The sequence below is a fragment of the Equus caballus genome, chromosome 6, assembly GCF_041296265.1.
Source record: "Equus caballus isolate H_3958 breed thoroughbred chromosome 6, TB-T2T, whole genome shotgun sequence".
Taxonomy (NCBI): Eukaryota; Metazoa; Chordata; class Mammalia; order Perissodactyla; family Equidae; genus Equus; species Equus caballus.
In genome coordinates this window covers 11,497,074-11,785,431 of record NC_091689.1, presented here as the reverse complement: position 1 = coordinate 11,785,431, position 288,358 = coordinate 11,497,074, and the positions used below count along the sequence as shown (strand labels likewise).

General features: G+C 41.5%; 3 protein-coding genes across 6 annotated transcripts; 1 reads left to right on the top strand and 2 right to left on the bottom strand.

Annotated features, from left to right (window-relative positions):
* Positions 1–10,629: 10,629 nt before the first annotated feature.
* On the bottom strand, positions 10,630–31,639 carry MOGAT1 (monoacylglycerol O-acyltransferase 1). 2 transcript variants are annotated; one of them, XR_002808494.2, is made up of 7 exons: positions 31,318–31,525; positions 26,737–26,915; positions 26,189–26,393; positions 21,804–21,978; positions 21,036–21,235; positions 17,346–17,484; positions 10,630–11,682 (listed from the first exon to the last, which is right to left on the bottom strand). XR_002808494.2 is itself a non-coding variant. In XM_001495469.5 (6 exons), exons 1-6 carry the CDS (start codon positions 31,409–31,411, stop codon positions 11,528–11,530), a joined length of 1,008 nt encoding a protein of 335 aa, XP_001495519.1. In that variant the 5' UTR covers positions 31,412–31,639; the 3' UTR covers positions 10,630–11,527. The 2 variants fall into 2 exon arrangements, 1 of the variants encoding a protein (XP_001495519.1); XM_001495469.5 differs by lacking the exon at positions 17,346–17,484 and having other exon boundaries at positions 31,318–31,639.
* A 17,064-nt stretch (positions 31,640–48,703) lies between these two features.
* On the top strand, positions 48,704–122,871 carry FARSB (phenylalanyl-tRNA synthetase subunit beta). 2 transcript variants are annotated; one of them, XM_001495406.6, is made up of 17 exons: positions 48,704–49,075; positions 55,589–55,644; positions 58,554–58,708; positions 60,449–60,518; positions 61,113–61,228; positions 63,793–63,943; positions 64,929–65,037; positions 66,192–66,262; positions 67,953–68,014; positions 69,375–69,426; positions 72,628–72,689; positions 72,970–73,177; positions 73,677–73,757; positions 78,284–78,376; positions 81,984–82,101; positions 94,023–94,178; positions 122,591–122,871. In XM_001495406.6, the coding sequence occupies exons 1-17, from the start codon at positions 49,018–49,020 to the stop codon at positions 122,740–122,742; spliced, it is 1,770 nt and encodes a 589-aa protein (XP_001495456.1). In that variant the 5' UTR covers positions 48,704–49,017; the 3' UTR covers positions 122,743–122,871. The 2 variants fall into 2 exon arrangements, with proteins under 2 accessions (XP_001495456.1, XP_070125437.1); XM_070269336.1 differs by lacking the exon at positions 94,023–94,178 and having other exon boundaries at positions 48,932–49,075.
* An 8,332-nt stretch (positions 122,872–131,203) lies between these two features.
* On the bottom strand, positions 131,204–254,082 carry SGPP2 (sphingosine-1-phosphate phosphatase 2). 2 transcript variants are annotated; one of them, XM_001493041.5, is made up of 5 exons: positions 253,229–254,082; positions 205,740–205,898; positions 166,958–167,137; positions 164,421–164,510; positions 131,204–134,819 (listed from the first exon to the last, which is right to left on the bottom strand). In XM_001493041.5, exons 1-5 carry the CDS (start codon positions 253,421–253,423, stop codon positions 134,268–134,270), a joined length of 1,176 nt encoding a protein of 391 aa, XP_001493091.1. In that variant the 5' UTR covers positions 253,424–254,082; the 3' UTR covers positions 131,204–134,267. The 2 variants fall into 2 exon arrangements, with proteins under 2 accessions (XP_001493091.1, XP_023498189.1); XM_023642421.2 differs by lacking the exon at positions 205,740–205,898 and having other exon boundaries at positions 253,229–254,059.
* Between the last annotated feature and the right edge of the window lie 34,276 nt (positions 254,083–288,358).

The window sequence follows — 288,358 nt, the reverse complement described above, 5'->3', positions numbered from 1 at the left end:
TCATAAAAATGATGTGAAATTCAAAATTCAGGATCCGTGAATAAAGTTTTACTGAAATACAGCCATACTCATTCATTTATACCTTATCTGTGGCTGCTTTTGCACTACAATAGCAGAGTAGTTGTGACAAAGACCAAATGGCCAAAAAAGCCTAAGATATTTACTATCTTAGTCTTTACTGAAAAGTTTGCTGACTCCTGCTATAGAGAAGGGAGTCAACACTCATTTTCTCCAGCCATATTTGTAGCCAAGGGTGATCCACATGACTCACTTCTGACCAATGAGATGTCAAGGAGAGTTTGCAAGAGGATTCTGGGAAAGATAGCATGGGTCTTAAAAATTAAGAGAGGGGACTTGTTTCTCCTTTTTCCTGCCTTAAACACAAGATGTGATAGCTGGAGCTGTGGTGACAGTTTTGCCGCCATGAGGGAACAAGCATGAGGTTGAGAGCATTTCTATCTGATATATTCCTGGGTAGGTTGGTCAAAGATCCAATGCTTTCTTGAGTCTCTGGAGTTGGAATTGATTTGAAGCCGTGTGTAGCTTTTCTAACTTAGTCTCAACAATGGTCCCTGGGGAAAGGAGACTTTAGATAGATGCTTCCCATGGGAGACCCTGTATCTTTAAGAATTTGATTGTGGTCACATAACCCACAACTTGAATTGAGGGGAGTTCAACTTCAGTGCAAGTTAAATCTGCCAAGGTACTTGGAGTGGGAAGGACATAAAAACAAGCTTAAAAAGCTGTGTTCCAAGATTAAATGCACTCATTTAACTGTGGCAAAGATGTAAAAGCATTAATGATTGCTAGCTGCTACTATTCAGCGGCTCTTCTGTTCAGGAGAGATAATTTCATTATTGTAAGTGAATGGGAATTTGATATTCTTATACTCAATCCTCATTTTTATTAAGTTTCCTTAAGTGATGATTAAGATCACGAAATCTCCAACTGAGCTATTCCACCTCTGGTCCTTTTGGGAAGAAGGTATGAATAAGATTTAATATTTTTAATAAGTAAAAGGCAGAACAAAACAAAATTAAAATGTAGAGTAAATGCTATATAAAGGTTAGGGCATCTTGAGTTTCAAAAAGTACCCTGGTCTAGGCAACCCTTCATTAAAAATAGTCTAGAAATTCATTATAGGAGAAAATAATTCCTTCTTGTAGAGAGGGGAACTGAAGCCCTGAAAAGATGGACACAATCACAGAAAATCTCTCTCCACAGGACCCAAAGTCGTAGATAATATTCACTGTCATTAGTTTTGAGGCCACTTGGGCAAGACGGTGCATGAAGGAGAACTCAAGGCAAATACCCTCCCAAACGTACGGAGACCTTCCAGAGGCTTAAACCGGTCATTCACACTGAACTCCCAGTAACTGGGAAATTTCAGAGTATCATAGGATATATAGCTAAGTTGTAAGTATTCATTTTCCAAAAGGTAGTTTAAAAGCTGCTCTCTGGAACATTTGAAAAAAAAAAACGCCTCTCCTGCCATCCCTCCCAAAAGCGCAGAGTGCTGCGACCTGGCCCTCAACCCCAGGGCCGTGTGACAGCCTGCCTTCCCGCCTTGGGTGGCCAACCATCCCACTTTGCCTGGGACTGAGGGGGTTCCCAGGATGGGAGCTTTCATTGTCAAAGCCATGAAAGTCCTGGGCAAACCGTGACAAGTTCGTCACCCTATCCTGACTCCTCTGCTTGAGCCTTCCCTGCATGCTCACCTAAATCTTCCTCATCCTTGCAAGCCCAAGTGGATTCCACCCCCTCCAGGACTCCTTCCAGATCCCCCAGCCAGAGTGCATCTCTCCACACGGCCAAAGCTCTGGGCTGATGCTCCTCCTGTGACACTGGTTTCCCTCTCTCTCCAATGGGATACTTCTCTAATTACAGCCTGTGGGAGGGCAGCACACCTGTCCCACACCTTGGCTATTTTCACTGAGTCAGCACTTGATCACAGTTGTTCAATTGACTCGGAAGATGTTCAGAAGAACTGGGCCCTGAACATCTTCCTCCACGCCGCACCCAGACTTTTTGCACTTAAAGGCAGAAACACACCTTACAGCCCAGGCCTCCGCCCCTCCACAAGAATCTTTGAATCGCCGGGAGATGCAGGAAATTCCAATTTGATCTAGTAACCGCAAACAAAGCTGAAAGCAATTCTTCCGTGGATTCTAGCCAAATAATTCTGGCAGAGAATATCCCTGGTGGAACACAGTGAATTAGCAGAAAACACATTACATACCCCAGATAGAGAAGCAGACTGAAGTTCCTGCATCCCTATGTTTCACAAAAACGAGAGCCCAGAGCAAAGAGCAATCCCAGGAAGGATGGAGAGAAATTTCTCCTTTGAAATAATGGCCCTGGGGCTGTTTCTAAGCCTCTCAAGATGTGGAAAGAGAAATAACCTCTGCCATAAAGACAGGCCAAAAGGATGTGGTAACAGCTTCAGAATGATTCAGAAGTTCAGTATCAATAGTTCCTTATGAAAAGCGCTTCCTCTGGCTACAAATGACCACCAGGGCACCCTGCTATGCACAAGCTCTGTCATCTAAACATCTAAACTCAGCCATTGTAGGCAAATCATCCTGATGGTTGTTTCATACAACTCTCCACAACAATGGTGGAAACACACAGTTCTAAAGGTCACATTGCCTGTGCAGATTTGAACCAACACAATTTTACTATTCTGTTTTCCCTTGACTGTTGGATCTTTGGACTAGTGCCTAATATCATCTGTCCGCTTGGCCTAGTATTAGGGGGAAAATGGGCTTTCAGGGTCTCCCATAATGTTCAGCTAAGATTTTCAGCTACCCAGGAAAGAGAGTGGATTCATAACAGTAATCAGGTAAATAGCAAAGATCCTTATGAGAGTGGCCTGGGAGGTCTCAGAAAGTTTGAAGTTTTAATGCAAGGATCACTCCTTCACATTACCAGGAAGGGACCAACAAGAGGATATACCTTCCTTCCATGGGGCATCATGTCTGAGACAATATTTCACTCAGGCAGCACCAGATGTGTTCCTGTCATGTGACAGAAATGAAGGTCCTCTGGGACAAGGACACCCCAGGGAATGGGATGCGAATGGTCCTTGAATGTAAAATGCATGATGGTAAGATGCCCTCCTCTTCTCTTCTTTTGTCCTTCCTACTCAGTGCAGTCTCCTCGCTTGCTTTTCAAGGCTTCCCTACTTTCATCGTCTTTGACCTGATCTTTGCCAGAAAATGTTTTTCAGTTGCTTCTTGCAATTCACCTTTCCCCTGCGCCTCCTTTTATTTTTCTTTTTCCTGGGTTATGGACAAAGCGGAAGCCAACATGGAGAGAAAAAGTGAATTAAGGGAGAAGGTAGAAAAAGGAAGGCGTGCGGATGGATGTCTGATCGAGGTCTTCCGTGGTTGGGGAGCTGTCACACTTTTAAGGCGTGAATATGCTCGCATCCTGGTTTGAAACAGGAAAGTGTGTTGCTTCCTATAGAAGCATCGTGGAGGGTCCCTACGCCGTATTGTCTCTGTTTCCTTGTAATAATAATGGCACTAACTTCGATCAACTACATATTCTTCAAAATATAAATCAAATTCATCTTTAAAAGGATAGCTAGTTCCCAAATGACTCACATTTGTGTTTATTCCCAGTGATTTAAAATTTCCTTTATTTGGGTATCATTTCCATAACAGTAATGAATATATATCTATATGTCAATGTCTACATCTCTCTCTATATAGTATATATATATAAACTCTTCTGCAAATCCTCGCTAAAATTATTTAATATAACTTACATTCTATATTCATGGATTCAATGTGATTTTAAAGTTAAGTGAATTGAAATGTCAAATTGTATGATCCTGCTCTTACATAGCCAAACAATCTGAGCTAGATGGCCACGTTCCTTTATTTCAGCATCATGCATAAAATGTCAATGCCAGGTCAAAGTAAAGATCAAATTTCCTTCCCATCTAGAATTTTTTAAGATGTTGGCGATCTGGAGACGGCAAAGGAGCTGTGGAACAGGAGAAGTTCCTTCTTAAATTTGGAACATGTGGCAATTGTCTTATAGAGAAAAAATTGTAAAGGTACTTAGAAACACAACGTACATATACCCATGTGAGAAATAAAATGAATTTTAAAATACAGTTTGGAAAAACGACCTGTCCCCAGATGCTCTAAGTAGTGACAGCTGCAAAAAAAAATCAAGACTTTTAACTAAACAGGTGTTCTTCATGTAACATTTTAAATGTTTAACAACAAACATTAGTCCACTTATGAAGCTTTCTTACTCTGTTCTTTTAACAGTGGACACATTTTGCTTTGTCCTTCTGATGGTGGACACAACATTTTGCCATCTCACAATGGGTCTCCAGGTTGTTCCCACTGCTGAAGATGCCTCCTGTGCCTATTAGGTTTAGGGAGGTGGTGTTCAGAAATGTAGATGGCTTTAGAATTGAATCAGAGCTAGGTGGACCCATAAAGAACCTTAGCAATCATGTCCCACCCTCTTATTTAATAGGTAAAGAATACGAGGTCATTTACGCAAAGTCACACAGCAAGACAGTGAAAGAGGTGGCACACCCCCCAGGGCGCTGAGCCCTACACCCAAAGCATGGGCTCTGGCCAGTGGACCTGGCATCATGTCTGAGCTCCACTAGCCACCATCAGGGTTGCCTTGAGCAAAGTTCCTCTGAGCCCCAGCTTCCTATGCGATAAAAACAGTACCGATCTGGGGGCTGGCCCCATGGCCGAGTGGTTAAGTTCACGGGCTCCACTTGGGCGGCCCAGGGTTTTGCTGGTTCAGATCCTGGGCATGGACATGGCACCGCTCATCAGGCCATGCTGAGGTGGTGTCCCACATACCACAACCAGAATGACCTACAACTAGAATACACAACTATGTATCAGGGGGCTTTGAGGAGGAGAAGAAGAAAAAAAAATAGTACGGATCTCATAGAGCTATGTTAAGAGCGAAATGTTACAATGTACAAAAAGTACCTAGTCCTGTATCTGACACATTGTAGGTGGTCAATAAATGTTGACTGCTGTTTATTATATGACAACATTTACTTAGTATTATGCGACAGTATTAATAAAATACTGGGAATAATTAAAATCAGACTATTTTACTCAATAATAAAACAGCATGTTCTTTATCCAACAAAGTACTTAAAAAGAGTATTGAAAACATCTGTTTTGATAATGAACACCGGAAACACCATTGGGTCTCAAAAACCAAGGCATAAAATTTGTTGTCCAAAGTGTTGGCATCAACGGGAGGCAATATCACTTTTGACACACAAAAAAAGGAATTTAGTTTTTAGCTTCTTCCATTATTTTGGTAAGTGTATGACTGGCCTGAATTTATAAAACAGCTTTATTGAGATATAATTCACATAGCATAAAATTCATGCACGTGAAGTGCAGAGGTTAGGGGTTTTTAGTCTATTCACAGAGTTGTGCAATCATCACCACATTCTAATTTTAGAACAATTGCACCACTCAAAAAGCAACCCATCCCCACTAGCAGAGATTCATTTCATTTGGAATCTATAAATTTTTCTACCAGTTTTTGAACGTTTCTGAATCTGAAAGGTTTTTCTCCTTTTCCGACCACACAAGACCATGGCAGTTTCCCAACTTCTTTCCTCTGTCTTCTGCTCTTTTTGTTGCTGCTGTTTCATCCTGCATACCCGAACTTCTCTGGTTAACCCAGCCCCTGCTTTCCCTTTTATCTCATCAAGAGAATTGAAAAGACTGACTTTTCCGTATGAGAATTTGCAATGCTCACAGTTTCATTGCAATTCCCTTGCTCACATTCACCCCCAAGTCCAAGGATTCAGCCTTGTCAAGGTGTGGGAGAGGAAAACCATCCCAACCAAGTCAAACACCACACCCACACATTTGTAACCCAGGCATAACACACATTTATTGGTCAAAACTTTACAAACCAAGAGCTTTTACAAAGCACACAGCAACACATACAATATAGAAAATATAAAAGTTCACGATCCTCTATAAAGATTTTAACAAGTAATAAACTGTTACTCCATAGTTTTGAATGATAGAAAGGAGGAAGCCTCTTACATAAATTTCTCCTATTTTTATTTAGAGAATTAAACTATTTCTTAGAAACACCATGACTAGAAGTCACTACAATGCTGGAGAAATTTCAGTGCAATTTGTGTGTTTTTTTTTTTTAAAAAAAGATTGGCATCTGAGGGGGACCTGCCCCATGGCCGAGCGGTTAAGTTCGCATGCTCTGCTTTGGCGGCCCAGGGTTTCGCCAGTTCGAATCCTGGGCACGGACATGGCACCACTTGTCAGGCCATGCTGAGGAGGCATCCCACATGCCACAACTAGAAGGACCCACAACTAAAAATGCACAATTATGTACCGGGAGGCTTGGGGGAGAAAAAGGAAAAAAAAAAAAAAAAGATTGGCACCTGAGCTAACATCTGTTGCCAATCTTCTTTTTTTTTTCCTCTTCTTCTTCTTCTCCCCAAAACCCCCCAGTACATAGTTGTATATTCTAGTTGTAGGTCCTTCTGGTTGTGCTATGTGGGACACCACCTCAGCATGGCCTGATGAGTAGTGCCATGTCTGTACCCAGGATCCGAACGGGTGAAATCCTGGGCTACCGAAGCAGAGTGCATGAACTTAACCACTTGGCCGTGGGGCCAGCCCCGGAATTTGTGTTTTATACATACCAAGAAAATGAGACAATCATTTGAATTCACTGCATGTGTTGGAGGAACACAGTCAAGTGAGGATGGTAGAGTAAAAGGAAAAGTCATCAGATAAATCTACACCTCCAACGAGATGTCACTATCATGACAGAAAAAGGCCAGGCAGAGACTATGGAGAAAGAGGCAGAAAGGATCTCAGAGACCAGTCACTCCTAACTCTGTTTACATAGGACAGAACTGAACCCGGGTCACCTCACAAGTTACTAGTTTCTGGAAGACCAGAGACTAAAGGATTATTTGAAATGGAAACCTGGAGAGTACAAAAGAGTGGGATAGTTACTTCCTCTGTTTGTCCCAACAGGACTGCACTCCCACACTGGACGGTTTGGACTCCAACCAGAAAGACCTAAGACTCCAAGTTGGTCTGGAAATTGAGTAGGACAGAATTATGCAGCCCTTGGGAATACAAAGAAGGTCAGATTTATCCTTATGCTCAAGAAAGCCTACGATAATTCTTAACAGGAATCTAAGAGCTACAAAAAAAAGCAGCTGACAACCCAGCTGGGTGAGGCTGGAGCCAGAATGGACTCAGGGCTTGGGGCTGTCAATGAGGTGTTAGAAGTTCTATTTCCACCTGTGTCTTAGTAATGGGATTGCTTTGGATTAATGCATTAATGACCACAACACAACTGAGAGGGAAGACCCTTGCAGGGTCCATCACTCATCCTGGGCGTAAGGCACCTGGCCTTATCCTGCTGCTCCAATACAGAAGGCTCTAGTGGCTAGGCTGGTTGTTGAAAACTTGGACTGGGCCCTGAACCCATCACCAAAATAGCTCTTGCAAAAGGGAAAAATCAACAGTGCGGTGCAGCGGTCTCAGAAAAGAAAAATGTTCCCAATCCCAATAATACGGAGCTCGCTTCAGAGCTGTTAAATCCCTTTAAGTGTATTTTTCAGCCTATTCTACTTTTTTGACAGTCCTGTTTTATAGGAGGATTCTTAGGTTTATTAATCAACAATCATGGATCAGCAGGACCTCCTGTTGGATCTATGGCAGAGTAATAGGAAAATGGAGTCAGTTCCAACCCGCATTAAACCTCACTGGGAAGCAACTGTTTCATCTACAGAAGGAATAACTGACAGATGATGAAGACCCTCCTAGCTCTAAAACTTGGCCTCTATGCCACAATCCATCAGACTTCCATTCACCGAGAGACTGCTCAAGGCCCGCCCCATTGGGGCCAGGATCAACACGCACACAACACACAGATCCTGCTGTTGAGGACCTCACCATCCCACGGCTTAACCACGGATTGAGATAAACTTTCTCCTTCTCATATAAGATATTAAGGCACTAGGCTGAAGGCACTTGGGAAGAATTTATTAAAATAACTAAAATATAAGCTATTAGAGAAGTCCTTCTGTTTTAAATATAAAGGACTGCTTCTGTGTTTGCCATCCAAGAGAAACTGGAGCACTAGTTGGTTATTTTGAAGTGGCCGTGTTCTTCTCCTTTAAGAAGACATACATATTGTACTTGAAGCAATTCTACCAGACCCCCAAATAGATATTTTATCACTTAGTGTAAAAAAACACAAATATGACAACTAGCAATCTTGGGCTATCGGGAAAAAACATCCAGTCAACAAATGCCATCAACATTGTCTCTTGTCAGAGGAAAAGACAAGGGAGTGAACGCATCCCAACCTTGTTTTCACGTTTATCCTAAACTTTGGTAATCTGCACCAGTGAGGTAGTTTGGAAGAGATGTGAAGTTAGAAGTATGGACACAGTACCTAGATTCCAACTCCTCTGCTTCCCATGACAGAAATGTACCTCCTACTGAAAGTAGGGATTGTATTTTTAACCCTATGCCTGCAACAAAGGCTGGCCCATCCATTATCTCTGAAGTAGAGACACTTTGATTGTTTCCATGATGGTGGGGAAGGGTTTGCCTAAATCATGCAGCCGCCCTTGCCCTGGTTCCCCTTGGGACAGAGCAAAATGGGCTGGCCTTCGTCAGCCCTGCAGCTGCAACCTTCATGTGAGCCCAGAAGACTTAGCTGGGTATAGACAATTTCAATATTTCCAGCTGCAAGACAAAGGAAATGACTCAGCCGCATCCAGTGTCAGAGAAACAGGAGAAAGAAATGGCCAACTCAAACAGCACAAACGCACGTTTCTCACAGTGACAGGCCCAGTTTCTCTTACAGTGCTCTGGGCTTATTCTTGTTGTTGCAGTTACTGTTTGTTCTTTGCTCTTTCAGTTTGATGTACAATTGTATAAAGAACCTTTAAACTAGAGATCTCTGTCAAACCATACTGGTGAATACAATAAATAGCCCACATTTGTGTTGTAGCAAAAACTGACGACAAAAAATTCATTTGCAATCTGTAGGACTATAAGGAACTTACGTCCATGCTTTGAGTTTACGAAAGGACTTCTGGCATGGCTGGATTAAACCTCTGGAGATCCTATGAAAGGAAGAGATCAACTCCCTAATACGTATCTAAAAATAAGATTTTATGTACGTCAAATTAAAACTGCTGATGTCTAGATTTTTTTCAATGGCAAAATTCTAGATAAATTCATCAGAGCAGAACTCCTCTCGTTTTTAGTGCCTCTGCTTTCTTATACATGGACTTTAACTTCTTACTGGACAACACAGCTGAGGTTGGGTGTTCAAGATGGCTCCCTCACTACCAAGCATGAGACTAAAATTCATACCTTTGTGAAATTGCAACAGACTGTGTCATGGGCTTTTAATAAAATTCTCCAAAGGAAGGAAATTCATGGGCTTTATAATAACTTAAAGGCCTTTGGTTATTGTGGTTATTCAGGTATGACAGCTTTATTCTAAAACACTGACGCCTGATCAGCTGGGGTATAACTTTATTTCAGTGGCGCTCCTTTTACATTGTTTTGGTATTGAGTAATACCAAAAAGGATTTATAGTCAAAGTGTCTGCATCTGTTAAAATACGTTGTGTCCTATTCCCTGCTTGGACAAAAAATGGATCTAATTTCAAGGCCATGGGTCAATAGACTCCTGGATCTTTCAACCACTGTGAAGCCACAGGGATGCTGGCCAAAAACCTCATGCAGAACAATTGAGAAGGTTCGCTTTTTCATGTGTGAAATGCTTTGTTACTCAAGGTACTATCTGCTACCATCTTGTTTAATGTTGCTGAACCCAACCCAGGCTCTGGCCCAGGGCTTAATGTTTAACAATCACAGGTCCGAAGATAGATTATCAATAAATTAGAAGGCAACTCAATGAAGTTGCCCCAAGTACCTAAAGGGGAGGAGACACAGAAGCAATATCTAGCAACGGAGATGACTTGGAAACTAGACATTCTTTTTACTTGACTGACTTACTAATTACTTAACACTTAGTGACTAATTATCAGAAACCTCCTTCTGACTGGCTCCTTACAACCAGCCTACAGGATTGTCACTTACTGGCACAGGACAATCAGACAGAGCAAACTATCTGCTTCTGAAAGCGGGTCTTGTCTCATAAGAGGTTTCATCTTATGATACAGCTTAAAAAATTCTTCACCTTACAGCAAAGTTTCATGTTCATCTTTAAATACACTCATTTAAAAAGTGCTCATTTTGTGCCTACTAAGTGCCATGAGCCGACCCAGCCACTAGGGACACACCAGTGAGGAGGAAAAACAAGGCTCCCAGCCCCACGGACCTGCCACTCTGGTTCAGATGACACTCACACAATGTGAGTCAACTGCACTGGAGACATCTCATCAGAGAGCGCCTTTCTTTCCTAGCTCGTCTTACATAAAGAGGCCATTTGGGAAGAAAATTAAAACCATTTCTGTTACCGTGAAAACCTTTTGGAATTTCAATGTCCTAAAACACGTGCTAAAGCAGGTCTTCCAAAAGACTTCCTTGTCTAACAGCAAATGAACCTATTTCTAAGCAAATGACAAGGATGACTGTTTCTTTTTTTTTTTTTTAAGATTTCATTTTTTTCCTTTTTCTCCCCAAAGCCCCCCGGTACATAGTTGTATATTCTTAATTGTGGGTCCTTCTAGTTGTGGCTTGTGGGACGCCGCCTCAGCGTGGCTTGATGAGTGGTGCCATGTCCGCGCCCAGGAGTCAAACCGACGAAACACTGGGAGCCTGCAGCAGAGCACGTGGACTTAACCACTCAACCACGGGGCTGGCCCCAGGATGACTGTTTCTAAGCACGACCAGAAATGAGGAGACCTGCTCTAATCCATGTGGGTTTCCACATAATAGATTCATCCTATTTCAAAACCTGCATAAAAGTTCTGCACTATTGTATAAAAATGCATTGGTTGACATGACCTAAAGGAGCAAATTATCAAAGTCTTAAAAGTAACATGATTTATTAACAAATGGTCTGTTCAAGCAGAAAAGAAAAGAAATGATCTCTTCTAGCTCTGTATGGCAAATTATTTTACACACTGTCTCCTAAATGTTCCAGTTGTGCTAAGCAACATCTGTCATACTTAGTGAAACTGCCACCTTAAATTATTGTGATGTTTAGTTAAAAGGACCTAATTATTCTTCAAAACTGTCATTTTTTTGAGGACATGAATAATTCTAAGCCGTTTCTTAACTTGTAAAATGATTTCAACTTTCTAAACGAGGAAAATTATTAAAAGGCTTATTGTCATTTCCTACCTGATCCTACAGCCACAGACTGTATCTTTATTCACCACAGAGAAACATCAGCATCTGTCACCATAAATAAATCTCTTCAGTTGCAAATTTGATTCCATAGTCAAAGAAAAAAATAAACTTATTTAAAATATTTATTCTCTCACTGGGATGTTTTCTTTTCTTCCTTTATGCCTTCTAAGAGGATAGTTATTTAAAAATGAGAGTTTTGTGCTCCGGAACACCAAACTTCCCTTTATGCTCCTCAAATAATTTCCTTAGCTCCTCCATATAGGTCTTATGCAACTCCTCAATCTGCTCTGGAGTCGGGTGCAGAGTCTGCTGAACAGGAATTGGGCGGCCAACTGCAAAAACAGAGAACACATCATGCATAAGGAACCAAAACCACTCCACCGCCGACTCCTGCCTCGAATGGCCAGCCCTGGAAAGATATGCCAATCAGAAGCCGTCAGGCCGGCTGGCTCCAATCCCTTTTTCATTTTACTGGCTGCCTCCAGTGGTCACACCATCCCCTTTGATAACAAATAAAGAACTTTCCTTCTCAGCAGATGCTGGATTGTCAGGACCCTGGTGGTTTTGACTCTGAGTCAAGTGAACCTCTGTGCTGGCTGCGGCTGTGAGGGAAGAGGACATGGCTTTGTGTGCACGTCACCAGCATTCTCCCTCCCGGACAGCTGACAGCCGGTCCACAGTGCCCTATTGTGACTGCCTGGGAAACCTTCAATCATAAGCTATCAATCCTCTGTTGTTTTTAATGTCATCCTAAACAATTTAAAAAAGATATACCTTTACAGCTAAGAGTCTATACTAGAAAACACATGTAATTACAAATATTCCACTGTCTGTAACAGTGGAAAAGCCTCCAATGAAAAGTCCAAATAGAAAAATTATTAAATAAATCACAGAACATTCATTCAATGGAATCCTAGGCAATTTTTTAAAAAAATGAAATAATATTTTTGTAACTATGTGGTGAGGAATGTTAACTAGACTGGTTGTGGGGATCATTTCACAATATATATGAATATCAAATCGTTATGTTGTACACCTGAAACTGATATAAAGTGATACGTCAATTATACCTCAAAAAAATGAATGTATTTGTGTACACACACACAGACACAGCTATCTAAAAAGTATTAAGTGGGAAAAAAGTTGTAAAATAATACACTATGACCCCATTAATGAAAAAGTATTTACATTTCTAGGTGTATTATAAGCTTTTAGTGTATTACACGTCTGGAAAGACAGACTGATAACCGGTACCTAGCGGGCGGGAGGCAAAGGGCAGGGAACTTTCGCTTTATCTGTATTGTATGCATTTTCTACAATGAGAACGTATTTGAGTTTTACCTGTATAATAAAAAATGAACTAATTAATTTTTTAAAGCCTGGTAACTTATATACATATTTTAAAGAGCGTTTACATCACCAATATTTTACACAATACAGATACACGTGGCTTCGGGGTCCGCTCTCCTGGAGCCTCCGTTATTCACTGCGCCCTCTGTTGGTCCCATGCTGCTACTGATGCCAAGGGCTGAAAATGGACAGGATGTTCAAGGATCCCCTGGGCAGCAAACTGCTTCTGTGTATCACCTTTGATTAGCTTGGGCACGAGGCCAAGCCGGGCCGTAGGTAACAGACTGGAAGTCGGACGGGAGGAGATTCCCTCTGGCCTACCCTAGGTCGCGTCATTCTACATCCACGGCTAGAATGCATGTCAGTAACAAGGTGGTTAGTTAAGAGAAAACCAAGTAAATGTCGTCACAGAGAAAGAAGGAAGGGATAAATGATATCAGTATGGGAGGAGCGGGGGCACAGAGAAGGGAATTGATACACACACATGCACATACAATATAATGTATTATATAATAAGGAGATATATATATATATATATATATAATGTATCTCCAAATGCACACACACATATCCTTACTGCAATATTAATAGTCACAAATTTCTAAGTTTTTAACCAGATACAGCCTCAAGAAGCTCATGTACAGTTTTCTTTGATAGCCTGGATGTCACACTTACATACAGGCATACCTCATTTCACTGTTTGCTTTCTTACGTTTCACAGATACTGCGTTTTTTTACAACACCCTCCACCAGCAAAAAGATTACGACTCACCGAAGGTTCAGATGACAGTTAGCAAGGAAGTATGTTTTACTTAAGGTACGTGCATTATCTTTTTAGACATAATGCTATGGCACATGTAATAGACTACGGTAGAGCGTAAACATAATTTTTATATGCACTGGGAAACCCCAAAATTTGTGTGACTCGCTTTATTGCAATATTCGCTTTATTGCGGTGGTCTGGAACAGAACTTGCAATACCTCCGAGGTACGCCTGCATAGGAGATGTCAGTCCTTTATAATTCAACATAAAGAACTGGACACATAAACATCTCGCTGTCAGTCATGCTTGAAATATGGATTGGGAGAGGCTAACGTGGTGACGGGGCGGAAGTGGAGCTGGTGTAGCACAAACAGCCCCAGGCTAGACCAGATCTGGTGCTAGCTCACCAGCAAGTACACTGAGCTAGTGAGGAACTTCCTGCCTGGCCTTAATTTTCACATGTGTAGGATAAAAGAGTGAAATGATGATCTTGAAGGTTCCTTTCAGCTCTGAATTTTATTGTTTGAGGAAAAAACTGAGAAATCTCCATGCATCTTGAGAATCTTCATTCCAAACTACGAGCAAATTCATGGTTTGATAGAAATAGCTTCTGTTTCTTACTGAAATTATCCCAAGGAGAGAGGTCAAGTGCAACTATTGGGGTGGGAGCGGGGACTTATAAAGAGACACAGTGATCTAAGATTAAATGTGCTGTTCCCAGCTGACTTTAACGAGGACCGGTGAATTCTGAATTATTGAGTCTTATTTCTTATGAGCTATCCTACAGTTAATTTCAATCCTGTTCTTTTCTTGCTAAACAGTTTTTACCATATTTCAGAGAGTTCTTCCAGAGAGCTCAAACATAGCCATATATATTGAATTTATCATCATAAGACTTTTCCCCTTAAAGTGTGAGACAGACGTAATCACCCTTGCCTTTCTTATTTACGTGCAGAGAACTGACCTGCTGAAAGTTCCTAAGTTACACAGAAAAACAGAGGAAATTAAGATTTACACCCAAAACTCCTGCCCCTCCTTACTAAACTAACCCCAAATGGGATTAGAGAGTAAGAAGATTTTCTCAATTGCTTTTTAGGGATAAAGACGGAGATAACAAAACAAAACTTGGCAAATCTGAGGAGAGTCCCTTGTGCCCTAGAAGACCAGAATTCATTCTCGCCACAAAAAGGAGATTTTTACCACTAAGGAGGAGAAAACGATGTTTTCAACATAAGACTAAGTCGCAAACTGCTGGATAACTCTCTCTTTACAACACAAAAGAAAAAACAGCTGCATCAGGCTGCTCTTGGAAATAGAACTCCTTGTCCTCGAAAAATCAGCCCACATCTATTGTGGCAAAGTTAGGAATCACAGCTATTGTGTATGTTTCAGTGCTTTTTATAGCTGGCACGCTCATTTGTTGCATTTTCCAATTCCATCCAAAATTGAAGATTAGTTATGCATTTGCTGTCTCACCCAGCAGTCTTGCTCTGATTTCTATGATGCTGTGTTGTATTTCCCTAAGTTGAAGAAGGAGCAGCTTCATGAGCCACTGCACCTACAGCTGGGGAAGAGTTTGGAAATGGGCATTATTTTCTTCTCCTTGAGGCAAAGAGTAGATCTTTCACAGTAAGAAATCTTTGTTCTATTTTTCTGGAATTGTGAAAATTCCACAGTTGTTTCTCTCTTTAATGGTCTCACGCAGGAACTACTCTTTCTTTAGATGCTATGTAGCTGTACACTAGAGAAAGAACAGGCAGGGGGCTGTGTGGCAGAGTAGGGTTGTGAAGAGGCAAAACGTGGGTGCCCGATGAAACCTGGGTTCAAGTGCAACCTCTGGCTTATGGTGGAGGCTCAAAAGATGGCCAAGGTAAGTGTGTGTCTAAGTATGTATATGTATGCATACGCACACACACATACTCATGAACGCTTACTGAGCATGTAATACGTCATACTGGGCACCATTCTAACCTTTTTAATATTATTATCTCTTTTAATCCTTACTTTACAATTAGAACTTAATTTATGTTCCCTTGCCTTCCTTTCTATTTCAGAGAATCCCTTAGCCTGCTTTTTCCCATCAGGATAGAATAATAACTTGAAATATAATGGACTACTTTTGTCCTCAAGTGCATTCAATGCGATTTTATTTAAATAAAGTACATTCCCTTCCCTTTCTTTTGTTATTAAAAAAAAATTCAAACCTACAGGAAAAATAATGCAATAAACACTTGCATACCCTTCCTCTAGACTCACCAATTTTTAACATTTTGCACACACATACAACATGAACAGCCACGTGCCACATAACATTTTGGTCAAAGACGTACCACGTATACAAGGGTGGTCCCATAAGATCAGCACCATCCAGCCTAGGTGTGTGGTAGGCTATACCATCTAGGTTTGTGTAAGTGCACTCTCTGATGCTTGCATAACAAAATCACCTAAGGACACATTTCTCGGAACACATCCTCATTGTTAGGTGACAAAAGACTGTATACATACGTATTATTGTTTTTATTTTTGTAGAACAATTTGAAAGTAAGTTGTACATGTCAATAATTTGATCGTGTTCCCATCCTTAAATATTTCAGCTTGTATACTAAGAACAAGAACACTGTCCTTTACAACACCACCATTATCATATCCAAGGAATTTAACCTCCACACGATATTATTTTGTACGTAATCCACATTCTCACTTGATCAGTCGTCTCCATGATATCCTTTATAGTTGTCTCCTCCCCAGTCCGTGACAGCTGCTGTATATCTTTGAGCCCTCCCTCCTTTTTGTCTTTTAAGACACTGATATTTTTGATGAGTCCAGCCCAGTCATTTTGTATAATGTCCCACAATCTGCGTTTGTCTGACTATTTCCTCATGATTTGATTCAGATTAACATTTTGCAAGAATACTTACAAAGGAAAATCAAAACACATTTGGTAGCTCTCAACAATCTGGCCAGGAAGGCTTCTGCTCGGTATACCAACCCACACTCACCTGGCACCTGGGGTTTACAGGGACTTTCTCACTGTAATGCCCGGAATAACCCAGAGAGAAGATGGGACGATTATTATAGTCTTCTCTGTAAATTGTAAAATCTGAGGCTCAGAGAAGATAAATGAAACATTCAAAATCACCCCAAGCCAGACCTCAAATCTACACCACTTCCTTTGGTACCTTTGGCTGATGCAGAATAAATACGTTCTTAATGTCCATATTGATTTCTGCATACAGCTGGTACCTGAGCATAGGCCGTAGCCATCGTGTTGGGCCTACAGATGGAAAGAACCAATTTCTTAATGGCACTGTTTATATTTTTTCAGTGTTGCCGTAAGAATCAAACTGAAATAAACACTTCTATCACATCCATAATCAGAAGACAGGCTCATGAGTTAACTGAAAGTCCGTGGAAGTCTGGAGGCTAGAAAAGATGGGGTTGGAGCCCTTGCTGTGTCACATGCAAACACAGCTGAGGAGCATGTCCAGGTAGCCGAAATTCAAATAATCTAACACCAAGGGGGAGAGAGAGTTCTTCTCTATGACGAATGCTAACTAATTAATACAGAAGGGATGCTAGAGTTAGAAAATCATCAGTTTGCGGCCACGACTGTAATAATTGATTCAGGCAAGAATTATCAATGGAAATTAAAACCATCAAGTAAAGTTGGATGGAGAATAGGATAATCACAGTCTCTATGTAACACTACCACCAGGTTGCTTGTTAATAAAGAAGGGGAGAAAATCTTTAGGTTTACATAAGATAAATCTATAAATTTATCTTTACAGTAGAGAAACCCAGCAAACACGTTACCCAAATGATCAAAGTTTAATATCACCAACATAAGACAACTGACATCAAGTGTCTCCTGATGTGACGTACCGAGGAGGACGCAATGCCATTTCTGTGGGATTCTTGTCAAATATGCATAACCGGAATATAAGCATGATGAAACACACCAACCCAAGTTGAAGAACATTGTACAAAACAAGTGAGCTCTACTCTTCAAAACTGCTCACGCCTTAAAGATAAAAAAAAAGTTGAAAAACCATTCCTGTTTAAAGTAGGCAAAAGAGATGTGAAAATTAAAAGTAACGTATGATCCTGCTTAGGGAAATAATATCCCCCCTAAAAAATCACAGCTCACAACGAAATTATTGTGGCGATTGGTAAAATTTGAATAGACTGTACACTAGTTAATAGTACTTTATCAATATTCCACTTCTTGAATTATACTCACAGTTGGAAGAGAATAATCTTGTCCGTAGGAGATACAGAAACGTAACAGGAGCAAAGGGTCATGATGTCTGTACTGACTCAAACAGCTCAGTGATAAGAATAGTAGAAAGTGTATTTATTATACCATTAGAGAGAGAGAAACTAGGAAAATGTTAACAACTGGTGAGTCCAGGAGAAAAAAAGCACACAGGAGTTCATCTTACTACTCATGAAACTTTTCTAAGATTTGACTTCTTCAACATAAAATTTTAAAAATTAAAATCAACACATACTCTGATATATGAAATATCCTCTTTTAAATAACAAGTGTCCCTTGTATCTTGCTTTCTTGTCCAAACAATTTCCAGTCACACCACCCGTAACGGCTCGACTATTAGAACTGAATATTAATTGATCTTAAAAATTTTAATGTGTACTTGTTTGAGTTTTGAAAACTTAAGACTTGCAACCAGACAGGCCTAACTAAAGACTAATTTGTTCATTCACAAGCGTGTCTTGAGTTCCTGCTCTGTGAGAATTATAAGGGAAAACCCCTCCTGGAACTCTGTAATGCAATGTTCTTCTGAGGAACTGTGATTCTTTATTATACATTGTTCTTTTTTTTTTTTTTGAGGAAGATGAGACCTGAGCTACCATCCGCTGCCAATCCTTCTCTTTTTTTCTGAGAAAGACTGGCCCTGAGCTAACATCCGTGCCCATCTTCCTCTACTTTATCTGTGGGACACCTGCCACAGCATGGTTTGCCAAGCGGTGCCATGTCCACACCCGGGATCCGAACTGGTGAACCCTGGGCTGCCGAAGCAGAACGTGCGCACTTAACCGCTGTGCCACGGAGCCGGCCCCAACACACATTGTTCTTAAAGTCTAAACTTATCCTCATTTTCTCTCCTGGTTGTCAGGATGCATGTGCTATTTAAATCAGTTTCTCTCCATTATTATATAATGAAACACAACATATGTGAACATTTTACTATTGCGCTTTGACAAAGTGATAATAACATTCATAAAATATGTAAACTACACACCATTTGTGAAATGTGGAAAGAAAATAGATGGTAGATTCTTTATAAATTACGTCCATTGAAAATGACCCTCAGCAAAGAGGAAAGAGGGTTTTGATGGAGGATGCAGAGAAACCTGATGGTTTAGCAAGGTTTTGTGTGAGAAATATGCAGAAGGGGTAACTCTGGCCTGACAATGGCACTTTGAATTTAGTGAGAACACATTTTTAAAGGGATTTAATTAACAGGCCATTAACAGACAAAAGCACTACAGTGTTAGAAAGAATCACATACACTGAAATGAACACTCTGGTTGAAGTTGCTGATGAAGTGGGGTCCAAAAGACGTGTGTGGAAACTACAGGACGGAGAATCTGAGCATCTCTGGACCCCTGTGAGTGAGAAGATTATAGATGAAGTGATGATTTAGGATGAATTCAACTAATATTTAGTGAGTTCTTGTGATGCAAGGGAGAGTTAACAACCTCTGAATTAAGTAGCAGGGGGAACAGAGGAGCGACAAAATACCTTGCCACTCTGGATGCTGCCTGAATTCTGCCTGGGGTGTGTCAGGGAGTCAACAAAGAAACAACTCTGGGTTTGAAGGGCATCGATTTAAAATGGAAACGAACATAGTAACTTAGATCACTGTTTCATTATCATATGGTTTCATTATCTGTTGTATTTGATTGATACACAGCTTTGCTTTTGTTTATGGAATTATAAATATCCTATCGCTGACTTGCATTTATTTCAAGTAAATAAGTCTTTAAATATACATCGCCTGAGGGTCTGGTTCACACACAGCAGGCTGCTCTCAATCATCTGACTCCCACTCAACCACCATAAGATCTTGGCAGCTGAGTCTTTATGAAATGTTCATATTCTTAGCTTGGGTTTCAAAAGGCTTCAGATGATAGCAGGATACTGAGGATGCTAGAGACTAGAAAGGGTGTTTCTCATGTAATCATTGGAGGGGTAAGTGGAGGGATGGACTGAAGCAACTCTCCCTTTTTCTGAATCTTTAAGGGAAGTGCATTGAACAGGCACGAATGAAAACCGGGGCTGTAGTTTTCTGGTCTTTACAATGAATTCAGATTCGGTCACTTTCATTTGACCCTTGACCAATTAATTACTTGTCAGTAGAGGTGTAATCAGGCTAGATGAAATGACAAACCACTTGACTCAAAAAAATAAAGTTTAACCCAACCAAGCGATAACTGTTATCATTTAACTCAACAAAATACACTTGCTTTCAATATCTACAACTTATTTCATGGTGCATATGAGTTCCACCTAATTAAACTTTTAGTTCCTCAGCTTTCCTGAATCCCCCAAAATACCACCCACAGTACCTTGCACAGAAGGGATCAAAAATGACTAATTAATATTATCCCACAAAACGTAACCAGCTTATCTCACCAAACACTTAAACTTATCTCAGTGTTCCTATTACACTAACTAATCAACAGCCTGTTAACATTCCATGTGAGTTAAATATGGTATTTAAAAATAATGTCATGTGATTGCACGTAAAATGCGAAGCTCTTATAAACTGACAAGAGTAAAATCTCATTCTAATGAAACGGATCTCAAAAACTTTTTAATTTCATTTAATGGCGCCCCACAGTGAAAGGTACTTCCAGTTTCATATCAAGTATACAGTTTTGATTAATTCTGCTAAGCACCTGACTCAGCACTTTCTCCTTTTCAGCTCTCCATCCCTTTTTGGCCTTGAGGAGCTAGTTATTTTACTCTTCAGTCCTTTTATCAATATGGTCTGTCACCCTCCTCCCTTATCTCAATTCCCCCAAACATGCAACTTCTAAAAATAAAATCAGCCTATATTAGAATACATACAAATATAGCTAGTCGTCAAAAGAAAAAATGCTTTTGCTCTAGAAACTGATGTCGATGTGAGTTAAACATGATAAAGACACCTGTTCTAGAGAAATCTGCATATATTAATAGACTCTGATGTAGCTTGGTCATCAAAGAATCACTATGTTATAATCTGCTAAGACAGAGAAACCGATTCATCCTAGAGTATTATTTAGAAACTTTATTTCTAAAGCTGGATTCTACCTGTCGTTCAATAGCAGTATTCTTGAAAGTCATCAATTCCCATTCAAATGGAAAATACAGTCATTTCATAAATAAAACGCATCCTATAAATGCAGCTCAAATAACATCTCTAGGATTATTATTTTACAAACTTCTTACTCGAAGCCACTCCCTCGCATTAGCGCCACAATCAATAACAATAAACATTGCTCAAAGCTGAATAATACCTTTACTCATTTTAACAAGCTTTTAGTCTCCAATGTACATACCAACAGTGTGGATAGGCTTCCTATAAGGCACTATGCCAAAACTGTACTGAAAAATCCCTCTGGCGTGGAACAATGGTAGAGCAAACCCCATGATCTTCTGTAGTTTCTCCTGCACAGTTCGAAGCCATGAGCCTTCAGGGTTGCTAACTTGCTTAAATAGTTCATTTTCACCAAAAGAAAACACAGGGACTAAAGAGGCACTGCAAATAACCAAGGGGAAGAATAAGAAGTTTTAATGAAAAGGACTGAAATACCTTATCCTGTCCAGCTGACTTGTGTAACAGATTCCTAACAATTCTTTAATATTCTAGTCTCCCTATACCCCGCTACCTTTCTGCTCCGTCCATTGAAACTGACTCACACTTGACATCTTCGGGAGAGGTCCTTAGCAGCCTAGGAATTTGTAGAATTCTATTCTACAGAAAATGAAGGCTCCAGGGAGCTTCTTTTTCACCTACAGTTTTGGCCATAGTTCATTCATTCATTTGGCTGGAAGTTTACACTGTGCCTATAAAATTTTGTACGTCTTTTTGTTTGCTTTGCTTTGCTTATAAAGACATAGTTTACTTGCTGGAAGCTAGGGCACTGAGCTGCCTCAGTGGGAGGGTCATATTCCATTCTCCGTGAACATCTGCTTCTGCTTTTTGGTAAGGTTGATTAGGGAGAGGTCTATGTTCGAGGGCTAGAAAAATTACTTTACTTCTTCGTGTTCATTGAATAATGACTTAACTTTTCAGACCCAGTTACCTGAAATGAGAAGCCACTTACCCATGGGTCAAAGCCAGCTTAACAAATCCTTTCCGCTGGCGGATGAACAGAGTGAATTTTCCAGGATGAGCATCCAGCGATTCTTTGGCGCCCCCAAGGATAATCACTGAAATGTTCCCACCTCCCTCCTTGCTCAGCACGTGGGACACACTTCTCTTAGAAACTGAGACTGCCCCTTCGTGAATAAAACAAAAGGTGTAACTAATTATCCTTTTTAAAAAATTAAAACATTTTTATAATATTCTACGGCATCCGTGAACATTTAACAAAATTTCCTACATTGCTTACATTTGGAGCACCTTGCAGGTTTCAAATTTCGTCATAGCCAAATCTTTGGCAATGTATTCCATTAATAAGATCTGACATTTTGGCAGGTGATGGGTTAGATCTTTAAAATGTCACTTGATCCTTACCAGGTCTGCCACTTGTCTGGGTAGGTTGTATACTGCTCAACTCTACAGACTTCATTTATAGTGCATCCTAAGTAAAAGATGCCCCTGGAGTTGTTCAGTGCACAACCTGCATAGCTGTTCATGGTGGCCTTAATCATTATCCTGGCAAATCCTTGCTCAAAACTACAAAGTATATCCTCTAGGAGGTTGCACTGGATCTTCTGAACCCAAAACGGCCTGTTTTCAAATATTCTATATGGCTTCTTGCTTCCCAAATGTGGATTTATAATGTAAATGGTTTAAAAAATTCAGACATTTGAGAAACAACCTGGGATCACTTGCCAGATCTCTACGTGGTTCCAAAATGTCTAGTCTGATTTTGGTAAATTGTTTCTTAAAATAGTTACATAATTGTTCAGTCTTTGTAAAAGGCTTTTGCACATGAAAATAACTGTAAAGACTCCTTTTCAGGTTTTAAATACCTATCTACTCTTGGAGGGACATACTAGGAACTCTTGGAGGAAATGAAAACACACACCCCCTCACGACGCATATTTCAGAGACAATCGCTTTTAAATGTCTTACTGTTTCCTTCCATTCTTGGTTTGATCTATTTTTTCAGTCATAAAAGAATGTGCTAGAAAGGCCTTAAAAAGTCACAGCATACCTCATCTCTTAAAGGAAAATTATATGCTCATTTTACTGTGGGTTCCTATTACCAGGGGAATATAAAATTGAGACAGGATGCTGAATGACCACCCACTCTCTTAAGAGAAGAGGTAGAGGGCAGTGGGGAAGAGGACAGACAACCTGAGCCTTGATGGGTCTCAACTTCCACTGAGTTCAAGGTGTAGCCATTCCCCTCTGCGTGCCCTGAGTGAGGCCTGGCGCCATTACTTCCACTGGAAAGAGGGCCTCTTGGATTTCCAGACCCCTGCCTCTCCTCTGGCCACGTTCCAGCTTCCTCTCTAGGCTCCCTTTCTTCAGGCCATCCTTAAGTGCTGCTGTGACGTAAGGTTCTAATAAGAACTGCATGTTTGTATCCTCCAAAATTCACATGTTGAAACTCTAACCCCCAGTAGGATGGTATTAGGGAGTAGAGCCTTTGGGAGGTAATTAGGTCTTGAGAATGAAGCCCCCAAGATGGGACTAGCATTCTTAGAAGAAGAGAAAGAGAGCTAGGGTTCTCTCTCTCTCCAGCATGTGAAGGTACAACAAGAAGATGGCCGTCTGCAAACCAAGAAGTTGGCCATCACCAGACACCAGCTCCGCCAGTGCCCTGATCTTGGACTTCTAGCCTCCAGAACTGCGAGAAATAAATTTCTTTTGTTTAAGCAACCCAGTCTACGGTATTCTGTTAGAGCAGCCCGAACTGACTAACACAGGCTCCTTCATTGACTCTAATATCGTCTAATCTTATCTACACACTTGGACTCAACTACCTCTTAGGTGTGCTGAGTTCTCCCAAATCCATCTCCTGGGAGATCTTCCTCCTGAGGCTCTGGGCCTACATCTTCAATCGCCCAACGAACATCTCTACCTCAACAGCTCCAAGACACCTCAAACTCCATACTTCCAAATCCAATGCATTACCTTCTTCCTCAAAGTTGTTCCTCTTCCAACATCACCTACCAAGGTGAATGGGACCATCAGCTATCCAGTCACTCAAGACAGAAGCCAAGTCTCATTTGCATTCCCCTCTCCTTAGCCACCACGTTGACTCATCACTCACTTGTTTATTCAAAAGCACTTATTGAGAACCTGCTACAGGCAAGATGCTGTGCTAGACTCTGACGATATGATGATAATACACAGTGGCTGCCTTCATGAGGCTGAATCAATCACTAAGTCTTGTTGACTCTATCAACTACGTTCCATATCAATCCCCTCTTCAGTATTTCCACCATCAGTCACTGTGCTAGTCTGGCCCTTATCCCTCTCGCTTGATCACTGCAATAGGTCCCTTCCATCATCACAGTCTTCAGGCTCACCTCACTCCAACCTATTTCTAAACTGCTGCCTGAATGATCTTTCTAACACACAAAATCCATTCAGGTTCCTCCTCACTGCCTCACAAGTACCCCATGGCTTACCTATGAGATAAAAAGTAAAGTATATATCAGGCTATTATGATCTGATCTCTGCTATGCACATGGCCTTAATGGGTGGACAGAAGGGAGCATGAGCCTTGAAACAGAGTCTGCTCAGTATAGATTCACCAAAATGGGCCAAGAGGAATGGTTTGGAGTTGGGACTTATGGCCACAGAAATCTAGCAGGTGAGAGCAAAGCAGACACCTGTCAGCAAAGGTGAAACCCTATTGGGTCCTTACTACATGAGGTCTGAGCACATGTCTGGCTGTCTTTCATACCCAGAGAGGCAGCCACCATGCAGTCACAGAGTAGAAGGGCAGCCTTGGGCCAGGGGCTGTCCTAGGAAGCTGGTTCTGGAAGGATTGAGAACTCTCTAAACTTAAGAGACAAGGATAGCTCAAACCTCCACTGGCTATAAGTTTGGATATTTATATTTAGTTTTTAGGAAAAGATCTCATGATGTCATTACCAGTGATGGCAGACAGGTTTCAACTTAAATGCCAACTCTAGTAAATGGCAGTGGCTGTGGGGGTACCATAGGGAGAAAGACTCTAAGGTTGATTATCTCTCTCTGACATAGCCATGGAGATGGGTGTACCTACATCTCTTGTGCCATGAATTTGCCACATCTGCTCTCAATTACACTATTCAAATTCACCTGTGGCTACACCTTGATCAGCAAACAGTATACTGTAAATATATTTCTATGAGGTTTTTTTTTTTTTTGTCTCCCTTTAATTTTCTTCCTTTTATAAAACTCTAACCCAATGTCTGCAAAACAAGGAAGGGAAGGATTCTTCTCCTCTTTGGTAGTTCCCCAAACTTCTCTTCTTCTCTTAGTGGGCCCCCTAGAGGCCACATGCAGTGACAGCCCAGACTGGACGAAGCACCCAGGGCTTTCTGGGTAAAGGTTCATAAACAGAACCCGAAAACCCAGCCACAGATGCTGGTCTTTTGATGTTTAGTGATTTCCTACCAGGTATATGATGACAACCGAGGCTTGAGAAATTAACAGGCAGTAATGAAAACCTGGAAGACCACAGAGAACTCTATTTCTGTATATGCCACTTACTGATTGTGAAATTAGAATTTTTCAGAAAGAGACAATCTACTTTTCTTTATCTCCAAGAATGCAAAGACAACAACAATTAACCTACACAACGATCATAAACATACGGCACTTTATAAGTTATTATAGTTCATGGTTAGTCACTAAGTTGGTCAAGCTGGAAAACCAAACAAATTGAGCCTCTTAAGTTGAAGTGAGAGCTATTAACACAAGCTTCTGTACACATTCATATGGTATCTTTACAGCATTTCAGCTGAATTTCATTCTCAGAATTGGTAGAATTATGGGTTCACTAACCAAAGAGTCTCCCACCAGTTCAGAGTAGCAGAGTAGAATAGAGTCTTATTTCTCAGCCAAGTTATGTTTCATCAAGGAAGAAAAAGATAGCAGATCGAGTATGATTAGTTTATATGCTGCCATTACTTTAAGACACATTGGAGGACATTTTCCATCTCTAATATTCATAAACGCATGCAAAACACCTCTCCAGAGGTGCAATTTATACTCATTTGATCCATGATTCTCTCTTCCACTTCTGGATACAGAAAATACATTCACCGATTCACTCTTTCATTAAATGCACAACTATCGAACATTCCTGTATTCCAGGGACTACGCTAGACACTTAGAGTGGAACAGAAAAAAAGACACAGTGTGAGCCTTCCGGGAACTTAGGGTGCAAAAGAGCAGATGGAGTGGAGTAACAGATGGGGATAAAGACAAAAGGTTTTACTCTAAGAAACTGTAAATCCCACTGGGTTTGGGAGGGAACATTCTGTGTGGTCCTGCCACCCTAGAACGTTGTAGAAATAGTGATCTGCCTTCACTTACCAAAGCTCAGCACATATTCTCGGAAGAAAGGACACCAGAACCAAAACGGGAGCAAGTGAACATATGCAGTACAGCCGGGAAACAGCTCCTTGAAGTCTGAATAATTGGTACAAAAGTTTCCAAAGGCTCCAGCAACAAGCACTCCATGGGGGTGAAACCCGAATATGTAGTTGTGACTTGGATTCAAATCCCAAGTTTTGAGGACCTACAGCACATTTATATTGAGATACAGAAGAAAATGTTCCCTCATCAATTTCCAATAAGAAACCAAAGGACCCGTGATTAGTTCTTATATCAAGAGGAAATGGAGAATATGATTTGTCTTAGTTCCCTGTGTTAGAACTGTTCCCAAATTATTTCCTGAGTCCAGGAAATAGCTTTCACATAGCCTTCTAAATTATGTCAATTTAGCTTAGAGTCCATTGAGTAACGTGGGCTGAATTGCAGGCTTTCTCCCTCTAAAAAGGGAAAAGTTTGAACTATATGTGATGAAAAATTTTCATTCATCTAAAACTCAAAATAATACTATATAAAACAATTCTACTCACGTGAATCGGAAAATAGTCCTTAAAGTACCTCCAAACGGTCCAGTTTCTGACCCAGTTGGATCTCCTGCCTCCTTGCTCTGGGGTACGCCGGTCAAAGTACAACCACGTCAAATAAGGAATGTAGAGGAACCAATAGTTACGTATGATCAGTATCACGAAGATTCCAGTGCACACCTGTGCTGTAAGAAAGGGAAGAACCTCAGGAATCAGGGTCAGTTAGCACCTGCTCGTGTGCTGCACGATCACTGACCCATGGTAGGGAGATTTAATCCATATAAAGTGTGTTAAACTGACCCTCAGTTCAAGCGAGCTGATAGAACAAGCGACGGTATAGGATTATTTAACATTTATTGGATGTTTACCATATGCCAAGCATTGTACTGTGTACTCTACCAAAATATTTTTATTTAATCCTCATGCAAAGCAGACACAGTCCTTTTAATATCCTTTTTATACAACAGACAATGGAGGCTCAGAGAGATTAAGTGAATTGCCCAAGCCACACAGAATGGAAATGGTTTATCTGTCTAAATTCAAAGTCCACTCTTAGCCACAGCCCTCCCTGACGTGACACATGGAGGGACCAGCCCTGACAGGAGGGATGCAGAGGAATTCCTACCACAGGTATTCCCCTTGACTGAGCAGCCCACATAGAAAGTGCATCCCAGTGACAAACTTCATTTTCAGGAACTCTATTGCCAGACATAGAAATGGCACAGGAGCGACCTTCAACATCTCAGCTCACGTCACTTCCTGCAACATTTCATAACGACAGAGCAATCCTGATTGTTCATGCACCTCGTGAAATACCTTCAAACTATATGACGCAAGAACTGATAAAACTTGACCTGGGGACTAGTGACCAGAATGTTTGTCTTAAGGCAATACATTAAGATAAGCTAGATATTTTCTTTTCATATCTGTGCTATGTATTATAGTAAAAAATACCTATAAAAGGAGAACTACAACCAAGGGGGGAGCATGAAGACATAAAGCCTGGCACACAGTAGTGTTCAATAAGTGCCAGCTATTACTATCACTTTACAGAGCGCCCCTGCCCCTTTCTCTTCCACTCTGGGCTGCGACCTCTAATCCAGTGCTGACTTCAACCTCCAAAACTCCTACCCACTCCCTATCCACCTCGTGAAAAAGAGCTTTGTCGACAAATGATCCGTCATGATACCTGAGCAATAGCACCTGGATCTATCATTGTTTTATAGATATATATATACTTTTGCCAAAAATAGAACACGTATTTATATTTCTGGAAATACATAACTCGATGTGTTTCCCAGTATAGATTTAACCCCAGTATAGAACTGAACAGCATCAGAGGACTGACTTGCTCTCTCCAGAGTGGGTTAAAGGTTAAAGAGTGCATGAAAGGTTAAGGAAGCATGGGCTCTCCACCCCGCTGTGGGGTTTTGTTGCATTCTAGAACTGCCAACAAAGTTCCCAGGAGTCCAAAAGACTGTCCTCTGCCCTTGTTCCTACCAGGATCATTCTCTTTCGCTTCATCCGCTTCCTTCTACCCAGGTCTGAGTGCTGACAATTTACCAGTGTTAGTTAATTTTCTGTTTATTTCACTAAAATGTGCAAAGAAATTTACAAGAAACTTAGGTAGGTCTCCTTATTCTCTGCTCCAAGCTAGATCAGGTAAGCCATGATGGAGCAGGAAAGGGAGAGAATAGGTACTGAGCAGTGACCATCTTCCATAGCCAATCTCTTTTACTCCTCACAACCCTCAAGGTACACATGACTGTCCCCATTTTCCATCTTGGAAGAAATATAGGAGATAGAGGAACAAGTTAATACCACAAAGAAGCAATCAGATAAATCCAGAAGGTGAGGCATCTTGCAGGACAGAGAACGTGCTTCTTCAAGGCTTTGTAGACAAGAAAACAAATGGGGGACACTGTTCTGAATTAAAAGACACATAAAAACTAAATGTACCTCGAGGGTCTTGTTTGGATCCCGGTTCCAAGAAACCAACAATAAAAGTCTACTTTTGCCATAATTTAGGAAATCTGAGAATGAACTGGTTTAGGTGTTTTTAAGCACTATTGTTAATTATGCTACATGTGACAATGGTAGTATGATTATGTAAAAAATACTTAATGTACACATGCATACTAAAGAATTCAGGATTAAAATATCATAATGTGATTTGTTTTAAAATACTTTTACAAAATAACAGATAAAACTAATATGGCAAATTGTTTATTATAAAGCCAGGTAATGAGTATATGGGAGTTCATATCCTTCTCTCTAATTTCCATATGTTTAAAATTTTTCATAATAAAATTTCCAAAATACATAATATAAAACAATATGCTCATGTAACACAAATGTCAAATGCACGCAATATAAGCATTTAAATGAATTGCCTGTCGAGCCACTGTAGTTTGATTCAAATTAGGAATCAAGGGTCATGGCCAAGTCACTAGTCCACTCTCACACTGGACACCCTTGGCTCCACCACTGCCTTTGAGCCATGTGACCTTGAGCAATCTACGTCACCTCTGACTTCTCTCATCTGCAAAATGAGTTCAGGGGTAGCCCCTACCTCACAGGGTTAATATGAGTAGAGACACGTGGGGTAGCTGGCTTTCCTTCTGGGGGACCCAGTGGAGGCTGTCATTCAATCCATACCTTCCATGGACCACGCACATGCTGGGTGCTCCCTCACCAAGCTTGTGTGCTAGGAATGCAATGCAGATCTTTCTCGACTAACCCCTGACATACATGAATACAAGCAATGACAAGCGCCATGTAAACAAAAAGGACAGTGGGCCATCAGAGGTGTGCCGATTGATCAGCAAGGTCAGGGTCCAAGTTCAAGCCACTAACGCGGGCAGCACAGTGGTTAAAACAGGGACTCTTGGGTAGAATTCCTGGGCTTACATCCAGCTCCTCTACCTCCTACTAGCCGTGTGACCTTGAAGAATTTACTTCATCTCGTGGGTCCCTCATCTGTCCACTGGGTGCAGGAATGAACAATCCTGACCTCACAGGGTGGTTGTGAAGATTACAAGGTTATTAGCGTCTGGTGCTTAGAAGAGTACCTGGCACACAGTCCCCCACAAGTGTATCTGTTATGATCTCGATGGCCCTTTGGTCCAGAGCAAAAGGCAGTGTAACGTCATCAACCCTGTCTCACAGTTCGGTCTGTGAGCACTTAATGAGTTAACGTTTCAAATTTCCCTTTTCAGGAAACCCCAGCTGCACAGTAGAGTCGCTGGGAGCCTCTGTTTAGAAAATCAATCAATCAATAATCCTGATGCAGGGCTCAGTTTTGTAACAAATGAAATAGAAATTCTAGAGACAGAGCCTGGGCATCAGATTTTTTAGGAGCTCCTCCAGTGATTCTATCTAATGTGCAGCCAACGTTGAGAACCACTGATCTAGGCATTCGAAATCTAAAACCGGGGGCCAGCTGAGTGATTAAGTTCGTGTGCTCTGATTTGGTGGCCTGGGTTTGGCCAGTTCGGATCTTGGGTGCAGACCTACACATTGCTCATCAAGCCATGCTGTGGTAGCATCCCACATAGAAGAACTAGAATGACTTACAACTAGGATATACAACTGTGTACTGGGGCTTTCGGGAGGAAAAAAAAGAAAGAGGCAGATTAGCAACAGATGTTGGCTTACTACCAATCTTCCTCACCAAAAAAGCAAAAAAAAGCATACCTTAAAAGAAAAAGTAAAACCATTTCAAAAGTGCCAACGTCTAAAGTGCAATGAGTTTATTACTGTTATTATTATTGCAGCCTCATCAGTGCACAACCCATGATCTTACAGCACACAGATGATTTTAGCCTTCAGAGGAGTTTAAGTTCCCACTAATTTCTCTCTCCTCTCATACCATCCTCCATTTACTCCAAGAGCAGAACAAACATCCAGAAGAAAAAAAAAGCGCTCAGGCAAGCCCCCAGGCCCACCTAGTGACCGCCTCAGGTACGTTTCTCCACGGTCTTAATTTGGGAACCCGCCAGAACACACCCTTGGTTCGAATTATTTAGACAGAGGCCACTCAACCCAACGTTTGGTGCAGTCTTCTGTGCTGCAAGGTACCTTTCTGGCTCTGCAAGACCTTCAACCTGGAAAAGCTAACAGCTGCGTGTCATGAGGGTGGGGAGAGGAAGGAATCAGCTTTTAAATGCTTGGGAATTGTTTTTCCATTTATGAGTTGCCAATTCAAGAAACGAGTTTCCCACATTTTGAGGGGGATAAAGTGCAAAGTTCTCCAGCTCGATGGGGTGGTGGTTACATTTGCCAAAACTTACAATCTGTGCCTTTTATTGTAGGGAGGGTACACCTCAATTAAAAAAAAATAGCACAGGGGAAAATAAAGTTGGCAAATTGTCGTTGGCTACGAGGTTCATGTAGGGAGAGCAGCCAAAGAGGAGAGTGCCAAGAACGCTCTCTTGGACCTGCCAGCTCTGGCTTACAAGGGAAGAAGGGCTGGAGGCTCTAAGCGCGTCCTTGGACAAGGACTATCCGGGAGCAGGGAGAAGGAGCCCCCTGCCCCGTGCTGTTCTGCCTGGATCTTGCTCAGCCAGGGGCGCGCGAGGTCCTTACCGAGCAGCAGGAAGGTGAGCACCCACTGCAGCACCGCCGCCGTCTGCAGCCGCCGCGCCAGCGGGATGTTGAGCGGCGCGAATTCGATCTTCATGTCTCCGTTCGGGCGAGGATCGCGCCGACCTGGGGCCGCCTGGAACCTCGCTGCGCCGCAACGCCGGCTACGGGGACCAGGAGGAGGTGGCGGCCCGGGAGTGGGCGGGGACTGAAGTACGCCTTGGGTGGGAGGGCCCGCCCGGGCGGAGGTTGGGGCTGCCAATCACGCGCGCCTGGTCCCGAGCGCCTGGGGCGCGTTCGCTGGCGAGAGCGCGCCGCGTTGGGCACAAGGGACAGCGAGAGGGGTCAGCTGGTGGCTCAGCAGCGTGGGCTCCTGCCGCCCTGCCCAGGACCTGGGGTCTCCACTGGGATCTGACCCTTCTTTAGCGGATCGATCATCGTGCGTGCGCTCGGCTTCAGCATCCGCCCTTAAACCCACCCCTTCTTCCGAACTCTCTGCAGCTGGGGAAGGGTTAGTCCCAGGAATCGCCTGGAGGGAGGCGCGGGACTCAGCTTCTCTGGGAGCAGGGTACTCATCGGCTCGTTGGTCTGTGCCCGCCACACCACCCCCAAAATCTGGGGCGGGGGAGATTGACCTCCTCACTCTTGTGTCCTCACATCCCTACACGTGTCCCGGGAACCTTTCATTTATTCATTCATTCAACAGACGTTTATTGAGTACCTGCCACGTGCCGGAAACCCAGCCTGGGCACAGGGAATACGGTCAGTGATCAAGTCCTTCATGGATTCTGCTCTCAGAGAGTATAAATGATGGGGCGGGGGAGACAGACATAAGCAAAATAAGCACACGGTTGTGTGTATAATTGCAAAGTGAAACCTTACTATGAATGACTGGGAGAAGGTTCTAGGACTTAAACTGTAGGGTCAAGGAAGTCTCGGAAGAAGAGCCCTTGACCTGAGCTATAACAATGAATCTGGTTAACTGAGGGAGTCACCCAGGCAAAAGGAAGCACATATACAAAGGTCCTGTGGCTGAAACTCAAATAAGACCAGTATCCTGGCAGGTCAGAACAAGGAGGAGATTGGGGTGAGAGGAGGTGAAAATGGTGGCCAAGGGGCCAGCCTGGTGGCCCAGTGGTTAAGTATGCACGTTCTGCTTCAGTGGCCCAGGGTTGGCCGGTTTGGATCCTGGATGTGCACCTGTGCACTCCTTGGCAAGCCATGCTGTGGTAGGCATCCCACACATACAGCAGAGGAAGATGGGCACTAATGTTAGCTCAGGGCTAGTCTTCCTCAGCAAAAGGAGGAGGATTGGCAGCAGATGTTAGGTCAGGCCTAATCTCCCTCAAAAAAAAAAAATAATAATAATAATAATGGCCAAGGGCCAGATCCTTGCAGGCCATTTAGGGGTTCAAGTTAAGGGTTCAATTTGTGTAGGGTTCAAGTCTTTACCCTAAGACTTGCCACTGAAGGGTTTCAATTATGATGTGTTAAATAGATGGATGGATTCTAAATAGTGCCTAATCCTTGTGAGCACCCATTATATTTTCCCTATAAATATTCCTTGCTGTAGAGTTGAACAACTCTAAGTGGCATGTGGCTGTCAAGTCATTGCTGGAAGGATTTGAAATAGGGAAAAACAACAGAGTGGACTCCCTACCACCTACCGTGCCCCTATTTCCTTCAATGTTTTAATAGAAAGTTGGATAAAAATGAATCCTGAGACTGGGTAGTTTAGGGAGTTATTTGTGACTTTTTGTATGCAAAAATTTGGGGGTTTTTTTCCCTAGTTGAGGAGTCAGTTTCATCTTCCCTTTTAGATTTCTTCCCTGAACTTTGCCTCAGTTCTAGGTGGGAACACTGAATATACACCATGTAAGATATTTTGCAATACCCTTCACAAGCCTGAGGCATCCTACAGCAAACCCGTCAAATAAAATTAGTTCCAGTTTTATGGTTAAGGAAGTCCAGGCTGAAAGTCACACAGCTGGCAGAATAGAGAAGACTCAAATACAGTTTTGTCTAAAACCTAGAGAGGAGAGTCATCCTTTCATCAGTTGAATCTAACATGGAACACAGATTTATCGACATCTGCTTTGCATCAGGCATTGTCCTTGGTGCTGATGACACAAAAGTGAATTAAGACGTGGTCTCTGAGCCTGTGAGAAGTCACATACATTCATTCACTGACTATTTATGGAAAGGTTTCTGTGTGCTAGGCACTAGGTGGGGAGTGGGGATGGGCTCCAGTAGTGAATGAGAAAAGTCTCTGTCCTCATGGGGCTTACAGTCTAGTGGGAGAAAGGGAAAATAACCACATATGTATACAACCAAGTGTGTGACAGTGCCCAGAAAGAAACACAGGTTCCAGTGACAGAGAATAATGAGCACCTATTTACAACAGATTGGAGGTAGTAAGAGTGGAAGCAGAGAGACCCTAAAGAGGCTACTGGAGGGTGAGAGTAGAGGATGGCAGCTTGGTCTGCTGTGGTAGGGAGGGTGAGAGTACAGGATGGTGGCTTGGTCTACTGTGGTAGCAAAGGAGAATAGAGAGATGGATTTGAGATATGCATGGGAGATGTGAATAGTAGGACGGATTGATTAATTGGATTCACAATCTATTGGTGAATAAGAAGAACAAGACACCCAGAACTCCTACTTCTAATCACTTGGAATTTACTGTACTTAATAATGCTTTTGTCACTTTCCTGGAGTCTTCAGCTGGTAGAAAAGCAGTGTCCTATCCCACCACAGCCCATTGAAGCAAAGCACGCCCTTAGCAGGGCTCAGTCGATGCAACAACCCATCACCATTTTAATTAACCATTCACTCATTTGTTTGACATTCAACACGTTTATTTGTGTGCACATTGTGCGCCAGGTTATTGGAGTTAAATGATTATTGGACTTAAATGGTGAGAAAGTTTTAATTCATCAAGTTATTCAAAACAACTCCTCTGTTTTGCTGATCCCTAGAACTAAAACTAACAGGAAAACATGAAGCTGAGACATTGTCTTTCCAAACTAGACATTTCATGGAATAGAGAGCTGAGAGTGGAGAACTTAATAGATTTGACAGAGATAACCCAGCCAGTTAGTGGCAAGGAGTAGACTTGGATCGAAAACTAAATAAATTTCTTACACTAAAACAGAGGAGAAGAAGCAATGTGGTATGGTATAATGGTTTCAGACTTTTATTTTAGCATGGAATTTATTTTTAATCTTCGAAGAACTCCAATTTATAAAAGAAATCTAAGTGGAACTGCTCTTGTTGGAAAGGACTGGGGAACCTGATTCCCACCTTCTCAGCATCTTCCTCGTTCCCAAGGTGACCGTATTTTTAGCAAAATGAAATCAACATCAAACAATACACACAGAACCTCTGAGGATTTAGCAAAACCCAGGTTGGAAACCACTGCTTATTTTGCTCTTTTCTTTTCCTTTTTGTTTTTTTGTGGGCAGCCTAATATTTGGAGAAATACAAAGTTTGAATGGGGTTGCAGGTAAAAAACCATATATGGTGTATCAACATTACTGAATTCTTATCGCCTTCCGGGTTCTCTGCTGAGTAGTTTACTTGCCATGTCTGATTTAAACTTCACAATGACTCTCCAGGGTAGGGGCCATTATTGCTTTCAACAATAAAGACAGTGAGACTAGAGATCAAACTAACTGTTCATCTAGTAAGTAGTAGGACCAGGTTTCCGGTTTTTTGAAAACAAGTTTTTCTGTTCCTAGAGCTTGAGCAAATAACTGCCACAATAAATTGTCTCTTAATACAAAGAAGAAGGAACTGTTGTTGAAACAGGAATAAATCACTGAGCAGAGGGCAGAAGAATGCAGAGGACTAGATTTGTCATATTTGAGTTGGGGTTAATTATCCATTCAATCAATATTTACCAGTCACGTACTATGTGCACGGCATTGGGTATATATGAGTGAATAAAACATAAGTTTTCAATAATTCGACAAAAATGTATCCAGCACCTCTGCTGTGGCAAATCCTAAGGAGGGCATAGTGACATGAAATAACATTATCCTGCTTGAAGATCTGAGATTCCACCAACTGAGGGTGGTTCCTTTTTCTACTTCTCGACCCTAGTTAAGGAATAAGAAGGTGACAGTTCAGATTGCCTCAGAGATTACAACAGCCCACTCTTGGAAATGAGTGATTAGAAATCACTTCCTCGTTTTAGGGTTTTTCCTGTGTGTTTTAACGTAGCTTTCTTCTACTAGCAAGAAGATGACGATGTTTTTCTGTAACACAACATTTTATAGTAACTTAAGTTAAAATGTTCCTGTTGTTAAGTTAAAAAGGAAATAGTATTCTTTCTGGATTGAGAGTCCTTAGCAGGGTCAGTTTGGGGCAAAAGTCACTAAGGCGAAAACCACAAAGGTTTTCATAAGGTGCATTAATCATAAAGATAAGTGTCCTTTCTCATTCACACACACCCATGCCCACACCAACATGGAACCCAAGTCAACAGCGTTACCATAATTCATTGAGAGTGATCAGCTTTGGTTAAATTCACATAGAAGGCCACCATTAGGGTAGTTTCAATGGAATGTCCTTCAAGAAGTGCTATTTTCAAAGCTCTTTTGAACTAAAAGTTCAAGAAATTTGTTCTGGGCCCTCTGTTTTCTTGCTGTCTTCTAAATTAACTATTTTATCAGTATGACAGAGTTCAAATATCCTTGCTCTGGGCCAAGTTGCAGGGATCTCGCCTGAGAGAGTGAGACCTATAGACACCACAATTATGGTCCAAGGTTTCCTTTCCTCCTTGTTTCTTGTTGCTGTGGGCACATACAAGGTCTCAGACCCTATACACCCGTCCTGCTTTCCTTCCTTTCTCATTCTCCTTTGAAAGCTCCATGATATAGGTTCAATGGTTATCTTTCCATTAGGTAATGTTAGTATATTGATGTTTGCTCTCCGAAATAGATACTTCCATTCCTGCTCATTTAAATTATTATAACACTATGAGTGATTAGAAATTATTTTGGTAATCACTAGTATGTTAAATATTCTTTCTCTTCCCTCACCCCTACTTTTGTTTGCACTTGGCCTTGAAACCTACTTGGGGTCCCAGCAACCCAAGCCAGGGAGGAGGAGGAATGAAGAGAAACAGACGAGGAAGGCCTACTGCAACCAACCTGGGTCCAGGGCAGGCTCATCAAGAGGCAGCCAGCAACTCCAACAGCAGTGTCCTTGGAGGCATGGCTCCATCTCTTACTTCCAGCTTCCAAGAGGGTCCAATCCAGTGGATGGGCTTGCACTCATGTTTGTATCTTTCTGATTGTTTATGGCTACTTGGTATATGCCCTGTTGATTCCTCTGGTCTATTATTACTACTTTTTTCCCCAACATGTTCTATTTCTCCAATCCTGGCTGCTATTACCTCTCCCCTGGCTTATTGCAGCCTCCTAACTCATCTTCCCGCCTTGAGTTTTGCCTCCTGAACTACCACCCTTAATCCCTTTTCCAGAATGTGCCAAAGTGATCTTTCCAAAATACCAAGTTAATCATATCATTTCTCTGCTTACAATCTTTGAATTTCCTCTGATTGCTCTTAAGATGAAGTCTCAAGGTAAACTCTTTCATGTAGTTTTGGACCCTGCATTACAGGGCATCTCCTTGCCTCTCAAGTCTCAGCTGTAACCGTCCATCTTTCACACTCTAACCTTTAAGTCATCTGAACTTCATTCAGTTGAACAACCAAGTTTCAGGAAGGGGGGGAGACACCTGGGTCTTAAGAACAACCAGGAATTTAAATGCATCTAGTCTCTCTTTCCACTATATTTTCTCTTGGTGTCAGTATCATTCCATCTCACTACAGATTAGTTTTCTCTGTGTGGTGGGAAACATGGCCACCAATGGCTCCAGACTTGCACCTTACAGCTTCCACCATTAAATAAAATGGACATCAAATTCCCTGTGGGCCCAAGTCCAAAACCCAGCTTGGATCAGGTGTTTACTCCTGGACCAATTCATTGCCATAGGATACAGGGTCCCATTTCCCAACTTGGTGACTCTCAAGTTTACCCTGTGCTGGGAGAAAAAAGGTATGCTGGGTAGATTATCCCAAGTTTCCTCAATCATAACCAGTTAGAAGAGAGAATAAAGGAGGAGGAGGTAAGTTGACTTCAGAATTTCTGGCCTGGACAACTTGGTGGGTGATGGTGACATTGAAAAGGATAGGGAGTACATGGGAAGAGCAAGTTTAGGGGTAAGGAGAAAGTTCGATTTTTGAGTATGAGATGCCAGCCTTTTGGGCATCACGGTGCAGATGTTCAGAAGCTGGTAAGAAATATGCACAGAAGAGAGATATAGGCTGGAGATTAGAATGAGAGCCATCTATGTTTAGGTGGTGGTGGAACCTGAGATTGTTCAGGGAGAAGATCACCAAAGATATAGCTCTGGAGGGTACCCCACACTGAAGGTAGGGAAAGGTGGTGGAGGAGGTAGATGAGGTTGCGAGAGAGTTAATACTTAATAGCAAGAGTTAATAACAAGTGTTTACAATGTGCCAAACTCCAACATGAACTAATTCTCTTAGAATTTGCACAACCATCCTATGGTATACCTATGAGGGAGGTATTATTATTATCTTCATTTCATAAGGAACCGAGACTTATCAATATTCAGCAACTGGTCCAAGGTCTCAGTTAGTATCGCCTCTCACATAGTGATAGTAGAAGAATCCAGAGAGCTAAATAAAGGAGTCTGGAGTCAGGAAAACTAAGAAAGAAGAATTTTAAGAGTGAAGGAATGGTCAATAATATAAAGTGTCTAACAAGCTTCTTTTTGAAAATACAGTTAAAAAGGACCATTGGTTTGACAATTAGGAAGACAGTGCTAATCAACCTGATTCTTGGTGGGTCTAACAGACCTTCTTGGTTCCAGATAGGTCCACCAATAGAAACTCAAGAAGATGGATGGACTTTGGTCACGTCCTAAAAGTTTCAGGGTAATCTACAAAGGAATTGGAGTGCCCCAGGACATTTATAGGGAAGGCATGTAAGATTTTGCCCAGAACAGAACCAGTTTGGGATATACAGCAATTAAAACAAGGCCAGTTACAGCAAATTATATCCTCTATTACTTGACCTTAGAGCCCTACCTCACCCTCCTGGAGACAGCAGCCCAAGTTTTACTAAGTTTACTACCAGAGAGAATTTATAGTCTCAGATCACTTCGGTTGTTAACTTGAGCATAAATATCTAATATTAGAACAGCACTTTGCAGGTTGCAAATTGTTTCCAAGTACGTTACCCTCAGAACCATCCCATGAGGTCCTATCTCCATTTTATGGATGAGGAAACTGAGGCTGGGGGTGGACAGTGTTTATTTTTGGAGAGGAAAGCACTACGCCCACCATCAGCATCCCGCTTTACCTTCTGCCCTAGAGGGAAATGTCATCAGACACAGGACTGCAATTTTAGGACCTAAGGAGGAAGGATTTCCCAATTACTGACCAACCCACAAGCACGACAGGAAAGTGGCACAATCATTTTGGAAACTTTCTCCATGTATGTTACATGTTTTATAGGCACAAAATGATCATGATTGTATAGATCTATGCAGGATCTAACCCTACGGGGTGAGGAAAGAGCTGTATGGTCCACCAATGTTAGAAGGAGATTTGAATATCATTGGTTTTCTTCTCATAATAGAAGTAATCCCTGATAATTACAATTCTGTAAAATATAAAAGTACAATGAAGAAAATAATTTCACACCCAAAGATAACCCCTGTGAACACTTTGGTGTATATCATACCAGCTGTTTTATTTTTGTTCACACTTACATAAGTACATGAATTTTTTAAAAAACAAACAAAAATCAATCATTTTAAGTAGATTGCTTAGTAACTTGTTTTCATGTAATACATGTGGACTTTTTTTCCATCTTAAAAAATGTAGTTCTCCAATACATTTCTAATGTCTGCATAGTATTCTATTGCACAGAAGTATTAGACTTGATTTTATCAATCCCCCTATAGTTGGACATTTTGGTTGTTTCCAAATTTTCTGTATTGCAGACAGAAGAATCCTACCTTGATTATTTTCTTTGAATAATTCCAAGAGTGAGATTTCAGGATCGAAGAGAATACATATTTAGAATTTTGATTCATACAGTCAAACTGCTATTTATCTTCCTGAGAGGTATGTCTAAGAGTGCCAGCATCCAAAAGCTGCCTGCACGAGGTGGTATCATTTATTTCTTTCATCTCTGCCAGTCTCCCTGGAGAAAATGTCCCTGCTTTCATTGTTGTTTTAATTTGCATTTCTTTTCCTCTCCTCATTTTTTATCTGTTCTCTCTGTTTGTATTTAATGAATTGGTTGTTCATTTCCTTTGCCCATTTTTTTTTCTATTGAAGTATCTATTTAAAGGAGAAAAGAAAATATACCAAGTATTCCTATCATTAAAAGAAAACTTCAAATATTTGTTGAAGGTCTGCTCTGTGTCAGTTTGAGGCTCTTGGCATATATTAGTGTGCAAAACACAAAAATCTCTGCCCTATGGAACTTACGTTTTTTTTCAGGGAGAGACACTGATATCCCATAACCATAATAAATAGTATAGTCATGGGGCCGGCCTGGTGGCGCAGTGGTTAAGTTTGCATGTTCCGCTTCTTGGCAGCCCAGGGTTCGCCGGTTTGGATCCCAGGTGTCGATACGGCACCGTTTGGCAAAAGCCATACTGTGGTAGGCGTCCACATATAAAGTAGAGGAAGATGGGCATGGGTGTTAGCTCAGGACCAGTCTTCCTCAGCAAAAAGAGGAGGATTGGCAGTAGTTAGCTCAGGGCTAATCTTCTTCTTCTTCAAAAATAGTATAGTCAGGGATAGGTCTTTCTGAGAAGACTTGTAGGAGCTGAGGGGGTTAGCCTTGCAGGAGACTGGGAGCAAGAACATTCTAGAAGAGGAACTGCTGGTTCAAAGGTTCTAAGGTGGGTCAGTGTCTGGTATGTTCAAAAACTTGCATGGAAGCTATGGTTCTTGGATAGAAAGAGCCCCAAATTAACCCATAAATTACATTTTATTCCTAGCAAAATATCAAAAGAAGGTTTTTCAGACTGTGGCAAAATTCTAAATTTCATCTAGGAAAATTAACATGAGGGAATAGTCAGGAAATTTTTGAAAGAGAAAGCATTGAAGGTACACTAACTCTTCCAAATATTGCAATGTATTATAAAGCTACAATAATTAAAATAGTTTGGTGCTGGCAATGGAATAGTTCAGCAGTAGACCCAAATACGTATGGAAATTTAACATATGCGAAAGGAGGTATTTCAAATTGGTGAGGAAAAAGAAGCTTATTTAATAAATTGTGTTGGGTTAGCTGGATCACTGTTTGAAAACAAAATAAGGCTGATTTATCCATCTGCTCTAAAACCAAAACAAATTTCAGGAAGATCTGAGATTTAAATGGAAAAAAAAGAGTCCACTTAAGTCTTCTAAGAAGTATATGTGACTTTAAAAAAAAGAATCTTGGGATGGTGAAAGACTTTTTAAAACATAACCTAAATCCCAGAATCTATAAAGGAAAAGAATTATACGTTAGACTAAAACTTTTGTAAAAAGCTCTTTGTGAAAGAATAACTTAAAATCAAATGGCAAAATCAAATTCGTACTGTGTCTCTACTTAGCTGTAGGCCACCAAGCATTTAGGTCTCACTTACTCCTCAAAAAGAGTTCCACTTTCGTCTATTGTTTCCTACTTTCATCTTTAATTTCTTAAAATACGTCCATGAAGGTACACCAGGTAAAATAGAACATTACCAATATTTCTGAAACTCTTTGGGTATCCCAACTCCCCAGGCCACATTCCTTCCATCCCACTCAGAACTAACCAGTCTTATGGTTTGTGCTTATCATTCCTTTTCCTTTAGTTTTACCATGTATTTATGTACGCCTAAACAATATTATCTTTAGGTTAGCCTGTTTTTCATTTTTATATAAATGGCACCATGCTGTATATATACTTTGGTGATTTACTTTTTTTCCCCTTAATATTATGTTTTTAAGATTTATCCAAGTTTCTACATGCAGCTGGAGTTCATTTTCACAGCTGTATGGTGTTTCATTGTATGAATTTATCATAACTGTTTACTCATTCTAGCACTGATGGACATTGGGTTGTTTCCAGCTTTTTGTTATAATAAACAACGTAACCATGTACATGCATGTAACCATGAACATTCAATGTAACCATGTACATTCATGAACATTCAGTCTTCTGGTGTACGAGGGTACTAGTTTCTCTGGAGAATATTCCTGGGAGTATAACTGGTTAGCAGTAAGGTGTGCCCAGGCTCTGCTTTTCTAGGTAACGCCATATTTTCCAAAGTGGTTGTACTAACTTATACTCCTGCATTCTTGCCAACATCTGGTCTTGTCAGACTTTGACATTCTTACCAATCTGGTGAGCATGAAAACGTATTTCATTATAATTTTAATTTGTATCTCCCTAATTTTTAAGGCGTGGAGAATTTTTTTCATATTTATTAGCCAACCCATCTTTCCTTTCTAGGAAATGCTGCCATCTCATTCCTGCTCTCCGGCTGGCCCTAAAATTAGATGAGAGAAGTCCCCACCTAGATTTTGTGATATAGTATCTCAGTATTTTCCAAGTATCTTTCCTAGAAGTCGGCCAATACCATTTGTGATGAGCAGTTGTGGCCTAGTTTTCCCCTTTCTATTAGAATCTTCTAATAGCTTAGCTAGTCATAGAGAAGGCATAGGGTACCTCTGCGTGTGCAAGGATGAAAAGCAGGACAGATGAGTTGGGCATATGGGAGATAGGAAGAGATACCCCTGGATAGTCTAAGAATAGTGGGAAACTGACTGAGAGGATAGATAACAATAATGACAACTGCACAATGTCCAGGACCTACAACATAAAAACTATACTACTCATTTATGAGTGTTATTTCCACTTGTAGGGGCATTAGCCAGGATGCCCCTTTAAAACCATGAGTCCCGGTGGCTCCTTGTCTGGGCTAGAGGCCAGCACTCATGATGAAAACAATCCTGGGCTTGGCCAACCCAGCTGCTTTCTCGTGAGACAGTTAGCATAAAGACCCTCATAGGCGAGGGCTCTGGTCCTTGTAATGCAGGTCATACAGGGACAATTCCCCTGAGCAAGCATGCAGCTTTTGTACCTCTGCCTACTTAAACAAGCTTCTCTCAGGGGGCGGTAGTGGCGTCCATTTCTGTCCAGCCTACCACCACGGGACCTTCCCTGTAAGTAACTCCCAATAAACCCATATGTCTTGTTCGCCGTCTCTGGGTCTTTTCCTCAGTCTCTCAGTAAACTATCCCGCACTGCTCACACAGCTGGGTGCTTGGTGGAACACTTGGTGAGCCAGCCAGGAGACCAAGAAAAACCCCATGAGCACCAAAACTATGGGCAACGAGAAGGGAAAATCCATGGGGTAATCCTGGGTTGGCTGGTATCCTCTCTGTGGGGGCTGGTCGCCACCATCCTTGATGGAGGGGACCCACTGCATGAGTATGGGAACACCCCAAAAGTGCCAAAGGGCCTATGGGAAAGTCCTGGGCATAAGAGAAGTCCAAGCTGTTGCTACAGCCATGGGGTAGCCTCTGCCCCCCCCCACCCCCACCCCCCCCCCCCCCCCCCCCGTAGGATGACTTGCAATGAAGGCAGGGCAAGTCCTGGGCATGTGAAATGATGAAATGATGAGAGAAAGAAATCAGAAGCCCAGGAGGCAGCTGCTGTGGTGGGATGGCCCCTCCTTGCAGCTGTTCACTTAACAACAGAAATCAAAATGAAAGCTAAGGCGAAGGTGAAGCAGTGACAAAAAAATTAAAACTAAAAAGGAAAGAGCCTCTGCTTCAAGCCAAAACTCCCCAGGCTCTGTCAACACGCCTACAGGAATCTGATGGGAGGGCAGAGGACTGACCAGCCCCAGCCCATGGGGGTAGATCCCATGGACCTGCCTCTGCCTGTTGGACAGAGGCATTCTGCCATGAGGTATTATACTGCTGCAGAACTGGTGGGATTGGGGAACAAGGAAACTATATAGATACAAAAAGGATAAACATTTCGGGGGGGAACTCTTTAACAATAATTATGGGTTATGGTGTATGTACTTAAAACAACCCAAGATGATGGCTGATTGGTTTAATGTCACATAAAGTTTTTGTGAATAATCTAAACATAATTGTTGGGAACAAATGAGTTAGATAAAAATGAGTACGAGTTTTCAGGTACACTAATTACATTGGATGGTATAAACACTTAAAAGACAGCTCCCAAAATCTTTTTGGTCACTTGAAACTTTAAAATTTTACTAAATTTGGGGCTGGCCCCATGGCCGAGTGGTTAAGTTCTCATGCTCCACTTCGGCGGCCCAGGGTTTTGCCATTTCAGATCTTGGGTGAGGACATGGCACGGCTCATTAGGCCACACTGAGGTGGCGTCCCACATGCCACAACTAGAAGGACCCACAACTAAAGTATACAACTATGTACTGGGGGGATTTGGGGAGAAAAATCAGGGAAAAAAACAAAGAAGAAGAAAGAAGCTTGGCAACAGTTGTTAGCTCAGGTGCCAATCTAAAAAAAAAAATTTACTAATTTAAATAAATGATAGAAATCTGTGGAGTGTCTAGGTCATTTTCCAAACAACATAAAGTATTAAAAATTAATAAACACAGATTTGTCTGCCTTTGGTTTCTTATCTCAAAGAAAGTAAAAGATGCTTGAGTTTATTATAAACATGTATTGTCCATACTGAGAAATTTTCCATGAAAAAAGCCTGTATATAAAAAAGTAAAATGTATGTTTTCAATGAAAAAGGTAGAAAAAATAAAAACATTTTTGTGTTTTGTTAAAAAAAAAATAAATTTGTCCTAACGTCCTGGGAAAAAAAGATAGAAAACCAATTCTAAATTTTAAAAACAAGTGACAAAAGGTTTGTAAAAATAAAACTCTGAAAGTTTTATGTATGGTCAAGTTGACTAAAATTAAAATAAACGAATTTCAATAACAAAATAAGACAGTCACAAAAAGAGCCACTGGCTCCAATCCATGAGTAAAAGTGAAGGCGGGCCAGGAGCACATCTGGCCATAGGCCAAAAGTGCCTGTAGGGGACAGAAAAAGCACACTAAGTACATGGTCCAGCCACCTAGGCACCAGCACAAAGGTGAAGCAGAGTGGGGCCAGGACTCCCTGCCACTCCCTCCCCTCTGGCAGCGGCACGACTGAGCCTGAGCAAAGTACAGAAAAAGAGCAGTCTAGGGGCCAGCCCTGTGGTGTAGTGGTGAAGTTCAGTGGGTTCCACTTTCGTCGCCCAGGTTTGTGAGTTTGGATCCAAGGCACGGACCTACATCATTTGTCAGCCATGCTGTGGCAGTGACCCACATACAAAATAGAGGAAGATTGGTGATGGATGTTAGCTCAGGGCAAATCTTCCTCAGCAAAAAAAAAAGAGGAAAGAGCAGTCTGCATGGCAACTACCTCAGCCCAGGGCAGCCACAAACACCCCTCGGGTGGGGTGGGGGGAATAGAAGCAACCAAAAGCTGTTCTGCTGGCTTTCACAGTGACCCCAGTGACAGCCTGGGAACACCCTAACCCCCTCAACTAGAAGAAGGACCAAAGAAGCTTGACCCATGCCTGCAGCACCATGCAGAGGGCTTGGATCTTGGGGGACTGGAGGCCACATGTAAAAAGAATGGGTTGGTCTACAGAAACAAAAAACATTTTGCTGTCAGGAGTGGAAATAAGCAAAACAACTGCCATCACTTCTCACCCCGCCCTGCGGCAATGTTTCTATAACACCATCCGGCGGACAAAACCCCCTGATGTTGCCTTGTTTCATTATATGGATGATGCCATGCTAACCTCTGAGTCTTCAGATTTTCAAGAAGCCTCCAGCTCCCTTGTGGCCCACTGACACCAAGAAGGATGGCAGTGGGTCCAGGGAATGACATTAACAGTGTACCATGTGTCTACACATCAGGTGACAATGCCACCAGGGAACCAACAAACAAATGAGTTAACTCGGATTTGTCTCCTGAAAAAAGTGCTAACCCAAAAAGTGACAGAGTAGTTACAGAAAAAGACGAAACACAAAGGATAAAGGACCCTGTGGGCTATTGCCAAGGCCTGGGGCCTCCCTCTGCACTATGCTAATGTGATACAAGTCTGTCAGGTGTGCCCTCTCCTTCCTTACAGAAACCCTGGGCCATTCCCCAGGACACAGGCCAAATTGCCAGAAGCAAGCAGCCCACCCGACACTCACAGGTGGACTACATCGGGCCCTTGCCTCTTTCTGATGGCTGCCAGTATGTCCTTACTTGTGTGGACACAGCTACAGGGCTGCTACAGGCATACCCCAGCTTAGGGCCACACAAAACACCACCAGAAGAGGCCTAAAACACCTCTGTGCTACAGACAGTGTTCCCAAGGGCATGCATTTTACTGGCCACCAGGTACAGATGTGGGCTGATCAAATGGACAGACACTGGCATTTTCACCTACCATACAACCCCAGGGCCATGGGGCTGACGGAATATATGAATGGCCTGCTGAAACAAAAATTGAGGACAGAAGACAGGACACTAGCCCACTGGACAAGATGCCTGACAACTACAATACGTCAACTGAATGAACATGAGAGGCGCACCTGACCCAGTGCACATCAGAGGTCGACACAAAGACCTGATATGACAGGACATCTGCAGACAAGGGCTAATCAAAGAAACACGCTACAACCACAGATGGGTACTCAGAACAACTTGCTTTCGTTTCCGCCACAAAACTCCTTACTGGGACCCACATGGTCTCTTGGCCCTGGGACTGGCAGGTGGGGCCCCACTGGTACAGTCTCTTAACCCCTTGGGAGACAGGCTTAAAACAGGGTATCACAGCGACGCCTCCAATTCCCCAAGGCACTTTCATCTTTTCCCTCTGGTGTGTCTTGTCTGACGGTCATGACTTCCCTGTTGTAGTTCCCTCTAAACATCTTACTTTTCGTCTTTAGGACAATGCCTGCCAACCTTTTCACTGCATGGACACACACATTGCTGGCATACAAAACCGCTCCACCTGCTGGGTATGCAGCGAGCTGCTTCTCTCTTCAAGCACGAGGTTACTATGGTGTCTCCAAGCTGCCAATGCCTGTGACTGGAGAGCCCTGCGAGAGTGGAGGAGTGTTGCCCACTTTCCCATTTCTACTCCCCTCCACCTGATGACATGTTTTCTTTGGTGTCCTTTCCTTTTTATTACTTCTTCTACTTCACGTTGTGCTCTCTATTACTGTTGTCGTCTCAGGCTACAGTGCTCCTCTCTATGTCTGACTAGAGAAAAACACGGAACACTGACACAATGAGATTGCAAGGGCCATTCGGACACATTGGGGGTTGGAGTGTAGGGGTACTAGCTGGCATGCCCCTTTAAAACCATGTGTCCTTGAGGCTGCTTGTCTGGGCTACATGCTGGCACTTACGGTGATAACAGTCCTGGGCTTGGCCAACCCAGGTGCTTCCTCGTGGGATAGTTAGCACAAAAACCCTCGAGGTCTGAGGAGACATGGAGGTGCTCTGGGTGGGAGCTCTAGTCCTTGGAATGCAGGTCATACAGGGACAATCCCCTTGGCGAGCATGCAGCCTTTGTTCCACTGCCTACATAAGCCAGTTTTCTCTCAGGGGGCAGGAGTGGTGTCCATTTCTGTCCAGCCAGCCACTACTGGATCTTCCCTGTAAGTAACACCCCAATAAACCCATATGTATTGTTTGCCGTCACTGGGTCATTTCTTTGGTCTCTCAGCAACCAACCCCACACTGCTCACCCAGCTGGGCATGTGGTAGAACACTAATCCTTACAATTATTCTCTAAGGTGTGTATTACTATCCCTACTTTATAGATGGGGAAAGAGGTTCGGAACACTTTGGAGTGCCCAGAGGAGAGCAGGTCATCATGCAATAATTCAAGAAGTCCTTTATTCATTAATTGAGCATTGAGTATCAATGTGGGGGAAGAGAATGTTCTTTGGCATTTGAGAGGTTTGCCGTTGATGTGGCCCCTGCCAATCTGTTATGTTGGGCACTGGGAAGGGACTGCCTGCAGCCATGGAGGGAAGCTAATGTAGTGAAAAACTACTTGATTGTAGCTGCAGAGGTCTAAATTTGACCCAGGTACTGCTCCCTCACCTGAATGGCCTTGGAGGCCCTCACTCACTGTGCAGTAGAAAGGATGAGGGCAAATTCTGCCTTGAGAGTTGAGTGACTCATAGTGTGTGCCTCAGTTTCATCATCTGTAAAGCGGGAGTAACAGTAGCACCTACACTAGTGTATTTATTCCCCATGGCTGCTGTAACAAATTACCACAAACTTGGTGGCTTAAAACAAATTTGTTCTGGGGCTGGCCCCGTGGCCGAGTGGTTAACTTTGCACGCTCCACTGCAGGCGGCCCAGTGGTTCGTCGGTTCCAGTCCTGGGCATGGACATGGCACCACTCATCGAGCCATGCTGAGAAGGCGTCCCACATGCCACAACTAGAAGGACCCACAACTAAGAATATACAACTATGTACCGGGGGGCTTTGGGGAGAAAAAGGAAAAAATAAAATCTTTAAAAAAAAACCAAACAAATTTATTCTCTCCCAGTCCTGGAGGTCAGAAGTCCAAAATCAATTCCACTAGGCCAAAACCAAAGTGTCTGTACACATTATAGGGTTGCTCCAGAGGGCAAGGGGAGAATCTTTCCTTTACTCTTCAGTTTCTGGTAGCTGCTGGCATTCCTTGGTTTGTGGCTGCATCACTCGTCTCTACCTCCGTGGTTACATTGCCTCTCATCTGTTTCTCTGTCAAACCTCCCTCTGTCTCCCTCTTATAAGGACACACGTGATTGCACTTAGGGCCTGTCCTGATAATCCAGGATAATGTCTCCATCTTGAAATCCTTAACTTAATCTGCAAAGACTGTTTCCACCCAACGTAACATTTTCAGGTTCCGGGGATTAGGGCCTGATGTCTCTGGGCGCCGATATTCGCCCTGTTACACTCAGGGTTGTTATAAGGAGGAATGCTCCTGCTAACGGTGGCAGACGATTGAGCAGAGCACCTGCCACTAGAGAGCACTGAGTAAACAGTGAAGAGATCTCTAACGATGCCTCCTTTATAGGGCTGCGTAAGGTTCAAACAATGCGCAGGTATAACACTTAGAAGAGTATGAGATTAAAGAACGAAATAGAAACAGGTCTAACAGTTTCTCTCGCTCCCCCTACTTGGATCCGCACATCCTCTCCGGGCCGCCTCAGACCCCGCCCACTTTCATTCTCTTCGCCTCCAGAGAACGAGTCTCCACCTCGAGGCCCCGCCCCCTCTGCGCGCTCCTTTGGCCCCGCCCACCTAATTTGGCTTTCTCCGCTCGTAGTGCGTTTGAGGCGTGAGGGCCTTCGCGGTCTGTTTATTCTACTGCCCATCAAATGCTAGCCCATTCTATCCAATTCTGTCTCCTTTCTCAGCCTGTAGATTATTAACCCAAGCAAGATAGATTTTACTGAGGTTAATAGTGGCAACTTATTTGCCTTCAGATGAAATACGAGGGGAGAAGCTGTTGGAAGCCGACTGGCGATATTTAAGACACCTCGCACGAGTCGGGCCGGGTCCTACATCCTTCGGTCGCTGAACCCGGGCTGGCTCGTCGCGCAGGCGCAGTGCGTCCGACTCGCCATGCCGACTGTCAGCGTGAAGCGCGATCTGCTCTTCAAAGCCCTCGGCCGGACCTACAGTGAGTGCCGGCCCCAGACCTTGGGCTCTGTGCCTTTTCTCGGAGGCTGGGACCCCTTCCAAAAAGGCATCGTGGCAGCGTTCATGCTGCCTGGCAGGTTTTGGCCTTGGGCGGTCGGGGTCAGGCTAGGGAGGGCTGACGGCCGAGGCGGCCTGGCTGAGCTGATGTAACTAACCTCTCGGAGCCGGTATCGCCGCGGCTGCCCTTGCATCACCTGCGTGTGTCCGGCTCGCCGCGTGATTCTGTCAGCGGTCTCACATCGAGCTCCTACTGCGCCCCTGGTGCCAGGGGAGAGAGAGGAATGAAGCCCCGGGTTGCACGCCGAGTGTAGCTGGCTGAGTGCAATAAGAAGAGCGCTATGGGAAGTCCCCTTGTGAGCGGAGGAGGGGCAGCATCCTATCTTGATTTTATTTTATTAGTGTTTGCCGAGCGCCTGTTATGTGCTAGGCTGTTCTAAGCGCTTTGGGCGGTGCACGGGATACAGAAGGCCCACGTTCACGTTCTGAGGAGGGGGGCAGACGATAGTTAACCAGCCCATTACTAAAATGATTTCGGATGATGTTAAATACTCTCAAGGAAGCAAAGATATTGTGCAAGGACAGTATCAGATAGGGCGGTAACATTTGAGCTGAGACCTCAGTGACGAGAAGGAGTCTTTACCCGGCAGGCTTAGTCTTCATGCCACGTTTCATCTCTTCTTCAGTTCTAAAAACACTACTATTAAAAGTAAGGGGGAAATATTAAGTGCAGCTGTCAGTTACCATATAGATGTAGCAGTTGAAACATCTCCCCCGCCCCGTAGTTATCAGTTTGTATAAAGGCTGTAGCAACTAATTGGTGAGAGCTGTTGTTGGCTTTAGAGCTCAAGATGATAACAAAGCTCTAGTTGGTTTAACAGGTACTGCTTTCTTGAATGAGATATTCCTGTGAAAATAAAGTTAGCTTTTAAAAACGTTTCTAAAGGTGCACTTTTGGATACTATGTATTATTGAAGCGTTATTCTCCATCAAGTTCAGCCGTAGGTCCCTGAAAATAGAGGTAATACCCTTGCCCTCTGAACTCTGCTCTCCTTACACTTTTTATTGTATAATATGCTTATTTATATTTCTTATTCATTCTTCTAAACCATATTCTCGCTAACGGTGTACAATAGACCTGAGTTGCACAAGATTGTGTGTGGCAAATATTTGTTCAAGACATGATCAGTTCCCACCCAAGTATCCAATTCTGGCAAAGTAAGAAATAATCTAGGTTTTAAAAAATGTTGAGATTTATAACCTATTTACTGTCATCTGATGTTTGAATATATTCTCTAGCTGCCTTTCTCCCCTTTTTTTCTTACTGAAAGAGATCAGGTAAGCTTGATTTTCCACAAATACCTGTCAGCTACTGACTCTTTGAAATGGCAGTCAGAAAGATCGATGTTACTGAGATGTGCTTCAGACAGGTCAGAAATAATACTCATCGTTAGTTTATATTTCTTCTGTTCTTTCTTGCAACCTTTTGACTGTTCAGTTGGGTTGAGGTCAGAGTTGGAAAAGCATGTTTTGCGAAGGATCTGGTTTCCAAGTAGTGTGAATCCATCTTGTTTCCTACTCTTTTTTTTTTTTTTCCTTTTTTTCCCTTTTTCAGTCTCTCTTTTTTTCTTGTTTTCGGATAATGTCTCTTTGCTGTTTTCTGTCCCCATTCCTTCTTTTTTTCAGTCCTTCCAAGGGTTGCTTTTTGTCCTAAATTCCGTTGTGTCTACCTGTCACTGTCCTCCCCTTCACCATCTCTTTGCTTATCAAGGATATTTCTCAGGCTGCTTTTGTTACTTTGGTCAGTTTGCTCCTCTGGGGCAGTTTTGTCTCCTTGGTCCACCTTCTTTTCACCTTTCCGTTCAGATGTTTTCCTCTTGCCACTCATTTTCTTATGAACTGATTTATTGTCTCTATTCTTCACTTCTGGTCCTGTTCTGCCTTGGCATAATTGCTAGCGGTACTGTCGGAGCCACCTGTGTATGTCATACAAACCCCGAAAAATTAGTAGACCAAGAGGTTCAATAGAGCAGGTAGTCAGGAGAGCTGCAGTTTTTAATAACATCTCAGAAGTGATATACCATCCTTTGCCCTATTCTGAGTCCTACAGACCAATCCTGGCACACTGTGGGAGGGGACTCTGCAGGGTGTGAATACCAGTGACGCGGGCTTGGCGATCTGAGTCGTCGGAAGAAAGATTTCTTGGACTTGCAAGGTCTGATAGTAGTGCTCCTTTTATTCAGAGAACAGCATGGGGACAGGACCCATGGGCAGTGAAGAGCTGCAATGTGTTGAGGGTTAGGGCTAAATTTATAAGGCATGGGTACATGACTTATTTTTACTAGACAAAGGAAAGGTGATGTAAAAAGTCATTAAAATGGTATCAGTGCAGGTGGGGTCTGGTTATTGTGTGGTTGTATAACTTTAGATATGAATTGTGTCATATAGATCGGCACGTAGGCCAGGACGCCTTAAGCTTCTCTCCCTGGGGCAGCCTTGATCCACATCACCAGGAGGCAGGTATAGGAGGCCCTCTTGGAGGCTGACTGCCACAGACTGCCCTCTGGCCTCCAAAGATTCATGTTCCTCCCACATGCAAAATATACTCACCCCCTCCCAGGGCCCCCGGGAGTGTCATCCCATTACAGCCGCAGCTCATAGCCCGGAATCTCATCTAAATGAGGTCCAGGTGTGGATGGGGCCCTCAGGTGTAGTTCCTTAAGTACAGCTGTTGAGTACAGTTACCCTTGGCCTGAGAGACTAAAGAGACAGGTTGTCTGCCCCACATGCACCTAACATACAATGGTGGGACAGGCATAGCGTAACTACTATAGGCATTACGCTTCAAAAGGGGGGAAAATGGGAGACACAAAGGAGTTGTTGGTCCATGACAATTCTGAAATTGAGCTGGCAAATGTTAGATATTCTTGATTAGGTCTGAAGGCCTGCAGTCATTCTCCGTGGCTCTCAGCCCTACCCTCTAGGCTCTTGGTTCCACCCTCTGAGTGGACCCCCCCCTTTTTTTTGGTGAAAGAAAGCAGGTGCTTTACAGCTGATTAGTTCTGTCTACTTCCTGCCAATAGACTTTGGAGGTTCACAGGCTTCGTTTCATTTTATTCTGTCTCCTTTTCAACTCAAGTTGGCAATTTTTCTGCATATGTATTTCTTTTAAAAACTTTGTGGGTCGGGGGCAGGCCCCGTGGCCGAGTGGTTAAGTTCGTGCACTCTGCTGCAGGCGGCCCACTGTTTCATCGGTTTGAATCCTGGGCGGGGACATGGCACTGCTCATTGAGCCGCACTGAGGCGGCGTCCCACATGCCACAACTAGAAGGACCCACAACTAAGAGTATACAACTATGTACCAGGGGGCTTTGGGGAGAAAAAGGAAAAAAATAAAATCTTTAAAAAAACCCAAAAAACTGTGGGTCTTTGGTGAATTTTACTGTTTCCATTTCATTAGGCAAGTCACCACCCACACGTCTCTGAAACAAGCTGCTCTGTACCTTGAGCTTCTGCTACAGTGCCCTTCATTAAGCTCTAGTGTGTGATGGAATGGATTTGTGAGGCACACCCTTAATTTCTTTATAGCTCCTTTTGTCTGAGTGAATAGTACCTTTGATCTTTCTGAGTCTGAAGATTTTACCCTTGATTTCATCTTTGGACCATGTTTTCCTGGTAATGCTCTGGGTTTGCTCTTTGCTCAGAAGTCGTTTCTTAATTTTAGCCTTGTTTTACATCTCGAGAGGCTGAGAATTTTTAAAACCATCAAGTCCTGGCTTCTTTTTGTTTAGCAGCCTTTCCTTTAGTTTCTCTCTTCTCTCATGTGATGAGCGACAAGAAAAAAGCCAGGCAGCACTTTCAGCACTGGTTGGAAATTTTCACTACATCACCCAGTACGTTTTCTACTGTCCACGTCACTGGAGGCAGCAGCATTGCTGAACTTTCTGCGTCTGCGCAGAAAGGATTCTCCTTCCAGTTTCCAATAACGCTACCTCACTTTCCTCCATGTCCTCACCTACACCCTTATCAAAGACTGTGAGGCTTCTTTTAACAGCTTTTTTGAGGCACTTCAGGTTTCTGTTTACAGTTTCCTCAAAGCCCACCTTCCTGATTCCAAAGCCACCTTCATGTGTTAGGTTTTTGTTACGCCAGCACTCCACTTCTAGAGACTAAAGTCTCTTAGTTATCTCTTCCTACGTAACAGATTACCCCAGTTCTTAGGAGTGTAAAACAATGAGCTTTTATTATTTCAGACAGTTTTTGAGAGATGGGAGTGGCTTAGCTGGGTGCTTCTGGCTCTGGGTGTCTCACTGGGTGGCAGTCAAGCTGTCAGCTGGGCCTGCCGTCCTCTTAAGGCTTGGCTGGGCTGGAGAATATGCTCCCAAGCTCACTCATGTGGTTGCTTCACACAGTTCACACGAAGGTCTCAACACCTGGAAGCAGGGATCATTGGAGGCCTCTATTCCCTGCCCTAGGTAATGATACCTCCCCCCGACTTGTTCACCCACACCAGAGACCTAGGAGTCTTCCTAGACTCCTCTTTCCCACTCTCTATTCCCACCTCCCATTTAGTCATTGAACCTTACAGTTTCTGCCTCTCTAACATTTCTCACATTCTTCCTTCTTCCTCATCCTGCTGCTGCTTTAATCAAGTCCCCACTGGGTTTCTCCCATCGTACTGTAACAGTGGACTCCCTGCTCCAGTCCATCCACCACCCTGCCACCATTCTTTAAAATGCAGATCTAGTCATGCCTTTGCCCAGCTGAAAATCCCGTGTAACTCCCCGTTGCCTGCAGGCAGGTGGGAGAGCAAATCCCGTGCATGTCGAGTTGACTTCTTTCTACTTGGTGTGTCTTGTCTCTTCCTGACGGGGACCTTATGCTTCATCCATATTGAGCTTTCCAGATTTGCCGTGCTGTTGTCTCACTCTTCTCAGTCCTGCCTAATGAACTCATCTTTTCTGTGAATCCTTAGCTGATCCTAAGTGGGGTTGGTTACTTCCTTTTGTGCCACCCATGTACCTTGCACCTAACATAACTCTATTTACACCTCTTGTTTCTTTGCTAGAGTAGGAAGTAGTTAAGGTGGGAGTTGCGTTTTATTTATCTTTGTAGCCCTGGCACCTAGTACAGTGCCTGGCATATAGTAGGTGCTCAGTAAATATTTGTTAAATTGAAGTTCAGTGTCAGGATCGGGAATCTTAAGACCAGCTTTTCACTAGAGTATACTGGTAATGATGGTTTGTCTTCAATTTTTGGTAACTAGAAAACCCTGAAAATGCTGTATCAAGCAGCAAACCAAAGTAGAATCTAAATTGAAAATAAGGAAGAGAACCATTAATTGCTGCAGACCTCCTGGGTTTCAGGGCAGTGTGCTGGGCCCATTGTCTGCAGGAGCTCACTGAAATATTTCCAACAATTGCGTGCTAGAAATAAATGGCTATAAAATGCTACTTTATGGGTGAGGCATTTTGATCCACTTTATGGACGAGGCATAGGAACCAGAAAGTTTACATAAGATGCTAAGCTCTCAGAACTAGTAGTGGGGTAGTCAGAATTCAAACTCCAGTTGGCCTCGTCCCAAAGCCAGCTGTCAGGCCACCTCAGAGAATTTTATTTTATTTTATGTTTTATTATTTTTTTAAAACCTAACCATTTTATTATGATAATAAATCAGATTTTATACAGAAATACAGCAAATGCCTAGGCCAGAGTTTTTGCTCTGTGTCCCTGGAAACCATGCTATAATGCAGATTATTGCAGAAACGGGGTCAATATTAAATGCTTTGAAGATTTACATTCTTGTTTCAAAGAAGTTATGGACCAGACTAAGCATATATAATACATGTAAAACCACAACATCTATAATCATATGAATAGCAAAATTATGTTTGAGGTCATAAAATAGACAAATGTACTGTGTATATTGATTATAAAATAGGCACTAATGTATTATAGAACATACTTATATTAAAAATATAACTTTATCATAAGTTTGACTCATTTTCAAAATGCTAGCTGTACTAAACATATAATTAACATTAAATTTGTTTGACTTGTAATTCCAAGGTGCCTTTGAGGTGTGCTTTGAATAGCCTGTTTCTCAAAATCTCTCAATAGCACTGTTCAGGGACAGTGGAACTGTCATTTTTTTACTTGGAGGTATGTCTTGTAGTTAACCTAGGAAGTATTATTCCTCAGGGTTACTCTAAAGTTGGAATTGTTCTTTTCATCACAGCATCTTTGCATATTTAAAGACAGGCTAGGGGCCGGCCCACTGGCATAGTGGTTAAGTTCACACGCTCTGCTTCAGTGGCCCTAGGTTCACAGGTTCCCCTCTCTGAAAGAGGAAGATTGGCAACAGATGTTAGCTCAGGGCCAATCTTCCTCACCAAAAAATAAAATAAAGACAGATTCTGTAAGAAAGTGCAGTTTATATACTATTTTCATTTATGCTGAATGGATTAAAATTAATACTCTCTTCTTTTTTTCCTAGCTGACGAAGAATTTGATGAACTATGTTTTGAATTTGGTCTGGAACTTGATGAAATTGTATGTATTGGATATTTATTTTTCAGATATTCTGTATATAGGCTCCTTTTTCAGAGTTTTACTATATTTTATCTTTGTTACCTTATGGCTATCTGTGTTCCCTTACGGTTGTGGGCCAGGTGATTTCTGTGTTCTCTGTGTTAAGGAACAAAGCTCTGGTTTTAAGAGCATCTTTGCTTTGAGATTAAGAGCGTGCTTTGCTTAAAATCTCGAAAAGGCTTCATGCCTTAGTCTGCATGCAGTCACCTCAGGTTGTCAGGCTGGTGCTGTGGAGATGGATAGACCATCTCAGGTAACCCCAGAATGCCAGTGGGCTGCCTTTTTGCCAGTTAGCCATGGAAAGGGACCTGGGAAGCAGTGGAAACGTTGCTTCACCCAGAGTTGCTGGGTCTCCTTGGCTGCTGGCTGCCCCTCCTTCACTTCCTCCGTCTGTTTAACCAGCATGAATTCGTTCTTCCATTTCTGTGTACATTGGTCTTGTAACAGGATCTCCTATTTTTTGAAGAATTGCTTATAAAAATGATTGATGCATTGTCTTATTGAAGTCTTTTGTATAATTATTAAAATATTTAAAAATAGCTTTACTTACAAAATATATTACTAATGATTGTGCATTAAAGACACTGTACTTATAACTAAAAAGATAATTTATTATTTCTCTGGTAATTAGTGTTATTTTTCCTAAGTCTTTTATCTTCTTGATTTAATCAGTGTTTTATAATGCTATAAGGTTAAAATATCTTCAGGCTGACAAAAAAATGCACATTGTCTTGCCTTGTTTTTCTTGCCACTGCTTTACTAATGTTACAGAAAGATATTTTTTATATTAATGAACATCTGTATACTTGAGAAGTTGGCTGAGATTTCTGTAGTTTATATTGAGTTGCTATTAATAATTTTATTAGTTCTCAAAATTATGTTTGAGGCTGTGTGATACCTAAGAGCATTGGACTGGATATCAGAAAATTTGAGTAATAGTTGGAGCTCCAGCATTTACTAGCTGTGTAACCAGGGATCTCTTTGTCTCTCTGGGCCTCGTATATTAGTCTCTCTGGACTTCCTTTCCATGTGTGAAATAAGGGGTTTGGATTATATGATCCCTATAGATTCCTCTTGGTTCTGAAATTTCTGTGGTCTTTGATTTCCATAAGATTTTTGTTAGGACTGACAACCCCAATCTTTGCATATGGTCTTTCACATGAATTGATATACTGAAAATGAAAGATTTAAGCTGCTGTGTCTTTTTTGCAAAGGAATTGGGCCATTGTTTATTCAGATGCCTTCATTTCTCTGGTTATGTATTATCTCCTGTTTATATGGATTCCTCCTGAAATCTAGCATCTTCTGTAAGGCAGGTCATCTTTCTTCATGAAAAAATACCAATTTTATTGACTCCTTTGATTGAACGCTATTTAAATTTTAATTTTTCCTCCTCCTCCTGCCTCTTCTCATGTCCCTCTCGCACCCCCATCTCTTTTCTCCCCTCCTGCTTCCTCCCCCTCCTCCTCCCCTTTCTGCTCTTCTCCTTCTTTTTTTTTCTTTTTTCATTTTCTGTAATTTTAAAAATATGCCTCCTAAGTTTGAGGTGCCCAGCGTAGGTGTTTCTTGGAGCCCGCACAGCCTTGCACAGTCCCAGCGTTGTATGGACCTCTGTGGTTCCTCAAGTGTGACCTGGGCGCATAGTGCTTAATGACCAAAAGTGAGTTCCTCCGCATGCTGTGCAAGTGTAGACTATAATTCCGTATATGGGCAATACTTTGAACAGCTTATATTGTGGCAGTGGGAGGGCATCATGTAAAACAAGTATCATTACATATTTTGATAGGAATCCACCAGTCATTTTAGCAGGTCGTTGGTGGTGGAAATAGTGGAAGTTCTGATTAAGTGGAGTTTCCACATAATTGAAGGGTAACATTAACAATTGGGATATAACTTTTGAGCATTTTGATTGAAAATTTCTTAAACATATTTACAGTTCCCTGCTGTAATAAACATAAGAAATAGAATATAAGTTCTGGGCAATGGTTATCGTTAAGAAAATCTGTTGTTATTCTCTACTATAATGTAATGATTTGGATATTCTAAGCTTTTTGCCACCTCGTTAAAAATTATTATTCTATTGGTGTTTCTTCTCTCTTCTCCCTCTTGGTAGCCTTCGTTCTTGCTGCTCTGTACCTTTACTGTCACTAGATTGCCTCCTGTTGTCCCTAAATCTCTTCTCATTTACACCATAGCTTCTGATGATCCTTCAAATCTTATTGTTTGTTTTTATATGCTTACTTTCATTCTCAAGCTGCTTCTAGACTTGGGTACCCACAGGATTTAGCTTTTAGAGGTCTTGTCTTATAAGAAGTTTTGTTTTATTTGGTGAATCATCTTTGCTTTAACTCACTGACATTTTGTTGTTGCCTTGTATTCTTGGTGATGTTTTCATTTTCTTTTGGATCTTTTAGGGATGGGCAGACTTTCTGTAAAGGGCCAGGTAGTAAGCTTTGTAGGCTGTGTAGTCTCTGTTGCAACTCAGCTGCTGCAGTTTGTAAGTAGTAATAGATAACATGTAAACGAATGGGCCTGGCTGTGTTCCAATAAAACTTTATTTACAAAAGTAGGTGGCAGGCATGATTTGGCCAATGGGCCCTAGTTTGCCAGTCCTTACTTTAGATGGATTTGTGCTGTTCTGGAATGACTGAGGTTGCTAGATGTCTCAATACAGCAAAAGATGGAGTATTTGTTGGTTGTGATTATAACATTTAATATTTTCATGTTATTTTTGTTACAGACATAATAAACCCGTGTTTTGTTACAGAAAAACATGTATAATGTAGTTACTGCTTTATAGGACTCAGAACAGCTTTTTTAAAAGAATTTATGTTTATTTAGTTTTATTTTATTTTTCGGGCTTGTTTTAGACTTCTGAGAAGGAAATTATAAGTAAGGAACAAGGTGATAAAAAGGCGGAGGGAGCCTCTGATGTTGTTCTTTACAAAATTGACGTCCCTGCCAATAGATATGATCTCCTGTGTCTGGAAGGATTGGTTCGAGGACTTCAAGTCTTCAAAGAAAGGTAAGGGAATATATTCATTAAATATTTTGCTAAGTTGAGTTTTTCTTTGCCTGTCATTATCAGCAGCCCTTTTAGTTTCTAGAAAAATACTTGTTGTACAGGTACACAGCTTAGGTCTGCACAGAGGGACAATGGGCAGGTGACATTCATGTAGATTGTAGCCGTTGGAAAATTGGCCTGAATATTGAGTCATAGCCTTTCATTTTGGGAGCATATTTTAAAATTGGAGTGGTTAATGATTTTATGGCTTCTTAACAGTTTCCTTAAAAGTTCCTGTAAGTTCCCTCCATAATCCAGTTGGAATAAAAGCTTCACTGGATTTGTTAAAGGTTGGGAGGAAAAGTGGAAGTGGTAAAACTTTATATGCCATTCTCTTAAGAATTCTAAGGAGGCTTGAGAGTGGAGCTTCCTAACTGGAAAACTGAAGATCGTATGATGGCTGTACGATCTTGGGCAAGTTTATTGGCCTCTCTCGTTTCAGCCTCTTAATCTGTAATGAAGAAGAATTTTAAGTCCCTTTCCAACTCTTCATGTAATAATTATAAAAAGTAATGAATGTATTGAAGTGAACAAGAGGCACAACAATAACAGCTATCAAAAATAATTATTTTAGGTTTTGATTACTTAGACATTACGTGGTCAGTTGCAAAAGAATAAGAGTCTCTGGCTAGTGGGCTAGACTCTGAAATTGTGATGAGTGATGGGTAGTGGTGAAAGGGAGATGATGAGGTGTTTGGTTAATGTGGTTAAAATTTGGGAGTTGACCCACTTGGTTCCCTGCATGACAATCAGGTGCTTATATTTTAGGGTCAGGGATAATAATCCCTTAGATTGTGTTTCCCAAACCTACCTGATTAGAATTTCTTTTTTTTCTTTTTTTCTTTATTTTATTATTTTTTTAAGATTTTATTTTTTCCTTTTTCTCCCCAAAGCTTCCTGGTACATAGTTGTATATTTTTAGTTGTGGGTCCTTCTAGTTGTGGCATGTGGGATGCTGCCTCAGTGTGGCCTGATGAGTGGTGCCATGTCCGCGCCCAGGTTCCAAACTGGCGAAACCCTCGGCTGCTGAAGCAGAGTGCTCAAACTTGACCACTTGGCCACAGAGCCGGCCCTTAGAATTACTATTTTTAACAGGCGCTTGTATGATTGTTATGATCAGACAGAATTAAGAAAGTGACTTAAAACCTTTGCTAGTCAAAGTGTGGTTCATGGACCAGCAGTGTTTCCATCACCTGGGAGCCAGCCAGTTAGAAATGCAGAATCTTGGCCTTTACCCAAGACCTGTTGAATCAGAATCTGTGGTTTAACAAATTGCCCAGTTGACTGTATTTTTAGTAAACCTTTTTTTTAGAAGCTCAGAATCTAATGGTTGGAATAAAATTTAAAGGTTATCTAATCCAGTCCCTCAGCTGGTGTTTAAATGCCCCCTATACGGTTGCTTAGTTAATGGTTTTCTAGCTGAGACTCCAGTGATAGGAAGCTCATGACCATGAGGCATCCTCTACCGTTTTTGGACAACTTTGAAGGTTAGAAAGTTTGTTTTGTTTTTTTTAATATTCAGCCAAAATTTGATTTGCTGTAACTTCTACCCATTGTCCTAGTTCTGTTCATTTCGTATACGTTCTATACACAGTATAGGATATATTAATTATTATATATGATGTATAGTTTACATAGGATATGTTAGTTTATCAAATGTTTTGGTTAATAATGAGCAAGTTTGTTTTAATATTATTTTAGGATAAAGGCTCCACTGTATAAACGGGTAATGCCTAATGGAGAAATCCAGAAATTGATCATCACAGAAGAGGTAAAAGGATACATTCTTATTTTCCTTTTTAAAAAAATCTCTTTTGTGTGTATATCTATAAGGTAGGGAGGAAAAAGGAACAAACCTGACCCTTCTGCCAAATGTACTTTTCTTGGATGATTTGCTAAAATGGATGTATATTTAGCCTTTAGCTCTTAAAAATTGTCTATTTGTTTTTACCAAGAAATGAAACAAGGCATCTGTTTTCCATGAACAGTTTTGGAAAATAACATCCAAATGTTTATTTAAAATACATTTGAGTTAAAATAGTTTAAATTATGGTATGGTAATAAAATTTAGTAAGAGTCACTTTTGGAGGGAGGTTCTTTTGGTAAAAATACCAACTGTGAGCAAACTACTTGAAGATTAATTTTTTCTCAGTTATTTAGTAAATTTTCAGAAATCTTACTGAAATGTAAATTCCATGAGGACGATGACTTTTTCTTGTCACCACTATATTTTATTACTTGTTGATTGAATGAATGAATGAAAATATGTGACTGTGTCAAGAGTGCAGCTAATTTTCTATTACAAGATGTTATTACATGGAAAAGCCTTAGTATTTGCCATCTCTAATGGTATAATGAATTTCAGACAGCTAAAATACGCCCTTATGCTGTGGCAGCAGTTCTCCGAAATATAAAGTTTACTAAAGATCGCTACGACAGCTTCATTGAACTTCAGGAGAAGTTACATCAGAACATTTGCAGGTTTGTGCTTGCAGCGTCTTTCCTCCTTGCCTTCCCTTCTCCCTTGCCCTCTCCTCCTCTCCTTTCTCTCTCCACTTCTACCTTGCCTCCCTCTTTCCTTTCTCCTTCCTCTGCAGATGTTTTTCAAAGGATTTCTAAATTAATAATATGTGAGAGTAATAGGAGTTTAAATTTGCTTTATCAGGTAGCTGTTTGTTACTGCTTGTAAATGGTGTACGCATGGAGAAATGGGAGATATGTTTTGAATACTGTATAGTGAAGAAATATCTAGTCCCAATGATTTTGTTAGTTGTTTTCTGGTTCAAAGCATTAGTAGTAGATTGTACTACCAAATATCAAACCATGGTAATTTGAAGTATGACCTATCATTTAAAAAACGGAATAAAAAAATTTGGCTTGATCTCACTTTTTGAGTGAGTATAATTACAAATTGACAGATGAAACTTGAGACTTTTAAGTGACCGATTTTCTTATTTTATCTTTGATATTACTACACATCGTTTCCCCCACAGCTCCCTTTAGTGCAGTGATCTTCAAACCTGTATAGTTCCTAAGGAAGGTAACAGTGGGAGTCCTTGAACTAATTTCAGTATTTCACAACTCCTAATGGAATTATGTTTTACTGATGATAAGAAACATCAGGCTTTAGCTAGCATATTAAGTTTTTTGTGTTGGTCCTGAAATTTACCAACATAAGTTATCTCATGCTGTTCGAAAGGTATGATTAATGGTTATATATGTTGTGAATAAAAATAGAAAAAAATTTTATTTTTTAGTAATCAGTTTGGTAAACTGTGGAGACTAGAAGACGCTTGTATGTAAGGGGTGGGCTAGGGACAGGGTTGAAGGAGGACCCTGGATGTTTTTTTCTGGGGTGAAAAATGTTTAAAAATAGTAGTTAAGCTCATGAGGTCTCTTTTTCCTTAAAAGTCTTTGCTCATGTGGTAAAAGAAACTTTTTTTTCAGATTCCAAATAACAGTTATTCCCAATTCTTTTTTTTGTTTTCTTTTGGTGAGAAAGATTTGCCCTGAGCTAACGTCTGTGCCAGTTTTCCTCTACTTTATATGTGGGTTGCCACCACAGCAGGGCTGGCAAGTGGTGTAAGTCCGTGCCCAGGATCTGAACCTATGAGTTGGACTTATCAGTCTTCCTATATGACTTTTATGTTTTGTGTCTTACTTAAGAAGGGGTATCCTAATCCAGTTTTTCAGCGTTGCTTTCCCATATTTTCTTTGAATATCTTTCTTTTTATGGTTTCGTGTGTGTGTGTGTATGTTTGTCTTTTGTTTTTCAAAATGTGTAACTCTTTGATTCATTTGGAATTGACTTTTTTGTGATTGGTTTGAAGTTGAGATTTAGTGACATTATGAAGTACTATTTTATTTTAGGATTAAGGGACCCGTAGTAATATCTAAGAAAACATAGACTTTCTTACCTATGGATTTGTCAGTTGTTAATTTATCTGAACTTACTGAACCATGTATATTTCAATCATGGTAGTTCTGGGGTTATTATCCTCCATAAGCCCATAAGCCTATAACTCATTCAGTAAAGTAGCACTTCCTTTTTGCTTGTCAACAGTTCAGTTCAACCGTATGTATTAAGTATGTTAATAAGCATAGTACTTTTGCAGTCTTGGAAGTTGACCGAGATTTGCTTCTTACAAATTTTAAAAACTGTTTCATGGCTCATGTAATATGGACTTTAATAAAATCCTTGATTACTTGATGCATTTTATCTCCTTGGTATTTATATGTGGTTATGCATAAATACTCAAATATATATGCACACACATCTAAACCTAATTTTAAGAAATCTTAAGAACACCATAAATTCTGACCAAGTTTCTCTTTTTGAGTTGTCTGTTAGAAAGCTTAGTGCCAAATTTGTGACCCTCCATGGTAAGGCGGTAGGCCTTCAGATTCTCATTTACTCTTAACATCATTCCTGGCTCTGTTTTAGGTCCCGACTTCGATTTCTTTCCCTCCTAGTTTGTAACTTGCTATAAGTTCCAAAATTACTTTTAAGTCCTTTGCAGATAAACTATAGAACAAAAGAAACTTTGAACTTTCCTTATACATTAAACGTTAAATGTAATTCACAGTTCTTAAAAGTAATTTTTTTCCATTATTAAAGTAATACAGCTATGTGACAAATTTAGGAAGATAGAGAAAAGCCAAAAATCACAGCAGTTTGGTAGTTTATTCTAATTTAATAAAACAGTTATGTTTATTTATGGACGCTAAGAAGAAATAGGTTAAAAGAAGGTAAAGGGAACGTTGACTTTGAAAATGTCCTAGTACTTGGGAAAGCACAGTGGAAGGGATTTACTTCAGCTACTGAAGTAAATGTGTTTTAAGTAGCTTTATAATTTTTCATTACTTTTAATGGTTGTGAGAATTTCTTATACTTCTCTAAAGTTGCCGTATAGCAACAGGCTATTTTAGGAAAGAGTTTAAAAATTTTTAAAACGTATTGTCTACATTCTTTTGAATTTCTGCTTTGGAATATGCAAATCTCTTTTTCCGTCTCTCTCCCTCTTTTCCTCTCTCTCAACATTTAGGAAAAGGGCTTTGGTTGCAATTGGTGCCCATGATTTGGACAGTTTGTCCGGCCCCTTTACTTTTACTGCGAAGCGACCTTCAGATATCAAATTCAAGCCTCTGAGTAAGACCAAGGAGTATACAGCCTGTGAGCTGATGAACATATACAAGGCAAGTGTTCTTTTAGGTTATGCAGTGGCTCTGCATAAATCATGGCATTCCTTCAAAGTCAAGTCTTAGAATTAGGGAAATGTAATGAGTTCTTTTGAAAAAAATAGCAGTCAGTGTCTGGGCTCCAACCAGGAGCTACTGATTCATTTGATCTAGAGTGCGGCCTGGGTGGAGTTTTGTTTTGTTTATTACTTTTTTAACCTCTTGGATGGTTTTAATGTATAGCTAGCATGGCGAACCACTGAAGTAGACCATGTCAAATTGTAATATTCTTATTTGGGCGTAATTAAAACTCATTCAAGTATAAGGAACAGTAAGACTTAGCTAGTTTTTTGGTGGGAAACTGTATTACAAAGTGTCTACCTCCCACTATTAGCAGTTTAGATTTCATCAGTGAAAATGAATTCACTAGTCACTTTAAATTGCACTTAACAAATAGAAGTATTATCATTCAGAAAAAGCAGCTCTTATCCTTGGCTTGATTTACCAGTGATTTTTTTCCTATTTATATAAATAGTTTTGTGATGGTTTTTGTTTTGTTTGTGATTATTCAGGGTTACCAGTGCAAATCTATTTTCATTCTTGAAAAATGACTCCCAGTAGGAGATGAGGCTGTATAAGGATGTTGAGATATTAATTTTTTTTTTTTTTCCTGAGCTAACATCCATGCCAACCTTCCTCTATTTTTAGTATGTGGGCCACCAGCACAGCATGGCCCATAACAGAGTGGTGTACGTCCGCGCCCAGGAACCAAATCCGGGCCTTGAAGCAGAGCATGCTGAACTCAACCACTAGACCACTGGGGCTGGCCTGAGATAGTAATTTATATTAGAAAATCTTACAGATTTAGAACTTTGTGTAAAACTGCAAAGGGCCGTTTTATTGTTTTTCTGACTCTTCTCATATTATATACTAGGTAGATATATAAACCAATTACCATGATAGAAATAAAAAACTAATTTTATTTGACTTAATTGTTTTTCAGACTGACAACCACCTTAAACATTATTTACATATCATTGAAAATAAACCCTTGTACCCAGTTATCTACGATAGCAATGGTGTCGTCCTTTCAATGCCTCCCATCATCAATGGTGAGTTATTTCTTAAGCATCTAGATTTTTGCTGTTTTCTCCTATTCTTTGGCGTTTCTGTAGAATTCTCAATAGACTTGACTGAATCAAATCAAATAACTCTTCATCTGAGAATCTCAGGTCTTTTTTAGATTTTATGCTAATAGTTCTTTTCAATTCATGTATTCAATTTTATTGATTTTTTATAACATATAAATATTTATAAGTTCATAAATATTTCCTAGTACCAGTCTCTGGATTCTGTTATATTCCTCCAAAAGGTATTGATATTTTGGTTTTAGCAGGTAATTCACTTGATTAAACTTAGTCAAATTCTGTCTTGCCTGGTGTTTTATAGTTAAATTAAAACTTTTAAGCGGAATTTTACTGTTAACTCCTTTCTGAAGGCTTTTTTGATGATTCAACTTGAAAGTATTTACAAAATTTAATGACGTCAAAGCCACAGATAGTTTGCCTTTCTCGAGGCAAGAAGGGGGTTTAGTTGATTCACAATGGGAAGGAGAGTCTTTTCCTCCTGGAGATCTTGGACTCCAGTAGAGTTATGTGCCACATAATGACATTGTGTTTAATGATGGACCACATATACCATGATGCTCTCATAAGATCAGTACCATGTAGCCTAGGTGTGTAGTAGGCTATACTATGTAGGTTTGTGTAAGTACGCTCTATGATGTTTGCACAACAACAAAATTGCCTAACAATGCATTCCTCAGTGCATCCCTATCGTTAAGCGATGCATGACTGTAGTTACAGTGGGTAAGAACCTGGACTTCAGAGTTAGCCAGACCCAGACCTGAATCTTAGCCTTGCTGCTTAATAGCTCCTGATCATGGTCAGTGAGCTTAATCTCTGAATCTTTGTTGTCTTGCCTGCCACTCCATCACAGGGTTGTGGTGGAGATGAGCTGAGACAACCTCTCTTAAGTGCTTGACATAGCACCTGACACAGTGAATGCACTCAGTAAAGACTTGTTATTTTATCTTTATTCCCCTGCTTGCAATGGGGGCTTAAAATAAAAGTCATCTATATCCTTACCTCTGAGGTGTCAGTTTATATTGGATTCTAAATTAAAATGTAGTGTGTTTTGTTGAGCTTTTTAGTGCACCTCTATTTCTGAAACTGATTATTTTGTTGTTATTGTGTGTTCGTTGCAGGAAATCATTCCAAAATAACACTAAATACTAGAAATGTATTTATTGAATGCACGGGAACTGACTTTACTAAGGTAAATAGAACTTTTGTTCTCTTTTTGTACTATCACACAGGATAGATTTTACTTCTGAGCCAAGACTAAATAAATAAACTTTAAAATATGTTTATTTCGTAGGTGGGAACAAATTTTAGAAATTTATAAAGATATAGCTATTTTGGGGCCAGTCCCATGGCTGAGTGGTTCAAGTTCCGCATGCTCTGCTTCGGTGGCTGGGTCTGGATCCCTGGCGTGGACCTAGTCCACTCGTCAGCCATGCTGTGGAGGCATCCCACATACAAAATAGAGGAAGACTGGCACAGATGTTAGCTCAGGGCTAATCTTCCTCACCAAAGAAAGATAGATATTCTGTACTTTGGTTATGGTGCTTTCATTCAATTGACAAACGTTTAATGAGCACTTGCTGCCTTTCTAGTGCCATGAATTTAATAATGAGTTACTTTTTCTTGACTTCAGGGAACTTGTAGTCTAATGGGAGAATTAGCCATATGCATAACTTTAAAACAGGATGGGATAAGTATTGTAATGAGGTCTGTATAAATTGTTTATCTTAGTTGGCTTAATTTAAATGCTGTGTAAAGTACCTTTGTGTACTTGGTAAAAATTTTTTTAAGATGAACTGGCTATAGAGGAGTTTTATTTAGCAAATTGATAAAGGGTTTATGCACACAATGATATCTAGAATATGTAGAATGGTAGTTTGCGCACGTTTAGTCACTGTATATATTAGATCGGATTGCCATGAAAGCTTTTCTCTATGGCATGCAATTTCTTCACGCCTGTTGAGTAAGGCGTAGAGTGAGGTGGCAGTTAAGCAAATTAAAAAAGGTAAACTTGAATGGAGGAGGAGGCTAGAGTATAGAAGCAGGGCAGATAACTGGCGTTCACTGCATCTTACAGGATTGGAGACCGTTGTAAGGCATTTCATTTACAACTTTTATGTACTGTATTTGCCTTCAGAAACAGTGTCAGAGTAAAATAATATAGCTTTTACTATTTAAAACATTTTTTTAAATTTGTACGTTAACAGACCTTGAATATCTTTCCTGAAGCTTATATACAAAGAGTGAAGTATATATAAAAGCAAAGCATATATACAAATAACTTACTGTATTTTTTCCTAAGCATATTTTTTTTTAATTAAAATAATTTGACAAATCTTTGTGGGTCTCCCTATGTGCCAGACATTACTCTTTGCGTTATGTATACTGTATACTATATACACACACACACATATTTAATCCTCATAGTAACCAAATGAGGTAGGAACTTTTCATTGTTTCCATCTGACAGGTGAGGAAACTAAGGTAGAAAGACGGTCAGTAACTGCCCAGAGTCAGACAGCTGGCGAGTGGTTGAGCCAGGAGGCGGGCGTCTGGCTGCTGAGACTTAGGAGATTGACCAGTTTACTCCTGTAGTCAGCTGCTTGTCTCTCTCGAAACCTGGTGAACCCACGGGAGGGATCAGGGAAGTAAATGATTCGTCTCAGTCCTGGTTGTAACTCTCAGAGAACCGCGTCAATGCAGAACACCTGAAGATAAGGACAGGCCTACTTTAGTCATAAGTTTTTATTCCACTTCCTTTTTTAGAATGTATTTTTATATGTTTGGGGACTAAATTATATTAAATATTAATTCATTTCCATTTGAGTGAAGAGAGAATATATTTATAGTTTACCATAATATTTGGTTTTCTTCCTTTGCAGGCAAAAATAGTTCTTGATATTATTGTCACCATGTTCAGTGAATATTGTGAGAATCAATTTACGTAAGTTGATTGGGCACCTTTGTTGATGGCCTGTTTTTCTCAAGGCAGAGCACTATGGCGTTGTGCTAAACATAAAGATGAAAAATGTGGTTCCTGTAACTCGAATATATCTTTTTGGGGAGCTAAGACATATGCGTAAATAATGTATAAAATAAAAAGTGATACCTAGTTTAAAAAGTTTTGGTGATGTTCTGGCTGTTTGTAAGGGCAAATTACTGCTGACTGAGGCAATCTAGGCAGGCCTCATGGAGGGAATGAAATTTAAGCTGTGTTTAAGAATCATTGGATTTGAAAACGTAAACATGGAGGGACAGTAAAAGGAACAGCTAAACAGCTCAACAAAGGTAGAGAAGCGTATGTAAGAGTAAAGCGTATAGCCCATATATATCAAAGAACTACTGTATTTTTTCCAAAGCTTTTTTTTTTCCTGAGGAAGATTTGGCGTGATCTAACATCTGTGCCAGTCTTCCTCTATTTTGTAAAGGCTGCTGCAGCATGGCAGCTAACAAGTGCTGTAGGTCCACACCTGGGAACTGAATGTGGGCTGCTGAAGTAGAGTGCACTCAACTTAAACACTAGGCCATGGGGCCGGCCCCCAAAGCTTACTTTTTAATTAAAAAAAATTACTTAAACCATATGACCTTTAGTGTGTAGTACCAGCATTATTGTTTATTTTAGAGTATTAATTATAATTCAAAATAAATGTATAACTGTAGAAAGCATGACTGAAATTGTATGGATAGTATGAGTCTTTTTTTTTTTTTCTTTTTAATTTTTTTCCTTTTTCTCCTCAAAGTCCCCCAGTACATAGTTGTATATTCTTTGTTGTGGGTCTTTCTAGTTGTGGCATGTGGGACGCCGCCTCAGTGTGGTTTGATGAGCAGTGCCACGTCCGCACCCAGGATTCGAACCAAGGAAACACTGGGCCGCCTGCATTGGAGCATGAATTTAACCACTTGGCCACGGGGCCAGCCCCCTTTTTTTTTTAAATTGATTTGCATTTATTGGTTGTGACAATCAGCTTTCATTGTGTAACACACCACCCTGGTAAAGCCTGGAATGCGTGTATCAATATTGGCAAGGAGTCCACAGCGGATGCATGCTTTCTAGTACTGAGAAGTAAGCTCATCAAGTGGGCGCTGCCTGAGGAGATGAGGGGCCGTAGGAAATGGAATAATGGAGTAGTGTTCTGTAGAGGAGGGTTAGTCCAAGCAGCCGTGTTGGAATGGGAATAGATTGAATGTGTTGAGGCTACAGTTGTAGACCAAGAGAAATATTTGTTAACCTCACACATTTCTGAAATTTATGGCCTTTTTTTTTTCTTAAGTATTTATTGCTGGCTTTTTTTTTTTTTTTCCAGGGTTGAAGCAGCTGAGGTAGTTTTTCCTAATGGGAAATCATATACCTTTCCAGTAAGTATTTAAGAAGTGACTTTAAGATGATGATGACGACAGTAATGATGATGGCTATAGAGTGCTTGTCGTCTCACCATCCATCCATCCAGCTATGCACATGCCAGGCACTATACTCTGTGCATTACATGGATTTAATCCTTACACTGACACTGTGAGTGTGGTTGCTGTTATCATCAGAGGAAGACACGGAGACCTTGAGATGTTGAATAAATTACCTGTTACTATTAAGTGGTGGCACTGGAATTTAAGCCCAGACAGTCCGACTTCAGCTCCCAACACACTACATTATACCACAGCATTATATGGCCATAATTCCTGTGATTTATTCTTAGTAACTAGTTAGCTGGGTAATTTATAGTCTTACCCCTTTTAAGATTACTCAGCCCTCCAGACCTAATTAGTCTGTTCACATTTGAATTAACAGTTGCTAAAGGTCATCACTGTAACTAATAAATAACTCCAAATGTATTAACAGGACTAATTTAGTAATAAGCACAATGATCATGAAGACATAGGATCTTGGCAAAAATCTAAACCAGCATTATTTTTAATTGACTGGGCTTTTTCCCCCCACATGGCTTTTATAGCTATAAAGATGGCCCTTTGAACACATGACAGTATCCCCAGTCATTTAGCTGTGGTTCTGATTCAGATCTTTGTTGAGCTCTTTTTCTTTGGATTTTTCACAATTTCTTTGTCGTTTATGAAGTGAATCAGAGCCTGGAATAGTTTCTATTTAAATAGCTTTTAAAGTAGTTAAAACCTGCCAGGATCAAAACCTTCCCCTCCTTAAAAACATTAGCATTTAGGATCATATTTTATTCCAGAGTATTACTTATAATTCAAAATAAATGTATAACTATATAAAGCATGGCTGAAATTATGGGCACTGTCAGTTTTTTTTAATTGATTTTAGTGGCTATTATCAGTTAGCATTTGTTATGTAACAAACTGCTCCAAGACTTAGTGACTTAAAACAACCATTTGTTTGTCTCATGATTCTATTGGTCACCTGGGTAATTCTTCCCATCTGGGCTGGCTTGGCTAATCTCTGCTGGGCTTCCTCATATATAGTCAGCTGGTTGGTGGCCAGAAGCTGGATGACCTGGGATGGCCTCACTTACATGTCTGCCTGGCTGTGGGGTTCAGTGTCTCTCATCATCCAACAGGCCAGCTTGGGCTTCTTTACCTGGTGGTTGCAGGATTCCCAGCAGCAAGAGAGCACGTCCGGTGTTCAAGTACTTTTACGCGTGTCTTCTTGGCCAAAGCCGGTCATTTTGGGGGGAGAAATAGACTCTATTTCCTGACAGGAGGACCTGCAGTGCATTCCAAGACCATGGATGCAGAGAGGAAGAATTTAAGGCCATTTATACAATTTACCACAATAATAGTTGGGATTAGCCAGAGATAGCTTTTTAGTCTGTTTTAAAATAATGTCTGATTGGAGGAAACTTTTTTCTTTCTAATAGGAAGAATTCTCAGGTCTTAATAAAAGTGAAATATGTACATTTGGGGAGAAAAAGAAACATATCTTAAAATTTGCTTGACTTTTCCCCTCATGTAGATAATTCCTTGAAATCATTTACTTTTGTATTATTAAGAGCTTTCGTAAATTTGAAACAGTGGGCCTTCTGAAAAGGAGTATTACATTGGCGTTTCATCATTTGTTCATTTATTTTCTTCCAAGGTTAGATTAGAACAGCTCTTCTCAGATATCCTCCCAGAAGAGAAGGATCCTTTGCCTCTGGGGAAAGTTGATTCTTCCTCACGTGAAATGGCATATTTTTTCAAACACTGAAAGTTCTTTCCTAGTCTTCTGTTATTTCATATAAAAGAATAGAGATTGGAGTAAGGGAACCAGAGGAGATAATAAGTGGCAGGTGGTCAGAGAGCCTGATGGTTAATTGTGTGAGCTTTGGAATTAGGCTGCTTGAACTTGTTTATTAATTCATTAATTCATTAGTTCATTTGTTACTTCACACATGCAGGCATTTATTCATTAACTGTATACCAATTGCTTATTATCTGACAAGGGGTTTGTCAGCAATGGGAATACAGTAACACCAGAGCTCAGCAGCTTACCATTGTGATCTGGGACTAGTTATTAATCTAAAACTCAGATTCTTGTCTGTAAAATGAGAATCTTAATAGCAGGTGTTGTGAGGGTTAAGTTAAGATTCTTTTAAAAATGTGTCTTGTACTGTTTAGCTCATATCAGCTGTTCACTAGAGGTTTGTCATTACTTTTGCAAGCATTAGGATGTAGTCCAGTGCTTCTCAAACTCTAATGTGCATTCGCATCACCTGGGGATCTTGATGACATTCAGATTCAGCAAGTCTCGTGTAGCTGCCACTGGCTCTAAAGGCCTGAGAGTCTGCATTTCTAACAAGCACTCAGGTGCTGACGATGCTTCTGCTCTGAGAACTGCCTTTTGCATAGCACGGCTCTGGCCCCTTGTCCTTACTTGAGTCCAAACAGGTTTATGGCCTTTATGCTAGTGCCGGTTATACTTTTGAGAGTAATTTGGTGATAAGAAATACTCATAGATATCTTCCCAAAGGTACTGAAAAGCCTGGATTTTATGTGTGTGTGTCTTCCTGCCTAACATTGTAGAGTTATGTACCGTTTGAGAAGGAGTGAATACCAATTCATGAGATGCTCCCAGCACTACTGTCTCTAGGAGCAGACAGATAGCTAGGACTTGGGGTGTGGTTGCATTTCCCCAACTGGAAAAATGATAAGAAAGGAATGTCGTCATAACACTCCTAGACTTAGCATGGTGGCTAGTATATTGTGACACTTGACTTATTCTTCCTTGGTCATAAACACCTGCTTGCCTGAGGTGAGACTGAAAGTCTTCAGGGTTTATAAGCATTTTAGAAATGATGTAACACACCAGTGTTGGACTAAAGAGAATGGTGACTGACCATCGAAAAGAGAAAAAGGTTTGGCATTTTATATTATTTCCAAGCAATTCCGTTTGTCTAGAAAGTAGAATGTTCATATATGAATATAATATAGCAAATTTATTCCTCCATAATAATGTTTTGAAACACCAAGTTTATTTTCACTGTCTGGCTCTGATGACAGTTTCTTGGTACGGTAATGAAACTGCAACAACAATGAATTGAGTTAGAAAGAGGTAACACTGTATGTGATGGGGGATGATTTAAGCTGCTCAAACTCTCTTTCTTGAAGGAACTGGCTTACCGAAAGGAGATGGTGAGGGCTGACCTAATTAACAAAAAAGTTGGAATCAGGTATGCTCTGAAAACTTCTCTTATTTATTTACTGTTGGAGAGAATTCAAGAATGAAGTGCACACAAGACTATTTAACTTTTCCTAAGAGAATGCTTGGGGAGGGTTTTGATACCCCTCAGACTAAGAGAATTGATGACAGAACTTCAGTTAGGATGTCTGGTGTCTAATAGAATTCAAAAAGAAACATTACTATTTCAGGTAGTAGCATACTCTAAAATAAAATGAAAACATGTTTTAAATAATCCAGTGAAGTTTATGGTTTGTACATTCCTATTTCAGAGAAACTCCAGAAAATCTTGCCAAGCTTCTGACCAGGATGTGTTTAAAGTCAGAAGTCATAGGCGATGGGAATCAGATTGAGATTGAAATCCCTCCGACCAGAGCTGACATTATCCATGCGTGTGATATTGTAGAAGATGCAGCTATTGCTTATGGATATAACAACATTCAGATGACTCTCCCGAAAACATACACCATAGCTAATCAAGTAAGACTGCACCCTTAAATAAACACTCCTTATTGTTAGAAACTGATTACTGAATGCCAGGAAGGCTTCGAGAAAAACAGAACATAGGAATTAAGCAGTATTTGGACATGCTCTGCTATGAGAGGCATTTGCTATGGAGAGGATACAAAACAGATGTCTAGCTGATTAGAGTAAGTGAAAACCTGTGATGATTAGTTCTTTGAAGAAAGACAGGTTTTGAATTTGGAGCCTTGTTGAGTATCTACCTGGGAGATTCATTTTCTCAACCTGGGCCTGAAGGCAGAAGCTGTGTGGCGGAGGTGAAGGGGGGCGTTTGTACATTTGTGTCGGAGTATTGGGGTTGTGAAGTAGGGGTGGGGGGGTGGGGAAATGGTACTAGCACTAATAGTAAGGACGGAAGGGTGGTTTCCTTCTAATGACGTTCTGTATAAATCTCTTTTTTTAAAAAAACAGGAAATTTTATTGAGGTGAAATAAAGTAATTTTTTTGTTTTTTTCAGTTTCCTCTTAATAAGCTCACAGAACTGCTAAGACATGACATGGCAGCCGCTGGATTCACTGAGGCACTTACCTTTGCTCTGGTATGTCTTACTTGCTTTTTCTACTCAGCTGATTATTTACTTTGAATCTCTGAATTACTGATTTTTTACAGGAATTTATAAAATCTAGACTGCTAAAATTTCCGGGTTCTGGAAGAATAACTTTGTTACTTGAGATTGTACAATTTCTGGTGAAGAAAGGTTGAAGATTTCTTTTTTCAGTCACACAGAAATATGAAGGACAAAAATAGTGTCTTAAATGACAGATGAAAATGTGTTTTATAGTTTTCATGTAAGGATTGAGAGATCACAATGGATTTCAAAACCAAATTTATTATGTTAGAATTTTTAGTCTTGATTTGGTTGTGGCTGTGCCCACTAGATGCCGCCCTGGTTAAGGGCTTGTGGACTGTTCCACATTAAACTTATTTCTTTGTCTTTGAACATGTTCACAAACATTTGCTTTGAGTTGAAAAGCTGACATAAAAGGCCTAAATCAGGAAATGAATTTTATTACAGAATCAGAAGGAAATCCCCCTCCCCCACCGGATTGACCATTTGCAAAGAATAAAATGTGTATGCGATTTGTAGCTCCCTTTTCTCTCTTGCCGAGCATTTCTGTGGTGCCTGCAGTGTAGTTCTTGAATATTCAAGTAAGTTGCAGCTTAATCGTGTAGGGCAAAACACAAAACAAAACAAACAAAAACAAGCAAAAAATCTCCTCCTTTTTCTCCTTCCAATTCAAGTCGCCCTAAAATTCTCAGTCTTGCAGAGTTTTTACGGAAGGCGGTAGGGGAGTTACTGCCAGTACATGGAGACTCGGTAAGCAGATGCAGCCGTTCTCACGTCACTGGATCGAGCACTTGTAATTCATAGGATGTCACCGTCGGAAGGGACCTTACAGATCTAGTTGAACCCCTTCATTTTTCTGACTTAGAGATCATATATTCAACATTGATGGAGCATCTCTTGTATACTAGGCATTGTACCAGTGAGTACCTGCTGAGTACCAATGAGTACCAATGTACCAGTTGTACCTGAGGCTGAGAGAGGATAAGTACCTAGCAAAGTTTACACAGATAGCAGGAGAACTGCCACCAGAATCCTGGCCTTTTGACTTGAGGAGCAGTGCTCTCTGTTGTCTCATCCTGTGTACGCTAGGTTGGTAGCACCATATCATTCATATATATACCCACACGCACATCCACATCCACAATCATGAGCATCAATGATTTCATGTAAAATGAAATACAAAAGGTAGTACTGAGACATGTATTTCATTTTTTAAAATTATATTAAGTGGTACAGGGTAGATTTTAAAGGATGGAACTTTACAGAACCGTGTAGAGTAAACCATAAGAATTCCCCCCCAACTTCAAACCCTATTTTCCTCCCCAGAACTAACTGCTGTTAAAACTTTGGCATGTGTTTTTCCCTGCCCTTTTAGATGAGCAGAGCATTTTGATTTTGTGACTGTGTAGCCCCACACATCTCGGGGGAGCACGTACTCTGCCTCCTGCCTCAGAACTGCTCTGCAGGGAGAGTTATCCTGTGTCAGGGGCTTTATATACGTGAATCCATCTCTCAGTGCAGCCCTGTGAAGTATGTGTTCCTGTCTATTCAGCGGTTAATTTAGGTAACTTTCCCCACTCCACACAGCCACTGGGCTGTGGGCCAGGGATTCCCCTCCAGGCCTGTCTGCACCCAAGGCCTGCGACTGAACTGCCCATCAGTCTGGTCAGCTGTCCTAGGTCCCTTTAATACATTGTTTATCACCGTGGGGAAAAGGAATGACGTGCTAGAGTTTCAGATTTGTAGTAATAGTTTTCCTGTAGGAATCTCAACATTAATACTATTTATAAAGTTACGTACTTTATGAGCAAATTTCAGCATCACTGCGCCTTGTATCTCATTTTGCACAAGAATAACAGCACTGCTTTCCCTAAAACCCAGCCCTTGACTTCCCAAGTATCAGTAGTTCACATCTCATCGTTAGGATATTTGCTGCGTCTGCATACTAGCTGTAATATTTTCTTTTTTTTTTTTTTTTTTTTTTAAAGATTTTATTTTTTCCTTTTTCTCCCCAAAGCCCCCCCGGTACATAGTTGTGTATTCTTCGTTGTGGGTTCCTCTAGTTGTGGCATGTGGGACGCTGCCTCAGCGTGGTCTGACGAGCAGTGCCATGTCCGCGCCAGGATTCGAACCAACGAAACACTGGGCCGCCTGCAGCAGAGCGCGCGAACTTAACCACTCAGCCACGGGGCCAGCCCCTGTAATATTTTCTTTTAAATTAGCCCACTTTTAAAACTAAATATCTACGTTAGCCTTATTCTAAGAATAATGTCTGTAAAAATTTGGGGCTTCATTTACTTGTTATAGTTTTTCTAATACTTTAAAATAAACATAAATATTCCCACTTTAGAAACATTCCTTCCTGTATACTAGCTACTGCCACTTCAGGATACCTTGATTTAAACTGCTGCTCATCTCTGTACCTTATCGTCCATCATCATAATGAAGTGCAAGCTCACTCAGATACCTCGCCGCATTGCCATGTGTCCGTGGAGCCTTTTTCTTTTATACAGACAGTACTAGTTCTGTTTGAGAGTAGATTGCATCATGTAAATTGCATGTCCTAATTAACTGATCACATTATATCTGAATCTTGTTACAAAAACTCCTCCAACTGTGGAGAAAAAATAGTTATTCCCAGCACACCTGCCTCCACTGACCACCTCTGCAGCCATGCAGAGCAGCAGCTTTTTTCTCCTGTGCCTTGATTTGGCTTCAGGATCCTTCTCAAGAAAGCGTGGCAGGGGGGCTGGCCCCGTGGCCGAGTGGTTAAGTTCGCGCACTCCACTGCAGGCAGCCCAGTGTTTCGTTGGTTCGAATCCTGGGCGTGGACATGGCACTGCTCATCAGACCACGCTGAGGCAGCATCCCACATGCCACAACTAGAAGGACCCACAACGAAATATACAACTATTTACCAGGGAGCTTTGGGGAGAAAAATAAAATCTTTAAAAAAAAAAAAGAAAGCGTGGCAGGAATCGTTAGAACTGGCATTGGGAGGCCAGCCCGGTGGCACAGAGGTTAAGTGCACATGTTCCACTTCTCAGTGGCATGGGCTTCACCAGTTTGGATCCTGGGTGCGGACATGGCACTGCTTGGCAAAATGCCATGCTGTGGTAGGCATCCCACATTTAAAGTAGAGGAAGATGGGCATGGATGTTAGCTCAGGGCGAGTCTTCCTCAGTGAAAAAAAAAAAAGAGATTGGCAGTAGTTAGCTTAGGGCTAATCTTCCTCAAAAAATGAACTGGCATTGGCATAAGACAAATCTAAATGCATGCTTTTTTCCTAAGTGAAATACAGACCAACTAGGCCTTGACCATTTTGTAGAACAGTGCAATGAGCGTATCACCTAACATGGGAAAACAGTTGAGTAATCTGATGGGATGTCAGTTTTCATGTTAAGTTTTAAACTCTTGCACAAAATTAGCATTAGTATACGTGATCATTGTTTATTCTTAGTAACGATTTATTGGTCATTGTCACTGTTAATATTTTTTGAGCGCCTAGTTTGTGCTGGGTACTTTACTTGCATTATCTTATTGTTTCATTTCTTGTTAGACTTGATATGTCTTGTAGACGGGAGTTTTATTTTCATAGCTTCTGCCTGTCGTGGTTTTTGTGTGTGACACGCATCTTTCTCTTTTTGGTGGGCATACGCACAGGCGTTAAATGATGTGGTAGGAAGAATGTTGGGCAGAGTTCAGGCCACTTGAATTCTGTTCTCGGTCCTACCGTCCTATGCAAGTCAGTCGGGATTCAGCAGGGATTACGACGGTAGTCAAAATGGAAAGCCATAGGAACACCAAGGAGGGAGAGAGAATTTCCTTCTTTTTTTTTCTTTTCTCCCCAAAGCCCCAGTACATAGTTGTATATCCTAGTTGCATGTCCTTCTAGTTCTTCTGTGTGGGATGCTGCCTCAGCATGGCTTGATGACTGGTGTGTAGGTCTGCGCTCAGGATCCGATCCAGGGAATCCTGGGCCGCTGAAGCAAAGCACACAAACTTAACCATTATGCCGCTGGGCCCACCCCGAGAGAGAATTTCTGACTGGAGTCACTAGGGATATGTTTATGAAAGAGGTGAAAGAGATGTCATTTAAGGAGAGCCTTGGGGGAGGGCCGCAAGAAGGGTGCGGAGGTATTTCAGGTAAAGGTAGGGAAAAGCATAAGGTTCAGGTGTGGGTAGGGCAGGGTAGGAGTTTACACTGGTGATGTCAGTGGCAGGCTCTTAGGGAGGGCCCGAGTACAGACACACCACCATCTCCATGTGAAAGATGGACTGTAGCTCTGTATCATGGCTAGAACATGTCGTAAGAGAGCTATTAATGTTAAATGGCATCTGCTGTGGGCCTGAATTAATTAATATGTTTATTCTTAGCTTATTAACTTACTGATTTATATATAGAGTCTGCATCGCAAGGAGATCCTAAGTTGACTTTTTATATTAACTTTAGTCATTGCTTCTCCATGCTGATCTATTTTGTGTGTACTTCTTAGTGTTCCCAAGAAGATATTGCTGATAAACTCGGTGTGGACATTTCTGCAACGAAGGCAGTCCATATAAGTAATCCTAAAACAGCTGAGTTTCAGGTAAGAATTTTAAGTAGATAAGAGTTTGGATAAAAACTGAGACGCAGTACATGAATTATGAAAAGTCTCTCTAGTTAGTAATACCTCAGATGGCAAAATCTTAGAGCTTTTTAAAAAAATCTCTTCTTGGATAAGTTTATAGTTGGTTCTTACATACTTTGCTGACAAAAATCCTTAAAACTTATAATCTTTTCTTGATTTAACTTTATAGGTGATTCTTGCTTTCTGCTATCTAGCCCATTCTTTCTTATCTGAAGTTTCCGTTTCATAATTGATTTTTTAAATACTATTCTCAGATTTCATCTCTTTTCCACTCATTAATAACAAATGAATCAACACCTGTTCCCAGTACATCCGTTAAGTCATTCACCTCAAAATTAGTCATTACATCAGTTCTTGACTATGCTGCCTGTGTCTTTCATTATAATTGTCTAGTTTATTGGCAGTTTTGTGTAGAGTTTAGGCATATTTAAATGAGAATGATATTACCTTAATAGTAAATGTTAAATGATTTATATTATAGATTAGGATATTTAACTATAAAAAAAGAGCATTTCATGGTTATAATATCTTTGCTTATTAATGACTTCAGTCATGTCATCTCTTTCATACTAATAGCTCTTGTTCTGTTTTTCTTGCATATACAATTCTATATGGTTTTTGTTTTGTTTTGTTTTTGAGAGTAAGATTGGCCCTGAGCTAACATCTGTTGCCAAACTTCCTCTTCTTGCCTGAGGAAGACTGTCCCTGAGCTAACATCTGTGCCAGTCTTCCTCTAGTTTGTATGTGGGTCACTGCCACAGCATGGCTTGATGAGCAGTGTGTAGGTCTGCCCCCAGGATCCAAACCTGTGAACCCTGGGCTGCTGAAGTGGAGCACACAAACTCAACCATTACACAACTGGGCCGGCCCTCTCTATTGGCTTTTTTTAACCCAGGCTTTAGAGAAAATCATGTCTTCTAGAATCAAGGGGAATCTTAGGATTGGAAGGAAATGTTTTAGGAAAGCTACTGCTATTGTAAAGTGTCTGAAAATATTTTCTAGATTTTTATCTGAATTATCTGATGATTCAGTAGATATTATCTGAAAATATAAAAATATCTATTTTGTATAAGTGGGAAGAAAAACACAGTAAATGTGACTATAAATAGCTGTGGCTTAGCACATTTAAGAATCAATATTTCTGTGTAAATACATTAGAGATGAAAGTCTGTCTTCTAGACTTGGTAGATTGTACATTTCACTCCTGCTTCACCAACACATATGTCCTACTATTATTAATGTGGTTCTAGGTTTATTATGTATTTATGGTTAAATTAAATGTAAAGTTGTTTATGGACTTGTAACTCGATTTATTGTCGAAGCCCACTCTTTCTTCTACATAATTCTTAACTTTGGGAAGAATTTTCATTGTTCATATTTTCCCAGTTGTCTCAATTTTTTTTAATTGTTTGATTTGGGATTCAAATGAGGTTCGTTCATTAAAGTTGATTGATGTGCTTAATCTCCAGGTTGTTCCTCCATCCATCCATATCTCTGTGTTTCTGTCTCTCTCTCTTCCTTTCACTTGTTTGTTGAAGGAACTGGGCCATTTGTCTTGTAGAGTTGTCACATTGAGGATACTGCTGAATACATTCCCTTGGTCTCCTGTATTTCAAATAAATTGGTAGTTAGATTGAGAAGGTTGATTAGATTCAGGTTTGATTTTGTGTGTGTGTGTGTGTGTGTGTGTGTGTGTTGCCATAGGTATTTTGAATAAGCAGATAAAGCTTATCTATTAAAAAAACTAAGAAAAATTATTCACAAAGGTAGCTTGTTTAGACTACTTATTCCAATAAGTTAAGCTTCTTTCTTTTAACATTGTAGCTTTGTTTCTATGAATAGTCTGGGCACTTTCTCTCCAGTTGGGAAAGTGAACGATATTTCAGAAAGCACCAAGTCCAAGGCTAATAGCAGCTTGCGGGTAAAGTGAATGTGACAGGGATGATCTCTTCTTCTCGACACGGGGTAGGGACTGGCTGCTACTTGTGCAGGACTTAGGAGGAGCTGCCAGTTTTAGCTAGGGTGGGCAGGGCCGGGCTCTCTGGGGAAGACCTGTGAGCAGAGACTTGAGGGAAGTGAGACGGCCGCATGCGAGTCTGGAGGAAGCGTGTCTGAGGCTGAGGAAAGAGCACGTGTGGGGGCCTGAGATGGAAACCTGCTTGCGGCGTGTGACTGGAGCGCAGTAAGCAGGGGGAGCAGCAGGCACTGAGGTTGCCAGGGGCCAGCGCCAGGTGCACAGAGGGCCCCCTGTAGGGCATGGGTGCGATTCGAAATGTGATAGAAACCTGGTGGAGATTTTGAGCAGGGGGCTCCATGATCTGATGTAGATCTTAAAGTGTCTTCCTGTGCGGAGAATAATGGACCATAAGGCGGCGGGAGGGGAAGCAGAGAAGCCAGCTTAAGAAGCTCATGCAGTGGTCTGGGCAAAAGATAACGGTGTTAGAGTCTGACTGCAGAGCCCAGACTCGTAACGATGATGTCATACCACTGCTCATGAAACCCTTCCGGTAACATGATGTGTTGGAAGCTAACGTATCTCCTGTAGCTTAGAATGAGAAATTTATTTCACAGACAAAAGCAGAGAAGTTTTACCTTTTTTTTTTTTTTTTAAGAACTAGGACTGGTATTTGTATTTCTTATGAATAGTAAGAATGAAATAACTATATATGTTTTCCTGTTAGTTTTGGTACAAGCTGAAAACTACGCTGTCAGCCTGCACATAGCAGCTGCTTTTTTTTTTTTTTGTGAGGAAGATTGGCCCTGAGCTAACATCTGTGCCAGTCTTCCTCTATTTTGTTTGTGGGATGCTGCCGTAGCATGGCTTGATGAGCGGTGTGTAGGTCCACGCCTGGGCTCTGAACTGGTGAACCCTGGGCTGCAGAAGTGGAGTGTGTGAACTTAACCACTATGCCACCAGGCCAGCCCTGCATGGTTTTTTTTAGTGCCTACAGATTTGTATTCTGTTTTCCTCATTGTCCTGATATTTTAATTGCATTTACATTTTGCCTTGTCCTGGTTTTTAAAAATTTGGTCAATTCATATTTAATTGATTTAAATATTTGTTTCTTTTTTTTCTCTTTTTTTATTGAGGCAACATTGGTTTATAATATATAAATTTCAGATGTATGTCATATTTCAATTTCTGTGTAGACTACATCAAATACCTACAAATATTTGTATTTCTTTTAATCTACTTCAGTTACTTTGTGAAATGAAGCAGGATATGAAAATTTCTATATTTTAAATCTTGAAGGCTAACTATAATTTAAAAAAATGGTAATAAAATAACCAATCCTCGGTAGGAGCAATTATATTTAAATTATAGTTTTTCACTTATTCTTTTAATCAAATTTATGATTTATCATTTTGTAAGTTTGGGAGCTTGAATATTTCCAGTTCTTTTAGTGTCCTGGAATTAAAAATTGAAAATGACTTGGGTATTTAGGCCTCACATTTTTCAGAAGTGTCTTCCTGTGAGGCCATGGAGTCTTTCCACTTTGTCTTCAACCCGGTCTGTCTGTCTGGTTCCTGTCTGGTCAGTGCAGTTTCACGTCTTCTCCTGTAGGTGGCACGCACTACCCTTCTTCCTGGCCTCCTGAAGACCATCGCAGCGAATAGGAAGATGCCCCTTCCTCTGAAACTGTTTGAAATCTCTGACATTGTAGTGAAAGATTCCAGCAGAGGTAAGAGTGAAGTCATTTTTATTCGTATACTTAAAGCATGTTTTTATTGCGAAAATTTCAACTGTATATAAAAGTAGAGAATGTAGTATAATTATCCCTGTGAATCCAGGACCCAGCTTCATTAGTTATCAACACGTGGCCAGGCTTCTTTCATCTATATGTATGCCAACCCACTTCCCCACCTTATTTTAATGTGAGTCCTAGACATCATATCATTTCATCAGACACTTTCGTAGGTATTTCTAAAAGATAAGTCCTACTGCTTTTTTTTTTAATAGCACTATTACCAATCTTATTACCATCAAATATCCGGGTAGTATTTAAATTTTCCCAGTTGTTTCATAAATCTAATTCTTATGATTGATTTATTTGAATCAGTCCAAGCAAGGTCTAGATATTTGATTATCTTTCTTATTTTTTTCAATAGAAAGCAAATTTTAAAAGAATTTAATAATATTTATGAAGAGCCCTATTAAAACCTCAACTTGAAAAGCACTATGAAATATTTTTTTTATATCACATGATTTACATGCATATCATTGTAATGTTATTGATATCTTGTCATTCTAGTTTAGCAGGGACTATTCAGTCACTGTTGTACCAACGATTATAAGTGTGTTTTACCAGTTTTTATTTCTTCTGAGTATGGTCTGGATGTGTCAGTACAGCAAGGTGCTTGGCCCAATATTTGGAGCACAGTGGTTATTTAATAAATATATTTAGTAAGTACTTAAACCTGACCGCCAAGGAAGTCTGTCTCATTGAGACTTCCCATGTCTTCAGACTTAACACCAGTCTGACTGACTGTTTGGAGCTGCATGTGTGGCCATCTCTTGGTGAGCGGTGCCCTCGAATAACTACACTGCTGGCAGTGTTTCTTTGGTTCCCTGGATGTAACAGTTGAAGTCCCAGAGGTATTTGCTCAGTGAGCCTTACTCTAGACGCCACAGATTCAGAGTGTTCTTTTGGATCAGTTGACAAAAGCGGAGGCCTTTTCCTCCATTTCTCCTGAGGAGGATGCTATCGTCTCATTCTAACTACCAAGAGTGGTCAAGAACTGTTGGCAGTAGATCGGCCTGTCTTGGGAAGTGGATACCATAGAGGTGTGAGCGCCTTGCTTGTCTGTACATGGACTGTCCACGGCAAACTCTTCAGCCAAGGCTGGGTTCCATCTGCTCGCCAGTGTGCAGCCTGTCTTCAGTTAATAGCATCACCTTACATTTGTATGGGGCTTTTTACTTTTCAAAAGAATTTTTTAAAGAGGAAAATTTTTCTCTTTTGATTGTTAAAACATCTCTATGAGGCAGATGGGACAAAATATTGTCCTCGTTTAATATATAGGAAAATTAAGACAGAAAAATGGTCATTTGCCCAAGCCTGCCTAAAATATTGAACTTAGAGCTAGGACCAGAATTTTGGTCTCAAGTGCACATATCCTTAGAGAATTAAAGTTTATTTTCATGTCAGTCTTTGTAGAATTTTTCTTGGGTGGTAAATTTGCTGTAACAAAAATCAGAAAACATTTTTAGTGCCATCTGCAAATAGTTTTGAAGGTTCTTGTACCTCAAATCATCCACTGGCACAGGTAATTGAAAATTTGTTATAATTCCAATGTCAAATTTTTCTGTTAACTTTGACTTGTTTTCTTTCATCTTAGTTCTTTAAGTTTTATGTTTTGATCCTTGGTGATTCATTCAAATTTATAAATATAGGATTAGGTTAATTACACTAGGTTTCCTCAAAACTTTTGTAATACAGTTTCAGGAGTAGGCGTCTTCCCTGTTTGCAGGGGCTCCCTCCAGGGCTCTGCAGGGCTGGGCATGCTCACACCAGGTGGCTCAGGGTCTGCAGGGTGGGGCTCAGGAGCAAGCTGGAGTCCCCGCAGTTGCCACAGGGAAGCTTTCCCAGTCGGCATGGGGCTCTTTTTTGCAATCTGAGGGGGTGGGGGTGCCTTTGCTGTTTTTCTTTTCTTCTGTTTGTAGGAAGGTGGAAGGCCCAGGCCTAGACTTCACTCTGCCCCACGGCCTGTGCTTGGCGATAACCCCTATTGAGAAAGAGCTCTTCTTAAGCATTGGTGCTGTAGGCCATTGTGTGACAAATCCTCCTGGTGATAACCCCAGAAACCCAGTCTGTATGCCTTTAACTCAAAGATTTGTGTTCCTGATGCACTTTGTTGCATCAGGAAGGAGAGTTCTCATCTCCCTGGCAGACCCCTTTTATACCTGTTTTTGGTTGTGACTATTCTGTATTTCTCCATTGATCCATTTCCGTCTGATACTGCTTTGGGCTTTTGTCTTGCACCATTATGGTTTATTCTTTTTCTTTAAAATTTTCTGTCATATCAATGGGATTGGAGGAGTGAGAGGAGGTGAAAGTGCTCAGGAAGTCCACCATCTTGAGAACACAGATTTGCTTTAATTTCCTTGGAGTGTTTCCTGTTTAGGTAGGCCTGGATTTCATTTCATAACAAAAGCAGCTTTCGGATGGATTGTTCTAACTGTGTACGTGTGGACTCCCTACCTGTCATCTGGTGTACTTGGAGGACTCTACAGGAGACGTGGCGCTGTAGAGACACTGCAGCCAGAGAGCCGGGCTTTCGCTCGTGGTTCTGCCACTTGCCAGCTGCTTAACTTTGAACAATTTGTTTAATCTCTCTGTGCTTCAGTTTCCTCATCTGTACAATGAGAATGATGATAACACTTATTTCATTAGATTTGTCATAAGGATTAAATGAAATTTTATTTTGTTTTCTCTCTTTTTTTGTTTTTAGTTTTTTTTGGGGGGGGGGAGGGACATTGGCCCTGAGCTACATCTATTGCCAATCTTCCTCTTTTTTTTTTTTTTTAAAGATTTTATTTTTTCCTTTTTCTCCCCAAAGCCCCCCGGTACATAGTTGTGTATTCTTCGTTGTGGGTTCCTCTAGTTGTGGCATGTGGGACGCTGCCTCAGCGTGGTCTGACGAGCAGTGCCATGTCTGCGCCCAGGATTCGAACCGACGAAACACTGGGCCGCCTGCAGCGGAGCACGTGAACTTAACCACTCGGCCACGGGGCCAGCCCCCCAATCTTCCTCTTTTTTGCTTGAGGAAATGGCCCTGAGCTAACATCTGTGCCAGTCTTCCTCTATTTTGTGTGTGGGAGACCTCCATAGCATGGTTTGATGAGCGGTGTGTAGGTCCACACCTGGGATCTGAACCAGTGAACCCTGGGCCGTTGAAGCAGAACATGGGAACTTAACTGCTACACCACCAGGCTGGCCCCTGAAATTGTACTTTGAAAAGTTCCAGCCACACAATAAGCACTGTTGGTGTTTGCTCTTGCTTTTTGGGTACAGCAATCCCTAAGGCCAGATACCATCCTGGTCTCTGGGAATTTTCCACTAGAATGACTTGAAAACCTTTGCTGGCTGTTAAAGGGTTAATGTGGCTTTGCTAAAGCACTTGGGGCTCATTTTTATCCTAACCTTTGACTTAATTGGTTTTTCTTCTGTTGTGCACTGTTTTTTTAGAATAACAAAACCAAATTGTGCTAATGTGGGGATTTACTTAAGAAAATAGGAATGTTGTTTTTTGGGTGATTCCTCACCCACTTCTTTTCAATTAATTGAGCACATATGTTTTTACTGTCTCTCAAACCAGTAACCATTTCTCTGTTGGATTTTCATTAGCCTTTTCCTCCTAAATAATCAAACTGTTTTGAAGAGAAGAACTCTAGACCATCCAAAACGAAATGATAGAGTTTTCCAGTTAATATGAAAATGTCCCAATTTTCATTAGTGAGGACAGTACCCATACTACTGGTTCAAAAGGGGTGGAGATGCATGGCAAGAGTGGGCAACACAGTCCCATTCATTGCACTGGTAGAAAAGTATTCTTGAGTTCCTTTTCTTTGCCAGGCACTGCTTAGAATATAAGAGAAGGAGTTGCCAGTCTTGAGAGAGACAGACCAATGAACAGATTCTACAGAGTGCTCCAAGGGAATGTGCAAGGTGCCCTGATAGCACAGAGAAGGGAGTGACAACTGCCACTAAGTTATTCTGTAACATTGAGGAGAAACCCAACACTCAGCCTCATATCACTTTTGTGTAGGCAAGCACATCTTCCAAAATGGAAATGCAAAAGGAATCTCTACTGGATTTCAATATGTGTCCCACAGCTTTTGACCGACGTGCATTCCTGTAAGAGTAAAGACAGACTACTAGCCCCTGTTTTCGCGCTTGACCTCCCTGGACAGTTTCTTATGCTAATGTGGACTTTTGGACTGACCGTCCATGTTGCGAGGCTGTCAGGCTGCCCATTTAGCAATTCAGTCAGGCACACTTCTCAACTCTGAGTCTGACACATTCCAGTTCTTTGAGGCTGAACTAACCACTGCATTCATTGAGTTGTAAGATCCGAAGTTGCTGCATGATTTAAAAATTAGTCATGACTCAGGAGGCTAAGTTGATTTATCCCTTTTCCTGGGCAGAGTGGCATCTGTCTTTGGAACGAGAAGTTAAATGCAGACTCTGCTGTGGGGTAGATTTTCAGCGTTGTAGCAGGAAGTTAGTAGAGGCAGCCCTGAAGCTATCACATCAGGCTGCGCGGTCAGTTACTGGTTGGTTTCAGTTGTTGATACTTTTGTTTTTTCTGTTCCAAGTCGAGAATAACTAAACTATAAACAAAAGAGCAAAAAATTACTTCAGAGGAGCAATTGTGAATGGCTAACCTTCATGCCTAGAAAAGCAACTATATTTTGTGAATTCCAACCTTCTGGCTTTGTACTAAATGCAGATTGAATTCTGCCATCACAGGTTATGCCACAGTGGTCTCTGAGGCTGCCAGTATGCCTAGAAGCTCACAGAAATGGCAGTAGAAAACGCATCACTGGTTGAGTCTAAGTTTAAAAGGAATGATAGACTAAGAAAGAAGGCTAAGTTTGTGAAGTATTTAGAGTGACTTAGATTTAGCGTGATACAATCGTCCGATTGTCAGTTTGACGTGTATTTATGAAGAACTGCCATGCACTTTAGTTTCAACTATTGCATTTAAAGAATTTGGAGTTTTAATAATTATTATGCGGGCTGACCCTGTGGCCGAGTGGTTAAGTTCACACGCTGTACTTCGGCGGCCCCGGGTTTGCCAGTTTGGATCCTGGGTGTGGATCTACACACTGCTCATCAAGCCATGCTCTGGCAGCATTCCACACAGCAGAACTAGAATGACTTACAACTAGAATCTGCAACTATGTACTGGGGCTTTGGGGAGAAGAAATAAAAAGAGGAAGCTTGGCAACAGATGTTAGCCCAGGGCCAATCTTCCTCATCAAAAAAAATATATGTATTATTATAGTTGATGGAATAGGTTGAAGGCCCTTGACCACTCAGAGGGCTCCGGTTACCTCACCTGTGTAAGTAAGCATACCTAACCTCCAGCCTTCGCTTCTCACTCAGACCATTTCTGCTTTCTCCGAAGCCTTGCTGCAGGCCTGGGAGAAGCTGCATTTCCTCTGTCCCCCGAATCACTGTTAAAAGAGTTTCTAAAATTTCACATTCTCCCTGAGGCTTTTCTAAATCAGAGAATGATCTTCTTACCCAGCCTACTTTAGATGTGGAAATCCAGAGTATTTTTTTAACCTTAATTGTAATATATATTTAGGATTCTTGTTCGTTTCTCTCCCTAAACCACCATGGCCGCATGGAGCATAACTGATTCACTGTTCTTTTATGATTCGGTTTGTTCTTTCAATTTGCTGTTGGTTTGTACTGTTCGTGTATCTGTCTTATATTGTAACCTACTAAAATATAGGGGCCAGATCTTTGCAGTTTTTTATATAACTCTTTGCTTGATAAAGAGCTCAATAAAAGCATTTTCATTATGAGCTTGTGAAATACTTCAGCTCTGAGAAATTGTCCATTAATTCTGCCGCTGTCAAATAACAGAAGATTATCTAGTGTCCACATGTGGAATGTGGTTTTCTGAAGAGAGCTTATGTCATCAGTCTGGATTAATCTAATTTTACTACTTCATATTTTTGGCATGTAGAATTTCCAATTAATAATTCAAAAAATATGGATGTAAGGAACATTGACATTAACAGTATTTGAAGTAGCATCATTCGCATATGTGATGGCATCTTAACTGTGTAAATAACATCATTTTTAATATAGAAAGTTATTTTAGTACGTTCGGTTCCACATAGTTAAGATCGGCTAACGTGAGTATAATGTGCTCTGTCATGCATTGCATATTTTATTTTTTTAATAGATAAAAATCCATTCCAGGTTTATGTTAACTAAATAAAAGCCAACCCACAAGGATATAGCTTTTTCCTTCATGCATTGAGGTCATAAATTTTTCCTCACATTTGTTTCTTTGCTTTCAGCATTATTTAAAAAAGAAAAATTTGTACTTCAGTGCTATAATTAATAGAAGTGTTGTACAGAAAATTGTTCTTAAGTTTTCTGTTTGTTTTTAAAAATGAAAATATATTTGTAATATCTTTAAGAACTTTCATGAGTATATATTTTTAAGAGTTAATTCTATTCTTTTCATATAAAAAATATATGCATTCAACTTCTCCCTAATCTTGCTCTTAGAATTCCTTGCCAGACATTTTCTATTCGTATGCAACCATATGTTTTACATTTCTACATATAGCCGTGGACACAGATCAATACTGTTCAGTGTTTACACAAGTGGGATTATGCTTTACCTGTTCTAGTCCACACTTTGCTTTTTCCTATGAGCACGCACTGTCCACCTCATTTTTTTAACAGCTGCATAATATTCCATTGTATGGATGCACTCAGATGGTTATGATGAATATTTAGATTACCAGATTTTTGCTAAAATATGCCTGTCACTGTGAATATTTCTACCATTATACAAATATGTATTTTTAGAAATGGAATCGATCAGTCCATAGGTATGCACATTAAATGTTTGCTATCTTGTCACATTCTCTTCTGAAAAGGACTTTTTACAAATTTGCAGTCCTACCAAGGGTGTATAAAGGTTCCTGTTTTCCCACATTAGATATAAATTTTTAAGGAGTATGTCTTCACAGGATTCTTGTAGCCTTTGGGAAGCATTTAGACCTATACTAAAATTCTTCAGGAGATATGTAAAATTTTCAGTAGAAGCTGCGGTCTCTTGGGTACCAATAGTACATAAATTTGTTGGATGGAATAGACTAAAATCAAGGTGCTTTTTCTTTCGTTTCCTGAGCTTTGGCCAGACTGTTAACCTCAAGCTCAGTGCCAGACACTGATCACTCTGGGAGTCTTCTTGGTTCCCGGTGGGCTTTCTCCTCGTGTCTTTATTTGGGCTTCTAGGTGAATGTGAGAATAGGGGTGGGAAAGTTCCCTTGGAGACTCTGCCCTTTTCCAGTCTGCAGTATGTATGATAACATAACACCTCTCATTGCTTTTAATCGTTGGTACTTTGATGAAATAGGCAGGAGCCTGTTCTAAAAATTTGAGTTGTATGCAGTAGTCATCTACTAAGGGACATCATGTACCATTCTTTTTTCTTTTAAAAAAAAAAATCACTTGGCACGTCCTCTCAGCATACAGAATGGCGGCCAGCCAGCCCTCCTTTGGTGGTTTAGATCAGCCTCTCCAGGCGGTGCTTTGAAGTCTGGGAAATACATTGGTAATTTAGGCTGACATACTTGGCAGGCCCATTTAAAAAGCAGAATTGTTTGATGGCATGACACAAGAGGTCTGTTAAGTGAATTATAAAGAACTGAGGCATTTCCAACAAACCCTAGTTTTGGCATGGAATTTGAATAGTTCTTATTTTGTGATGTGCAGTCAGTGAACTTCCTGTGATGTAATATGGTCCCTCAGTGCAAAATACTAGGAAATGGGAATTTCACCATACCCAGCAGTTTCTCCGAGGAGGAATGAGTGGAACTGAGTATGTGGTTATTTTCTCTTTTAATTCATTCAGCTACAGTAGAGGGAATGTCTTATCAAGATAGTCTAGAGGGAGTGGTAGCACTTGGGAAATGTGAAAAACCAGCCAGTCAGTGGTGGGAATTGGGAGGGGCACCTAAATAATGAGTTTAATCTAATTCTTATGGTAGGTTTAGTACCAAGCCCTAAAAGTTAGTGGTCTTTCCTAGAAATAGTGCAAAATTGAATCTAAAAATATATGGCTCATTATTGTGTGTGTGCTGTAAACATCCTGAAACCTTTCTTGGAGTATAATTTTTTTAAAGTCCTCTATTTTTTATTGTAGTTTCATTATTCTGATCATCAAAATCATTAATTTGTTTTAAAATTCTAAATCTTTAAACCAGATGTTGCAACTCTTATCAGAAGGATAAGTTTTACATAATTTGGAGATCAGGAAAGAAGTATTCCAAGGCAGAGTTTACCAAAATAAAGCTTCCAGTTTACGTTGCTAAACTCTGGATGGTGGCATTACTGTTGGGCTATTCTCTCTCAGCAAAAATGGACTACAAAGTAGTTTCAGTGTGTGTCTGTGTGTTAAAGTAGAAGCATGTGACACCAACAAATGGGTACCACATGGCAAAGATACCCAGGAGCAAGTCAGTGATATGAAAGGGATAATTTAGTTCTATTTCATTTCATTTTTTTCCCTTCAAGGAGAGAGGGGGAAGGAGAGAGGGAAAGAGAGTGTTCATTCGTTCATTCCTACAGAGGAATCAGCCCCCTCGTTTTAGTTTATGTGCGTGGTTGGTTTAGTGAGGTTTTACTCCTGCCTGGTTTTAATATTAACCTATATTCTTATACCTTCAATTATAGCTTTTAGATACCAAATTTCTTTATCTTTGCAAATGGAAATGGTGGAGAGACTGCAGTACACTACTCACTTTCCTATATCAGCTGGCTCTTGTGCTGACTTAGAACGTGGCCCACTGTCTGGTCCTGGCCTTGTTTAATAGTTATTTGTGTGTACTTACCTCTCTTTCTGGGCCTGATTCACTTAGCCAGAAAAGAATTGCTGAGGGTTTAGTCTGTGCAAGCCCTGTGCTGGCTTTGACCTCTCCCATCTCGGGATACCTAGAGTGGAGAACCTTGAACGTAGTATGTACTAACATGTTACATGGCAAGAACAGTTATTTCTCCATGTGTGTTCAGTCACATGTTTAACTCAGAGTACACTTTCCACGAGTTACAATACTATTGATGGCTAGAAACTTTAGTTGACTGACTTCTAAAAATAATTTATTCCAGTTACTGAACTAGAATTCTTAAATATCATGAAAACTTTTGAAAAGTAAAAACATCTGTTTATCATATTAAGAACATTTCAAGTATGCACATCTTTGACTATATTAAGTAGGAATATATCCATACATAAGTTTGTCTTTATACTTGGATTGTTTGTTTTCATCTAAATCCTCTAGAGATTTAGAGATTTCGTCTAAATCCTTTAGAGATTTAGAGATTTCCATTGTATAGTGGAAAGAACATGGATTTTAGAGTCAGACAATCCTGGTCAAATCCAGGTTTTGTAACTTATTAGCTATGTAATTAATTACAGTTACCTCCAGCCAGTTAGTTTGACTTTGGGCAAAATCTGAGCTTTTGTTTCTCCATCTTATTTCCCCTATTCTATTTTCTAGGGATAATAAAACCTACCTTACATGGTTGTCTTGAAAATAAGATTATAGACAGATTGATAGGTAGGTAGTAAGTACCTTGTACACGGTAATCAGTTAATGTTAGTTTCCCTTTTCCTTTTCCCTTGTTCATGTGCTCACTTTTATATTACTTCAGTGGTAGAAGACATCATCTTAAAAGACCCATGTTTTATTTGGATACCTGGAAGGTAAAAGATACTCTTATGTTTTGTGTCAATTATGGCTAGTAGCTATAATGTATGGGAATAAATCTGGAAGAACTTTTGCTCAATGTGTGTTTATATGAAGCAGCTTTTTATTTTCAGTTTGTTCCTCCAGTTAGACATTTGTTTTTTCTTTCTCTTTTCCTAATTTATTTTATTTTATTTTTTTTCCTTTTTCTCCCCAAAGCCCCTGGGTACATAGTTATATATTTTAGTTGTGGGTCCTTCTAGTTGTGGCATGTGGGATGCTGCCTCAGCGTGGTTTGATGAGCAGTGACAAGTCCGAGCCCAGGATTCGAACCAACGAAACACTGGGCTGCCTGCAGCGGAGCGCGTGAACTTAACCACTCGGCCACGGGGCCGGCCCCTTTTTTCCTAATTTCAAAAGCAAAATGAAGCCAGAATTCATTCAGTGGTTCTGTTAGAGCAGTGGTCTCCTGCAGTATTTATTGAAGGGCCACAAGTGTATATACCTATTATAAAGTTAAATGATCACCAGTGAATTTGAGTCTACCTTTGTATGCTATGCACTTCTCTCTCTTTTTTTAATGAATTTTAATACAAGTTTAGGTTTTTATAACCATCACTACAAGATACAAAACAGTTTTATCACCCCAAAAATGCTTCATGTTGTCCCATTGCAGTCACTTTTTTTCTCCACATCTAACCCAAGGTAACCACCATCACTTCTCTGTTGCTGTAGTTTTGCATTTTCTGGAATGTCATATAAAGGACTCATATTATATTTAGCTTTTTGAGACTGACTTCTTTCATGCAGCATAATGCTCTTGAGATTCATCTAAGTTGTCAAGTCTATCAACGATTTGTTTCTTTTTATTGCTGAGTAGTATTCCATTGTATGGTTGAACCACAGTTTATTTATCTAGTTATCCATCATGGTTCATTTGGATTGTTGCAATTCTTTTTTAAAATACTACATTTTGGGTGTTGACCCTGTGGTGTAGTGGTTAAGTTCGGCATGCTTCATGGGTTCGGATCCTGGGCATGGACCTTCACCATTCATTGGCCATGGTGTGGTGGTGACCCACATATAAAGTCGAGGGAGATTGGCACAGATGTTAGCTCAGGGCTAATCTTCCTCACCGAAAAAAAAAAACCGAAAATTTTATAAACTGCGTTTTATAAGTTTGTCATGATTTTCAAAGTAGGATAATGTACACTAATCAAGGAAAAATTGCAAAATAAGATAAAACTTGGAAAAAGATGATCCCTGCCCAAACATAAGCTCTGTGAACATTTAGGTATATTTCTTTTCAGTCGTTTTCCTGTGCCTGGAGTTTTTTGGCTTATGGTTATATTTACATAGTTGTGATCCTCATATATTCCATTTTTTTCATGTTTTAATTGTGAAGAGTGTATATAACATATACAGTTTAAGAAGATTATAAAGCAAACACTGAGTAACCACCCAAAATAAGAAATGGAATATTGCCAGTGTCGGAAGCTTCTTGTACAAGGCCTTGCCCATCATTTCACCTTCCCGTTACCTAGAGTAATCACTGTCCTAACTTTTGTGATGGTCATTCCCTTCTTTGCTTCACAGTCTTCCAAGCTATGTATATTCTTTAAACAATAGCTCTATTATGATAAATCTTCATAAAGATGCTTTTTAGCCACATAGTATTCTGATGAGTGATGGTACTGTATGTAGCCATCTTGTAGTTTAGGTTGTTTCTGGTTTTCACTGTTGGAAATAATGCTTTATGTAGGGATAATGTCTTTTTACATGAAGCCTATTTTGCATTTAGGATTATTTCCTTGGGATAGTGTTATGAATAAAAGAATATGAAGTTTTAAGGTTCTGGTATATGTTGCTAAATTGTTCACACAGAGTTTTAGCAATTCATGCCTCAAGCAAGTTTGATTGTCCCTGGGCCAGCGTTGAGGGTTTTCCATACCTCCTCCAGAGAAGAACCCCTCGGGGAATTTGATGGTTGAGAAACATCTTACCTTATCTTGCATTTCTGAGGTTGAGTGCTTTTCTATATGTTTACTCATTAGTTTTCTTTTTTGTTGACTTTGCCCAAGTTTGTGTTGGGGTAAATCAGTTTCTTAAGTAATGGTCAGTGTGGCCTTGTGACCAGTTTTTTTATCTTTTCAGATGTAGGTGCAAGAAATTACAGGCATCTCTGTGCTGTTTATTACAACAAGAATCCTGGGTTTGAGATAATCCATGGGCTACTGGACAGAATTATGCAGCTGCTTGACGTGCCTCCCGGTGAGAAGAAGGGAGGATATGTGATCAAGGCATCAGAAGGTGAGACGGATCAGCCAAATCCAGAGATGCTGACAATGTAGTGAAGAGGCCAAGCCCTATTTTTGATGACATTTTTGGGGGGAGGCAGGAGATAGAGCTTCATTTCAATTAATTGTTAGTGTTTTTTAGAAAACACTTCTTTTCCCTCCAGCATTTTAAGAAAATGCTTCTCAGAGCTCTCAGAGTGCTGCATGGTATACTTTTGTTCCAGCTGAGCGTTGGTAACCCCTAGTTATTGGCACTGTCAAGCCACCAGCGCCGTGGGGAACCCAGAAGTGCAAGGCTGGAAGCGGAGAGAACCTGAACTGGTGATTTGCACTCAGAAGCTGCCTGTCTGAAGCCTTTAAGGCAAAAGAAAAAAAAGAACCTCAAAAGTTATTCCGAAAGACTTCACATATGTCAGTTGAGTCACAGAGTTGACTGAGGAAGGGCGAGGACCCTCCTGTCTAAAGGCCCAAGTGCAGTACCTCTCTGTTGGCGAGTTTGAGGTAGGCTGGCCGGACGGCGGATACATACTGCTGCTGGGCTAGTTTCTCGTTGTCTGAGGAATCCTGGAGCTTTCTTCTCGTATCCCTGTAGCTTGATCGGAGTTTTTGTTAGGCAAGAGATCCAGAAACATCTTGAGAGAAGTATTTTACCACTTGCCGCTACATTTACCTGACAGTTGTTTATAACTATATTTGGCATCTTAAATTTCTAACAGAACATTTCTTTGAAGTGTTATTTAGCAGTTATTTGTAGTGCTGTGAGGTTTGGTGGGAACATATTTTGTTTTTCCCTTAGATTTATTTTTCTTGGTCCTCAGAGATTGTTTTGGTTGTTGTTTGTTTTTGTTTTTATTTGGAGACTTCTTTGAAAATGCAGTAAGCCTGAAATATATGGGCCTTTTTAGGTTGAAGATTTACGGGGCTTCTTTTTTTAAATTACACTGAGAGATGAAATCTTGCATGCAGGGATTGTTTTCTGCCACGTCTCTCGTTAGAAATACTCCAGTGAAGACATTCGTTATGCTTAGGGACTTGTACAGTATTAGAACGGGACTTTGGAATTTCCTGGTTTGACAAGTGAAGGAACCGAGGCTGGGCCAGTTAAGTGAGTTGGGCTGGGTCACCCCTGTAGAAGCCAGGGCTCCTGCCTCCCAGGGCTCTTCCCACACGCCAAGTTGCCTGCCTTCACAGTGCCTTTACTTACTCGTCACCAGCTCCCTCCTCTGCAGCTCTGCTTTCAGGCCTGGTCGCCCAAGTTAATGGCAGCCTGAAGCTGATGTGACACGTCTCTTCACCTTTTATGCAAAGTCTTTTCGCAGCAATCTGACTTCTCAAACAGATTAACTGGATAAAACTCAGTTCCCTGAAACAGATCATGCCACGTATATTAGGTCTAATTGTTTTTCTTACTTGAAAGGTTGCAAAGAGCTGAAATGGTAAATTGGAGCATAATTTGTTAAGGATATAATACTTTTTTGTATGGAACTTTTATATTAATGATGTTTCTATAAACCATAAACTAACGTCTTCATATTATGACTCTCCTGCCTGAATAAGTCCCTTAGACATTTATTTCTCAGAAGAATCTTGAGTTCCTAGTCATGAGGCAGGCTTCAAGAAGACAAGGATAAGTAGGACACAGGCCCAGCTGTCCAGGAACCTGCAGGGGGAAAGCCCAGGACATACCCACTCTCACCAAGCTGCTAAGACGAGTGCCTTGAGAGTTCCAGAAAGGGAGACAGTGCAACTTCTTGAGGGCGTTTGGAAAAGGGTTAGTGAGTTTCTGGGCCTTTGAAGGAAGGAATAGGTGGAGACAGGAAGCAAGGCACATCACATGAGCAAAGCCAAAAAGGATGGGAAACATCGCCTAGTGCAGCTTGGTTTGACTATAGGGTGAGGAAGAAGCGTGGAACTAGAGTCCTGAATGCTAGAATAAGGGCTTTTAGCTGATTAGGGATAAAATATAGGGATTAAAAATACCTGCTTCTTCCATTTTTTTTTAAGCAGGTAAGTGATCTGTACTTTAGGGGATTTAATCTGGAACAGCATATAGGTTGGGTGGCATGGAGAATAGAGGTGCAGAGAATGGTTGAAAGTTATGATAGTGTATTCTAGAGCAGTGAGAATAAGGACTTTAAATTTAATGTTAGCCATGGCTATATCAAGGAGAAGACTGAAAAAACTCTGTGAAGGTGGAAGCTCAGCATTCAGCATTTGGAAAAGTTCATGATATGTGCCACTTGGAACCTTTTATGAGACAGCAGATAGGTTTTGATCTCCTTTTTAAAAGTCAGGTTTTTATCATTCTAAACATATAATTTGAATCCTGTATGTTTTAGCACAAAACAATATAATACTTAGTACCTAATTTCCCTAATATGTAGATGTCTGTTGTTTTGGTTTGGATTGTATTTTTTTTTAAATTAGAAAATACATTCATAAACTGTACTCATTTTTGATGTGGTTGTAGATCTTTATGTTCCGTTTTTTGGGCCAGGTTATTACTATGGTTTTTTTCTTTTTCTATTGAGTTAATGATAGGTTACAATCTTGTGTGATTTCAGTTGTACATTAATGTTTGTCATTCGTGTTGTAGGTGCGCCACTTCACCCTTTGTGCCCACCCCCGACCCCACCTTTACCCTGGTAGCCACTAATCTGTTCTCTTTGTCCACATTTTTAAATTCCTCATATAAGTGGAGTCATACAGAGATTATCCTTCTCTAACTGGCTTATTTCACTTAACATAATTCCCTCAAGGTCATCCATGTTGTTGCAAATGGGATGATTTTGTTCTGTTTTGCAGCTGAGTAATATTCCATTGTATATATATACCACAACTTCTTTATCCATTCGTGTGTTGATGGGCACTTAGGTTGCTTCCATGTCTTGGCTATTGTAAATAATGCTGCAGTGAACATTGGGGTGCATAGGACTTTTGGAATTGCTGACTTCAAGCTCTTTGGATAGATACCCAGTAGTGGAATGGCTGGATCATATGGTAGTTCTATTTTTAATTTTTTGAGGAATCTCCATACTGTTTTCCATAGTGGCTGCACTAGTTTGCATTCCCACCAGCAGTGTATGAGGGTTCCATTCTCTCCACAACCTCTCCAACATTTGTTACTATTAGATTTAGATATTTTTGTCATTCTAATGGGTGTGAGGTGATATCTTAGTGTAGTTTTGATTTGCATTTCCCTGATGATCAGCGATGATGAGCATCTTTTCATGTGCCTATTGGCCATCCGTATATCTTCTTTGGAGAAATGTCTGTTCATGTCTCTAGCCCATTTTTTGATCGGGTTGATTTTTTGTTGTTGAGTTGTGAGAGTTCTTTATATATTATGGATATTAAGCCTTTGTCAGATATATGACTTGCAAATATTTTTTCCCAGTTAGTAGGTTGTTTTTTTGTTTCAATCCTGTTTTCATTTGCCTTGAAGAAGCTCTTTAGTCTGATGAAGTCCCATTTGTTTATTCTTTCTATTGTCTCCCTTCTCCAAGAAGACGTGGTGTCCGAAAAGGTCCTTTTAATACTGATGTCAAAGAGTGTACTGCCTACGTTTTCTTCTAGAAGCCTTATGGTTTCAGGTCTCACCTTTAGGTCTTTGATCCATTTTGAATTTATTTTGGTGAATGGTGAAAAAGAATGGTCAATTTTCATTCTTTTACATATGGCTTTCCAGTTTTCCCAGCACCATTTGTTGAAAAGACTTTCTTTTCTCCATTGTATGCACTCTGCTCCTTTGTTGAAGATAAGTTGTCCATAGATGTGTGGTTTTATTTCTGGGCTTTCAATTCTGTTCCATTGATCTGTGCACCTGTTTTTGTACCAGTACCATGCTGTTTTGATTACTGTAGCTTTGTAGTAAGTTTTGAAGTCAGGGATTGTAATGCCTCCCATTTTGTTCTTTTTTCTCAGGATTGCTTGAGCAATTCGGGGTCTTTTGTTGCCCCATATGAATTTTAGGATTCTTTGTTCTAATTCTGTAAAGAATGTCATTGGGATTCTGATTGGGATAGCGTTGAATCTGTAAATTGCTTTAGTTAGAACGGACATTTTAACTATGTTTATTCTTCCAATCCATGTACATGGAATGTCTTTCCATCTCCTTATGTCATCTGTCATCCACTTCTCTCAGAAAGGCCTTGTAATTTTCATTATATAGGTCCTTCACTTCCTTAGTTAAATTTACCCCGAGGTATTTTATTCTTTTTGTTGCGATTGTGAATGGTATTGTGTTCTTGAGTTCTTTTTCTGTTAGTTCGTTGTTAGAATATAGAAATGCTACTGATTTATGCACATTGATTTTATACCCTGCAACTTTGCTGTAGTTGTTGATTACTTCTAAGAGTTTTCCAATGGATTCTTTGGGGTTTTCTATAAATAAGATCATGTCATCTGCAAACACTGAGAGTTTCACTTCTTCCCTCCCTATTCGGATTCCTTTTATTCCTTTATCTTGCCTGATTGCTCTGGCCAGGACCTCCAGTACTATGTTAAATAAGAATGGTGATAGAGGGCATCCTTGTCTCATTCCTGTTTTCAGGGGGATGGCACTCAGTTTTTGCCCATTGAGTATGATGTTGGCTGTGGGCTTGTCATATATGGCCTTTATTATGTTGAGGTAGTTCCCTTCTATGCCCATTTTGTTCAGAGTTTTTATCATAAATGGCTGTTGGATCTTGTCAAATGCTTTCTCTGCATCTATTGAGATGATCATGTGGTTTTTATTCCTCAGTTTGTTGATGTGGTGTATCACGTTGATTGATTTGCGGATGTTGAACCATCCCTGTGTCCCTGGTATGAATCCCACTTGATCATGATGTATGATCCTTTTGATGAATTGCTGAATTCTGGTGGCCAAAATTTTGTTTAGAGTTTTTGCATGTATGTTCGTCAGTGATGTTGGCCTGTAGTTCTCTATTTTCGTGGCATCCTTGTCTGGCTTTGGTATCAGCGTGATGTTGGCCTCATAGAATGTGTTAGGAAGTGTTCCATCCTCCCTAATTTTTTGGAATAGCTTGAAAAGGATAGGTGTTAAACCCTCTCTGAAAGTTTGGTAGAATTCCCCAGGGAAGCCATCTGGTCCTGGGGTTTTATTCTTTGGGATGTTTTTGATTGCTGTTTCAATCTCTTTCCTTGTGATTGGTCTGTTCAGATTGTCTGCTTCTTCTTGAGTGAGCTTTGGGAGATTGTAAGAGTCCAAGAATTTATCCATTTCCTCTAGGTTATCCATTCTGTTAGCATAGAGTTTTTCGTAGTATTCTCTTATAATCCATTGTATTTCTGCAGAGTCTGTTGTTATTTCTCCTCGTTCATTTCTGATTTTGTTTATTTGAGCTTTCTCTCTTTTTTTCTTTGTAAGTCTGGCTAGGGGTTTGTCAATTTTATTTATCTTCTCAAAGAACCAGCTCTTTGTTTCATTGATCCTTTCTACTGCCTTTTTCGTTTCAATAGTATTTATTTCTGCTCTGATTTTTATTATTTCTCTCCTTCTGCTGACTTTGGGCTTTATTTGTTCTTCTTTCTCTAGTTCAGTTAGGTGTAGTTTAAGATTGCTTATTTGGATTTTTCTTGTTTGTTAAGATGTGCCTGTATTGCGATGAATTTTCCTCTTAATACAGCTTTTGCTGTATCCCATATGAGTTGGTATGGCGTGTTATCATTTTCATTAGTTTCCAGGTATTTTTTGATTTCTTCTTTAATTTCTTCAATGATCCATTGCTTGTTCAGTAGTGTGTTGTTTAGTCTCCACATCTTTGTGCCTTTCTCAACTTTTTTCTTGTAATTAATTTCTAGCCTTATAGCATTATGATCAGAGATTATTTCAATTTTTTTAAATTTGTAGAGGCTTGCCTTGTTTCCCAACATATGGTCTATCCTTGAGAATGTTCCATGTGCACTTGAGAAGAATGTGTATTCTGCTTTTTTAGGGTGAAGTGATCTATATATGTCTGTTAAGTCCAATTGTTTTAGTTTTTTGTTTAGCTCCACTATTTCTTTGTTGATTTTCTGTCTGGATGAGCTGTCCATTGATGTGAGTGGGGTGTTGAGGTCCCCTACTATTATTGTATTGTTTTTAACATCTTCCTTTAGGTCTGTTAATAGTTGCTTTATGAACCTTGGTGCTCCTGTGTTGGGTGCATAGATATTTATAAGCGTTATTTCTTCTTGATGAAGTGTCCCTTTGATCATTATATATTGTCCCTGTGTGTCTCTCTTTACCTGTCTTATTTTGAAATCCACTTTGTCTGATATAAATTGCAACACCTGCTTTTTTTTCCTTGCTATTAGCTTGAAGTATGGTCCTCCACCCCTTCACTCTGAGCCTGTGTTTGTCCTTGGGGCTGAGGTGTGTTTCCTGGAGGCAACAAATTGTTGGATCTTGTTCTTTAATCCATTTTGCCACTCTGTGTCTTTTTATTGGAGAGTTCAATCCGTTTACATTGAGAGTGATTATTGATGCATGTGGACTTAAAGCTGTCAATCTGTTGCTCATTATCTGGCTTTCCTGCTTTTCTCTTCCTGTGTGCTTTATCCTACCCATTTGATACTGCAATTTCTTATGCTGGGTTTCTTAGATTTTTGCTTATTTATGTTTTGTGTTTCTGTTCTGTTGTTTAGTTTAGTGTCTACCCTGAAGTTTGCATTTAGAATCTCGTGTATAATATAGTCTGTTCTCTGGTGGTCTCTTACTTATTTGGCCTAGGCTAATTTAGTCCCTTTGCTCTTCCCCTCCTAAATTATTATTTTCACTTGTTCCAACTTGTGTTATGAGTTTGTAGTTAGAGTGATAAGATCGTCTTTGCTTTGGTAGTTTCCTTACCTTTATCCTAATGCTATAGTTGAATATTTGCTATCCCATTCTGTTTCTATTTATCTGTCTCCCTACTCTGTGGTTTGTGACCCCTTTCTCCCTTTTTTCTTTTTTCAGGTATGAGAGCCTTCTTGAGGATTTCTTGTAGTGGAGGACTTTTGGTTACAAAGTCCGTTAGCTTTTGTTTGTCTGGAAAAGATTTAATTTCTCCCTCATATCTGAAGGATATTCTTGCTGGATAGAGTATTCTTGGCTGAAGATTTTTATCTTTTAAAGCTTTGAATATGTCATTCCATTCTCTCCTAGCTTGTAAGGTTTCTGCAGAGAAATCCCCTGAAAGTCTGATAGGGGCTCCCTTGTAGGTAATTCTCTTATTTCGTGTAGCCCTGAGTATTCTTTCTTTGTCATTCCTTTTTGCCAATTTTACTACTATATGCCTTGCAGTAGGTCTTTTTACATTGACAAATCTAGGAGATCTGAAAGCTTCCTCTACACACATTTCTCCCTCAATCCCTAGATTTGGGAAGTTCTCTTCTATAATTTCATTAAGCACACTTTCTGCTCCATTTTCCTTTTCTGTGTTCTCGGGAATTCCTATGATCCTTAAATTCTTTCTCCTCATTGAATCTGCTATCTCTCTGATACTTTCCTCATTCCTTTTAATCCTTAGTTCTCTTTCTTCCTCTGTCTGGAGCCATTCAGCCTGTCTATCTTTGATTATGCTAATTTGCTCTTCTATGGAGTCTACCCGGGCATTCAGGGAATCTGTATTCTGTTTTATCTGGTCCATTGTGTTTTTCATCTCTAGTAATCCTGTTTGATTCTTCTTTATAATTTCAATCTCTTTTGTGAAGTAACTCCAGAACTCGGCTTGTTTCTCTATCTTTCTCTCTACCTCATTGAGTTTTTTGATTATAGCTGCTCTGAACTCATTTTCATTTAGTTTACCTAATTCCAAGTCCTCAGGACTTAATTCTGTGTTTTTATTGTTTTCCTTCTGGTCTGGGGCTTTTATAAATTGCTGGATGGTAGAGGAGTGGTTTTTTCTCACGGTGATAGAATTCGGTTGCAGTTACCGGCTGTCGCCACTAGATGGGGGTCGAGAGCCACGTGTTCTGAGCTCTCTGCCTTTGGGCAAGATGGCGGCACCCAGTGCACTTTGCCGGGGCGGGGGTGGGGGTGGTTTCTCTGGAGCACCGATCTTGATTCGATCAGTTCTGTTTTCTGATCTCCTGCCCTGCGTTTATGGGGTCCCCGCGCACAGAAGCTTTCCCCCATCAGCCGGTTTCCACTGTACCAGCGGCAGGAGTCCTAGACGATCCCCTGGTCGTGCGGCCCCTCCACCGCTCGTTCCCGGACCCGCACGGCAATCCCGGTTTCTAGGGGATGGAGCGATGTTCTCTCTTACCCGGTTCCAGCTGCTGCGAGGCGGGCAGTAGGGGCTCCGTCTTCTGTCTTTTGATACTGTAGGTCTCTGAGTCCTGGCATTAGGTTCATTAGCTGAAATTCAGGTGGTTTTTTTTTTTTTTTTAATCCTTTGTTGTACTTTGGAGGGGAGAGAGTCCTGGGTCAGCTCACCCCGCCATTTTGCTCTGTTACTATGGTTTTTGATTTAGTGTGAGGACATAGTCAGTCTTGTGTTTTCGTTTGAATTTACTTTGGCTCTCATAATAGAATATTGTAATGTTTTAAAGTTTTTACATCTATAAAATGTGCTAGATTTATGAATTTGAGAAGCTTTTGTACAACTTCTTTATACATATGGGTGGTTTGGATCAGTACATATTGCTATATATCTAACTGGCTTTCTTTGAAAAAGAGTATTTACTTTCACTGCCCCATCACCAGCATTGGCCACATCTTTTTCCTCAGGATGCTTTCTATAAGAGCCATCAAGCCAAAAAGAATTAGTGTCATTATAAATAATAGTTCCTCATTTCTCATAGGGATTTCTAAGTCTGTTTTGATTATCTAATGACAAATACGATTATCCTTTTTTTTATGGTTAAAGAAATCAAAACTTAAAGTGGCTTGTCAAAATAAGTCAATATCAAAGCTGGTCTTAGTTCTTCATCTGAAATTTCCTATATATATTTGAATTTCACATATATAATATATATATCCATATTCCTAAGTAAATCTGTAAACACAGGAATTTGGTTGCTGGGGTGTGTTTAGCTACATCATTTCCTCAGATTTATTGTTATTTTGCATATAGCTTTTTCTGCTAAAAAAAAAAGGTCTTCAGAGTTTCAAAAAGTAGAGTGAAAACAGATTAAGAACTACCGTTTCCTGCCATTCTTGATTACTCACTTGTCTTCTGTTACTCTGGCATATGGTTTACCTTTCAATAATTAAAAGTCCCTGGTGGCTTCGCAGTTATAATTGAGCTCAGTCTGCTCATCAGAGATTCCTGCTAATGTCAGGTCATTGGCAGTTATGCCTGACTTCTCTGTCCTTTCTAATGGACACCACCGCCTTCCTTTTGCACTGCTTTGTGTCGAGTTAGATGAATGGAACGGAGCTTGATTCCCCTTTGAGCAACTTGGGCCTGTCCATTGTAAGAGAAATCTGGAAACTCACTTGATTGATCATCACACTGATCCAAGGAATTCTGTTGACATAGGCGTGTCACATTTCTTCTTGTGCGGCAGCAGCCCTCTGCAGCATGTGGAGTCTGCAGAAGCACTGCTCGGGCCCCTGGCTGTAGCCAGAGTGAGAAGCCATGTGGCTTAATCTTCCATAGTGTTCATTTGCCGGGCACCCTTGCAATGAAGACCATAAGGTGAGATAGAATGTTGAGTTGCTGATAGAAGAAAATCAGCTGTTGAGTAGGAAAAAAGGAAAAAAGAACCTTTAACTTTTTAGCAGACTGTGGAGCATTCTGAGAGTTTCCAAAGGGTTCGACTCAGAATATTTTAGTAGGATTTGATCAGATTATTACAGCATATGTATATGCTTTTCTTCAGGCTTCTTCCCCTTTGTTTTTGTGGTTTGTTGCAAACTAAATTATGTATGTTAAAATGCATTTATCTTTTTCAAAAACCACTTCTGGGCACAGAAAATTCTCAACATTTTTGTGTTTAGAACAGTTATGTGGTTCCTGGGCAAAAATAATTTCTTGTAGAAGGTAGTGGCTTTGTGTGTGATTGGCTGCCTTGACTTGAGCGTAGATTTTTTCCCCTTTAATTTACTCATTTCAGTTTCATTTACAGTTCTACAGAAAACTTCAGTTTAACTTGAGACAAGATCCCTGAGAGAGAGACACAAGTTTTAGAACTTTTAGTTTTGGCAATTCCAGTTGTCATGCTGCTCAGAATTCATTTTGTGAAATGAAAAATAATCTTGTAAATAATATGCACATTTAATCCTGTACCATATGTACCCATAGTGGTAGTTTAGCTACCTTCTGTTACAGTAACACCTAATGATCCTTGACTTGACCTGTAGGTCATGACCTTTTTCCTCTTACAGGACACCTGTGAAAGATTTCAGATGCTAAAAAATACGGGTGAAATTATGATGTTTCCCTGGTCTTCAAACTGCTTTTTAGTGTAATATGAGCTTGGAAATATATGAGAAGAATATATGTTGAACATCTTGTTGAAGTAAGGGTGTTCCCTTTATGCTTTGATTTACACAAAACATTCTGGATTAGAATAAAGGTGGGCTGGATGGTGTGTCTACATTTAGTTATCTTCAACAAAGGCATTATTCTGTTAAAGGCATCAAGTTTAAAAGAAAAAATATTTGGAAGTTTTTAACCTTCCTAACCTTATTACTCTAGAAAAAACAGTCTTTATTCCTCTGCTTGTCTACTTTTTTGTGTTAGAGGCAAGCTTTCAAATACTACAATTTTTGTTGCTTTCTTTGAAGGGATTAAAAGACTGAAAACTGTTTTAAATACATCAGCAGTCACCACCATGCTGTCAAAGCAGCGCTGTGACAGGGGCGGCAGTGTTTAGGAAAGTTCCAGCACGTTCACGCAGCCTGTATTGTTCTTGAGCGTGTTTATTTCGTTGCCTCTCTCTATATGTACAAGACAGCGTTCTCTCCACTCATGTTCACATCACTGTCTTTTTTTGGTATGTTCTGGTACTTACTTGACATTTTGGTACTGAGCAGAGTGCTCCATGCCTCCATTCCTACTCAAATGACTCGGTCAGTGCAGTTTCCCAGGTGATAGCTATTGTTGTAATACAGTGTTTCTCAACCTTCTTTTTATCTCCCCTCTAAGCAACTTTTGTAGACTTTTTTCTCCTAATTGTCCCTTCATGAAGTTTTACCACCTCAGATATACTACATATTTATTATGTACTGTATGTATAGCTGTGCTTTATACATAAAAAGAATGGCTATAAACCTTTTTAAAACTCAATTCAGGGTTGAGAATAACTAAAAAATTTTAAGTTAAAAGTTAAATAAAAACTATTAACATTTAACTTTATATCTGCTGAATAACTTTTAATGTTATTTATTTACTTATATAAATTGTGTATCAAATTCTGTATGCAAGTTAGCAATTAAATAATGACTGTAACCAAAAATTTTAAAAATTATTCAAAACTTTTTTCCTGCAAAAGTAAAATAATTGAAAAATTAATTTAATTTCTTAAAAATCATTTTTATTGAATTTAGCTTTTCCTCGATAACAGAAAATAACTTTTAACTGCCTGGTAGTCCCATATTGTCGGTGTTTTCTTTTCAGCGCTTGATGTAATTAACGATGTGTTGAGTAAGTGTTTGAATTAGGGAGTGTTTTTATTTAATTCTCAAAGCCTGAGCCACACACAGAAGCTCTCAGGATCAAACATAAACAACACCCACAAGGCAGCCCTGGGGCACGTGCAGGTCACCTCTCAACATGACTTCGCCATTGCTAGAAAGTCTCCCAGTCACAGGATCGCAGCCATCGATTGCCCTGGTGGTGTAGCGCTGATCTTGTATGTTGCATACATTTGCTGTTTTCCGTTTCCGTGCTGCTCCCGTGATGCCCCAGACAGCCCAGTGAGAGGAACTGAGTCCTAAGCAGTAAGATCTTGTCAAGTAGAGTTCAGCTCTGCGGGGCTACAAACCATTGTAACCTGTAAGATTTTTCATACGTGCCTCCTCGCCCCCGAGAGCCAGTTTACTGTTGAGAACGCGTGCTGTAACTTTATGCGTACTTTGGAGTTAAGTTCAACTCTGTGTGCTGGACAAAAGAAGAGAGAGAAAGCTATCTTCATTTACTACCTACTCTTTTTTTTCTGCTTCCAAACTAGACCTTGGCTGCCACTATTCTATAGAAAAGGCCATGGCCCAAATGCAAAGAGAGGCAAAAGTTCACGTGTAGCTGGTTTCAAGGTCTCAGATCCTGAAAGGTCAGAGGATTTTGGTATGATTTGCACTGCTCAGTTTGATCTTCCATATGTGAGACGGTTTTGCTTTCCGTAGGTGGTAGCAGTTTTACACTTTGGTCCAACTCGGGCAGCCCCCTGGTGTGGGCACGTTGGTGAGGAACGGCTGTCCTGTCGGCTCCTGGAGGACGATGTGCTCTGCCGGACCAGACACCAGCCCTCCCACTGGCCAGTCCAGCCGTAATCCAGAGGGCTAAAAGGATGGATGGACGGAGGGACATGGAATAGATCCCTAGGCAGTGCTGGTAAACGGAGCAGTGCTGTGCACGTGGCCGCTCAGAGTAAAGGCCGCCTTTCCCTGGAGCACTTACTCTGACGTGAGGGAGAGAGAAACTGTCTTGTTTAAGCCATTAATTTTTGGGGTTTTCTTTCTCAAAGATGAAACCAGTCCTAACTTCTAAGTTATAGTTTCATTTCTTCCTGCCTGAATTCCTTTGCAGTATTAGAATGCTACCCAGCTCTAAGGCAGTGAATCAAGTTTTAAACTAACTTCTAAGTTATTTTCAAATTAACTCTTAGGAAAATCATTCTCATGTATTTTCTCTTTCTCTTTCTCTGAACTGTTGTATCCCTTTGCTTTTGACCTTTGAACACAGTTTAGACGGCTTGCTCTCATGTCCAATACGCAGTGGTTTTTTTCCAGCCACCTTCGCGTGTGTTGGCTTCATGGATACACTTGTATCTTGTTGCCTTTAAGGGTACTGTTGCTAACCACTGGCATTTGTTTCCAGTTTGCATTTTTACAGCTGATGAAGACATTGGCCACTCCCAGGGAATACGTTTTAGAGGTCTGGCTTTTAAAATGTCTTCTGGGCTCCCATAAAACAAACAAACAAAAACCTATTTGTATGTATGCTTCCAAGTAAGATTTGAACAAAAGTTCCTCTGTTCAAAAAAAAAAAAGTTTGAAACCCACCCTTAGAGAGAATCAGGAAGGTGATGGATGCTGTAGTGACGATGGTTACATTAGAGCTCACTCGTCTCTCTCCAGCTTTCACTTGCGTTGCTTTTAGGCATCACGGTTGAGCATCTGCGATTCTAGCACTGCCGAGTCAGCGTATCACGGAGTGGTGCGTTTTGAGTGGGCTGAGTGGCTGCTCTCTGTCCAGCTGCCCGTCCATCAGCACTCAGATTTCAGAGTTTGGGTGGTCTCTAGTTCCTCTTGCTGGGGAGCACCAGGTACTTAACAGCATCTTATACTTCTGGTTCCTGGAAAATTAGGAGTAATTATTTGTCATTAACACTGACTTAAAAGGGAAAATCTGATAAAACATTGATGATTCAGCTCATATTTCTTAAGTTCTCTTTGGTAATTTGAAGAAGAGTTAATGATATAAGTTAATATGATATGACAGTGATTTTTTTTATTTTTTAGTCTGTCCTTTATGTTCTTAAAATTCTTCAACACAATTAGTCATTTAAAATAATGTATGATATCTAATACTTTGTCAGGGTAAGATTAACAAAATGAAATAAATGTAGGGTGTTGCATTTCCAGAAGTAGTGAGAAATATAGTGATAGAGAAAAAAATATATGTTTGCATGTGTTTAGATAGATAGATGGATAGATCTTAGGGAAGGAAACAACTTCCCTTATCCATTGGAGTGGCCTTAAAAAGAATCAGTTCTTAAGAGAATAATTGGGAGTAATTTAAAACAGATAACTGCTCTCATTTCCTTTGAAGTAGATGTGTTTAAGCAAATAAGTTTATTGAATTTACCTGTCTGCAAAATGTCCTTTTTCCCTGTGACGTACTCACGTTTAGTATTTCCTTTTCTTTCAAGGTGTAGGACTAGGGCAATAATTTTTAGCCTTTTCTTTTTGAGAATTGAGTGGAAGAAACTTATAACTTAAACCCCATTTTGTTAATTTTTTAAAATTTTGAAACAGTCACAAGCTTGTTAAAAAAATGCAAGTGCAGTACAAAGAACTTTTTCCTGAACTGTTTGAGTGTAAATTGCCAATCGTCCCATTATGCCTGAATAATTTGGTGTTTCCTACAAACAAGGACATTGTCCTACCTAACCACAATATGATCATCAAAACCAGGAAACTATCATTCATATTAATCTTAACCCCCATCTAATCCTTATACCTAATGCAAGTTTTATCAGTTATTCTTTATATCAGAGAATCACTTGTTGCCTTTATCTGTCATGTCTCAGTAGTCTCCTTCTGGAGAGTTCTAGAATAATCTTTCCTTGATTTTTATGACATTGACACCTTTGAAGGTGACAGGCCAGTTATTTTGTAGTGCGTCACTCAGTTTTGGGTTGTCTGATGTTTCCTTACTATTAGATTCAGATTAGGCATCTGTGGAGGATTGTTAGAGAAGAAATGCTGTCTTAGTGCATCCTATCAAGTGGCACACAATTTCCATGTGCCTCCTAACTGATAGTTCACTTTAATCACTAGATTAAAGTGGTATCTACTGGGCTTCTTTACTGTAAAGATATTCCTTTCTCCATTATAATTAATAAACATTTTGTGGGGAAGAACTTTGAAATTATGTAAATGTTCCTTTCCTAATGAGTATTTATTGATTGATATTAGTATGGACTCATCATTTCCTGTTTTATTCAAAGTATTTTTTTTGGTGAGGAAGACTGGCCCTGTGGTAACATCTGGTGTCAGTCTTCCTCTATTTTTTCTATGTGGCATGTCGCCACAGCATGGCTTGATGAGTTGTGTATAGGTCCGCACCCAGGATCCGAACCTGTGAACCCTGGGCTGCTGAAGTGGAGCGTGTGAACTTAACCACTATGCCACTGGACTGGCCCCTTATTCAAAGTATTTTAATTCGTTATTTATTCTCATGCTCACATTGTCCCCAGTTTGGCCAGTGGGACTCCCTTCAAGCTGGCTTCTGTGTCCTTTTAACATGTTCTTATTATTCTTTATTATTGTTAACACTCCCTTGCCTTGGGCACAAGAAGATATTCCAGGCTTATCTTCCCATTGCCCCGTTTCTCCATCCTGATTTCTTTTAGTGGGGAATAGTGTCTAAAAGCCAAGATTTAGGATGCTAGTTGTGTTTATTGCTTTCGAGGGGTGAGAGTTGCTATTTGTAACACACACACACCCCCACACACACCCCCACACCCACCCACCACCTGTTTCTCTATCTGTCTGTATTTTGAAGACTAAGTCCACAACAATACCTCCATTCCAAGCCAACACTTCAGGGTTCATCCCAGTTTTCTCCAATTCCATATTTGTACCTCTCTTCTCCAACAGTGAGAAACCTAGCTCCCATTATTCCTAAGTTATTCACTTACTTGATCATTGCCGTCGTTGTAACTAAACTCCATCTTCTCCCCTGCATATCTGCCCTGCTGTCACTCTCAGACTCTGACTGCCCCATGACTGCCCTGTCAGAGCTGTCCCCTCACCTGTGGATGCTCTCCCACCCCCTTAGGCTCTGACACCCCAGGACCCCAACGGTGGAGATTTCTGCCTTTCTTACCCCTTTCAGGGCTGAATTGTTCTGGAAGAGAAGGGCAAAAGACCTTTTATTTTAAGTCTCGAGAAGCCTTTGTTGGTAGGGAGATTCTTGTTAAAATGAAGGAGAGGAAAGGGTTGTATATAGTAGGGCTTTTTTGGAAGTGGGTGATGGTGGAAGAAATACATTTCTAGGCTCATCTTATATAGCTTCTGCCTCTGACCTGAAATCAGCCATATCTCCAAGTGGCTCTGGTTCCTTTTAGAGGAAAATCAAATTGAGATCACAATCTAGGTGCTAAGGTTGCTCATTGCTACTGAGCGAGTCGTGGTTTCTAGGGCTTTTTAGTATGCAGAGCTGGGGGGAACCATTTTTTTTCTTTTTAAGAAAAAACATTGAGTTCATATGGATATTTCCAATTTATATTCAGGATTAGAGGATTTTTACTTAATATATTTAGCTTTATATTTATAGCTCTTTTTCTTTACATTGAAAATCTTGATTCCTGGGGCTGGCCTGGTGGTGTAGTGGTTAAGTTCATGTGCTCCACTTCAGTGGCCCCAAGTTTGTGGGTTTGGATCCTGGGCACAGACCTACACATAGCTTGTCAAGCCATGCTGTTGCGGTGTCCCACGTACAAATAGAGGAAGATTGGCACAGATGTTAGCTCAGCAACAATTTTCTTCAAGTAAAAAGAAGAAGATTGGCAACAAATGTTAGCTCAGGGCCAATCTTCCTCACCAAAAAAAAATTAAAAAGAAAAAAAGGGGCCGGCCCTGTGGCCAAGTGGTTAAGTTCGCACACTCTGCTTTGGCAGCCCAGGGTTTCACCAGTTCGGATCCTGGGTGTGGACATGGCACTGCTCATTAGGCCATGTTGAGGCAGCATCCCACATGCCACAACTAGAAGGACCCACAACTAAGATATACAGCTATATACTGGGGGAATTTGGGGAGAAACAGCAGAAAAGAAAATAAAGAAGATTGGCAACAGTTGTTAGCTCAGGTGCCAATCTTAAAAAAAAAAAAAGACAAAAGAAAATCTTGGTTCCTAATGAATTTACATTGTTACCTATTTTCTTGCTCCCTTTATCTAAGTTTCAAAATAATAACATCAGTATTATTACTAACTGATTATTAAAACCCTTGAAGCTTTATCTTCAGTTCTTTTTATACTTAGGATATATCCTACAAAATAAAGTACATTTAGAGAATTACAGCTTCCACCTCTGTTCCCTTACACTATTCCCTCCCTGCCTCGATAGTTTATGATTTTTCTTAGTTTTCAGTTATCCTTCTATAGTTTGTTTTTAAATATAAGTGTGTGTGCGTTTATATTCTTCTCCACCAGGGAGTTGATACTTTACATACTGTTCTGTACCTTGCTTTTTTTACTTAACAGTCGAGACTGGAGGTCACCCTGCAGCAGCGTGTGGAGCTCTCCCTCTTCTCTTTTGACGTCCACAGAGGACTCCACTGTGTGGGGTACACAGTTTATTCAATTAAATCCTTATTGATGGGCATTTGGGCTATTTCCAGTCTTTTGCTGTTACAAATGATGCTACAGCAAATAGCCTTGTGCATATGTTGTTTGGTTTTTTTGCCAGTGTTTCTCTGGGACAGATTTCTAGAAGTGTGGGATTAATGGGACAAAGGGCAAATGCATATTTCCGCTGATACTGCTAAACAAAATTCCCTAGGTCTTGTGGGTCTAACATTGTACAAAGCCACCGACAACAGATGACAGGACCTTCTTCCCAGAACCTCGTCCACAGACTAGCTTGTTCGACTTCTCTGTTGTTGCCAGTGTTTCAGGTGGGAAATGGTGTCTGCTGTAGTTTTAGTTGGATCTCCCTTAATTATGAGCAAGCAAACGTATTTTCATGTTTACAGGGCATTTTTATGTCCTTTTCTGTGAACTGTCTGTTCATAAGTCTTGCTTATTTTTTCTTTAGGTTCGTCAGTCTTTTTCTTCTCTATTTTTACAAACTTTTTATGTATCAGGGATATTAATCCTTTGTGATATATATCCAGTTATTTTTTGTAAGTTTTTTAATTATCTTGTTATGATGTTTTTTAACATGTAGATTTTAAAAAAATTATATAGTAAAATTTATTAGTCTTTTTCTTTATTGTTTCTGGACTTTGGATCATAGTTAGGGAAGTTTCTCCCACTCTATGATTAAAGAGAAATTCCCTGTGGTTCCTCTAGTGCTTAAATGTTCCATTACTTTACATTTAAATTTCTTACCTGTTATTTATCCTGCGAACATATGAGGAATAGATCCAGTTTTATCTTTTTCCACATGCTTTGCAGATTTTTTGATACACACTGGTTTCCAATTATTGCTATGACTCTTTTTTTTTTCCCTCACTGGTACTATTTAACTTCCTAAACTTATAGTAAATGCTTTATGGTAAATGCTTTATGAAATCCATGAAGGAATAGAAGATATCTAAAATCTTATAATCTTGGATATCCTTAAAAGATGAAATGATTTTTGAAAGTCCTTCAGTCAGATTGAACAAGTTCAGGAGAAAACATGGAATATTTGAAACTAGGTGAGAATTGGAATAAAAAAATGGTCTCAGCAAAATTCACAGATCCATAGAGTTACAAAGATGCAGCTTGCTGTAGACTGTTTTTTAAGAGAAGACGACCTCTATTGTTCAACTCTTTTTTTTGAGAACTATTTCAAAAAGTTTGCAAGTACACATCAAGATTGGCACGATAGTCTCCTTCGTCAGCCCAGCCCCTCTCACTCCATTAGCAGTCCTTCCCAGCATGAGAATAAATAAAGTCATACAGAGACTGAGGTGAGACTTCATCCTGTGGTGTGTATAAGATGCACAGAGATGCCGAAAGGAAACATTCATGCCATGACTAGGGAGTTTATAAAATATTTAGCTGATAGTCCACTTCTACGTTGGATGTTTTATAACAGTTTCAAGAATACATTGTGTATCAAAGTAAGGATTCTGCACATGATGCCATTTACACTGGAGCTGGAGCAAATGGTGCCATTCATCATCCTTCCAGAGCACTTTGCAACTTAATAACCAGATTTCCCATCCCAGGGCTTTTGTAGAGCGATGTATTTGGGGGCTTTTTTTTTTCCTTCTAATTTTGCTTCTATCATTTATCCCCTTAGAATAATGAAGTCATTCCATTGGGTTCCAACACCTTTTTCACAGTCTGTTTTGCCCCCCTCCGTGCTTAACTGAACCACAGGTATGGGTTGATGCAGTCACTCCCACTGCTCAGTAGCTAATAGCTTACCGTCCGTATGGTTTATCCAGGAAATTAGAAGGGTGTTAAAAATCACATTTTGATCAACATTTTCCCATTATTTCTTTTTAATAAGCAAGACTCTAGAAACCTATGATAACTAGTGCTTGCTCTGATTTTAAAAAATAAATTAATCCATAATCTGCTTTGCTTAAAATTAGAAACGCATGTTTTACTGTGGATTTGGGGGCAGTGGGGAAGCTGGAACTGAATCTAGTGCCCATTAGGTATCTGTCTTCCCCAGTTTCTTTCATCTGCCAGCATCATTCTCCTCCTCTCCCTGTGTTATGTTTCACTCACAGACTCCTTTCTGCCTTTTGGCTTAAATTAGTCTTCTTTGTATTGCATCATTGCACGACTCCCACAGATTGACATTCATTTAAAGTATTCTCAGTATTTTTATATGAATGATAGGTGGGCAGTTGAACTTCATTAAGATCCTAGTTGTGGTTTTGATCTTGATGAGTTATTTTGCTTTACATTGGTGTTGAATAGCTGTGGCCTAACCTTGACCTGTTTGAGAAGTAAATGCTAACAGTCATTTGAGTGACTTGGGCAGCCTGTCCCCCTCCTGGAAACACCTGTGCATCTGCCGGCTCAGGTGGGTTGTGGGTTAGGAATGAATCTTCCTGCTGAGGGTTATTCCGGGCCAAATAGAGCAAATGTGTGGCTTGTCTTCAGAGCCCCTAGCTCTCCCCATCTAGCAGCCTTTATGTGTCTCAGCTGTGCTTTGTCCCGCTTCTCCTCATCCAGGACCCAGTACTCTCATTTTTCCCCTTCTGCCCTTTTCAGAAATTTTTCTTTTCAGGAAAGGATCTGACTTCAGTTTCAGTTGATGCATATCAGTGTGAATTTAAGAGATGCTTTCATTTTTAGCCTTCTGTCAAACTGTGAAAGGAGAAAAATTTTGTCCCTTTATGAAAATTTCAGGTATTAACAAAAAAGATGGGGCAAATTCAGTGGAACAGAAAACCCCACCCCCTGTCTGAAACCACAGCATGCTGACGAGCACAGGTGGCCTTCCTTAGGTGGAAAGAATGTGTTTAGGAAGAAGTGAAAGGAGAAACACGGGGAACAGCAACAATGCCCAGTATGTGAGCAAAAGCAGGCAGGAATTGTTTACTTGCCTTACTTTAAACATAAACCACACGACTGTAGTTAGGATATTATTTCTTCTTAGTGATGCAGAGGCCCAAAAAGAGTAAACCCTTGAGCAAAAGTATGAGATAAAATGCCTTCTGTAAATGCCTCCAGAACTTCCTGTTGTCTGTACTTTGAGACCTGTTTTGATGTCTCATACTCATCAGCAGCTGTTAAATATTTTATCGATGTTGTTCTCTCCGCCACTGTACTTTGGCACTCACCTTCCAGAAGAGAAGAGTTTCTGGTCCTTCTCTTAATTCCTAAAGGCTCCTAGCTTGTTTATGAATTGTGTTCTCTGAACAAAGATTTCCTTGTGGAATTATTTTCCGAGACTGCTTTGGGCACTTTTTTCCACCAGTGGAAATCAAAAAAAAAGGTAGTAGTTGGTACCATGCAAGGGAACGTGTTTTAATCTGTGTTGTATGAGATGAGATCAGTATAATACTGAGTTTGTGGTTTGCTGCTAGTACCATTGCTAGAAGTCCATTGTTTAACGTTTTGATAGATAATGAGCTATACAATCATTCATATTGTTTTGCTTATGTGGTATTACTTTTGACAAAGGGAAAGAAACCAAGAAAGAGCACAAAGTAATATATATGTTATAGAAGCCCTGTTTATAATAGTGAATAATTGGAAACAACTCCAACATAAAATACTTAAGAACAATTTGGCGAACTATGACATATAAATACAATGGGGTGTGATAAAAATGTCTTTAGACATGTGAATATCAACTCAGTTGCAAAAGCAAATTCCAGGATGGTATAGACGCTAATTAAAACGATAGGAAAGAGTACATTTTGTTAAACCAGCTGTGGTATAGTAAAAATATTACTGGGTGTTGCTTCAAGTCTTTCTATTGCCCACATGACTCAGGACTTAATCCCTTCACACCAGTTTCTTCATCTGTAAAGTGAGAAGGATAGTGTGTCTCCTGTCTGTGTCACAGAATTGTTGGGAGAGGCAGATGGAAGAATTTGGAGAGTATTTTGGAATGGGGACTCACCCTCCAGAGAAGCTCAGGGTGGATTTTAGGTCTGCTCCTCAGAAAGGTGGCATTGGGTAGAGTCATAGGCCGGGGTTCTCTCAGCTCTGCTGTCACCTGGCTACATCATTTTCTTAACCTCTTTGGTGTCCGTTTTCTCAAGTCTAACATAGAGGGATGACAAGATCGCTTCCACAGTCATTTCCAGTTTTAAGATGCTGCAGGAGCGTCGATGCTTCAGAAGCAGTGTCCGCCACAGGTTGTGACATGTCAGCTCTTTCTCTTCGCCTTTTTAGCTGGTGTCACTGTGGTGCTTATTTATCTGCTCACATTCTAGCCTGTGTCGAGAATCTGGAATTTATTCTTTAAGAGTGCCTGTGTTATATGGGATTTTTTTTTTTTAAAGATTTTATTTTTTTCCTTTTTCTCTCCAAAGCCCCCCGGTACATAGTTGTATATTCATAGTTGTGGGTCCTTCTAGTTGTGGCATGTGGGACGCCGCCTCAGCAAGACTCGATGAGCTGGGCCATGTCCGCGCCCAGGATTCAAACCAACGAAACACTGGGCCTCCTGCAGCGGAGCGCACAGACTTAACCACTCGGCCACGGGACCGGCCCCCTTATATGGAATTTTTAAAAATATAGTTCTCTTTTCTCTGGAAGGCTCTTGGTTTTGTCAGTATTATGTTGTTAATAATATTGTGGCGCATACCTGGGGATGTCCTAAGGTTAGAGACTGCCAGTCCGTCTTTTTTTCCTCTCTCTTAAATTGTGTTTATTTATTTAAACCAGAAGAAGTTTGCAAACATGAAATGGACAGCTTGACCAAGAGTGTGACAGCATTCTCCCGTGGGCCTTCTGTGCCCTGGGCCACACAGGAGGTGCTGTGTCAGCACGTCCTCACCCTCTGTGGGCTCTCTGGCCTACACTGTCGCCTGCCTGGGGCAAGTCCCCTAATCTCCTTGTGCTTCACTTTCTCCATCTGGACCCTGCCTCTCCTGGGGCCTTGGCCAGGGCTGCACTGGGACTGAGGCACGGCCTTTACCGGGGATGGAAGGAGACGAGTGGAATACTATGTTTTAACAATCTCATTCTTCTTTTCTTTTTCTCCTACACGCCCTACTTGTCAGCTGAAATCTCATTCTGAAACTAAAGTACATGTATCATAATTACTTGTGTGAAGTTATGTTTACTCCACGTTGGCCAAAGGTCTCAATTGAATAAGTTAACTGTGAAATTATAGGCAATTCTATAAATAATCTCACATACTCAACATTTCCATTCTTCATTAGCCCTACAATAATCTGTTGTTGTTATTATTTCACTATAATTGCAGAGGAAGTAATAAGTTGCTAATGTTTGGTTTGAGAAAATTATCCCCTTAAAGGTTTTTATTAGGTGAAAGACCAGGAAATAACTATTTTATTGGCCCAGGAAGGCAGGATGATCCATACCTTTGTTTTTGAAGTTACTCTAAATCTGTCCTCTGAATATTTAAGAAATGTGAAAATTTGGGGGAAAATGATTTGTGTCAGACAAATGTAGGATGATGGCATTATTTTAGAATAGGAATTTTCAAAACAAACCAATAGACAGTGAGGGCACTTTTTAATCTAGAGTTAAGAGTTTTTTGGTTTTACACAAGTTAATTTGAGACTGATTTAAAATTGCAGTTAGATCACATTTAAGTTCTTCTGACATTCCTGACCACCTTAGCTTCTGAAATATGTTTGTATGAGAGACACATAGTTAAGATTAGACTTTAAAATAGATCTTAAGAAATGTTAAAAAGTCCTAGCCATGGAAATAAATTACAAATTTCTCTATACAGAGTAAAACTGGGAAATTTTGGAGTTAGGATTCTAAATATTTAGTTATAAGGTGATTATGGTGATTTATTTTAAAAAGGCTCTTTATTGAAAACATTTCTCCATTGGTTAGAAGACCAGACAGTCTGGGCTTTGCTGTTACTTTGAGGAATAAAGTTCTGCAGGATCCAGTGGGTCTTCGCAGTACAGACTTGCCAGGCCCCACGACCTCCGCCGTTGCTGTGGCTCAGGCTCCTCTCCCAGCTCTGGGCCGAGGGGTGGAGCCGGCCCCAGTACCTCTCGCAGCCAGTTGCCTTCGCTGGAAGAGTTAACGACGTCTGCAGGTGTGTTGGGATTAGCACTGTAAAGTTGTGTAAGGGGTTTTCTTTCTTTTGATCTTCAGAAAGGGATGAAAGATAGTCATTAAACTCAAGGGATTAGGTCCCCGCTCTTGAAAGACTTGAGGTGCCATAAATATTTCACTTCAGATGTAAGGGGAAGGACTGTGTACATCTGGGGGAAAATGGCTGTTTTATATTACCAGTCAGCAATTATTCAGTCTCCACTTACAAATTAAATGATCTTTGCAGAGATACTTTCTCCCACCCTAGGGTGTACTGAGCTCTGAAAACATGTGTTTATCTCTCTGGAGTTATGCCGAGTTTTCCTCCTCATGTTCCTAAACCTTTTTCTTTCTTTTTGTGAGTTCATGTCTTACCTACATTGTGCCTTTCCCATCCCCGGGTTTCCCCCTCTTTGGATAATTCCATGGGTGCCGTCAAATAACTCCTGCTTCTAAAACTTTGAGAACAATTACCCTTAAGAATGATACCATGCTCACATGTGTGGTGTGTGTGTTCAGTTTTTAAAAATAGGCCCTGTCTTTTCTCTTCCTTTAGATTAACATTATTTAGAAAAGGAAAGTGAGGTTGATGTGCTGGCAGCAGAGTTAGTTATGGTTACTACATTCTCAGAAAACTGGTGGGAAACCAGGAGAAAGTTGTACATAGAAAATTATGGTTTCAGCCGCATTCCACTCTGCCTGTCATCCACTCTTGTCAGTTTCACTCCAGAATGGAACACTGGGGATTTGTGTTTTCCTTTGTGTTACTTCCTAGGATGGGTTGTTGGACCACGGAATAGATGATTTTCTATATATCTAATTGTATTTAGAATCAGGCACTTAGGGAAGGAAAAGGTAGGTGCCAGTCCTAGAATGATTATTCCTACCCTCTGCCCCACATTATATAACCAGTCATTTAGAACAGATTTGAAATACTCAGTTGGCCCTAATGGCTTACTATATGTGTATAATTCTGCATTTTGTATTTTGTCCTTGAATTTGGAGACCTATGTATGTATGGTTATTTGTACATAAGCTCATGATGATAGTTTCTGTTATTTGCTGTGATATATGGACATTCCTTTTCCAGTGTTCCCTGCCTTCCTTTTTATTTTGGTCTTACCTTTTTATGGTAGAAAATTTGGGTGGTAAAGTACCAGATTGCAAATAGTTACAGTATCTGGGTTTGACCTCCAAAGCATGTATTTAGTAATGTGAAGAAAGGGAAAAATAAAATTGTATGAGTAGATGATTTTTAGAGATGGGCTAAATAAAGCACCGAATGAATTAGGTGAATATAACCGATGGCGGGGGTTCACAATGAGGGAATTAAGAGCCTCATGCTTGATAACACGGTGGCGCTTTCAGATGAAGGGTCTGCTCAGTTACTGCCTTAAGCTGCTTCTTCCGATGCTTCTGGAAATTATAGGAATGACTCCATGTGTAAAGCTTATCCAAACTTTGGGCCTGTAATATTACTCTGAAAGAAAGACGGGGGCAAAAAGAAACTGTGAAAGGTGTTTGGCAACGAGCGAGCGAGGGAGCTCACAAACTCTTTGAAGGTCAATTAGCCAGAAAATGTGCTAAAGACTGGGTGCTGTGCTGGATTACCGGCCCAAGAATGACCCCTGAGGTCCTCAAAGTGGTCCTGCCGTTTGAGCACAGAGAGACAATTACAGACCTTGAGAAGATGCTACAAAAGCTTTAATTAAGGGACTTACACCCCACTACGTTTTGGAAATTAAATTCTTATTTGTGCTGAACTGATGTTTCTTTTGTCTAGGCTTCCAGATGTAGTTCAACAGAGGACTCTATTCTCCCCAAATGTGTTTTAGGTTGGAAGCTGTTTTACCATAATGGATACCAGCAAAGCTGAGAGTGTAACCGGAGTGAGGGACTAGGTGGAAAGGTGCACTGAGAGACTTTTTGCTGGGGAGCATTTTGGGCACAAGTTGAAAGTTTATGCTCCTTGGCACACCAGTGAACCCGGAGCTCTGGACTTAAAACACATGAATAAGAGTAAGCAAATGTATTCTGTAGAATTTAAACTTTAGAATTCCCATTCACAAGACAACATGATTTTCCTTGAATTGGTAACTTGACATCTCTAGACACAGCAGGCTGCTCTTCCGCCAGAAATATGTTTTTGCTTTTTGTTGATGATAGAAAAGTAGCCTCTGACCACCATCCAGGTCTGATTTTTCACAAGCCTAGACTCATATTTAGGTTCCACTCAGATGTGACTTCTTTTACTTCTGGAAAGACTGTGATTTCAGTTGCATCAGCCCTGGCTGGAGCATCGTGATCGCATTGATCTGCTGAGTTACCCAGCTGAACTCCCCTCCTTCCGATGCTGCCGGAGATGCTCTCATCTTTGAACTCAGGCTTAAGGGCTGCGTTATGGGTGTGTTCCCTTTGTTTTGTTAGTGAAGCAGTTATTCTCTCGTCTTCCCTTCTTTGAAGAGATTCACTTCTGCCTGCAAAGTTTGGTTTGAATCAGAAAGGTTTTTAAAAAGCACGAGGAAAATGCTTGTGTTTTAGTAATTTTAGATTTTCTTTGAGTATTTCTAGTTTCCATGCAACATCAGTCAAGTGGTACCTTTTTTTAGGTTCTCTCTGTACCCCTTATAAACCTGAAGGCCCTTTTGCACGTCTCTCAATTTGTATATGTGAAGAATGGAACATCAGCCTTGCTCTAACTGAACAGGGGAGTCAGTAGGAAAACCCTAACTGTTTATTTTATAATCGGACCTTGTTAGAAATGAAAAATGGCAAGAAAAGTTGAAATTGTCATCACAGGGTTAAAGTGTGCAGTTTTCAGTAACGTGGAGTCTATACAGCAGTCCTATTGTTGGGATTAATGTTTTCGTTGGTGGGAAGGGGAGGGTTAGCGTTGGATGCGAGGCAGAGGACGCTTTGGTGCCCACTCCATTTGGAGGCAGCTCCTCTGCAGTGAAGGCCTTCTGACCCAGGAGCAGTGCAGGATGCTGCCGTGACTCGGACGGGTCCACGTGCCGGGCTGAGAGCTGGTGATATTCTTATCCTTTAGAATACTCAGACTTGGATCTGTTTTAAATAATGCATACTATGAATTTCAGTTCCCACTGCTTTTCTTTGCAAAGAGGGAAAGTTGTATTTAGTGATATATTTGAGTGAGTACCTAGCTGGTTAATGAGGTAAAGCGATGTTTGGGCCAAACTTCTGGAGAGAGGTACAGCTTGCTGACTGAAGAGGAACATGACTGAATGTTGCTAAAAAGTGCTGATTCAGAAAGTTGTTTTATGAAGTAAAAATTCAAAGTTCTTATCTCTTAGGCTTTATTTTGTTAATATTGTCAGAACTAGCACATCTGGCTTAGATTCTGAAGTAGTCTGGTTTTATGCTTCAGTTAAAACGAATCCAATGAAATTGGAATTTGAAGATAGATAAAAGGAAGGATTTCAGTACAGTGAGGATTTTTAAACTTAGCAAGGTCATCAGGGAAGGTCTGGAAAATTTCCTTTCTGAATGGCTTTTGAAAATAGGCTGGCGTCCTTTTCAGATAGTGTAGGGTACTCAGAGTCTGAATGAGGGGTGCCGGGAGATGTGGCGGCACACGTGACTTCCCAGCATCCTTCCGGGTCCGTGATTCTCGCTTGTACCGCTCTCCATCCGCGCTTTGTACAAACTTGTCATCTGAAGGTTTCTTTTATTTGGAGGGGGAAAGGGTGTCTTCAGAGTTAGGTGTTCGTTCTGATAGAATTGAAATATGCCATCTTTATCAGATTTAGTGATATCTGTCTCTCACTAAAGCTCTACCTGATCAATCCAGTTTGGTTTCTGTATTATTTTGAACCCCTCCCCACCCCTCTCCCCAAGTGTAGACTAGTGCACATAGCACTTCAAATGCAGGGTATTGAAATTCTTGCTTTAAGAGATAGTGAAGCAGAATTGTTCAGTTTGTGGGGATGTGAAAAACAGGCCGCCTTATATTTCAATCAGGTTGCTTTGGGATTATTTAAGAATGAGAAGTAAAAATGTTTTTCAGGAAGATACACAAACAACCTTCTGTGCTGATGGAGAAATGTATGTGATTGTCTGTCTCAATGGTATAGCTGATACTAACTAGACAGTGGCATGTTCCCTCTGCCCCGCCCAGTCTGTGTTTCTTCATTATGTCGACCTTGGAGCCATTAGTCGAGACTCAGCAGTTTACTCTTTCGTAAATAATGCACTCACTCTGAAATGGCGGGCTGTAAGCTTGCGGCCCAGCTCTCTGGGTCTTTATAGCTCGTGCCAGTCCAGGCCTCGGTTGAATGAGCCAGGAGCTGTGGCCTGACCCCTTTTCAAGTTGGTGGGGAGAGAAATGAGTCAGCATTTTAACTTCAGGCGGGTGCGGAGTGTTGATGAACTCCTGTGGCACGGGTGATTTAGTGAATGTGGAGTGGGCCTGTGGGTTGTTGCTTGTTTGTTTTTAGCTGTTTGAACCTCAAGAGCTGTTGCTGGTTTGGTAAGCCCTATCTGTGTGCTGGTACACAAAGGAAGAGAGAACTCTTGTCTGTCTTGCAATGAGTCAGGAACCAAACTGGACCTGTGTGGGGGGTGGCCTTTGCTGTGGTTTGACAGCAGATTCTCCAGAACTGCTTGGAAAGCTCCTTTTCCAACAGGAACGTGCGTCGCGTTCTGGTGACAAGCCTGCTGATGACTGCAGCTTGTGTCTCTATGTAATAAGGCAGCCAGGAGTGAGGTTTTGAATAGTAAATGAATTCAGGGCAGACTTTTTATCCAGCAAGTATTACTATGGAAAAACCTGTTTCAAAACAGGTTTTTTTCCATGCAAGGTCATCAGTTTTACTTTTCGTTTTTTCCTTTTGTCCTTTTTAGGACCAGTTCTACGTCCAGACGAATTGCCCTAAGACCTCTCATGACTGTGCTCCTTCAGCCTCCTTTCTTCATCCTTCCTGCCTGGACCCCTGTGATAAAAACACATGGCCCTTATTTTCATATCTGCCCCTAAACTTTTCCTTGCGCAAGTTTCTTGGTGTAATATCAAATCCTTCTTTTTAAAACTAGAAAGTGTGAGGAAGCACTCTCATTTTATAACCAGTGGTTTAAAGAAGAATGTTATTCTAAAATAGACTCGTGAGCTTTTAGTGTTAAATGCCTATTGACATTTTTGCAAGAGAAACATTGATTTTCTCCCTCTGTTTTTCAGGCCCTGCTTTCTTCCCCGGGCGATGTGCTGAGGTCTTTGCCAGGGGTCAAAGCATTGGGAAGCTCGGGGTCCTTCATCCTGATGTTATCACCAAATTTGAGCTCACCATGCCCTGCTCCTCCCTGGAAATCAACATCGAGCCCTTTCTGTGAAGATGGGGCTCTGCCTTGTGGCTCTCTCCCTGGGTGTGGCTTTCTCCTCCCCTGGTGTCCTTTAGTCGTCCCCAGCAGGGAACATCCATTTGTGCTTTAATGTTTAATAAAGGAGAAACACTGTCTGGCTCTGTGGGTAGACACTGCTCTTTCCCTGCATTAGGCTAGTCGGTGCACTACACGAATGTGCTGTCTGTGTGAAGTGTCACTGTAGGTACAAGCCCAGTGGGGTGCCAGAGAAGTGCACAGCAGAGTGCGGGCTCCATTCTGGAAACCGGAGATGCTCCTCAGACGTCAGAGCATCACACCAGCACCGAGGACTCCTGCATTCTCCCGCCTTACTGATGAAACGAGATAGTTGATGAGAGCACAGGGTGCACGAGTGTGAAACAGCAAAGGGGTTTTAGTTTTTATTTTCTACATTGACTTGTGTTCATCATTGGGAAACATAAAATAACAGTATTTTTAGAAAACCTTTAAGAATCAGTGATGGTCCAGGAGTTACAGCCTTTGACGTCAGTTATCTTAAAGGGAAAGAAAAATCCACAACACAGGTATTCAAAATATTTGAGGGTGCGTAGGTGTGGTTTACGCTATTTGTGATTCTCTGAGACAGTACGTGCAACATAGACCTGTTCTGCTAGAAAAGCTAGAATGGATCTGTTCTTAGTGCTGTTGTTAGTATGAACATTAGGAAACAACGAAAACTTATTTTTCCCCTAGGGCATACATTTTACTGTAATTAATGTTAGAAGAACCATGGTTTTAAATACTTCATTGAGCTGCTAGTTTGTCTTGTTTTACAGGAGGTATTAGATCTCTCCTCTGAAGCTAAGCGTCTCACAATCTGCCTTATCTTGCCTTCTACTTTACTTTCATACTCCGGTCTAGACTTCCCCGGTAGGTACCATCTATTGAAAAGAGCTGGGTCTAATGTTTAAGATAAGTTCTCAATTACTATTGAGATGATATGAAACATAATAAAATGTAAAACTTTAAAGTAAGTCCCAGTAGAAACAGCTAACAAAGATAGTGAGACAAGAATTATGTTCCTGGAACCTTTGCTAAGCCTGCTACTGAGAAAAAAACAACCATATTACTACCGTGTATAAGGGCAGCAGTGTCCCGCTTAGCAAGATTTGTGAATACACGGACTTCCATGTATTCCTTCCCAATTCTGTTGTAGGCAGATCCTTACAACATTTAAAAAATAAAGTGAGATATGCTCATAAGAAATAATGCATGTCAAAAGGTTTGCATACAGCATACATAAAGATTTCTTACAACTCCAGAAGACAACCCAGTTTTTAAAAAATGGACAAAAGATTTGAACAGGTATTTCCCCAAAGAAGATAAAGAAATAAGCACATGAAGAGATGCTCGACATCATTAGTCATCAGGGAAATGCAAATAAAACCACAATACAAATTAAAATGTCTAAAACTGAAAAGACTGATGATAGCAAGTCTTGGTGAGACTGGAGCAACTTGGACTTTCACGCACTACTGGTGGGAATGTAAAATTATATAGCAACTGTGGGAAGCAGTGTGGCAATTTCTCAAAGTATGAAACATACGCCTACCATCTAGCCATTCTACTCCGAGGTCTACCCATATGGCCGTGCAAAGATTTTTATGCAAATATTCATAGCAGTCTTACTCATAGTACCTACAACAAATCACAGTATATCATACTATGGAATACTTCTCAGCTATAAAAAGGAATGAACTGATGATACTCAAACCAACATGACTGAATCTCAAAGTATTATGCTAAATGAAAGAAAACACAAAAGACTACATCTAATTCCTTTATATGAAATTCTGGAAAAGTCAAAGGCAGATTGGCTGGAGCTCATGGAAGGGAATTGACTGCAAAAGGTTAAGAGGAAACTGGGGTGATGGAAATATTCCATACCTTAACGTAGGTGGTAGTCAAGATGTAGTTTATACCTCAGTAAAGGTGGGAGAAAAAAATGCAACGTGTAGTAATTTAATAATTTCATCTATCACCAGCAGATGGGTGCATAGGATAAAAGCATGAAATTTAGAAATGGCATGTCTGCTCAAGATGGCTTAATGGTCCACTACCATTAATGAGCTATTCACCCCTAGTTGCACTATGATTAAACTGGTTCGATATATGGTAGCCATTGTTGAAGTGGGTGGAGCCATTTGTTCCGTTAGCAGCCAGCCACCTGGATATTTTTTGGATGGTCAGAAACTACTTGTAATGAAAAACCCACTGATACCTAATTGTATATCCCAGCGTGAAAGAGGAAAGACCAACTGCATCCATCATGTGGATGTTTCTGCCCTCTGAAGCAGGAAACAGTAGGAAGAAACACAATATCAGGTACATTAGAAGAAATGAACCTTCAGCTTGCGAATTGAGGCTCCACAGCCAGATCATCTTATGCTTGTCCTGGCTGAAACATTTGAACTGGAGCTAGGGCAGTCTGTGGGCACTGCCAAAAGCCTCTGCTGGAGAAGACACATACCTTCTTAGTAAAAACTGGGAGCCCTAGTATTAAAGGGGAAATTAATTAGATATAGTTGATTCTTGTTCTAGCTTACAGATAACTAACTTCTACCACAGCCTGACGTTCCCGCCTTGCTCTTCAGTTTATATTTTCACATGTGATCCTGTGTCAGCATTTTTGGTTTTTCGTTTAACAGTCGTAGGAGGTAGTCAGAATAGGAATTCTCCTTGATTTATAAGATGAGAACAGTCAGCCTTCAGAGAGACTAATGATGTGGCCAAAAGTCGCATGGCTAGTAAGTGGGTTTGAGACACCTAATGAGTGACTTGGAGTCATGGGATCACTCAGTTTTGTGTCATTTACCTACTTACCTAAAATGTTGAGGTTTTTTGCAAGGTTTTTTTTTTAAATGTAAAAAATACTGAAAAACCCAAAAAGTTAAAAATCTTAAGTCAACTATTTTAAAAAATAATACAAAGTAAGGTTTTCCCAAGCTAATCTACCCTTCCTCCCACGATGCCCTAAAGTAACTCCACTGTCAACATCTTTCTTGTGTTGTTTCTGGCATTTTCCTCAGTTTGGACAGTCAGCCACGCACACGTGCTCAGTGGTTGGGTCATGCTCTACTTACTGGTTTTACATGGTATATCTCATACCTTTCACTTAATATGACCTGTTTTTCCAGTCAGGTAGCTATAGACCTTCTTGTAAATGATACAATATTCTAGTGTATGGATGTCCATAATTTGTTCACCTATTCCTCTATTTGTGAACATTCTGTTGTTTTCAACTCTGCAGTTACAAACAGTGCTCCAGTGGACTTCCATATGCCTCCCCCTAAAATAGCCGTGGTTTAGGGACCACAAAAAACCAGTCCAACTGGTTGCAAGACTGAATAAACACCCACATTTGACGTTTGATAGACACATTGAGAGATGTGTGGGGTTACTTAAGACATTTCTTAGATGTGACTTTTGTTCTGAGCAGCATCTTATCCCAGCAGGTTAGATTCCTAGATGTAGGGGATGTTAAATGACCATTCTTACCTTTTAACAGGAGTAGCCTAAGTAGGAAGCAGCCAGCCTGACTGCTACTCCTGGCCTCAGCGATGATGGGTTCATCAGGTTGGTAAAAGAGCGTTGCTCGCCATCTTGTGTCTCAGTCTTAGCCTCTGTTTGTGCACGGTGTTTTGTGTAAACATCACTAACCCCAATGCGTGGGTATTGACTTGGCTCTTTTGTCCATTTTATCCAAAAGCAGACAAGTGGCCTTAAAGGGACACAACTGCCATCAGCAAAATATGCCCTCTAAATGAACGCATTTGACACATCCAGTCTCTTCCAAGTTGTGGCTTTTATAAGGAACTTGAAAAACTTTATATTATTAAAAAAAAGGTTGACATACACAGTAAAATTCAGGACAGCAGGACACCTCTGTGACAATCTGTGAGCAGCTCCCTAAGGCCCCTGACCAGTGTCAGTGTGGGGAAATCGGCCTCCTTGACTAAAGTAAAGTAGAGGAGCCAACAGCCAATGCTTCACAAACAAGCCGGGCAGCAGGAAGGGCCCACAGCGACTGTGGTTTCCAATACCACCTGCTGTCTTTGCAGGTATTCCAGTCTCCCCGGACTTTAGTAAACAGGAATGATGGCTGTAAACACTGTAGCTAGACTGTCGGTTGAACAAATGTCTCCAGCAAAGGCTTTAATTGAATTATGTTTGGCTAAAGCCCTGTAGGCTTTTCCTCCCTCATGGGAGCAATGCAGTGTGGTGAGAATATGCTCAAAGCCTACACTCAAGTTCTTCACTCCTTGTCCATAAGGCTTGGCCTTGATAGTCTCTCTCTAAGGAAATCAGGAACACGACATGATTCTGCGTTAGAAAACACTGAAAAAGCCCCCCAGTGTTCAGAGGCACTTGCGAGAGGTAACTGCTACAGCATTCAAATTACAAGACTTGTCAGACACGCGAAGCAAACTGGTTCTCTCTTTACGACAGAAAAGTGAAGAGGCTGAGGAAATGTGCCTGTTTGATCCCAAATCCGGTAGCAAAAGAAATTTCCTACATTCCACAGGTCACAAGTGTTTGTCATGAGGAATGAAAGTAGACCTGCCCCTAAAATAAGCACCTGCTGAGGGCTGGCGAGAAGCCAGCTGAAAAGGATGCAAGCCGGACAACAATCACAGCTCAGCCAGCCTCTGAAGAACTTCCCTCTGATCTTTGAGATACTTCAGCATCCTCCTTTCTAGCCGATCCATACAAGTTTTCTTTACTTCTTGCTTCCCAAGGAACATTTATTTTCCTACTTTGCGTATTTCACTACAAATCCAGATGAACCATGTCAAACAATGGTTTTCAAGACATTGGACATCAGGCAATGAAGGCCAGCGATTCCTGAGAGACAGTAAGTGAGCCCTTGGACTGCCCGGCTTACTGCCCGGAGAGATCCCAGGCTGTGGGGCAGGGAAAGGGACCCAGGCGGAGTGCAGGGGTCTGCAGGAGTTGAGGAGGCGGAGCTGGGAGTCCACAGAGACCAAGGCAGCCAGAGTTGGCAGGAAGATGAAAGAGCCACATGGAGAGATTTGCCCTTGAGTGTTCAGTTCTTAAAGGGGAGACTACCTGTAAGCATCCACGAAGAATTGAATGAACAACCCCTGGAGCTCGCACAGGGCAGGCCAGAGCCAGAAAACCTCCTAAGTCACCAGGTGGTGGGGAGAGTACGCCGGAGGATTTTGCCTCAAGGGGAAAACCGACCCTAGACTAAAATGTTACTCTGGCTTCCGCCTAATAAAGCTTGACAACAAGACCAGAAGAACCAAACCATTTCCAAGGAATGAACTGCATCCCAGAACAAAGCTCCAGAATATTTATAGCAACACAAAAATATCCAGCACCCCACAACGTAAAATTCACAGTCTCTGGCATCCAATAAAAATTTACCAGGTGAGCAAAGAAGCTGGGAAATACAACCCATAATGAGGAAGGAAAAAAGGGATCAAAAACCGACCCCAAAATGACATAGATGATAAAATTAATAGACAGAGACATTATCATAACTATATTCCATATGTTCAAGGAGCCATAGGAAGGATTGAACAAGTAGAGATATGGAAGATGTATGTTTTGAATTTCTAGAGATGAAAACTATGACGTGTGAGATAAAAGAGAAAGGGATACACTGATCAAAATAATACTAATGCCTATTTAGTAGCAGCAGAACTGACGGACTGCATGAAAAATTCACATTAAGCTGTGGTGGTTTTCCCCACAACAAAAATAACTTTCCAGCCAAATATTTTTAACAGTACCTAATTAAGATGGCTAAAATGGTCTGGGTTTAGTGTGCCCTGTGCATAATTTGCCCCTCTCACAGTGCCACCCATCTGGTTCCCATGAGACTGAGAGACAAGTCAGACTGGAAGCCCAGGAGGCCTCACTCCTGTTTAGACTCACGGATACATGTAAAAGGTATGAAGGCAGCAGCCATGGTCACCCTGCACACCCCCAACAATTCGAGACTGGCTTTGTACCTGACATTCTTTGAACACCTCCCTTGGGAAAGAACCTGGCTTGTGCTCCAACCAAGGGGACCCTGACGTCATAGCAAGCAGCAGTGAGGCCAGCAGCTGTGTGGAGTGTGCGCTAAGGAAGCGTTACAGCCGGAACTGCTAGCTACATCCTGGCTTTTCTTGTTTGTTTTTACATGCCATATAGACAGGCGTGGAAAAGGAAAAAGGATCTTTGGCTTTGTATAGCTCCCTTGTCTCATGTGGCTACAGTTTTAAGAATTTAACATTCTATTCATGGTCCACATTCAATTCTCATGCTTCTTAATATGCATCCTATAAATACTCTCAAGTCTGGACCACAGGTGTGCCCCACTTTAACAAAACAATGGATGCATGGTGTATCCAAAGCAATCCGTTAGAGACCTTACATCCACAGTAATGAAGGGTTGCCATAGGATTTTTAAACAGTAAACCCCTCAGTGCACTTAAAATTCAAGTTAAAAAAAAATCAAAACACAGGCAGCTTTTAGGAAAACATCTATTCTCTAAACATCTATTCCACTTGGTCCTGGTGAGCCTCTTACTAGAGAGCCAGGCCTTCATTCGTAATCATTAGAGACATGGAGTATTTACGGGTTCCTCCGAGAGCCAGGATCGTGGTAAAATATTTTAAAAACGAAGTCTTGCAGCCGAGCAAAAAGGGTCTCGTTCTGCTTGCTGCAATCTGGTGCCAATCAATTTGCAAACGAGCCTGTGGTTGAGAAAGGAAAATTTATACAATTAGCTAGCATCATTGGAAGATAGCAGTGTCCTGAAGAACCATCTTAAAGTCATACAGAATCTTGAGGGCGTTATGTGGGTGAAATGGGCAGGGAGGGAGGGGCATTAGGGATGTCGACCATCCGGTGTGACAAACTTCAAGGTGCCACATTATCTCTTTCTTCTGTCATTTGTGATGGGTACCAATGCAGAATTCTTTCTGGAGGTCGTCGTGTTCCTGGGGAACTCAGAGAACAAAGTTGCCTTATCACAGCTGGGAGATATATGTAAGCAAGAGTCATAGAACCAGCAGGTCATGCATTTTGTAAAAGCGAGATGTGGTTAAGTATGTAGGCTACATGCAGGCTAGAATGTATCCACAGAGACCAGCGAGTCAGGGTCACAATATTGCTTCTTTTCCCTAAGATGGCTTCCCTCATGTTATGATCTAGGTGTTACAGCCTCACAAGACTAATTCAGGGAACTGAGCAAAGAGGGAGGGAGGCATGGGCACCAAGGACACGGACTGAGTCCCCAGCTGCCGTCACCTCTGCTGAGAGCTGAACAGGAGGATATGGGAATGGAGCTGCATGTAAGAGTTCAAGGATGGCAGAAGGGGAAAGTGTCTGCTGCAGACTGTTAAATATTCAAATGAGGAATGATGAAAGGAGACTATGAAATGGCCTCTAGCTGTCACCTCCTCTGGAATGGTCCCACATGGACAAGGTAATGGACTAAGAGGCTTCTCACGCTTCCTTTCTGCTCCTGTGACTTGGTTCTGCAACATCAAAGCCCCTTCCTCATCCTTTGTTCCACCCCTGCCACCGTTATTCCTACACACAGTCACCAACACGGGTTTGGTCTGGATTCTCCTTGTAAGAGCTGGAGGTGTTTGGAGAAGTGTCTCTGGCAAGCTGTGCCCTCGCCACGGAGCATCATCTTGTACCTGCTTCCCATCACACCCCTGGGCAAACCCGTCACTTCTTTAAGCCTGGCTCACGCATGACTTCTCCCACGAGCCTTCCTTGAGTTGCTGCAGCCCCTAAGCTAGAATTAACGCCCTCTCCTCTCAATTCCCATGGCAGGGTTACCTTCTCCCTACAGCCTTAACACTTTGGGTCTTGAATTGTAATTCTCTGAGCCTGTGTCTCCTCTCTCCTGAGCGAACTCCATGGGGCAGACTGGACCTCATCCAGCTTCCCCATGCCCATGGTGCCCAGCATATTGGGGATTCAGTCCTTGGCCTTGCAAATAAAAGTGTCATCTTTCCATACCATTTCAAATAGCAAATTTGGGACACTTAAAGGCAGAATGTATCATTGCAATGATGTGAATATCAAACAGGGTCGTGTTCATTTGGTTCAGCACACAGTGTACTCATCTGTGAAAATCTTAGTTACCTTAACTAGCAACACCTACAACTCACCTTTCATCACACAGTGACATCTATCTCTGAATATGGTAAGAGGATGCTCTTTCGTATCAAGGAGCTAAAGGAGGGTATTGAAGCATGCAATCACACACACCACTTCCTGCCTGTTAATCACACCTGTGGCTGCTGACACTCACCAACATTGGCACGTGGCTGAATATGACAGCGATAGAGAATGACACAGCCGGCCGTTTATTTTTGCCACCTCTTTTCAACTCAGATCCGGTGAACCCTGCAAGAAAGATCTAGGGAAAAAAAAATGTCCAAGGAAGGAGACAACTGGCTTTTAAAGCATTTAATAGGAAGTCATAATCAAACAAAAATGATTTTATTTTAAAAAGAATAAATTTACATACAGTACATAAGCAAAACAGCTGAAAGCTTCCAAAATAGAAACCGGGAGCATATGGCCCTGAAACACCACATGCTTTGATTATACTCAGGAAGCATGAGGTGCCCATTTGGGCGAGAAAATCCCATGTTACAGTGCGACTGACAGGCATGTTGTGGAGTGGTTTCAGCCACCGCCATTGAAGGGTTTTAGTTCAGAGTCTCTTCGTCTGCGTTTTTATTCTTCTGCATATTCTGTTATGGTGCAGGTCTGAGCAAAACTGGCATGAAATGACAGCTGTTTGGAATGATGGTTATAGGATGGATGCCCTGGCCCAGAGTGCTGGTGGGTAGGCGGCAGGATGAGAAGTCCGGAAAAGGGCATGCCATTCTACCTGGCTCCTGGAGGGGCCAATAATCCTGAGGGCTTTGGCGTCACAGTTGCCAAATGTAGGGTTGGCCAGATCACAGATCCTAGGCTTATGTTAGATACATCAAGGCGAGCTTGACTTTTAAATTCCTAATCTCTAAGACTCCTGATCGAGAGGCTTTGGACCAAGGCTGGGGCTACACCAGCAGGGGGCAGTCTTCCGCCAGAGAGAAATCCCAGTGTCTAAAAGGAGAGGGAAGGCATACACTTTGAAGGAACATGTATGGTGTATGCGTGAGCAAGCGTGACTGAGCGGGGTGAGGGTTTCATAGAGTGAAGTGCTGTGGGAGAAACGAATGAAGAGAGCTGGCAAGGCAAGAGTGTGAATCAGGTAAGGACCTTTTCAGTGAGTTTCTGCCTGATTCGAGGCCTCACCAATATATACTTTCTATTCTCCAGTTACTGAAATAAGATACTTTAAAAAGTGATGAACCGTGACAAATCCTTGGGTCATTCATTAATGTGCTATAGCTAATATATTCATCCTCAATCCAAATGGTGTAGATACAACTTTAAATACACCAATACAGCCGACTGACTTCCTATGGTTGGGACTTCAAACAACAGGCGACAGCAGTAAAAATTGTACATACACACACATGAATGAATTGCCAACACCTGTGAACATTACGATCCCTCTTTTTCAAAAGACACAAGTGGAAAAGGCTGATCCGTTTGTTGGTTGGATTCATAAAAATCAATGAAAATCATTTTTTGTAAATATTAGCCAGGCTGTGATCTCTGGTTTGGCAGCCGGGGGACGAGCCACAGGGAAATCCTCATGCACGGCCTTGGAGGGGCCAGCCTAGAGCGGAAGTGCCCACAAGCTGGGGCTCTGCCCGCGTCCCCCCCATCATGGTGCCACAAATACCAGCCAGAGTTTGATGTTAAAATAGTCAAATAGCAGGTCATTTTGATCCCTGCCTTCTAAATATGCAAAATGTGAGAAGAATTTGAAGGAAAAACAGGATGTTTTACTAAAAATGATTCTTCTCAGGAAACTGGAGCACTAAGTCAAATACCAAAGGTGATCCCACCAAGAAGGCCAGGGCACATGTTCAAAAACAGGACAAATGGGGGTTCTCAGTGTTCACACTGATGCAGAGGTAACAGCCCAACCTTCAGTCAGGCTAATTTCCTTTCGAAATGTGTGCGTGCAAGGTGGTGATGCATGAGGATTACACACTGGCTGTAGTGGTTCAGGCACTCTGCCGCAAGAGATCATTTGTTAACCATGTGTTTACACTAACTTTTAAGAAATTGTTCATACTTGTTCCTTATTCTTAAGAACTGAAGAGGAGCCCTGTGAGGGAACCTTCTGGGGTTTGCACAGTGATCACCTCCCTAAGTCTATTGAGGACAGGCCTGAGGTCCAAAGGGTGCCGTGTTTGGTTAGCTTGTTTTCCTAAGAGAGGCTGACATTATTCTTGCATTAATTATCCTTAAAATTGCCAAGAGATCATAGGTGGGGAGACAGAAGGGGAGCCCCTGATTCTGTGTAGTAGATGAGAAAATAGGTTTTCAGAAAGTAACTGAGAAATGGAGGAGCCTTGTCAGGGGGGCGTCGTCAGGATCAGCAAACGTCCAGGAGGCCCCTCCCCTCCTTGTCAGGACCCAGCAAGGATCAAGTTCATTCGTTCTTCCATTGACTCACTTTCTCAGGCAGACGACAGTGCCTCTCCAGTTTGGAAGGAAGCATAGAAAAGCTGAAGATGGGGCAGAGGACTTGTCCCAACTCACTCTGAAGCAGCAGGAGAGAGCAGGACACTCAGAGAAGCCCAGAGGTACCTGCTTTTCATGAAGACTAACGCCCAGCGGCCTGGTGAGGTGGGAGCAGCCAGTCAGTTTCATGGATTGGAAGAGTGTAGTAATGGTACCTGGACCCTGGGAAATGCGCAACAAGGAAGAGCGATCCCTGTTTCAATACGCCCGCCAGCAGAGACTGGGACTCACAAGGAAAGCAGACTCTTCCCCATGACCTTGCAGCTTTGCCATGGCCTACACTGCTTCACAGTAAGCTTTCCAGTGCTCTGCCCACCCAAGCAGGCACAGTCTCATTTGATCATTATGACAAAGTCATCCTGTCCAAGGAATGTGGTGTTACGTGCTGCCACCCTTTCTCCTGCATCAAAGTTCCAATTTCGGAAGTGAGACTCAGTGCTGGGCACAGGCATAAGTGGAAGGAAATGTTCAACCTCTAGTCTCCTAGGTCCTTCCTATCTCTGTCGGCCCTCCAGGATCCAGTGGGCCTTGTGGCCATTCCTAAGCCAAGCCACAGTTCCTGCCAGCCCATGACGAGCCCCAAAGTCCATGTATCAGACAGGGTGGGGAACCCTTAAAGAACTTGACTGTGGGTTTTAGCCTGGCTTCAACTGCAGCAAGACCCTTACAGACAAATGGTGCATGTGAGAAAATTTTTCCTTTCATACAGCAGTAGCATTTATCAGATATCAGCAAAACAGACAGGTGAGTTAAGAAGTTTTTCCTTTTTAAAGAAAAATTTGTCATCAAGACTTGCCCACCCAACAACTTTCCTATGTCTTGGTTCTCATGTCCAGTGGGCTAATTTCCAACTGTCTGAGGCTCAGAGTAATCCCAAAAACCTGTGTAGCATTGGCACAAACGTTGTAGCACAGATGCCAACAGACGTGTAGGTGACAAACTTGTAAGGTACTTCGATCTCCAGTCTTCGCCTGGCCTCCTTGTTCCTGGTGACCACCTTGAACCATGAGTATAACACTTGCAGCGAGAGATTTTGTACGAGTTGACGAACCAGGAAGATCAACACAATTCCCACAGTAAATTTGGTCAGACCCAAAACTAACATGTCGGTGGTGAGCGGTGGGATGTTCTGAATCACAGGGAAAGATTCAATGGGCTCCGACACGAGCTGGAAAAAATGGTTGATCCAGAATCCTATGATCATCCCAGCCCCAGCAGCCAGAATGGTGGTGGTGTCTGCTCTGGTTGGGCTATAGTATTCAGACACGGGGTAATTGTAACACAAGAAGAAGGGTACCACTATGACACACACAGGGAAGAGGGGGCTGGCGGAGTTCAGGTGGTCGATAAGGGTCCAGGCAGGGTAGGTGAGGACAATGAGGATCATGGTGATCAGAATGCCACCCAGCACATCCTGCGGGAAGGAGAGAAAAGAATTATGTAAGCCAACCAGTGCTTCCCAGTATACATGTGTAATTTTGAGTCAAATATGCTTGATTTGATATTTAAAATAGTTTTTACATTGCTTCATAATACATGTTTAAAAAATGTACAGTTGTAAAAACTTGAACATAGAAAAAATACAAACAACAATCATACTATCCACATTAAGTATTTTCTTCCAGTTTTTCTGTCTTTTGGAATAAATTCTACATTTGCTTCCTTAAAGCATAGCTGTAATCACATTGTTGCTTTGATCTACTATTCTTTTTGATTTAACATTCTATCACAAGTATTGTCATCATCTTCCCAGAGGTGGCGTCATCCTTTCTTGGCGGGGGCGGGGTTGGGGGCTGCGGCTGGCTGGAGGAGTAAGATAGCTCCTGGAGGAGCCACATTCACACAGCAAGCATGCCAGCATTACTTACAGGAGACGTTTATTTGGGGTGGTTTGAGAAGACATTTTGGATGTGGTGGTGCCAAAGCTCCAAGACACCAGGCTTGACACTACCAATCCGTCTTCAGACACAGAATTTCAAACAGTGTGCACACAATTTCATTGAGTGGATGTACCGCGCTTGGTTTAATTAATCCTTCTTTTGAACATTTTAAATTGTGTTTTCTTTCTTCCTTCCTCTGTTCCTCCCTTTTCTTTCTTCCTCTCTTCCTCCCTCCTTTCTTCCCTATTTTTTTCTCTCTTCCTCCATCCTTTTCTTCCTTCCTTAAATGTTTGTTTAAAATATCTTTAACTCCTTAATGTCATCCATTTTCTTCTCCCCTTACTGTTCTCATTGCAAAATCTATCAAGAGGTGAAGCCTTAATGTAATTAATAGGCGAAAACATCTAAGTCGGAGTGAAGAGCTTGCTGTGGTTTTATTACAAAGTTTCACATGGATTATTTTGAAAGTTTACAATTGAAAAACTGAAAACATTTTCCTCAATGCATTGGAAAATCTGGAAAACACCAAACAGTAATACAAATGCATTGTAGGAAATCTGGAAAACACTTTTCAGTATAAGAAAAAAAATTGATCCTTATTTCCACTACCTAGAGTCAACCCTGTCTATATTTTGGCATCATGTTGCCTTCCACCCTTTTTTCATATATACATAAAATAGAATTCTAAAGTCTTGGTTTTTCTTTTTTTCTCATAACTTCATTCATTATTTCTCTTGCTTAGTTTCTAATAAAATGTCATCTGATTGAGTAAATAATGGGACCTTAGAGATAATCACTGAGGCTATAGCAAATTTCACAGATTAGTGAGTATCCATTCATTCTTCCAATATCCACATATGAGTGCCTGCTGTATGCCAGACACAGAGCTGGAGGATCCAGTGTGAGCTGAACAAATACTGTCCATGCCTATGCGGAGCTTACGGTCTAGTGGAGAGACAGATGTTTACTGTTAGTCAAGAGGGAAAGAAGTGAGTGTGGACCGTCATGGTCCTCTGAGGCTGAAGAAGAGAGAGCAAACATAGGCAGGAGCCGCTTCCTACAGGGCCCTAAAGTCCAGTCCACTTCATGAGGACTACATCCTGGGAGCAATGTGAAGCCACCGAAGTAGCTCTCATTGGACACCAACAGGACTAGATTTTCACTTTTGCAGGATCATACTGACTACAGTGAGGAGAATGCATAGGAGAGGAGCAAGAGTGGATGGGGAGGACAACCTGCCCCCTCAGAGGAAGCCTTGTGCCGCTGCATGTCCTCCGCGTGGCACCCTGGGCTTTGCCTGCTCTTACTTCCACCACCGTCCTTCTCAGTTATCCCCTCAGGCATCATAATCTCCATGGTCTTCCTCCCTATGGTTCCTTCTCCTGTGCCTATGAATATGCACTGATGTTGCCTTTTTTCGAGAATAAGAAGCAATCCTTCATTTAAGCTTCTTGGTTACCAAAATTGAGCCAAACTCTTGGAATGAACTTTCTACACCTGTTGCCTCCACTTCCTCAACTTGATATACACCTGCTCTCTAAACTAGTATTAGATGATACATCATTCTCAAAGGCTACTTGCCAGACATTCGTTGGCTGTTTCTTCACCATCTGTCTTTGACCCAACAGCCTCATATATCCTCTTGGGGATCTATGAGGTTCTGGGAAATTATGGAGTTGGAGCACATGACCTAGGTAGGTCAATCAATGCATTGTATCCCCTAGTCACAGTGATTGGTGCAGGGGTGGTCACGTGACCTAAGCCAGTCCAATCGGAATGAATTGTAGGGCTTTTGCTTAGAATCACTGGAAACAGATGCTCTTTCTTCTTCTGGACTCTGTGCCCTGAGGATTTACACCCTTTATTTGGCCAACCTTTACTATTCAGCTCTTATTAATGTTAGCCTGCACCATCTTGGCTCTTCTCTGACCTCTAAGAAGTCTCTTCCTTGGCTTCCTTCTTTAGAGCTTCCTCCTCTTTCCACATCTCAAACGTGGACATTTCCACAGATTCTGTTTTCAAACCTTACGTGTCTTCTCCCTTGAAGGGTTTTTGTAGGTTCATGCTTTATCTCTCCATTCTCTATCCGCATACCTCTCAAATCTATGTTTTCTGGTGTCTCTCTCAAACTTCAGTCCTGCACTTTTTAACAGAATGCTAGACATTTTCATCCAGATGTCCTGTCAGCCCTCCAAACCGACTTGTCTAAAATAAAAATCACCAACAACCAAAATGAAAAATAAGTACAGGAAATGAGTTTACAGAAAAGGAAATATGAATGCCTCTGAAATATATGAAAATATACCTAAGCTTAGTCATAATAAGAAGTGGAAATTAAATTATGCTGAGGAGAAATTAAAACTTATGTTCACATAAAAACCAGTATATGAATGTTAGAGCAGTTCTATTAATAATCACTAAATATTGGAAACAACCCTGATGTCATCAGTGGGTGATGGGGAAACAAACTGGGCTACAATTGTACAATGGAATACTCCTCAGCAATAAAAAGCAACATGCTGTGGACGCATGCAACAGCTTGGAAGAAATCTCCAGGAAATTATGCTGAACGGAAAAAGCCAGTCTCCAAGGGTTACATACTGTATGGTTCTATTTATACGGCATCCTACAAAAGATATAACTATAGTGATGGAGAACAGATCAGTGGTTGCTAGGGGCTAAGGATGGGGGAGGGTGTGGCTACAAGGGGACATCAAGAGGGAGCTTTTTGGGGTGATGAAACTGTTCTGTATTGTGGTGCTGGTTACTCAAATCTAGACATGTGTTAAAGTCCATAGACTATACACCCAAAATTCAATTTTATTGTTTGTTAACTTAAAAAATACAATTAAAATTACCTTTCAAATAAACATAAAAATACTGGTGGGCTCTTCTGTTTGTACTAAATGACACTGTTGAGCGTCTGCTGCTGTGTGTAAAGCAGTGCTCTGGACACTGAGGGGTTCCCAACATTCCCCCTCCCACCCCCTTTCCCCCCAACACAAACTGTACCCCTCACCTATCAGGGTTGACAAAAATCCAGAAGTCTGACAACAATCTGGTGATGAAACAGTAGGGGGAAAAAGGGACTCATGTCCATTAATCAAATGAATGCAAAATGGCACAACCCTTATGGGGAGAAACTTGGCAAAATTACATGTTCATTTAACCTCTGACCACCAATCTCACTCTGGGACAGGACCACAGAGAGACACGTGCCCATGTCTGAAGTGAGGTATTTCCAAGATGTCTATTGTGGTATTGTTTGTAATAGCAAGAGACTGGAAAACCACCAAGGTCCCCCTACAGGGATGCGTTAAATCTAACCATGGTACAGTCACACAATGGGATATGCTGCAGCCATACAAAGGATGAGGGGGCTATGACATGGCATTTTAAAAAGCGTGATGCATGGGCTGGCCCAGTGGCGCAGCGGTTAAGTTCTCATGTTCCACTTCGGTGGCCCAGGGTTCGCCGGTTCAGATCCAAGGTGTGGACATGGCACTGCTTGGCCAGTCATACTGTGGTAGGCATCTCACATATAAAGTAGAGGAAGATGGGCACGAATGTTAGCTCAGGGCCAGTCTTCCTCAGCAAAAAGAGGAGGATTGGCAGCAGATGTTAGGCCAGGGCTAATCTTCCTCAAAAAAAAAAAAGTGTGATGCAGAACACTGTATCGTATGCTACCACTTCCATCTAAAAAGGTAGGAGAATCTATAGATACATTTTTACTTGAATACACAAACAGGTTCCCTTGCATGGCGGGGGACAGAGCTGGGCAGGACACTTTTGCAGGATACCCTTGCATACCTTTTGAATTTTATATCATCTAAATGTACTGCGTCCTTACAAAATTTAAGTGAAATAAAATTCAGTCTCTCCTTCTCCAAACAGGATCTGCCTTTCACTCTCCCTATGACGTGGAGATCCCAGGCGAGCCCAACTGTGTCCTCTACAGGGCACTGGGCATATTTGGGGACTGGGGGGGCAGGGGATGGCCTGCCGAAACACCAACTGCTGAGGACTGAGGGCATCTTGTCTGTGTGTTTTAAAGGAGCGTGCATTTTGAGGGAAGGATGAGAGTCAGGCACAATGAGCTCCACACTGCAAAGGGCCTTTCCTCTGTTAAGACGGGAGAGAAGATTCTGCCACTCAGACTGTCTCCTGGGAGCCCCACTAGACTTAGTGTCTGAGCCCTAAGGACATCAGAGAGGATGAAAGAGTCATTTTGCTTAAATCTATAAAACGCAGAGCCAGAGAAGAGTGCTTTGAGACCCCTTTGGCAGAGTCCTCTTCAAAGGGAAGAATCCATTCTTCCTCGTACCTCTAGGCCCCAGGTGTGGCATTTTATGATACCACCTGGCAGAACAAAGCCAGGGCATCTGTATTGTTCGCTATCGCCCTTGAATCAGAGTCATGGGCGCAGACCTGCTTTGCCTGGTGAGGCAGCTGCAGAGATGCTGGTGACATGCAGATCACCGGGGTTGGGGGGGGGGGGGGGCGGTGCTGGCACCCGGCAGGGACCGTCGTACTCAGAGCAACAACAGCCTCTCGCAGACCAGCTGGGGAAGGGGCAATTACTGCCAATATCTGGAAGCTGCTGGGCCTGGAGGGCAGTGGGCAAGACCAAGGAGTCCAAGGTCACAGCCTGGGCAGAGAGAGCAAGGGACCCAGGAAGCCACCCTGACACCATGGGGTCAGGTGGCACTAAGGGGCTCAGAGTGGTTCATGACCACAAGTGAGATTCCCTTTGAAAGCTCCAGAAATATTTTGTGTGGGCATTTCTGTTTGAGGTGGGGTAAAACAGTTTTGCAGAGGGCTAGAGGTTCAGAGGGATTCTGCAGGTGCTCAGGGAAATTCACGTATTTACACACCTTTCTGTTGGTGGCACCCTATGGTCAAAGAAGCTCTGAGTCCTGATGGCGCTATCTGACTGTCCCTTCCTCTGACCATGCATAACCACCAGTCACTATATTCCACAGACTCCTCCTTCATTCACAAGATCCCGCTCCCGCTGCCACCTCCGAATGCCTACTTTACCACCAGAGTTCAAACCTTCGTGTCTTCCCCTGCCTGCCATTCTCCCGTCCCAAAGCACTCACTGACCTCCTGGCTGTTTCAATAGCAAACGTTCTCCAATTTTAGCGTGCATTGGAATCACTTAGAAAGACTATTAAAATGCAGATTTCAGGGTCTGCCCTTCAATTTTGACCCGAAGTGAGGCCCAGGAGTCTGCACGTTAACACCCCAATGTAACGCTGGCATAGGGACTTTAAATCAAAAAAAAAACACACACATAGATATGGAGAACAGACGGGTGGTTACCAGAGGGGAAGGGGTTATGGGAGGAGGGGGAAAGGGGCTCAGGGGCACAGGTGTACAGCGACAGATGACAACTAGACTTTTGGTGGTGCACACGATGCAATCTACACAGAAGTGTAAATATGATCATGTACACCTGAAATGTACACAATGTTTTAAACCAACGTGACCTCAATAAAAACATAATAAAAACTATATATGCTTTGATAAAATAAAAATTAGATTTAAAAAGACTTAAATAAGAAATAAAAGAACAAACTATTAATAAAAAAAATAAACCTCTGAGAAATACTGGCCCATAGATTGAGCATCAGAGTCCGGCATGGTAGGGATTTAATTACATCATTCCAGGGTTTTCTCTCACTGCTTTCCGATTCAAATGAGTCTCCTTGCTTTTCCCAACCATGCCTAGGACAATTTTAGCATCATAGGTTTGCATTCCTTTTATGCATGACACACTTGAACCATCTCTATCTATGACGATCTTATCAGTTCCTCAAAGGCTCAGCTCAAAAGCTACTTCCTTTCCAAAATATCTTTGTGTATCACCACAGATGGCAATAACCTTCCCCTGAACGGAATGTGAAGGCACTTGCTTAATATCACTCAGAAAGCCCCTCCCTTATGTGGCCTTGGCTGCAGCTCCGTGGTCCCATGCTTTTCCCAAATTGATTATAAGCCTCTGATCAGAAGAACAAGTTATCTTGCATCTTTGCATTATTCCTCAAGGCTCCTTGCACAGTGCCTAACATATAGCAGATACTCAGTTATAGTGATTGGGAGAAAATTCCCAACGCCTTTCTCTTATCCTGAATATCCATAATATTTAACACCCATTGTTTCAATAGATAAGAGAACATTTGCCTTCCTTCTCTGTCTTCCTTTATAATTGCAGTTACCAAATTCCCAGACATTTGGTGGGAATACTCTTTATAAACTAATTCTGTTCATCTTCAATGCACCAAGAAACTAGACTATTTTGGTCCACAGCCCTCGTATTTGAGGCAAACGAATTTTATCTAACATGGCTGCGGGTGTAGGGTTTTTTCCTTCTAGACACACGGTTGGATTTTCAGCTGTAAAAGGTGATATTGTCATAAAGACATTTAGGTATTTGTGTGAGGAAAATACTTGAACCATCACTAATGAGCTTGCTAATTTGGGGCTTTAAATTTCTAATAATAAAATTATTGTAAACAGCTTCTAAAAATAAGGACTGTAGTGCTTGAAAATTCACGAACATTTTTTTACAAGCCACTAAATTCACAGAAACTATAAAAGCTCACAAAATCTCCATCCTGGAATTGGAGCTGCTGTTTCGATTTTGGCAGATTCGAAATGAGGTGATTTCTTTGGAAGTGCACAGTCATGTGTTTGGCACAGTATGTGGGACCAGAGGGAAAACAGCTCAGAGTTCTCTAGAATGACGAAGGCCAGCTGTGGGGCAGAGGACGGTGAGCAGAGTACAGAGGCAGAGGTGGGGGCCACTAACCAGCACTGGGATAATTCTGTCCCGAACAGGCAGGTTTGGGGGCTGGGAGCAGAGAGAAGAAAAGAGAGGAAGAGAGTGTGTGGTTTATAGGCAGATATGAACTATATGGAAGGGAGGTAGAAAATGATAATGCAAAAAGCATGATAAGGAAAATACACGAGGGCAAAAATGGAAGAATAAACATTCTTTGCTTTGCAAAAAACAGATTTAAAACTCCTTTCCATAAAAGAATATAATTGGACTACAAAGTATGCAAAATATACAAAATATTCACCACTTAGACCCAGTAACTCCACTCCTAGGAATTTATTTTAGGAAAACAAGCAGAGAAAGTAACAAAGCTGCTCACAAAGGATTACGCAGAGGGATAATTCTTATTGGGTTATTTCATCTCATACCATTAAATCTAAAAAGTAGCACATGCTTCACTATAAAACAATCAGAAAACAGAAACAAGCAAAAACAGCCTAAAGAATGGAGCAGGCATCATAATAAGAAAGAATCTGGAAAGACAGAAATCAAGCATGTTATAACATTGTTTACACCAAAAATGAGATAAAAATACATACTGCAAAAGAATGAAACTGGACCACGAGCTTATAGCACACACAAAAGTTAACTCAAAATGAACCAAAGACTTCAACATAAGACCTGAAACCATAAAACTCCTAGAAGAAAACGTAGGCAGTAAGTTCCTTGACATTGGTCTTGGTGATGATTTTTTGAATCTGACACCAAAAGCAAAAGCAACAAAAGCAAAAATAAACAAGTGGGGCTACATCCAACTAAAAAGCTTCAGCACAGCAAAGGAAACCATCAACAACATGAAAAGGCAAGCTACTGGGGCCGGCCTGTGGCTGTCGCTCCACTCTGGCGGCCCAGTTTCACTGGTTCGGATCCTGGGCGCAGACCTAGCACCACTCATCAGGCCATAGTATGGCGGCATCCCACACAGCAGAACCAGAATGACCTACAACTAGAATACACAACTAGGTACTGAGGCTTCGGGGAGGAAAAACAAAAACAGGAGGGGGATTGGCAACAGGTGTTAGCTCAGGGCCAATCTCCTCACTAAAACAAAAACAAAAACAAAACTTGTGGTGGAAACTTAAAAATAAAAAGGCATTCTACTGAATGGAAGAAAATAATTGCAAATCATATATCTGATAAGTGGAAAATATCCCAAAATATAAAGAATTGATACAACTCAATAGCAAAAAACCAAACAATCCAGTTAAAAAATGGGCAGAAGATCTGAAGAGATATTCTTTCCAAGAAGATATACAGATGGCCGACAGGTACATGAGAGGGTACTCAACATTATTACTCATCAGGGAAATGTAAATCAAAACCGCCACGATATCACCTCACACATGTTAGAATGGATCTTATCAAAAAGACAAGAAAAAACAAGTGTTGGCAAGGATGTGGAGAAAAGGAAGTTCTTGTGCACTGTTGGTGGGTATGTAAGTGGGTTCAACCACTATGGAAAACAGTATGGAGGTTCCTCGAAAAATTAAAAATAGAACTACGGTATGATCCAGCTATTCCACTGTTGGGTATTTATCTGAAGAAAATAAAAACATTACTCTGAAAAGATACATAGACCCCATGTTCACTGCAGCACTATTTATAATAGCTAAGATATGCAAACAACCTAAGTGTTCATTGAGAAATGAATGGATAAAGAAATTGTGATGTGTATACATACATACACACACACAGACTGGAACATTACTCAGCCATAAAAAAGAATGAAATCTTGCTATTTGGGCACAACATAGATGGACCTCGAGGGCATTACACTAAGTGAAATAAGTCAGCCGGGGAAAGACAAATAACATATGATCTCTCTTATATGTGGAATCTTAAAAAAAAAAAACCAAAAAACCAAACTCATAGATACAGAGAATAGATTGTTCTCAGAACCCCTCACTCTTTCTTTTCTTCCTCCATCTCTTCACTCCTTTTTTCTCTTGTTCTTCTTTTAATTTAAGGGGGAAAAAAAATCTTCTTTCACCTTATTTAAAGTCCTTTAAGCAATAAAGTCTTGGTAATATAAAAAGCTCAAATTTTGCAAAAAATACCAACACATACTGCTTTCTTATTTAATAACATAGCATGGATATTTTCCATTTGAAAAGCTACATTTCTGAAACCTTATTTTCTATGGTTTCAAAGTAACTATAACAAGATCAAGCAGAATACAAACGTTGCAAAAAGGATGATCCTGATTTTATATAAATATATGCTTACATGTATGGATAAGATATCAGAAGGAAATCAACTAAAATATTAAGAGTATATTTTTCTGTTTGGATATTACAGATGATGATGCTTTGCACTGTTTTTCTAAATTTTCTATAGTCAATCTCTATTGTTTCATTATACTAAAACTGTAATCTAGGCAAAGAAGGCTCAGACAATGTGTAATCAGTAATGTTAAAATAAGAATGTTTCAAAATAGATGAAGATAGAAATAACTAACTGCTGCTTATAAATTTTCATATCATGCCAAAAAATGAAACGCCCCCACGAACCTAGATGATAATCAATACACCACTCCTCCATGATGTAAGTAACATTTAAAATAAAGGCACATAAGATGTATTGCCAGCACTACCCTAAGAGTAAATTGTTTGAAATATAATCAACCTTTAATGCAATTTCCCATCCAAGGTTTAAATGAGGCCTTTCAAATTATTTGGAAAAAAATCATTACATGAAACTAAGACTTTCCAAAGTTAAAATGGAGAAAGATCTAAATCCTTTTGATTTTTGTACCTATTCTCATTTCAGTTATAAAATTCAGTATTCAGATAAAAGCGTGAGCTTTATTCTATCTCATATCAGAAAAGAATAATAAAGACAGGCAATCTAAAATGTTTAGAAAAGAATGCTAATAAAGCTATGCCACGCCAGAACAAATTTTAGTGAATGTTTACATAAACACATAAAATAGTGTTTTTATTCTTAACCAAAGAGAAACACCCTCCCTCTTGGTAAACATCTCTAGATATTTCAACAGCAGTCCCTCACCCTGAGAACTCTCGGCATCCGTGAATTCTGACCCTGCGTCACATTCCCATATGCAGTTTACTGCAACCAATTTACATTCGATCTTCAAACATCTTCGCTGAAGAATGCTATTGAGCAGGCCAACACAACACAAGGTTAGCTAACTAGAAAGAAGGGGAGAGAACAAACCCATTCATTCAATTGTTAGGAAAGAATGCATTCAGATCTTGGAACTATTTATGCCGAGAACTCTATGATTCTGGCATCTTCCCCTCTGCCAGGTCCCCCGCTGAGAATGTGAAGGGCCTTCTCTGCCCTTGGCTGCCTTCACAGAGCGAGCTGAAGCCAGGAGCAGAGTAAAAGCCAAGACCCACTGCTTTGTAGATGCAGTGAATGCTCTGAATGCAAGCAGACCCTGACATTAAAACAAACTAAACAAAAAACCCCAAACTCTACAATTATTCTAGAAAATAATTTTCAGTTATAGATCAATGTTTCCGAGTTAATACACTCAGAATACTTATTCTTTCCCATGCCAGCTCACAATGAATTCAATTTCTGAGAATAATGCTCATGAGCTTCAATAGAAGCCAAAAGGCAAAACGGAGGCAACATTGTTCATGAATATGAATATGATTACAGAGAGAAACCTACATGCTATGTAATTAGCATGTGTATAGGGAAGAAAGAGTGAATGCGTAAGTTCAAAAATATTAATTTCCTATCGAAACACACCAGTGGCCACAGGGGCAATCAAAAGTAGGAAGCAGATCTACCCTGCTATGTGGTGTGAACGTAAACAGTAGAATCTTCTAATATTCATGGCTGTTTGAGGGGGCTCTCTGTCACTGATGCCCCTCCCTTCTGTGTCACGACTGCTCTCTGAGTCACCTCGGATGTCTGAGCACAGATCTAGGATGAAGGATCACGAGGCGTGGAAATGAATGATTATAAAGAGAAGGCTATGACACAGACTTTTGAAAACTCCCTGAAACTCAAGAGTAATGGACTATATGAGACAGAAAAAAGTATGCCAGCTTCCACCTTCTACAATTTTAGAATAAATACCCACTTGGAAAGTGAGCATCTTGAAACTTTAATTAGAAATTATGTTGATATTTTTATAGAAAGTGGTTTTCTGTAAGTGTGTTAAGAAAAATTATATAAAACTTGGATGTCAGGCAAACACATTTCAATGTCATGTGGGGGCTAAGGCCATCCAAGGATCATAAAAGGGAAAGTACTTCCCTGACTCACTGTTCGCTGTGGATCAAAGATCTCGAGTTCATGAAGTGACAGGCTAGCTGGTAGATTTTTGTTTGGGAGAGATGCAAATAATTTCCGTTCAGTGGAAATGATAACCCCAAAGATCACAGTTTATTGCCCTGTAAGACAGTAACCAGTTTTGTATACAACACGGCAATCTTAATGTAATCTTTCTTTATTAAATTGCCTGTAAATATTTAGTTCTTTTTTACATTTTACTGGTTCTTTCATTAATTAGTGAGTTGAATAAAATCTTTGACATCTATTCATTGTATATTTGGATCAGAGTTATCATTTTACCATTTAAAAATTATACTCTAGCAAATCGATAATTATTTCAATGTTTATTTGCATAACTAATTATCTTGGATGATTGAATATGCATATTTCATATAACAATTGTAATTTTTATCTTGTTTTCCTTTGTATATTCTCTTTAAATGGCATTTGTTTGCTAAAAAAGTAAATAAGGCAGATATGATGTTTCTTAATGTGATGATATAAGATATTATTGCACACTTTTTATAATTTCAATATTAACTAGAAGGATATTTAAGCATACTATATATTTCCAAACTTTATTCCATATACAGCATAATTTAGGAAATAATCACTTGCTTGTCCTGGCTTCATGGAATCTCACAAGTCCAAACTGCAGATCTTTACAAAACAGACAAAATTCCCCCCCCGACCTCATAATTCACATTAATATGAACAGCTCTAACTATAACGAGTCACAGGGCTTGGCAGGTCAACAGGATTATGACATTAGATCAGACAAGCTCCCAGGCAGGTTCTAACATCATCTTTGACAACTGCTAAGCAGCTTGCAAGAATGACAAGTATAGAGAAGGGCAATCTGCCAGAAGACACAAAAGACATTGTCAAACATTTAAAGATGTTCCTCAAATCTGGGGGGGGCAGAGGGGCCCCTGAGCAACAAGAGAACAGAAGAAAGTCATGTTCAATGTGATATAATTGTTGAACAGGCCCGTGCAGGTTGAAATTCAGTTGACGTTGTCCCCATATTTGCTGGCATGTGTTTGTAGACTGTTTCAGTGCTTTTCAAACTGTATCTTGCATTAGAATCTGCTGAGGAGTTTGTTAAAAGGTAGGTTCTGATTCAGTAGGTCTGGGTGGGGCCTGAGACTCTGCATTTCTAACAAGCTCCCAGGTGACGCTGAGCCTGCTGGTCAGGGGACGACACTGTGAAGGGCAAAGACCATCTCCCCTAAATCTGCTAAATTGCAGAGGCCAACGTGGGCTCCTCGTGTTGAATGTAGCACGTCAGAACTTCCAGCATGTTTTTTTTGAAATATGCATAAAAGAACAAAAGCTTCTGAATTATATTAGTACCACATTGAAAGTGCTATCATAACTTTTGAAAGTCTTAAAGTGATAGTCCAATGTAGAAATACTTGTACGCAAAGGGACACAAAAGAAAGATCAGATGATTATTTGTAGACCTGGTGACCCGGGTGCTCGCATTTAGAGGACAAGTAAATCTGTCCCAGTGCTTTGTCACTGACCCTCTGGAATGTTGGCTTGAACTCTTGAGTCCTGGGCAACTTGTGCAAAAACAGAACTCTCCGAGGGGACACTTTGCAGCCCTTGTATCACACTAGGAACTGGAGATTTTAAAAAACCCGTCTTGTTTTGCAGACTCTTCTAGTGATGTCAAATGTGGCCATGCAATGTTTTTGATGAGGCTGGACAATCTCAACTACAGAGATTGTCACTTCTTTGTCATTAAGTGTGTGTCAAGTGAGAAGGTCAAGCCATGTAACGTAATTAAAATGGAGAAATGAGATCCAAGATACAATGAGGTACAAGATTGTGGCACCTGGGTGACCTTCTGTTTTCACAAATGCGATGAGAGCTCAGGGCTATGGTGTGGAAACAAGACTGCCATAGACCTAAGCACATCAAATAACTTTATGGAGGTTTCAGGGGCTTAAAATAACCAAATAAATTACCACACTTTCAGGAAGCCCTGTATGCATTTAAAAACACGATACATGAAGTGTTTATTTCCTTTCCCAAGTGAGCATGCTTTGAGGAACGTTCCCACTGACATACACAAACACAGCCCTCAGTAGTGTTTTGAGATGAATATTAAGGTCTAGACCTTTAGCTGATTTTCAGAGCATAAGAGCCCAGCCAGCTACTTCACTCCTCTCTACCTGCCTGCTGTGCCCCAGCTAGTGTCCACCAAATGATCAACAGGACAGACTTGGGTAATGAGACCAATTCTCAGGCAGTTTTATGGCTGTGATGGATAAATAGCTCATTTGCCCTTTTGTGGCTAGCTAGATACTGCTATTTCTCTCCACAGGCAACTTGGCCCTGCTCAACTCTCTGAACCCTTTAAGGTGAATTTCTCATTCTGAAACAACACGACAGAGAAGGGCTGGGTGGATATTGATTCTGTTGAGAGCTTGGTTCCCTTTTTCAATTGGGTTTGGGATGTAGGTTTATAATGACTAAGAGGAATTTTGCAAATCAATGGTTTGTGATTTTTTAAATGGATTCCCAAGCAATAAAAGGACAAAAGACATAAGCTCCTTGAAACTCGTGTATTTGTTTTATTGCCAAAATCCACATTAAGTGTTGTTAAGAAAAAGATAGCACAGGGAAAGAAATCGTAAGAAATGCAAGTACCTGGTGGAATAAATCATCTTCCATCACAGTGGAGTCTAAAATTGTCCTTCTCTTCTAGGAAATCCTTATGTAATAACAATAGAGCTCACGTAATTATTTATTCATTCATTCAATAGCTATTATGTGCTTTTATTTTCAATTGGTCATTACATACCAAGAAATAAACTAGGATGGAGCAAGAATAAGATACAGTCTCTGTCTATTAAACAAAAATAGCTTTATTGTTTTTGTCAACAAGTCAGGCTCACCATTAAAAAAGGCATTTCAGGGCCCTTTGCCCATAACCTCTCCCTTCAACATACACATAAATCTTACAACCAATGGCACCATACTGTACAAGTGGTTTTGTAATCTGCTTTTTTTCATTGACAAAATGTCAGACACATCTTTTCCTGATTAGAGAACTACATTATTTTAATGACTGTATGACATTCCGCACTATGGGAATATTGTGCTTTACTTAACTAGATCTGATTGATGGGCATTTATAGAGCACTTGTACCTGCTAAGCACCATTATGAATACTCTACATGTATGAACGACCTCAGACGGTAGTTAACAGCAACTCCGTGAAGGATGCACTATTATTACCCTAGTCTTACAGAAGAGCATAGAGAGGTTAACTAACCTGACCAAGGTTATATAGTTGGTAAGAGACTAAACTGAGATTTAAAACCAAGCAGTCTGACTTCAGAATCCATGCTTTTAGTAACCTTTCTATACTACTCTCCAGCATGTTCATTAATGCAATCATATGCTTTAGGGTGAACTCCTAGAAACGGGCTAGGAGCCTAGAAGGCTAGGAATGTATACTGTAGACCTTAAGACATTCTACAAAATGCCCTTCAAAAACCTTACACTGATGGATTATCCATACTTTTAAAATAGTCATGCTTGCTTGGTAGGTGTGAGATCTAGAAACTCACTGCCAAGCTGCCCCAGTGGCTACACTGACTTAGTGCACACCGTGGGCAGGTGGACATGGCGGGCATCTGGTTAAGGGCCATGGGAGGAAATGACACAAAGAATTCTATACCCAGCAAAAATATCCTTCAAAAATGAAAGTGAAATAAAAACATTTCAAAAACCCCCTCACAAAAATGGGGAGTTTATTACCAGCAGAACTATGCTAACAGAAATACTAAATGCAGTGATTTAGGCAGAAGGAATGAGATGCCAGACAGAACAACAGAACCGCAGGAAGGAATGAGACGCAATGGAAAGGATAAACATATGGATAGACCTAAACGTGCCTTAATTATAAAACAATACAAATCAGTTCTCGTGGCCTTGAAAATATATGTAGAATTAAATTTCACTTAAAAACTCACTCTTGCAAGGAAGTGGTCAAAGTACTAATTGGCATGATTCTCATAAATCAAAGGATACATGTTGCAATCTCTTGGGAAACCACCAAAAGAAGAGCAAAGACTTTATACCAAGCTAACAGAAGAGGGGAAAATGGGAGAGTTAAAATACTCGATTAGTATAAAAGAAGGCAAAAAAGAGAGGAAGAGGAACAGGTAGGGAAATGATAAAGAGCAATATGATAGATTTAAACCCAAATACGTCAGATTACATGATCTCATAGTAGACTAAATATACCAATTAAAAGGCAAAATTGTCAAACTAAATTAAAAAACAAAAATCCAACTATATATTGCTCACAAGAAACACAATGCAGATCTGTGGATACAGAGAAGTTGAAAGTAAAAGGGTAGAAAAATGCTTTGCAAATGCTAAGCAAAAGAAAGTTAGTGTTGCTATATTCATATTAGACAAAGCGGGCTTTAGAAACATGACCAGAGACGAAGAAGGACATTTCATAATGATAAAAGGGCAGGGAGATGACAATTTGAAAACTGCATGTACCAAATTTTAAAACTCTATATACCAAATAACACATGCTTCAAAATATGTCAAAATATGTGAAGAAAAACCTGACAGAACTAAAAGGAGAAACAGACAAAACCAGAATCGTAGCAAGAGACTTTTACATACCTCTGTCAGTAACTCAGAGAATGAGTTAGAAATAAAATCAGTAAGGATATAGAAGATTGAAAAGCACAATTAAAAAAATGACCTGACATATAAAACAGTGTAGGCAATAATTACACAAAATACATGGAACATTTAGAAAAATTAACCATACGCTGGGAAAGAAAGCAAATCCTAACAAATTTCAAGAAAAGGAAATCATAGAGAGTATCGTCTCTGACTACAGGGAAATGAGGCTAGAAATAAATTTCAAAACGATAATTAGAAAGTTCCCAAATATTTGGAAATTTAAGTAATACACTTGTAAGCAACTCATAGGTGAAATGAAAGAATATGAAACGGGGCTGAAGGTACTCATCAGAGAAAAAATCAAAGCACAGTGGGCTACTGCTACACATCAGCTAAAATGAAAATGACTGACTTCAGCAAGTGCTGACAAGGATGTCAAGAGTTGGAAATCTCACACTTTACTGCTGGGAGATCAAATTGGTAGAACTCTTCAGAAAACACAACAGTATATCCTAAAGCTGTACACATCTTAGGACCCAGGAATTTAACTTCTGCTTCCATACGCAACAGTAAATTGTACCTCTGTGCTCTAAAAGGCACGTAAAAGAAAGTTCAGAGCAGCACCATTTGTAATAGTGTCAAACTGGAAAAAACCCCACATCCATCAGTAATAGAAGGGATAAATAAAATGTGATATAGTCACATAATTTAATACTACACAAGAATAAAAATTAATGAACTAAAGCTACTTACAACAACATCGGTGAATATCACAAACAAAATAGTAGGTAAAAGAAGTCCACTGCAGAAGAATGGATACTGTATAATCCCATTTATGAGAAGTTCAACTATAGTAGGGTGTCAGAGATCTGGGCAGTGGGTACCTTGGGGGAGATGCAGAGTAGGGAGCATGAGGGGACTTCAGAGGTACTGGTCACTCTATATTTACAATAATCTGGGTGGTGATTACTTGGGTGTGTTTACTTATCTCTCCTTCTCCTCTAGGCACTACTTACACGCCTATATCCAAGAACCAGGTACCACGGTCTCAGTGTATGAAACTCTCAAGTCTATTAGGAACTATGGAACTTCCTTCTCTATGCCTGGCTAGATCATCCTCCATTTACTAAATGAAATGTGTGAAGCAAGAAGCAGTACGTCTGCAGATACTCTTGCCAGGAGCCTTCCTCCTCTCCAAAGAACTGGTCCTTCAAAGAATGCCAAGCCTTCAGGCTGCTGACCACTGCTCCACGGTCCCTTCCACATCAAGACCCCTGTCACATTCAACTCCGGGAGTTCTAGAAGCTCAAAATGGAGCATCCATACTTGCATGGTATTTGCTGTTCCGTGACATCTTCTATAAAATTTTTCACACATTAAAGTTTATTCTTACATGCAAAACCCAATAATGTTGAAAAAAAGTATTCGATGTATGATCTGGCCTGGTCTCCTTTGGTAAATGCAATATTCAGACTAATAGATGAATCTTGTCAAATCTGACTCAATAAAGTACGAAGAAATAAAAGAGAAAAAATAGATTTATGAACAGATAACAGATGATACCATAGCAATCCACCTGACATTTACTGTGCACTTACTGTCAGGAACTTTCCTGGGGACTGTGGAGAAAATAAGATTCTTAGCCTCAAGAGACTCACACCTAATGGAATGAACAGACATGAATATACCCAACCATATGCCTATATCGCAGCCTACACTTGCTGCTAATAAAGTGATACTGCAAGATGCAAGATCTTAAAATGCAAGATGACCTAAGGGACTTTGAATGAAAATCTCTTAATCATCCTTTTATCTACTGAAATAGAAGTATTTGTACTTAACATTAAAAGAAACAAATGTCAGGAAATTCACATTCTTGTCTTTTCTGTTGGTCAAATGTACTTACAGTTTTCCCTAGGACGCCCACCTCTGGAAATTATCCCAAGCAGAGTTTCCCATAATACACTTAGAAGAAACTAGCCAATGATGGGAAAAGGGACGCACGGGAAATGGAAGTGTGTTTTGGCAAGTGTGATGGCTGGTCATCTGGCAGCCTGTGTCTAGTCCTACCACCCGCTGAACTTGAGATGTGGGAAAGATAAAGACTACACTCCCTTGGTTCCTTTGGAAACCAGGCTCCACCAGTTAGATGCACTCTTGCAGAATTTGGAAGGTGGAAAGGAAGTGGAAGTCACCTTCCTCCTGCTGTTTCTGTGATCCAGCAAAATCAATAGCAAGATTCCAGTATCTAGGCACCAGCTCTTAGTTTTCTAGAAGCACCTAAGGCTGTCACAGTGGCTAGACTCAGGCCAGTTCAGTTGGTGAGTGCCGAGAGGTGGAGATCGTGAGGGTGGTGATGGCAATGTCACCAACAGCTCTTTGACCTCTGGGTGGCAGCAATAGCAATGGTCTCTCTCTGCTCATCAAGCCCTTCTAACATTTTGTAAGCACCACATTCTCAGTATTAAATTCCACTTTTTGCTTAAAATACCTGGAGTGGTTTCTATTTTCTGCTCCAATATAGAGCCTTGTTTTTTAAAATAAAATTCTATTATTGAATTGGCATTTACCAAGCATCTGTCAATAAATGTCAGGGAGGAGGCGGGCCAGAAATACACAAAGCAGCATAAAGAAATCAATTTGAAATTCAGAAATTTCCATAGGAATAATAAGGAGGTGGTATGGGATACTTATACTGCATTTTGAAGTAAGTACTTGGAATTTCCTTGACTTGGAAATGACCTAAGATATGGAAAAAACCTGTGTCCACAGACGGATGAATGAATAGAGAAACTGGTACACACACACACGAATATTTCTCAGCCATAAAAAAAAGAATGAAATCTTGGGGCTGGATGGTGTTGTAGGGGTCAAGTTTGCATGCTCGGCCCGGGGTTTGCAGGTTCTGATTCTGATCCCGATCCCGATCCCGGGCATGGACGTAGCACCACTTATCAAGCCACGCTGTGGCAGCATCCCACACAAAATAGAGGAAGATTGGCACAGCTGTTAGCTCAGCGACAATCTTGCCCAAGCAGAAAGAGGAAGATTGGCAACAGATGTTAGCTCAGGGCCCATCTTCCTCATCAAAAAAAAAAAAAATGAAATCTTGTCATTTAAGACAACGTGGATGGACCTCAGGGGCATTACGCTAAGTGAAATAAGCCAGGAAGAGAAAGACAAATACTGTATGAGATCTCTTATATGTGGAATCTAAAAAATTTATATATATATAAAACTAAGCTCATAGATACAGAGAACAGACTGGTGGTTGCCAGAGGCAGGAGGTGAGGTATGGGAGAAATAGGTGAATTGTTTTTTTCAGTTTAAATAAATTGAATTTAAAAAAACAGAATTCCCTTGCCTGTTTTAAATGGGATAGAGCCTTGGTGAGCAAAGTTAACCGGTTTCTTTGATTCCAAATGTTTAAGAATCTTGATATACCACTGCATATTGGGTTGAGGAGGGGCAGCAGATTTGTGACAAAGTGCTTAAGGAATCCTTTCATTCTCACCTAAGAATCTCACGGGATGGCTCTTTCATGGAACATTCTGCAAAATGCAAGAGAGAGGAGTACCCTGCTTTTTTTCACTCAAGGATATATCGTAACAGATTTCTGTGTCACGAAAATTTTAATTGGAGTCTCTTTAGCCTTTATTCCTCCCCCTCCCTCCCTCCCTCTCTCTGCCTTTCTCTCATATTTAGGAATATAATTTAATTTTAAATTTACATACACTAAAGTTCACTGTTTTGGTTTACAGTTCTACGAGTTTTGACAAATGCATAGACTCGAGTAACAACCACAATCATGAGGATACAGAATGATGGCATCATCACAAAATCTCTCTCCTGCTGCTCCTTCACAGACAAGTCACCCCCAACTCTGGAACCACTCATCTTCTCTCCATCATTATGGTTTTGCCTTTCCCAGGTGTCTTATAAATTGATCCTACAATATTTGCCTTTAAGGCTGGCTTCTTTCACTTAGCATAACACATATGAGAAGCATCCAAGATGTTGCATGTGACAACAGTTTGCTCCCATTATTGCTGAGTATAGTCCGTTGTATAGACGTTCCAAGGTTTGTTTATCCATTCACTGATTGAAGGGCATCGGGGTTATTTCCAGTTTTTACAAATTATGAATAAAAATGCTATATCAATAAATATTTAATTGTATAACGTTAAGTAGCTAACTACTGATCCATATCTTGATAAACAACTAATTTAGTGGGGCAATTCCTTATTGTTGCATGTTAAATTGTTTTCCGTGTTGCACTATTTTAAATAACACTACAACCTTATTTAAATGCCTGTATGGATTTGTTCAAGTATTCTTTAAGATAAGTTCCTAGAAAGAATTCCTAGGTGAAAAAGTATGCATCACGTATTTTACTCCTTTTGATACATATTACATCAAAACTTCCCCTTATAAGAATATCCCATTACTCAACCCTTTATCAACATTGATTGGTATCTTTTTATTTTATTTTTTTACCAACTTTACAGGGAAAAGTTTTAAAATGACATCTCACTTTTTTTTCTTTTGGTGAGGAAGATTGGCTCTGGGCTAAAATCTGTTGCCAATCTTCCTCTTTTTGCTTGAGGAAGACTGTCACTGAGCTAACATCTATGCCAATTTTCCTCTATTTTGTATGTGGGACCTGTCTCAGCATGGCTTGATGAGAGGTGTGTAGGTCTGTGCCCAGGATCCAATCCCGTGAACCCTGAAGCCCTGAAGAGGAGCGCTCAAACTTAACCACTATGGCTCTGGGCTGGCCCCCACATCTCACTTTTATTCATACTTCTTTTATTACATCTCTGTAAATACCTGTGGAATTGTTTCCTTATATTTGCTAGACATTTTTATTTCTTCTTTTGGGAATTGCCTGTTCTTGCCTATGGGTATGTTGGGTATTTGACTCATTATGTTATATTAATCCTTTGTCTATCACATATTAAATTTATGTTTTTAACAGTGACTTTCAATTCCTTTTATATATAGAAGTTTTTAAAAAATATATATGTAGTCAACTCTTTTAATCTTTTGTAGATTATACATTTAACACTATGCCTAGAAAGGTCTTTTTCTATTTTAAGCTTACGTAAATATTCACCTATATTTTCTTTCTAATTTTTCCAAATGGTTTTGCAGACACCATGAAGAATATAGGGGGCTTCCTGGCCAAGGCAGACAAAGCCGCCTGGCCCCTGGCACATTGGATTTGCTTCTGCCTTCATGGCATTGAACTACTGGTATTAAATATGTAGGACTCTTCTTTTCTAAGGGGCACATCTGCCTTCTGAAGAAGGTGAGTCTTTTATTGAACTAGATTGAATTTTTTTCTGATGATTGGATTTGATTTAGAAATAAGGCTTTATTCGCAGGTTTCAGTAGTTGCTGGGGAATCACAGCCAATCATTTCATCTATTAGTAGGACAAGCTGCTAATAACTTAGAGAGTTGCAATGAAAATAAAGCACAAATGCATGCCAATAATTCTCAGAATGGCATAGCAATGGTGAGGCTTATGGCAGAAATTTCTGTATGTATTTTCCTAAGGAGCCAAAGAATCATGTTAAAAAATCATGGAAATAAATGGAAAGTCTGATTCATTTTACAAAAGTTGATTTCACGACAAATTTTGAAGATAGTGCTTTTTCCATTAAGAGAGGCGTGTGATTATAAGCTTATAGAAAAACTTTACCCTTCCAGGAAACTATAACACACTATATAATCCAAAAAGCATGTATCTGGGGCCGGCCCCGTGGCCGAGTGTTTAAGTTTGCGCGCTCTGCTCCCGAGGCCCAGGGTTTCACCAGTTTGAATCCTGGGCGTGGACATGACACCCCTCATCCAGCCATGCTGAGGCGGCATCCCACATGCCACAACTAGGAGGACCCACAACTGAAAAAATACACAACTATGTACCAGGGGGGCTTTGGGAGAAAAAGCAAAAATAAAATCTTAAAAAAAAAAAAAAAAAAAGCACGTATCTAATAAAAAAAAGAACCATATGGAGACTGGCTTCTATGGAAGGTTTACTCAATCCCTTATTCTTATTTTACCAGTAACTGGGACTCGCCTAGAACACAAATACAACACCCAGTTGTGCTAGAGCTCAAATTTGTACCTTTCCTTGAATGTGGTTGTTTTGTATTTATTTGGGCAAGGTGGATGCATTCTCAATACAATCTAGACTCTAAGCATTTACCCGAGCTCTCTCTACGGCGATCTGGGATACAAGTGGCATTTTTGTGTCTTTCTCACTAAGGTAAACTACCTGCTTCTCCACAGCCACCTTGCCTGTCCAACTCAGACCCAATGGACCATCTCTGCAACTGCAGGCCTAGCCCATTTGGCTTGGCTGCCTAGCGAAGAGCCTCAGAGAGTTTTGGTCTTCCCTGCTCAGTGAGGCTGATTGCCAGTTAATTATCACGCTCCCTCAGGTCTGACAAAACGCTACAATGGAGCATCTTCTGAGGCCCCAGGTCACAGAATGTTAGAGGCCAACCAGTTTCTATTGCAGTGGGGAGAATATAAGTGGCTTCCCGTCTGAGGCAAACTGGCCCAGTGCCGGGCTGTGGTTACTTCAGCCCTTTAGATTGTGGCTCATTGTTTTGGAGGAACCTCTGACCTCTGCATAATTCTGATGCTTTGACCAACTTTGTGCATCTTCTGTGGTTGCAGGCAAGGCTCACTCTAGCTCCCCTCCTAGATTTAGGACATTTCCAGTAGCCTATTCATCCGACACTTTCGGAAAAGATGTGCCCCATCTGGTTTTTGTTTTTTATCTTTTTGGTAATAAGACTTAATCTTCCAGCAGCTCTCATGAGTTATTTCCTGTATACATCACACAGTTAAGGATTGAATCATACACTTAAGCCCCAATAGTGTACATTAATGAGATTGAAATTAGAGGTAAGTTTCATTTTTAAAAAACTGAATTTAATAAGTATAAGGCTTACTTATTTCTTGAGAATTATTCTGATAGTGTTTAAGAAAAACAATCAGATCAAGACACAATCCGGTAAGATGCACTGTCAACATTATGACTACAACTGCCCTATTACGCCCCAATTGTGGCTTTTTGGACAGTGTTGAGATAGGAGATAAAAAATTAATTTGCCTGTGTTTGTTGTTAGGAATACATACCACAAGCAGTTCTTGCTGGAAATTGTGTTAAGCCCTAATTTTGATTCAACTAAAACAGGAGCACAAAATGCCTTCAGTTTCCCTTCACGGAACCCTAACAAATGGCTGTCTGCACGCCTATGGTGGTTAACTAATAACGATGTATTTTGCTTAAAAAAGAAACACAACTTTAAAAGCAAGAGAGGATGAACATTTTACTATGAGTACTTACTACTTTTAAAACCAGAAACAATTCTCAATTTTTATAAAAGGGGTAAAAATACTTCTCTCCAAGGTAAAGAGAAAACAGTGAGCACATTAAGATGGTGACTGATGCTCAGAAACACAATCAAATCCCCTTTTTATCTCAGCAGCTAACCATCCCACGGGGTACACAGAAAGCAAGGCTTGGAAGGGTGCAGTTTATATCACAATTAGCTGTCTTCTCCATATTAAATCAGGCAGTTGGAAGCAAGTTTTTTTTTTAAGTGGTTTCAAAGAACTTGAGAAAACATACCACAAATGCTCTAGTCCAAAGCCAGAATACAGTTTTGTATGGTCCACAGACAATTTAATATTTGAGAAGCCTTTTCAACATTCTCCAACTCCAACCAAAACTAAAGCAATACTTAGGAAAAAAAATAAATGAGTGAGGCCAGCATCGTGACATCGCAGTTAACTTTGTGTGTTCTGCTTCAGCAGTCCGGGGTTCACGGGTTCATGGGTTCAGATCCTGCACATGGATCTATGGATCACTCATTAAGCCACGCTGAGATGGGATCCCACATACAAAATGATGGAAGATAGACATCGATGTTAGCACAGCGACAATCTTCCTCAAGCAAAAAGAGGAAGATTGGCAACAGATGTTAGCTCAGGGCCAATCTTTCTCACCAAAAAAAGGTATAAAAATAAATAAATAAATAAACAAATAAAATCTAATATCTATCTAATTATCTACAGGCCAAACAATTTAGGGACAATAAAATAGAGCAGCATTTCGCTTAATTCAAGTTCAAAATAATGGGTCAACCATTTACTAATCTAACAACAACAAAAATTCTGGCTAATTTTACTATCAATAGTAAAATTTTACCGTTACTTTTACTGTTTATTGCTACAAATTTACTATTAATAGTAAAATTAAGGATGATTGCTTTATTAGTCAAAAGACTTAAAAATCAACTCTGTATAAGTTGATTAATTTCTTGTATCACACAGTATGATCAGCCTTCTTAGACTTGCTCTCATCTTTCTTTCCCCACAAACACAAATATAATGTCCAGGTGTTGTGTCTTTGAAAGAGCGGGAAAAATGCAATGATGTCAGTGTAGAAAGGATATCACCGGGGTTTGGTCTGCTCTCCTCTTCTGGTAACTGACCCATTTTATTTTCGGGCATTGCCCCTCTCATATGCCAATCCTAATCCTAATCCTCACACTAACCCTTGCTGCCAATCACAGCCCCTCCTCACACAGGCTGGCTCCTGACCCAGCTGCTCCAAACACAGTCCTCAGCACCCCTTGGACAGTATTTGGCGCAGCAATGGGCTCATGATCCAGCACAGGCCCATTAGAGACCTTTCTTGAAATTCTCCCCACTGGAATCCTTTCAGGAGAGACACAGAAAGAAATTAAGCCCAGAGCTCCCTGAGTCCAGTCTCAGAGAGAAGGCAGCCTAAGGCCATGGATCCACCATACAGAGACAAGCTTGGGAAAGATGGGGAGACTTCCAATGAAGGTATACACCTGGGGTCCCACTCTCCCAATGACCACCTGCACCTCTGTCCTTTCCACCCTGTGGTTATAAAAACCAATAAATTTCCCCTTAAGCTCAAGTGAGTTTGAGTTGGTGTCTGTTATTTGCATTCAAGGAGTCCTGACACACACAGATGGTAAGTGCTTCAGTTTGGTCATTCTCAATGGTGGTGAACTTATTGGGTCATCTTCCTAGTCCTTGTTCCTGGGCATTGCATTTGCAGCCCACAGGGTGGCTTCAGGGATCCTGTTTCTTTTCTGTGACCCTGTCCCCCTGCCAAGGCTCACTGGTCCAATGGCAGCACCTAGTCCAACCAAAGTTTCATCTCTGGAAGTTCAAGTTTTGATCTGAGAGAGGAGTCGTCTGGAGCTGGATTCTGTGAACAGTGGCACTCTAAGGGGAGAGGAAGACACTCTCAGTGCCACCCTCACTCTGGCCCTTCCTAACGCTTAGTTGCTTGACCTCATCCATGTTGGATTACATGAGCTGTCCCAGTCTTTCCAAGACATTTGATCTTTTCTTCTTTTTTCCCCTCCTTCGGCTGGCTGCAACTGATTTACTCTTCAAGAGAACATGAAATCATACACCAAAAAATTGTTCCTGTAAATCATCAGTTAGGATGCTTTTTGTTACAGGAAGTGTAAGACTTCAGTAAAACTCAGCTTGAACACTGAGCCTAGACGTATGGTGGCCCCAGCTGTGGTACAATCAGCAGCTCAAGAATGTTATCAGGGCCCCTGTGTTTTATTTTCGTGTTTTCCCATAAAGAGTGCTGACTTCTCTCAAAGGTCGGTTCCCCCAGGGTCCCCAGGTGGCTGCCGCTCGCTGTGTGGCTGTGTCGTCATTCACATCCACCAGGAGATGCAGAAACTTCTCCTCCGAGCATGAAACAGCATACTCAGATTTGGAAATAGTATCCCGGCAGTGGTGTGAGAACAGCTCTGAGACATCTTTACGAGTCAGACTTAATTCAGCTTGGTGACTACCTAGCTGACGGGGTGTGGGAAGGGAGGAGTTAGGGCATCGTGGTTGATAGAGACGCCCTTCTCTGAGGTGGGACCAGAGCTGGTTTGGCAGGACAGTGACACCACATGAGGTTCAGTGCCTCCCCTTGCTTCACTTGGGCCTGCCCAGGAGTCAGCTGGAGCCTGTCCCGGAAGCCTTGACGTCACAGCAAACCATTCACCGCTGACAAGGAGTGATTTCTTAATGGGCAAGATAAGCAAATTACTGCTCTCATGAATTGCTCTTCCTCTTCATGCACAGAGAACCATTTACAGAAAGCAGACAGCCACCAGGATGACTCACATGTTATGAGCATACCAGCTGCGTGCAATTTGTGCAGCTCATGATGTAGACACAGTGGGTGCCTGCACAGCATCTGTCTCCACCTTCCTTCCACCTTCCAACTTTAGTTTTGTTCAGGCCCATGCCAATGCCCAGCTCTAAGGGATAATTAGTCTAATTAATGGCTCTCAACCCTGACTGTACATTAAAATCAACTGAGGAGCTCTAAAAAAAACACCAATATTTATACATACATATATACATATATATATATATATATATATGGGTCTCACACATTGGTGTTTATATATATATATATTATTGTGGTAAAAAACACATAACATAAAATTTACCATCATAACTATTTTAAACTGGACAGTTCAGTGGTATTAAGTATATTCACAATGTCGTGCAACCATCACCACCATCCATCTCCAGGACTTTTTAACCATCCCAAACTAAAACTCTGTACCCATTAAACAATCACTTCCCATTCCACCTCCCCTTAGCCCCCGGCGACCACCATTCTACTTTCTGCCTCTATGAATTCGACCACTCTAAGGACTTCATATAAGTGGAATCATACAATATTTGTCCTTTTGTGATGAGTTTATTTCACTCAGCTTGATGTCTTCAAGGTTCATCCATGTTGTGGCATGTGTCAGAATTTCTTTCCTTTTTTAAGGCTGAATAATATTCCACCCAATGTATGTATCACATGTGGTTTACCCCTTCATCCACTGATGGATACTCGATTGCTTCCACTTTTTGGCTATTGTGAATAATGCTGCTGCTATGAATATGGGTGTTGCAATATCCCCAGAGATCTTTTTTAAAAGCTTTCCATGGGATTTGCATAAGCAGCCAAGGTTGACAAGGTTAGTACATTAGGGAAGTCCCCGGGTTGGGAGGGGCCCAGGGGAGAGGCACGTCACCTTAGTTGGCCCAACCCAGCTATTCCAGGCTAAGTATAGTCCTCATCATATCCAGCAATCAGCAGCCTACACATCCATATCCATCGATAAACTCAGAGACCCAGGAGGGTGAGGTAGGTTTTGTTTATCTCAGTATCTCAGGCTTGGATCCAGCTCCAAGCCTAGCACCCTGCAGGAGCTTATTAAGTTGCTGCTGAACAAAGGAGACTGCCAATCCATAACTTAACTCTATCCTACTATTAAAACCAACTGTTCCCTTTTGCTACTAGAAATTATGTACCATCGTACCTGGGCTGTAACTCCGGCCCTGGAGCCTGACTTGGACCTGGTCCTGAGTCAGGGTCTAAGAGCTTTACGAAATGAAATTACACGTGTAGAAGCAGCCCTGGGCAGTGATGGTGGGACAGGATGGGGGTGGGAGGAATAGCTGCCACGGCCCCTGTTCCAGTTTCTTCTTGGACAGATGCTCCAAGAAGAGTGGCTATGCCCACTCCTTGCCTCTGAATGACAGGCCTGAAGGATCTTCCCCACAACTACCCACTTCCCCGTCTCCATCACCCACTTTAAAGAGAAAAGAAAGAAAAGTAGCTGTCTTTTTCCTGAGGTGGGTTTTCTGTGCCCTCTCTTCCTGTCTGCAGCTCCACATTCTCGTGTTTACTTTGGTTTTAAGTTCAATCTGAGTTCCCAAGATCACTTTTATCAAAACCAATGGAAATTAAAAAGCAGCCCCAGATACAAGAAAGACCAAAACACCCGAGAAAGATCTGCTTGATTCCTTATTTAAGTCTGTGGACGTATTCAGAGAGAAGCTCTTTATAATGCCAAGGAATGGCACAGAAAATTGAGAATGTCCACCTCTCCTTTTCCTCTTTTCTCTTAGAAGCCACCAGACACACTGTATGATGGGACAGGGACAGCAGGGACCTTGGTAGGTAGGACGATAAGCCTGGCTCCTAATTGCTCCTGTAGCATTTTCAAGATCTAGGAGTCAGGGCCAGGAGGAGGGTGGGGCAGAGGCAGGTCATGCAAATGCAGAGGCACAGCTGGCCTTCATTTAAAATTCAGATATTTCGTTCATCACGGAAAATTTCTGCATTAACTTTGCCTCTTTGAACTCTGGCATCAAAATCCTTTATCTTGATTCCTGAGTTGTTGGGTGCCCCTTCAATTTCATGCCTCACTTGCCTCACCCTAGGCCTGGCCCTGACTCCAGCAGGTTGCCCTCAGTGCCTCTCTGCTCTCCTTTGAGTTACGGTTTGCCTTTTTAAGAGGAAAGCATGATGCTGCCCTCTGAGTCTTGTGCAGACACAAGCCCCCTTTTTTGGGGTTTACTTCCTCCCACTCCTGTGCCTCTGACCATTTTGACAAACTCTCCCCCTCAATCTGTTCACCTCCACTGCGTCTGCCCTGCCACCCGCTTCCTGCCACCTTTCCCACAATATCCAACACCAGGCAGTAGGAAGAGAAACAAGAGGGCCAGTGAAGGGTGGCCTTTCCCCCAGGGACCCTCTGCTAATGCCACTTTTGAGCTTCATCTGGAGAGGAACACAATTGGCAAGGGCCTATTCCTTTTTAGAGAAATCTTTCTTGCACCAATTATGACAATAAATAGTGTCCTATGGTATACCATGGCCAGCCTTGTGCTCTGAAACTTCAAGGACACAGAATTCTGAGATAATTTAATTCTGTGCTAACCATGGCAGCCCTGGAAAAAATACCTAATATGGTGAAAGGGTAGACGGACCTTTAAATGCAGGTGTGTCTCTGCGCTCATCATGCCCCCCAGCCTAGAACAGTATGGACGGAAGAGAGCCCATGATTCCGGACTCTTCTGACATGACGGGACCCTTACCCTGCAAGGGCAGCTGAGACCCCTGAATTTCAGGCCCATCTCTGTGAGGGCCTAAGTGGGCAAGTGAGTGCACGCACTCACATCCTTGACCCTAGGTGTTTTCCTCCACTGCTTGCTGCATCCTCAGTAAACCAACATGAAAATAAATGACCGTCACCATCCTTGCCCATCTTCAAAGTCACATGCGTCTAGCCCAGCTCAGACTCCTTGATATTATCTTAATGATTCATTACTATCATTATGCATGTGCCATAAAATAATAATTACTTAACTCATTGGCCTGATGGGAAATATAATTACATATGCAAGAAGCTTTATAAAAAATATAGCGTGAAGAACACACTGACACACTGGCTATAACACTATTCAGGCAATCACCCCAAGACCTGCCCAGGAAGGCTTACCAGGACCGTGTGCATCCCGGTGTAGAGTCTGCTGAGACACACCAAGGTGGAAAACACCACAGCCACGATTAGTCCCCAAACAAAGGGATACTGCGGGGGGGAGAAAAGAACACAAGGAAATTAGACCATGCTCAGACGTATGCAATTTGATGCCGTAGGAGGGAATAGGAGTACTGATCCCATAACTGCTAGTCTCAATCTCGGATTCCCTAGACCAGCATCTGATGACCTAAAACCATTTGAAAAATGGGAAACTGAGGAAAGAGAAGGGGAAGATAGGAATACAGTTCTGGGAGGAAGTTTCACAGCACCTTGACATGCAAATAAGACAAGCGAGAGCTTGACTTTAAGACTGTGACCGCAACCATTGTTCTGATAGTTTTACTGGAGTAAATAATTTTTTATTTCTACCTAGTCTTAGATTGAAACTTACGAAGGATACAATATTGAGCGAGCGGCGAGGTGGACGGACAGTGCTATAATCTGGAAGTGCACCCAGCTATTTCTCCTCACGTGCCACAGTGACACAGCTTAGCAACAACTGCCTACCTGAGGAAGCCCAGGGATGATGGGCCCAAGCTAAGACTGGGCATCTTTATGTACGGATATCAGGGTAAAAGTCCAGATTTCACTAAACCTCAACATTTGCTGGTGGGTAATAAAAGCAACTGGAGAACTCTGGCTAATCGAGTCATATAAGGAACACACAAATATTCTGCTTATGAACTAGATGTAGAGATGCAACCCACGTGCTTCAAGGACTAATGTCTGTGGTCTTCCATGGTGATAAGACTAAAGATGACGGAGAACTGTCTATATCATTCAAAGTACTTTACAGTCACTCTCTCATTTAATCTTCACACAACCCTATGAAGGAGGTTCTATTATGAGCTCCATTCTGCAAATGAGGAAACACTCAACCTCAGTAATAAGTTACATTAGTATTGAACTCGGCACAGAGATGCTTTCCTGTCAATCATCCCAATTGATCCTCACAATAGGAGCTGGGGCTCAGAGACGTGGAAGGACTTGCCCAAGGTCACACAGCCAGCAAGTGACAGAGTCAGAACCAGAAGCCACACCTTCCGAGTCCCGGTCCAGTGTGTTCATGTAACATGTGAGTACAAAAACACATGGTTGTGCATCTTTCCTTGAAGTTTATCATTAATGGGGGGGAGGGGGGTCTCAATTTTAATTGAAAAAAGTGTTTAATTGAACAATTAATGAGTCAATACATTCAGAAGTTAAAGAGTTTGGGCATTAGCCTGAACACAGATGAATATAAATAAACCCATAGTTAGAGCTATTTATGAGCAATAATCTAAATAGCTAAGTATATTTATCATTAAAAATTAAATAGGAAAGAAATCCATAACGACTCAGGCCTTATGATGCTGGGCCCATACATCCTTCTGAGGCAGATGACACTGGGTATGACAAAGCTCAGAAGTCTGCATTAAAGTCACTCAGACAGTACTGGGGAGCACAGGACTTTTTGATCCTGGCAGGACATTTAAATAAGTTCTGACAAAAGATTATGCCTAGCTGGATTTATTCCTTATACCTGTCCCTTGCCCACCTAGGAATGTCTGACCCCAGGTGACCTGGTAGAGGACAGCAGAGGTAAAGCCAGGACCCAACACTCCTCTTGTCTCCTTCCAACTGTCTCAGCCTGACTCCTCTATTTCTGTACCATCTGGGTACAGAAGGTCCCTGAGCTTCTGGGGAAAAAGAGCAGGGCGAAACAACACTGTCATTTACATACCAAACTGCTACATTTAAGGAAACCTAAATTTTCCAATGGGTACAAGGTAAAATTTGTGAAATTAAACACAAAATTAGAACAGGACTTCTCAGATAGGAGAAACAAAACTTCATTGTAGTAACAATATAACTTTTAAAAGGTCTGACTATAATTGGCATCTAAGCTGATATTCATTAAGTGAAGGTTTTCTATTTTCAATATTTATTAATCTCCTGTCATTTAGACAGTTTTCTAGAAAACATGGAGCCCTTATTTCTAATGGTTCCAACCAGGGGCATCCATAGGGGCTACTTTAGTGCCCAGACTCTTTTCTGCTCTGGGTGCTATGGAGTCTAGCAGAAGGATTTGCTGGAATCATCTCAGCCCTGGGGGATCATTTACTAGGATCATAAACTCCTTGAGTCTGTTGCAGACACAGGGTGAGAACACCAATTCAAGTGCCGTCTAGTCAGGCAGTTCAGGGTGAAAATGCTTTCTGAGCCAGGAGATGACACAGCCTGGTTCCCAGGACAGTCCATGTTATGCTTGTTGTGCTGGTGTCATTAATGGCATCTCCTTTCTCAGGCCAAACCTGATTTGGATGCTCAATTATATGGTCACTTTATTTGTGAAGAAATGGTCACCGACAGCACAATAGGTTTTAGTTCCCCCTAGTCTTTATTTCATAAACCTCAAAGTCCCTTAAAAAAGAAAATTCTGAAGCAAAACCTCTCTTTGTTGTCTGGTTGTATGGAGAGCCTTACACGCGAGGAAGCGGAATTAAGCCACTCACCTGGTATCTGTCCACAGTGGAGATGAGGATGGTGAAGGGGATGGCGGTGGCCGCCATGGCGTGGGTAGATGGCATTCCATACTCAGCAATCAGTCTCTTCTCGAGTCTTACAACAGGAGGGGAGAAGGGCCGCGGCCACTTCAAGATGTCCTTGGCCACCTGGCCAACATACATCACCAACTGCAAAACCAAAGGATGGGGTGAGTCTAACCAATATGTAAAATGAACGAATTTCTAGATTTCATGAATTTATTTTGGGTTTCCCTGTTCTTTGGCTGACACCACCTTTCTCTCTGACTCAGCTCCCTAGGGGGAAAGACTTGTAGGATGATATTTAATTGCTAAGACAGAAACAGGCCTTCTGGATTCCACAGAGCAACTAAGACATGAGATTAATGCATATTTTATTCATATATTTAGCAAACATTTATATATATCTCGTATGTGTGCCAAGTACGTTCTAAGAGCTTTACAATTTTAACTCACTTAATCCAGTAACACCTGTAGAGTTTAGACCCATTTTACAGATGAGTAAACCATTGTACACAGTCAGTAAGTGGCCAGACGCACTGCATTTGAATCCAGGGAGTTTAGCCTCAAAAGCTGTGCCTTAAACTACCACAGGACAGTGCCTCCATAAACAGGATGGTCCTGGGCTAAAGGTGATCGAATATTCAAATCAGACTGCCCTTGTTTTCAAGTTTTAACCAGAACAATGGCTGTTCTTATGGAACTTCTGGTTAAAGAAATTTTGAGTGCTACTGTTCCTCCTGATGTACATAGGCAACATACTGGATTTCATTTAACTTCATTCAATAATCAGGAGCATCAGTAAAATAAATGGTATGGTATTTTCAACCCTAAAATAAAGACGATTCAATCTGGAGTTTTTTCAAATGACTTTTTTCCTGATGCCATTCATGAAGAAATCCCTCCCCGTTCATTTTTTCTTAAAGCAGAAGACAGAAATCAGAATTCGATTTTCACACCCTCCGGAGAGGAATAAGACTGAGTAATAGACCTGTTTATTTCGGCAGAGACCTTTACAGGACAATTTCACGATCTGTTATAAAAGAAGGAAGAGCCACCTGTTTACATAAGCCTCTGCATTGGCAATTCAAAGTGTGGTGTGAGGACAGGCAGCATCGGCACCACTTGGGCACTGTTTTAACATGCACATTCTCAGGCCCCAGCCTGAATCTACTGAATTAGAACCCCCATTTTTGCAAGACCCCCAGGCGGCTTGTGTGCACAAGAGAATTTGAGAAGCTCTGCGGTACATTGTACTCTTGCACAGGTCACTTTGTCACGAGCTGTAATCATAAACCTTCTCGTCTTACATGATCATATCGATCTTTCTAGGGCTTTATTTAGCTTGTGATGGATGGAGTTACCTTGCTTTGGAACAAAACCCACTATGAAGGGCTATTTCCAAATAATTTTGATGAGTCAGACAGATTGCTTTAGGGTTTCCCACACTCTGGTGCTTTCCCTTAACTCATTTAGTTGCTGGTTAATTCTGAGCATTATTCCTGCATACTTAGTAGCCCTAGAAGGCGCTGCGTATGTTTTTGTGCGTCGCTACCACTTTGCTCTGGGTTAAAAACTCAGCCAAAGCCTGAGCACAGCAGGCCAAATCCCTAGGCTTTAAGGCTCAGGGACAACCACGGCACACTCCATAGCTGCGATTCCTAACCTGACCTGGAGAGTCACCCTTTTGAGCATCCTCTTCTAACCAGGAACTACCGTCCTGGGAACTGGTTCACTCTTGTGTTTCTCCCTCCCTCCTGTGAACCTGGATAAACCACATGGGACCAACTACTATTTGGAGAGCCAGAAAACTAGTGGATATTATTGATTACCAAGAATTTCTCAGAAACTACTTGCGTTATCTTTCTCAACCCCGCCCCTGCCCCACTCACCAATATAATCAAAATATTACAGGCATAATGATTAATTCTAGTTTGCTCAAAAATACTCAAAATGCTCAGGCAGGAAACATTAAAATCATAAAGTAAAGATGGACTGCGAGGCTCTGATCCAGACAAAATTTAATTTCCTTGAAGTTCCTGAGTTCCTTTGACTTCATTTATATTTCCCCTTCCACGTTTGAAGGATGTTTTTAAGAATGAGGACAACTATTCATTTCATTTAAAAATATTACCACAGCTACACATCGTTTCTGATTAATAAATGTCAAATAACAATTACCGCACTGATACCTCTCTTTAAACAAGACAAAACAGAGCTCTATTTTTCACGTCACAGATAGGGTGCTGAATCCTGTCTCTGCCACTACACTCATTACTGCAAACCTATATGTGCCAAGTCCTGTATCAGGTCCCTGTCCTTGAGCGGGGAAAAGTCACACAGACAGAGGATCTCATCATAACGCAAACATGCTTTGAAAAAACAATCATAGAAAAAATATACATAGAGAGAGAGAGACTTTGTTTCAACATGGAAGGCCAGGAGTGCCGGGGCTAAGCCTTAAAGGAAGATGGTTTAACTAGGATGAGGGATGGGTAGAGAGGCATTCAAGCTGCGAGGGCAGCCTGAGCAAAGGCTTGGAGACGTCATACTGGGTGGTACGTAATGGCATGTCCTAGGAGGTTAGGAACACTAGCGTTTAAACTGTGAGGTGCACCGCCAAGCATCTATTAGAATGGCTAAGATGAAAGGACGGAGCAAACCAGGAGTATGATGGGGAGCACCTAGAATTTTCCTACACCACTGCACGAGAAGCGAAATGGTACAACCACTTTGGAAAACAGTTTGGCAGTCTCTTAAAAAGTTAACACATACTTTCCATAGGATCCAGCTACGCAACTCCTAGGTATTCAGCCCTGAAAAATGAAAGCATAAGTCACACAAAGATTTGTGCATGAATGTTTAGGGTGACTTCTTTGTAATATTCCAAACTAGAAACAACCCAATTTCCATCAACAGGTGAATAGAATTGTGGTATAATCACACAACTGGATACTTCTCAGCAAGAAAAACAAAAATGAACTGTTGCCACATGCTACAACACGGCTGAATCTCAAGATAATTATGCTGAACGAAGAAGCCAGACCAAAATCAAACAAAACAACAGTACATATGATTTTGTCTATATAAAATTCTTGAAAATATAAGTGTCTTTATAGGACAGAAATCAGATCAGGGCCTGGCAAGGAGTGGGGAAAGAAATTACTAATGGGCAGTGGTGAATGGATCCCTATCTTAATTATGGTGATGACTTCACGGGTATGTACATAGGTCAAAATGTGCCAAATTGTACATTTTACATATGTGCAAACTTTGGGACTACACTAAAAGTTATGGAATTGTATGCTTTAAATGGATGAATTGCACAGTTTGCTGTTAAATATGTGCCATTCATTGTACGTCAATCATACCTTGAAAAGCACTTGTCTTAGTCAGCCTGGGCCCTTATAACAACCAACCACAGACTGAGTGGCTTATGAACAACAGAAATTTATTTCTCACAGTTCTGGAGGATGGGAAGTCCAAGATCAAGGCACCAGTAGATTTGGCATCTGGTGATGTCCTGCTTCCTGGTTCACAGATGGTCATCTTCTCAGCTGTGTCCTCACATTGCAAAAGGAGTGAGAGAGCTCTCTCTGGGGTATCTTTTAGAAGGGCACTAATCCCATTCATGAGGGCTCCACCCTCATGACCAAAGCACCTCCCAAAGGCCCCACCTCCTCATACCATAACGTTGGGCATTAGGTTTCAACATTTTAACATTTCAAAAGTTTTTCTGAAAAGTGAGGAGCAGTTCTATGGGGTGGGCCTGGCAACAAGACACCACATTGGAGAGCATCTGAATCTTCAGCCCGCTTGGAGGTTCTGGAAAGAGGCATGACCAGCTCTGATCTCTATGTCTGGTAAATCCCTCTGATGCTGTGGGCGGTGTGGGGGTGAAGACTTCAAGACTAGAGGGAAGGAAATCAGCTAAGAGAATATGGCAAAATCCAGGCGAGAAAGGTGTGATCAAGGTCAACAGAAGTAGGGCAGAAGACAGATTTAAAAAATGTTTTTGTTTTTAAGATGGAAGAATGTTGAACAGGTTTATAAGTGTAGGGAGGATGGCAAATAGTGAGAAATTACTTAAATAAAAGAGAAAAAAGAAATGGATGGACTACGGACCAAGAGGTGATCTTGTACATGGAAGTGCTTTTTAAGTCGAGAAGACCTAAACCATGGATCCTCAAAAGGGATGTGTGGTCTCCTAGGGGACATTCTTGGTTGGTTCAATGACTGCAGGCACCACTGCCATTTAGAGCAGGGATGCTATATGCCATTCAATGCATGAGATTGTGCCACTCTATGAAAATTGTTCTTTGTGTCTAACGTGACTGCTGAGTGTTCTGCCAGACATTCATGCAGGTGAAAAGCTTATTTGTAATCCTCTGAATGGAGAGCCTAACTCTCTTTTACAAGCAAACACTACATATTTTCTTGCAAGGTTTGAACAAACATCGAAGTTTCCGAAAACATAACTACTGTGTAAACTGAGGGAAGATTGAATTTTGGTTTATTTGGAACATTACCAAGAATTGTTCACTATTTAGGGAAATTGAGTAACCAATAGAAATGCCACTTATTGTACCTGAGACTCCAATACAGCACACCTGTGTATGAGCCACTGTAGCTGGCACACTCACGGTGATGTTGTTTATAGGTTCAAGGATCCTGCTATCCTATGAAACGTTCTAGGGTGTACATGCCCCAGCATTTACTTATTTTAAAAGTTACCTTTTATTATAAGGCAGATATATATATATATATATATACATATACATATTTACTTTTTATTAAGATTATGATAGTTTAATACCTTGTCAAATTTCAGTTGTACTTACTGTCAGTCATATTACAGGTCACTACTTCACCCTTTGTGCCCACCCCCCACCTCCCCTTTCCCTGGTAACCACCAATCAGTTCTCTTTGTCTACTTGTTTAACTTCCACCTATGAGTGGAGTCATACAGAGTTCGTCTTTCTCTATTTGGCTTATTTCATTTAACACAATACCCTCAAGGTCTATCCACATTGTTGTGAATGGGATGATTTTATCCTTTTTTATGGCTGAGTAATATTCCATTGTGTATATATATACTATATCTATACCATCTCTTCTTTATCCAATCATCAGTTGATGGGCACTTAGGTTGCTTCCACGTCTTAGCTATTGTAAATAATGCTGCAATGAACATAAGGGTGCATGGGACTTTTGGAATTGCTGATTTCAAGTTCTTCGGATAGATACCCAGTAGTGGGATGGCTGGGTCATATGGTATTTCTATTTTTAATTTTTTGAGAAATCTCCATACTGTTTTCCAAAGTGGCTGCACCAGATTGCATTCCCACCAGCAGTGTATGAGGGTTCCTTTTTCTCCACAACTTCTCCAACATTTGTTACTTTTTGTTTTGGTTATTTTTGCCATTCTAACGGGTGTAAGGTGATATCTTAGTATAGTTTTGATTTGCATTTCCCTGATGATTAGTGATGATGAGCATCTTTTCACGTGTCTATTGGCCATCTGTATATCTTCTTTGGAGAAATGTCTGTTCACGTCCCCTGCCCATTTTTTGATCGGGTTGTTTGATTTTTTGTTGTTGAGCTGTGTGAGTTCTTTATGTATTATGGAGATTAACCCTTTGTTGGATATATAACTTGTAAATATTTTTTTCCCAATTAGAGGGCTGTTCTTTTGTTTCAATCCTGTTTTCTCTTGCCTTGAAGAAGCTCTTTAGTCTGACGAAGTCCCATTTGTTTATTCTTTCTATTGTTTCCCTTGTCTGAGAAGTCATGGTGTCTGAAAAGATCCTTTTGATACTGATGACAAAGAGTGTACAAGGCATATATTTTTTTAACTATGTGTGTAAGTAGGTCATATTACCTATGAATTTCATTTAAGGAAAATAAAAGGGGTATTACAATATATTTAGAATACAAAAGAAGGTGCTATTATGCTAATTATGGGAAGTCAGGTACAAAAGATCACATATTGTATGATTCCATTTACATGAAATATCCAGAATGGGCAAATCTATGAAGATAGAAAATAGACTAGTGGTTGCCTAGGGCTTGGAGGCCAGAAGTGTGAAATCAAGGTGTCAGCAGGGCCACACTCCTGGAGGTTCTGGGGCAGAGTACTTTCTTTGCCTCTTCTGGTTTCTGACTCTCCTTGAATGTGGTCAACATCCCTCCAATCTCTACCTCTGTGGTCCCAGTGCCTCTTCCTCTTTCCTCTGTCTCTTCCTGTTCTGTCTTCACTCTCTCTCTGCCTTTCTCTTAGGAGGATACTTGTCATTAGGTTTAAGGCCCACTAGGATAATCCAGGATGATTTCCTCATCTCAAGATCCTTAACTTAATAACACCTGCAAGAATCCTTTTTCCAAAAAAGGTAGTGTTCACAGGTCTCAGGGACTAGGATGTAGACATGCCTTTTTGGAGGCCACCATTCAACCCACTATATTCAGCAAATATACAGCGAGTGAATAACCAGACTCTGTGCTGGTTTGGGGAATACCATGGAGAACAAGACAGACAAGATCTTTGCTCTCAAGAAGCATATGAATCAAAAAATTAGCAAAAAGTATGCAAACCTTCTTTGCATTTTATCAGTCCAATAAAACAGCATCATCTTGCTAAAAAAAGAAAAAGGAGGTGCTGGATCTGGCAGAATCAACAGGTCTAAGACATTAAACACATTACTATGGATGCTCAACATCGCATGTCGTTAGGGAACTGCAAATTAAAACAATAAGATATAATTACACATCTATTAGAAAGGTCAAAAACCAAAACACTGACAACACTAAATGCTGGTGAGAATGTGGCGCAACAAGATCTCTCATTCATTGCTGGTGGGAATGCAAAATGGTACAGCCACTTTGGAAGACAGTTGGACAGTTTCTTACTAAACTAAACATACTCTTATTAAAAGATTTAGCAATCTTGCTTCTTAGTATTTACCCAAATGAGTTGAGAAATTATATCCACCCAAAAAACCTGCACACAGATGTTTATAGCAGCTTTATTCATATTTGCCAAAACTTGGAAGCAATCAAGATGTCCTACAATGAGTGAATGGATAAATGAACTATGGTACATCCAGACAATGGAATGTTATTCAGAACTAAAAGAAATGAGCTTTCAAGCCATGAAAAGACATGGAGAAATCTTGCATTTGTTTGTTTTGGTGAGGAAGACTGGCCCTGAACTAAAATCTGTGCCAATCTTCCACAATTTTGTTTGTGGGTTGCCACCACAGCATGGCTTGATGAGTGGTGTAGGTCCATGCCTGGGATCTGAATCTGGTGAAGCAGAGTGCGCCAAACTTAACCACTACACTACCAGGCTGGCCCCAACAGGGAGGAACCTTAAATGCATATTACAAAGTGAAAGAAGCCAATCTGAAAAATGCTACACGCTATTTGATTCTATCTATATGACATTCTGGAAAAGGCAAAACTATGAGAAGTAAAAAGATCAGTGGTTGCCAGAGGTTTGGGAGAGGGAGAGATGAATAAGTGGAACAGAGAGGATTTTTAAGGCAGTGAAACAACTCTTTATGATACTGTAATAGTAGGTACAGGTCATTATACATTTGTCCAAATGCACAGAATTTATAACACCAGGAATGAACCGTAATATAAACTATGGACTTTGGGTGATTATCATATATCCATGTAGCAATATCGATTGTAACAAATGTACCACTCTGGTGGGGGATGTTGATAATGGGGGAGGCTGTGCATGTATAGGGGCAGGGGTATATGGGATTTCTCTGTATTTTTTGCTCAGTTTTGCTGTGAACCTAAAACTGCTCTAAATAATAAAGTCTACTGAAAAGAGTACTATGGCAGAAGAGAACTATTTCTCCATTTAGTTACAAAGAGTATAATGATTAACTTCATATGACTTGTCCTAAATGGAGGACTTTGCTGTGTACTGTTGAAGGGCCCTCCTACCTAAAGGGACCAAATTAAGTTCCATCATCCATCATGCTACTTTGGGCTGAGGCCCCAAAGGCCTATATGTAAAAGCAAAAATCCCTGAGGAGGCAAGGCAGGAAGCAATTATAGATCATTAACAACTAAACAACCTGGTTGGGTCTCCTTTGTGGTGCTGGGGCCCACTAGCTTTCATGACGAGAAACTAGCCTATTTTCTTATTTTTTCCCTGATTGCAGGCTAAAGGAAATATACAGGTGGAAAGAAAATCCGCTTCTCTGGATAGTCTACAGTTGATCCCAGGCCGACAAAAGGCTTTTCTAGTGAACCAATTCTGTCAATACGAATCGTGTCCTTCCAGTGTGGAGGAACTTGCAACTTGGGGTCTTTTCTTGATGGCTGGGCTCACTGGGGGCCAGCAGAGAAGACAGCACATTTTCTCTTAGTGTGGTAGCCCTTTTTAGTTGTTACAATCTAAAACAGCAACTTTACCATGTTTAACACATCTCTAATTAACAGAACTTTACTCTTCACAGTAGTATAAATAAAACCTAAACAGTTTAGAAAACAGAAGAGCTCTGCAATAACATTATCGCTAGTAAAGCAGCCACAAGATTTTAAAAACAAAGCCATACATTTTTTTTTTATACGCTGAGATTGCTGGCTCCTACCACTTGTCGTTTTCCGCCTAAAGCACCCCCATCCCCATGGTGTGGAGGGCTCCACTGTTATATTATAATATAAAAGCTAAATCCTCTGCAGGATGGAGGGGGCGCCATGAGTCTCTTCTCAAATTACACCCCTCTCCTCCATACACATACAAATTCAGATAAACTCTAACATCTTTCTCCTGACTACACCCACAGCTCCCTCCACCATGGAGAAATCATAGCATAAGCAATTAAGCAACAGGAATATATGATAGCCCTCAGCTCTCAGGGGGCAGAAACGCTGTGAATCACTAGGACTTATAGTCTATCAGTGGATTTATTTTTAAAAAGTCAGGAATTAGTTATATCATTCTCTTTTTTTTTTTTAAAGATTTTATTTTTCCTTTTTCTCCCGAAAACCCCTGGTACATAGTTGTATATTTTCTTTAGTTGTGGGTCCTTCTAGTTGTGGCATGTGGGACGCCACCTCAGCATGGCTTTGACGAATGGTGCCATGCCCACGCCCAGGATCCGAACTGGCGAAACCCTGGGCTGTCGAAGTGGAGCGCGTGAGCTTAATCACTTGGCCACAGGGCCGGCCCCATAGTTATATCATTCTTAAGCTGTTGGAGACACAGAACAATGAGATGTAACCCAAAGACCACAGCTTCTCTCCCAGTATATATTCATCCTGTTTCTTAATCCGTCCAAATTCAGCTCATTCCCCTTATTCTCAGGTTACTAACATGATGATTTGGCTAAAGGGAGACCAGACACTCCACCATTCCACTCCCAGGTATATACTCAAGAGAACTGAAAATACATGTCCTCACAGAAACTTGTACATGAATGCTTTTAGCACTATCCTTCACAAGGGTCAAAAAGTTTGAACAACTCAAACATCCTTCAACTGATGAATGCATAAACAAAATGTGGTATATCCTTGCAATGGAATATGATTTTACCATAAAAGGCAATGAAGTACTGATACATGCTACAACAGGGATGCACCTTGAAAACAGCATGCTAAGTGAAAGAAGTCAGACACGAAAAGGACAAATACTGGATGATTCCATTGACATGAAATGTTCAAAATAGGCAAATCCATAGAGACAGAAAGGAGACCAGTGGTTGCCTAGGGATGGAGGCAGGGGAATGGAGAGTGAGAGCTAATGGATATATGGTTCCTTTTTGGAGAAACGAAAATGTTCTGGAGTTAGATAGTGGTGATGGTTGCACAACTTTGTGAATATACTGAAAATCCTTGCATTGTCTTTAAAAGAATGAATATTATGATATGTGAATTGTATCACAATTAAAAAAAGAAAGCAGAAACCAAGACAGGTCCTGAAATATGTCTTCCTTGTGTCCTTGCTCCAAAATGTTATCGACAACACCTTCAAATATTGATTCAATAGAAACAACTATAGGGACAATTAATATTCTTTTCTTCAAAAGTCCTGCCCAACTCTGCCCCTAAACCCCACTTCTACAGGGCACTGAGGAGGTGACCACACACGCCACAGAGAAAGCTGCTGAAAACCCACTTACTCAAAACCATGAGTACGGGGTTCATTTTAAGAGCAATTTTTAGCTGTGGAGGCTTTTCGGATCAAAATTTTTAGCAAAAAGTGACTGCACTAGCCTGGATTTCTGTTTACTCAGCATTCAGTGTTTTTTTTTCTTCCTGGAATACACAGTGCTCTGTGGTCTCTATTTGGCTTCAGGGAGTGAATTAAAAGCACTTCTTTGTTATGGTTATTCGGGAACATTCTAGAGACTACTGCTTACCATCCAATGGGAAAAGTTGTTTTCAATTGGTGAACGTCCTCTCATACTTGAGGCATTGTTTTTATTTACGTTGAAAAACTCAGAGTGCTTCTACGGTGTGTCATGTGGTTTGTGTGTGTTTGTGTGTGGGGTAGGAGTGCTGGTGAATCACTGCCAGCAGTAATTGTAATTTCAATCTAATAAAATTTCAGTCCACGCCCGAAGCACCAAAACAAAGAAATTACAGTGCAAACACCATAAATCACAGAAGACTCTCAGAAAACTAGTCTTGACATCTCCTGAGAAAAATGGAGATACGATAACGAAAGCACAAACAGCAGGTGAGAAAAATAAAATAACTAAGTTAGAAGATTTTCTTGCTCTTTCTAATGCTCCATGTTTTTCAAGCTCAGATCTGCTTCACAAATTTCTGAAGCCAAACTCCACAGGTACCAAGATCAGTAATTAAGTCATATGTGCATGCATGTCTTCAGGAAAGTTACTTCAAACCAACTGGGCCTCCTTTTCATTATAAAGAAGGAGTTGGGTTAAATTATAACTAATTTTTGTGCAGTGATTTTTCAGAGTGTATTTTCATAGACATTGTTTGTTTGTTTGTTTGTTTATTTTTGAGGAAGATTAGCCCTGAGCTAACATCTGTGTCCGTCTTCCTCTGTTTTATATGTGGGATGCCTGCCACAGAACGGCTTCATAAGCAGTGTGTAGGTCCGTGCCTGGGATCCGAACTGGCAAACCCTGGGCCGTGGAAGTGGAATGCACAAACTTTAACTGCTACACCGCTGGGCTGGCCCCTTAGACATTATTTGTTTTAGTGTTCATAGCATTCCTACTTTACAGATAAGGAAATTGAAGCTTACAGAGGCTATCTTGCCAAAGATAGTGCAATCACTGTAGAGGAGCTGGACTTATTTCAATTCTGTTTTCTGATTTCAAATCCTATGATCTTTTCTCCACACTCCACCATCCAGCATCTGACAAATAATACACAAGAACAGAGATCTACCCTTAAAGAACCCACATTCTATGATCCTAACTCAATAGATCCAGGTGGAGCTCATAGAGGCCATCTGATTGCCCCTGGGGCTAAGAGAGTAAGATGTCACATGTGCTGAGAACATTGCCAAATTCTTATCTATACCATCCTACCAATGAACAGTCCAGCAGAAACCTGAGATCAGTGTCCTTTGCTCCCCATGGAAGAGACATCACATCCAAAATGGCGCCCATTGAGGGAACAGGTGTCTTCAGTTCAAGGAAATGTAGAGCACATACAAAAGCTAAAATCATGCATAAGCCCACCCTCCTTTAAACAACTAACCAACCACAAAAACCTGGAAACAACACTAAATGTTCAGGATAGGACACTGGTTACATAAATTATGCAACTGTTAAAAAAAGAATTATGAGATACTTTGTTGAATGAAAAAAGCAAGAGGCTGCAAGATTTTGATCCTATTTGCATTTTTAAAAATGTATTTAAAAAAGTGAATGTAGGTACATGGGAAATTATGGATGGCAGATCCACTGGGGGTTAGAACTGAGGTCTCAGGTGGGTACCTCATGTGCTGTTTGAATTTTTCATGCAAACACAAATGAAATTTGCTTCGGAAAACAATGTAACCATTACTAAGGAAACTCCTTTTCATTAGACTGCTCGCTCACATTTCTAAGTATGTTAATTGTCAGTCCTGCTGACCAGAGCAAAAATAAACTGCAAAATAATATTGAAAGATCATGGGGCTGGCCCGGTGGTGCAGTGGTTAAGGGCGCACATTGAACTTCTCGGCGGCCCAGGGTTTGCCGGTTCAGATCCCGGGTGCAGACATGGCACAGCTTGGCAAAAGCCATGCTGTGGTAGGCGTCCCACATACAAAGCTGAGGAAGATGGGCACAGATGTTAGCTCAGGGCCAGTCTTCCTCAGCAAAAAGAGGAGGAGTGGCAATAGTTAGCTCAGGGCTGATCTTCCTCAAAAAGAAAAAAAAAAGATCAAAAACTTTATTTTTATAGACCCCTGAAAGTGAAAAGGCAATAGATGTTAGGCACATGCCATGTTCAACCTTCTCATCTGATTAAACCACAAACTATTTCCATCTCCAAGTATGCTGCCACAAATCTTTGTGTTTAAACCAGACAGCCTAGGCAACAGAAAAAAAAAAAAAAGCATTTAAGTACAAACTTCAATTAAATGTAGTCTTAGAATTTTCAAGCTGAGTGTCTTCAGTCTTGGCTGATTAACTATTAATCTAAGACTCTTACTATTTTTACCTGCATCAAAAACAGTAAAAGCCGGGGCTGGCCCGGTGGCGCAGCTGTTAAGTTCGCTGGTTCCGCTTTGGTGGCCTGGGGTTCACCAGTTCGGATCCTGGGTGTGGATACACACGTTGCGTGCCAAGCCACATTGTGGCATGCATCCCATGTAAAATAGAGGAATATGGCCATGAATGTTAGCTCAGGGCCAGTCTTCCTTGGCAAAAAGAGGAGGATTGGCAGCAGATGTTAGCTCAGTGCTAATCTTCCTCAAAAAATAAATTAATTAAAATTAAAGTTAAAAAAAAAAACAGTAAAACCTGCAACAGGATTTTTTCACAGGTTAAAAACCCCAACAAATTCAGAAAAATTGCCCCAAGAAATCACCCCAAGCAATTTGAGCCAACAGCCTGACTGGCTGAATTCTACACCAATCACCTTCACCAATCAGCCAAGCATCATCCTTGGTCTTTAAGGGACAAAAGCAGCCTAAACGACTAACTCTTTATTTTCAAGATCAAGTCAGCATGGTTTTAACTGGAACATATCTGGACCTCCAACGGGACACTTTCTGTGGCTCTCCTACCAACCTGGCTTGGAAGTCTCCTCTGTGTTCCCAGATCACTCTGCTCAGTTCTCATAAGCATTTCTCAAACTACAATGGTTCACGCACTATCTTCCAGATTCTGTCACATCCATAAACCACCCATGTTATCATTTCTTTAATATTGGTCTTCCAATTGGCTTTTAGTGAAACACATGTGAAGTCACGGACTATTAGCTATATTTTGTAACATATGTTATAACTAATACGAACATATTTAAAGTAAAAAAACAAAAAGCTCATCTCACATACTAGGCACTTTGGGGAACACAGTTGTACTTTTATACTTATGCAGTTATCTATCTCCACTCGTCTTCAGATGATTGCCTCTAGTAAGACTATGGTTGTTTTATCTCCCAGTTCCTGCAACAGGCCTAGGTCCTGAACGAATGAATACATGCATGTAAGCAAGCAGTAAATATATATGTATCTCTCACTATTCAAATTCTTGTTTTCTGAAATCTGGAGCTGAATAGATTTAAATAAACATTTGGACAAATTTCTTGCTATCAAAACTCATGCTACTTGCTATCCGAAACACAGGAACCAAATGGATTTGGACAATTAGTAACCCTTGCTATCCATATTTGCTACCTGGGTTTGGCCTAAAATGCATTACTTTCGTTTTCATGTTAAAACCCATGCTGTGCTCTCAGCTCCTCCTCACTCAACAGAGGCCTCAGCTTTTTATGAAGTGCCAGCCACATCCCTGTCACTATGGTAAAAGTTAGATTAAGTGGATTTGCCTTATTGGGTGCCTAGTCACCAGGCTGCTTCCAAAGTGGATACCGTGACCTCCAGTGATTCCATCCTTGACCTTGATAACATGGACCAAACGTTAAGAAATTCTACTCATAGCAAGTTCAATGCACCCTCAAGTCTGAGAATAGAAAGCTTACAGTCAATGGGAATTCCGTCTCCATTTTCCAAGAGCAAGACCGCACCAGCACCAAATGTGGTGCTGAATACCTCATAGAGCCCACTGCAATCTTCACCACCATAGACAAGGCTGGTGCTTATTTGAAAGGCAGAGTCAAAGGATTATCATCCAGACCCCCTTTGCTGATGTCATGATGCTGGGAAAGGGAAACAACTGTGACAATGAAAACTCTCTCAAGATTGTCAGCAATGCCAACCACAGACCAAGTTACTTGGCACTCCTGGCCAAGGTTATCCATGATGACTTTAGCAAAGTAGAGGAACATAAGACCATGGTCTATGCCATCACTGCTCAGAGATTATGATAGATCCAGGGTGATCATGGATGAGGATCATGATGGCCCCTCTGGCAAGCTGTAGTATAATGTCATTGGTCATTATTCCTGTGTCCCTCATCCTGCCAAGGCTCTGCGCAAGGTCATCCCTGACCTGAATGGGAAGCTCACTGACTTGGCCTTCCAAGTCCACACCTCTGGGGTGAAGAAGGGCTTTTCAAGGATTTGATTTGTTGTGGATTTGATTTGCCATCTGGAGAAAGGTGCCAAATACGATGACATCAGGAAGGTGATGAAGCAGATGTTGAGGGCTCTGCAAGAGCATCCTGGGCTACATGCAAGACCAACTGGTTGCCTTTGTGACAACCACTATCCCAATTTTGATGCTAGGGTATTTCCCTTAATGACCACTGCACCAAGCATATTTCTTGGCATGACCACGAATATGGCCAGAGCAACTGCATGGGGGGGATCTTACGGTCCACATGGCCTCTAAGGAATAAGAGTCCTGGACTACCGACATTGGTAAAAGCATGAGAGGAAGAGAGGCCCTCAGCCACTGAGGAATCCTTGCCCCAAGTCTACCCCCAATACACTGAGAATCTTCCATCTTTTCTATACAGGTCTCAGTCTGGACTGGTGAAGAAATGAGGACTTAAGCGTCTTCCCTTGTCATGAACCATTTGTCTCCATCAATGAAATCCACTCTGTGTCTAGTAGGGGTGCAGAGGAGGAAATAAAACCTATGGGGACACATAAAACAGACATTATGATCACTGACATTATAATCCCACACATTACAGTCACTAAAAGAAGCCCTGATGGTCTGTAATTTACACATTGATCCAAAGCAATTATTACCAGGGACTTGAGACCGCTGACATCTGGCAATGGGAACAGCCCTACAACAGTTGGCCCCACATCTCTGTGGAAGGTAGACTTGAATATCGAAGGTAAGTGAACCAATATAAACCTATGCTTTTAACACTTAAAATGACCTGCTTTCTCCTCTCTGAATTTTTTCAGCCCTAAAACTCTTGAAATATTTCATAATATATTTAATAAAATTCATGATTCACAATCATTTCAATATATAGCTTTTGCTATAAGAGAAGGAATTCCTGATCATTCCTTATTATACTTTATAACAATGCTCTTGTTTCTCACCCTTTTTTGTCTATTTTTTGGTTATTTTCTTAATGGGTTATATAGTCTGAAAAGAGATCTTTTTACCAGGATCATAAAGTTTTGATATTTCCCTAGGCCTCCCCAAAGCAGAATGTTCCAGAGCAGGTGATTAGGACAGAGATGTTCTAAGTGATGTCCTCTGAATGGGTATCTTTTCTTCAACTAGAAATAAATCAGTTATATAGCATTTAAAAACAATCTTCAGAGTAAGACATGGACTACTTCAACTTTTTATTTCCTTCTCTACATATTTTTATTTATTTACTTATTTATTTTTATTTTTTGAGGAAGATTAGCCCTGAGCTAACATCTGCCGCCAATCGTCCTCTTTTTGCTGAGGAAGACTGGCCCTGAGCTAACATCTGCCGCCAATCGTCCTCTTTTTGCTGAGGAAGACTGGCCCTGAGCTAACATGTGTGCCCATCTTCCTCTAGTTTATGTGTGGGACGCCTACCACAACATGTTTGTCAATCGGTGCCATGTCCACACCCAGGATCCGGGCCGGCAAACCCTGGGCCACCAAAGCTGAACGTGTGCACTTAACTGCTATGCCACCCGGCCGGCTGCCCATACATATTTTTAAAAGGCAATTCAACTCTGTAATTGAAGAAGTCTCAAAAGACAGAATTTACACACAGTAAACATTGTCTCAGTAGCTGTACCATTTCTAATACTAACCATTTCTAATATCAGCCTCTAAAATGAGCTATCATTTTCCCCAACACTCTTATCTTTAGCAACAGCAAGCTAGAGCTTTTCAGGAGTGTATTAATAATGAGCTGCTGTGGTCTTTATCTAAATCCTCACTTGCTTATTTATACAACAGCTGGGGAGCCATTTAGATGTTGTAAAAATACAGCAGCCTATATTTGGTGCATGTAACAAAGCAGACATGGGACCTGCTCTGGCAGTAATTCAGGAAAGCACTATTTTCTACCTTCAAAGAACCCTGGCAAGTCACTTGCTTAGCTGTAACAAGACGGGGATGCTAGTAGGTTAAATTTAAATTACCAATTTATGATCTGTACATTTTCCCAAGACATTTTCACGTACTACTCCAATTCCTGGCGCTTTTTAAAATTTAATTGAGCAACTCTCCCAGTTCATCCAGGCCAATTTCTCTAATTCATCCATATTTCAGAAATGTTCCCACAATTCTATCACTTGTGTTCTATGAGTGCATCTGGCAAACAGGAAAACTTATGAGGTGGCATAAGGGACATCTTCCTAGACGTTTCTTAAAGCCCGGGTCATTCTAGTGGCACCCAGGCAAACTTCTGTTTCACCGTAAAGACTAAGAAAGCACTCGTCTTAAAAATGCTGGTCATAAAACAAATGTTTTTACCTGTCCCTTCCCACCTGACCATCACCAAAACCCAAACCCTTAACAAAACAAAAACAGCTCTGTAGACTAAACCATTTGGGTTTTTGTAATGTGTCTCATAATTTTCTGGAAAAAAAAAATTCAGTTGGAAAAAGCATAGATATCATTAAAATGGGATTCAAGCTCAGTATATCCTTAAACATATCTAGCCTCAGAGAGTGCCTAGTCTTGAATTACCTTGAGACAAGAAAACGTGACCTCACCGCCCTCACCTATCTCCTATGGCAGCATCTGTGTGTGAGAAAGTCTCTGGATGTGGTGAGGCTGGGGCAGCCACGGTCCTGACCTGACAGACCGCGAGCCTGATTCCAGGCTAAAGATCACCAACATTGAACACCTAGTTTTTCAGCCCTTACACAGTTGGTCAGAGTTAAGTCATTGCATGTCGCTCTCCTGTAAAAAGCTGGCTTTTGAGGTTTAAGAACCTTTGAAGCTAGAGCTCGCCTCAGTAAGTTTATCAGTCTACGTCCTTATAGAATTTAGAAGAGATTTGAGTGGTGGTCACTCAAAAGAAATAAAAAAGATTTACTTCTGGAAGGATTAAAGACTCCAAGGAGTCAAGCCACATAACCTCCTCCACCCAAGTTCTGAATCACCGTCAACCGCGTCTTGGTGGCTTGCCTTTTGCATGAGCAGAGAACTGCACGGCAAAAGAAATCTGGATTTATGTGCAGGCTCACATGACTCCTGCTGCAACCCCAAAGGATTAAAACCATTTCTAATCCTGGAAGCAATGTTAAAGAAGCACTTGTCCTAATGGTCCTTGGCTGAGAAAGTTCAAGAGCTAGAGACCTTCTGTTTGTCTGGATTTGTTTCCCATCACACATGCTCAAATCTTCCCACTTCTCTTACTTGGCAAGAAAGTCAACACTGAATTAACTGGTGATAGGAATAGTTGATGACATCCCCAAACCCTCAAGTCTGAGTGTTCTTTGTCTCTAAATGCTGATACCACTGGCTACGTTTCCTAGACAATTGCACGTATGTGAGGGAAGCTCCATTTCCTGATGAGGTGCTCTGTCATGCTGTGGTCCATGAGCAAACTAAATTACCAGTTAAAAGGCTGGGAAGGAAATGGAGAGCTAAGGAAATGCTTACGAATAAAAACTCAATATGAGGGCTAATAAAATTATGGGAGCCATAATCACAGGATGTAGGGAAGAAAATTCACTTAGGACAACTCAGATGATGTCAGTTTTCGATGAGGGCGCCCTGGATATGTATCTACTCAACTAATCAGGGGTACAGCCAAATGGACTCTTCTATTTCTTTACACAACATCTATTTCCATTCTCAGATTGATGCTGCGGGCTGCGCTAGCAACACTGGGCAAAGCCAATTTCCTACTCATTTCGAACAACTGTCACCATGACGACCATAAACAGGGGTGGCTACCAACTCTGTGTGCCCAAATCAGTCTACAGACTTGAGGCTACCATCTCCACTACGCCCTCAGTCAGCTGTAGGCTTATCAGTACCCCCACTTACTCCTCACTGCCCGCCTCCCCTCCTGGTTATCACTTCTTTCCCTTCCAAACTGAAAACGGAGATATTCCCGGGAAAGTTAGGGTCCACACCGTCATTACTGCACTGCTCCCCTCCCCCATCACCAGTACCTTCACATCTCACTTGTGAAAGTAACCAGTCCTGGTCTGAGATTTCACCTCTCTCCTGGGAAATTTCTATACCTGTGACAGTCTCTTCTGTATGTAAGAGAGTACTTAAGCCCTGAAGTTCAGGTGAAGCCTGTCACACCTCAGGAATGAAACCTCTCAGCCAGACTAAATAAACCATTCCTTGACCCCGGGTTTAATTCCACCTGCTGGTAACACCTGTCTACCAACCAAAGGGTTCAGACAGACTCCTTGTCAGGCCCACAGTGAGAATTTAACATTCTCAGTTCTAGTCCAGGGCACTGGCATCCTGATTCTTCAGGCTCTCTGCCAAGAGACATCTGGGCCAATAAGCCCTATGGGGGTGTCTGTTTGGGGTAAACATTAATGACACCAACTTTCAGAGCTCAACCCAAAACCAGAACTCACCACCTCCTAAAACAAAAATATTCTAAAAACTAAGATTACACTGCATTTCACAAGGGTTTGTAGACACGTAAATATTCTCCAGACCGTCATCTCTGAAAATCAAGTTTCCTTTGGATTTTGGCTGCAATAATGTCTTTCCTCCGAGAGACTGTCTTTTTTCCCTTATCCTCCCATCTTTGCTGCTGCTTCCTCACCTTTGGCAGGATGCCTTCATGACAAGGCTCCTCCCAGACAGAGAAGAACTGGTTCTCCTCCCCTGGAGTTAGGCGACTTTCCTCCTGAGGAGCCAGTCTTTGAGCAGGAAGGGACAAGAGTCCCAGAGGGCCCCCTGCCTGACGCCTGTTCACTGCAGGGAGCAAAGGAAGGAGGGTGGACGCGCACAGGCGAAATGGAGGAGGAGAGCAGGGCGCCATTGATGTTCTAGCCGGCCAGTGAGAGATTAACTCTAACCCTATTAGGAGGGGCTGTTGATTACACAGTGAGCACCTCCCAAATAGGGCTGTCACTGGGCTGTAACCTCCCCATGACCCTTTGTAATGAAAGAGGCTTCACTTGGGCCTGCCAGTGTCTGCCTTCAGGCCAAAAGGCACAACTGTGCTCTCTGAGTCCTTTCCTCTGTAATTTCCACATTCCACTATACGGTCCACAGGACGGTGCGCAAGGAAAGCATTTTTACAATGATGGAATGAAATGTCTTACTGGGCTTGAATCACAGCAAATCTTTTGTTTTAAACTTGGAAAAGACCAACTCAATGGTGGCCTTACACTTTTAAAATCTAGCTATCTTCTTAGAAGACTGGCTTGCTGGGCCATTTAGACTTCTTGGGGAAGACTGGTTTCTAAATGAGCATAGGAATCAATCAGAAAGATTGTTGCTAAATTTCAAACATTCTAGATTTGCTATAAACAATTTTAAATGTGAGTTATAAGTAAACTAATTATAAGTCAGCCCAGTGCCCAAATGCCACCTCCTCGCAAAGGCCTTCCCTGATCACCTTACCCAGTGAGCTGCCTCTCACTACTCTCTATACTCTACTTTTATTTTTCTTCATAGAACTTTACCCTGCCTGCATTTAAACTACATATTTTTATTTCATCAGCCCCATCCCCACCACAAGTGGATGCTCTGCTTTGTTCGAGACCCAGAGTCTGGAACAGTGTCTGGCACGGTTCCGGATTTTTGCCTTTTCCATCCATCTCAGCCTGGAACTTTCTCCCCCAGCCCCTTTCTTGGCTTCCTCCTTCTCATCCTTGCAGCCTTAAGTTAAATGAAAGCACCATGAAGCACCCTTTCTTGACCACCTTCTTTAACATAGGTCTCTGCTCTCATCCTGATCATGCCTTAAACAATAATCATACAATCATTAATTACTCTATTGAGTTACCTATTACTGTCTGTTTTGCCCACAAGTAAATCCCAGGAGAGCTAGATCAAGTCTGTCTTGTTCATTGCTATTCCTTGCTTAATCCCCAGCATGTAGCATAGTATTGCATAATAGGCTCTTGCCAGACGTTTGTTAAATGAATGAACGACTAAACAAATTTAAAAGTTGTTGCTCACCAGTTACAAGGTAAGAAAGAGATCTGAGGCTCTTCTTAAAAAGCAAATACAATCTGGTTTCTGGTTCAAGGATTCTTTGGTAGTTCAGAAACATATGGAATTACTGTTTTCATACTGAAAAAACCTTGATGGAATCTTGACCAAATTTGGGTCCTGACTTTCCATCAGGGCCACTGGGGAATCATTCCAGATGGGGAATGATTTCATTTTAAAAAGATCTCCAGGATGCTACCTTAGTACTTTGTAGATTTTTCCAGGGTATCTTCAGTACCCTGAACTGTAATTACTTCTTTACATGTCTGTCCCCATAGGAGGATTTGTCTTAAATCATCTTTGTAGAAAGGGTCTTTATTTATTTTACTCAATAATTATGTATTGAGTTGCTGTTACGTGCCAGATTCAAGGAACAATAAAGAATCATCTGGTAAGAAACACAGATACAAGGCTCAGGGCAGCTTTTCTAGAGATAACGCCTGTGCTGAGACTTACAGCAGGCAGAGCAAGTGAGAGATCACGTAAGCCTGTGGCAACACTAGGAAGGAACCATAAAGTGGCGTGCGGCTATGCCTGAAACGCAGGGACTGGGGGTCATCAGTGGTTCTGTGATTCCAGAGAAGACAACAGATAGGAAGAGGACTAAAGGCAGAGATTTAGGCAGCAGTCCGATTGCGAAAGGCCTTCTAGGTAATTTAAGGAGTTTGGATATTAGTATGTTTTAAAGAGTGGCGCCTGGTCATACTTGCATTTGAGATTGGCCTCTCTACACGCTGTGGGGAGGAGGAATTTGACGGTCATAAGAATAGCTGGAAGGAGACTAATTAGAAGGTTAATGTAATAGTACAAAGTAAAGATGATGCAGGCTTGAACCGAGGGAATGTTTCCAGAAATGTTGGAAATAAAAAATTACAAGTGCCCAGGAGAGAATAAAAATCTTTACTAAATGAATAGATGCACAAACCGTGGCCCCCTGGAGAGCTGGACTCTGCTCACTGTAGAAGACGTATCAGTCTAAGAAGCGCAGACCTAACGGATGTGAACTGTTTTAAGTTGCTTGTGTTAATTTTGTAGCTTTTCTCTTTCACATCTCCCTATGTTAAGCGAGATCATTTAGATGTTTTGGTTTAAAAGTCCTGCTTTTTGGATCTACCGAGCTCATGAGAATAAGAATAAACAAGTCACTTATATTGGTAAATGTCTTAGGATTCATAGCTTATAGCCAATACTCTAGGAGGTAATTAAAAATCTAATGTAAAAGACTACACAACTTCTTCAATACTGTGTAACTTCTGATACATAACTTCTAAGATATACTACAGGGGTGAAAAAAATACTGTATGATTCATTATTACAGGCTTGATCATATAACTGGCTAAATTAAGGTCCCTAAATTAATTGGCACATAAAGCAAAACACATATTTGATGAGTCAATCAATAGCCTTGGTGTCCTAATAGAATTAAAATAGATTTTCTACATATTATTTTAAAATGATATAGCACTCTTTAAAATCCATATTCTTTGTGAACTATGATAATAAAACAAGGTGATGGACTATCTGGACACAACTGAGGAGAAGGTACTAGATACCAAATTCCCAATGGTTCTCATTAACGCTGGGAAAGTCCGGTTTCAAATACATAGAGTGGGAGAAACACAAGAAATAATATAATAACTGGTTGGGGAAGGTGTTTTTGTAGTTCCATTTGCGTATAGCTGTATCTGACGTGTGTGATTTGGGCCTAAAAAACTAGTTAGGAAACCGCTTTTGGTTGGAGCAGCAGTCTTTAGATCTCCACCTAGTTTTCTCAGCTAGTCCTGAGTGGATGCTGTGGGGGACTGGTCTTGGCCACGCCAAGATATGTCTCTTTGGCATGAGGATTATTTGGGACGGGGAAGGAGGCTCTGAGGAGTGGAACTTGCTTGCCTTTTGTTAAGAGACATTTACATTGTAAAGGAGATCTCCATCTGTAAAGGTCCCTCCCTCTCTGTACCAGGAAGAAGAAAGGGGATGACCTTATCTCTAGAAACTCTTAATCAATGCCAAAGGCAAGGACTTACATCTGCATAATAATCTTATTCCTGTTTCTAGTAACCTCCTGTAACTGACTCCTCCCACCCCCAACAACCTCCTTTGTCTTTAGCTGGATATGATATTTAAGGTGGGGGCTTCAGCCATTTTGGTGAGTTGCTCAGCTTGCCTGAGCCTCTCCCATGTATACATGTTATAAAGCTTTGTTTAATTTTCTCCTGCTATTCTGTCGCATGTGAATTTAATTCGTTCTCTGGCCAGACGAACCCAGAGAGGGTAGAGGAAATGTCTTCCTCCCCTACAATGCTGAATTTAACTACCCTAAACAAACACTCCTTCTTCTCACTTTCTTTGTTGTTCATATGTTGCTTTGTTTAGAGGAGGACTCCAAATGCCTTCCTGAGCGGTATTCTGCAATACAAAAGATTGTATGTTGCAGAAGGGGAATAAACACACAGTAAATCTGGCCACAAATGATACTGGAAAGTGAGAACTATAGTGTGGCCACACAGAGGTATGCTAGGGTTGAATTCTCTGTGCATCTTTATTGTCTTTGTCAAACGAAAAACAAATCTGGACCTAGGTAAGCATAGGCTTTATTTGAAAGGATTATTGCAAGTGGAGGGGATGGTACTATTGCAATAGGGAGACCCCTCTGATGGTGAGATCTGTGTGTGTTCAAAGATTAGGGAGAAAGGGCCTTTTCTTTTATAGGGAGGAATGAACCAGGCTAGAAAGATGGTCGCTGGCGATGGGGAGGTGCATAGGACAGTAGATCAGAGCACATTTTACTCTAGGATCAGTTTATCCTCAGAAGGGGCTGTCTGCTGGCTGAGGTGAGGGTGGGTCAAATTTCAGGGGTCTAGGGATGGAGAGACAACTAAAACATGGTTAAGTCAAGGGAGCAGGTATTTTGTCCAGATTAGCCAGTGGGGATGGAGTTCAGCTAATCATTTATGAGACAAAGAATGGGAATTGGAGGGTTAGCGTCTGGCTCTGTCACAGGAAACAAGGGGGGCACCTGTGAGTCTTGTCTAAGTTGTAAGAGGAAGGATGGTTCCTTGTAGTAAGCCATTTCCTGGAACACAAAAGGGTGGGAGGGTTATCTTCCAGGTTTCTGTTTTCCAGGAGCACAGGGCTCAGGTAAAGGTCACAAGGGTCACTATCTTTCCTTTCTTTTATTTTTAAGCCAAGAGTGTATTGAGTGTTTTATCTAATCAGGTTTTCATTTGCAGGAGAAAGTGTAGATTGAAAAAGAGCTTCGTGAAAGTACTTTAAGATCAGCTCTGACATTAACAACCCCTTCAGGCTCTCAAACTGCAACCCCTTCAGGCTCTCAAACTGTTAGCAACTCCTTCGTTAAGGTCCAGCTGAAGAAAAGCTGCCAGGAACTTTGAGAAACTGACACTACGCAAAGCCAGAACTTTAGGCATTGAGAGAAAAGTGCAAACTTTCCTTTAAAATTAAAAGAAAAAAACCGAAACAGTCATCTTTACAGAATGTTTAAATGTCTTTAAATTCCACTCGGATTTACCCAATATATCTTATAGTGACTAATTATACAATTCTTTTTCTTGGAACTTTCATAAGGGGTGCATTTTCCCATCCATGAATATTTTCTCGACATCTACCACCTATGGTCTAGCCTGTTGGGTCCAAAGACTCCTCATTTGTCCCAAAGAGATCCTTTCTTTTAGGTCTTACACAGAAGAAGAGGACTGGACTGAGAATGAGATCTGGATGTTATTAATATCCATGCTCAGTTTCATCATATGTAAATGTAGGTATTAATATCTTACAAAATTGATGTTAGATTAAGAATACATTTGGAAGTGCTATGCCATCTGTAGACTTGCATGCTTCTTTTTTTAAACATTATTTTTAGAAACAATGACTGGCTCATGGAACTTCTCTTCTTCCTTCCTATTTAAGTGCACCTGACACCATATTTTAAATACAGAAATGGTACAGATCCTATTTCTACAGAGTTTGCTCATGTCCAGCTGTTTTCACAGTAGCAATGAAGAGCTGGCATGAGACCAATTATACTCACCTACAATCTCATCCTCATAAAAGCACATTTTAATCGTCTTTTCCTTTATTTTCAGACTCAGCTGTGGTGCACCTACACATTGTTTAGGAATAGGTGTTGGTAGTATAGGGGAGGAAGACATTTCCTCTGCCCTCTCTGGGTTCGTCTGGCCAGAGAACGAATTAAATTCACATGAGACAGAATAGCAGGAGAAAATTAAACAAAGCTTTATAACATGCATACATGGGAGAGGCTCAGGCAAGCTGAGCAACTCACCAAAATGACTGAAGCCCCCACTTAAATATCATATCCAGCTAAAGACAAAGGAGGATGTTGGGGGTGGGAGGAATCAGTTACAGGAGTTTACCAGAACCAGGAATAAGATTATTATGCAGATGTAAGTCCTTGCCTTTGGCATTGATTAAGAGTTTCTAGAGATAAGGTCATCCCTTTTCTTCTTCCTGGTACAGAGAGGGAGGCACCTTTACAGATGTTGATTTCCCTTACAAATGTAAATGTCTCCTAAAAAAGGGTAAGTAAATTCTGCTTTTCAGTTGCTTTCCTGTCTGCAAAGTAACCAGCCCCAAATAATCATCATATGTCAAGAGACATATCTTGGGGTGGCCAATTCCAGGCCCCCACAGTAGCAATAACGAATGAATTCATAGTTTCCATCCTCCTCCCCTCACCCCAAGAAAAACTAGAGTGAAGACCTAAGCTTGATGTATCTGCAAGAACACAAGATTCAGAAAATGTTTTAGATGCCTAAAGATTACTATGCTTGACTTCTCGTTTGTACCAACGCCTAGTGTTTAAGGGCACATAATCTCAGAATTTCAGGTAGCAGAGGGTGAAAACTGTCCAGGGGACCTCTAAAGAGTATTTCACATTGCCTACATGTTGATGTGGGGGTCCACTCACCTTGGCTCTTCTAGGAGAATTTCCATCACAAAACCCCTGTTCCACTTACCAAGCATATTTTCTGAACCAAGGTCCATCCCACACATCGCTCTTTATGTTTTCATCCTAAAGATGACACACTAAAAGGGCTCTAAGTAGTTTTATATCCCTTTTATAAATTTTCCTTAAAATACATTCCTCATGAATGTACTATAAGGTTACACAAAATTAGCTTCCTTAAGAGAGCTAGATAACGGATTAGCACAGCCTTAAACATCCTTTTATAGGAAGCTGAGATGTTTTAAATAAAGACAGGCACCTGGTTTTCTGAAATTCAGGCTCTTGACAGGGTTTTTAATGATTTAATCCCTTCAGTGTTAAAGACACACCCTTTTGATCGCCCCCTGGGGGAAGGGGTCAAACATTCTTCGCAGATTAGTAGACTTTTATTTTAAGCATAAAACCCAGTCTTATACATTTGAAAAGCTTTCTACAGTACAAATTTAGGCTTAAATTTCTGAATGCAGCCCCCAAACAGGCAAGGCCTCAAAGAACACTTGGCTGACTGGAATGCTTAATAAGTGAATGAGCCCTGATCCTTTTTGGAAAATAAATTCTAATTAAATAATCAAGTTGTGGTCTACATTGGCTAGAGAGAAATGGAGATTTTCAGTCCATCTCCCTGTGTCCACTCTTTCTTGCTAAATATTTTTCCCAGTTATGCAGACAAACACTGAAAATTGCTCAGCGTCTATTTATTTCACATAGCCTAGGCTTAAGAAGCTCTGGTAGGAGCACGGCCAGGCTGGGAAGGGCTCGCTTCCTGGTGGCAGCCCTAATAAAGGTCTGCCATCACGGTGTTAGCATTCAATCCAGATTTTCATTTTCTCCTTTGCCCGCACCTTCTGTTATGGCCTCGTAAGAGAAATCAACTCTCTTATTTTACTCATTTAGTCTTTGTTTGTTTACCAGAGTCAGTTTAAAAGAAGCAAGCTCACTGTGGCCCACAACTTGCTAATTTCCAAGTTAGAGTTTTTGGGGAAAAAAAAAAAAACCTTCAGAATGTCGTTTTCCAGCCCCTAGAGTCAAATTGCTATGTATTTAGAAAAACATTTTCAAACTGAACAAAACATTTTTTTCCCTTCTGATTTCAGTGCCTGTGAATGCCAGAAGAAATTTAATTTTAAAGGGAACAAAAACATAACATCTTTTTCTAGTTAAATCTGAGTATATGCAATGCAAACAATGAATTTATATGTACACACACACACACATACACACACACAGACAAAGGGAAGCTCAGAGCAAGACTTGAGTGCTTGATGTTTATCATGGCTTAGTGCCTGGACTAGGAGAGCCCTGAACCCACCCTGAATCCCACTGGTTCCTAGTGACTCAGACCCAGGTGGGTCCAATCATCTCCCGCAGGACCCCTTTTACAGAGAATCACTAACTACTCTTCCCTCTCTCTATCACGGGAGACCCCAGAAAACAGGCAGGAGCCAATCCAGTTAAGGTGTGTGGTGGTCACCCTTGGGAAATCTTATAGGGCCAGATGCATTGATAACCTAGAATATCTGATTAGAAACAGTGAATATCCTAAAAGATGCATCACTATCAATATTTTTATAGCCATAAAACTTTCAAAATGAGAGGGACCCTGCAGTCATTCTGTTCAACTCCACGTTTCATACATGGTCAAACTGAGGCCCAGAGATAAATGCCATTTGGCTAGTTATTAGTAAACTCTGGACTATAATTGACTGTACATCTGTAACAGCCAGCGAGCTGTGAGCCCATCTCAGCCTGGCCACGCCCCCCCCCCCCCCCCCACCCAAGGCTTCTTACTCTCACTCCTAAAACACAAGCTATGGAACAGAAATAGAGGCAGAGCAATTTCTACTTGGATTAGAATCCAAGTCTCCTGGGGCCGGCCTGGTGGTGCAGCAATTAAGTTTGAATGTTCCGCTTCGGCGGCCCGGGGTTCGCCGGTTCAGATCCCGGGTGCGGACATGGCACCGCTTGGCAAGCCATGCTGTGGTAGGCGTCTCACATATAAAGTAGAAGAAGATGAGCATGGATGTTAGCTCAGGGCCAGTCTTCCTCAGCAAAAAGAGGAGGATTGGTAGCAGTTGTTAGCTCAGGTCCAGTCTTCCTCAAAAAAAACAAAATCCAAGTCTCCTAATTCTTAAGGTAAATAAACCATTCTTTGATTCAGTTTTTCCTGTTATGTTAAGATTCATGAGTTTTCCCCAATCCCATTCCCTTGTTTTTCTTATGGATTCATCATCCACTCCAAGGTACATCAAATCTCTTACCAGACCATTTCCCATAAAGTAGCAAACACACTGTATCCTGGGATCAAACTTCGCCGAGTTAGATAGACAGACAAATAGATGGAAAAGGTGAATAACCCTCAAATCAATAAACGAAGTAGGATTTAGGGAACTTTTTCTTCCTACTTTCTCAATGTTTTATTGTGATTCACTACTAGTAAAATGAAAAATACAATCGAGGATGTTTAAAACACAGAAAAGCTGGAGAACATTTAACAAAATTAAGGGAAAAGGTGCAAAGCCAGGATTCTGGAACCAGATGGTCACAGGTTAGATCCTGGCTCTGCTCCCGACTGGCTCCAGCAGCTAGGCCGGCCTCCTCACGTTGTTTCCTCACCTTTAAAATGAGTATAGTAAGAGTGCCTGTTCTTCACTCGGTAACATTTAGAAAGGCCACAGGCCCGTGTCTAGCACACAGTCAGGACGCAATCACTGACGGCCACTATCTTGAAGGCCGGCACAGAGGCGCTGCTCTTCTGAGCAACAGTCGAACTGTGCCGGCACAGCCACATGTGGCTTACGTTTATGAATTTTAGAATATTATTTATTCATAAGCAGTTATACTGTGGCTCCTTGCAAATTATTTACTTAAGACCCTTCACTCCACCTCATGCAGGAGGTAAGAGCATGTGAGTTGGCCTTAGCCCAGCAAGGAGAGTGCTGGGGTGGGCCTCGGACACCAGCAGATGGCTGGGATGGCTGGGAGGCCCAGAGAGGGAGGGCTGGGGCCCTGGAGTCAGAGTCTGGCCAGGAAGCCTCAGTTTCCCAGAGTAACCCTCAGATGGCAGAGGCTCAACTTCCCTGAGGCAAATAAAGTGCCTCTTGGCCACCATGTGTGAGCCCATTGAGGCCACCAGAGCCAAAGGGCCTGACTAGCGTCTGGTGGCAGCTGGGCCTGGGAGGAAAGAAATGGGTCAAGGCTGGTCTCTGGAGGCAGGGCCTCTGACTAAAGAGGGCTTCCCATGTTGTCTGCAGGGGAGAAGAGGCTACAAAAGGATCCCCTGGGGAAGGCCCCATGCTGCACTGGTGGAAGGAGAGGGAAGAGGAGAGATGACAGCCATTATGTTACTAAGACTGGGTTTGTCTAGTAGCTCTCAAGCTTCTAGAAAATTCCAGAGGCCAAAATAAAGCATGGCCTCTCCAGCTATAAAGGGTAGAGCACTTAAGTGATAAAACCATTTCCTTCGCTTTCCCAGGACTGGGGACTCTTCTCAACCCTCAAAAAGCACCAGGAGAGCTTCTGAGGAATGTAAGGCTCCTCGCCCCTCACAGGAGGGCTGGCCGGGCACGGAATGCAGGGAAGATGAAGGCACCTAGTGGCCAAAAGCCTGGAAAGTATGAGGTGCATTGACAAGAAAAATGGTCTCCTTCCCCAGGAGGTTTTCTCTCCTAGGGCAAGGATAATCCCCTTCAGGTCAAATCTCCACCTCCTAATGGGGACAAAGGGCCCACTCTTATCCTCACTCCTTCTTTTCCACTTGGCTGCTTTGCAAAATAGGATAAGGAAGTGGAGCGTGGGCCCTGTGGGCCGGGAATGACAAGCCCACAAGATTAGCAGGCAGCCGCTCCATCCTTCTAGGTCCCGGCAATGCCCTGGTCTTCCGGTTAAGTGTAAAAAACCTGGGACACACAGTCTGACAAGTCGGGGGTACTCATAGGCACCCCAGCACGGAGAATTGGAAGGTGAATGTCTTGGAAATCTGTGACATGGGGCTGCCGTACATACAGGGCACCTGCAAATGAGCCTGTGATGCTACATGGAGTCTTTCCAACAGAATAGGCCAAGCACATTTCTGAATAATTGGAGTGAGGGGAAAAAAAGTAAAGTTCAGCTGTTTGAGGTAAGATGATGCAGTGGAAAGGATAGGGTTTGCAGATACAACTGGGTGTGAATGTCACCTATTCTATCGACTGGTTGTGTCTTCTTGGGCAAGTCACTTAACCTCTGGGTTTCAGTTTCCTCGTCTGTGAAATGGGGGTCTTGTCTATAAAGCACCTGGCAGGCAGAGGTGGCTCAGTCAACAGCCGCTATGAGGACCATATCCATTCCAGAATGCAGCTTTGCAAATGGAACTGACTGGTTAAAAAAACGGAGAGCTGTTAAGATTTTATTTGAAAGTTTCATCTGAAAGAAAGGTGCCCCCCCCCCCCCCCCCCCCGCCACGGTTTCTTGATTAGCTCCTTCTCATAAGGACTGACTCGCCTGCAGGCAGTGAGGGAGCAGCCTCAGCCCTAAGTCCCAGCCTGACTCTGCTGAATTCAGAGAGAAACAACTCCTGACGCTCTGCCTGCCAGGATGCTCCCTGGTTTTGGGTCTGGATACGACTTGGAAAATGCTATTTATTTTTCTTGATAAGACATTAAAAGCTACAATAAAACCAAAGGGGGAGGAGAGGACTAGCTTCATCTCAGAACTCTGTAGGAAATGTGAAAGATGACACGAGTGGAGCCATATTAAAATAGAGCTGGAGGAGCCATTTCAGAGGACTCATCTTGCACTTCTGGTGTTGTCTTCCAAACTGGACCAAACCACCAGCATTCCGAGAAGTCAGTAAGGACAAGAATATCCTGTCTGTAAGGACTGATGAAATTGGTCTTTGTTGATGATGGAATTGCTTAACAACCAATGAAGTACAAGTCTAGCCTTTTGCCTGATGACTGAATCTCAAACCAATCAATGAAGTACAAACCTAGCCTTCCCTCGTCCAGCACCAATGAACTTTAATACAGCTCACCTCATCTTCTTCCCTTTTCCCCATAAAAACCCTGAGCCTCTCTCCTGTAATTGGGACACTATTTGGATTTCTACCTGAATTTGTGCTCCCTGAACTGCAATTCTTTGATCCCAAATAAATGCTTTGCCTCTTAAACTAGGTTCCTGCTTTTGAAGAAATGTTTAGTTTTTCACATCATCTTAGCAGACCCAACCTAATCTCATCCTTAAAGATACCCTGCCTCCAGGACGCTGGTGTTTCAAACAATTTCTTACCTAGCTAAGCTTTAAAGTAATCACCCATCTATGAGATAAATTAGGTGCAGCACTGGAAGTGATGCTAAGAGGAGGGGGTCGGGGAGGGGGTGCTGGTCTCTATCTGGGAAGATTACAGTTCTGCTTAATCAAAACCAAAACAAACCAAAACCCCAAAACCAGGATTGCAGTCTTAGGGGGTTGGGAGTAGGCACAGCAGTGCGGGGTGCAGTGACAGAAGAGTTAGGGAAGAATGCGGGCACATCCTCCAGTGATCATCATGACAGAGACAGGGCAGGGAGGACCATTTTTCAGGTAAGGATGGTCATAACCGGAGACATCCAGATCTATCTGTTCACCACACGAGCCCGGCTTTCAGGCTCTTTTTTTTTTAATCTACACTAAAACCAAAACATTTCCTTATTGTGTTTCAAAACCAAACAAACACAGCTTGCACAACCACCCCCCTAGAGACATTGACTTAATATTTAACTAGGGCTAAATTACAAGATTCTACTTCAGAGGAACCGGGCAGAATCCTGACGCCTGATTCTATTTCATTCAATGCAAGTTAGCTGAGGGTTACAATCTGGCCATTGTTGAGTCCTTTTCAAGACTCATTAATCTCAGGCAAGAACCAATTTAACAAGCAGGGCAATCTTTTGAAGTGAATGGTGGTAGTGGCTTAAACAGAGGATTAGGAGATAATCACATTTAAAGTCATCTTTTGGCACTAAAATTGACCCTAGTCTAAGGGTTGTGAATTACAGGGATGGGGCAGGCTTCTTCCCTCTCCTCCCTCACAGGGTCTCCCAGGCTCCCCTGTGAGACAGCCAGATGGCAGCCTGCCCACATCCAAAGAGACACGACTCCATTTTGACATGTTATCACAAAGTTTGCCTCAACCAATTTATGGGGTCTGTTTTATAAAATCATACCCTAGATTCTACAGCAGTTCAACACCCTCAAGAGCACAGGCATAGTTTAAATGTAAATTTGGGGTCTGCTCTATACTGTAGGTATCACCTAGCTGGCTTTCAACAATTAGAATGTGAGAGGGGCTGGCCCCGTGGCCGAGTGGTTAAGTTCGTGTGCTCTACTTCGGCAGCCTGGAGTTTTGCTGGTTTGGATCCTAGGGACGGACCTAGCACTGCTCGGCAAGCCAGGCTGAGGTGGTGTCCCACATAGCAGAACCAGAAGGACCTACAACTAGAATATATATCTATTACTGGGGAGCTTTGGGGAGAAGAATAAAAAAAAAAAAGAGAGAAAAGAAACTGAGATGTGAAATCCATTATTTTAGTCGAGCTCTCCAGCCTGTTTATTTGACTTGGAAGAGTAGGAACAGATGGGCCTGCAAAAAGGCCCTTATGGCTCCTTTATCCCCAGGACTTTGACGCTACAAAAAAAATGGAATTTATATTTGCCAAGCAATTAAGAATTTTCTTTTAAAGCGTTCCTTTAATCGTGTTGAATACAAAACAGCACGCAATCTAACAATTATTTAGCCATGGATTTGATATGCATTTCCAATGTACTGTCCAATGTTGAGGGGATTCATAACAGAAGACAAAATAAATAAAGCCAACTTAGAGTCCAGTCTGCAAAACAAACGACATGCCTTCTATTTATTATTATTTTTTAATGTTATACCGCCCAACTTTGGCTCTTTTCTTACTCACTCCATGTCATGGATGGACCTCTTTTAAGTGCCACATAGCAAATATACAAAGAAGACTCATGACCACATTATACGCCTTCAAGGATCCTCCAGTGGGGTCCTTTCAGTTTAAAGCTATGGACACTGCAGGCCAGAATCACAAAGTCCCTGGAGCAAGATTTCCCTGATAGGATTACAGTCCAAGTCTTGATAGTCCAGCCTGGCTCATGGCTCTGCACCCCAATTAATTGTCTATCCCCACGCTCCACACAGCTGTTTGGACCAAGTACGGCCAATGTATGCACTGGCCCGAGATGGATGGAATTGTGCTACACAATAAGCTGGGTCAGACTGTCTTGAAAATTGAATCAAAGACAGTTGACAAGTTATCAGTTGGCAACAGGTGGTAAAGAAGCAGATAACGTGGAGTCACAGCTGACTGGCAGCAAATAACCAAACTGTTCCCTGACATCAGCTCCTGTGAGGTCCTGGCTCGTATGGGAGTCCTGGTTACCTTACAAAAAATCCTCCCTTTCCTGAGCTAGTTTGAGTGGGTCTCTGTTTCTGGAAAACAAATCACTACCTATAAACATCAGCCTGGTATCCCTTTCAGGTATGACAGAACCAAACCTCAAATCTGCAGAAGGAGGTGGAAATGGTCCCTTTCTCTCTCCCCATATACACTCCTTGCTTCCAATCAGGAAAATCATCAAAAGCCATGAATTATTAGGAGAGAGGTTAACCTTGCCTGGGAACCCTCAGAAGCAACCAGGGCCTTCAACACAATCAGACAAACTGTAAGAAAGTTTGGGATATGATAAGAATTACTTAAAAATAACCAGATATGGTTAGAATGGTGGCAAATATACCTTTTGATGTTAGGTTAGAAGTTTTTTTACAAATGGGAAAAAAGGCAAGAAAAAACTCAAAGACAAACTTTAACCTTATTGAAATTCAGGCAGCATGAACAAGGTTTTCTAAGGGCTGGTCACCCCTGAGTAAGCTATTTTATGGCCAGGAAAACAGCAGGCCAGAAACAATAAGTGTCTAAAGACTGGAGTCCCAAATTCAAATGCCTTAAATGGGCTAGAGAGGTCACAAAGGGTAAGACAAGATGGAGTGGTGAGGTCTATGGCCAAACTAAAGTGAATACCCAGCATGAAAACATTGAAATTCAGGGTCCAGCCCTCTGGCTTAGTGGTTAAATTCAGCGAACTCCACTTCTGTGGCCCAAATTCAGTTCCTGGGTGTGGACCTACACATCTCGTTGCTGGCCATGCTGTGGTAGTGACCCACATACAAAATAGAGGGAGATTGGTACAGATGTTAGCTCAGGGTGAAATCTTCCTCAGCAAAAAAAAAAAAAGAAGAAGAAGAAGAAGAAGAGGCAAAGAAAAAGCACTGAAATTCAATTTCAAAAGACTTCCTTAGGTCATGATTGATGACACCATTTCTCAAAGACGTGAACTTCTACAAATCTTATGTATAAAGACACATCCCCTCTGAGACATGGAAAGTCAATAGTTCAATATCATTTTATAACAACTGGTGAAAATCAATTAAAAAATTAAAGCCCTTTCGAAAAATACTCAAAAGGCAGACTGACAACTCACAAAAGATTTAATACAACGGCTAATAAAAATCTGAAAAATGTTTTGATCTTCACTAAAAATATATGAAATGAAAATGAACTGAGATACCATTTTTCATTGGCTAAGTTAGCAATGATTAGAAAATGAGAACACACAAAGTTTATGGGAAACAGTCTAAACGAGTACTTTTGCACAGGTGATAGAGGTATTCAAAGCAAACAAGAGTTCTAGAGAAATAACTTAGCAATATATATCACTGGCCTTAACGATTCTGTCAACCCTATGTGTCAGGAAAAGGTTTCCTCTCTTAGGAATAAGCCTGTTATTTCCTAGTGGATAATCTAATTTCATTTTGGTTTGGTCAACACAAAGTTTAAAAGCAAATTCATGGCTCAACTTTGAATCGGCAAGCTACCTTTAATTTTCGACTAGGCCTTCCTCTCCTATTCCATCTGTTTTCCTCTTAATTTTTATTTCATCAACCTTCTCATTTTTTCTTGCATCTCATCTTGAATGCTATGAAACATCTATGAAAGGAGACATACATAAGTAAAATATCATAAGAACGGAGAAAACATGAACCCTCCAAGGATCAGCTGTGGTATCAATATTTGCATGGCTATTTAACAAAATGGAGAATAACTTTATTTAGCAAAGAGTGAGTGAGATTTTTCTTCATGTTACAAAGCTGAACATCATGGAGTTTCGATGAAACTGCCTCTAACCTTTTTAAGACACAGCAACACTATCTCTAAAGCTTTTATTTTATTTTTTGGTGGCGCTGTCACCAGGCCAAAATGGAAGTCAAGAGATCAGATAATGACTCGGTGGGACTGGGGCTCTTTCTGAAGGACTACCTACAAGCCTTTTATGAGCATCTAATTAAATAACCCACTCACCGCCTTTTCTGTCCCAAGGTCAAAGATTCTGTTGAGTCCAAGGATAGGCTAAAAACCTTGTTAAGTGACAGAAAAGGGAAACAACGACTTGCTTGATATCTTTCAGCTAATTGATCAAAAGCTTATCTAAAGTTTCTGGGATAAAATACCTTCAACTTGTCCAGAAAGGTATATAAAAGACACATAAGTAGGATATAGAGTTAATAAATGCCATACAGGCAAACCTGAAACACAACAATCGCAAATAAACAATAGATGAGAACACTGGGCAGGTCACTTTAATGCTTAAAGCCTCAGCTTTAACATCTCTTTAAAAAAAAAAATCGACAGTGAATGATCTTCATATCATTTAGCTGTGCTCTAATGAACAACAATGGTGACCCTCTCTAGCACAGAAGGCTTTAGGGGACAGGATCAAATCTATTTTGCCACTTAATCCAATGTGATCCTGGGCAAGTTATTCAAGCTTTCTATACGTCAGTTTCCTGATCTGTGAAATGGGCTGGCAAGAATCACTTTTCAGAATTGCTGGCAGGATGAAACGAGGTAGAAATATGTAAAACACTATTACAGTGAATGGCATATATACTAAGCGCTCAACATATGATATGGCTATTATTTGAAGTATTATTATGTCCATCTATCAAATGATGAAAATAATACTAACCCATTGTTACAAAGATCAAATAAAATAATGAACATAAATGCCAATCAAAGCAATAAAAGATGTACAATAGAGGGGAGCAACAATTATGATTGTGACGAGAAAGCAGTTCATATAACCATAAATTCTGCTAAGCTGCTTCAGACAGCATGAGTTATCCCTAACATAACAAATGATTTTTAAAGGCAATAAAACCTGTGGGGACTTCATCCAACGACAATTGTCAAATTAATGTAAAATTTGACAAGAGGCTTGCACTCCTGAATGCGGTTGCCTTCCAAAGAATTTTGGGTGAGAAAAGATGTTTAAAGTTACAAGACTTCAAGCTCCGCCCCTTATGTAATTAACATTTCTTAATCCTTGCCCCTTGAAGAGGCAGCCACTAATTTAGAGCTATCTGTTACAGGAGAGAGGTTGCCTCAGCAGGAAGCTGGTTGACCAGAAGAACCTCACCCTCCTCCACCCGCCCTCCCTCCCAACCCCCAACCCCACCAGGAGTTTCCCTTCCCTTCGTCCGCCTTTAACACTGGAGCCTAAACAAGCATCTCTCATTATTACCTCGGCAGCCAAGCTCAGAGCACCCCTCTTCCTACCTCTCAATCTCTCTCTCTCTCAATCTTTCCCTCTCTCTCTTTCTATGTGTCAATCTTTCCCTCTCTCTCTCTCTCCTTGGAATGGCCTCCATTCTCTCCACCAGGAACTGCCAGGAATGCACACACTGCCTTACAGATACAGCCGACCACACAGAATATGTAACTCTCAGCATGGGGGCCTTGTGGACCCAGCCATGCACCCATTTTCCAAAGTTCAGGACAAACTGCATCCTCAGAGGTTGCTCTCTCCTTTCTCAGGCAAAGATTTTATTTGCTCACTCTCTGACAAAAGGCTGGTAATTCTACCTCAAACAGAAAATCCTTTGAGCATGTCGAAATGAGGACTCCAAAGCGTAAAATAACCACCAATGATAACAATCAGAGAATCCCCTAACCACGGCCTCCCATCAGGTCTAAAGGTCTTCCCTGCCCCTCAGGAAAATTTTCCACCCCCGTGGGGGCGATAATCAGCTTTGAGTTGACTGTACCCCTCATAAGATACTCCCAGGTTATTAAAAGCACCTTACATCATTTGCCCCACTCAACTCCCCAACTCAACTTCCAACAAAAGTTAGAAATTTTTTTTATATCTCAGAAAATAAATGGCAGGGGAAGAAACTCAAGGACTATGGGTCTTTCAGGCATTTTCAAATCTTAAGAACAGAAGGAATGCTCCCTGTTCCCCCTCCCCCCACACACCCCCACGGCTCCTATGGATGTCACTGCTCTGCAGGTCTGGAAGGTGACTTCAGAAAGGGAGAGGGACAATTGCATTAACATTCACCTTTTGCAAGATGCATATGCTTTTACAGATTCTTGGATCATACTTTCAGACAGACGCTAGAGTTCAGAAGAGGGCTCGCAGGGAGACAGGGACGGGGAAAGGAAAAAGTGGCTTGTAGCTTTAGAGAGCAAAGGAGAAAATAGGAAGAGTTCAGGGCCAAATAATCATAACCCTAGGGAACTCAGCCGTCCTTTAGGCTAGAGACTTCAAACAGGCCTCGTACATTTGGACTTCAAGGATTCTTTGTTCAGTTGGCACATAGTGTTTTAAAAATGTAAGCCTACATTTAAAAACTGGGAGATTTCACATGAAAATCCCTTCTGGCAACTCCGGCCCATTTCGCCTCATGGCAGTCACAGGTGGAGCCGGAGGGCAGCTGCTCCCTGGTGCCCCTGGGTGGCCACACTGTGATCCTCATGGACACCCCCACCCTCGCCACCTCTCCCAGCCCAGGACTTGACCGTTTTACTTCTCTTGCCTGCCTTTGAGAACATTCGAGTTTATGGCTCCTGAGCAAGGCCACTCTAACTCGTTCTATACATGAGAAAAATAAAGCCAGGAGTGATGCAGTCACTTGCTTAACCTCACACAGCATCTCTGAGCAGAGCCACATGAGGACCCCAGCTCCTTTCCACACAACCAAGCGCTTTTGAACCTGTTTTCAGTGCAGAACCTTAAGTTACAGAAACAGCATGCTGGCAGCTTTGTCCCTGAAGCTCACTCTCCCAGGGAAACAGTCTTTGACCTTTGAACCGGTTCATCTTTAAGACTCCTTCGCCTTCATGGACTAGTCAGGATGCATTAATTATCATGCTCAAGTAGCGACTTGGAGAGTCGTCCCACCTGCCAGGCCCCAAGCTCTGTGCATACTTCGTCCATCTTCTCGATGATTCTGGGAGATGTGCATTATTAACACTATTTTACAGCTGAGGAAGGCAAGGCTTAGGACAAGGGCACACACACAAGTGCAGTGGCCAAGCCGCACTTGAACCCAGGCCTATCTGAGCCCAAAGCCTATATACTTGCAGCATGCCTTGCTGCCTCGCAAATATCCAACATCTTCCCCAATTAAAAAAAAAATTAGAACTTCTTTGGTCCTGAACAATGTTAAATGATGGGGTCTCAAGCAAAACATGAGAAGGGGCTCTACCTCGTCACCTGGAATCGTCATTGGGTTTTTGTGCACGTGCCAGCTGCCCCCACTACACTAGAAGTTCCCTCAAGGAAGGTGACCTGCCTTATATATGCCTCCACTGAATACAGACTGGTCACTTAATACCACTTGGAATTATAGTCAACAGCTTCTAGTTTCTGTTTTTGATCCAATTTTACTAAAACGGGCCTCTGGGGAAGATGCATTTTACGCCCCTTCGTGGGTTCTCAGAAAGGTCCTCTCTTTTCTGCATATCACTTCTCCCCTCTTCTAGCTTTATGCACCCACAGGAAGGTGTGCACCAAAGTACATGAAATCCACAGGCTGGTTTGGTTTTGCAAACAAAACAAGCTGTCTTCATAGCTTTTTAATTTTTCTTGTTATTTTTCCAAAGTACACCAGGTAAAAAAAATTCAACTCTAAGTGATCAACAAAACAACATATGTGCAAAGTACTTGAATACCAAAGCAGACAGTTGTTGTATAAATAGCAGTGGTTCATAAGTAACAATCATACTTACAACCCATATGATGATCAGTCTTCTGGATACATAAGAATCAACATTCCAGTAAGTGAACGGAAGAAATGTGATGTAGAACACTTCTTGACCCAAGGCGGCTGAAAATCTGAATAGGTAATAGTAGAAATAATTCTTTACAATGTACTTCTGTACATGAGCCTAAAAGAGAAAAGTTAGAATACTGTGAGTTCGTTGAACATGCCACCATAGGGCAAGTTTTGAAAATCTCCATCTAAAACTCATAGGTCTCTATTGCCAAGCTGGTGCCTCTCCCGTTACATGATTCTGGTGTCATCACTATTAGTGTACATCCTTGTTGAACATCTATTAACCACAATTCATCCACACAATCACAGAAGACATTACTTCTCCATAAACTTAAATAAGTAACATCTAAAACAGAAATACCAGGAGCAGACAGACAAAAAAAGCCAAAATCTTTTTCCTGTGTCTACAGAAGTCTCAAGACTCGAGGGAGGTAAACTGTTAGGAGATGGCATGGATCTATGACTGAGCTAGGCAGAATAATGTCCCCAAAGATGTTCATATCCTAATCCAATGTTCTAATCCTTAGAACCTGTGAATATGCTGCCATCTTACACAGCAAAAGGGCCTTTGTAGATGTAATTAATGATTTCGAGATGGAGAGATTATCCTGGAGTATCTGGGTGACTCAATGTAGTCACAAAGATCCTTAAAAATGGCGGAAGGAAGCAGAAAGGTCAAGAGTCAGAGGACAATTTGAAGATGCTACGCAGCTGGCTTTGAAGATGGAGGAAGAAGCCATGAGTCAAGGAATGCAGGCAGCCTCTAGAAACTGGAAAAAGTAAGAAAATGGATTCTCCTCTTGAGCCTCCAAAAGGAATGCAACCTTGCTGAAACCTTGATTTCAGCCAAACAGGAACCATTTTGGACTTCCAACCCCTACAGCCATAAGAGAATAAATTTGTGTTGTTTTAAGCCATTAAGTTTGTGGTAATTTGTTGCAGTAGCAATAGATAACTAAGACTTTAGAAAAATCATTTGCTGATGAGCTTTTTTAGTTTATCTTTTAAATGGGACTACTCAAGTCAAGCCACTACAGAGACGGTGTAAGAAACACTTACAGTAAATGCCTGCTAAAATCCACTCCCATCTTCTATCACCCTTTCCCTCCCTCTTCTCCTGGTAGTTAGCAGGGAAAAAAAGACTTAAGGGGGTTAACACAGCAATAAGCAGACAATCTATTCAAAAATATGGTACACCCTAAATTACAGTAAATTAGTAACAAGTTAAAAAACAAAAACATTGTCACTGTTAAATGAATCTAAAAAGTAGAATTTTAATGCTACTTATGGTAGTCATAAACTTTATAAAAAAAAATAATCGAAGTAAAATGCCAACACCAAAAATGGAGAGGAAAAGATGCGGCCCTATGACTATGTCAACACTCTGGTAGGTCTGGATTGTTTTGTTTTCTTTTACGCAAAGTCTGAAATCCTTGAATCCTGGAATTACTCAGAGAATAAGTTACATGTATTTATTCTGCAAATATTCATTCTCTGCCTATGATGACCCAGAAGCTGTGCTGGGTGCCATGAATATTCAGATGAGCCAGACATGACACCTGGCTTCCAGAAGCTCTTATTTGGGGGGGTGGGGGGGGGGGGGGCCAAAGAGTATAATTTGGGGGAATGAATTTTTAAAAGAATAAATGAATTATTATGTTTGAGGCCTTGAAAAAGGCCAAGAGTACTTTTATACTTAAGGAATAAAAAAAGATGACCTTGGAAATTACAAGAATACGTCTGTACTTGACACCGCTGACTGTCTCCCACGTATGTATTCCTCTCCTTTTCCCCTCTAAGAGGTCCTTGATTTTATTCTAGCGTCTCTACCTTCCCCACAAAGCCCTGTGACTCAGAAGTAGTTGACACCGCCCTCGGCTCCAGAGCTGCATCTGGATTCGTCTAACCCAGTCATGGGAAGCTCAAGATTCAGCCTCAAGCCAAGCAGTGCATGGTACTACCCTGGAGAAAGTTACTAGTCAGGGGTGAGCACATGATGTAACTAAAGAAAGTTCATTTCTCTTCAAGATGAACTTTACCTCCAGGGGAATTCAAATGAGAGAGAATGGCAATAGATCCAACCTAAATAGGAAAGACAACAATGCACAAAATGAATTAAATAAGGAAGGGTACAGTTTCACCTCTGCCAAAATATTATGGCTGGATTCACAAACAAGGACAAGAGACTGTGAAGAATAAATAAGTGACAAACTCCTCTCTCTCTCATTACCTAAGGTGACAATCTCTGCAGGTTCTGTTTTGTAAATTAACATCCAACACGCTCGACCTTGAGGCATCCCTATAAAGAGCTCCTTTTTACACAAAGATTAATTCTTTTAACCTGACAGCTCCCACCCACCTGGTAATCTGTTCTGCTTTGCAGCTTTACAAGGACAACTTTTCCCAAACTCTGACAAGGGTCAAACCCTGGTGTCATTCCATGGTACTCAAGTGTTATATGACTTTATAAATACTCAGCAAGAACCATTTCCCTACCCTAGACATTTACCTGAGACCAATTTCAACATCTTTATCCAAGTAGATAATTGAAAAGACTGTCAAGGGTGACGGCAAACTGCTTTAGTATTACAGATTACTAATTAACATCTCTAAATATGCTTTTTACAATCCCTCAGGAATTCTCCTTTTTGGGGGAGAGCTAAATGTTCTCCAAATTTTCCCAGGGACAGGAGAAGCAAAGGCGAAACTCACAATATCGGCATGTAAAAGGATACCCAAAGGATTTTTCAGATAACATCTCTGTCTATGTAATGAAGTAGTTTGAGAGCCAATATTTGCCTCAAAACTTCTTGGGAATTATACATACCTAAATAAAGCAGTTAAGTAGATGGCTTTTCAGAACAAGAATCTGAGTTTCTCCTATAGGAGATCTCAGTGTGTATGACTTTACTATATCTTTGGAAATAAGAATGTCAATTCCAGGGTAGGTGTTGGTCCCATCGGGAACAATTAGAGGGAAAAGAGACAGGGGTTAGTAGAAGTAGAAATGGTAGGTGAAGTGAATGGCAGGGAGAAGAAGAAGGGGAGAGGCTGATGGAAAGGAAACCAGGTCCCAGAATGCTACTTCGGCATTTCTGTAGACCTGGCCGCGCACAAGGGGCAGACAGTCCAGACTGTGGGCCGTGTCTCTAGGGCACAGACTCAGGGGGCAGGGATTAGCAGCTAAATTTTTAGACAAAAGATCAGGAAGGCATTGAACACCTAGGTATGTAGAAAGCTTTTAGAAATGAAGTGCTTCTTAGCATGTCTATCATCTGTTGCAAAGCCAAATGAAGAAGTTTCTAGTAAACAAGGGATGATAAGATGGAAATTACCCCCATATCCATCATTACTAACTGCAAAACTTCATTGATATTCTCATTTGTGTCTTTTATTTATTGGTTTATTTTCCTGAAAGTTAAAAAAAAACAAGTGTTCTCAGTTTTCCAGTGCCAGCTTCCCTTTTTGGTCGTAAGTTCCTCAAATGCACATCCTCCTAAAATGTGGTTTTCAGATACTGAGCTTTGGGTCTGAGAAGAGCTGCTCTATTTTGCCGACACTAGAGTATTCCGTGTTTTCTGCAAGGCTGCCTTCAATGCATAAATAAATCAGGAAAAAGAGCAAGCCACACAGACTAACTGCATGATGGAAGAGAAAGAACACTGCGAATATATGACTTCTTGACTCAGCTCTGCCCCTGAATACCTGAATAGTGTTTTGTTTTCCAAACACACACCGAGGAGTCCTAAATGCAAAGGAAATATGGCCAGGTCAGCGCCACTGGCTATAATAAAGCTTGACCCAGACGGCAGAGGAGCGAATGCCCAGCAGACTTGGCAGCCAGCCCAGCTTTTGAGCTTTCAAAGCAGGAATACAAGAAAGAGCTTTTAGCCAAAACAATGCGCGACCTTGGGGAAGTCAACTCAACTTTCTGAACCTCAATGGCCTCAACTGCAAAGGATGGAGTAGGATTAGTTCAGCTGCTTTTCAATATATAAAAAAAACTTCTAAGTAGGGAAAGGCCCATTAAATAAAATTTCATCCCAGGGCCTATTATATAAAATGATATAAGATTGAAAGTCTGTACTAACTCGTTGAAAGTGAGGAGGGGCCCAGGAAACCCCTATTTCAGGCCAGAACACTCCCACCTCCCACCCCCCATCCTTCTCTGTAACATCCCCTTAGAGCAATTCAGTAATGAGTGTGAAAACCACTGACCTTAGTCTCTGCCGGACATCACATACCACCTCCCTATAAGTAAGCTTTGGCCTTGAGTACACAGGCTATAGGTATTCCGACCTTGAGGTCTTTAAAGGATTTGATAAACTCTGGCCCAATGTCATTTGAAGGTCATATCACTTATGTCCAGTTTTTCAGATTAGAGCTGTAAATATTAAGTATTCTTCCAAAGGTCAAGTTTGAGACACTCTTCTATCACAACAGAGCCAAAAGGAGTCCATATCCTGGAGGACCATATGGACAGCTCTGAGCCATCCACCATAATTAGAAGCAGTGGAAGGAGTTCATTCTCTAGGGATGAGAGTCATCAAATCTATACAGGGTACAGGCACAGTCTTACTTAAAAGTAATTTTAATGGTGCGGCCCAGTGGCGTAAGGGTTAAGTTCGTGCACTCCAGTTCATCAGCCCTGGGTTTGCAGGTTCGGATTCTGGTGCAGACCTAGCACTGCTCATCAAGACACACTATGGTGACATCCCACATAAAACAGAGGAAGATTGGCACTGATGCTAGCTCAGGGCCAGTCTTCCTCATACACACAAAAAATAGTTTTACGACCCAAACTCTTTTATAGAACACACCAGACAGCAGCATTCCCTTCACAAAGGCTTTGCTTTAGAGAAGTTTTACAGACTGATGAGAAAGAAACAAATGGCTACAGAGTGGACTGACCTGGACAGCAGATGAGGGAAGGCCACAGAGCCGGTGGGTAGGAACACGGACTCTGGAGGCAAAGTGTCTTAGACTGAATCTAGGCTGCTCCACCACTTGCTACCTGAACAATCTCACACCGATGACTTGATCTCCTAGGCCTCAGTTTCCCCTTCTGCAAATGGGAATAATAACAGGACATACCACATTGGGACACTGGAAAGATGAAATTAGATACTGCTGATGGTGTATGCAGTCACTCAGTTCAGAGCCTGGCAGAGAAACTTCTCAATAAGACCTAGCTGTTGGCCATGGATGATGATGGCGGCAGCAAGGATTTCTCAGAAAGCGCTTCTCAACTCCAATGTGCATATGAATCACCTGGATCTATCACCTGGCTCTTGTTAAAATGCAGATTTTGACGCAGCTCACCTGGGGTCGGGCTGCAAATTCTAATGAGCTCCCAGGTGATGCATTTGCTGCCATGATGCCAACCCAAGGACCACTCAATGAGTAGCAAGGATCAAGGACACCCCAGTGACGGGTTTTTAAGTACAAAAGTAAGGCTCTCAGATTTAATCCTCAGTGTTAGAGGAAGCCTCAATGGGAGTTTAAAAGAGTAAGATAACGTGATCAAAGTAACAGGTAAACAGACCTGGTGATGTGGTGACATGTTCCGGAAAGGAAAAGTTAGTGAATTCCATGGAAGATACTACCACAGTCTGAAGATGGGAACTGAGCCCAGCCAAGCACCTGGACCACAGAATGTATGAAAGGGAAGGGCATGCATCAGAGATGCCCCACTGAAATAGCAGCCGGATCAAACCACCAGCTGACCACGCATAATGAAACAAGCCATCTTGGGCTCCTTGCCTTCATTCGAGAAGGGTTTGCAGAAATTCCTTGGTGACAAATGCAAAATTAGTTAAGGAGTCATGAAGTTTGAAAAATATTCCTAACCTCTCAGACCATCATGATACAGAAAAACAAACCTCATTTCCCTAAAAAGGGATCTTGCACATCTGTCAGAATCCTAGCTTAGAAACAAGGTTCTATGACCTCTGCTGGCAGGAGCATCTGTCCTTATGTTCTCTACTAAAATGGAGGCAGCAATTTACTTTTTTTTCTTTAGAAAAGACAAAAACTAAGAGGAGAGTATCCCATTGAGATCAATGGTTTTTGGAAGTTCTCAACTATTTATTTATTTTTGGGGAGGAAGATTGTTGATGAGCTACCATCTGTACCAATCTTCCTCTATTTTGTACGTGGGATGCCACCACAGCATGGCTTGATGAGCGGTGTGTAGGTCCGCACCTGGGATCCGAACCTGTGAACCCCAGGCCGCTGAAGCAGAGTGTGTGAACTTAACGATTGTACCACCAGGCTGGCCCCTATTTTTTTTTTTTTTTACCCAACTTGGGAAATTTGTTGTCATTTCTACTTGCGTCTGCAATAATATACATTCAAACTGCATACTCATTCTCATCAACTCCCGAGGGTTGCCACGTTGGCACATGCTTGCCCAGGGTCATTTTTAAAGGTAGGCAACATCTTTATGAGTTTGGGATTGTGGGAGAAGAGGGGTATCAGTTGACGCTCTCCAGATTGATAGCCGTTTATGGAGACTGGGGCCTCTCCAGAAAAATACCTTCAAGGATCAGGGTGATACCCTGAAAGGCTGTTGATTCAGGACTAAAACTCTACATTGCCTTGCTCTCTGATTCTCATACTCCGCATGTATTCAGCCAGAATTTCTAATCTGGAACCTAGTGATTGGGAATGGCCAATCTAAGGAACTTGATACCTCTTTCAATAGAACCTATAATTTGCAAGGTTTTGGTCCCACTACCTCTCTCTGAAAGACTGGGTTACATGCTGCAGAGATGGAATATTTGTAAAACAAACACTCCTTCCAAGCCACTCTGAGACACAAGCTAGCATGTTAACACACCAAGTACAAACCAAGCAATGCCGAACATTTAAAAAAAAAAAAATGGAGAGCCAGCCCTGATGGTCTGCTGGTTAAGGTTTGGTGCTCTCACTGCTCTGGTGGCCCAGGTTTGTTTCCCAGTCATGGAAGCACACCACCCATCTGTCAGTTGCCATGCTGTGGCAGCGGCTCACGTAGAAGAACTAGAAGGACTTACAACTAGGATATAGAACCATACACTGGGGCTTTCTTTTGGGGAAAAGGAAAAAAATCGAAAATGGCAAATCTTTTTTTAACCACAGGCCACATGTATATAGACCATTCATTCATTGCTAACACTTCGTGATGGAAAGTTGAAAACAAGCAAGATTGTTTCATTCAGCAGTAAGTGCAATGATGAAATTAAAGCAGGATAATGTGATGTGAAGTGATATGTGTGTTTTGGGGGATGCTCTCCAAGGAATAGCCATTTGAGCTGAGCCATGGGTGGGGAGATGAGCTGGTTCCTTAGGAGTCTGTGGGTTAGAGGGAACACTTAGCAAAAGGCCCTGAAGCAGGAACTAGGTCTGTGTGCTGGAACATGGTGGGTGGGAAAGAGAGAAATAGGAGATGAAGTGAACAACAGAAGGTGGCTCAGGCCAAGGTTTGGAATTTAGGTTGGGAGAAATAGGAAGTCACTGAACGGTTTCAAATAAGAGCACGATTTGATCTACTCCAGCAAGATTAAAACAAATTTTGGCTCAGAAACACTGGGAAGCAGCCCTGATTTAATTCTTTTGTTTTTTGATTTCTTAAACTTTGTGGAGAAATATCACTAATTAGCAGTGCCGATCTTAAATTGGGGTGGAGTCCCATTGTTTCCATGGTGAGGCAGACACATGTTGTCTTGAATTCACATCTGTTTACTAATGTGCTCCCATCACTTCGAATTACTCTTTTTTATTTTTTAAATTTAGGGAGTCAAGATTTTCCAACTCATAAAGAAAATTAAACGATGACTACTTAGGAAGCCCAAGAAAGACTGACAGTGTTCCTGGAAGGGGAAAACAGAAGGAACGAGAACACGGGAGGGTTTCCTCTTTCATCTTCAAGTCCAGATAGAATTACTAGTTGGATGATCTAACTGACGTCTGCTCAGTGCTCGGCGATTAAAATTTCAGGATGGCGAGACTGAAAGTCCATAAAATGGAAGGACAACTTGTTCAAATAAAGAGCTTCACAGAGAACTGCAGACTAATCACTTTCGTCTGCTTAGCTGGCATTTGTCAGGATCCCTCAGTCTGTGTCCAAAAATAAGAGTGAGGCTTGAGGGGACTGAACGCAAGGTGGCTTTTATTTATAGTGGAGTTTTAATTCTAGCCTTTTCCATAATTTGAGCTTTGTTTTCCTCCTGACAAGCCATCAAATTTCATTGCATCCTCTGAACATCTGATATCTCCTTTTTCTTGTCTTTAAGAGCCAGCTCTCATATTGGGCACCATCGGCAAGCGAGAACTAGTAACATAAATTGTGAAATTCTCGAAATTGCAAGACCGTGATCCACAGTGACATCAATGCTCCACCTGAATCAGAAACGGGTCTTACAACTCGACAAAACACGGCCTCGTCATCACTTTTAGAATTCTGTGCCTGAAATACATAATATCTGCTTAGGAGGCAAATCTAAGAAGGGGATAGAGAGAGGGTAGGGCAGCAGTTTGCAGACTAGAGATGCGGGCCTCTGCCAGAAGAATTTCCTCCATAGACAATAAGAGCAACGGGAGTCCACACAAAGAACAGAAATAACCATTCCCATTTTTAAGGGGGTGAGAGAACCAGCTGCCCTTTAAATTCTCAAAATGTCTTAAGAACTTAACTGTTTTTCAAAACACTTTGGATCCGCTCAAACCTGAACCACATTGTACGAAACATTCTTCCATTTAATTGTTAAGCCCTTGTGTGTTCAGCGGGATTTTCAGTACAGATGTTTCTGATTCATTTATATTAACTTATCAAAATGACATTTGGAAGAGCTATATGATGTTCAAGAAGGAGTCTTATAAACTTGGGTTCATTAGTTTTAATCCAGGAATTCCACTCCCCCCCCCCAACACACACACAATTCAGAACTTGGAAGGGTTGATCTAGCTCTGTTCTAACATGAATTCACTCATTCCTAATTCCCTTCAGAAAACATTTTCTAAAACTTTAAAAGGCACCACAAAAATGCAAGAAAGCCATTCGGGCACATAAGATTTTCTCCTTGGTGATCCTGGACATATAAAGGTTTAAAAACAAACATTTAAGTCAGACAAAAACCAAAACTGAAGTCTGACTGGTTTGCCTCCGAAGTCAAAGAGATTTTTGTCCAAAGGCTTTCCCGGTTCCATCTTTCTTGTTTATTTGGGCAAAACGGGCACAGAATTTTTAACTTGGAGTTTTCTTTATCCAAGACTATCACGTTAGAGGGGGCAGGTATGTGTGTATATGGAGGAGAAGGATGAAGCAAAAAGCTATCTTCGAGTTATCCTCTCCTTATTCCACTATTTGAAGTTCTTGAGGAATTCAAGATGGTCATGATAGTACTTTGGCACAATTTTCTTTTCTTGCGCCGCCCCCACTCCCTGGGGCACTGTTGATGTGTGGCAGAGGGCAGCACAGGTAAGGCAGGGATGCACAGAGCAAGGAGGCAAGATATAAGAGGGAGGATGTTTTGCCAAGAGGGTCTCCCTGCCTCCACACTCCTCCTAAACCTTGTCTACACAAAAAAATTCTTGGGAAGTTCCATTAATTTCTGTCGTTTTCAAACCATAGTTCCCTCTGGAAGGCTATCTTTGAACCAGTCTAAAGCTACTGGTCACAAAAATAAACTTAGGAAGACCTTTGAAATTGTGTGCCCACACATAAAAGAACATTAAGGAGAAAGCCGTGCTGCGTAAGAACAATGGTCCTCCCCACCTAGCCTGGCCCTGGCCCCCTCTGATTTCTTTGTGCCCTGTGAATGTTACTTTGTTTTTTCACTTTTAATTTTTTGAGTTAAACGTTGGGGCTTTTTTATATCACTTGTTTTTTTCTGATTATCTGATTACCACTTGTTATTTTCTGATTAACACATTTTACTCAAGAACATTTGGGAGTTCAAAAACTATATAAAAACAAAGTTAAAAATACCCATCATCCCCTGCTCAGACTCAACCCCTTTGAACATCTCCACTGGACTTTTTCCTATGCATATGTGTGAGTATGCATGATGGCATCTATTTTAACAAAATTGAGATTTCACCGAATCTTAAATGTTGAAGCATTACTTATTGTGAGCATTTCCCTAAGTCCCTAAATATTACCTTAGATCATGATTTCTTTCAGTCAAGCTTGACTGTTTAATCTTTTAGTTCCACCTTCGCTGTGCTCCACCGTCTCACTCACCCATGCTCATGGCGGATCCCAGCACAGACAAGGCAACAAACACATGCCAGGTTGTTCTGTGTGAACGTGAGCAGAAATGTTAACTCAAGAGCCTCATAGCAGAGTTCCTGCCCACTTCTGCTAGGGCGCCTGGAGGCACCATTCCATGGCCCTCATCTCTGTCTGGCTCTTTCCTCAACCTGGCCAAATAAGCACCCACGCTGACAACAGTCCCTGCAACCACTTGTTGGCATTCATCGGTCTTGTTGGCTTGCTTCGTTTTCCCAACGACCTAAAGGCCCTTTGCCAGATTTTACAAAAGCTTCAGGTCTACACTTTAAGGCCACCCAAGGGCCACAGGTCAAAGCACTCTGCTGAAGAAATACAGAATGACCTGAGGACAAGCATGACCTGTGACAGTCTCTGTGCTGAGGCAGAGGGACAGTCCCATAATCCAGCTTACAACAGGGAAACCCAGGTCCTCCATGGCTTTGGAAGACCTAGGAGGTCACCCATGACCCAGAGCCTTCCTTCATCAGCTCCAGCCAGCTCTGGCCGAGACAAATGGATATAAATGGAACCTAATAGGGTCTGGGTGTTGTCTAGCCTTGGGTCCAATGACAGATCTGCTGAGGCAATCCTGGGGAAGTTTGAACTTTCTCACCTGTGCAGTGGGCGTGTCCTCACCAGTACAATGGGTATAGTCTCACTTGTGCGGTGAGTATATCCTGTGTAGTGGGTGTATCCTCCCCTGTGCAGTGGGCATGACCTCACCTGTGCGGTGGGTATAGCCTCACCTGTGTGGTGGGTGTATCCTCAGCTGTGTGGTGGGTGTGACCTCACCTGTGCGGTGGGCGTGACCTCACTTGTGCAGTGGGTATAGCCTCACCTGTGTGGTGGGTATACCCTCACCTGTGCAGTGGGAATAACACCAGCTCCCTTCCAGAGGCATTTGGAAGATGAAATGAAGTCACTTATGTAAATGACATCACAGCACATCAGACACATGGGATGTAGATGGTAGTTGTATTTGCATTGTTTTTATTAACAGCACAAATAATAAGAAAATGTTAGAAATGTCCAATTATAGTGGAGCACAGAGGAGGGAAAGAAGATAAGAAGATTTAAAAAACAAACAAACAGGGGCCGGCCTGGTCGTGCAGCAGTTAAGTTCGCACGTTCTGCGTCAGTGGCCTGGGGTCTGCCAGTTCAGATCCTGGGCGCAGACCTGTGCACCACTTGTCAGGCCATGCCGTGGCAGACATCCCACATATAAAGTAGAGGAAGATGGGCATGGATGTTAGCTCAGGGCCAGTCTTCCTCAGCAAAAAGAGGGAGACTGGCAGCGGATGTTAGCTCAGGGCTAATCTTCCACAAAAAAAAAAAAAGACATCATAAAGGAGGCGGAAAGCAAAGCATCCTGGAAAGATGACTGGAACTGTGACAGAGAGAGAAAGGGAAGAGGGACATTCCAGCTGAGGTAAGGGAATGCAAGCAGCTAGGCACGGTGTTCCGGAACAGCACGTGGTCCAGCAGAGCTACAGTGTAAGGTATTTACAAGGGGACGTGTAGGTAGCAAGGCTACAAAGGAGGGCCAGAGCCAGAGAGAGGAGTCCTGGAGGCCGTAATAAGGAGGTTGGGTTAACATGTGGGTCATGGGGAGCCAGTGAGAATGTCTGAGTGAGGAAGTGACATGACCAGAGATGTGCTCTAAATGGCCAGCACTGTGTCTGCATTTTTGTCCTTTCTCAGTGATTTCCCATATTTTTCAGATTTAAATGTGTCCAAGGAGAGGAGGAAGACGCGCTGCAACACACCCATGAAACCATGAATCCTTCTACTGTGCTCACAGAGGGTTTTACACACAACCTGCCCCTGCCCTCCAGCCGGGATGAGCAGCCCTGTGCTCCCATTTCACACCTGAAATTACAGCTGGATGCATCCAGTGGGACATCACGAAACGTGGTTTGTAGCCTTAATAAGGAAGAGAACCAGGACAAGTGAAACTACCTGCGGTACTTCTGGTTGCCAACACAAGGATGAAGATGAATGAGGGAGAGGATGCATCTGAAGACCAGAAGAGGGAAAAAGACGTTTGGAGTCCTCACAGCCCCAATTTCAGAATTGTAGACAGAGGTCCACGCACGGGAAGCCTTGCCCACTGCTTCTCACACACGTGCACACACACACACACACACACACACACATACATACTGCTTTCTGTGCTATGACAGGAACCTGTCATACTAAGCCAGTTCTAAATTTCAAGTCCTTGACACACTGTCTGAAATGGAGGCTGCTCTGGTTAAGATAAGACGTCAGCGTCATCTATGTCCTTGTCCTTTGAAGTGTGGTCCCCAGACCGGCAGCACGGGCATCACTTGTTAGAACATCAGACTCTCAGGCCCCACCCCAGACCTACAGAATCACTGGGAATTCTCATTAGATTTCTCGGGTGATTCGCAAGCACAGTTTGAGAAGATTCAAGTTTGAGAAGCACTAATGACGTCTGTTGAGAAAGCAAATCAAACGTTTGTGTGTACTAGGGTTTTACTATTCTCTCTGGTCCGATGTACACACAAAAGAGGAAATTGCTTGAAAAGTACAACACTCAGTGAAGAACAGGCAAATCCACAGAGACAGAGAAGAGACTGGGGGTTGCCCAGGGCGGGGTTGAGGTGAGGGGAAAGGAGAGAGACTGCTAATGGGCGCAGGTTTCTTTTTGGGGTGATGAAAGTGCTCTAAGATTGATTGTGGTGATGGTTGCCCAACTCTGTGAACATACTAAAAACCATCTAAACAGGTGAGTTGCATCATATGTGAATTATATCTCAATAAAGCTTTAAAATATTATCAAAAGCACGCCAGAGCCTTGGAAATGCCTAACTAAAAACTTCGATTTCTCGGGCCGGCCCCATGGCGTAGTGGTTAAGTTGGTGCACTCTGCTTCGGTGGCTTGGGTTCACGGATTCAGATCCCAGGCGTGGACCTACACCACTTGTCAGCCATGGTGTGGAGGCATCCCACATACAAAATAGAGGAAGATTGGCACCAATGTTAGCTCAGGGCTAATCTTCCTCAAGCAAAAAACAAGGAAGATTGGCAACAGATGTTAGCTTAGGGTGATTCTTCCTCAGCATAAAAAAAAAAAAAAAAACACCTTCTGCTTTCTAACTGCAAAAGAGGCCACCTGTAGAACCAGATCTCGAAGGATAATGCCACTAAGAGACTGTTCTACTGCCCCAGCTTGATGAGATTTCAGGGGCGTGATAGGGAGCTAGTTTCTTTCAATACAGAGGCACTGAAACGGACACTGGGTCCTAAAAGAGAAAAGATTCAGTGCTGCCCTGAGACCCAAGCCCCCAAGGTTCGTGCCCTGGACCCTGTGATTTAGATACCCCACTCTGACCCTCCTCCAGTTGTGTCCTTCCTCACAGGGCAAGGGAAGACGCCCAGCCTTCTAGATCATTCTCCAGGCATGTAGGACCGCAGCATTCCCTGCCCAAATGCCTGAGCCTGCACGCAGGGCCAGCACGGGTCTCTTCCCTAGGTCTGTCCTCCCTAATGTGGGGGACAGCACCAGTGTGCACTCCCCCAGACCAGAGGGCAGGCCTTTGGTGGGGACACAGACAGAACCCAGGGACATGGGGAGTACACTGCGTAGTCCCAGACGGGTGACTGTAGTCCCAGGCTGGCTCCCTGTCTCTGCTCCACTCCAGTGTGGAACTCTGGGGCATCTGAGATTTCCAAACATGAGCCTAGCTTTCCAGGTCACATGAAGATATATGTCAAGGTAGGAGGTCAAAACATATTATATTTAATGCTTTGTTACCTTAATAAATAACTGAAATAGTTTGACTTAGAGAATCTCTGTCTCTATTTGTGCACTTGCCCTGAAACCCTGTGATTTTAGAGGTCAGCCTGATTTTTTTTTTTTTTGGTCAATTATTTTATTGAGGTCATACTGGTTTATAACGTTGTGTAATTTCAGGTGTACATAATATATCATTTCTGTACAGACTGCATTGTGCTCACCACCAAGTCTAATTTTAATCCATCACCATACATATGTGCCCCTTTACTCCTTTTGGCCACCCCCCAGCCCCCTTCCCCTCTGGTAACCACTAATCTATTCTCTTTATCCATGTGTTTATTTTCCACCTATGATGAAATCACATGGTGTTTTTCTTTCTCTGTCTAGTTTATTTTGCTTAACATAATACCCTCAAGGTCCATCCATATTGTTGTGACCGGGACGATTTTGTCTTTTTTATGGCTGAGTAGTATTCCACTATATACTCATATATCACATCTTCTTTATCCAATCATCAGTGGATGGACACTTGGGTTGCTTCCATGTCTTGACTGCTGTGAATAATGCTGCAATGAACATAGGGGGTGCATAAATCTCGGAATTGTTGATTTCATGTTCTTTGGATAAATATCCAGTGGTGGGATAGCTGGATTGTATGGTATTTCTATTTTTAGTTTTTTGAGAAATCTCCATACTGTTTTCTGCAGTGGCTGCACCAGTTTGCATTCCCACGAGCAGTGAACAAGGGTTCCCTTTTCTCCACATCCTCTCCAACATTTGTTACTTTTTGTCTTGGTAATTATAGCCATCCTGACAAGTGTAAGGCGTTTTTTCCTTCTAAGTTTGTCACACAATTAAATGAGTATTTTTGGTCTTCTCCCCAGCATGTTGTACTTTCTAGGTAAATATTAATTATCCATTAAGGCCATCTCATCTTCTCATAACTTCATACATAATAAGTACCAAGGATTTATTTCTGCTCCAAATAATACAGGAAGTTTTAGGATAAGAAGAATCAAATGTGTTTGCCTTTGTATGGGGCTCATATGTACAAAACATGGTAATTTTAAAAAAAGGAAAAAAGAACAGGAGATGAAGAACAATGAAAAAAGACACTGAATATTTTACCTCACTAATAAAGTTTAAGGTTCTTCCTGGGCTCTTCTTCTGAAGGACAGAAAAGCAAATCCTTGAGAAAAAAATGCAAGCCGGTGGAGACTTTTTTTTTTTAATAACAGAAATAGCTTAAATGGAACTTTGGGGAGGGGAAGGAACTTAACGGGTTTAACCACAAGAGTTTAAAGAATCTTTCACGGCTCTTTGATTCTTCTTAACTAACAGTTTGGTGACAGAATCCTAGAAGGGGCGATTTTGTTCTTGTCATCACAGACAACCCACAATTGGAGCAAGAGAAGCAACCTTACTTTCGTGCCTTCTCAAAATATTCTGCTTTGGGGATTATTTTTAATCCTTGTGAGCTATGAAGCCAAGCCCAAGCCCACAACTTTCCTTTGCCCTTCTGTGAGTGTACAGATGTTACCCACGCCTGGTGCCTACCAGGTGGACTCTCACTCAGACACATTTCCAGAACAGACTCCCCCATCCCTCATGCCTTCCCCCCATCATCTGGATTCCTTGTGGGAACTCAGCAGCTTTTTCTTTGTAGTGAGGATTAACTTTAAATACAGCAATTTGTACAGCATTATCCTTCAAAATTTCAATCGTTTTGGAAACTAGCGAAGTAGAGGAGATGGGGACACTGATCCCAGATAAGACTGAATTTGTAAGTTGCCATACAGCTGCACTGTCCAATATGGTAGCCACATGCGGTTATTTCAATTTCGATCCAATTAGATAAAAAAATCCAGTTATTCATTTGTACTGGTCACATTTCATAGGGCTCAACAGCTCATATGACTAATGGCTGCCAATTTGGACAGCACAGATAAAACATTTCCGTCCTTGCAGAAAGCTCTATTAGACGTGCAGAATTGGGAAAGTTTTCATGTTTTCTCTGTAGTCTCCGTCAGGCCTTCTTTTACTCACTCTGTTGTTGGTCCTACAATTTCTTCTACCACCACATTTTTGCAACTTAAAGCAATTTATTCTTAAATCCTAAAAATAGATAGTGGTGACGTATTATCTACACAGCTCCACAGTTGCACATCTTTGTGAATATACTAAAAACCACTGAATTGTACGTGTAAAAGGGTGAATTCTGTGATATGTGAATTATACTCAATTGAAAAAATAAAGAGCCAGCCCTGATGGCCTAGCAGTTAAAGTTCAGTGCGCTCTGCTCCAGCAGCTGGGGTTCAGTTCCCTGGTGCAGAATGACACCACTCGCCTGTCAGTAGCCATGCTGTGGTGGCAGCTCACACAGAAAAACCAGAAGAACTTACAACTATACACAGCTACGTACTGGGGATTTGGTGGTAAAAAGGAATAAAAAAAGGGAGAAAGATTGGCAACAGATGTTCGCTTAGGGGGAATCTTCCCCTGCAAAAAATAATTGAATAAATAAAGCTTAATTGGTCAAATATCAAGTAGTAATTTCATACATCCACCTTGTCAAGGAGTAAATCAAAGAGAACCCATTCATTTTTAAAAACGAACAACCGCCACCCTCCAATGGCTCTTCGACACACTTGGAATAAATTCCAAATGCATGTGCAGGGTCAAGGGCCTGAGATCTGACCACTACTCATTTTCCTACCTCTCCATCCACTTCCTTTTTATGCTCCAGCCACCCTGGCCTTCTTTTAATACTTGTTCTTTGAGTGTGTTCCAGCCTCGTGGCATTTGTACTGATCTTGTCTGTGCCTGGCTGGCTCCTTCTCATCTCTGAGATGCCACCCCATCAGAGTCTCCCCTCAGAGATGCTTTCTCTGGCCACCTTCTCTGGCTCCACTGTACCACCCTGTTCTATCTTCTTCATAGGTTGTATCCCACCTGAGAATCGCCTCCTCTTGCACCTGTTTGCTTGTCTACACCACACTGCATGCTCCTTCAAGGCAGGGAGCTTGACCATCGCCTTCCTGTGGGATCCCTGGCACCCAGCACAGTGGCTGTTGTTCTGTCCACCACATAGCAAGCATCCGAGAAACACTTGTTGAATGAACAGACAAACGAAGAGTGAGCTGCCATCAACACACACTCTGGATAGAAGGGGCCTTAGAACCATCCAAAAATTCGTGATGACCCAGGGAGCTGTGGGCCTCACCCCTAGAGTCTGATCTACTAGGTCTGGAGGGAGGCCCAAATCGACCTATTTTTTAAAAGCTCTGCTGTGTAGTCCAATCGCCGCATTTTTGCAGTAGGTCACTAAGGCTCAGACTGAGTTTCCAGCTAGTCAAGCAAAAGGCCTGGTTGTCAAGTCTAAGAAGCTCCACTATCCAGGAACAAATCTGCACGTGCTCCGGCTCCACTCCTCACCGTCCCTGTGGAACCTCCACGGTGCACGCTGAAGGGAAATCTACTCTGTATCATGGTGGGTGGACCTTTCAGAAGAGGCCACTGCAAAGTTTCTCACAAAATAGCCCTGTTAGCCCTGAACTCCTTCCTCTCCCAAGTTCTCCTGGTATCAAGGTTTCCACCTGGGCAGAGAGCTGCAGCCCACTCCACCTTAGCTGCTTTCCTCCAGAGTCTAACCGGAGAGAAAGACATAAAACACTGAACATCAGCCACAGGAACACCACCCACCGCAGGCTCCCAGGCGTTCAGTTTCCCTTATCTCTGTTAGAAAGGTAAAACCCCAGGTTCTTCTCTCTTTGTCTTTTGACTATTGGCACGTTAAAAAGAAAACTTCCTGATCTGCTTTGGCAAAAAAGCCATGAAGTAGAAAAGATCTCATTTCTGGAGGTTCCAAAGGGATCTCCTCATTACAGAGGAAAATTAAGGGGTAGTATTAAAAGAGAATGGTCACAAAATGCACCCGCTCTCTCGGAAATAAACAAATGGCCTCTGGCACCCTAATCAAAAAAGGCAGGACAGCACTATGGCTAAGAACTCGGGGTTCAATCCTTGCTTGGCCATCCCCTGGCTGGGTGGCCCTGGCTCTCTAAGGTAGAAAAATACCCACCTTACAGAGCTGAGAAAATTAAATGCATCGATGCATGTGAAACACTTAGAACGGTGCCTGGCATGCAGAAAGAACCGAGTGAAGGTAAGCTGGTGATGATGATGAGAATGAGGACCGTTCTACCCCATGAGGCACCGATCAACCACCACGAGGCAATCAGTTTCCATGGATCCTCCCACCAGGCTCGGGGAACCTATTTTTCACTGAACTCAGAGAATATATTTTTAAATCTATGTATCATTATTCTTCTCCTTCTCTTCCTTCCTCTCATTCACTTGAAAGAGTTTGATATTTATCTTCTTTTCCTTTCAGTGCCCTTGTAATGCCATCAATGGAAAAGCAGGCACAAAGCTGCTAAGAGACTGCAATCAATGGGAAAGCACAGCAAGCCCTGGGCTCTTTATTCCCAGAAAAGAGAAGGAGGGGCAGCCCCTCAGAGGTCTGTTCTGCAATTTCCAAGCCAGCCACAGATAACTGAGGGTTCAGGCTGTTTAGGCACACCAAAATAATTTTTTACACATTTATTAGACTAGACAAAGAGGCAGCTGGATAATGCCATACGTGGTCACAGATGTTTCCTAAATATTAATATGACTTTGAAAGGATTCGCCCTCGATGGGGTGAGGAATAGACTATACTTTTTTCTAGGTCACGGGAAGAAAATGTGCTTATCATTTCATCAGGCATTTTTCTTCCTTCAAAACATCCCTCAGATGACTGATTTTATAGGTGCTCTGCAAACTGCTTCTGGAAAGCTCTTTTAGCAAGGAGTTGGTTTTGTTAAGTCTCTGATTCCAGATTTTTTTTCTCTTTCTTCTCTTTAGTATGTTTTTTTAAATTCATTTCCTCCTTTTTACTAAAAATGAAGAAATGACAGGGGTGGGATTCCAATTAATTAAGAGAACAAGAAGGCATTCTGCGTTTGGTTAAAATACATTTTCTGTGTTATTGAGGAAATACGCAGAGAGCTTGATATTTATAAATCAATACAGAGTAAACTTTAAATGCTTAAAAAAAAAAAAGTGTCACCCTATTTATCAAGAGAGCTCTCAGAACTGACTGGAGAAATACTTCCATCAGCCCTTGAGTTCTAGGACACCTGGGAAGGCCAGAGAGAAGAGTAAGGTTCTTCTCATGTCTGTCTTTCTCCTCTTACACCATTGAGGCTTAGCACATCGGCCCCCTCCACCCTTTATCTCCCAGGAATCAGGCTGGGACTGGCAGGGGAGACATGGTAACAGCAGAGGGACCTCCCTCCTGGTTCCTATGAGAAAGTCTGCCACGCATGTCTCCCCCTAGATACCTTCTGCTTAAGAGAATGGCACCATCAGTAAGCAATCTGATTTCCATCTGAATCATCATGGCTGCTGGCTGAAACTGAACTCTCCCCGCTTTGGAGTGGGGATCTATCCATCTGCCTGTGGATAACAATGATTTCATCCTCTGCTAGGCCCAGTTGATTTCATCCTAATGATATTTGTGGCAAATGGCTGCCTATAACTACATGGAAGATGGAAAGAGAAAACAGAAGGATCATCTCTTTGAGAAGCTTCCACAAATGCCTCGACAGTAGCTAAGAGATCTTCAACCATGGCAAAGCCATTAGTCCTGGGATGCGCAGGCTCTCTGTGCTGCCTGGTCCAAATAAGACACGGATGCTGTCCAGGCGACTGTTGAGGTCATCTCCATCTGCCAGGCATGGTTTGCTAGGAAATAAGATGGGGCTCTGGAGCAATAAGTGAAAGCTGTTCTAGTCTCAGAGGAGGCAAAAATTTTTGATGCGGCAGGAAAGAACATGGTTTGCATTTAATATCATTTTTCTGAAGTGGTGAATGGTACTCTTAGATGGGAGCATATGAAATTGACAATATTTGATAATTCTTGATCTACAAAATAGCAATTTCATATGGTTCAACCCATGGATACAGAGGTTCTCATTTTAAAAGAGGAATTCTGCTACCCAAGTCCGTGTTTGAACTTGGAGAGATGCTCACCCTCCTCCTTGAGGACAGGGCCAACATGACTTGGCAGAGCAGAGGTCACAGGAGCACCTGCACTCTGAATTATGATCCACAGAGATGCACTCTGTTTGGCCCACACGTAACTGGCCTTTTAAAAATTAGTTGCCAGAGGGAGTTGGCCCCATGGCCAAGTGATTAAGTTCACGTGCTCTGCTTCAGCGGCCCAGGGTTTTCAGGTTTGAATCCTGGACGCAGACCTACACACTGCTCATCAAGCCATGCTGTGGTGGCGTCTCACATAGAACTGGAATAACTTACAACTAGGATATAGAACTACATACTGGGGCTTTGGGGAGCAAAAGAGAAAAGAGGAAGTTCAGCAACAGATGCTAGCTCAGGGCCAATCTTTCTCACCAAAAAAAAAAAGCATACCTTAAAAAAAAATTAGTTGCCAGAATTTCCAAACTCCCTAGATTTCATACTTCTTTTGAGAATCAAAGTCTGGCAGCAGTGTGAGTTCCCACGGGCCTTGTGATGAGTATCAGCTGATTCTTGCAAGGGGCCACCTTCTCCAGGACGGGGCATGTGTTCTCTACATACATCCAAGTGCTAAACCTGACCATCTTGGTTTCTCACCTGGCCCAGGTGGGCTTTTCAACCCAAGGTCAACTAAAGCAGTTTGCATTCGTGTGACTACACCCGGAACGCCAGGGTCTGCCATCAAAGTGTCAGAAAGCCAGACGTGCAAACCAGGAGCCTTCTTCCTTTCTCTACAGACCAGCATCCTCCTCCTTAGTCTTCCAGAAGGTTCATTTGGTTACAAGCGCCACATGTGTGGAAAGGGAGAGAGACGAGACAGAGAGCGCAGTTGGAAGGCAGCCTCTGTAGTCATCGCACAAACAGGAATATGTTTGCAAAATCTCCACAGACAGGAATTCTGCAGCCTCACTCTTTAATCCGGTCCTAATGTTCAGCAACCCTCGCTGTCAGGAAATTCAGCCATAAATAACCCAAATCCTTCACGCAGCTTAAACCCATTTCCTCTCACTCTCTGCTCACTGGAGATGGGGAACAGCTGGTCACCGATCTCCGTACCAAGTTCTTTGTCAACTGGATGATTGGATTCTGGCACTGGACCACTGCCATAATTAGGAGTCTGACCAGTTCCATATTGCGCCGTCTGCAAAAGCATGTCAAACGGGAAGATAAAATTTTGAGCACGCTGTGCTTCAGAAATGTGCCATCGGGGAACACGATTCCTCACCATGCCACCAGGCTGTTCACAATTTATAAACTTGTGAATGTGAGGTTTCTGTGTGGTAAAAAAAAAAAAAAGGTCTTTTCTAAGGCTAGCTCTGCAATGTGAGCAACAAGAGATTTTCACATACTGTGGTATGTGGGGTAACTATTCGGGTTCAAAACTGATTTGGCTTGAACTAAAGAAGCCTGGCTTATGGCCTATCAAACATACATTGTACAGCTGCTTAACCATTAAAGTAAAGAATGCACTCTTAAGATAAGAATGCATACTTCCAGGGCTGGCCCGGTGATGTAGTGGTTCCATTCATGTCTTCCACTTTGGTGGCCCAACGTTTACGAGTTTGGATCCCAGGCACGGACCTACACACTGCTCATCAAGCCATGCTGTGGTGGCATCCCACATACAAAATAGAAGATTGGCACAGATGTTAGCTCAGGGACAATCTTCCTCAGCAAAAAGAAGAAGAGCAACAGATACCAGGTCAGGGCCAATCTTCCTCACAACAACAACAAAAAGAAGGTATACTTCCCCTCCTGCGCCTATTGGTAACACCCAGATTAGTCCTTTTCCCACATCAGGGTCATGTTGACCTGCAAATATGCAACTGAACACCTCTGAAACTTTGATGACTATGTATCCAGGGCGTGTTTAATTTCTGTTCTTTGTTCTAAAAAGATATAAGACTGTACTGAAAGCTACGCTTCTCTGGATCGCTTTCTTTCTTTCTGGAAAAGGCCTTCCTGGGTTCTAATCCTCATTCTGCCTCAAGCAAGACTCACCTGTCTCTCATATCTATAGAATGGTTATTGGTTATTTCGCTTTGACACCAAGAGGTCAGGGCAAAAATCAGGTGCTGTGCTCCACCTTAGAACAAAGGTAGAATTCAAAGGAGCGTGATGCCTCCGAGACTGAATTCTTGTCACATACAGAGTCTTCAGGAGACCCGGTGTCCACTCATACATTAAGTGCTCCCCGACTCCCAGCTGGATGACTGCCCCCAAGCATGTGCTCCGGAGCCCGACCTGGCTCAGAGGCCAGGTTCTGCCAAATGCCACCTGGTCACTTCGGATAACTCAGTGTCCTCAGCAGTAGAGGTGATGACAGAAGTGGCTCCCTGGGGATGCAGGAGGCACATCTCTCCCCGACTTTCCAGCCCCGGTCCAGCTGTATGTCTCCTTGCTGTGCTTATTTCTACCTGACAGCATTTGCTTCTCTGGTTAGTACTCTGCAGCCTCCACTGCCTGTAAGCTCAACAGTGATGAGGCTTGGCCTGCTTTATTCCCACAGTATCTCCAGTGCCTCGCTCGCTCATGGGAAGCACTCAGCATTTGGCGAAGGACTAAGTCATCGTTAGGAAGGTTGAATGAAACACCTAAGTAAAATGTCATAAAAATTACTTTTTTGCACTGCTCATAGAGTTTCCATCTCCAAACTGAATAACGTGTTATTTTACTTTGTCTGCTGTGTCTGATTTATCCACCTCGATTCCCTCTGTGCTTTCTGCAATGATCGTTCTGACCTTCTCTTCTACTGCGCAGCCTTGGCCTGGATACCAGGGCTCCTCGCTGCCCAGAGTAATACCTCCTGAGTCTCCCAGAAATTCAGTTTTTCAAAGCATAGCAACAGAGACATCATGAACTGCTTGCTAGAGACCACCCAGCCCCTTTTGGCTTGTTAGCAGAACCCAAACTCAGGCCGAACCTCGAGCAATGGGGCAAGTAAACCTGGACAATTCTACTTCCTCCTTTCCCAGCCTCATTTGCAATTCAGAGTGACCATATGAGTCAGGCAGTGAGAAGTAAGGACGTAAGCTCCTTACCTCCTGGATAAGCTCCTTACTATCCTGCTGGATAAGCTTTCATTTTCTTGGTAAAAAGGATAGAGGCAGCTGTCATTACTTCCACCTTCTTCCTAAATTGAACACAGCTATGATGCTAGGAGCAACAGCAGCCATCTTAGCATCATGAGACAACAAGCCAACAAGGATGGAGGAGCAGAAAGACAGGCAGCATGAGTCCTTGATGATACTGTGGAGCAGCTTAACAAATATCAGCACTCACCAACTCTAGACCTCTTGTTATATGAGAAAAATAAAACTTTCAGGCAACTATTAATAGAGTTTACTGTTACCTATAGCAAAAATTTCTTAACTGATCTACTGTGTCTTCCTTCAGAACTATAATTCTTCCTTTTTCCTTATTTTCTCATTTATGTCAATATAATCATCATGCTCCAAATTCTCCCGGATCAAATGCTGAGTTATTTTTGGATACGAGGGGAAAAGAAGACATCTATCCCAAAATTCTGCCAATCTATTCAACATGTCTCAATAAAATCAACAAGGATATGCACACAGATATTCCTTATAGTGTTTACATTAGCAGAAAAAATGGGAATGATCTTAATCGACTGGCAAAAATAAATCAGGACAAATAATGGAAAGAAAATGGAACATTATGTAGTCATTAAAATACTGTAAACGGATATTTGTTGATGTGGGACAAAGCTCAAGATACGTTAATTGGAAAATCAGGTTGGAAAACAATGTTTTTGCTAAAGATGTATATACCATATGCAAAGAAAAGGTTAGTCCAGAGAGCTACACCCCACAATAGCAACAACGAATATCTCTGGGTGATCTGCATACTGAGATTGACTGTTTCATTTTAAACTTTTGATTATTTATGGTTTTATAGTAAACACATACTGCTCATGGAATAAGGGAAAAACTTTTTTGTATGTTTGCTTTTGGGGTGTCTCTGACTCACCCTTTTCGCTCCATTCTCCGGCGATTCCCTGAATCCAGGAGGAAACTTCCGTCATTGCCTCCAACAGCTTCCCCACTGCTTACCTCTCACCATTACGACCTGTAGTGTACTCAGCTCACAGATGAACCTTTCTCATCGGCTGCATTCTTCGCGTCATTCCCTTGTTTAAAATGAACAATGACCAGTTCTCTAGGATTAAGCGCCCCCGGTCCTCAGCCTGGCATTCAAGAACAGACTGAGCAGCCAACGAACCAACTTTATTTTCACTTTTTTCCTTGGCTTTTGTCACTCTGCTTTCCTAAATGTTCCTCCCACATGGCACATGCATTCCCACCACCAGTCCTTTCCTTCGTGGTTCCCTCCTTCTAGAATGTTCTATCTCCTCCATCAATCCAAATCCCTTACATTCTTCAAAACCCGCCATATCCTTTCTCTTAAGACTAGTCCAGGGGCCGGCCCCGTGGCCGAGTGGTTAAGTTCCTGTGCTCCACCTCAGCGGCCCAGGGTTTCGCTGGTTCGCATGCTGGGCGTGGACACGGCACCGCTCATCAACCCACGCTGAGGCGACGTCCCACATCTCACAACTAGAAGGATCTACAACTAGAACACACAATTATGTGCTGGGGGCTTTGGGGAGAAGAAGGAAAAAAAAAAGAAGATTGGCAACAGATGTTAGCTCAGGTGCAATCTTTAAAAAAAAAAATAAACAAACAAGGCTAGGCCAGCATAGATTTAAAAAAAAAAAGACGAGTCCAAGAATGAAGCTGCTGGGCTGGCGTGTGGAGGAGGCAGGCAGTGGGTCCATCGAAACCTGGTGTTGGGAGGGTTCAAAGAGGGCAAAGTTCAAGGATCCTTCTAGTCGGTAGTCATCAGCCTTTTCCACACACACCCCCACCAACAGCAGTGGCTTTTTACAGCCTAATCTCTCCACAGTGAGTCTGGGTGTCTCCCCTGGATCACCACCTACACACACCAAGGAGCACCAGACCGGGACATCCTGGTCCCCAGGGCAGCACCCAACAGAAGGTGCTCCTACCATTTCTGAAGGTGTCCTGAAGGTTTCTACCCTGGGAACCCTGGTTATTCTTTTCCCTGGAATTTACTAGATGAGGAGCGGCAAATTCAAAGGGCTCCATGGGTCCAGCAAGTGACGTAAGTCAGAAAAGCAATCGCAGGTGTGAGACAAGAGCAGGTAGTGGGGACGAGGGAGCCTGCTCTGAAGGCAGGCTGCAACTGAAAACGACCCCTTACGGTTGTGCAGGAATGTGAGCCGGTGCTGCTACAGCTCCCATTATCTTAAAAACAGAAGGTAGAAAAATCTAGAAAGTTCTCACTAGCAAAACCAGGTGTGAACAAAGCATATGCGTAACCAACATTTGGTCCACCGGGCCCTTGTCTGGTACCCCTGCTCTGAGGTGAAAGGAGGGCCACCACCCCAGGCAAGGCCAGGTCCCAGCAGTGGCAGTTTGTCAGCATCTTGACCCGGCACGGGATGACTGTTACCCATGTGGGGCCCTATAGGGGTGACCTTATTCTCACAATTCCACACATAGTCAAGGGAACAGATGGCCCTCCTTTTCCCGGTCACTGGACAGTTAACGCTCTCCTGGGTCGGGGAGTTTAGCCAGAGATTGACGTCCTGACAGCCACATGCTGGAAGCTTTATCTCATTATTCATGCGCACAATTTCTTTTTCCATTTTTAAAATTCTCTGAACTCACAATACTCTAGGCTTAAGCATGAAATCTATGTGTCATATGCTCTAATAAAAAAAAAAAATCTCCAAGGATTCTTTTCCATACGATGTCCACATTTATTGTTTTCTAAAGTCTGAGAATGTCGGCTGTCCTAATTCTATATTGGGTAAGTTTCAAATCCTCTCGAGGGTTCCATCAGAAATCTTAGAGGCAGCTTCTTTCAAAATGTTCACTTAGAGTTTTCTTACGGGGAATGAGGGAATCCGAGAGAGGAAGACCTTGTTCAATTGAACCTTGATGATCTTTGAGAATTTGTCCTTGTCCCTCCCACATTATGTTCAGCTGTTTACCTTCTCCCCTGATAGACTGAGAACTCTTCAAGAGCACGGGACAGCAGACATATCCACTGCTGATACACAGAGTGTAATCTGGTGTCTTAACACATCATTAGGTGCATACATATTGGCTGAACATTAATAGTATTATCTCAGAGCAAGAAAAACTCTAAAATACACTTTCCGTAACTCACTAAGTTCACATGAGGGGAAGTGGGACCTGAGAAAGGTGGTCTTTTTTTTTTTTTTTTTTTGGTGAGGAAGATTGGCCCTGAGCTAACATCTGTTGCCAATCTTCCCTCTTTTTTTCTTTTCTCCCCAAAGCCCCAGTACATAGTTATATATCCTAGTTGTAGGTCATTCTAATTCTTCTATGTGGGATGCTGCCACAGCATGGCTTGATGAGCTGTGCATAGGTCTGTACCCAGGATCTGAACCGGTGAACCCTGGGCCATGAACTTAACCACTCAGCTACAGGGCAGGCCCCTGGGAAAGTATTTTTATGGAAAATGATTGTGTGCCACAAATTATCAAAAGGAAGGAACACAAATTTTAATGTGCTTCAATGTAGTGATTTAAAGCACAAAATTGGATCCGATTTTAGGGTAGAAGCCATTCTGAAGTGGTGTAGAAAACAGATTTGTGCTACCCATAGGGTCCAACACCCCCTCCCCCACCACCCATGTCCCACCACAAGAGAGGAAATTCATTCCAGAAAAGACCTGTTGGTAAAAATAACAGTAGGGGTGTTCCGAGAAGTAGCAACAGGTGCAGCAACATTGGTGGTGGTGGGAAGGAAGAAACGATGGTGAAAATAGTTAGCATCTGAGGGCTTCCTTGAGGCCAGGCACACTGTGTTCAGCACTCCCACTGATGGACTTATTTACATCTGAGAACTCTAGGAAGCATGTGTGATTATTTCTCAGATAAGGAAACCAAGGCAGGGAGGTCCTGTGATAGGCCCAATGTGACGAGGTGTGGAAGCAGCGTAGGAAGCATAGTCCCATCTCAGCCCGTTCATTACACTGCCTCCCAGCAACCCAGCACAGGCACCGAACACACAGACCTTCTGCCAGGGGTGTGTGCAGCCACGAAGGGCTCACCACAACCAACATCCACGGTGCACACCACCTAAGTCAACAACTCCAAAACCAATGGCTAAAAAGTTCTAAGAACTGGAAAACAAACTATCGTGATACTTGCGGCTGGTATTAACACAGATCTCCCAAGGAACTACCAGGAAGCAGAAATGGCAGAAGAAGCAACAGGAAAGAACATCCCCGGGGCTCCTTCTCTCCATGCTGACCCCTCATAAATCTTTTCCTTCAGTAACAACATAAGTGACATTTAAAAAAACAATTCATAGAGCAAAGCCAGGTATATTTCATCTCATGATGCAGTACTTCTACTTCCTAAGACAATCCTCATTCTGTGCTATTTTTTTCTTTTCTTTCTTTTTATTTTTTTTTTGCTGAGGAAGATTTGCCCTGAACTAACATCTGCTGCCAATCTTCCCTATTTTATAGGTGAGCCGACACCATAGCATGGCCACTGAACAGATGAGCAATGTAGGTCTGCGCCCAGGAACTGACCTCAGGCCACCGAAGTGGAGGATGCTGAACTTAACCACTAGGCCACCGGGGATGGTCCTGGTGATATGTTTTCAATTTTACTATCGTGACAATTTTTAGGGGAAAACTACTAAAAAATGTCATTTTTCTTTTTAAGTGTGGGTGTTTTATAAAGGTCACTGCATGCAAATGTGCCAGTTCCTTCTGAGGCATTCCTTGGCACAATACCGTGATTCATTATTTGGTCGCTGTGTTTCCGGGTTTGTTCGCACAGGCCCCACTCTAACAGATCTGCTGATTCTTGCTGTGCTTGTGGTCAGAATCCTTGGACTACTGAGCACTGTAAACCAGCACCTGCTCTGAGGAGGGAGGAAGTGAAGGGGCCCCTGAGTCAAATCTTTCCAATGTTAGTCCATTATATTATAGCGGATTCATAAACTGCTAGACATTTCAGAGTTCAAATATGAGCACAGAAACACACTGCAAAGAGAGATACTTTTTTTAAAAAACATTTTAGATTTTTTAGCCAAGAGAAACTCATTTAGTTAACACCTTAGGAAGCAGATATTTTATATGTTGAAGGATATTTACATAACCGCAAATTTTATGATACTGATATAATATTCACGGCCACACGAAGATGAACTGAGCAATGAAGTAGTCCCGTGTTTTCCTGTGCTTATGAAAACCATCATCCAACAAAGCCAAAAAGAGCAGGGGGGGGGAGTCAGGGAGAGCTTCTTTTAAAATATGCTAGTCCACGAGCCAGGCCCCTGGCTGAGTGGTTAAGTTCGCACGCTCCACTGTGGCAGCCCACGGTTTTGCTGGTTCGGATCCTGGGCAGAGCCATGGCACCGCTCATCAGGCCATGCTGAGGCGGCGTCCCACATAGCACAACCAGAAGGACCCACAACTAAAACATACAGCTATGGACCAGGGGCTTTGGGGAGAGAAAGGAAAAATAAAATCTTTAAAATACACTAGTACAAAAAGTCTACTAGATAATATTTTTATATCTGCTATAAGCAGGAAATATTGCTATTGATTATATCATGACAAAGAAGGAGTTTATTCCCTAAATGGAAGGTTGGCTTAACAGAGAAAATCTCCTTTAACTCACCCTTTCGTAAAATTCAAGGAGAAGATAAAACATAGACGACCGTCTATTAAATACAGAAAAAGAACTCAATACAACTCAACCATAATTCATGAGAATATCTTCTAGCAAATAAGCTCTAAAAGGGAGAGAAAAACTACATGAAATATTAATACTCCATGGTAAAATGTTAAAATCATTCCCTTAAAATCAAGAATGTTTGCTCTCACCACTTTTATTCAATACAATACTGGAGGCCCTTGTCTGAGCAGTCAGGTAGGAAGAAAAAGTAATCGAAAGGTATAGGAATTGAAAAGGAAGAAATAAAATCTATGTTTTCATTGTTTTCACAGCAAACACAAAGAAATGAAAGACAATTTGGTAGAATTAATAAAAGCCTGGCAAGTTTGCCAGATCAATACACAAAATTCAACAGCATTCCAACACACCAGTAGATGTATCATAAAGATATCAATTATCCCCAAATTAACCCTTAGATTTACCACAACTCCAATTAAAATTATGTTAAAATTAATATTATCTACAAATTATTTGACATTTCATTAGGAAAGTAAGGAAAGTTATATTCTTAGAATATTCATTTTTTTAAAAAAGAAAATATCCTTTTGGTTTTTGAAATTAGTAATAATGTTTTACTTTAAAACAAAAATTGATAAGTTTCTATATCATTCCATTAAGAACCAGATCAAACACTTGCCAATGGTAGTTGTGAGGTCCCTGAATGGAGTCCTACTTTAAGATCCCTTGATTTTAACCACTGTCATCAGATTAAGAGGAGACAAGACCCAGTGCAAACACGTCCAAGAAATTGTCAGCAGGTGACTAAAGAACTAAAACCACTCAAAATTGTTGGGACTTGCAACAATAAAAAGAGATCTTCTAGGGGCCGGCCCCATGGCGTAGGGGTTAAGTTCACCATGCTCCACTTTGGCGGTCTGGGTTTGTGGGTTCAGATCCTGAGCTCAGATGTACACCACTCATCAGTCATGCTGTGGCAGTGACCCACATATAAAGTAGAGGAAGACGGGCACAGATGTTAACTCAGGGCTAATCTCCGTCAGCAAAAAAAAAAAAAAAAAAAAAAAAAAACCCCACACAACTCAAATGAAAATTAACTTAAAAAAAATGAGATCTTCTGAGGCCAGCCCGGTGGTGCAGTGGTTAAGTGCACACGTTCTGCTTCAGTGGTCTGGGGTTCACAGGTTCAGATCCCGGGTGTGGACATGGCACCGCTTGACAAGCCATGCTATGGCAGGCATCCCACATATAAAGTACAGGAGGATGGGCACGGATGTTAGCTCAGGGCCAGCCTTCCTCAGCAACAAGAAGAGGATTGGCAGCAGATGTTAGCTCAGGGCTAATCGTCCTCAAAGGAAAAAAAAAAAACAGGAGATCTTCTAAAACAACTTTTAAAGGAACAACAAAAAATACTTGCCAAAAATTTACTGAAGGGTGGAGGTGGTGACACTCAACATCTGCTTTTCTTAAGACTTTCCTGAGCTCTCTAATAGTACTCTTTTGGCCAAGAAAAGGAGAGATTTTTTTCAAGGCCAAAATCTTTCATTGCATTACGAAATTCCGTTTAGTGTAGAATAATATTATGTATTTTAAGCTCTTGGCATTTCACGTGGTTGGACAGAGCAGGAAGGGGTGTACTGTAATCTCACATGGGGTCTTCATGCAGAGACAAGGAGGGAGCCATTCTGTTTCATTTAAGAAGGTTCGGGGGACTTCCCATGGTAAGGATCATAACCAACACAGCTGATATTTGGGACTTTGTTACAGGCATGTCAATGGTTATTTTAAGAAATTCTAATATGGAACGCTGTTAGTAATCTTAGTAACTACTTAATATTCCTCAAAGGTACCAAACATCTTTATGGGAGAATTTCTGTTTTTTATAGGAGTATTTTGTGTGTGTGTGTGTGAGGAAGATTGGCCCTGAGCTAACATCTGTTGCTAATCTTCCTCTTTTTTCCCTTCTCCCCAAGGCCCCAGTACATACTTGTGTATTCCAGTTGCAAGTCATTCTAGTTCCTCCATGTGGGATCCCATCACAGCGTGGCTTGATGAGCTGTGCGTCGGGCCGCACCCAGGATCCAGACCAGAGAACCCCGGGCTACTAAAGTGAAGTGCATAAACGCTCAGCCACATGCCTGGCCCCAGGAGTATATTTTTAGAAAATGAAAATGGTTCAATTTTCTCTAAACATAAAACTACCACCTACTTACTGTAAAAAAAATACAGAAAATACAGAAAAGCATGAACAAGAAAATAAAAACAACTTGTCAACCCACTGTCCAGAGAGAACCATTGGTAACATTTGGCTCATAACCACAGATCCTTTCAAAATATATATTCAAATATATGCTTATACAGTTTTAAAATTTGAGTCGTATTATAAATTTCATTTTTTCTAGAGTTTTTTTTTTAATCAATTAATTTTTTTTTTTTGAGGAAGACTAGCCCTGTGTTAATATCTGCCAATCCTCCTCTTTTTGCTGAGGAAGACCGGCCCTGAGCTAACACCCGTGCCCATCTTCCTCTACTTTATATGTGGGATGCCTGCCACAGCGCTTGCCAAGCGGTGCCATGTCCACACCCGGGGATTTGAACTATTGAACCCCCGGCCACCGAAGCAGAACGTACGCATTTAACCGCTATGCCACCAGGCCAGCCCCTAAATTTAATTCTTTAATCTGCTTTCTTTGGTTGAACAATATATCATGGTTGTGCTTTCATGTCTATAAATACAGGGAATTTTAATTACTTTCATGAGTGGAATGAAAGTGATTTTGGATATTTTTGGATATTGTGATTAAGTTTTTCCCTTGGCAGAACATAGTTGAAAAACCTTTTATAATTAGATATCTGACAAACACTTTCTGGTGATGAAAACTACCTGTGGGAGAAGAACACAGATCTAACAAACAGATAAAATGGGTCTGCCACTGGGGATGATATCGTTGACCTTGCAACCTAAAGAAGCAGCCATTAAAATATATATCAGAACAGAATTCTTTTACAATTTTTAATTTAAAAGTACACAGCTGTTCTCAATGACAATACACATAGGCAAAGTAAAGCACAAAAATTATATTTTATGGTAAATACTCTCTCCTGGTTTTATTTCATTTTGGTTTATACTCTACCAGTTAAGGCCATGAAGCAGGAAAAAAACATAGGTGAGGGGCCGGCCCGGCGGCGCAGCGGTTAAGTGCGCACGTTCCACTTCGGTGTCCCGGGGTTCGCTAGTTCAGATCCTGGGTGCGGACATGGCACCGCTTGTCAAGCCATGCTGTGGCAGGTGTCCCACATATAAAGTAGAGGAAGATGGGCATGGATGTTAGCTCAGGGCCAGTCTTCCTCAGCAAAAAGAGGAGGATTGGCAGCAGATGTTAGCTCAGGGCTAATCTTCCTCAAGAAAAAAAAAACATAGGCGAAAAAGTAGAAACGGAGTGCAGATCTCAGATGACTCTTTTAAGATGGCTCATGGTTCAAGAAAGGCAAGAACGTCAGACTCTAGGGAGGCGAGGGCTGAAAGTAGATTTCTGTGGTGGGTAAGGAAAGTGGTTGCAGATTTTGAGCATGTTTGTAGATTGAGAAACAAAATGACAACCGAGGGAAGACTGACGACTCCATGTACAAATTTGACCTAATTAAAACACCAATTTAAAGTGGCTTAACAAAACAGAAAAGAACAAAAAAATGTTTTAATGTAAAAAACCTGCAGCTATGAAACAAGTCAGTTGAAATAAAGTTAAGGACAACGTGCTTTCTTGACCCTGAAACATTTCCCTGTGTTTTCCCCGGGCAGGTAGCTAGGGTCAGTGAGCAGGTTTACAACCAAGCCCGGGGGCTCTGGAAACAGACATGCTGTTTCGTGTTTCTTGGGTTTCCTGCAGCGTGTGCCAAGAGCGCCTGCAGTAAAATCTGTGCGAAGGATGGCAGGACCAATTTGTACAAGGCAGTACTGACTTTTTAAAAACCTTTTCATTTTGAAAGAACTGTTAGATTATAGGTAAAATACAGAGAAGCCCTGGATGCTCTCCACTCACTTTCTCCCAGTGGTTACATCCTACATAATTACAGTATGATATCAAAGCCAGGAATCTGATGTCGGTACCTCATGTCTACAGTTCTATGCCATTTTACCACATGTGTAGACTCATGTAACTACCACCGCCATCAAGTTACAGAATACCCCATCAACACAAAGATCTCCCTTGTTACGACCCTTTTATAGCCATCCCCTCATCGCTAACCCCTGGCAACCGCTAATCTGTTTTCCATCTTTATAATTTCGTCATTTCAAGAACGTTCTATAAATGGAATTATGCGGTGTATGATCTTTAGAGATTGGCTTTTTCACTCAGTGCCCTTGAGACCCACCCAAGCTATTGGGTAGATTAATAGTTCATTCTTTTTTATTGCTAGCAGTATTTTTTTTTTTCTGTAACATTGGTTTATAACATTATATAAATTTCAGGTGGACGTCGTTATATTTTGATTCCTGTGTAGATTACATCATGTTCACCACCCAAAGACGAATTATAATCCATCGCCACACACCTGTGCCTAATCACCCCTCTCACCCTCGTTCCTCCTTCCTTCCCCCGGTAACCAATCCAATCTCTGTCTCTGTGTTGTTTTTACCTGCTATTTATGAGTGAGATCATATAGTATTTGACTTTCTTCTTCTGACTTATTTCATGCTGAGCAGTATTTTACAGTAAGGATGTACCACAGTTTATTTAGCTGTTTGTCTAGTGAGGGACATTTTAGTTGTTTCATTTTTGGCCATTACAAATAAAGCTGCTGTGAAAAATCACGTACAGGTTTTAGTGTGAGTAAGTTTTCATATTTCTGGGGCTAAATGCCCAGGAGCACAATTGTGGGTTGCATGGTAAATGCACGTTTAGTACTAACTTTTTTGTTTTTAAGCGTGTAAGGCAGGAATTTAGTTTTTTTTTAAAGATTGGCACCTGAGCTATAACAACTGTTGCCAATCTTCTTTTTTTTTTCTTTTTCTCCCCAAATCCCCCCAGCATGCAGTTGCATATTTTAGTTGTGGGTCCTTCTAGTTGTAGCATGTGGGATGCTGCCTCAGCTTGGCCTGATGAGTGGTGCCATGTCCACGCCCAGGATTCGAACCCGAGAAACACTGGGCCGCCAAAGCAGAGCTCACAAACTTAACCACTTGGCCATGGGGCCGGCCCCACTACTAACCTTTAAAGATTAAATAAATAAGCTTCATTTTCAAAAGTAACATTCTTCCATTATAGATTATTATCTGGTGAGTCAACTGGGCCTGGTGTCAGGTGGCGGGGGCGCGAGGAGAAAAAGCATTGATTACCAAATAAATCGTTCTAAATCTAAGTGAGGGCATTGTGTTTGTGGGCCTTATTATAACACATGGGCACCATAATCTATGCAAGTCTACCCGTCTACACCAGGAAGTACTCAAGATGAGTGTGGGAAGTCCCATTTCTATCCCTGTAATGGTACTGGCGTGGCTAACCATGAAAAAATAAGGGTTAGGTCACTTAGAGCCCAACATGTTGGAAAAATTCAGACAATTCCTTCAGGGCCCAAATTTTTGGATAATAACATACGACACGTGGCATCAGTTGAGTTTAGATACGTGGCCTCAGATGGGAGGCGAAATTAAGTGATCAATGGATATTAGTCCCTTCTCTCCAAAAGTAAGGGTTATTCAGAAATACGCTATTGAATAAATATCGGGGATAGCGATCCCTTGCCTTCTATTTGAGAACATGTGTGTGGTAACTGAGCATGGCAAGAAGGCAGCCCTGAGGCTTCTCAGGTACCATCCAGAAGAGACCCAAGGCTAGGAGGACCCAGGTGGCGTCTCCAGAATCATCTGCCATGCTCTGCAATGTACAACACAACAGATTCATTTTCCTGCTTCATTATCATAACATCATAATGTGGAGGTAACATCCTGGAAGCATAATATTGCTTTCCTCGCTCAGAGTTGCCAGGGAATGTATAATTTCCCTAAGTCTTTCAGAACCCTCATCCTTGCCCAAGACTACTGAAATATCACAAAAGTTTTACAGTATGCAAACGATGGGCCCCACCTGGAAGGAACAGGCGAAAGGACAAAGAAACCAGGCATGTCTTGTCTGAACCCACAGATACCCTGCAGGGAGTTATAACTTCCTCCTTATCTCCATCTCTCCCTCAGACTCCCAATATTGTCTCTTTACAAGGAAAGATAAGAAACATATTGATTGAAGGGCTGGCCCCATGGCCGAGTGGTTAAGTTCGCATGCTCCGCTTCGGTGGCCCAGGGTTTTGCCAGTTCAGATCCTGGGCACGGACATGGCACCGCTCATCAGGCCATGCTGAGACGGCATCCTGCATGCCACAACTAGAAGGACTCACAACTAAACATATACAACTATGTGCCAGGGGCTTTGGGGAGAAAAAGGAAAAATTAAAAATTAAAAATAAAAATAACAATCTTTAAAAAAAAAGAACTACACTGGTTGTGAGCTCATGTTAACTGATGACAATGGAAGATTCTGATGCACAAGGGAAAAACTAAACAGATCACGAAAACTCAGTAAGAAAAACACCCCCACCAAAACCACAGTGGAAGAAATAAAATACATGACCAGAACATTAACAAAAAGAGTAATATGAGTATCTGCTATATAATATTCAACCTCATAGAGATGAAAGAAATACAAAATTAAAATCATGAGATGCTTTCATTCTGCCATCAAATTGGCAGATTACTTTTTAAAAGATAAAACACCACTAAGGAATGATAAAATTAGTGGATGAAAATATGTAGAGAAACAAGATATTTCTAATGTTTCAGAATACCAGTCTACAATATACTTATTAATTACAAAGGGAAAAACACTTCCTTGGAAGAAACCACGTAAATACTTTTAAAGGTGTTTAAAGTTAAAATCGCTGGTAATAGAATAAATCAAGAGTTTTTGCCTCCTGATATGATGCACTAAGGAGGACACAATATCTTGCCTGTGGTATTCCTGCCAGAAATAGAGAACCTGAATGTAATCTTGAGGAAACATCACACAAACCTGAATTAAGGGATACTATACAAAATAAATGGCCTGGACTCTTCAAGAGTCAAGGTGAGAAAAGGCAAGGAAAGATTGAAGAACTTCCAGGGTGGACTAAAGAGATGCATCAACTAAATGCAGTTTATGATCCTGCATTAAATCCCAGAACAGCCAAAGGACATTAGCAGAGCAATTCGTGAAAACTGAAAAAGGCCCACAGATTACATACTATCTACTTGGTAATTGCACTGTAGTTACATATGAGGCTAACATTAGGAGAACATGGGTCAGGAGTACATAGGAATTTTTTTGTACTATTTTTGCAAATTTTCAAAAGTCTGAAATTATTTCAAAATGAAAAAATTTAAAGATAATTCTTGATGCTGTGCTTTATTCATAAAAACCCAAATGTCCATAAACAGTAGAATGGATAAATAACTCGTGCTGTATTCATGCGATGGATGCCACTTGGCATAAAAATGAAAACACTACTGCTACACATCCTACGTGATTCCATTTATGTGAAGTTTAATAGGCGAAACTAAGTTATGGTGCTGGAGGGAGAATGACGGTTGCCTGGGAGTAAGAGTGGTATTGCGTGGCAGGAGACTGAGGGAAACTTCTGAGGTTCTGGAATTGTTCTATACTTTCATCTGGGCAGTAATTATAGAGAGGCTGACACACAGTTAAATTTATCAAGTTGTATGTTTAAGATCTGTGCACTTGCTAAACCAAAGTTATCATAAAGAAAAAGCAAAAGAGAACAAACAACAAGAAGATAATACTAAATGCTGACAATGGAGAAGCAACTGAGATATATTTTCACAAGGTAATTTGGCAGTAAGGATGAAGAGCTATGAAATAAGATTTTCTTGTGGTTCTCTGGAAATAATTCGATATTTAGATTCAAGTTGAAGTACAAAGATAAAGACTGAAACAATCTAAATACATACTTTAGGAAATGGTTTAAAAAATTAAGTTACAATCACACGATAAATGATAACAGAACTATCAAAATCATATAATTAAAGAATATTCAAAGATGTGGGGCAATGCCTATGATGTGAGCAAAAAAAGCTAATTCCAATATTATATGAATATAGCATGCTCATCACTTAAATATTCTATATTTGCACAGAACAAAAGGCAGCAATACTCTAAAACAATGTTTTTGTCTAGGTTGCAAAATTATGATGGGATGTTTTTCTTCTTTATACTTTTTGGTGTCTTCTTCTATTTCTACCATAAACATCTATTACTTTAATACTTGAAAATTATAAAAACTAATTTAAAAATATTTGATATCTTCCTAGCTGAAAATCATCAAAAGATCAAAAACTGAGAAAGGAGGAAAAAAAAACAACCGACTTCTAACACAGCCTCCTTTCACTTACCCTGACAACAAAATCTTTGATGTTCTATCTCATGGCCACCTTTTAAGTCACCTTTCGAAAAAGGATGATTTTTTTTTAACTGTACTAAAATGTGCACCTAAGCCCTTTCTCCATCAATGAAGTCCTGGCCTCTCAGCTCCCAACATTTTATCCCCAGGAGGCTTATTCACCATCATCCCCTCTTCCTCCCACCCAGAGGAGCCCCTGCTTTGATGGGCTGTTTCCCATAAAATTCTATGGGAACAAAGCTTTTGCCACTTGGAAAAATCGAAACACACCTTGAGGTGGAAGACGGGGCATTTCTCTTGCAGGCATGATTACCAAATAAACGGCCTTAACAGAAGCGAGAACAAAGCTGGTATTTTGTTTTGTTTTATTAAATAAAGGGTTATGAATCTGCCAGTGACCATCTGGGGGGCTGCAAGTAATATTCGAAATAGCTCTAGGAAACCATGACACCCCTTCCCAAGGTTCCCAAGCCCCACCTGCAAGATCTTCCCCTCCCATCCACCCTGGCCCACCCCTAAGGATTTTTTCTCTGTTTTTAAAACACTTTGCTCATTGGTCCATACTATGTTTGAAGCAAGAATGAGGGGAGAGAAACGTGAATCACAGTCTTTGCTGGATTTTCCAATAACCCATTTTATTAAAATGTAGAATGCCTCTCACTAGGCAAGTAGAATAATAAAGGCCCCACTTTTAGCATTTTTATAGATCCCTAACACAGATAGGAGCGCTGGAAACGTGTTGCCAGGAAACCGGGATAGTGTTTTCTCCCAGGAAAATTGTGTGCCAAATAAAATGCAAGACTGCTTCTGCTCAAGACATAATTATTATCAGGAGGACGGAGGACTTAATCATTAACAAAAACTGTAATGACAGAAGTGAAAGTGCTTTTTTAAAATTTAAAAGTTTTGACATCTTAATTATAAGGCAAGAAAGCTAAAATTAGACTAGGCTTGCTGTCAACAGTCTCCCTAAAATAGTCACTTAATCATGGCAGGTGTCTCACCATGACCCAACTGTTAGCGAAACCTAAATTCCCTTCATGGCGTCCACAGAAGAAAGCGACCCAATAAAAAAAGTTACTTATTAATCAAAACCCTTCATCAGTTTCCTGGGTAAAAAGGGAGGAGCCAACACTGAAAAAAACATTCAGCTAAAAGAAGACACAGCCAGGTAAACTGGTCAGGGATAGAAATGACCCCAGTTGTGAGAGGAAAGAGCAGGTGATCCCATTTCTGCCGAGAAAGAAAAGGTTGACTTTAACACACCCTTCATGCTTCGTTCAACAGGGAGCAGTAAGTACCTGCTGTGATCCAGGTACATGTAAGGCCCTGGGGATGCACAATGGAGGAGGGGGGATCTGGTCCCTCCTCCCCATTGTCCCCATCTACTGCCATACCCCTAGTCTATCACCATTCGCAACTAAACAAAACTGACAGAACTAGTGATCTAATTGCAATTATGTGCAAGTCTTCAAAAAAAGTAGGGACCGACACATTTTGGTTGCAAGGGGAGACCCACACGGTGAAACTTCAGCTACAGGAGTTTGCCACACGATTCCTCAGGAATTAAGGAAACAATGCCAGCAGCTACGCAGCCAGTCCTCTTTCCTGAGCCCCACTCCCCTAAGCCATTCTATCCTGAAAGTCAACAGTTCCTCAGAAGTGGCGTCTACCACACTCAAGATTTGGCTTCTTCCTCCACTCGGAGTTTTTCCTTCTGCACTTACCAGTGCTGTGTACTTTCTGCTCTCCTCTCCACCACGGGCTTCTGCTTTCCTACTGATTTCTCTGTCTCGAGGCTTCTGTGTATGGCGTCCTCCTTCCCTTCAAAGTTCATCACCATTCTACTATTCATGTCCCTATGTCTGGGTCTTGCATTCAGATTCCCTGAGCAACTTGATGGGCTTCGTTAGTTACTGTCCAATACGTAGTATCCCAGGTAAGTGAATTTCTCACACTAGGCCATTTCATAAGATGCTGAACAGCCTATAGAAGGCTGCCTTTGACACAAGGGCTGACCCCTAATCCAATCAGCCTGTAGCCATAATGATGGGGTCCCGTGATTCAAAACATGGCAACCTGTGTCTTCGGAAACCATCTGTGGTCTCTTTCTTCCTAAGCTGTTTCTAGGTGAGAGAGACACTCAAAGTATCATCAAGAACCCAAGCCAGATATCAAGGCTTGATTTCCTGTTAGTTTCATATTTGCTGCTGTTTGAGTATAACATCACCATTTCTAAATGCTTCACCACCAGGCTCCCTCAGTACCCCACACAGGCATCGTCATTCAGCCCCACACTCTTTCCCATTAAGCACAGTGACACCCTGAGAACCTTTCTCATCACAGTGTTCCAGTTGCCAATTCTGATTTGGCACCTGGGATGAAATTGATTTGCTATCCCCCCCATCCCTAGGATGAAGTCCAAATTCTGCAGGAAGCCACATTAAGGCATCAGCCTAAAACTCTGGCTCTAGCCCAAAACTTCAGCCAGTATTACCACACCACTTTCATCAGGCAAGCTGCCCTGGATATTCTCCATTTGTCCTTCCAGGTCCACTCTCCACCTTTCTCCAGGAGGGGGGTTGACCTTTATGGATGGCATCAGCCAGGTTCCCAAGCTCCCTGGCTTCTGACTGAATTTGGCCAAAGGGAAGCACTAGCAGGATACGAGAGGGGACGTGAAGAATGAGTCTGAGATGGCATTTCCCCTATTCCTTCCTGCCTAGAGGGGGCCATGTTTCTCCACTAAAGGCCTCAGCTCCTGTCAGGGGCCTCTGACAGCTAAGCTCTCATTGGGTCTGGGGTTACCAGAACCTTCTCCTCTTCTCTTGCTTTTTACACTGAAGTTGTCTGCTCCAAGATGCTTCATCCTGCCATGTTGGTTTTTTCCAACCCTGCCTACACCTTTGTAAAATAAGCCCATCTTTGAACTGCCTCCAATTACCTACCCCCTTCCAAAAAATTTTTCCATAGACTTTATTTTTAGAATAGTTTTCAATTTACAGGAAAACGTAGAACACAATACAAAGAGTTCCCATATAGTCCACATCCTTCCCATCCACTCTGCAGTCAGTTTCCCCTATCATTAACGTCTTATATTATTAGTACGATACATTTGTTACAATACTGATGCATTACTATTAAGTAAGCGCATACCTAATGTCCTTTTTTCTGTTCCAGGGTCCCACCCAGGACACCACAATTACATTTAGTTGTCATGTCTCCTTAGGCTCCTCTTGGCTGCGACAGTTTCTCAGACTTTCCTTCTTACTGATGAACTTGACATCAATAACAGTATTGGTCAGATACTTTGTAGAATGTCCCTCAAATGGGATTCATCTGATGTCTTTCCCATGATTAGACTGAGAGTATGGGTTTGGGAGAAGAAGACCACAGAGGTGAAGTGGCATTTTCAACATGCACCAAGAGTCAATAATTCCAATGTGCATAAAGAACACATACTGTATCATGACTTATCATGTTGATGTTGAACTTGATCACCTGGCTGAGGCAACGTCTGGCAGGTCTTTATATTGTAAAATTACTCTCTTTTTTTCTCCCTCTTTCCATTCTATCCTTTAGAAGGAAGTCACTATGCGCAGCCCACACTTAAGGAGAGGGAAGTCATGCTTCCCTTCCCTGACAGTGGAGTAGAGTCTATGTTCCTTTTCTCTTTTTTAATTGAGGTAAAATATACATAACATAAAATTTGCCATTTTAACCATTTTTAAAGGTTTCAATTACCCTTTTTCAGTGGGCCATCTATTTCCTGTTGGGACTCTTTCTCCACCCAAGCTGAACTTGTCACCTGTTCACCAAAAATCACAGTGGGTCTTTATGTTTTATCACATGAGATTTCCAAGTAAAGAAAAGAGGTTCTCAGGCCAGCCTGGTGGCTAGTGGTTAAGTTTGCATGCTCCACTTCGGCAGCCTGGGGTTCACGGGTTCAGGTCCCGGGCAGGGACATACACACTGCTCATCAAGCCATGATGTGGCGGCATCCCACATACATGTGGCAATCTTCCTCATAAAAAAAAAAAACAAACACTGATTCTCACATTTTTGCCTATTTGACTCCTACTGCTCTTCAAGCCGCTACTCAAGACTTCATGGACTCCCCTAGAGTTGCTCCTACTGTCTCCCTGGCCACGTCTTTATCCTTCTATTCTAGTATTTTCTGCATTGCACCATTTTCTTTGTGGTCTTCTCAGGGCAGGAACTAAATCTTATTTATCTTTAAGGCTGAGGACTGTTCCAGAAACACAGTAGTTGATCAAAAGATGTTGGTCAGAAACAAAGATGAGATAGAAGCAGAAATGGCCTGTTTTCTCCAAAGATTAAAGAGAGTGTTAATACCTAATATTGGTGAGGGTGTGGGAAACCTAAACTCAGTTATAGATCTTAGCACAGCCTTTCTGTGGAGCAACTTGGTAATACTTACTAAAAGCCATAATACGTGCATATTTCTACCCAGCCATTCTGAGTCTGGAAATTTAAATTAAGAAGACAATCAAAGATTGACATCAGTCTTGGTGATGATTTTTTGAATCTGACACCAAAAGCAAAAGCAACAAAAGCAAAAATAAACAAGTGGGACCACATCAGACTAAAAAGCTTCAGCACAGCAAAGGAAACCATCAACAACATGAAGAGGCAAGCTCCCAAATCAGAGCAAATATCTGCAAATCATATATTTGATAAAGGGTTAATATCCAAAATATATAAAGAATTCACACATCTCTATAGCAAAAAAAAAAAATGTGACTAAAAAATGGGCAATGATCTAAACAGACACTTTTCCAAAGAAAACATACAGAGGCCAACACATACATGAAAAGGTGCTCAGCATCACTAATCATCAGGGAAAGGCAAAGCAAAATCACAATAAGATATCACCTCACACCTGTTAGGACGGCTATTATCAAAAAGACAAGAAATAACAAGTGTTGGAGAGGATGTGGAGAAAAGGGAACCCTTGTGCACAGTTGGTGGTAATATAAATTAGTGCAGCCACCATGGAAAATAGCATAGAGCTTCCTCAAAAGATTAAAACTAGAACTACCATATGATCATGCAATTCCACTTCTGGGTGTTTTTCTGAAGAAAATGAAAACACTCACTTGAAAAGATACATGCACCCCTGTGTTCACTGCAGCATCATTTACAATGGCCAAGACACGGAAGCCACCTCAGTGTCCACTGAGGGATGAACGGATAAAGAAAATGTGCTACATATATAGAGTAGAATATCATTCAGCCATAAAAAAGAAAGAAATCTTCCACTCATGACAACACGGATGGACCCTGAGGGCATTATGCTAAGTGATATAAGTCAGATAGAGAAAGAAAAATGCTGTATGATTTCACCTATATGTGGAATTAAAAAAAAAGAACTCATAGATACAGAGAACAGATCGGTGGTTGCTAGAGGTAAGGGGTGTGAGGTGGGCAAAATAGGTGCAGGTGGTCAAAAGATACAAACTTCCAGTTATAAAATACATGAGTCCTGAGGATGTAATGTACAACATGATAACTATAGTTAATAATACTGTATTATATATTTGAAAGTTGCTAGGTCTTAAAAGTTCTCATCACAAGGAAAAAAATTGTAACTATGTGTGGTGATGAATGTTAACCAGACTTACTGTGGTACTCATTTCACAATATATACAAATATCAAATCATTATGTTGTACCTGAAACTAATACAATGTTATATTTCAATTACACCTCAATAAAAAAGACAATCAAGATACATGGAAAGATACTTGTACGAAGACATTATTTTTAATGCAAAAAGTGGAAATAATCTAACAGCTCAATTAACAGGCAAACTAAATTATAGTATATCCATGCTACGGAGTAATACACAGCCATTAAAAATAAAAAAAAATTGAACATTTACTGAGAGATTATCTTTGGGCAACGGTATAATGGGCATGGATTTAACTTTTTCTTTGTATTTTTTCAAGTTGTCTCATCTGAACAATATCTGTAACTAGAAAAAAAATGATCAAATGTACCTTTTCAAAGTGGCTAATTTTACCTTTTCAAACCTGCACGTCCACATAAAGATAATCAAAACTTGAAGTCCAAACTGTTGGTCAGGTTAGTCATAATCCAGCCAAAGATCACAGCTGCCAAGACTGCTGTCTCCAGCCATCACCACCCTTGTCCTAAACACACGAAGGGTGGGTGAGTCCCAGGAGAAGAGCATTCAGAACTTCCCCGACGTTTGCCAGCTTCTCCGGGCCCCACTTCTGACCTGGCTCCTGGACACTGGTGTTTTGTTTGTTTCATTTTTAAAGCTCCTCTAATGACTATAATGTCCAGCCACAGGTGGAAACTCGTGGTTCTATTCCACTCTGCTCATTTTGCAGTTGAGACAACTGCGGCCCAGAGAAGTCCACAATGACCCTGAGGCACAGCCAGATCCACGTCTCCCATTTCCTATGACGGCTCTTTGCACTTTAGCAATAAAGTCAAGGGTGCGGTTTTGTAGACTGACAGATCTGGAGGGCCCCAAATGTTTCAAGAGAGAAACAAAGAGTGCAAAGACTTCTAAAAATAACCTAGCTTTGATCCTCTCCCCCACCCAACTTTAGAACTATGTCTGAGCAAATAGTTATCAAAATATTTACTGAGCAGAGCACAACTATCTCGGTCTAATGTAATAATGGGGGAAAGCATTGCAAAGTTGAACAATGCAACTGAGTTGAGTAAGCAAAGATGATAGAAACAAAAACACCATCATATCCAAGGCTGGCTTTACCTCAAAACAAATAAACACAGTTCTGACCAGTACTGTGCCCTCCTACCTCAGTCCTAGGATCCCTGACTCTTGCTCTTGGTAAATGCCAAGAATGCCCTCCGATGATTATCCTTGCAAACTCAACGCAATACCTCCTCCTTCCACCCAATCTCCACCCTGCTTGCAACCAGCCCCAACACCTCATACATTCTCAGCGAGACAGATAGGGTGAAGCCCTGGAATTTTTCCCTGGAAGGTAGCCAGTAGAAAGAAGTTTAGAGTTGAAAGCCAAAAGATCTGATTGCGTGGATATCTGGGAAGTCCTCAACAAAGCACTGAACTCTTCAGGACTCAGACCTTCTATCTGTGAAATTCCTGACTACTAGAAAATCTCTAAGGTCCAGTCTGACTTGTAAAAGGACAGCCTTGTGCAAGCCAAGCCCAGCCCTGGTTTGCTAAAGATTTAGTTAACCTTTAAGCTAGCAGTGTATGATGTTAGGAGAATGTAGAGGAAGCATTTACTCAATTATTTCCACCTTTGTCCTGTTTTAAGGATCAAAATAAATAGAGAAAAGGTAGGAGGTGGGAAAAATGAACTTATTGCAATATAAAATTACTCAAGTGAAGACAATAACTTATCTGTTGTTTAAAGGGTCTTAACGTCGTAATGCTCCCTGACGTCTGCGCTATGTGGAAGAAGCTGATTTTCATATTTACTCCGCAATTTTAAAAAAATCTTAATTTTTTATCTTGAATTTTTAGCTCTCACTTTTTGCCAATCTATAGTGAGTGAAGTCGTGCGTTGGATGAGAAGGGGGAACCATTTGGCTCACTGAACGCTCAGGCTCTTCCAGCAGCCAGAACACAGCTCTCTGCAAGAAATCTGCTTATCTCGCTTTCATAGGGGAGATTTTATATTGCCATCTGCACTCATTTATTCACAAAATTCACTGAGCTCCCAGGTTCCAGGCCGTGGGAAGAAAATAATGAGCACACTGGACAAGTTTGCTGCATTGTTTGAGCTTCTCATCCAGTGGAAGAGAGCAGCAGTAATCAGATCTCCACACTAAGGCATATTTACACACTGTGATAAGTGCCACAAGAAAGAAACTCCAGAAGCAAAGAGAACCTATAAAAGGGGCAGCCATTCTGGAAGGTGAGCGAAAGTGTCTCTGAGAAACTGAATGACGAGGAGCAGGTTATTTAGAGAAAGAAGGCCATATGGATCAGGCAGGGCAAAGGCCAGAGGCCGAGGGAAGTCCAGCCACAGGAGAGAAATTTTCTCAACTGTTTCCTTGGAGTCCTGTTAATTATCCGGGGCAGGAATGCAATCATTTTCTTTTGGGAACTCCACCTGTATTTGCAAAATATTAATCTTTCCAAGTCACTTGAGACGAACACACCTTTAAGACCATTCATTAACCTCTCATTTATCAAATGCTCTCATGGCGTTTTTTCCCATCACACACCAACACAGTGGTTTCTTATTGCAAATTTTTAGCTCTCACTATTTCATGATCTACAGTGAGTGAGGTCGTATGTTGGATGGAAAGGGGCTCACTGAATGCTCAGGTTCTTCGAGAAGCAAGAAGACACTTCTGCAAGAAATCTGCTTATCTTGCTTCTCAAGGGCAAAAGGATCCTTTTCCAGAATTTAAAGTTATCTTAGCAAGGCTAATGTTTAAAACAAGTCTGAAAAGCACTAGAGGAAAAATGCACTCTTCTTTGGCTTCCTGGATGAGGGAAACAGACTAGAAGCTTGAGCAGAGGGCAACAGAAAGCAGCCTGTGCATTTACCTGTGGGTGTACACAGTGTGTGTGCACAGAAAATGCTGTACCATGGGGCTGGCCTGTGGCCTACTGGTTAGTCTGCATGCTCCACTTCGGTGGCCCAGGATGCACCAGTTCAGATCCTGGCGCAGACCTACACAGTGCTCATCCGGCCATGCCATGGCGGCATCCCACATAGAAGAACACAGGATATACAACTATGTACTGGCGCTTTGGGGAGAGAAGAAATGCTGTGCCACACTCCAGGCACATGACTGGTTCTTATCCCCTCACTCCGCCCCATTTTTAAGATAAGGCAAGAGGAAAAGGGCGGAAGGGTGTCTCAAACTCATCTAAAAGTTACTAGGATGTCATGTGGGATAGAGAGAGAACAATAAAAGGAGAAAAGAAATATCAAAGAGATGGATTTCTCTGGAGAAGAACATACAAACTACCCCCACCCTCTCAAATAAATTGTATAATTCAATGCCCACAATATTCCATTCCACATGGAAGCCAGGTGCTTCACAGCTCCTCAGTCACTACACCTAGAAATCTACACATAAATAAATGCCACCTTCCTGCCCCCAAAACTTCTAGGAAGGAAAAAATGTGGCTTTCCTCACACCCCACAAAAGGAGTTGGAATTGTTAATACACTGCTTCTGTCCTCATGTGCCACAGTTTTCACCTCCTCTAGAGAAAGGGCAGCTTCTGTGGATGCTCCCAGTATCTCAGTGCTGCAGAGAGCCCACCCTGGCAGACAGCAGCCCTGGCACGTTAGCATCTGCAGCCTGTCTGGTCCCTGCCCCCTAGAGTCCCTGAGCACTGCGACGCCAACACACACGCTGGCTTCCCCAAAGCCGCAGTGGGTTGTGTAACCACACTCTGAACGCCTAGAGCGGAGGATGGTGAGCTTCCCTCCTGACAGCATCTGTTCAAAGTCACCGGTGCCAGTTAATAAAAGACCCACCAGGCTGGAGGCTGGAGGGACCCCGAGATCCTGGGGGGAGGGAAGGAGCGAAGCGCTGTTGGGACTTCATCACTGGCGGTGGGGGGTGGGGTTGGTCAATCTCTCCAGGAGCAATCTTTAAGCCCCAAGTTCTGTCCTTAGAGCTGGCGATGCAGGACAGTGAAGCGCTCGCTGAGCCTGGCCATACACCCCAAGAGTGAGGGGCAGAGAAAGGGGGAGGGGGCGGAAACTCAGGAATCCTGGGGGACTTCTCAGAATTTCTCCCCAGGCAAGCCTCTCATGAAAACGCCAAGGACATCTCCGGTCCTCTTCCCAGTTACGTAACTCTTACACATTTGGAAGAATGGACAGGAACATAAATTTAACTACTTATTAAGGTAGGAAGTCTCTAAATAAATCGCATTTGACGCTCTGGGTGGATTTGAAATCTGAACAGACCTAGTGGCCACCTGGCAGCGTTAGAGGGTGGCATCCTCGAGACTGGACTCCCTAGCCCCACTCCCCTGCACACACAGCGGCGGGAGCCGGGTCGCCGCCGGGAATGGAGCCCTCTCGGCCGGGCAGGATAGCCGCCTGCCTGTCCCCGCGTCGCGGAGTTGTCTGGATCAGCTAGCCCGCAGGCTGCAGAGAGGCGGCCCCTCCCCCCACCCCGGCGAACACCTGGCCCGCTGTTACCTGCGAGGCCGTGACTCTCCGCAGCCCATGGGCCGGCCCCCCGCGGCCCTTGCCGGTGGCCCCCGGGAGATGCCCGAGCCCGGGCGCCGCGCCGTCCTCACAGGGGCCTTCATCCGGCGCGGGGAAGAGCCCGCAGCGGCGCTGGAAGCGGGCGACGAGCTGGGAATCCTGCAGGCTCCGCAGCAGCTCGGCCATGGTGCGCCCGAGGTCGCGCGCCGCCGCCGCCACGCGGGTGCCCTGGGCTCACACTGTCCCTCCCGCCGTCACCCTCGCCGGGCTGGGCAATAAGGGCGCAGGGCGGGCGGGGCCCGGGGCGCCAGCCAACAGGTGCGCCACTCGGGTCCTAGCGCCCGCCCCTACGCGCGGGCGCCCAGGTGTCCGCCTCCGCCTTGCGCCCAGCACGTCAGCCCGCCTTGCCTTCCCCGCAGGCTGGGGCCGTCCCGGCGTCAGGCCCGCTCGGAACTGGAGTGAGGAGTACAGGTGTCTACACCGCGCCGCTCTCTGCACCATCGCGCCCCCACCCCTTCCAGGCTGGCGCAGGCGTGCCACCTAATGGGGAGCGGCCGAGCAGGTGTGGACCTGCTTGAGTCCATCCTGCCATGCGCGGGCTGATCCCGTATTGCCCTTCCTTTCCCTCTTGACCCCAGGGTGAAGTCGGATTTCCTCTCTAGCCCCCTGCAGCCAGACCTCCACTCCTGCCTTTGCCCGCTTTCTGCCAGTAGAGTGACGCCACCCGCCCCGCCCCCCCCCCCCCCGCCCCAGGAAAGATTCCCAAGTTCTTTCCAAACTCCGTGATGCAACGTCTCCCCAAAAGCCCGAACTTCCTCGACCTTGCTCAAGAGCCCAGGAGTTTCAAAGTGGACCCTGAGTCATCCTCCGCATCCCTGCTTCTGCCCTTGGGATTGGGCAACAGTTTTAGACCTGTGGGGAGGAAACGCGATTCCTTCTCGGTTTTCTGCATTGAGAAAGATGATGCTTGCACCTCCCTCCTACTTCTTTTTTCCGCTCTGCCTCTCTTTACGCAATGGCACTGGGAAGGCGGAACAAGATCGTTCGGGACCTTTAGACCCGAAGAGAACACGGTGAAAGACTAGGAGGGTTTGACATCTGTCGCACCTGAGCCTGCTCTCCAGCTCAGCAGGAGAGCAGAAAAGAGAACATCCTGCAGGTCGGCCTGCGTTTTCCCTCCTCCCTCCTGAATCTCTTTCCAGGGGCGCTGAGATCCCGAGTGAGGGTCTCTGCACTTCCTCACAGGGAGTGGGAGGCAACAGGCAAATTAGGCCCAGCTGATCAGCCTGCAGCAAAAATGTAATTCAATCCTTCTGTCTGCAGTTTGCAGCAGAAGGCCACACGTTTCCTGGCCACCCATGCAAAACCTGCCAAGTATTTGGATGCACAAATGCCTATGAATGAACACCTGGCGCTACCTTGTGATCCAGTTCTCCTTTTAGACCGGGAAGTCTTTGGGATGTAGGTTTCAAGGATGATTGGTCCGCCTCCTGCGTTAGTTTCCGCTGTCCTTCCCAGTCCTGTCTAGAGAACAAGAAATGACTGAGAACAGTGAAACTCTTGAGCGATCCCATTTGCTGCTAACTTACAGAGGAAGCACAGAGGGGCTGTCACAATCCAGCTGTGTCACACACACAGAAGCAGAAGGCTCCTCTCCCCAACATTGCTGTCATTTACAGCCACTGGGACCAAACCCTGTGGTTTAGTCTCAAAAGCCAGAGTTGTTGTAGTTCAGGACCTGATGTTTTCATGTGTTAAAGAAATATGTTCTCCCACGAAGACACTCGGGTAATGTATCTCCCAAATTCGATGCTTCGATTTTCCTTTCTCCCAGTTAGGAAAAAGAGGCAAAGCAAAACATGACACATGTGTCATAAGCCCAAAGAACTGTACGTTTATACAATGTACTTTGTTTCCTTGGAGGACCAGGTCTGACTCCAGCTTCCAGTGACTTGTGAAGTGAGCGTGTGCCTCAGTTTGTTTCTGTGATAAAACGATAATCTTTTTCTCTTGTCCTTCCTGTAAAGCTGTAGTGGAAAAGCTTTCAATAAACTCTATGAGGCACCTGGTGACTTAGCCACAACAGTGTGTGTTGGGCTGCAGCCGTTCAATTTAGGAAGGCATCCTCAGCGGAGCTTGGCTCTGAACATCCTGAGTGAGACCGAAAAGCTGGTTCTTTCTGGCAGCAATCAACGCGCTTCCCCAGATCCTTTCTCCTAAGGCACAGGCTGTTGTTCTGAACATAAATGTCCCAACCAATCTAACAAAAATCAATGTCTTTGGGAAGGGGGAGGCTCAAAGACTAGCATAATGTCTCACGGAGATGTTAAATGTTCGCCTGAAGTTACGTAAATAAATAAACACACAAATTTGATGCAAACCTGTAGTTTTTTGACAGTTTAACACTAGTCATGCCTAGGAGAAATTTTTTTTTTCAGGGTAGTAATCCAGTTATTTGTACTTTGCTCGAATGTGTATACATGCCAATTGCTAAATGACGTATTTTAAAGGAACCAGTGATGTATGTATTAGAGGTTAAGCTGCTGTAACAAAAAGACCCCCAAAATCCAGTGGCTTAAAGAACACAGCCATTTATTTCCCTTTCATTTAATAGTTCCAAGGTGAGAAGTTTGGAGGTTTGTGTGTGTGTGTGTGTGTGTGTGTGTGAGGAAGATTGGTCCTGAGCTAACATCTGTGCCCATCTTCCTCTATTTTATGTGGGATGCCACCAAAGTGTGGCTTGACGAGTGGTGCTAGGTCTGTGCCCAGGATCCAAACCTGTGAACCGTGGGCCACCGAAGCAGAGCACAGGAACTTAACCTCTACGCCACCGGGCCGGCCGGCAGTTTGGGTTAATGGGAGGCTCTGCTCCCTGACTCTACACAGTGACTCAGGTTCTTTTCATCTTATTGCTCCACCATCCCTTGGAACCAAGCCCTAGGACGTTGTCCCTTTCTGCATGGTTGAAGCTGGGTGATGGGCACGTCTGAAGTCTAGTGAGTGTCCTGAGCAGTGATTTCTTTCTCAATGAGCCGGAAGTTCACACATCGCTTTCTCTGACATCCATCAGTGAGACTGTAGTCACACAGCCTCGAGAAAGGCTTGGAAATGTCACCTCTAGCAGGGCAGCCTGTGTCCAGCGTAAACGCATATTACCGAGGAAGAAGGGAGGGCTCATTCTGGTGGACAATCAGCAGTCTCCACCAAGTATGGAAATAAACCAATGTTGGTTTAAATGTCGTAAAATATAAATCTATGTTATAATTCAACCCATGATCTGCCCAATTTTATGTGGGCAATATGTCTTTAATTTGGCACATTCTAAATACTCATGTACAGATGCAATTTTTTTTAAAGAAAGCACTAAAACTAAGTAAATTCAAGGGGAAAACTGTCATACCTTTAATGAATCAAAATGAAGGAATTAAAAAAAATGATGTTAAAATACCTTCTAAATGAGGAACTTTGGTACTCATTGCATTATCGCATTTTAAATTCTGGTCTAGAGTTGTCGCTCTACAGCGCAGGTCATTTCCAAATTATAACTAAACCATTTAGTTTTCAACTTGGCACTGTTTCCTGGATCAAGACAGATATCCAGGGTTTGGACACTGTATTGATTATCTCTTGCTGCATAAATTATCCCACAAATAGTGGTGTAAAACAACAGCATCTGTTGTCTTGCAGTTTCTGTGGGTCAGGAATCCAGGTGCATCTTACCTGAGTCCTCTGGCTCTGGATTTCCCACAAGGTTGCAGTCATCTCAAGGCTCCACTGGAGGTAGATCAGCTTCCAAGACCACTTGAGTGGTGGCTGGTAGATTTCCATTCTTTGCGGGCTATTAGCCAGAGGCCGCCCTCCCTTCCTTGCCACATGGGCCTCTCCATTGGACAGCTCACAACATGGCAGTTTCCTTCATCAAAACAAACAAGAACCAGAGACATAGAGAGAATCAGAGCAAGACATAATAGCTATCTTTTATAACCTGATCTTAGAGGTAACATCCCAATACTTTCTTCTGGAAAGTCATATTCTCCCTGTTAGAAGCAAGTCACTAGGTCCAGCCCATACTCAAGGGGGAGAGGATGAGACCAGAACACGAATACTAGGCTGTAGGTGTCATCAGAGCCCTTTCAGAAGCTGCCTACTAAGGTTCTTCACAGTTACATTAATTTTCTAACTTCATCTACAATATCAAAATTTAGCATCTCAAAGAAATATGAAATATACTTTGGCCTCAAAGAGCTTCCTTCTGTTGCAGAAATACGATGCTCACACACAGAAAAAAATGGGTAATAATATGAAAACAATGGTTTAATGGAAGACACACGGCATCAGAAGACTAATTTCCAGTGAAAAGCTACATGAACCACAGCTATAATTCTCAAATCTGGGATCAGAAGTACCTACAAATCTGCCAAAGTTACAGACAGCTTAAGACAAACAAAAGCAGAAATTATTGTTAGAAAAGAGAAAAACAATAAAACTAATAAATCCAAAAATTGGTTCTTTGAAAAAAATCAATAAAATAGAGAAACCGTTAACTCACCTAACAAAGAAACAATGAAAGGAAAAACCACAAAAGCACAAAATTAGAAATGCTAAGGGAAAAATAATCATCAAAAGCAGAGGAAATTTTTAAAGTCCTCACGGTACTTCACATACCCCTATGTGAACAAATCTGAAAATGTAGACAAAATAGATAATTTTTTAGGGAAATACAACTTACTAAAACTGACCCCAGTAAAGAAAGCCTAACAGACCAATTATCATAAGAACTAGAAAAAGAGTTAAAATTCTCCCCTATAAAAAGCATCAAGCCTGGATAGTTTCACAGGGAAATTCTACCCAAATGTCAAAGAATGAATAACTTCAATGCTACTTAACCTATTCCAGAAGAAAGAATTTTTCAAACAATTTTTATAAAGCAATTATGATATTGATCTCAAAACCTGAAAGAGTACCAAAAGGAAAAGAACAGAATGTTGCCACTTGTGAATAGGAGTGAAAATCTTAAAATATCAGGGGCCAGGCCAGTGGCGTAGTCATTAAGTTCATGTGCTCCACTTCTGTGGCCCAGAGTTCACGGGTTCAGATCCTGGGTGAGGACCTACATACCACTCGTTAAGCCATGCTGTGGCAGTGGCCCATATACAAAATAGAGGAAGATTGGCATAGACGTTATCTCAGGGACAATCTTCCTCTAGCAAAAAGAGGAAGGAAGATTGGCAACAGATGTTAGCTTAGGGACGATCTCTCTGACCAAAAAAACAAAATATCAACAGTCAAAATGCAACAGTTCATTTAAAAAACAATATATTGTGGCTAAGTGCAATTTATTCCAGTCATGCAGGGGTAGTTAAATAATAGAAAATCCATCAGTAGTATCCATCGTATTAATAGAGCTGAGGAGAAAAGTCGTACAATCTGTTAGGGGTTGAATCGTGTCCCCCCAAAAAGATATGTTGAAATCCTACCACCCAATATCTCAGAATGTGACCTTATTTGGAAATTGGGTGACTGCAGATGTAGTCAGTTAAGATGAGGTTGTACTGGAGCAGCATGGGTCCCTAATCCAATATGGCGCGTGTGTATAAGAAGACCGCCATGTGAAGGCAGAGACATACAGGGAGAACCCGGTTTGACAACAAAGGCAGAGATTGGAGTTATGCAGGTGCAAGAGATGCCAAAGGTGGCCAGCACACTACCAGAAACTAAGAGGCAAAGAAGGATTCCCCAACAGGTTTCAGAAGGAGCATGGTCCTCTGAGACTTTTATTTCGGACTTCTAGCCTCCAGAAGTGAGAGACAACAAATTTCTATTATTTGAAGCCACCCAGTTTGTGTACTTTGTTACGGCAGCCTGAGGAAATGAATACATGCTCTTTTTGATACATGTAGAAAAGTCATATGGCAAAATTCAACACTCATTCTTGTCAAAAGTCCTCAACAAAATAGGAATGGCTGGTGTGTCTGGTGTCAATGAGCAGTCGTTTTTGGTTGCAGTGGAGAGTTCTTGTATTTGAGTAGTGGAATAATGTAGGACAGATCAATTGTGTCTTCCCAGCAGCAGGCTCTGAATGCCAGGTTATGAAGTTTGTGGTATATGTTTGAGGTCATGAGAAGTCATTGAAAAGCCAATAAAGGATGTGAGGAAAGCAAGGCTTCCAGAAAATTAATCAGGAGGTTGGCTATTGGATGAATAGTACCTAGAGGCAGGGAGAAGCTGTAAGGATGTGGGGATGCATTACAAGACGATTTCAATAATTCAGATTTTCTTTAAAACAAAGCTTTTTCAAGTGGAATTTTACTTAGTTGCGTATGCAAACAAATGCGAATTTGCTGGCTTTTTAAAATACAAATTGATAGCACTCTTTACATAATGTTCTCTATCTTGCTTTTCTCACTTATGGTTTAATTAGAGATTGTTCATATCAGTGTAAGAAGGTATTGTTCATTATATTCTTACAGGTGCACAGTATTCCGTTCTCTGTGCTATAATTTATTTTACCAGTCATCTATTGGTGAACATTTGGGTTGCTTCTAAACAAGGCTTTTCTTGACTTGAATGCATGCTCACCCTATATGCCAGGAAGCTCTGGTTCACGGTTCACTGAGGTGCCAGACATTGCTGTTTCTGGTCCTGGAGCATCTTTGGAAGCCACAGGACTACCTTAGGAGCTGGGAGAGGGACCAAATCTGCTCTGGAAAACCTGCCCAACCCGAGTCTAGCTGAGCGAGTCTGTTCTCAAAGCTGTAGAGAATCCTCCCGATAGAGGCAGTGACACAGTGACTGCCTTGTCCACCAGGTTATTGCAGCAAGAGCTAAATTATTAATAGAAATAATAGTAATCGTCATCAATTGATCAAGTACTGTATTAGCTTTCTAGGGCTGCTGTAACAAATTACCATTAACCAGCTGGCTTAAAACAACAGAAATTTATTCTCTCGTAGTTCTGAACGCCAAAAGTCCAAAGTCAAGGTATGGTCAGTGTGCCTTCCTTCTTGGGGGCTCAGAGGTCTCTCTCCCAGTTTCTGGTGGTTGCTGGCAATCCTTGGTGATCCTTGGCTTGTGATGGTATCACCCCAATCTCTTCCTCTGTTGTCACATGGTGTTCTCCCTATGAGAGAATATGTACATTTATTAGTGTCAGGCGCTCTTCCAGAACTCGGGTTGCATCAGTTCAAAAAAGAAGAGCCATTGGCTCGTAGAACTTATATTTTAGTAGGGGAGATAGCTAATAAGAAATCAAATGAATATGTACTTTCAAGGAGTGATAAGAACTATGGAGAGGTGCAAGGTGGGTGGGTAGGGGGAAGACATATTTAGGTAAGATGGTTGCCTCTGAGAAAGGGATATTTGTGCAGAGACCTGGAAGAAAAGCAGGAGCCTGCCCCATCAAGATCGGGAGAAAGAGCATTTCAGACAGAGGGAACCGCAGTTGTGAAGGCCTGGAGGCAAACCCAAGTTGAGCCTGTTGGAGGAACCACTGGGGAGCCAGCCTGCTGGAGAAGTTTGAGGGCAGGAATTGACTTGGAGAGGTAGGCAGAGGCTCCATCAAGGAGGTCCATGTAGGCTGTACTAAGGAGTCATACTCCTCCTTCACAGAGGAGAAAACTGAGGCTCAAACGTAGCAAATGAGCCCAAAGCCACTCAATGCAGTGGCAGAAGGAGGACTCAAGCCAGGTCTACGCGGCTCCAAAACTTATTCTCTCTGCTACTAAATTACATTCCATTCCTGGAATTTATCTTTACTCTTTACTTTTACGTTGACAAGTATTCCCACTGTTTAGTAAGTGTTCAGTAAATACTTATTCGGTGAATGTTGTTCTAGACAAAGAGTAAAACCTTACAGTTTTTAAAGCTCTTAGAATTTATGACTCGTTTTCAAATAGTTGCATGCAAATTCTACAACCCTGAAAGACGAGTGGTTTTATCTCCATTTATGGAGGAGAAAACAGGCTCAGAGATTTGAAGTGCTTTTTCCCAAAGCACTAATTACAAAGTGTCTTAGATAATTTTTATGAGGTCTGCCATCTCACACTGCTCTTCTGGGAGAATTTCCTTCCTCCGCCACCCACTGTCTACCCATGGGATTGGGAAGAATGGGAGAGGAGGTTGGCGCCATGCTTGAGCATAGGACCGCATCCCCTGGCCAGAGCTAATTGGCCCTGGGCTGGACACTTGACCAAATTTGGGCTCATCGAATGCTTCCTCTTTGGGAATTATTTGGATTCATAGACCTCAGACAGTATCTGTTGAACTAAGGAGAAAAGAATTTAAAAACTGGAGACTACACTCCGGGGCAGGCACCTCTGCCATGTGCTAGCAATGGAGAAATAAATGCAGACACACAGATAAGTTATGCAAGGCAAGCAAACAACCCTGGAGACAGCTCTACAGTGCCTGCTTCCGGTCACTATGAGGTTCTTCCTGCCTCAGGTTCCTGAGTTACCCCTGAATCCTCAGTAACAAATTCCCCATGTCTGTTACTGCAGAGGCCCAACTCAGACAACCAGGCACTGGCAGAACATGGAAACTGAGGCTCTAGAACTCAAACCTGAGAAGCTTCCCACCTTTATGTCACCATCACGGGGTCACCAAATCCCCAGCCACCTCTTGCTGTGGAGGTTTCTTCTTGCTGCCAAGGGAACCACCAATTCCTATCAACCCCTCAGCCCCTTGGGGCGTTGGAAAGGGCTATAGAGTCTCGCCTTCCTAAGAGATTCTGGAACTCAGAAAATCTATTGATAATATCTCACCTCTTGGTGAATTAAATTGCTTACTGTGCTTTGCTGGCAATCTGGTGACTTTATATGGGTAATGCATTCTGAGATCCAGCAAACCCTTTCAGAATTTGCAAACTCCTGTATGTGAACTCAGTTCCTGGCAGTGTTTTGAAAACTCTAATTTATACTTTGCATGTATGTTATGTAAAGTACTGGAAGATCAATGGCAGATTAGAGACCTATCATTAGTTGACAAATCGATCAAAGCCCTAAGCTCCATGGACAACCCAGTTCACTGACATTTTGAAATGTAAAGCGTAGAACTCATCTTGTGTTGTTCAGAGTGCAACCCCTTTCTTCTCTCTAACTAATGAAAACCAATTTTCTATTTGGGCATTTTCGTTAAGTCATCAAACATAAATTCTCTTCTTAGGGGCAAAAAAACCTGTTTCAGGCTGGGGAAAATTTTAGCTTAAAACCTTGCTTTAAAAGAAAACAGTTACAGGTGATATTCCCACAAACAGGGGGGCAAAAAGAAGGGAAGCAATAAGAAGAAAGACTAGGAGTCTTACATTTCCCCCGCAGCCACTGTTGAAGGAATGGTCCAGTTTGCATGCCCCAACGACCATGAATATTGGTTAAGAGTTTGACTTCAGTCAAAACTTCTTGGTTGGAATCCAGTTGAATCAAACCATATGAGACAAAATAGTTTTCTCCAATGTGTTTTGATCACTTTGTGAGGAACACTTTAGAGTTTCACATGCTGTACCTAATTAAAGAGCTTGGGGGAAGGAAGATAGTTCTCATACCAACCAACTTTTAAAAGTCAGTCCTTCTCTTTGTTTGGCTTATGCTTTGATAAAACATCTAATAGAGAAAAGGGAGTGATTTATTCCAGTTCCATCGGACTTGCATTGGTGTTGGTCAAGCTCATGTACAGAGTGGCCCAATTTAAGACAAAGAAAATGTATTTGACTGTTCACAAGTGGTATATTAGGGATGGTCATTTTTATTCCTAAAGAATATTCCCTATTAATATCACTCATCACTGAATTCTTTCTAATCATCAGTTTCCTGGACACTTTTATAATATGATTCAATTTACAAATTCCATTAACATAACACTGTCCAAGACTGCGTTTGTTACATAGGTCTGAGTAGAGCTGTCCCCTTTAGTTATCAAAAATTTAAAACCTCATCTCAGCTTAATTTTAAAACCTCAGCTACCTCTGAATAAGCTTCCAAATCTAAGCAAAGCATTTTTGGTTATGCTTCATGAATATATTCAAATTCATGAATTATCTAGAAGCTAAAAGTCGGTTGTGAAACTTCACAGATATTCACCTGCAACACTCATTGCCTAATAAACAAAGCAAGTTCCAGAATAATATGGGGCAATAGGTACAGCATGTTGCTATTTACGTTTAAGATATTAAAATACACATTTGTGTGTGTGTGTGTGTGAACATGCAAAAGAATAGAATAAGATTTGGGAGAAAAATACCCATTTGCTAACAGTAGCCACCTCGTGGCATGGGATAGGAGCCCAGGGGAACTTCAGGTTTTACTCCATGTACTTGGAAATTGTTTGAACTTTTCACAGACATGTACTACTTTTGTAATTTAAAAAGATTTATTGTTCTTTTAAAACTCTTCTAACTGGTCAGCCTTGGTTAGTGAGACAAACAGGTTTTTAAGAAGCGCTTATGTAAAAGAGATTATTGTGAGTAGTTATACCAAGAGATGACAATCATCCAAAGGTATTTATTATAAATGGGTCTTTTTCACAAAATTAACAATACCTCTGTCAAACTCACCTGAGAGACGATAAAATTTTTTTAAAACACATGGCCTAGGGCCTTTTAATTTTCCAGTTCGGTGATCTGATAAGTCATTGTGTGGTGGTGAGAAGGACTGTGGGCGGTGAGAGATGCAGTGTGGAGGATGCTGGACAAGTGCTGGAACCCCTCAAGGTCTCAGTGTTCCTCGTTGTTGAGGGCAGGTTAATAAAGGTCCTTTCCACTGAAGCATCTGTAACTCTGACTGCTGTCTACAATGAGTAGATGACCAATTGTAACGGGTCTGGGCACATGGGACCAGCACCCACTCTGTACAAAAGGCCTGACAATCAGGCCTACTGATGTAGGTTCTCAGAACCAGTGCTACACCATGGCTTCAGCTGAGCCACCAGCATTCCTTCAGAGGAGAAGCTCCCTGAGCACAGTCTGCAGACAAAAGTCAGAGCTACTGACACACAGAAACTGACACCATGCCACGATCTTAAAAACAGAATTAATTGCCAACCTTTAAAAATCAGATGATTTTATGTAAAATTTACATTTTCAGCCTCTCTTAGAAAGCTGGATACTCTGATATCACTGGGCCAAGATTCATTGTAGCAACACTTACCCAAGCTGAATATCTGCTGCTCTCTCTGAGCGAGGCATCCTTCTAGGGTTTTCTACAGTTCTCCTCATTCTGTATCATTTTACATCCTTCCTCCATCGCACATTTCATTGCCATCTTGGCTCCTGAAGCATTTGGGTTTACATTCACTGCATTTAAAACAAGGAAGGGTGGGCCCTGTGGCCTAGTGGTTAAGTTTGGCCTGCCCTGCTTTGGTGGCCTCGGTTTGCTTCCTGGGAGCAGACCTGTACCACTTGTTGGCGGCCATGCTGTGGCAGAGACCCACATATAAAATAGAGAAAAATTGTCACAGATGTTAGCTCAGGGTGAATCTTCCTCAGGCAAGAAGAGGAGGATTGGCAACAGATGTTATCTCAGGGCTAATCTTCCTCAGCAAAAAAATAATATTAAAAATAAAAAATAAAACAAGGAAGGTCAATGCTGTTCGTTAGCAATGTTGTCCATTGGAATTCCATCTCCCAATGTTAGATCCAAAAGAAATCACGGTCCTTCACCTAAAGGAATCAGGAATGCAGTGGGAGAGACAGGACAGGCACCTGTATCATTAAATCTAGTCATAAATTTGGCCCTAAAATCTTCTTGCCTTCCTTACCATAGTTAGTGACTGTCAGTAAATGATCTTGTATTTGAATTTCCTTGAATGTGTTTTAATTTCACCCATCTTGACATCTGCAGCAGCTCTCTCTCGGGTATGTTTACACACTGGCAATTTTCGTAAGGACACGTTGTCTTGCTTAAATAACAAATACTTACCTCTCCAGAAGAATAATTAACAGAATGCTAATTTATAATTTCGCTCATGGTGCTTTCTCATTGCTAATAGCCTTCTTTATAGCTAATAATGCTCTTTCTTTACCAATAATGCTGGAGCTGGAATGATCTGGTCGTGTGAACTTCAGTCAGGCACACTCAGGTTCAAATCTAGGTCTCTTAGCTCTTTGGCAATTCTTTGAGCCCAAGTTTAACGATCTGTATAATTGGGATAATATCACTTCATACCCTACTTTTCTTGAAGAGTCATTTCATGAAATTAATGAGATGCTTCTTTCTTTCCTACTTTAACTGTTGTAGAATTTTCTCCAGATCCCTCAGTTTTTTTGTATTTGTCTCATTGTTGACACAGCTTAACCTATATTATTTGGCTAAGTCACTCTGAGGTGAGCTAAAAAGCTTTGTTTGAATACCATAAAACTGCGGAATGCTAATATTTGTGGTCGGTGTGCAGCAGAAAACAGCTTTCTTGAAGATCAGCTGAAGTGGTGACAGGAGGCAAAGAGGGCGATCAAACACGCTTTGATTTTGGAACTGCCTATGTTACCTCTAAGTTTGAGGGTCTTAAACACTACAGCATTTACAGTGTTTTTTATTGTTGATATTATACCTCATTAAAATATCAGCGTATTAGTTAACTCGTGGAGCCTTATAAATGCACATTCTAGTCTGAACTGAGTTCACTAATCATGGTAAATACCATTTGTATAAATGAAGTCAGTGGTATCTGTGGATTTGTTGAACACCAGAAACAAGGCTGGAACATTCTTTCAGTTGTTTTGTAGATCGCTTCCACACAAGTAAGCTTTTAATTCATAAGAGCCAGGAATTTGTCCCCTTTTTTAGTGAATGCAACATCTTCTCTCCAGCCTGGCTTAAATTTTTAACTTCTTTTCCTACACTTGGTTAACCTTTACTTTTGTAGTTAATATCAGGAGAATAGCATAGCTGGTCTGTTCCAATGTCACTGACCTATCAACAGTAAACACTCACATCTTAAGGACTTCCAGGAAAAAGTGGCTTTGCCACTGCATCAACGTACTGGGTCCCTGGAATTACGGACTCTTCAGAGAGTCAACAGGCAGGAGTCCCCACGCCACCTACTAGTGCCATCACAGCCAAAATTCTGGGGGCGGAGGAGGATAATTTTTGTTGTTGTTATTTCAAGTCAATAGGATTTCACCTTACAGGTTCATTTCTTTTCTCTGATTTTTTGTTGTTGTTGTTACAGTACTTCTAAGCTCTCTCTTTGTCTCAGGGGCTGGAGGTCTAAAAACCACATTTCCCCCCAAACTCACTCTTACTGGCAGAGTTCCACTTTAGATTCCTCCCATGAGAGCAAAGCAGAAGCCATTTTGCTCCTGTATCACAGGCAGCCTAGTGTGGAAGCTTCCATGGGTTTGACCAGCAGCTTCTGGGCATCTTGCTATAAATTACCCACTTCCTGTGACTCACTGCAGGATCCTGTGATTCCTTTATTTCCTGATTACCCAAATGCCAGTGGTAGATTCCTAACTATGTTCCCCCATTCTTTCCAATGGGTAATGGGCTTCTAATCTCTTTCCACTTCGGAACCCAGAGTAGCATAATTGTCAGGATTCTTCAAGGAAACAGAACCAACAGGAACGACCGGTGTTGTTCAAATATATATATAGTTGATATAGATAGATATCACCCTAGATTTCTTATAAGGAATCGGCTCATGCAATTATGGAGGCTGGCAAGTCCCAAGATCTGCAGAGTGAGTGACAAGCTGGAGACCCAGGAGAGGCAGTGGTGTGGTTCCAGTCTGAGTCTGAAGGCCTAAGAACCAGGAGAGCCGATGGTGTAAGTTGGCACTTTACAAACATGACCTCTAATCATCACAGCAACTGAAAATTTGGAAAAGTTCCCATCATCTCATTCGATAGATGAGAACACAGATTCGGAAAGCTTAAATCACTTGCTATAAACTATGACTTTAATCCATTGTTAACTAGCATTATCAGCTCACTAATGGCCTCACCAGTGAAGAACAATCATGTACTTTAGGACAAAGAACAGCTTTTCTTCCACTAAGCTGCTGTTGGGGAGAGTCCCATTTAATCCCCTTACCCGGCAGTCACCTACGGAATTATTGGGAAGACCAATATTATGTGCTGGACTGATAGATAATTTTAGTACAGCGTGAGGAAGGCAGGATTGAACTAGTCCCATCTGAAAGGATGTCAGTCTGGAAAGTCTACCTCCACCTCCCTCCAGGATGTGGGGCTCTCTGCACAGTTAGTAATCCTGCTCCTGGTCTGTTAACACCTTCTCCTAACGTTGTTGTTCAAAGGCCATTTTAATTCCAAGGTCTACAAAAACCATATGACGGAATTCTGAATCCTTGTTAGTGAGAGCAGATAAAGAAAAAAAAACAGCATTTGATTCAATGCTGAATTGCTCGGCACCAGTTAAATGAAAAGCTCTGTTTTAATGCTTTCAGGATAGAAAGTTGAAAAGAGAAATCAACATAGTCTTTGTCCTCCGTGAATAGTGTGTGGGTGGATATAGGTAGATATGATAATGACTATATTAGCCAAACTGTGTTCTAAGATTGGGCAATGGAGGAAGAAGGAAGGTAGAAATGAATTACAACTGTGAGAGCAAAGAGAGCATCACAGAGAAGGTAGGATTTGAGAAGACTCAAACATGGTGGGAAAGACTCTGGCAAATAGAGATCAAAGAAGATACAACAGACAAAAGACAGCAAGCATAGCATGAAGAAAAGTAGAAACAGAGAACGGTGTGGGTTGAAGTCAGGGAGTGATGTGAAGGGGAAAAGTTATGTCAGAGATTGAGGGAAGATATGACGACAAAGTGGCCCGAGCAAGATCTGCAAAGGAGGCCATCGGCAGGCTAGATGTGGATGAAGTTAAAATAACCAACGGTTTTATTCCAGCCAATAGTCCAAAGAGTTTTATGATTAGTAAATTTAGTTATGAAGTCAGACTGATGAAATTTTGCTAAGTATTTATTAAAAAAATTTATAACTATTCAGTCCTAGCACACTCATTAAACTACATGTGTTGGTTTAAAAAACATCATCTTAACAGCTAGGGTAGGTCTCCATGTACTGATTAAATACTTTAAAGAAAGAGAATTCCATTATGTGAAGAAGCCAGTATACTGGATGTTGGTCACATAAATGGGGTATTTTTATTTTAATACAAATAATGATGTCCTTGGTTCAAATGACACTTATCGTTAAAGTCAATCAGGATCCATTTTTTTCCAGATGGTTGGATCTGAATATGTTCATTTCAAAATATAAATGAAGGAAGAATCTTCATTGTTCCAGCTTAGGTTAACGAAGATTATATAAGTCACTCATCTACTTCAAGTAGATTATTTGGTAAAACTGTGTTGCTTCAGGAGAGGAAAGCACCTCTAAAAATGATCATAAGGAAGAAAAACGTGTCTGGTGATAGGAGCAGAGCTCATATGGCAGCTGCTCAACTAACGGGTCCTATAACTGGCAAAGAGATCGGCCTCTGCAAATTAAGGAAGCTCATTATCTTGTTTCTAAAAATATACATCAGTGTTTGGCTCTTAGATAACAAATGGGTTGGCACGGTACCAAATGCATGAAGCTAAGAACACCTTGCAAAATGGCTGTGACAAAGTGCCCTGGGTCACAGTTGTAATAATAAACCCCTCTATCTTGGTTGTCAGACCAAGTGTTCCCCCATTTGAAGAACGTATGAAAAATCATCAATATGGCAGTGGAAGAAAAAGCTCATGGAAATGTGAGATCTGAAAATCAAGTAAAGCAAATGAGTTTATATGTATATCACCAATTTCTATCCTCAAAATAGTTCTTTGTAACAGGGACCATTTGTTTTAATATGCTAAGACTGGATTCACCAGATTGCTTCTATAATTCAGTATAAAAAGCACTAGATTTTGAGTCTAGATATCTTAGTAGCTGTATTACCTAGAGCAAGAATCTCCTTCATTTTTCTGTGACTTAGTTTTCTCATCTATAAAATGGAGTTAATAAAATCATTGGATGCTGTGGAAATAGAATGAAAATAAGATAAAACAGAGAGGCTGGCAGAAACTGTGCTCATGCTTTTTGTCTTGAATCTACTGAACCAGTGTCAGCGACAGTGTACCTACAAACAGCTTGTTTGTGGGGAAAAAATAATCTTGGTTTTTAAAAACCACGATTAGTTAGATTTTCTGTCTCGCATTCAAAAGTATTCTTAGCAAATACACTTTAATTTTTCATTCAACTCATATTTATTTAATTCATACTATATGGCAGGTATTGTGCTAGATATTGGAGAAACAAAAGGACCAACATTCATTGCATTTCCCACAATGTGCCAGGTGATTTATACACTTTGTGTCATCAATGCCTCATAGCAGCCCTGGAAGGAATGGCCTCTTATTGTTTCTCTCCAGGAGTCCATGGACCACCCACCTTGTAACCCTCTCATGGTACTATTTGAAAATGCAAATTCCTAGCTTCACCTTGGACTTGCTAAATCAGATCCACTGGGGATAAATTATTGACTAACACTCTACAAAGGTGGCCCATAAACATACATGTGCCTTATGAAGCTTTCAACATAAATCTGAAATAGCTGAAATATACAAATATGAATAGAACTTCTGATGGCAGCGTAAAAACTTCACAAGGACCTTGTGGTAGAAAAGACAGGGAGTTAAAAAATATGTATGAAGTCTAGTCTCTGCCCTCAAGAAGGTGTGGTAAACAGAATTCCAAGATAACCCCCAGGATTCAGCCTCTGGTGTAGACATACCTTCTCCCAATTATTCAATCAAATGCTAATCTAGGTACTCCTGCAAGGGGCTTTTGCAGATGTAATTAAGGTTGCAAATCAGTTGACCTTAAAATAAGGAGGTTATCCTGGTTGGCCTGACCTAATCTTGTGAATCCTTTAAATCAGGGTCTAGAGGAGCGGCACAGAGGAAGGCAGAGATTTGAGGCACCGAAAGGATTTTGTGTTTAAGAACTTCCCCACTGCTGGCTTGAAGATGAAGGGGGCAAGGAATGTGGGTGGCCGTGGAAGTTGAAAGTAACCTCTAGGTTATGACCAACAAGGAATGAGGACCTCAGTCCTACAACCACAAGGAACTGAATTCTGCTACAACCAAATGAGCTTGAAAGAGGATGCTGAAGTCCAGAAAGGAATGCAACCTAGCCAGCATCTTGATTTCAACCTTGTGAAACCCTAAGTAGAGAACTCAGCGCAGCCGTGCTCCGACTCCTGATTCACGGGAACTGTGAAATAACAAATTAATGTTGTTTTGAACTGCTAAGTTTGTAAAAGTTTTTACGCAGTGATAGGAAACTAATCCAGAAGGAGACTTGGGTAAGGCATTATGGAAAGAAAATCAGCCAAGTCAGCAAAACTAATGGAAAATACAGAATGAGAGAGTAGGAAAAGCCAGAGATGTTCTTCCCTTTTGCAAAGTAGTTGTGTTTCCTTTAATTATATACATTTAAGGGTGATATCAGTAAGGAATTTTTTTTTTTTAAAGATTTTATTTTTTCCTTTTTCTCCCCAAAGCCCCCTGGTACATAGTTGTATATTCTTTGTTGTGGGTCCTTCTAGTTGTGGCATGTGGGACGCTGCCTCAGCGTGGTTTGATGAGCAGTGTCATGTCCGCGCCCAGGATTCGAACCAACGAAACACTGGGCCGCCTGCAGCGGAGCGCACGAACTTAACCACTCGGCCACGGGGCCAGCCCCAAGTAAGGAATGTTTTTGACTGCAAGTAGTGGAATACTCAACTATTAGTACTGAGTATTGAGTAGCACAAGCAATTTTTCTCTCAGAGCTAGTGTGGCTACTCAGTGATGTTGGCATAAATCTTTTCTATCTTTCTGAATTCCATTTTTAATTTGTTGGCTTCTTGTCCTCATGTGTCATGGTTGTAAGATGGCTGCTGTGGTTCCAGGCATCTCTTGCTTTCTAGTCAGGAAGAAAGGGATGGGCTAAGGGTTTTGCCAGCTGTGTCTGATCTTTTGTATTGAGAAATAAAATTGTTTTCTGCAAGCCTCACTCAGAAGACTCACTTATATCTCAATGACCAGAACTGGATTACATGGCCAGCCTTAGAGCTATACTGGCCAAGAGGAACAAGGTTACTATTGCCTGAACAAATCAAGGTTTTCTTCATGGGAGGGGCAGAGGTAAGAATGGATATTGAGCAGGCAACAGATGGTGATTCCCATGGTTGGGAAGGGCCTGTCATCATCTAGTCAACAAAAATTTAATGAGCATCTATTAGGGCATGGCCCAAGGTTTACAAAACTGTGTGTGTATGTGCATGCATGCACATGTGTGTGTGTGTCTGTTGGTGGAAAGAGAAGGACATAGGCATGCAAACAATGCTTACAATGAGAATTGCTTTAAGTGCAAAATGAAAAGTCTCTGCTTCTGTACTGGCCATAATGTACTCCTTACCATAGATACATTAGGGGAATCACAGAAAACAGCAATAACAGGCCCTAAGAAAGCATATATTGATTTGTGCTTCTAAAAAGGAGAAAATGCTTTAATTGGTAGAAAATATATTCAGAGTAAACTTCTAAGAACTATTGAGCTAAGTATTGATCAATACCTTGAACTAAATCTGGGCAAGAGCTGTAGCTCTCATTTAAAATGCAAAAGTGATGAAAACACACATATGCAATACTTTCCAAATGAGGTGTTACAGTCTGTCTCTATTTTGTGGGAATGGTAACACTGCGTTTTAATGTAATCAACACAAGATTCTCAGATGCTCCACCCATTTGAATGTGCCCCAGCCACTTTAAAGTACTTTGGATACATATATATCTTTTTCAAATATTTAGCATTTGGTTCACCAACTTAATTCTTGTGAAATGTTTTTATGGAAATAATAATTTTTTCCAAGCCATAATTTGATGACATGGAATATGACACTTAAGCTTATTCATATTAGAGACATTAATTCAGTAAGCATAATAACCAGTTTCACGCTAGCATCCATTAACCAGCTGGATTTTTTTTTTTTTGGTGAGGAAGATTGGCTCTGAGCTAACATCTGTGTCAATCTTCCTCTATTTTGTATGTGGGACGCTGCCGCGGCGTGGCTTGATGCACAATGTGTAGGTCCATGCCCAGGATCTGAACTGCCGAACCCTGAGCCACCAAAGCAGAGTGTGTGAACTTAACCGCTATGCCACCAGGCCAGCCCCAACCAGATGGATTTTGTTCTGACTATCTGAGCCCCTATGATTACTAACAATGTAGTATAAGAGTAATGCTAGCATGCATTTCTACCCCATGATGCCTTTTTAAATAGTTTTGTAAAAATAGACCTCTTTATTAAAATAGCTAAGCATAAGCCTTGGGTGGTGTAGGTCTTACTGATTTTCCACCTCGGCCACCTGCTAACAGCATCATTTGGCTTCTCTCTGCTGGGCTAAGTCCTGCCTTACTCTCTAGGCCAAATCCTGGCCTCCAAGAGAGGAATCAGCATCAGTATTGACTCAGTTTTGCTGTTGGTTCACATACACCCTTAAGAGACCATTTCAGGGTCTGGCCCGGTGGCCGAATGGTTAAAGTTTTGCACGCTCTGCTTCAGCAGTACCTGGGTTCTGGGCGCAGACCTACACCACTTGTCAGGCCACGCTGTGGCATGACCCATATACAAAGTAGAGGATGATCGGCAACAGATGTTAGCTCAGAGTGAATCTTCCTCAGCAAAAAAAAAAAAAAGAGAGAGAGAGAGAGATCATTTCACATTAATTGCACTTTGGGTTCTGGTGGCCAATCTCCCAGCAGCTGGGCTTGCAAACCCTCCAGTTCCTGCAGCCTATCCCAATCTGCAGCTGCTGGCTTCATCAGATGCTGATTCACCTGAGCGCCTGAATTTTTTCATTTGTAAAGGTAATAACCCATTTTTTAAAGCTAGGTTTTTCCTCTTAGTAATTCATGCACATAGGAAAAAAAAATTCCGTAATTTATACAACTAGCCCACAGCTGCTGGACTCTTAGGGTTGTTTCCAGCACTTGCTCTCAGAAACAAGGCTGCCGTGAGCATTCAGCTGCGTTCGTCTTTGGGTGGAGCTTCTCCTAGTGTCTCCTGGAGAAGCTCCTGGGAGTGGATCTGCAGGGTCAAAGGGTGGAGTGTTTTCAGTCTTGAGAGATAATCCAAAACTACTCTGCAGAGAGAGGTCACCGATTTCAAGCCTCTCTAAGAGGATATGAAACTCATTTCCTACCTGATTGCTGATGTTAAGCATTAGTAATATTTTCAATATTTGCCTGTTTGGTAGGCAAAAAAGGCACCCTGTTACTTTAATTTCCTTCTTTAGAATTATAAAAGTTTATTGCCCTATGGTATCTCCTTTGCTATGAACTACCTAATCACTTTCCTTTGCTCATTTTTCCATTTTTTTCCATATATTTTTTCTCATTTCTTTATGGATTCTTTGTGTACTCACAAATATGGCTCTTTTGTCTGTGGTATGTATGGCAACTTTTTTCCAGTTGTCATTTATCTTTTTAGTTTGATGATGTCATTTTTGCCATGTAGAATTTAAAATTTTGATATAGTAGTGTTTAGCCACTTCTTCCTTCATAGAATTAATTTGGATTTTGCAATATACTTTAAAAAAATCTTCTAAATGCCCATATTATTTTTTTTAAAAAACCCCACCCATATTTTCTCCCAATACTTTTATTATTTCAATTTTAAGTTTAACACCCATCCACCTGGAGTTTATTTCAGTGTAGGGAACGAGGTAAGTATTTAGCTCCCCTGGCCCAATTTGGACAATTTACATCTTTATTTCTTGTTATCTGTCGAGAGTGGGGTGGTTCCTATACATTAGCTACTTAAGGGTGGAAGCTGAGACCACCACATTGCAATTAAAGGAATGTGTTCAACTTCTCCTTAAGCATCTCCTCTCCCTTCTCTTTCTCCTTTCCCTCCCCCCCTTCCTCCTCTTCTTTATCACATTAGTCATCGTCTGTTAATGAGAACTGATTTTGCCTTTTGCTGCTAATCAATGATTCTCCGACTGGAGTGGGATTGAAGGGAGTGCTTCACCCTTGAGAGACTACCAGGTCTGGGGGAGGAGGTCGTAGGTAGATTAAAAACAAAGTGCAATAGAGGCCACCCGGGCTGAGGCCGAGTCGTTAAATTCTTCCAGCTCTGCTTTGGTGGCCCGGGTTCACAGGTTCGGATCCCAGGCGTGGACCTCCTCCACTCATCAGCCATGCTGTGGAGGCATCCCACATACAAAATTGAGGAAGATTGGCACGGATGTTAGCTCAGGGACCATCTTCCTCAAGCAAAAGAAAAAAAGAGTAAGATGGACAATGGTGTTAGCTCAGGGCAAATCTTCCTCACCAAAAAGAATCCCAAAAGTACAGTAGTCTCTCTTTATCTGTGGGGGATATGTTCCAAGACCCCCAGTGGATGCCTAAAACCACGGACGATACTGAACCCTATATATAGTTTTTTCCTATACACACATACCTAATAAAGTTTAATCTATAAATTAGGCACAGTAAGAGCTCAACGGCAATAACTAGTAATAAAATAGAACAATGATAACAACGTTGTAATAAGTTATCATAGATCTTAGCAACCTCAGCGTATGATTTTCTTTCTTTCCTTATAAAGTTGAGAACTTTTACCTCTTCACTTAAAGGAAGCACTTTACAGCTCTTTGGCATATCCAAATTGCCAACATCACTACTCTTGCACCCTGGGGCCATTGTTAAGTAAAATAAGGGTGACTTGAATACAAGCACTGCCAGACCGCGACTGTCAATCTAATAACCCAGACACCTACTAAGTAACTAACGGGTGGGTAGCAGATACAGAGTGGATCCGCTGGACAAAGAGATGATTCACAGCCCTGGAGGGATGGAGTGGGGTGACTCCGGACCACTCGAGGTTTCATCATGCTACTCAGAATGGCATGCAGTTAAAAACTCATGAATTCTTATTTCTGGAATTTTCCATTTAACATTTTCTGACGGAGTTTGACGGCAGGTAAGTGAAACCGTGGAAAAAGGGGGACTACCGTAAAGCTCTGAGCCATTGATTTAATTTGTCTCAGTCTTAAACAGAGGAGTGATAAGAACTTTATGTTTACGAGAGAATGGATGAATTTCAGAGGAAACATTGCTTTCTGTAAGACCTACCTCACAATATCTACCTACTTGCTTAACCAAGTTTCGACTTCATTCATATGGTCTGAGTAAAGCTGGTTTTTATGTTCTCTTCCATTTCAGCAACATCCTCAGTCTCCCTTTTCCTACCTACTTCTTTCCTTCTGTCCTTAAGGTTTCAGAGTTCTCCATTCTCTTGAGAAAACAAGACAAAACAGGACATTTTGTGACCCTGCTGCCTCTCTGAATATGTTCCCAATTTCTTTCATTGTCTAATTTCTTTTTCTTTTCTTTTCTTTTTTTTTTTTGGAGCAAGATTAGCTCTGAGCTAACTGCTGCCAATCCTCCTCTTTTTGCTGAGGAAGACTGGCCCTGACCTGACACCCATGCACATCTTCCTCTTCTTTATATGTGGGACGCCTACCACAGCGTGGCTTTTGCCAAGCGGTGCCATGACTACACCCAGGATCTGAACCAGCAAACCCCAGGCCACAAAAGCGGAATGTGCACACTTAACTGCTGCGCCACCGGCCGGTCCCTCATTGTCTGATTTCTTAAATCAGTGTCCACATTTATTGCTGCCTTTTTGACTCAACCCATTGTCTCCTTAACACTTGCAATCTAACTTCCTATCCATGCTGTATTGAAAGTGTTTTCCTTTTTCCCCCTAAACATTCTTCTTTCCCTCTCTTTTGTTTCTGATATCATGCTTCATTCCTTCTTTTTAAGATTCGCTTTTTGGCAATCTCATACCTAAGTGGTTCTCAACAGGAAGGAGAAGGGGAAGATGGGAGTTTTGCCCCCAGGGGACATTTGGCAATGTCTGGAGATATTTTTGGTTATTACATCTGGGAGAGGGGTGCTCCTGACCTTGACCAGTTAAAGGCCAAGGACACTGCTAAACATCCTGCAATGCACAGGATAGCCCTCTACAGCAAAGAATCCTACAGACCAAAAAGGTCGATATTGCCGAGGATGGGAGACCCTGCCAAACCCAGTGGTATGGTGCCTTCAGGGGCATTTGAAAGTGTGAGGAGCAATGGGCATCATTTTGGGGGTTACAATGATTGAATGCCTGTGGAGAGCCATCCAGCATTTATCCTGGGAGCTAAGGATGCAAAACCTCCTGCAGTGCACTACGGTTTCACACAGTGGGGAACTGCTTGGCCCCACATGCCAGTAGCGCTCTTTTTGCGAAACACTGCAATCCATCGTACCTCTACTTGCCTTCTTCTTTTCCTTTATTAGTTTTCTCCTCTCACCAAATTATTGTGAGTATTATTAAAGCCATTAGTTTCTCTGCTTCTGAGAGCTCATCCCATCTCCAGCTCTAAGCACCTAGCAATGATACTGGTGAGACTGAGTGTCTGTGGATGACAACACTATTTTGGCAGTCAAGATAAAACCTTGCAGTTACCTTTCAACACCTTAAAGACGTCATTTTATTGTCTTCTGGCCTCCACTGTTTCTGGTGATGTCATCCATCATTTGTACGTGTCCATTGAATATAATGTGTCTTTTTCTCTGGCTGCCTTTAAAATTTGCCTTCATCTTTGGTTAAATTATGATGTGCCTAGGTGTGGATTTCTTTGTATTTATCCTGATTTGAGTTAGTTGAATTTAGGATCTGTAAATTGATATCGATCATCATTTTGGAATGTTCTTGACATTATCTCTTCACACATTTTTTTTTTTTTTTTGCCCCCATTCTGTCTGTTCCCTATTTCTGGGAATCAAATTTTATATACGTTAAGCTATATGATATTACCAACAGCTCTCAGATGCTCTGTTCTATCTCATGCTCCTCCACTCTTCGCGTTTGTGATTCAAGTATTAATCTCTTCCAGAAACACCCTCACAGACACATCCAGAAATAATGTTTTACCAGCTATCTGGGCATCCCTTCACCCAGTCAAGCTGACACATAAAATGAACCGTCACCTCACCACTAGACTCTAGACACTGCATCTTATGCCTCCAACACTAACCACTCTGATACCAGATGTGGCCTCTGGAAACTGTATGGCTGTCCCTTCTGCCTCCTATTGCCAGAATGGACTCTGCATAGTATTCATTTATTCATGCAAGAAACATTTACTGCACATCTACCATATGCCAGGCCCTCTTCTAGCCACAGTAGAAACACCAGTAAGCAAACAAGACTCCTGTCTTTGAGAGCATATATTCTAGCTGGGTAACCAACTCCTCCGCTTTGCCTGGACTTTCCAAGTTTTAGCACTAAAAGTTTATCCCAGGAAACTCTTCAGTTCAATGGACATCTGGAGGAAGAGCATTCTAGGCAAAGGTAACAGCAATGACCTTGAGATGAAGGAGGCCCGGTTATTAGAGGAATAGCAAGAAGCGCAGTGTGGCTATGGCGGATTGAGAGAGATTTAGGCTAGTTAATAGCATCTCCAAGTTTCAGTTTCTTTATTAGTAATTTGCGAAAAATACGTGACCTTTTGCTAGTGCCTGGGAAGGACCAAAAGATCAGTGTATTCAATCACACAGAGGGCTCTTTGAAGAGACCAGGCATACGACTCAGGGAACCCCTTGGCCATCTCAGCAGAGCCAGGAATAGATTTGGGATTATCCAGGAAGGATCTGAGGAGGAATTTCTTGTCTAACAGAGGGAATCTCTGTGACAGACAAAAGAGACCCAGAACGTTGTTGAGAAGGTTTTCTACCGTCAGAAACAACACCAACATGGACTGAAAGGGACAGAGAGAGAGGACAAAAGAAAAGAAGGCTGTCACACTTCTCAAATTCTACAGGCAGGAAATTGGCTGATTTCTGATACTAAGCTGCAAACATGTGTTACCCTTCATGAAAAAGGAAGGGTGACTGAATGCAGAGCAGTGAGCCCTGAGGGTAGAGTCGCTTTTCGGAACACGGGGGCAATACCCAAGTTGTAACAGTGTTTAAAAAAACGAAAACAAGACATCAGTACAACTTTGAAGGCAGAGAAACACTTTCAGCATTAACTAGAATAGATATATTACATTCTAGATACATTGCATTCTGCATCATAACCTCTGCAAATCAAAGTTCTCAATTTCAATAATATAGTAATAAAATATACTTTATCTTGTTTTGAAAATCCCTGTATTTTTTCTCCATAGTGCAATGTGTGAGATATGTTTACCAAAGTACACAAAGCCATTTCATTAATATTCTGTTATTTTCAATTACAAAGCTATTCATTTATTTATTAGATCACATAATTTTCAGGTTTCAGTGAAACGCTGGTCTCCTGCCATCTTTCGTTTACTCGGTTAAGATGTGACCCTTGCTTGTAGGAATGAATACTCCCTTAAACTCCGCGAAGCTGACTGTAGGACCATCTGAACTGACGAGAGGTCTGTCCATTTTCAGTGATGACCTTAGGCTGAATGATTTTAAAGGAGCTTTAAAATGACTGCTGAAAAATGTTCTGCAGAAAGAGACATCCGCAAGTTCTGTCAGAGAGAAGCAAGCAAGAAAACTCTAATTTTAAATACAATTTTTGGCATCCGGGTCTTACATCAGTTGGCTTTCTTTTAGTTATTAGCATGGACCTCAAAAGCCAACCTAAATAAAAGGCGCTCAATTAATTTGAAGTGGTTCATGTTTATAATACAATTGGACATAAAGAAACCTGATTATTCAGACTGGTAAGAGCCACTAGGCTGCTTCTCATCATAAGAAAAATAAAACTAATTATCCTTGCAAAGAAACTTTTGGAATATGCCACTTAACTCTTTTATACAGGAAAACACTCTAATCATTGATAAACATTGAAAAACCTGAAATAGTATGTTGCTCCAACTCACAATATTACCAGCCAAAAGGGAAGAGGGTTAGGCCCTATGCTATACAAAATATGTTAACCAAGGAGAGAAACATACTGAAAATAAAATTTAAAAATCCAAATATACTTTCTACGGGCTAAAATAGAACCTCTCCAAAAGATGGAAAGGATTTCTGCATCTCATGGAAAGGCAGTGGTCCGTGGCATTGCCTACTTTGTGGGGGTGAGGAAATAACTCTGTTTATTTTAACGTACCGTGTAATCTGGCTCATTTCCCACATTGTTCTGTGATCTTAACTGTGCAATTCAAAGGGAAACTTGGGCCAGTGTTTCAAATGTCATCTTTTTTTTTTTTTTTTAAAGATTTTATTTTTTCCTTTTTCTCCCCAAAGCCCCCCGGTACATAGTTATATATTCTTCGTTGTGGGTCCTTCTAGTTGTGGCATGCGGGACGCTGCCTCAGCGTGGTCTGATGAGCAGTGCCATGTCCGCGCCCAGGATTCGAACCAACGAAACACTGGGCCGCCTGCAGCGGAGCGCGCGAACTTAACCACTCGGCCACGGGGCCAGCCCCTCAAATGTCATCTTGATACAACCTTTCACGTTCCAAAGTCCTCTCAGTAATTTGCTTCTCCCTCCTTTCTTATTGCTTTTATAAAATTGAGCCAATGATAATAAAATCAGTGGAAACAAACGACAATATAAAAAACAAGTTATTTCGGTACCCAGGAGCAGTGGTTCCTTAGAATCGGAAGGCAGATTGCTGGTCCTTGAAAGCATGCTTCCCAGCATGCTTACGTGAGTGATGTTTTACTTGGATTACATCATGTTGGTAAATGTTTCACTTTCGATTACTTCTGCTTTTATTCTGTTTCTCTCTAAATTGTCCAGACATTTTGCACCCCTTCCGTATCTAATTGGGGTTCTCTCTCCCTCTCCCAGCCCCACAGTGGCTTCTATTGCAAAGTCTTTGGTATCAAGGTTACAGTTGACAGTTCTGGCTTTAACAGAAGATCATTTTCAACAAAGGAATTCTGGCTCATGTTTATGTATAACAGAGCTCTGCTTAGGAACAGGCCAAGTTGACAAAAGTTGTGTCATGTCTCCCAGCTGCCCAGTGCTCTGTTCCGGTACAGGAAGCCTTGGTAGAAGGACACCCCAAAACCAAAAGGGACTTCTAGAAATGGAGTCTATCCCCAACAGGCTGTGACGTTGGCCGAGAAGAACTGAGGTGATATCTGAAGTTCTCTACTGAGTGTTTCTATCTATTTTATCCCTCTACCTCAGACATGTGCCCATCGAAAGAAAAATAAGAAACAGTGCTTCTATGGTGGGAAGATGAGGACTGTACGTAGGCCTCTCAAATCTTTCCATGAATACCCGCCACAGTCTTTTCAACATCAACAATTTGTCACTGTAATCAGGGGACTTGACACAATTTCCCACCTCACCGTTGGAGGGCTAGAAAATAACTCAGTTCCAAACTCTAAACCAGTGAAGCACAGGATTTGGTCTTTCAGACAATAATAGGAAAATGGATGTTCTTGTAAGTTTTAACTGGCAAAATTTATCATTAAAAGATCATTTTGATCATTTCCTGGTCTTAGGAGGACCTACTATATCAAGACTGAAAAATTCTGTTTTCATTTGAATTACATGCAAAAGAACTTCATTTTTTTAAAAAAAGAGCCTGCATCACGTTCTGTTTCTTCGTCAATGTAAACTGCAGCCATTCCCCATATTCAATTACAAGAGTTAGGACTTGGTCCAGCTCTAATTGACTCCAGGAATATTTTATTTTTTCATTTAAAAGATAATTTAATTCGCTGCCATATGTTTGCTGGAGTGGTCCTCTGATCTTGGCTCTGAAGCCTCCTCTGTCCTCGCTACCAGGTGTGGTTTCCAAGGAACCCGAGGACTCTTTGCTCTCATCTCCACACTTTTTACTGACTTAATCTTCTTTTCTGAGTGACATTTATTCTTCTGTGGGTTTTTTTTTCCTCCAGTGTCTCTTTTTCTAATCATGGAAGTATTCACGCTTGAATTGAAATAGTGAAGTCAGCTTTAAATGCTAGATCAAAAATATCAGTGAGGAGCTACCAATTTCATGGTTCACAAAATAATGGTATCAATCTGTACTGTTTAAGAGATACCAGAATCTTCTGACCCGAATGCCAACTCCATTGGCCTTGAAGTAATTTTACTCATATCTGATGACTGAGGAGTCATATTAAAGTTTTGCTTAGAATTTTCCAGGTCAATGACTGTCATCACTGACTTTTATCCTTAAAGGGGTAGAACTGGGGAGTCTTAAGGGAATACTCACTCAAACATAAGAAGATTCAGAATTATATTTTCTGGAAAAATAAAATGCCTTCATCCAACTTATAAGTTTGTGGAGCTCACTTTTATGCAGAAATAGGATGGTCCTCTATTAATTTAGGTGTGAGATTCATCTTCTCCATCATATCAGTCACCTCTTGCTTGTGCAATAAACAATTCCAAAAGTTAATGGCTTAAAACAGCAACCATTTATTATTTTTCTTGAGTCTGTAGGTTGGCTGGGTGGCTCTGCTGCTCTGGGCTGGGCTTGCTCATGTGTCTGTGGTCAGCTGGTTGGTTGACTCAAGGGCTGTCTGGTCTAGAACGGCCTCCGCTGATGACAGTTCCCCTGCTCATGTCACTCACATTCCTGCAGCAGGAATTTATTCTGGAATTATACAGCTCAGGCACGTTCTTGAGGTGGTGGCCCAAGTCTGTGAAAGAGGGCCCAATTGGGCAAGAGGGCAAACAGAAGCATGCTCACACTCTTCAACCCTCTGCTTTGTCAAAATAGCTCTTGTCCCTTTGGCTAAAGGAAGTCACTTGTCTGGGCCCAGAGGCAGTATGGGAGGGCGTTACCAAAGGACGCAGCTACAGGGAGGCAGGAAAAACTGAGGCTATGAATGCAGTTGACCTAAAAGCCTTTCCCAGATATAACTAGGGCACAACAGCCTGGGAGGCCAGAGCAAGGGCCACATTCTTGTGCTGCTGACGGCTGGGGATGTGAGGAGGAGGGCAGTGAAAGCGAAGTCCAAGGTTGCCAAATTAAAAACCTGGAAGTCTACGTCCGAATCAGTGGGTCAAACAAGAGATCAAGGACAAAACTGAGATGTGTCTGTATAAGGAGGGGTCAAAGAAAGAGAAAAGTCTAGAAGGAGTCTACATGGAGTATAGACAGCCATGAGGCATTTTACCCTGCCCCAGGAATTGCATGTTTGGAAGAACCTTGATGCAAAACCTTTGCATATTTAAGGGCACACAGGACATAATCTGTATCAAATGGCCATTAAAAGATTCCAACACCCACAGGCAGTAGAGGTCCTGAAATTTCTGAGGAAAAGAGTTTTGTTTTTGTTTTGCTTTGAAGAAATAGCTGCTACTATACCATTCTCATAAATCCTTAGCATGTATGATCCCCAGGACAAATTTCCTTCAGAAGTAAGGGCTGGTAAAATCATTTGCTTCTACATGAATTAAGAGACTTTCTATGGCTGGCCTAGCCACAAAATTTCTGTAACCCAGTAGATTTCTTCTCTGCCTTGTTGCTGGGAATTTCAGAGTTAAGATTTATAACCCACTGATGGGACTTCTTAGGCCAGGATCTTTGAACATAATTTTTCTACTCCTCTTATTTTCACCTTTGTCTCCTGTCTCATATTTTATAATATGTTCAGTCTTATTGTAACCCTGGTGCAAGAGGAACTTGCAGTGGGATCCTGGTCCCTATTTTCGTTCCAAAATCTCTTGTGATTCTGGCTTAGTAACTCCTGTTTCTCAGAGAGAAAGGGCAGAGTAGGAATATTCTCACATTATCCTCAGGTTTGGCTCTAAACCTAAGAAGCACAGGATGTAGTCTTTTAGACAATAATAGGAACACGGACGTTCTTGTAAGTTTTAACTGGCAAGATGTATCATTAAAAGATCATTTTGATCATTTCCTGGTCTTAGGAGGACCAGCTATATCAAGACTGAAAAATTCTGTATGTATTTGAATTGAATGCAAAAGAAATACATTTTTAAAAAAAAGAGCCCGCATCACATTCTGTTTCTTTGTCAGTGTAAACTGCAGCCATTTCCCATATTCAATTACAAGAGTCAGGACTTGGTCCAGCTGGGGTGGGGAGCTTATGTGCAGAAATAGGAAACCAGGCTTCCTGAGCAACTAGCTGGAGAGCGCCACAGACTTGGGGCTGTTCCCACATTGCAGACGTAGGGTCAAGAGGGTGACAGTGTCCTCATATGACATGCTTCTTCAGTAGTATAGCTCCTCCTTGGGTCATCCCCATCCTACCACAGTAGAGAGTTTGTCTACACGTTGCCAGATTTAGCAAATAAAAATACAGGATGCTCAGCTAAATGTGAATTTCAGATAAACAACAAATAATACTTAGTGTAAGTGTGTCCCAAATATTGCATGGGATAGATCTACACTGAAAAACTTATTCTCGGTTTATCTGAGGTTTAAATTTAGCTAGGCATCTTGTATTTTTTCTGGCAATCCAACCTCATCACATAAATGGAAATAGAGTCAAAGCGCCCATATTCTCAAGTTTCAAAGACTACTTTAATTCTTTGCTGACTTCTCTACAGTCAGTTTTCAATTCACACAATGATATTCACTTACAAGGTACACAGTGGAGAATATTTTTCTTAGTTACATTCCTTAAAGCACTATTTCAAATGTTCTTCAAAAAGCCAAATACTCTTTAAATTTAATTTGTTTTTCATTACAAACAACACTTATTCAGAAAAGAGAATGAAATGTATTATATTCATTTAGACTGCTGTTCATTAAATCAATCTTTTTCCAAACAATCTTGTTATAGATTTTTGCTCATAGCTACCGTTGAAGGGGGTTTAATGTTTTGGAGATGTTTAGACAGGTAAATATTATAGAATCACAACTGTAATGCTTTTTTAAAAAAAATATGTATCCAGCAAAATCCACAATGTGAGTCATTCTGCACGACATTTGACCAGGTTTCCTTGAGAAGTCAATGGCCCAGAACAAACAAATAGAAGTGGGGAAAGAATGTTCCAGGTTAAGAGTAAGGAGAGATATAAGATTATGAACAGCCAAATACAATGAGTGGACCTTGTTTGGATCTTGATGTGCAGAAACCAATTCTTAAAAAGATATTTTTTTTATCAAATAGGGGAAATTTTATTATGGTCTGGGTATTAGATGGCGTTAGGAATTATTGCTAGTTTTATTATGTGTGACTATGCAATGTGATTAGGTAAGAAAACGTGCTCTTCCTTTTTTGAGATTCATGCTACAGTATTTAGGGCTAAAAGAACATGATGTCTGGAATTTGCTTTGAAAACTTAGAGGAAGGGGAGAGAAAGAGAAAGAAAGAGAGGAACGACAGGGGAAATTAGTGTGGCAAATTGATGATGGCTGCTGAAGTCCTGTGATGAATTCATGAGAGTTTGTGATATTCTCTCTCTTTGAGTACTTTTTGGAAATTTATTTAATACAATACAAAATTCAATCTAATTTTGAAACATTACATGGAAAAAGGTTTATAAGGACACTACTTTTTTTCCAACTTCTAAATGTTCTTATTAACTTCATTCACTATTTTGTTTCTAATTACAGAAGTAGTATGTACTGGATATAAAAAGCAAACAAACCAACGTAGGGGCCAGCCCCAGGGCCAAGTGGTTAAGTTTGCGCACTCTGCTTCCGCGGCCCAGGGTTTCACCCATTCTGATCCTGTTGCAGACATGGCACCGCTCATCAGGCCACACTGAGGCAGGGTCCCACATGCCACAACTAGAAGGACCCACAACTGAAATATACAACCATGTACTGGGGGGCTTTGGGGGGAAAAAGGAAAAAATAAAATTTAAAAAAAATTTAAAAAAAAAACCCTAAAGAACACAACAAAGAGCAAAGAGAAGATGAAAGTCACATGAAATCATATGTAGATAATTTGAGGAGAAACAAAAGAGATCACCCGAAGAAATAATCACAAATTCCTTCTAGTCTTCTTTTGTATTACTATATATACTTGTATAAAGAATCCAGAGTGGGTTCTATTCAACAACAAACCAACGGTTGGAGTTTGATAAGAATCCCAAATGTTGGATCCTCGTGGCCCCCCACTGTAGCAATTTTCCCAGTTTCCAGTTTCCAACAAGGGGCCCAGAACATTGTAGATGTTTGATAAAAATACTTTCTTTTTTCTTCTTCTTCCTTTCCCTCTCTTTAACTTTTCTTTATTCAATTTCAGCTACTGATCAAAACAATGTCATAATTAAATAATTTCTTTGCCTTTCTGGCGGCACTGAGTGGAAGCTCTCTTTTTATTCTTGTGGTAAATAACTACCTGCTTATTTTAAACATGCAAGAATAGAATAGTTACCCATTTGGCCAACTTAAGGAAGATATTATCTTGATTCTGTCTATATAGAAGGGTACCTATACAACTCCAAAACTAAGTGAAGCAAAGTCCTGAGAAATATAGCCATCACCATTACTTTAGGACAGTGCCGTAAGTGGCTATAACCTGATGAGATAATTTCCTCCCTGAGACAAATGCTGGTGCTACCCATGGGTGTTGGTCAATCAGAACACGAGGGAGGGTACCACCACTCGTCACCATTAGTGTCCTATAAACCCTGATGGCTGAAGGGTGACCTGATACTAAAATTCAGGGGAGATGCTGACTTGAGGCATGACATAAGTAGGTATCTGTCTTCTTAATCCACATTTAACTAGGTTCAAAAGTCAGCCTTCTACTGATGTTAAGAGCCTTCTGACGTTGTGATGGAAGTACAGAGCATCATCTAGGAAGTATTCCTGCCAAAACATTTAACTTGAATTTAGTCAGGCCTCTATATCTGCATCAGTTGCTTTGGTTGCAGAACGGATCACCCCAAAACTTAGTGGTTTAGAACAGTAACCATTTATTACTTCATGTTATTCTGGGGATCACAGAGATCATTCTTTTGGCCTGAACCAGCTGGACGGTTGAGGATGGCTCCACTCTTGACATCAGCCAAGGCGATGGAGGATGGAGATGTGGCCACACAGTGCTCCTTAGCCAGCAGACTGGCCCAGTCACAGGGCCCCCAAGAGCAGCAAAGATGGGCAAACTCTAGCGCACAAGCACAGTCCAAACTCTGTACACATTTGCTAATGTCTCACTGGCCAAGGCAAGTCACGTGACTGTGCCCAGATTCAAGGGGAGGAGAAATAGACTCCACTACTTAATAGGAAAAATACTGTCAGTTTTGCAGTCTAACCACAACATTTAACTTCAAATTTATAGAAACACAGTATGGAGAAGAACAAGTTAAATGATATGATAAGGAAATAATTAGTCAAATCTATAGATAACCTGTCTAGGGTTTTCAAAAAGTCAATGTTATCAGGAAAAAAAAAAGACATGATGGGTAGAGAGGGAAGACTATTCTAGATTTTAAAAGACTAAAAAGACATAGCCAAATTCAAGTACGAACCTTATTGATTCATTATTCAGGAAAACAAAAGCAGCCATAAAAATTTCTTTGGGCAATTGGGAACAACTAAATATGGATTAAATATGCAGAATATTTTAAATTTTCTTAAATGTGAATATGACATTAAGATTATATAGGAAAATATCCTTATTCTCAAGAGATGTAAGGTGACATATTCAGGAGTGAGTTGTCACAATGTCCGTCACATATTTGCAGGTGGGTCATCATATCAATACATCTATATGACAATATATGATCAAAGAAGGAAAGAAAGGAGACATGGTGTTATAGGTTGAATTATGACCACCCCCTAAACTCATATGTTTATGTCCTAACACGCAGTACCTTTCAATGTGATTGTATTGGTAGACAGGACCTTTAAAGAGGTGATTAAGTTAAAACGAGGCTATTAGGGTGGGCCCTAATCTAATCTGACAAGTATCCTTATAACAAGAGATTAGGACACAGACACAAACAGAGGGAAGATGGTGTGAAAACATTGGGAGAAGGTGGCCATCTACAAGCCAAGGAGGGAGGCCTCAGAGGAAACCAACCCTACCCACACCTTGATCTTGGACTCCTAGCCTCCAGAACTGTGAGAAAATAAATTCTGTTGTTTCAACCACCCAGCCTGTGGTACTTTGTTATGGCGGCCCTAGCGAACTAATACACGTGACAAAATGCTGTTAATTGTTAAATCTAAGTGCGGGATATACAGATGCTCATTGTGCTATTTTTTTCAACTTTTCTGCATGCTTGAAAATTTATGTATTAAAAAGTTGGAAGGACAAAACCTTCTAGGACATCTTTAGTCAAGTGGATCTTAAGAAAATATTTTCAATCAATTATAATTGAATTCTGAAATATAGAGTGTTGGCTGCAACTTTGTTTAGAGAATAGATGAGTCGTTGGAAGTTTGACAAATTAAATGAGAAAGCCATTTCTCATTACACTAGCACTTCTCGCAATACTAGCAGTTCCACTGTTTCAGATTTCAGGCCATTAAATCTAGAAAGATGCTTAGTGACATGATTGATTTGGAAAATTATTTTGTGCAACAGAATAAAAGGACAATGCGGCAACTGCCTTGAGTTCTAGCTCCACGTTATTTCAAAACAGCAGCCATGGCAGTTGGCAAACTTTGGGAAACAGTGACGTGGATAGGATACATCAATGCTGGAATTATCCAAATGGTGCATTAAGTCTGTTTGTCTGCCAACAGCTCAAACAAATATTTTCAGATAAGCTTTATTGCTTCTTTAGTAAACAATTTAGAGGTCTTGATCGTTGGATTTGATCCAAGCAAAAAAGTGGTTCATTTTGTATACATTGCCTGTCTTTTTTCTTTTCTTTTGTTTTTTCCATCAATTGCCCAGACACCCAAGTGTCCTGGCTATTTCTCCTCTCCCTGGCATCAAGCAGATGTAAAAAGAAGCAGTCACATCTTCGGGTGTGACTAGTCTTAATGGATGTTTGCATTTTTAAAGGCATCAAGATACTAAGAGAGCGGTTCTCAACCCTAGCAGCACATTCACATCACCTGAGAAGATTTAAACAAAACAAAATACCAAACAAAGTTAATGATGCTGGGACATACCTCCAAACATTCTGATTCAATATGTTCTGAGGTAGGACCTTGGTATCAGCGTTTTTCAAAAGCGTCCCAGGTGACATCAGCGTGCAGCCAGGTAAGAACAACTATCCTAACCTAAGGACAAGTCCATGCACTTCTTGGAGGT

Coding starts and splice junctions, on each gene's coding strand:
- MOGAT1 (XM_001495469.5), bottom strand. CDS start 31,411: ATGAAGATCGAATTCGCGCCGCTCAACATCCCGCTGGCGCGGCGGCTG. Junction 21,979..26,188: donor AGAATATGTGCTGAGCTTTG/GTAAGTGAAGGC, acceptor TTATTCACGAAG/GGGCAGTCTCAGTTTCTAAG. Junction 21,236..21,803: donor AAGCTGGCTTTGACCCATGG/GTAAGTGGCTTC, acceptor GGTTATTTGCAG/TGCCTCTTTAGTCCCTGTGT.
- FARSB (XM_001495406.6), top strand. CDS start 49,018: ATGCCGACTGTCAGCGTGAAGCGCGATCTGCTCTTCAAAGCCCTCGGC. Junction 63,944..64,928: donor AGCTGATGAACATATACAAG/GCAAGTGTTCTT, acceptor ATTGTTTTTCAG/ACTGACAACCACCTTAAACA. Junction 66,263..67,952: donor CGGGAACTGACTTTACTAAG/GTAAATAGAACT, acceptor CTTCCTTTGCAG/GCAAAAATAGTTCTTGATAT.
- SGPP2 (XM_001493041.5), bottom strand. CDS start 253,423: ATGGCCGAGCTGCTGCGGAGCCTGCAGGATTCCCAGCTCGTCGCCCGC. Junction 205,899..253,228: donor GGAGAGTCACGGCCTCGCAG/GTAACAGCGGGC, acceptor TTTCTCTTTTAG/GCTCATGTACAGAAGTACAT. Junction 164,511..166,957: donor CCACTGTGGACAGATACCAG/GTGAGTGGCTTA, acceptor TCCCCCCCGCAG/TATCCCTTTGTTTGGGGACT.